Source organism: Macaca nemestrina, chromosome 14, assembly GCF_043159975.1.
Source record: "Macaca nemestrina isolate mMacNem1 chromosome 14, mMacNem.hap1, whole genome shotgun sequence".
Lineage (NCBI taxonomy): Eukaryota > Metazoa > Chordata > Mammalia > Primates > Cercopithecidae > Macaca > Macaca nemestrina.
The window spans coordinates 110333916-110584806 of NC_092138.1; the positions used below are offsets into that span (position 1 = coordinate 110333916).

At 53.1% G+C, this 250891-nt stretch overlaps 8 protein-coding genes, 2 long non-coding RNA genes and 1 other non-coding gene across 45 annotated transcripts; 6 read left to right on the plus strand and 5 right to left on the minus strand.

Moving 5' to 3' along the window:
• Positions 1-4392: 4392 nt before the first annotated feature.
• Positions 4393-56942, plus strand: LOC105463975 (dynamin 1). 6 transcript variants are annotated; one of them, XM_071078391.1, is made up of 22 exons: positions 4393-4646; positions 19451-19524; positions 19803-19952; positions 20272-20475; positions 21212-21310; positions 21405-21565; positions 23488-23630; positions 23758-23893; positions 24089-24156; positions 25573-25711; positions 35663-35749; positions 40730-40800; positions 41042-41093; positions 41298-41309; positions 43545-43658; positions 47704-47813; positions 48713-48824; positions 49265-49276; positions 49928-50098; positions 51532-51773; positions 52141-52356; positions 55701-56942. In XM_071078391.1, exons 1-22 carry the CDS (start codon positions 4486-4488, stop codon positions 55768-55770), a joined length of 2604 nt encoding a protein of 867 aa, XP_070934492.1. In that variant the 5' UTR covers positions 4393-4485; the 3' UTR covers positions 55771-56942. The 6 variants fall into 6 exon arrangements, with proteins under 6 accessions (XP_070934492.1, XP_011709813.1, XP_070934494.1 ...); XM_011711511.3 differs by having other exon boundaries at positions 56352-56942; XM_071078393.1 differs by lacking the exon at positions 41298-41309 and adding an exon at positions 54084-54085.
• A 1237-nt stretch (positions 56943-58179) lies between these two features.
• LOC105463977 (golgin A2) lies at positions 58180-78720 on the minus strand. 4 transcript variants are annotated; one of them, XM_011711521.3, is made up of 27 exons: positions 78086-78720; positions 76203-76325; positions 75134-75214; positions 70747-70851; positions 70446-70489; positions 70263-70326; positions 69784-69843; positions 69520-69600; positions 68613-68651; positions 68296-68346; positions 68114-68207; positions 67911-68017; positions 64725-64783; positions 64254-64395; positions 63345-63434; positions 63133-63240; positions 62849-62936; positions 62141-62478; positions 61752-61865; positions 60812-61057; positions 60652-60727; positions 60121-60227; positions 59649-59867; positions 59459-59561; positions 59270-59376; positions 59036-59192; positions 58180-58948 (listed from the first exon to the last, which is right to left on the minus strand). In XM_011711521.3, the coding sequence occupies exons 1-27, from the start codon at positions 78167-78169 to the stop codon at positions 58734-58736; spliced, it is 3102 nt and encodes a 1033-aa protein (XP_011709823.2). In that variant the 5' UTR covers positions 78170-78720; the 3' UTR covers positions 58180-58733. The 4 variants fall into 4 exon arrangements, with proteins under 4 accessions (XP_011709823.2, XP_011709825.2, XP_011709824.2 ...); XM_011711523.3 differs by lacking the exon at positions 69520-69600; XM_011711522.3 differs by lacking the exon at positions 75134-75214 and having other exon boundaries at positions 78086-78719.
• On the plus strand, positions 77715-92657 carry LOC105463976 (SWI5 homologous recombination repair protein). Of its 2 annotated transcripts, XM_071078389.1 has the most exons (6): positions 77715-77833; positions 78900-78948; positions 88244-88365; positions 89775-89869; positions 91969-92177; positions 92455-92597. In XM_071078389.1, exons 1-6 carry the CDS (start codon positions 77745-77747, stop codon positions 92458-92460), a joined length of 570 nt encoding a protein of 189 aa, XP_070934490.1. In that variant the 5' UTR covers positions 77715-77744; the 3' UTR covers positions 92461-92597. The 2 variants fall into 2 exon arrangements, with proteins under 2 accessions (XP_070934490.1, XP_070934491.1); XM_071078390.1 differs by lacking the exon at positions 91969-92177 and having other exon boundaries at positions 92455-92657.
• Positions 92658-114334: 21677 nt separating this feature from the next.
• LOC105463979 (TruB pseudouridine synthase family member 2) lies at positions 114335-134751 on the minus strand. 4 transcript variants are annotated; one of them, XM_011711529.3, is made up of 8 exons: positions 134727-134751; positions 127593-127724; positions 123679-123753; positions 122097-122158; positions 120053-120134; positions 116731-116803; positions 116098-116234; positions 114335-115111 (listed from the first exon to the last, which is right to left on the minus strand). In XM_011711529.3, the coding sequence occupies exons 2-8, from the start codon at positions 127663-127665 to the stop codon at positions 114786-114788; spliced, it is 828 nt and encodes a 275-aa protein (XP_011709831.1). In that variant the 5' UTR covers positions 127666-127724; positions 134727-134751; the 3' UTR covers positions 114335-114785. The 4 variants fall into 4 exon arrangements, with proteins under 4 accessions (XP_011709831.1, XP_011709832.1, XP_011709828.1 ...); XM_011711530.2 differs by lacking the exon at positions 134727-134751 and adding an exon at positions 128469-128600; XM_011711526.3 differs by lacking the exon at positions 134727-134751 and adding an exon at positions 128287-128429.
• On the plus strand, positions 128754-149028 carry LOC105463978 (coenzyme Q4). Of its 9 annotated transcripts, XM_011711525.2 has the most exons (7): positions 128754-128931; positions 129019-129156; positions 131454-131550; positions 132088-132190; positions 139678-139807; positions 140375-140468; positions 141008-141607. In XM_011711525.2, the coding sequence occupies exons 1-7, from the start codon at positions 128754-128756 to the stop codon at positions 141177-141179; spliced, it is 912 nt and encodes a 303-aa protein (XP_011709827.2). In that variant the 3' UTR covers positions 141180-141607. The 9 variants fall into 9 exon arrangements, 6 of the variants coding, with proteins under 6 accessions (XP_011709827.2, XP_070934508.1, XP_070934507.1 ...); XR_011612878.1 differs by lacking the exons at positions 131454-131550; positions 141008-141607 and adding an exon at positions 135953-136154 and having other exon boundaries at positions 138759-139807; positions 140375-140393; XM_071078407.1 differs by lacking the exons at positions 139678-139807; positions 140375-140468; positions 141008-141607 and adding exons at positions 148186-148428; positions 148522-149028.
• On the minus strand, positions 148713-148805 carry TRNAR-UCU (transfer RNA arginine (anticodon UCU)). The gene is made up of 2 exons: positions 148769-148805; positions 148713-148748 (listed from the first exon to the last, which is right to left on the minus strand). It is a non-coding gene; the product is annotated as a tRNA-Arg (tRNA).
• Positions 149029-149177: 149 nt separating the features above from the next.
• Positions 149178-169461, plus strand: LOC105463981 (solute carrier family 27 member 4). 4 transcript variants are annotated; one of them, XM_011711533.3, is made up of 14 exons: positions 149350-149489; positions 149967-150072; positions 151148-151314; positions 153171-153565; positions 156841-156999; positions 158605-158674; positions 158781-158872; positions 160452-160561; positions 160839-161048; positions 161220-161346; positions 162976-163113; positions 163321-163485; positions 163573-163719; positions 168572-169461. In XM_011711533.3, the coding sequence occupies exons 3-14, from the start codon at positions 151154-151156 to the stop codon at positions 168727-168729; spliced, it is 1932 nt and encodes a 643-aa protein (XP_011709835.2). In that variant the 5' UTR covers positions 149350-149489; positions 149967-150072; positions 151148-151153; the 3' UTR covers positions 168730-169461. The 4 variants fall into 4 exon arrangements, with proteins under 4 accessions (XP_011709836.2, XP_011709835.2, XP_011709834.2 ...); XM_011711532.3 differs by having other exon boundaries at positions 149352-149489; positions 149962-150072; XM_011711534.3 differs by lacking the exon at positions 149967-150072 and having other exon boundaries at positions 149178-149489.
• On the minus strand, positions 166505-179563 carry LOC112423503 (uncharacterized). Of its 2 annotated transcripts, none has more exons than XR_011612881.1 (3): positions 174287-179563; positions 169590-169759; positions 166505-166639 (listed from the first exon to the last, which is right to left on the minus strand). It is a non-coding gene; the product is annotated as an uncharacterized lncRNA (long non-coding RNA). The 2 variants fall into 2 exon arrangements; XR_011612882.1 differs by having other exon boundaries at positions 166548-166639; positions 169564-169759.
• Positions 179564-179662: 99 nt separating this feature from the next.
• On the plus strand, positions 179663-202829 carry LOC105464093 (ubiquitin related modifier 1). 2 transcript variants are annotated; one of them, XM_071078412.1, is made up of 5 exons: positions 179663-179771; positions 186994-187064; positions 198196-198277; positions 199646-199694; positions 202633-202829. In XM_071078412.1, the coding sequence occupies exons 1-5, from the start codon at positions 179737-179739 to the stop codon at positions 202657-202659; spliced, it is 264 nt and encodes an 87-aa protein (XP_070934513.1). In that variant the 5' UTR covers positions 179663-179736; the 3' UTR covers positions 202660-202829. The 2 variants fall into 2 exon arrangements, with proteins under 2 accessions (XP_070934513.1, XP_070934512.1); XM_071078411.1 differs by lacking the exon at positions 202633-202829 and adding an exon at positions 200047-201121 and having other exon boundaries at positions 179664-179771.
• Positions 202416-203905, minus strand: LOC112423504 (uncharacterized). Its single transcript, XR_003013983.2, has 2 exons — positions 203546-203905; positions 202416-202838 (listed from the first exon to the last, which is right to left on the minus strand). It is a non-coding gene; the product is annotated as an uncharacterized lncRNA (long non-coding RNA).
• Positions 203906-215847: 11942 nt separating this feature from the next.
• LOC105464094 (cerebral endothelial cell adhesion molecule) lies at positions 215848-249948 on the plus strand. 10 transcript variants are annotated; one of them, XM_071078402.1, is made up of 16 exons: positions 215848-216178; positions 219273-219417; positions 230249-230368; positions 231256-231345; positions 233951-234061; positions 234231-234348; positions 235220-235354; positions 235493-235697; positions 240840-240959; positions 241298-241374; positions 241470-241576; positions 243888-244020; positions 246889-247016; positions 247201-247404; positions 248772-249024; positions 249446-249948. In XM_071078402.1, exons 5-15 carry the CDS (start codon positions 233988-233990, stop codon positions 249022-249024), a joined length of 1554 nt encoding a protein of 517 aa, XP_070934503.1. In that variant the 5' UTR covers positions 215848-216178; positions 219273-219417; positions 230249-230368; positions 231256-231345; positions 233951-233987; the 3' UTR covers positions 249446-249948. The 10 variants fall into 10 exon arrangements, with proteins under 10 accessions (XP_070934503.1, XP_070934502.1, XP_070934501.1 ...); XM_071078401.1 differs by lacking the exon at positions 215848-216178 and having other exon boundaries at positions 218573-219417; XM_071078400.1 differs by lacking the exons at positions 215848-216178; positions 219273-219417 and adding an exon at positions 221737-222451.
• Positions 249949-250891: the final 943 nt, after the last annotated feature.

Consider the following 250891-nt stretch of genomic DNA (forward strand, 5'->3'; position numbering starts at 1 on the left):
TTTGGGACGCCAAAACAGTAGGATCATTTGAAGCCAGGAGTTCAAAACCAACCTGGGCGACAAAGCAAGATCCCGTCTGTACAAAAAAAAATTGTTTTAACTAACTGGCCATGGTGGTGTGCACTTGTCGTTTCAGCTATTTGGGTGACTGAGGCAGGAAGCTCACTTGAGCCCAGGAGTTTGAGGCTACAGGGAGCTGCGATTATGCTCCTGCAGCTCAATTCAGCCTGGGCAGCTAAGCAAGGTTTATCTTATCTCTAAAAATAAACCAAAGAACAAAAAAGCTTTGGGAACTCAAGAGAGAGTAAAGAAGCCATTTCTTTTCTTTTTCTTTCTTTTTTTTTTTTTTTGAGAAGAAGTCTTGCTCTGTCACCCAGGCTGGAGTGCATGGCATGATCTCGGCTTGATGCAACCACCACCCCTGCCTCCTAGGTTCAAGCAATTCTCCCACCTCAGCTTCCCAAGTGCCTGGGATTACAGGCGGGGGCTACCATGCCCAGCTAATTTTTAGGTATTTAGTAGAGACGGAGTTTTGCCATGTTGGACAGTCTGGTCTCGAACTCCTGGCCTCAAGTGATCCACCCATCTTGGTCTCCCAAAGAGCTGGGATTACAGGCGTGGGCCACCGCATCTGGCCCTGAGATTCTTCTTTTCAACCAACTCTATGTGATGCCAGGCTGCTGGCCTGGCATCAGTGATACAGCAGTGTAGGATACTTAGTATGATCCCATTTCTGTAAAAACAAAATGGAACAAAATTAATATGTATATATATGAAAAACAAAGCCAGATAATAAAACCTAAGCTATAGTGGTTATCTCTAGGTGAGAGGATGACCAGAAGTTTTTAAATACTTGTGTAAAGTCTAGTTTTACAATAACTTTCAATATTGCAATTAGGGGGAAAAAGTAAAAATAATAAAAGCTGGCTGGGCATGGTGGTTCACAGCTATAATCCCAGCATTTTGGGAGGCCGAGGCGGGCAGATCATGAGGTCAGGAGTTTGAGAACAGCCTGGCCAAGACGGTGAAACCCCGTCTCTACTAAAAATCAAAAATTAGCTGGGCATGGTGGCGAGCGCCTGTAATCCCAGTTACTCAGGAGGTTGAGGCAGGAAAATTCCTTGAACCAGAGAGGGAGAGGTTGCAGTGAGCTGAGATCACACCACTGCACTCTAGCCTGAGTGACAGAGCAAGACTCCATCTCAAAAAGAAAGAAAGAAAGAAATACAAAAAATCAGCCGGATGTGGTGGCACACGACTGTAGTCCCAGCTACTTGGGAGGCTGAGGCAGGAGAACCACTTGAACCCGGGAGGCGGAGGTTGCAGTGAGCTGAGATCGCGACACTGCACTCCAGCCTGGGAGACAGAGTGAGACTACATCTCAAATAAATAAAAAAAAAATAAATAAATTTTTAAAAAGGCTGGGTGCAGTGGCTCATGCCTGTAATCCCAACACTTTGGGAGGCTGAGGCAGGCAGATCACAAGGTCAAGAGATCGAGACCATCCCAGCCAACATGGTGAAACCCCATCTCTACTAAAAATACAAAAATTGGCAGGGCATGGTGGCTCACACCTGTAATCCCAGCACTTTCGGAGGCAGAGGCGGGCAAATCATGAGGTCAGGAGATCGAGCCCATCCTGGCTAACACAGTGAAACCCTATCTCTACTAAAAATACAAAAAAAAAAAATAGCCAGGTGTGATGGCACGTGCCTGTAGTCCCAGCTACTCGGGAGGCTGAGGCAGGAGAATCGCTTGAACCCAGGAGGCAGAGGTTGCAGTGAGCTGAGGTCGCGCCACTGCACTCCAGCCTGGTGGCAGAGTGAGGCTCTGTCTCAAAAATAAAATAAATAAATAAATAAATAAATAATATTAAAAGCTCGCCATGATGCCCTCTAGGCGGACATCTATAAACTGCACCCCCTCCTGGTGCCACTCATCCAGGCTCCCATCTCTGCCTTCTTTTGTCCTCAGAGCATAATAACAGGTTGGCATGGAACAGCTGCCAGGATGCAAGTTGTGTGGCACTGATGCTCCAGCTGTCTGGTGAGCTGTCATCATTGGCATCTTCACAGCTGCAGCTTAATAAGGGTCCCCTGGCCGGGCGCGGTGGCTCAAGCCTGTAATCCCAGCACTTTGGGAGGCCGAGATGGGCGGATCACGAGGTCAGGAGATCGAGACCATCCTGGCTAACACGGTGAAACCCCGTCTCTACTAAAAAATACAAAAAACTAGCCGGGCGAGGTGGTGGGCGCCTGTAGTCCCGGCTACTCGGGAGGCTGAGGCAGGAGAATGCCGTAAAAATCCGGGAGGCGGAGCTTGCAATGAGCTGAGATCCGGCCTCTGCACTCCAGCCTGGGCGACACGGCGAGACTCCGTCTCAAAAAAAAAAAAAAAAAAAAAAATAAGGGTCCCCTGAGCACCAGGCCTGGGCTGTGCCCTACACAGGCATTTGATCTATTATTATCCCCATTATCCAGATTAGTTAACTGAGGTTCAGAGACGTGGAGGGACCTGGGTCATGCAGCTTGTTTAAGGCCCAGATTAGGCTCCTAATCCACTCCCTTGTGCTACTAGGGAGAGGGCCTGCTTGTTCCCCATGCCTGCCTCGAAGATTCCTCCCCACAAGGGTCACTCTCTGATCACCATCTTCACAATAGCAACACCACCCTACCCCGCCCCTGCTTTCTGGCTCTGCAGGGCACCTCATCTAACAGGGCCATCGGTATTGCCCTATTTCCATATTGTCTGTCTTTTTCCACTGAATTGTCAGCCACATGTGAGTAAGAACTTTGTCCATTTTGCTCACTGCTTTATCTCTGGAGTCTAGCATAGTACCTGGCTCAACAAATACGCATTAAATGGATGAGTAAGTGAACAGTCTTCAATTCACAGACCACTTTGTCAGCAGTGCCCCCACACTGTTCACAGCACAGGGAAATGACTCACTGACTCCCCATAAGCACAGTGTAGGCTAGCCTTCCCTTCCTAGCCTCCGCCATGAATACTAATTAGGTTTCTTAAATGCAGAGGTGGATGGCTGGGCTCAGGGCCCCATGGTCTCTCCGTGTGAAAGGGTAAGCAGGGCAGGATTGTAGGAGCCTTGGATTTGAATCCCACTGCTTTTTTTTTTTTTTTTTTTTTTTTTTTTTTTTTTTTTTGTGAGACGGAGTCTCGCTCTGTCGCCCAGGCTGGAGTGCAGTGGCGCGATCTCGGCTCACTGCAAGCTCCGCCTCCCGGGTTCATGCCATTCTCCTGCCTCAGCCTCCTGAGTAGCTGGGACCACAGACGTCCGCCACCACGCCCAGCTAATTTTTTGTATTTTTAGTAGAGATGGGGTTTCGCCGTGTTAGCCAGGTGATCTCCCGACCTCGTGATCTGCCCGCCTCGGCCTCCCAAAGTGCTGGGATTACAGGGGTGAGCCACCTCGCCCGGCCGAATCCCACCGTTTTATGCTGTTTTACCACCATCCTAATGGGCTGGAGCAAAGACTTCCAACTCTAGGGCAAGAGCTTCCAATTCTCCCAAGAAGGGCCTTTCAGGCATCAGGGCCTCTGCACTTGCTGGTCATTCAGCCTGGCATGCTCTTCCCCCGATCTGCTTGCTGCTGGCTCCTTCTCATCGTTCTGGTCTCTTCTTAAATGTCACTTCTGCAGAGAAGTCCCCCGACTCCTCCCAAGTCAATGTGAACTTTCCACACCCACAATGATACCTTTTTTCACACTGTTTATTTCCTCCATCCCTGTTACTATAAACTATTTTCATTTTTACTGTTTCGTGTATCTGCTTATCCATTTAGTGTCGATCTCACCAGCTTGATGCAAGATCTATGAGGGCAGAGGCCTTGGCTGTCTTATTCGTTGCTCAATCTTCCGTGCCTAGGACAGGGCCTGGCTTCTAGCAGGTACCTAGTAAATATTTGTTGAATTCATGCTCCAACTTTCTCCTTCTAGAAACAAGGAAACTGAGGACCAAAAGCAGAAAGGGACATGTTGGAGATCAGAGTCAGGATCTAGGGGTCGAAGGCGGCGAGGTGAAGGGGAACTCCAGGTCAGGAAGCTGTGACCTCAGAGGAAGCCCATCTACTCTCCAGGCCTCAGTTTCCTCATCGGTAAGATAGAGTGAAACATCCATGACCACTATCCAAGAGGCCTGGTACTAGGAGTGAGACCCCACCCATTGACAAATATATTCTGCGCAGCATCCGTCCGCGCACCCTAGACACTGCTAAAGCACCCCGAAAGCCGCAGAAGGTTAAAACTACGACACCCATGGTGCCCCGGGCGGCGCCTGCGCACGGCGGCCGGCCCGCAGCGTCGCGGGCTCCCCCTAGCGGCTTCCCGGAGCGGTGCTCGCTCCGATCCCCGAGGGGCGGGGGCCGCGCGGCTCAGGCAGTCGGGGCGCGAGGCTGCAGCGGCGGAGCCGGAGTCGGAGCCGGGAGCGCGAGCGGCAGCCGGATCGCAGCCTGCGGGGCCCGCCGCAGCCATGGGCAACCGCGGCATGGAAGATCTCATCCCGCTGGTCAACCGGCTGCAAGACGCCTTCTCTGCCATCGGCCAGAACGCGGACCTCGACCTGCCGCAGATCGCCGTGGTGGGCGGCCAGAGCGCCGGCAAGAGCTCGGTGCTCGAGAATTTCGTAGGCAGGTAGGCGCGGCGCGCCCCCAGGCGCCGACCCCTGACCCCCAGGATCCCCGGAGTCCCTGCCCGGGGCACCGACGGCGCGGCGACCTCGCAGCCCCCGACGCTGCACCCGCGGCCGGCGCGCCCCCCACCCCCAGCCGGAGCTAGGCGGCCCTCCCCACCTCGAGAGCCCCTCCGGGCAGCAGCGCCGCCCGCTAGTCTGCAAACGTCGTCAAGCCTCCGGCTGCCGAATCACGCCCCCTCCTCCGTCCCATCCTTTAGGGCAGACAACCCTCTGACAGAAGCCCTGGCCAAAGGGCTGCCCCCCGCCCCCAACATGGGCATGGAGAGAGCCCGCATTACTCAGCGCCTCCGTTGGGCTCCGGGAGTCCCTTGGAGCGGGCAGCACCCGGGGGCAGCGGCCCCCCCACCGGACTCTATGGGGGACATCCTCCTACCCCCATGGGAATTCCTGGGCCGTGGCAGGGGTCAGACCCCCACCCCAGTCCCTAAAAGAGGACGTAGTCCCGTGGGCATCGAGGACCCGGTACGGCCTCCCCCCGGCACACACACACCTCTGCGGCTCCCGCCGCCATCCGTGCGCAGCGCGGCGGAGAGGGGGAGGCGCGGGCTGCAGGATGAGGAAGGGAAGAGGGGAGGAGAAACCACTTCTTATCCTTCTCTGAGCAGCCGGCCCCTTGCTTCGCCACGGCCCCTGGGTGGGGGGCGCCTCTCAGTGTCGCCGTCCCCTTGGCCTGGCCAGAGAGATCGTGATGGAGGGAGAGGCGGCAGAGGGCAGAGATGACTAAGACAGGGATGGCGGGAGGGGGGAGCCATTTGCAGAACCTAATCCCCCTCCCGCCTCTGATCCCACAAGGCGCTGGGAGGCCTAGGTGGCGGAGAGGGGAGCAACCACAAAGACAAAGGGTCCTGGGTTTACGGGGGCAGGGAGGGTCGTGACCCCCAGGCTCTCCCCAAACCCCCAGGGGGAGGAAGAAACAGTTTTTCTGGTGCTGAGGACAGAGAGGAAAGATAGGAGCTCTCCAGGTACTGGAGGTGAGATGGGGGGCTGGGCAGACTGGGAGACGAAGTGAGAGAGTTTACACTGACCCCCTCTTTCATCTCCCCCCCATCTTCTTCAGAAACCCTTGCTTTCTTCCAATGACCTTCAGGGCCAAAAAAGTGACTGGCACATGGGAGAGGGAGGCAGGGGTCCTTCTCCGCAGAGGGACAGCAATTCTGTCCAAGCCAGGTTCTGCTGCAAAACCTCAGGCAAGTCACTTGCCCTCTCTGAGCCTTAGTGTCCCCATCTCTAACATGGACAGTGGGACTGGATGGTTGTTCCTGCCCCTCAAATGTCCTGGGAAACCCATGCCAGCCCTAGAGGTGAGAGGGAGAGGGCCTGACTGGAGCCACGTATGTGTGGGATGTTGGAATGCCACCATGGAGGCGGCCGTGCCCATCTGGTCAGCAGAGGGGGAGGCATCTGTCTCTCCGATGGCTCCTGCAGAACCCCCCTTCTGATCACATGACCCCCAGAGCTGCAGAGACCCAGGCAAGAGACACACAATGAGCCCCTTCCCCAAGGGCCGGCAGTCAGGGACAGCCAACAGTTTAGAGTGGAGAAACCATATTCCTACCTCTCCTCCTTTGAATGTTGGCTGAATTCCTGCCCCACGCCAGGCTGCGTGCTCCAGGCTTGGGGTAGGGAGGGAACCAACTGGTGATTTCAGCCCCCGTCTACTGAGTCCATCCTATGTACCCCCTATGCTGAGTCAGTCATAGGCTCACAGGAGCTCCCAAGAGGCAGGCACCATGATGCCCATCCTACAGATGAGGAAACTGAGACCCTGGAGGTTAAATGCCTTGCCCAAGGTCACACATTCAGGAAGGGCAGCAGCTGTTAGACTCCAAAGCCCAGTTCCTAATCTCGACGCTGCACATCCTCTGAGAGCCGGGTCCTGCACCAGACACAGGGACGAGCGGGTGGGTGGGCCTCCATTTCCCCATCTGTGGAATGGGAACGCTGACAGCCACTGCCCTGCCTTCCTGAGAAGGTGACTGTGGGCTCCACTGAGTTCATGGGTGGAAAGGTTCTTTTGTAAATATGCGGGACAGGGCGTTGATAGCCAATTAGGCTTGGGGACCTGCATGTCCAGCCCCTGCCCTCCTGGAGCCCATGATGCAGGGGCCAGCCCTGACCACGGCAGATTTCAGCAAGTATTGCTGGCTGAGTGGCGGAGCAGGGTGTGGACTGTACCCCAGGAGGCCTGGGCCCTCTGGCTGCCCTCTGCACCCCAATGCCCTTGGCCAGGTCCCCACAGGAGGATGTGCAGGGTGTCCAGATGCAGGCTCAGGGCAGGGGAGGGGGCTTAGGTTGATGTGAAGGAGTAGGCAGGAAAGCATTCATGATCCCCTGAAAGCTAGTGAGAAGGCCAGGGAAACTGAGGCTCAGTGGGTTCCACCATCTCAGCCTGACAGCTCCTTCAAGGGCTCCTGACCTCTCCAACAGGGCTCAGTCCCCAGCCTGGTGAGCATAGTAACAGCCATTCTGTCTCCTGGGGCTTCCCAGGAGCCAATCCCCCACGGAAAATGCTTCAAAGGAAAATGCATCAGGGCTGCCCCAGGTCCACCTGGGCTTCTGGGCGCTCAGAAGGATCTTGCTGTCAGCTCTGCAATGGAGGTAGCGTTGCAGCTGCCCGGGATGCTGCTAGAACTTGTCTAGGTCTATACTGTTTCTTCACCCCCTTCCCTTTTACAGAAGGGAAAACTGAGGCTAATTCATTCAGTCATTTAGTAAACATTTGTGGAGGGTGCACGATGTCTTGGCACTATGGTGGAAAAGACCAAGGCTCTGCATTGCAGAGGGAGAAACTTAGAAGACAACTGGAAAATGTGGTCAACGTCAGGGAGGGGAGCGGGGCTGCTCTCCCAAGGGAGGTCAGAAGTCTCCGGGAGGAGGTGGCATCTGAGATGAGAACCGAGGGATGAGAAGCTGTGTAACTTGCCGGGGTGGGAGAGTTCCGGGCCGAGGGAAAGGTGCAAAGGCCCTGGGGTAGCAAAGAATTTGGTGCCTTTGAGGAACAGAAAGGACCCCCTGTAGCTGGTGTTTGGCTAGCAAGGGGGAGACAGGACCTGAGAGACAGGCAGGGGCTAGATCTACAAAGCCCTTAGGCCACGAGGAGTGAGGAGTTTGGGTTTATTTTCTCTCTTGTGGGAAGCTTTTTAGTAGTGGATTGACTTGAGCTGATTCTAGCAAGGGTGTGACTTGGGGAGGGGGTGAGGGAAAAGGCAGGAGACTGGTGCGGAGGCTGCTGCAGTGGGCAGAGGGCAGTGGAGGTCCCGAACGAGGGCTTTAGCTGCAACGAGAAGGAGAACGGTGGGTAGGTTTCAGGATATATTTTGGAGGAAGTCCTGCTGGAGGATGAATGTGGAGGGTGAGGAAGGAGGAATCAATGATGACATCTGGGATTTTGACCTGAGCTCCTGGGTGGGTGTTGGTGCCATTAACAGAGTCGGGAAGAGTAAGGAGGAGCAGACTGGGGGGACGGGGGAAGACCAGGGTTTGGTTCTGAACATATTGAGCCTGAGATGCCTGTTAGACTTCTGAGGGGAAGATGTCAACTGGCAGTTTGGTGATGCAAGTCGGGAGCTCAGGGGGAAGGCGGGCTGGAAATAAAAATTTGGAAGTCGTTGGTGTAGAGATGGGATTTAAACCCGAGAGTAGATGAGCTCATCCTGGGGGTAAGTGTAGACGGGGGAGTGTTTGTGGACCCAGCACCCGCCAGCCTTTCATGAACAGATGCCTGGTGCCCTAGGCCAAAGGGGCCTCCTTGCTGTCCCTCCAGCTCCTCTTTATCACCCCCGCCCCGCTACACCCCCCACCCCAATGCTCCTGTAGGGCTAAGAGTGGGTTGTCCCTGGACAGGCCAAGTCCGGTGGGAATGTGGCAGAGGAGCCGAGAGCATGCTGTGAAGTCAGACCTGCTGAGTTTGAAGCTCAACTCTGCCACTTACAAGCAGAGAATCCCTGGCCATGTTCCCCAAACCCTGCCCAGTTGCTATTTCCTCATCTGTAAAATGGGGATAATAATAGCACAGCCCTTGTGAGATTATGGTGAGTGTTGAGACAATCCCCAGGAAGCACTCGGGGCAGGGCCTCGCATGGAGGACGCGCTGCTTCTATCCCTGCCTGAGCATAGGCAGGCAAGCCCCCTGGTATGGTGCGGGCTGGGAGGTGCACCAGGATGGGGGCACGGGTTGGGGATCTTCTCCATCCAGGGTAGGGTAGGGGTCCTGATGAGCGACCCTCTGCCCAGAGCCCAAGGAGCAGCCCAGGGGGAAGGGTTTTAGGTTTCCCCATGGCTCTGCCTACCCTCCCCCCTACCCCCAGGCTTCCTGTCTGCCCCAATGCCCTTGTCCCTTCCTCCACATTCTTTTTTTTTTTCTTTTTTTTTTTTGAGACAGAGTCTCGCTCTGTCACCCAGACTTGGAATGCAATGGTGCGATCTCAGCTCACTGCAACCTCCACCTCCCAAGTTCAAGTGATTCTCCTGTCCTAGCCTCCTGAGTAGCTGGGATTACAGGCGTGCACCACCACACCCAGCTAATTTTTGTATTTTAATAGAGATGAAGTTTCATCATGTTGTCCAGGCTGGTCTCAACTCCTGACCTCCAGCGATCCACACACCTCAGCCTCCCAAAGTGCTGGAATTACAGGCGAGAGCCATGGCACTCAGCTCCTTCCTCTGCATTCTATCCCAGCATGGACGTGGTGCTGGTCTCTGGCCTCTGAGAGCCCCTTTCTTTGTCAAACGTAGCCTTTCCCGGGGAGACAGCCCACTCCCCATGATTAAGCTCTGTCTCTTCCTCTGAACACACTGGGATGCATCATAGCGGTCCCATTTCTTAGATTTGGAGATGGAGGCCAAAGACTATTAGGGGATAAATGAGACATCCTAGGCAGAGTGTGGATGACCTGGAGGGGGCAGAGGGAACTGACATTTCCTTGGCACTTGCCGTGTGCCAGTCCCTGAGGATACAGCTGTGAATCAGCCGGACCCATCCTGCTTGGGAGGCTTGTAGCTGATCGGGGCAGACAAACATGAAATCCACAAAGAGCACGTTTGTTGTGTGTTTTGAAGGAGTCTGCTCCTGTGTTGCAAGGAACCTGACATTGAGGGGAAGGGAGCTTTCTGAGCCATCAGAAGGCCTCCTGAGGAGGTAGCATTTAAGACTGGACCTGAGCAAGACTAGGACGTGGTCAAGCCAAGGCGTGGACTGGTGCAGGTGCAGGGACCGTCCTGAGCAAAGGCCTAGGGGGAAAAGAACCCAGATGAAGGATGAAGGGCGGTGTGGCTGAGTGAGGAGCGGAGGCCAGAGGTGAGACTACGAGGGTTGGGGAGGCGGGGCTTGAGGGGCCTGTTAGGGACCCTTTGACAGTCCCCAACCCACCTGGGGAGCTGCCACACTCTGCTCCGGCCTCTGCATGCTCAGAGCATGCACCTGCCACATGCTAAGCACACACTGCCTGTGGGCCACATGTGGAGCACACCCCCGAGGCTGGATGCATGGAAATGCACCCATCCGCAGCCAGAGGACATCCTCTCCAAACCCACGCCCCACCGTGGCCCAGAGGAGCTGGAGTGAAAGGTGACCCTGGCAGACAGTATCTGATCCCGGCGCCAGGAGAATCGAGTTTCCCAGGCCCTGGCTGGGTCAGAGGGTCGGACTCAGGGAAGGGGGTGCAGGTAGGAGAGCGGAGAGAGTGGGCAGGGCAGGAGTGGAGGAAGCGGGTCATGGACACAGTACTGTCAGGCATGGAGAAACGGACGCCCACGTGCCATATGTCTATGTATTCCAGTTATAAATCAAGCTGAGGAATTGCTAAATGCAATGCATTCTGCCCTCCCACCATAACAAATGCACCTTCATCACAACCTGGCCAGCTGGGTTTGAATTCAGAATTTCAGACTCCTTGGAGTTCCGTGGTGGATGTGGAGGCGTGGGGACACAGGTGTCCCCTCTCCGCGGGCTGCCCCATCATTTCCCTCTTTATCCCTCCAGGGGTCACTTGTGAACACCCCAGCCCTCATATCCCAGCTCCAGAAAGGACCCACCTTGGGCCTGAGCTGGTCCCCACATGGGCCTGGGCGGTGGGCTTGGAACTGCTTGAGAGGGAATCCTGGGGCACCTGAGCGTAGCCTACGAGGGGAGCACAGGCTCCAGCTGGGCACCTCCCCTGGCCCCTGGGGAACTCTTTGCCCCACGGGGAGGGTGAGGCCAGGGGAGGTCCAGAAAGGGACCCCTAAGGACAGGACTGATGTCTTCTATCATTCAAAGTTTTTGTTTTATTTTGTTTTGTCTATTTTGTTTTGTTTTGTTTGAGAAAGGATCTCACTCTGTCACCCAGGCTGGAGTACAGCCGGGTGATCTTGGCTCACTGCAACCTCCGCCTCCTGAGCTCAAGCCATCCTCCCACCTCAGCCTTCCAAGAAGCTGGGATGACAGGCATGCGCCACCACATCCGGCTAAGTATTTTATTTTATTTTTTGTAGAGATGGGGTCTCACTATATTGCCCAGGGTGGCCTCAAACTCCTGGACTCAAGTGATCCTCCCACTTCGGCCTTCCAACCAGGTTTTTATTTTATTTGTGTTTATTTAGCATTATTATTATTATTATTAGAAACAGGGTATTGCTCCGTCACCCAGGTTGGAGTGCGGTGGCACAATCTCAGCTCACTGTAACCTCCGCCTCCTGAGTTCAAGCGATTCTCCTGCCTCAGCCTCCCAAATAGCTGGGACTAATGGGCATCCGCCATCATGCCCAGCTAATTTTGTGTTTTTAGTAGAGATGGGGTTTCACCATATTGGCCAGGCTGGTCTTGAACTCCTGACCTCAGGTGATTTGCCCGCCTTGGCCTTCCAAAGTGCTGGGATTACAGGTGTGAGCCGCCAGGTTTTTAGATGGCAAAAATGACACAGAGAGGGTAAGGAATCTGCCTAATGTCACACAGCAATTGAATCAGAGGCAGGCCAGGAACAGGCATGGGTCTCCTGCCTCCAGTCCATACCTTTCCATGTTTCTGTCTCCCTATTCCCCACCCCAGTCCCACCCATGTGTGCACACACCTACACACTGGAGAGTCTTCCTCCTCTCCTCCTCTTCCTGGGTGACTCTCTGGCACTCTCACCCATTCCCTGGAATGAAATCTGGATAAGAAACAAGAATCGTTTGGAGAAGTCAGGCCTGGCAACTTAGAATTACTATAAGCAACAGAAAAAAAAAAGGTAATATTGAGCTTGGAAGGTGTTCAAAATATTCTCCTAAATGGCATCTTCCCATTGCCCTGGCCAGAGGCCCTAAGATCGACTGCCTGCGGGCTCCGCCATCCTCCCCATCCGACTCGGCCCCCATGCCCTGTGGATTCTGCCCAGCTCACTCCTATCTACCTCAAACTCCAGCCCCTTTGTCTTAGCAGCAGAGTAACTTCCTCCATTGCCCCCCTAACCCATTCCCCGCCCAATAGCATGGAACTCTCTCCAGCCTCCCAAATCTATCTTCCTAACTTGAAGCCCTCTTTGGACTCCCAGCCCTCAAAACCGAACCCCACACCTGAGTTGGGCCCCTGAGGTTTGATTACCCAGTCCTGCTTCCTTTCAGCCGCTCCCTCCTGGTCTACCTGAATATATTACAGTTCGTGGGGAAAGCAGGGCTGTGCCCACTCTCTCACTCTCCTGGGGTGCTGTTGCATATGCTGTTCTCTCACCTGGAAGCGTCTTTTTTCTTTTCTTTTTTTTTTTTTTTTGAGACGGAATCTTGCTCTGTGCCCCAGGCTGGAGTGCAGTGGTTGGATCTCAGCTCACTGCAAGCTCCTCCTCCCGGGTTTACGCCATTCTCCTGCCTCAGCCTCCCGAGTAGCTGGGACTACAGGCGCCCGCCACCTCGCCCGGCTAGTTTTTTGTATTTTTTAGTAGAGACGGGGTTTCACCGTGTTAGCCAGGATGGTCTCGATCTCCTGACCTCGTGATCTGCCCGTCTCTGCCTCCCAAAGTGCTGGGATTACAGGCTTGAGCCACCGCGCCCGGCCGAAGCGTCTTTTTTCTTTCTTTTTTTTTTTCTTTTTTCTTTTTTCTGTAGAGACAGGGTCTTGCTACGTTACCCAGGCTGGTCTCAAACTTCTGGCCTCAAGCCAGGTCTCAAACTCCTGGCCTCAAGCTGGGGCTTGAACTCCTGGCCTCAAGCAATCCTCCCACCTCAGCCTCCCAAAGTATTGGGATTACAGGTTCCAGGTTCCAACCACCGCGCCTAGCCCCTGGAAAGCTCTTCACCCTGCCCTTGTCTTCCTCTTTCACTGGGTCTTTCCTGCAAGTCTCACATCACCCAACACCTCCTCTGGGATGCCTTCCCTGATCACCCTCTCCCGCCATGACCTGGCCCTCCCTGTGTGGGGTAGGGCTTTGTTTTCTCCCAGTTGGGAAGCTGTAGAGGATGAAAGAAGCCTGTTGCCTTGGGCTCAGAGCTCCTGGCAGAGGGCAGCTCCAACCATGGTTAATATTAACAATGTATCTAGTCATGACTGTGTTATTCTTTAATCACTCTGTCTCATGTGCCTCTCTTAGCTCAGGAAAAGGAGGCCACTAGCCAGGGTGAGGAGAAAAATCTCAGCAGGTGAATGCACCCTCACCTCCAACCTGGGTCCCCATTTAGAAGGAATGCAATGCTATAGCACATAAAGCACCCAGCAGGTGGCACGTGCTCAGGAACTGGGACCCACCAATGGGCACCCCCGTTAGGTCCTTCTACTGCCAGATGTCAGGGCATTCCCTTAACAGACCCAGGAGGGAGCTGCTGGCCTGTGTCCTATTTCACTGATGGGCAAACTGAGGTTCAGAACAGGGAAATAATTTAGTGGCCGAGCTGGGGTTCCTTCTCATCAGGATGCTGGTGATAAGAAATAAGGATCCATAGCCGGGCATGGTGGTGCACACATGTAGTCCCAGCTACTTCGGAGATTTAGGTGGGAAGACCGCCTGAGCTCAGGTATTTGAGGCTGCAGTGAGCTATGATCGTACCACTGCACTCCATCCTGGGCAACTGGGCAAGACCCGGCCGGAAGGAAGGATGGAAGGAGGGAAGGAGGGAAGGAAGGAAGGAAGGGGAAAGAGGATCCAGATGTGGCTGCATGCTGAATAACTTTGGAAATATCTATGATATGTTAGGTGAATAGAGAAGCTATCAAGGGGGCTGTAAACCCAGTGTGCATGTGGGTGCCTGAGAGGCATGTGATTTCACCTTTCTGAGTCTCAGTTTCTTCCCTGTAACATGGAGAAACTTATCACTCTGATTTCACACAGCCATGCAAGAATCAATCCAAAGGATGCAGATTTCTTAAACAGCTTTATTGAGGCATAATTTACATGCCATACAATTCACCCATTTTAAAGGCACAATTCAATGATTTTTAGTATATTTACAGAGTTGTGCAAGCATCATCACTATCTAATTTTAGGATATTTCCGTCACTCTAAAAAGAAATCTTGTGCTGATGTAGATTTTCAAGTCCCTGGCAGAGTCCCTGGCTGACAGTCAGCAATTCATCAGTGTTTAGCCATGATGATGATTATTAATGATAAAATGTTTACAGTGGCTCTCATCAGGTGTTAGGAGGATGATTGGTTTTTATTTTTTAAATATTTCACGTATTTTCTAAATTTTTTTTTTTTTTTTTTTTTTTTTTTTTTTTTTTTTTGAGACAGAGTCTTACTCTGTCGCCCAGGCTGGAGTACAGTGGCAGGATCTCGGCTCACTGCAACCCCCGCTTCCCGGGTTCAAGCGATTCTCCTGCCTCAGTCTCCCAAGTAGCTGGGACTACAGGCACGTGCCATCACACCCTGCTAATTTTTGTATTTTTAGTTGAGATGGGGTTTCACCATGTTGGCCAGGCTGGTCTCAAACTCCTGACCTCAAGTGATCTGCCTGCCTCAGCCTCCTAAAGTGTTGGGATTACAGGAATGAACCACCGCGCCTGGTCATTTTCTGAATCTTTTAAAATGGAGAACATATGATTTTTAAAATTAGAGGCAAAAGCGATCGATTTCTATTTTGAAAATATAAAGTCATCCACACTTGGATGGATGGAAGGGAGGGAGGGTGGGAAAGAAAGTAGGAAGGATGGGAGGATAAGGAGTAAGGGAAGGTAATAGGCTCGGCTTAATAGGGAGAAAGATTGCTGTGGAGAGAGCACCTACCCGGAGTCAGGAACCCTGGGTACCAGTCCTGCCTTGTCACCAACTTGCACCATGATCTTGGGCAAGACTCTTCCCTTTTGTGCCTCAGTTTCTACCCCTACACAATGAAGCCGATGGTAGAGCTCATCTTGCATTCACTCTTTTGGTCAATGCAGGTGTCCTGAGAGTCTGCTACGTGCCAGATTCAGTGCTGGGTGCTGGGATATTGTGACAAACAGGTCTAGCCTAGTCCCTGCTCGCGGGGCCATCAGAACATCAAGGAAAGCCAAGGCCAGAACTGCCCTGCAGTGTTCAAACCTCAGCTTGAAATTCATGAGCTGTGACGTGGGGCTGCCTAGGGTCCCCTGGGGCAGCTGGAACAGAGAGGGACTTGTTGCCTGGGGGCAGTCTCACCTCCTCCCAGCTGTATTTCTTGGCCCACCCACTCCCTTGCCGGCACCCCAGCTCCCTGCTTCAGAGGGTGCCCCTGCCCACCCCCCTCGCCTTCCACCTCCAGCTCTCTCCCTGCTGCCTCTTCTGGTGACGAGGCTGTGGGAGTCTAGCCTGTGCTCTCAGCATGCCCAGCAAACTATCATTATTTATAAGCATAGTAGCCGCCATTGGTTCAATCATCAGCTTGTATAAGCCTCACAGCAACCCATTTTACTGATGTGGAAACTGAGGCTCAGAGAGGTATGGTCATTTGTCCACAGCCACACAGCTCCTATATGACAGCTTGGACATTCAATGCAGGATTCATCTGATATCAGAGCCCAAGAAGGAGGAGGCATAGAGGAATGACTGGCAGTGGGTGCATGCCCAGTTAAGCGTGTTACTTCCTGGCATCATTTGCATTCAGCAGGGCCTGGGAATCAGGATCCCGGAGCTCTGGCCCCAAGTCTCGGGTCCTAGAGTAGGGGTAGGGGTAGGGGTCACGTCAGCCCTTGGGTTCAGTTTCTCCAGACCCCTCTCAGGGTGACAGCACCAGTTCAGATAGGGAGTGTGGCATTTGGGGGTCCTGAGAGGTGTTTATTTTGTCCCCCTATGCTTCACGTTTGAAGGTGCCTCTGCAGATGGCCAGGCACAGCCTCCCTGGGAACCCACCATCTGCTCCAAATGAGTGGGGAGAACTGGCATGCCAGCAGCCGCCCCTCCCACGCCGGGCACAGCACACAGCCTCCGAGGCTGGTGGGCCTGACACTTTTCTCTGGGCACCTGTTCTGTCCTCCCTCAGCCTAACCAGGAGCTGGAGGCTGGATCTGGTCTGGATCCCCACTAGGGGGAAGGAGGACCACCCCAGGGGGCCCTTAGAGCGCAAAAGTGGGACAGTGTGTCCAGGTGAAAGGGAAGAGCTAGGGAGCTGCTGAGTCATGCACATTCCTTCCCGTGTTGCCTGGGCACCTACTACGTGCAGGGCCTGTGCCAGTCAGGAACCCGGAAGTGAGTGAGGAGCTCATTGTCCGGACCTGGGGACCTGCTGGTCCTCCCCACTGTGCATCTAGGCGTGAGACTGGGAAGCAGACCTCCCGGGTCCTGGCACCAGGCACCAGGCCAGGGAAAGGCCAATGTAGGATCTGATGTAGGAGCCAGCCTGGCCCTGGCTCCTCAGCACAGGGCAGGTGGTCCTTAAAGTTGACAGGGCGTGTGGAAACCACCGGAGGATCTGTTTAAAATCCAGACACTGCCTCCCGGTGAAGCCCTCTTGAGATTCTAACCCAGCATGCCTAAGGAGCATGCATCTGGACAAACTACCCAAGGCATTCTGAGGCAGGCTGCATGAGGGCCTCACTTTGAGAACCTGGGCCATGACAGAGATGGGCCACCTCCCCATCTGGGCACCAGGAGATCTTGTCCCTGGGAGGGGTTGACCCCCAGACATGGCCCTGCCTCTAGTTTCTGCTTCCCAGAAGCTACTTGTCCTTTAAGCAGCCCTTGGGAGGCAGTGGGCAGCTGGCCCAGACCCTGACCACGTAGCATTCTCGCCAGCTGGGTCCTGGGCTCCTCGCACCCCCTATGGGGCACCTTGGAGACCTCCACCCCTCAGGCTCACCAGGACTGAGTGGGCCCATGTGCTCAAGGAGAGGCCTCTCGGGGAAGAACTCCAGGGAAAGTCCATGTCTCTGCGTGGGGGACTCTCTGTGGGGAGTCCCATCCTTTCCAGCCCCTCCCGTGGTTTCCATGGCAACTACTGTTACCATGGTGTTGCTGGTGAGGAGCTGGTGGAGAATAGGGTGGACCCCCAGCCCCCACACCCACCCCAGCTTCTATGAGAACAGCTGTTCTATCTCCACAGCCCTGGGGGACTCCCAAAACTGGAAGTCACGCCCCCAAAGGAGTCTTTGAGTAAAGGATGGAAGAGATTGAGACCGGAAGTCCTCCTACCCCTCAGCAAACCCCCTCCCTCTGTGCCGCCTGGCACACCTCTGTTCTAGCACATACCACACTGCATTGCATTATCTGTTTACTTGTCTGTCTCTCCCACCACACTGTGAGTTCCTCAGGGTGGGAACTGTCTGACTCATCATCTCCCATCCCCAGAGCCCGGCACAGGGCCCGGCACAGACTGAATTTAATTGAATTACATAAAAAGCCAAGTCTGGCTTCTTGGGTTTGAGGCAGCACCATTGAATGAGGAAGTTCCCAGGCTGAGGGACCAACAGACACTCGGCTTTGAATCCCCGCTTGGCTGTGTGACCTCGGGTGAGTCACTTCACCTCTCTGAGCCTCAGCCGCTTCCTCTATAAAATGATAATCTCTATATCAGAGCACAGATTCGAGGACTTGGGGATTCAATCAGAATTTATTGAGTGCCCCTTGTGTGCTAAGCCCTGTCCTGGGCACTGGGATACAGTGGCAGACAGAAAGAGGCTGCCCTGCCTGCCTAAAGCTCACTGTCTGGCAAGAATGAAAAGCATTTGCCTGGTGTGTAGAAATGATGAATATACATAGGGCTTACCATCCTCCTTCTCCAGTGTAATTCCTGACTCCTCCCCAGCAGCCTCGGCTTCCCCAGATATGAGGCAGTGGAGAGGCTTCAAGAAGGGGCTTTGAACCTAGGAGCTCTGGATCTAGTCTGTTGTACCTAACACCCTTTGCTTCTGACCCTGGGGTGCAAGAAGACTTGTGAGTCTGGGTTAGGCTCTGGGCTGGGGGCAAGAGACCTGGGTTCCGCTTCTGCTTTGTAGAGCCTGAGTGTGTCTTTTTCCCTCCCTGGGCCTCTCCATGAATAAGGCGCTGGCTGGGTCTCAATGGTCCCTTGGGCTTCAGCCTGCTCCCTGCTTTCTTGGGCCCTGGGGATCCCATGACTGGCAATTCTGACATCCTGGTTCCTGGAGAGGCCTTCACTCTCATGCTTGCACCACCCTGGAGGGCGGTGCAGAGGGAGGTAGATGAAAAGAGCTGACTGGACAGAGAACTGGCACCCACAAGAGTCAGCCAAAAGAACAGCTGAGGTTGACATTGGCATGAGCAGATGTCTGAGCTATAGACTGTCAGGTCTGGGGACAGTGGATGACTTTGGGACCCCTCGGTCCAGTCCTTCAAAGGCGGCTGGATTCACAGGGGGCTGAAGCGCAGGGGAGTCTCACTGCAGAGTAAATACATCTGAGACCAGGGTCTGCTCTGCCAGATACTGGCTGTGCAACCTGAATGTCTCTAAGCTGCAGCTCCCTCATCTGCAAAATGGGGGTAATAACAGTACCTGCCTCATGGGGCTACCGTATGGAGCCCCACTCAGCGCCTGGCATGCAGTAGGCACCAAGAAGCACGAGTTTTTTGTTTTTTTGTTTTTTGTTTTTTTGAGATGGAATTTTGCTCTTGTCACCTAGGCTGAGTACAATGGCGCAATCTTGGCTCACCATAACCTCCGCCTCCTGGGTTCAAACAATTCTCCTGCCTCAGCCTCCCAAGAAGCTGGGATTACAGGCACCTAACACCCTGCCGGCTAATTTTTTTTGTACTTTTAGTCGAGACAGGGTTTCACCATGTTGGCCAGGCTGGTCTTGAAGTCCTGACCTCAGGTGATCCGCCCACCTCAGCCTCCCAAAGTGCTGGAATTACAGGCATGAGCCACTGCACCCAGCCCATGAGTCCTTTTCCTTGCCGCCTCCTTCCCCACTCTTCTTCAACCCTAGCCATATGGGGCCTGGAGAAGGGGAAGTGAGATGCTGCCCTGCCCCACAGCGGAAGGGAGGGGAGAAGTTACAGCTCCGTTTCCTGGGACCCACTCTGTGGGCACTGGATGCATAGGCGTGTGGGAAACCCCATGCCTCAGTTTCTCTGGGGCTGAATGGCAGTGACAGGGTTGGGGCAGGGACTTCCTGTTGGTTCAAAACCAACACAGGACGTATCTAGGAGTTGATCCAGTCTCTTGGCAGCTCAGATACATAAATTCTGTGACCCCGGCGACTTAAGGAAAAGTATTTTCCACCTTTCTGGGCTGCCATATCCCCTTAGTTACCTGAAGCCCTTGGGCTAAGGAGTGGTGGGGCCAGCACTTTGGAGGGAGCTTTGGCTCTTCCAGGGGCAGGACAGGTACCCCTGGAACAGAGGGCGCACCCTCATATCTTGACCCTCCTTTGACCTCCAACTCATTGCAGGGACTTCCTGCCTCGAGGATCTGGCATTGTCACCCGACGTCCCCTGGTCTTGCAGCTGGTCAATGCAACCACAGGTACGTGCCCTCCTTCACCAGCAGCCAGGCCTGCCCACTCCAGCCTCTCCTCCGTCCCCAAGCTGAGGGCCAGCCTGGCCACGAAACTTGGTTGCTGTGTGACTGTGGGCCTCGTCCCCCTTAGGGATAGCAGGGATCAAAATACGTAATGGAGACGTGGGTGGTGGTTCTGCTTAGGCGTGTCTAGAGAGTCCTATTACCGGTGGGAGATGAAAACCCCCAGGTGGGGTTCCAGAACTTGATGCCTACTGCCCTTCCCCTGCCCGCTTCTGGGGCAGAATATGCCGAGTTCCTGCACTGCAAGGGAAAGAAATTCACCGACTTCGAGGAGGTGCGCCTTGAGATCGAGGCCGAGACCGACCGGGTCACCGGCACCAACAAGGGCATCTCGCCGGTGCCTATCAACCTCCGCGTCTACTCGCCGCATGGTGAGGACCCTGGCCCCGCCCCAACCTCTAGGAATCATTTTCTTGGCCACGCCCCTCTGCGTGCTTCTCTCCTCCTGCAGACTCCGCCCCTAGAGCGACCCTGCCTCCGCATCATCCTATTCCAAGCTCCACCCAGCCGTGGATTCCGCTCACTTCCGGCCACGCCTCCAACATGCAGCCACTTTCGCCCTGAGATTTCCTAGTCCCGCCCACCTGCCACCCTGCTCCCAAGCAGCTCCTCTAAGCCCCGCCCTATTCCTTAACCTCGCCCGCGGCCACGCCCCTCGCCTTGAGCCCACCCTCTCGCCGCTCTGTCCAGTGCTGAACCTGACCCTGGTGGACCTGCCCGGAATGACCAAGGTCCCGGTGGGGGACCAACCTCCCGACATCGAGTTCCAGATCCGGGACATGCTGATGCAGTTTGTCACCAAGGAGAACTGCCTCATCCTGGCCGTGTCCCCTGCCAACTCTGACCTGGCCAATTCTGACGCCCTCAAGGTCGCCAAGGAGGTGGACCCCCAGGGTAGGTTCCCACCCGGTGGCCAATGCACAAAGTCCCAGGCTTGCGGGCTGTCTATTCTTAGTGTAAAGGGGAGCCTCTGAACGGTCTAAGAATAGTGGTAGGATCAGATATGTACCTTTAAAAATAATTTTGAGGTCAGGCATGGTGGCCCATGCCTGTAATCCCAGCACTTTGGGAGGCCGAGGCGGGAGGATCGCTTGAGCCCAGGAGATCGAGACAAGGCTGAGCAACATAGTGAGACCGCATTTCTACAAAAAAATTAAAAATTAGCCGGGCACCGTGGTGCACGATTGTGGTCCCAACTACTCATGAGGCTGAGGCTGGAGAATCACTTGAGCCTAGGAGGTTGAGGCTACAATGAGCCCTAATCGCACCACTGCAGTCCAGCATGGGCAAGAGTGAGACCTTGTCTCCAAAAAGAAAAAAAGGCCAGGTGCAGTGGCTCATGCCTGTAAATCCCAGCACTTTGGGAGGCCAACTTGGGAGGATCGCTTGAAGCCAGGAGTTGGAAACCAGCCTGGCAACAAAGTGAAATCCCATCTCTAACAAATAAAAAAAAATAAGAAGAATAAATAAAAATCATTTTGGCTACTCTGTGGAAAATGAATAAGGGGGAAAGAGAGGAGGCAGTGAGCGGGCAGGGGGCTGCGTAGGCAGGGGGGTGGGAGTGGGAGTGCATGGAATCATGTGTGAGAGTGGGTGCAGCTGTAGACAGCCCTCCCGCTGGTGCACCCAGGCCAGCGCACCATCGGGGTCATCACCAAGCTGGACCTGATGGACGAGGGCACAGATGCCCGTGACGTGCTGGAGAACAAGCTGCTCCCCCTGCGCAGAGGTAAGCAGGCCATGCCCCTCAACCACTCCCCAGCCCTTCCCCACCCCTCTCTTCCCCTTGAGGCTGGTTGCCCTGACCTTGATACTGTTCACAGGCTACATTGGGGTGGTGAACCGGAGCCAGAAGGACATTGATGGCAAGAAGGACATTACCGCTGCCTTGGCTGCTGAACGAAAGTTCTTCCTCTCCCATCCATCTTATCGCCACTTGGCTGACCGTATGGGCACGCCCTACCTGCAGAAGGTCCTCAATCAGGTAGGCGACCAAGCCAGGATGGGCCTGGGGAAACAAGCATGAAAACAGGATAATTTAAGTGTGTTCTGAGAGTGACCAGCAGAGGTTAGCCTCAGATAGACAAACTGAGGCTCAGAAAATCAAAGCAACTTTCCCACAGCCCTACAGCCAGGTAGCAGCAAAGCTTCGCTGACATTTCCCCGTCTGGGACCTGGAAGTCCCCAACATGGAGAAGGCCAAGACCTATGTGGAGGGTGTCATGGGGAAGAGCTTGGGTTTGGGAGCCAGGATTCAAGTATACTTGGCTGAAGACCTTGACAGGGAATCCCAGGGACTTTCTCAGGACTTTTCTCTATCTGGAATGGGGCGTCCAGAACTGAAGCATGTGTGTGTGTGTGTCTGTCTATCTGTCTGACTGTCTGTCTGTGTAGGCAAGACCTGGGTTCCAACCCCAGCTTTGTCACTCCCTCTCTGAGACACTCTCTCTGGCTCTCTGAGCCTCTATTTCTTTTTTCTTTATTTTCTTTTTTTCTTTCTTTATTTATTTTGAGATGGAGTTTTGCTCTTGTTGCCCAGGCTGGAGTGCAATGGTGCAATCTCGGCTCACTGCAACCTCCGCCTCCTGGGTTCAAGCCATTCTCCTGCCTCGGCCTCCCAAGTAGCTGGGATTACAGGCACACACCACCACACCCGGCTAATTTTTGTATTTTTAGTAGAGACAGGGTTTCACTATGTTAGCCAGGCTGGTCTCATATTCTTGACCTCAGGTGATCTGCCCGCCTTGGCCTCCCAAAGTGTTGGGATTACGGGCATGAGCCATAATCGTGCCTGGTCTCTAAGCCTCTATTTCTGCATCTGTAAAATGGAGACAATGGTGATCAGACCTGTTTCATAGGATTGTTGTAAAGGTTCAGGGAGATACTGTGTGGGGGCACTTAGCAAGGAGTGCTAGAACTTGAGAATGACCTCAAAGGAGGCTTTAAACCCAGAGGGTCCAAGGGGCAGCCCTCTGGCCACCCCTGCCTCAGACACACGTCTAAAAATATTAAATTGGGACAGTATGGTGGTTCATGCCAGTAATCCCATCACTTTGGGAGGCTGAAGTGGGTGGATCACTTGAGGCCAAAAGTTCGAGACCAGCCTGGCCAACATGGCGAAAACCTGTCTCTACTAAAAATACAAAAAATTAGCCAGGCATGGTGGCGCATGCCTGCAGTCCCAGCTACTCAGGAGGCTGAGGCAGGAGAATTGCTTGAACCTGGGAGGCGGAGGTTGAAGTTGCAGTAAGCCAAGATCACACTATTGCACTCCAGCCTGGGTGACGAGTGAAACTCCGTCTCAAAAAAAAAAAAAGAAAAAAAAGGCCGGGCGCGGTGGCTCAAGCCTGTAATCCCAGCACTTTGGGAGGCCAAGACGGGTGGATCACGAGGTCAGGAGATCGAGACCATCCTGGCTAACACAGTGAAACCCTGTTTCTACTAAAAAATACAAAAATCTAGCCGGGCGCGGTGGCGGGCGCCTGTAGTCCCAGCTACTCGGGAGGCTGAGGCAGGAGAATGGCGTAAACCCGGGAGGCGGAGCTTGCAGTGAGCTGAGATCCGGCCACTGCACTCCAGCCTGGTCGACAGAGCGAGACTCCATCTCAAAAAAAAAAAAAAAGAAAAAGAAAAAGAAAAATATTAAATTGGCCAAAAATCAGGAAATTCCAAATACAAATCCAGATTTCTGGCTTTACTGAAAATTATGCACCCATTAATTCAACTAATATATCTCTGCAAGCTCCTTCTATGAACCAGCTTTCATGCCAGTGGTCCGGACAGCAGTGACAGGGCTGCCCTCCTTAGCACTCCACCTCACCACATTCACACAGTCCCCTGGCATCCAAGTCCCTTCCTGGCCCTGTGACCATCTGTCCTTAACCCTTTCCTCACCCTTACCCCCAGCAACTGACGAACCACATCCGGGACACACTGCCGGGGCTGCGGAACAAGCTGCAGAGCCAGCTGCTGTCCATTGAGAAGGAGGTGGAGGAGTACAAGAACTTCCGCCCTGATGACCCGGCTCGCAAGACCAAGGCCCTGCTGCAGTGAGGCTCCCCCAGCTCCTGCTCCTATCACTGAATCCCCACCCCCAGCCTCTCAGCAGGGGGCTCTCCCAGGGTTCCCTTTGCTGGGCTGCTCCTGCCCCCTCAGGCCACACCACTCTCCCCCCAGGATGGTCCAGCAGTTCGCCGTAGACTTTGAGAAGCGCATTGAAGGCTCAGGAGATCAGATCGACACCTATGAACTGTCAGGGGGAGCCCGCATTAACCGAATCTTCCACGAGCGCTTCCCCTTTGAGCTGGTCAAGGTAGGTCAGGCAGCCCTGGGGACAGGATGGCTCAGGACCCCCCCACCCTCACTCAGGAGTCTCTCTGTGTATGCTTTGGCTGACCCCCACCCCAGAGGCCCTGATGCCCAGCCCTGGGTGTGGTATGGGCCCTGTCTTGACCTCCCAGGTAGGAGGACAGGCCCTGACCAGCCTTTTCTCTGCTTTTCTACACAGATGGAGTTTGACGAGAAGGAACTTCGAAGGGAGATCAGCTATGCTATCAAGAATATCCATGGCATTAGGCACGTATTGGGGCCTGGGAGGGGGGCTGAACTCCAGAAGCAGGGGGTCTGGGACAGAGGCGCAGGGAGTGATGAAGTGGGCCTCCCTCAGGAAGGACTGAGAGCTCTGTTCCCCAGTCCTCTTCACCCCAACTTTTTGGCTCCCTGCATGACAGGTTCCAGCTTGGGGCAGTGGACCCGGGCCACCCCGCCTACTGCAACTTGCTGGGCCAACTGGGCACAGCCCAGGGCGCAGGTGGCCGGGGAAACACCCTCTAGGGCTGGGCCCATCCCCAGGGTGAGATAGCTCCCCTAGTGCCACCCGGGTGACGGGGCAAAGATACCCAAACCACTAGGTAGGGCCTGGGGTGGAGCATCTAAGTATGAAGCTGTGTCCTTTTATGATGGCCGGGGACTTTGCAACCCTCCAGACCCTCCTGTATTCACATTAGCCCAGAGTCAGTCCCATTCCACCCCACTGCCCTCCTTCTAGGCAACCTGTGGAGCAGGAAACAGGATTGGGAGGTGGAATCTGTTCCTCAAAAGCTTAGATCCCCTTCAGGGACCCAGATCTATGCTGTGTTCATCCAACAAATCCACTGGGCAGGAAAATTTAAAGCACCTACCCTCTGCCAGGCAGTGAACAAGACCCAGTGTCCCCTGCTCTCATGCAGGTTCATTTCCAAGATTTGGCATGGAATTTACTTCCTGATAACTGCACTGGCCAATTCACAGAAAAAAATCTCTTTCCTAGTCTTAAAACAAAGCACTCTATTCCTGGAAAGGCTCTTATGGAGAACCCAGTTTGGCAATTTTCAAGCCATTTGTGGCCATAGAACCTTCTGTATGCACAGACCCTTATGAGGAAGCAGGACTTACATTATCAGATACTCAGTCCTCTCAACCACCTTGTCTTGCCCCAAACAGCCTCAATTGAAAACCTTTCATTAAGGCCGGGCGCAGTGGCTCATGCCTGTAATCCCAGCACTTTGGGAGGCCAAGGCAGGCAGATCATGAGGTCAGGAGATTGAGACCATCCTGGCTAACACGGTGAAACCCTGCCTCTACTAAAAATACAAAAAAATGAGCCGGGCATGGTGGCGGGCACCTGTAGTCCCAGCTACTTGGGAGGCTGAGGCAGGAGAATGGTGTGAACCCAGGAGGCAGAGGTTGCAGTGAGCCGAGATCGCGCCACTGTACTCCAGTCTGGGCAACAGAGCGAGGCTCTGTCTCGGAAAAAAAAAAAAAAAAAAAAAAAAAAACCCTTCATTAGAACCCCTCCCTCCCATTTTACAGCTGGGGACACCGAGGCCCAGAGAGGGGTAGTGGAAGGGCCCTTCGGGCAGAGTTCATGGGCTTGGGGAGGGGCCTCGATCTGGCCCTCCTGGCTGGCACTGGCCTGTGACACTGTGCCCTTCTCCCGCTCCGGGCGTTCAGAACGGGGCTGTTTACCCCAGACATGGCCTTTGAGACCATTGTGAAAAAGCAGGTGAAGAAGATCCGAGAACCGTGTCTCAAGTGTGTGGACATGGTTATCTCGGAGCTAATCAGCACCGTTAGACAGTGCACCAAGAAGGTAACCCGGAGGCCCGGGCCAGCCCCCACTGCCTCTGCCCCGCCCTGCACTGCTGCCAGGCGCTCCCTCCCCATGTCCCCCCCTGCCTCCTCGGTAGCATGTACAGACCTCAGCGGGGTGGGGAGGCAGGCCGCCACTGACCAGGAGAGAATGTGCCTCTGAGGGGGCCTCACCCACCCCTGGCCCCCAGGTCTGGGGACCCAGGGATTGGACATGGGTGAGACGGGGATGATGGCTGGCTGTTTACCCCAAGAGCCCACCAAGAGCTCCCCCAGCTCAGAGAATAGGGCTTGAGGGGACCCTGCGCCCCCTCCCTGTCCTCAGAGGTGTCATCTTTGGGAGCTCCAGGGAGGGGTCTGGGGAAACCTTAGCCTTGGAGACAGGTGAAGTGCAGAGCAGTCCTGGGCACTGCTCGGTGGGCCTGGGTGGCCAGAGGGGTGCAGAGGACCCAGGACTAGCAGGTGCCCTGGCTCCCCGCTGTCCTTCATCCTCCCCATCCTCACTTCACCCTCACGCAGGACCCTCACGCAGGGCCTCTCCCTCCCTTCCATCCACATTTGGCCTTCCAAGGATAGAGCCCTTCTCCCATCTGCGCCACCACCCAAGCCTCACAGAACCACGCAGGGAGGCAGGGCACAGAGGACAGTGCTCATTTCACAGCACGAACAGTGAAGCTCCAGATCAAGTGGCTTGCCCAAGGTCACAGTAGTCAGGAGGTGGCAGAGCTGTTACTTGAAGCCACGGCTCTGGACTCCAAGTCCAGTGCTCCTCGATTCCACCCTCCAGCCTCCCTTCCTTTCCTCTCCCCACTGCTGTCCTGGCCCGTCTCTATCACCACCTCCACTCTTTCTGTCTTTCCTCTTCTCTTTCTGTCTTTTGGTTCCACCAAACCCCTGTGGAGGAGAGACAAGGAATGCCCCTTGAAGAGAAAGGGAGGGTCACGACTAGAGCAGGGAGCTGGAGAGTGGAGGTCAGGCTGCTATGCTGCAACTCCAGGAGGCGGCCTCTGCACCATGATTTATGAGAATGGAGCCCCCTGGAGTTGTGCAGTGCATGGCCTGGGCAACTGGATGTGGCAACCCTAGAGATAGGAAATGGTGCTGAGGTTTGGAGTCAGGATGAAGCAAATTCCAGGACACTGGGAAACGTAGAATTGAACAGGATGGGTGGATGAGGTCCTGGCCTTGTCCTGGCCTGGGTCAGCTCCTTAGAAGAACCCAAGGCCGTGGACAAAGATGGCACTGGGAGAGAGCAGGCAGCCTCAGTGAGGCCGAGGAGCATCCCTGGGAAGAGGATCTGAACTCAATAAGGGTATTGTACGGAGCAGGGACTTGGTCCCTCGTACCTCTGGCCATACCCACGGAGCCCAGGGGATGCTTGGCAGCACCTGGGAGGTGCTGACCCCGGGTGGCGAGGGAGGGCCGGTCCCACGCTCACATTGTCTTCTGTTCTCTCTCTCTCTTTATCTGTGTCGATGTCTCTCTCTTCCCCCATGCCCGTGCCATCCTCTCCACCCCTGGATTCCTGTCTCTGCTTGGCTTTCACCCACTTCTCCCCACTCACGGCTGCTCCTCCTCCTGTCCCCACCTCCTCCCCGGGTGCAGGACGGGCCTCTTCACACCTGACCTCGCTTTTGAAGCCACAGTGAAAAAGCAGGTGCAGAAGCTCAAAGAGCCCAGTATCAAGTGTGTGGATATGGTAGTCAGTGAGCTCACAGCCACCATCAGAAAGTGTAGCGAAAAGGTATGACAGCCGCCTGGGCGGGGCTGGACCTGGCTGTCCATTCCTTGTGGCCATGGCCTCCCGTGGGCAGAACGATCTCCTGAGCAGGCCTCACGGTTACTCACAGGGACCCAGCCCTAGTGTTTCCTGCCAGTTTCTAACCCTGGGTGCTTGCACTCATGACTCCTCCAGGCCCCCATCCCTGCCAGAAGACTTGACTCCAACCCAAGTCTTCTTGGTGGCACCTATGCCAGTGATGAAGATGATGTTAAGGAGATGGCAGCTGTTTACTGAGCACCTACTATGTGCCAAGCACGGGCTAAGTGCTTGCCCTTACTATCTGACTCAGTCCTCTCAACCACCCTGAGACGTGGGTAGTGTTGTTATTCCCATTTTGCAGATGGCAAAACAGAGTCTCAGAAAAGAGAAGCAGAGTGTGATTCAGATTTAGGAAGGTCAGAGGAAAGGGTGTGAGGTCAGGGACTCCTGGGCAGGGGGAGCTGTCCTAGTTCCTCAAAACCAATTTGCCTAAAAGCATATTGGATTACTCACTTTACAGTGAGTAATCCGTGCATGCTAGACAGGGGCGGCCTCTTTTGAGTTGTCTGTGACTTTTTAGATGCCTTTTTCCTATTTGTCTGCTTTTGGGCATTTTGAGAATTTTTAGCCAGGTTGTCTAAAGCAGTTCTTCCCAGGGGGGTGCAAGAGAATCAGTTGCCTGCAGGAGCTTCTCCAGCAGGCTAAATCAGAGGCGCCAGGGGTGAGCCCAGCCTCACCTGTATCTGAAGGACTTTCCTATGCTGGTGGGTGGAGGCACATCCGCCTTAGCATTGAGTTTCAAGTAAGCATCAATCATCTCCATTCCTTTTTTTTTTTTTTTCCCCGAGATGGAATCTTGCTCTGTCACCCAGGCTGGAGTGCAGTGGCACCATCTCGGCTCACTGCAACCTCTGCCTCCTGGGTTCAAGTATTCTCCTGCCTCAGCCTCCTGAGTGGCTGGGATTACAAGCATGCACCACCACCGCTGGCTGATTTTTGTATTTTTAGTAGAGTGGGGTCTCACCACATTGGCCAGGCTGGTCTCGAACCCCTGACCTGAGGTGATCCGCCTGCGTCGGCCTCCCAAAGTGCTAGGATTACAAACATGAGCCACCGCTCATTCTTTTTCACTGAGCAGTGTGTTGTGTAATCATTGTATGTTGCTCCATAAAGATTGGTCTCATGCCTTTTCTTTTTTTTTTTTTTTTTGAGACAGAGTCGTACTCTGTTGCCTAGGCTGGAATGCAGTAGCATGATCTCGGCTCACTGCAACCTCCACCTCCTGGGTTCAAGTGGTACTTCCACCTCAGCCTCCCAAGTAGCTGGGACTACAGGTGAGCACCACCACACCTGGCTAATTTTTGTATTTTTAGTAGAGACAGGGTTTCACCATGTTGGCCAGGCTGGTCTCAAACTCCTGACCTCAGGTGATCTGCCCACCTCAGCCTCCCAAAGTGCTGGGATTACAGGTGTGAGCCACCACGCCCGGCCGGTCTCATGCTCTTTAACTACTGAGTTGTATTCTACTGTAGAAATGTGGCATGATTTATATGTTCAATGTCCTCTTGACGGACATTTAAGTTTAAATTTTTTGCTTTTTTTTTTTTTTTTTTTTTTTGCCTTCACAAATGATGCTACAGTGAACATCCTTACAGATGTATTTGTAGTACTTATCCCATTGTTTTTTCTTTCTTTTTTAGAGACAGGGTTTTGCTGTATCTCCCAGCGTGGAGTGCAGTGGCACCATCATAGCTCACTGCAGCCTCAAACTGGGTTCAAGCGATCCTCCCGCCTCAGCCTCCCAAGTAGCTGGGACTACAAGCACGTAGCACCACACCCAGCTAATTTTTTTGTTTGATTGGTTTTTTTGGTTTTGTTTTTATTGTTTATTTTTTGGGTTTTTTTTGCGGGGGGACAGAGTTTCACGCTTGTCGCCCAGGCTGGAGTGCAGTGGTGCGATCTCGGCTCACTGCAACCTCTATCTCTCAGGTTCAAGCGATTCTCCTACCTCAGCCTCCTGAGTAGCTGGGATTACAGGCGCCTCCCACCATGCCCAGCTAATTTTTCATATTTTTAGTAGAGTTGGGGTTTCATCATGTTGGCCAGGCTGGTCTTGAACTCCTGACCTCAAGTGATCCACCCACCTCGGCCTCCCAATGTGCTGGGATTACAGGTATGAGCCATCCTGCCCAGCCTAATAATTTTTTTGTTAAGACAGGATCTTACTATGTTGCCCAGGCTGCTCTTGAACTCCAGGCCTCAAGCAGTCCTCCTGCTTCAGCCTCCCAAAATGCTGGGATTATAGGCATGAGCCACCATCTGGCATCAGTCCCTTCTTGATGGACATTTGGGTTTCCAAATTTTACCATAATTACTGCTTTCCTTTTGGAATGAGAGTCAAAGTGTTTCATGGTTTTTAAATGTTTATATCTAGTAATCAGTCTTCTAGGAATCTATCCTAAGGAAACAATCACAGAGAAAGAAAAGCAAAAATCTAACCACAGAGATATTCATTGTCAGGCTATTTAGAATATTGAAAAACTGGAGACTATCTGGCCAGGTGCGGTGGCTCACGCCTGTAATCCCAGAACTTTGGAAGGCTGAGGTGGGTGGATCACAAGGTCAGGAGTTCAAGACCAGCCTGGCCAATATGGTGAAATATTTCTACTAAAAATAAAAAATTAGCCTGGTATGGTGGCATGTACCTGTAGTCCCAGGTACTCAGGAGGCTGAGGCAGGAGAATCGCTTAAACTGGGGAGGTGGAGGTTGCAGTGAGCCAAGATCACACCACTGCACTCCAGCCTGGGCAACAGAGCAAGACTCCGTCTCGAAAAAAAAAGAAAGAAAAAAAGAAAAAGAAAAACTGGAGACTATCTAAATATTCACCAATAGGAAAATTGTTAAGTAAACTGTGATAAATCTATTCAATAGAATATTACACACCCATTAAAATGTTTATATAGGCCAGGTACCATGGCTCACACCTGTAATCCCAGAACTTTGGGAAGCTGAAGCGAGAGGATTGCTTGAGGCCAGAAGTTTAATATCAGCCTTGGCAACACAGCAAAACCCTATCTCTACAAGTTTTTTAAAAAATTAGCCAGGTGTGGCAGTGTGTACCTGCAGTCCTTGCTACTTGGGAGGCTGAGGCAGGAGGATGGCTTGAACCAAGGAGTTCAGTTGCACCACTGCACTCCTGGGTTATTTTAGAGACCCTGTTTTTAAATAAATAAAAAAGAAGTTAGAGGCCAGCCTAGGCAACATAGTAACACCCTGTCTCTACAAAAATTTTAAAAAATTAGCTGGGCATGGTGGCACAAGCCGGTAGTCCCAGCTACTTGGCTGGCTGAGGTGGGAGGATTGCTTGAGCCTGGGAGGTCGAGGCTGCGGTGAGCCGTGATTGTGATCACACCACCGCACTCCAGCCTGGAAGACAGAGCAAAACCCTGTCTTTAAAAAAAAAAAAAAAAAAAAAAAAAGCTTGGCCATGTGCAGTGGCTCACGCCTGTAATCCCAGCACTTTGGGAGGCCGAGGCAGGTGAATCACCTGAGATCAGGAGTTTGAGACCAGCCTGGCCAACACAGTGAAACCTGTCGCTACTAAAAATAGAAAAATTAGCCAGGTGTGATGGTGGGCACCTGTAATCTCAGCCACTCGGGAGGCTGAGGCAGGAGAATCACTTGAACCTGGAAGGCGGAGGTTGCAGTGAGCCAAGATCACGCCACTGCACTCCAGCCTGGGTGACAGAGTGAGACTCCGTCTCAAAGGAAAAAAAGAAGACAGGGCAGGGGGCCAGGCGTGGTGGCTTATGCCTGTAATCCCAGCACTTTGAGAAGCTGAGGTGGGTGGATCACAAGGTCAGGAGTTCAAGACCAGCCTGGCCAACATGGTGAAACCCTGTCTCTACTAAAAATACAAAAGTTAGCTGAGTGTGGTGGCGGGTGCCTATAATCCCAGCTACTCGGGAGGCTGAGGCAGAGAATTGCTTGAACCCAGGAGGCAGAGGTTGCAGTTAGCTGAGATCGAGACATTGCACTCCAGCCTGGGTGACAGATCGAGACTCCGCCTCAAAAAAAATTAAAATTAAAGATTAAAAAAAGATGGGATTTGCTTGTCCCTCCTTGGGGGAAAAAAAAGCAGGTTTCAGAAAAGAATATGTAGTATTTTGGAGAAAAAATAATATATGTGAATGATAAAATCCCAAAAGCGTATTCACCATAGGAATCTTTTGATTTTCACTTCACAGATTTTATTACTGCCATGCAGTAGGCACTAAGAAACATGAAGTTTTTTTTGTTTTGTTTTGTTTTGTTTTGTTTGAGATGGAGTTTCGCTCTTGTTGCCTAGGCTGGAGTGCAATGGCGCGATCTCGGCTCACTGCAACCTCTGCCATCCAGGTTCAAGCAATTCTGCCTCAGCCTCCGAGTAACCGGGATTACAGGTGCCCGCCACCACACCCAGCTAGTTTTTTGTATTTTTAGTAGAGACAGGGTTTTACTATGTTGGCCACGCTAGTCTCGAACTCCTGACCTCAGGTGATCCACCCGCTTTGGCCTCCCGGAGTGCTGGGATTACAGGCATGAGCCACCACACTCAGCCCACTTCATAAATTTTAGTCATGCTCTAATCTTTTTTTTTTTTTTTTGAGACGGAGTCTCGCTCTGTAGCCCAGGCTGGAGTGCAGTGGCTCGATCTTGGCTCACTGCAAGCTCCGCCTCCCGGGTTTACTCCATTCTCCTGCCTCAGCCTCCCGAGTAGCTGGGACTACAAGCACCTGCCACCATGCCGGCTAATTTTTTGTATTTTTAGTAGAGATGGGGTTTCACCGTGTTAGCCAGGATGGTCTCGATCTCCTGACCTTGTGATCCACCCACCTCGGCCTCCCAAAGTGCTAGGATTACAGGCGTGAGCCACCGCGCCCGGCGTCATGCTCTAATCTTTTACAGTGAGTCTGTGTGATTTTTTTTTTTTTTGTCTTTTTTTTTTTTTCTTGAGACAGAGTCTTGCTCTGTCGCCCAGGCTGGAATGCAGTGGCACGATCTCGACTCACTGTAACCTCTGCCTCCTGGGTTCAAACGATTCTCGTGACTCAGCCTCTTAAGTAGCTGTGATTAAAGGCATGCGCCATCATGCCCAGCTAATTTTTGTAATTTTAGTAGAGATGGGATTTCACCATGTTAGCCAGGCTGGTCTCGAACTCCTGACCTCAAGTAATCCACCTGCCTCAGCCTCCCAAAGTGCTGGGATTGCAGGCATGAGCCACTGTGCCCTGCCATCTGTGTGATTTTTGTGAGCAGAAAAAACTGATCAACAAATATTTGAAAAGGAAACCTTTGGTCTACAAGGAGGAAATGGATACTTTTGCCTTTTTGTTGTTGTAGTTGTTGTTGTTGGAGACAGAGTTTTGCTCTTGTTGCCCAGGCTAGAGTGCAATGGCACGATCTCAGCTCACTGAAACCTATACCTCCTGGGTTCAAGCGATTCTCCTGCCTCAGCCTCCCAAGTAGCTGGGATTAGAGGCACACACCACCACGCCCGGCTACTTTTGTATTTTTAGTAGAGATGGGGTTTCTCCATATTGGTCAGGCTGGTCTCAAACTCCTGACCTCAGGTGATTCACCCACCTCAGCCTCCCAATGTACTGGGATTACAGGTGTAAGTCACCGCGCCCCACCACTTTTGCCTTTTGATTGGTTTAGTGGATCATAATTATTTTTTTCCTTATAGTCAAAACCCACCTATCTTTGTATGTGTATTTTTTTCCTTCCCTCGAGTTTTCTAAGTTTAGCAAGTCACTCCTGCCAGAGGTTTAAAGAGTGTTAATAAGTGAACTCTCATTACTCCTAGCCCTGCTGGGATTAGACTTGCCATCTCTGAGTGAAATCAAGAGTTTAATGTTGGGCATGGGGTGTGCTGCTCAGTTCTCTCAACAACCCTAGGAGGGAAGGTGTCATTACTACCCCATTTTCCACATGGAGAAACTGAGGTCCAGAGTGGTCTGGTCACTTTTCTAAGGAGAGTCAGCAGACAGTGGCTGGCTTTGAACCCAGGGCTGAATGGCTCCAGGGGCTGTGTCCCTGACCGCTAACCCAGGGGGCTCCAGGCTGACCGCCCCCTCAGCCAACGGCTGAGAGGGGAAAGTTCCTTTTGAAAAGCTGGCGAAATGTCCTGGAAATGTTCAGAGGCAGCCAGAATGGAAAAAGATGCTCAAAGGGAACAGAACTTCTTAAAGGGGTGGAGGCTGCCCTGCCATGGGTGACACGTGGAAAACTTGAGACATGTGACATCCAGGCGGTTAGTGGGAGAATTGGTCATGCTCTTTGGCAAATTGCTCCCTCCTCCTCCCTCCTTCTCCCCGCTCCTCCAAACTCTACCCTGGGAGGGAGCACTTGGGACCACTTCAGAAGAGGCTTGGTGGTGGTGACCCAGTCCTAAATGTCTGCCCAGACTTGCAGACTGCAAAGAGCAGGAGCTCTTCCTTGAGCCTCAGGAGCAGTGGGGTCCACAGAGCCCCTCTAGTCACTGTTTTTAAGCCCCTGGTCTCAGGCTGCCCCTCCCTCAGGCCTCCTGAGCTTAGCCACATCAGCCACACCCTTGGCACAGCCACGGGATGATGGGTGTGATGTGGGCATCCCTCGTGTTGGCATCCTGGACCGATATCCAGGGCACTGCTTTCTCCCCATCCTCCTGCCTCTCCTGATGCCCCTCCTCGAAACTCCTTGGCCCCCATCCTGCCCTCAGAATCACCACCTGTGACTCAGGCACACCAATCCCTGGGCCTCTTCCTCCACTGGGGGACCCACCTGAAGGGCCTGACCCAGCCACGGGAAGAAGGACGAGGAGCGCTCCCAGCTTTGCCCCATTACGCTGCCTGGGCCCCAGGTGGCCAGCGCGTGGGGAGGATGGGCCCACAGGACCAGAGCCCCTGGGGGTGGGCTCCCACCAACAGAAACGCACTGAGTCTCCTCCCCGGGAAGATCTGATCATGGGCCAGAGGGCTGAGGACCCTGTGCCACTCACCCTGGCATCCATCCTTCATTCATTCCCTCATTCTCCAACACGCCCTCTTCCGGCACTGGCCATGGGCCTGGCCCTGCCCCAGCCCTGCCTCAGGGGCAGTTGCAACCCAGTTGATTGGAGGAGGTGGAGTGGGAGAGGAGTGGAGAGAGGCCCCTAACTCAGCTCTCAGGCAGTCGGGGCAGGCTTTCTGGAGGAGCTGAAGTCCGGCAGAACCTTGTAGTCAAGTGAATCACCTGGGCTGTGTCCAGAGCCCGACTGAGCTGAGGGCACGATTCACAGGCAGAGGGGGATGGGCATGGAGCAACTTCCCCTTCAGCCTCCCTTCATAAGAACTGGGGGGAAAAGGGTGCTGCTGAGCTCCTACCCCAAGGGAGTGGGATCAAGAGAGTGTGGCTGGCCAGAGCCGGGCAGATGTGGTTGGGGATGGTGGTGCCAGGCAGGGGCATGCAAGGGAAACAGCTGAATGGATTCCACCAAGAGGGCCAGGGCCCAGCCAGGCCCCGCGGGGTACTGCTCATGCTGCTGGCCCCCGCCTCGCATGTCCCCCAGCCCTTGCATGCTTTTGCCTGTGTTTCCTGCATGTCCTCTGGTGTGACTGCTGGTTTCCCCCGAACCCCCTCCCCAGCTCTGACAAGGAGCATTGCCTGTCCCCAGCCTGACTCAGGAGGCCAACTGGCACCTTGGGCCCTGTCCTCCCCCGATTCCTCCTGGATAGGAATCCGGAGGCTGTCCCCTGCCCGATTCCCTGTCTAGCTGTCCCTCCACGCCTTTAGGAAGGCACGGGGTGGCCCTGAGGATGAGGGAACACCTTGGGAGCTAACGGTCCCAAGGTCTCGACCTAACCAGTCAGTGGGGCAGCCTAATTCCCATGGCCTTTCTCCCACGGGAACCACCCCTTTGCCCTGAAGTTGCCCAGGTAGGCCAGTGAAGAGGGCCTGGAACCAGGAAGACCCTTGAATTGACATTTGGAACCCACACTTGGGGGAAAGGGGTGGCCGTGGCTTGGTGCCATCAGCGTCCTGGGACCCCAGGTCTCTCTTCCCCGCGTCGTGGGCGTTCTGTGTGTGCCTCCCACCCTGCGCCGCGGATCCCTGGACTCGTGGGGTGTGGGTGCTCCCTACCCATGCCCCCTGTGTACGTGGCTTTCTGCCCTCCTGCCCTTCCCCAGCTCCAGCAGTACCCGCGGCTGCGGGAGGAGATGGAGCGCATCGTGACCACCCACATCCGGGAGCGTGAGGGCCGCACCAAGGAGCAGGTGAGCCCTGTGGCACCCGGCCTGGCCGCACCTTCCTTCCCCTCCTGGCCGCCTGCGCCTTCCACTCCTGGCCCTGGGGTCGCTTCCTTCTCGTGTTGTCTCTTCGGTCTCAGTCTTCCTCCCTTTCATACTGACTCTCTGCTTCTCTCTCTTTTTTATTGTAGTAAAATACACATAACATACCACTTTAGCTGTGTTTCAGTGCACAGTTCAGTGGCACTAAGTACATTTGCGTTGTTGCACAGCATCATCCATCCACAGAACTCTTTGTTTTTGAGACAGAGTCTTGCTCTATCGCCCAGGCTGGAGTGCAGTGGTGTGATCTCAGCTCACTGCAACCTCCGCTTCTTGGGTTCAAGCGATTCTCTTGCCTCAACCTCCCGAGTAGCTGGGAGGCTACTGGGAGGTGGCGTGTGCCATCATGCCCGGGACATTTTTGTATTTTTAGTACAGACGGGGTTTCACCATGTTGGCCAGGCTGGTTTCAAACTCCTGACCTCAAATGATCCGCCCACCTTGGCCTCCCAAAGTGCTGGGATTATAGACATGAGCCACCGTCTATAGACATGAGCCACACTAACATCCCATTCCCTGCTCCCCCAGCTCCCGGCAGCTACCATTCAACTTCCTGTCTCTATGAATTTGTTTTTTTGTTTGTTTGTTTGTTTTGAGACGGAGCCTCGCTGTTGCCCAGGCTGGAGTGCAGTGGCATGAAATCAGTTCACTGCAACCTCTGCTTCCTGAGTTCAAGTGATTCTCCTGCCTGAGCTTCCCAAGTAGCTGGGATTGCAGGCATGTGCCACCATACCCGGCTTATTTTTTATATTTTTGGTAGAGACGGGGTTTCACCATGTTGGCCAGGCTGGTCTCAAACTCCTGATCTTGAGTGATCCACCCGCCTCGGCCTCCCAAAGTACTGGGATTACAGGCGTGAGCCACCGTGCCTGGCCTGTCTCTATGAATTTGACTTTTCTAGGGACCTTATGTAAGTGGAGTCATACAGTATCTGTCACTTAGCATAATGTCTTCCAGGGTCATCCATATTGTAGCATGTGTCAAAAGCTGCTTCCTTTTTAAGACTTAAATAATATTACATTGTATGGATGGACCACACTTGGTTTATCCATGTGGGTTGTTTCTACTTTTGGCCATTGTGCATCACGCTGCTATGAAGATGAGTGTACAAATCCCTATCTGAGTCCCCACTTTCAACCCTTCTGGATATATACCTAAAAGTGGAAGTGCTGGGCCATAGGGTAATTCTATGCTTATTTTTTTGGAGACAGAGTACCGCTCTGTCGCCCCTGCTAGGCTGGAGTACAGTGGCATGATCATGGTTCACTGTAGCCTCGACCTCCCGGGCTCAAGCGATCCTCCGACTTCAGCCTCCTGAGTAGCTGGGGCTACAGGTGCATGCCACTATGCCTGGCTAATTTTAAAATCTTTTGTAGAGACGGGGGTCTCACTATGGTGCCCAGGATGGTGTCAGACTTCTGGGCTCAAGCGATCAGCCTCAGCCTCCCAAAGTGCTGGGATTACAGGCATGAGGCACGGTGCCCAGGCTAGTGTGGCTTTCTTCACTTTCTGGCAGTCTATCCTTGTGGTCCTCTCTTTGGGCCTCTCTTTGTCTATTTGCTGGTTCTCTGGGTCACATTATACCCCTCATAGCGACCCCCACCTTTTTTGTCATCATTCATCAAATATTCACTCATTTCTTCCTTCAATCACAAACATAGCCACTGAATGCCACCTCTGAGCTGCATGGAGCAGAGGTGAACAGGGCCCATCGTGGCCCTCACGGAGCTCAGAGACGAGTCCTCCTTCCTGATCCATGTCTGCCATGCCCCTGCCTGTCTGTTGTAGGCTCCTCTGGCTCCCATTTCCCATTTCCTGTTTTCACACATCTCTCCATGATGGTGCCATCTCCATTCATTCATGTTTTTGTTGTTGATGTCATATTTTTAAATCCTTATTGATCGCTTTCTAATTACAAACATCATAAATACTCAATAAAAGATTCAATCAGTATTGAAGTGGTTAAATTACAAGGAGATAGCCCTCCATTCACTCTTCCCCACCCCCAGTTCCTCCTGAAAAATAACCATTAGTAACAGTTTGGGACTCCACACAGTGGCTTATACCTGTAATCCCAGCACTTTGGGAGGCCTAGGTGGGAGGATTATATGAGCCCAGGAGTTTGAGACCAGCCAGGGCAACATGGCAAGACCCCGTCTCTACAAAAAAATTTAAAAACTAGCTAGGTGAGGCAGCATGCACCTGAATTCCTAGCTACATGGGAGGCTGAGGTGGGAGGATCGCTTGAGCCCCGGAAGCGGAGGCTGCAGTGAGCTGTGATCATGCCACTGCATTCCAGCATGGGCAACACAGCGAGACTGCCTCAGTAATACCCCAAAAAGCAAAACAGTTTAGTGTGTCACCTTGCAGGCATTTTCTTACGCAGGTGCACTCACACACAAACACACACAATCCAGATTCCATCTTTATCCTAAACCACGATCCTGCTGTGTGCCTTGCCTTTTTCCTCTGAAGATAATCGTAATATCTAACATCTGTTGAGTATCTCGTCTTCTGTGTCTTCACCAGTTCTAAGAGGAAGAAACTCTACATTTGTGGAATCTGAGGCTGAGGACAGACCCCAAGCTCATAGGAAGCAGTGGGGCTTGGGTCTGAACCTGGCATTCTTTGTCCCATCTGGAAAGTCATTCTTATCACTACTCAATTCCAAATCTGTTCACACTTAATCATTTGCAAGGGTCTTTTTAGGCCAGAACCTGGAGATTATCCTTGTTCTTTTTTTTTTTTTTTTTCTTTTTTTTTTTTTGAGATGGAGTCTCGCTCAGTTGCCCAGGCTGGAGTGCAGTGGCTTGATCTCGGCTCACTGCAACCTCTGCCTCCCAGGTTCAAGCCATTCTCCTGCCTTAGCCCCCCAATTAGCTAGGACCACAGGTGCACGCCACCACACCTGGCTAATTTTTGTATTTTTGTAGAGACAGGGTTTCACCATGTTGGCCAGGCTGGTCTTGAACTTGTGACCTCAGGAGATCTGCCTGCCTCTGCCTCCCAAAGTGCTGGGATCACAGGCGTGAGCCGCCCCGCCCGGCCCGTCCTTGTTCTTTTGAACAGCTGCAGGGTGCTTTCTTGTCTAGAGAGTATCATAATCTATTTCACCCTCAGATAGCCACTGGCTTGCTCCCAATTTTTCTCTATTACAAACTGTACTACTTTGAATACTCTGGCTCCTGTATCTTTGCTTACTTGTTGAGTGTATCCGTGAGATATAATTCTGGAAGTGAATATGTGCATTGCTTTTTTTTTTTTTTTTTTTTGAAATAGGGTCTCGCTCTGACACCCAGGCTGGAGTGCAGTGGTGCCATTATGGCTCACTGCAACCTCTGCATCCCTGGGCTCCAGTGATCCTCCCATCTCAGCTTCCCAAGTAGCTGGGACCACAGGCGTGCACCACTACACCTGGTTAATTTTTCTATTTTTTGTAGAGACAGGGTTTCTCCATGTTTCCCAAGTTGGTCTTGAATTCCTAGGTTCAAGCGATCCTCCTGCCTCAGCCTCCCAAAGTGCTGGGATTATGGGCATAAGCCACCACACCCAGCCCTGTGCATTTTAATGTTTGTTAAATATTGCCAAATTGCCCTACAAGAAGGTGATACTGATTTACACTTCCATCAACAATATATGAGAGAGCTCATTTCCCAACACTTGTGCCATGCTGATCATTGAAAAAACCTCTTGGCCGGGCGCGATGGCTCAAGCCTGTAATCCCAGCACTTTGGGAGGCCGAGACGGGTGGATCACGAGGTCAGGAGATCGAGACCATCCTGACTAATATGGTGAAACCCCGTCTCTACCAAAAAATACAAAAAACTAGCCGGGCGAGGTGGTGGGCGCCTGTAGTCCCAGCTACTGGGGAGGCTGAGGCAGGAGAATGGCGTAAACCTGGGAGGCGGAGCTTGCAGTGAGCTGAGATCCGGCCACTGCACTCCAGCCTGGGTGACAAAGCGAGACTCTGTCTCAAAAAAAAAAAAAAGAAAAAAGAAAAAACCTCTTTTTGTTTGTTTGTTTGTGACGAAGTTTCGCTCTTGTTGCCCAGGCTGGAGTGCAGTGGCACCATCTCAGCTCACTGCAGCCTCCACCTCCTGGGTTCAAGTGATTCCCCTGCCTCAGCCTCCCAAGTAGCTGGGATTACAGGCATGTGCCACCATGCCCAACTAATTTTGTATTTTTAGTAGAGACGGGATTTCTCCACGTTGGCCAGGCTGATCTCAAACTCCTGACCTCAGGTGATCTGCCCACCTTGGCCTCCCAAAGTGCTGGGATTACAGGTGTGAGCCACCACACCTGGCTAAAAGCCTCATTTTTAACTTACATTTCTTTATTAATGAGGGTAAGGATTTTTTACACATCCTTAGTGGTTGTATGCATTTCTTCCGTGAATTATTCACCATGTTCTTGACTATTTTGATTTGTGATTTTCTTTCTTTCTTTCATCCTCTTCTCTCTTATTTTCTTTTCTTTTCTCTCAGGTTTTGCTCTGTCTTCTAGGCTTGAGTGCAGTGGTGCAATCTTGGCTCACTGCAGCCTCAACTTCCTGGGCTCAATCAATCCTCCCGCCTTAGCCTCCCAAGCAGCTGGGACTACAGGCACATGCCACTACGCCTGGCTAACTTTTGTGTTTTTTGGTAGAGACAGGTCTCCCTATGTTGCCCAGGCTGGTCTTGAACTCCTAGGCTCAAGCAGTCCTCCCACTTCTACCTCCCAAAGTGCCGGGATTACAGGTGTGAGCCACCACGCTTAGCTTTTGTCTTTCACTGATGGTAGGGACTATATTTATTATGGATACTAACCTTCTATATGTGCTGCAAGTATTTTTCTCCCCGCTTGCCCTGCATTTTAAAACTTTGTGGTGTCTTTTCCGCTTGCCCACCAACTTACGTATCCTTGAAGGTCATGCTTCTCATCGATATCGAGCTGGCTTACATGAACACCAACCATGAGGACTTCATAGGCTTTGCCAAGTGAGTGCTCTCCCTGGGCAAAAAGTGAGTGCTCCCTGGGCAGAGAAGGTAATAACGTGTGTGTATGTGTGTGTGTGTGTGTGTGTATGTGTGTGTGTATATGTGTGTGTGTGTGTGAGTGTGTGTAGAGCCCAGGTCTGCTAGGTTAACGCTCTGGGTCCTGTGCCCACTAAGCAGTGGGCAGTAGAGTTGGGCCTCTTGAAAGGAGAAGTTCTGAGACTCCTCCCCTCCCTCCCATTAGTGCTCAGCAGAGGAGTAACCAGATGAACAAGAAGAAGACTTCAGGGAACCAGGTGAGTGGGCCCCAGCACCCCAGACCGAGGGATGGAGGGTGCCGGACGGACGCCAGACTCTGAGAGCTCCTCCCCTGAGGGGAAGAGTCCCAAGGGGGCCAGGGACCTGTCAGCTGCCAGCCACAAGCCTCCCACTCTGCCTCAGTAACCCTCTCTCCTCTCTCCCCGATGCCTCTCGTGGTTGCTATGGTTACCTCTTTGCAGGATGAGATTCTGGTGAGTACCAGGACTGGGGCTCTCGGCTTGTGTAGTGAGGGGGCGGAGGGTCCATTGGCAGTGGGAATCTGCAGTGGGTAGGAGGGCACCCTTTGGCTGAAGCTGCTTGTACACACCAGCCCCTGGCATTTCACACCTGCCCTCAGACCAGAGGCAGGCCCAGCCGCATCCACCCGTTCATCTGTGTGCACCAGCCAAGCACCTACGTCAGGCAAAACTAGACCGTGTGGGGCTGGGTGGGTGAGAAGGCCGGGCCTGGCATGGAGTAGGTGCTCCTTAAACATCTGTTGGATGGATGGATGCACGTGAGTGAGACACGTTTTTAAGAAGCTGACAACCATCGCCTCCGGACTTGAATGAAGAGACGAATGAGAAGTCAAGAGAAGTTAAGAAATCATTGCTCACCTGGCCTCCTGCTCTCTGTCCTTAGATGTCTGCGGAAACATCCCTGGTCCGAAGCGCTTGCTCAGTTGTACACATGAGCCCGAGGGTCCTCAGCTTTTCTTTCCATAGGTTCCAGAGGCCGTAGTTTCTTTGTAAGACTCTAGGTGTTTATGTGATTATTGGCTTAATGTCTATTTCCTTCCCAGGCCCCACAAGGGGAGGGCTGAGTCTGTCCCATTTATCATTAAATCCTCAGCTCCAAGCCCCGTGCCTGGCACGCAGTAGGTGCTCAACAGAATGAAGGGAGGAATGAACATAGTATCAGGACAATTCAATTTGGCCAACATTAGCTGTTGCCTACACGGTGCTGGCCCCTGGGCAGGACGTGGAGACCTGGGCCTGCCGGTAGGGCCCAGCTAAGGCCCCCGAGAGCTCCATGCAGGGTAGGGATTGGGAGAGCAGGAAGTCCCTGGTGCGGGGCTGCAGAGAGGGCTTAGGACGAGCAGAGAGGAGTTCAGGGTTGGGTGTGGCCAAAGGGGAGGACAAAGACTACAGGTTAGGGTGGGGAGCAGGTGGCAAGATCTGCTGGTCACATCCTGGGACAGTGGACTCAATTCCAGAGACGGTGACAAGACCCTGTGGGAATCCTCGCCTGATTGGGAAGGGGTGAGAGAGGCAGCTGGTGGCCTCCCCTCAGCTCAACTGCTGCTGGGCTGTGCAGCTTGGGTTCTCAGCCAGGTTCTCAGGGAAGCCAGAGAGGCATAAGGAGGGCTCCAGAAGCAAGCCTGGCCCCAGAGGGCTTTGCCACCAGCCCCAGGCCTCCTTGGGTCTTCTCTGGATGCCCAAGAGAAGAATCTGGGGAGGTCAGGGTCCAGGAGGGAGCAGAAGAAATTCCCTCATCCTCTTGGTCTGATCCATGGCCAGCACCTGGCCGGTGACCCTACCCCCGAAGTAGAATCCACAGGACCTGGACTGTGGCCATGGCTCCGGACAGTCCTGGGGACAGCTGCTTCCTGCCATGAAAAGGGACTAGCTTGTTACTCTGGGCACTTCGTGGCGCAGCCCTTGCCCCTGGGGACCTGGAGCCAAAGACCCTTAGAATCATACTATCATAGCTTTTATTTATTCATACTACAAATATGTATTGATCACTTACTATCTGCCAGGCCTTCTGCAAGGTGCTGGGATGTACTAGTGACCAAGAGTTCACGATTTAGCAGGGGAGGCTACATCGACAGATAATCACACACACGCATGCAGAGAAGTTAATTAAAAATCGAAATCATGTTACAGAAGTCAACTTCAGGGAGTGATCAAAGATTATTATAGGAATCCTGATTTATACTGGGGGCCAGGAAGGGCCTGCCTGAGAATGTGAATTCTCAGCTGATACCTGAAGGCTGAGTAGGAATTTGCCAGGCAAAAAGGAAGAAGTGCTTTCTAGGCAGAGGCAGCAGCAGCATGTGTAAAGTCAGAAACACATCTCAGAACAGATGAGACCTTAAGCTTCCAAGACTCACAGTTGACTTGCCCAATCGCCCCCATTAACTGTGCTTGCATACTCCTAGTGATGACAGGGAGCTCATCCCCTACCCAGGCCTCCAGTCCCTTACTCGGCCAGGTCTGCCTGTCAAAGGCTCTTTATCCTGAGCTGATCTCTGTCTTCCTCTGTCTTCCACTCTGTTCACTTGTGGTTCAAACCAAGGCAGGTCTGGCCCCCACCCTCGCTGACTGCCAGGCCTCCGAGAGCTGGGGGAGGGGTGGGGTTCCGAATGCCTCTCTTTGCCTACCCCATCCCCCACAGGGAGGCTCAGGCCCTGTCCGCTGACCTCCTGCCCCATCACCCTCCAGGTCATCCGCAAGGGCTGGCTGACTATCAATAATATTGGCATCATGAAAGGGGGCTCCAAGGAGTACTGGTTTGTGCTGACCGCTGAGAATCTGTCCTGGTACAAGGATGATGAGGTGAGTCAAGGGCCACTAGTCATCAAGGGGCTGGGCTGGTGGCCATAGTCAGGCTCAGACCCTCCTATGGGCTTGGAGTGGGCTGGACCATGGAATAGGGTTTTAAAATGTCTCATCAAAGATCCGTGGGCAGGCCGGGCATGGTGGCTCACACCTGTCATCCCAGCACTTTGGGAGGCCGAGGCGGGTGGATCACCTAAGGTCAGGAGTCTGAGCCCAGCCTGGCCAAAATGGTGAAACCCCGTCTCTACTAAAAATACAAAAATTAGCCTGGCATGTTGGCAGGCGCCTGTAATCCCAGCTACTAGGGAGGCTGAGACACAAGAATGCCTTCAACCCGGGAGGCGGAGTTTGCAGTGAGCCGAGATCGCACCATTGCACTCCAGCCTGGGCAACAGAGCGAGACTCCGTCTCAATAAAAAAGGATCCACGGGTGGAGTTGGGATGCAAGGGTCCAAGGCAGGTGACCCTGGGGGTTCAGGGGGAGGCACCCTCTCACCTAGGTTGGAAGAAGAAGATGGCTTAGCAGGACTGAGGAGCCTGGGGCTAAGTGCCCTGGGGAGGGTGGGCAGGGGCCTTGGGTGCCCCTCCCTGACCCTGCGGCCCAGCGGCCTTCCTGTTTTCCCGCTGCAGGGCGTGCCGCCTCCTCTGTGGCCCCCACAGGCCCATGACACACACGAGTCCAGCTGCCAGACACCCGGTTAACCCCTGCACCCCAGTCCCCTAGACCCCTGCAGTCCAAGGGAAATGCGCAGAGTGCCCCCAGGCTGAGGGGCAAGGAGTGTGGGGGCCCTGCCGAGTTGCCACAAAAAAACCCTCCCCGCCCACTAGGGTGCACAGAAGCCCCCGCCACCTCCTTCCCCTGTTGCTGGTCTCCTTTAAGAATGAGTCTATTTGGCTTTCACATCTGGATTCCAGAGGTGACCAGAGAGAATGGGGAGGGCTGGGGGTGGGCTTGTGGTAATGAACTCCAGCTGGCCAAGGAGTGGGGGAAGGGACCCTCTTCTTCCTGAGGGGCTGTTGGAGGCTACAGCACCCTCAATGGGGGAGCGGGGCTCTGGGTGGGGCCTGTGATTTTGGCCTCCAAGCCCCCTCCCAGGTCCCTGTCTCCTCCAAGTTTGTCCTGGGCAGGGGCCCCAACTCTCCACCTTGGGAGGGGCCCTCTGTCGTCACTGGCGGGGGCGCCAAGCCATCTGGACCTCATTACCCCAACCCTGGCCTCCCCCAGCATGGGAGCCCCTGGAAGGGATGGAGTGTGCGGTGGCGTGGGGTGCGGGTAGGGGGCGGCTTCCTGCCGGTCACTCTGCAGGCTGCCTAGATGCCCCCATGGGTTTGGGGTCTCCCATGTTGAGGCTCCTTACACAGGGCCAGGGAGACCATGTGAGCTGGGGCTCAGGGCCTGAGACCTGGCGATACTGTGGGGGAGGGGCGCATGCCACTGAGGGGGTCCCCTGTCCTTGTGCCTGAGCCTGTAGGTCTTTCTGGAGATTTTGTGTACATCTGAGTTAAGTCGTATTCGAAAACAACTCTGAGAATCGTATGTGGGGAGGTGGCAGTGGGCTGTGGGCTGTGGGTGCTGGGAGGCAGGGTGTGTGTGTGTGGGGGGGGGCTTGTGGGTCTGGTGTGTGGGTGTTTTTTAGGAGTGTGACTGGGGTATAAGCATCTAGGTGTGTTTGGAATATGTGGTCTGCATTTGCATCTGGGGGTGAAATCTGTGTACCTGCGGAGTGACTCTGGGCACGTGCCTGTACTTGGGATGTAAATGCAGGTGTGTGTGGGGAGGGGGCTCCGGAGGGACGGTGTGAGTATGGGGTGTTTGAGAATCTGTGTGTGTCTTTGGGATGTGAGAATGGGGGGAGTGTTCCAGTCGTGAGGGTGTGTATGGGTGTGTGTGCATGCACTTGTGTGTGTCTGTTTGGGACATGGGTGTGAGATTGAAAGTATGGGGGTGCTCATGTATGTGAGTTCTGGAGCTGTATCAAGGTGCGTGTATGTTGAATGTGAGTGGATTTTTGCACTAGGACCACTGGGGATGTGGAGGTGGTCCAGGCTGGTGGGAGAGTGGTCTGTACTTCTCTACCTAGCCGCCAGCCCTCAGGTTTTTGGGTGAGGGAGGCTCTTTGGGCAGACCGGCAGCTGCCCACATCCCCAGTCCCCATTGACCCCCCCATCCTTTCAGTCTTCCTCGGCCACCCTTCCCCCATCACCGCTACCCCCCACCAGTCCCACAGCAGGGTGGCAACCCCATCCCTCTGTGCCTCCTCCCAGCCCACCCTGTGCCCCAACGCCCTGGCTCCAGGCTCCGGTTCTGGGATGGCAGGCAGGGGTCGGTCCAGCTCTCCAGTGGCGGCGGCGCCGAGGGTCTAACCCAGCCCAGCCTAACCAATGTGCAGACTACTGTACAATTTGGGAGTCCTGAACAGATAGTCTAAACACTGGGTAGACGGAGTGGAGGTGTCCTCTGGTCCATCCAGGCAGCAGTGTCTGTCCATCCGGTGGGCGCTTCAGCCCCATCCCCTGGAGATCCAAGAACCCCCCAACCCCAGCCTGTGTCCCCCCAGCCCCAGACCAGCCAGCCCGTGGTCCCCTCTCTGCTCCCAACTCCCCTTCTGCCTCCTTTGACGTGGCAGGGGTGAGCGGGAGCTGGGGCTGAGAAGGAGGGGCCTGAGGAGGGGGCCGGCCGGCAGGAAGGGAGGGGTGGGAGGAGGAGGCCGCTCCTACCTAGTGTCCAACCCCGAAGCGCAGGCCGGGTGGCGGCGGGGCCTCTCTCGAACGGTTCCAGATGTTCCCTGGCCGTGTGTGCAACTTCCTCCTCTCCTCCCCCAGCCGCCCTCTGGGGCTCCCGGCCACCCGCCTGGCATAAAGAGGGCTTTATGTGGCTGCATGGGCCAGGGGGGCGTGGGGGGCAGAGAGGGGTGGGCAGGATGACGCCAAGACAGGGGAGCAAGGTCTCCCTAAACCCAGCCCCCTACCTGAGACCCTAGGCAAGGCTCATGCCCAAGCTCTTTGAGTCCCCGAGGCCCACACAGACGACCCCCGTGAGCAAGTAGGGCATGGGTGACAAAAACCCCTCCCCTCTCCCAGAGCCCCATCCTGGGGTGTCTCCTCCCCAGATCCCTGAACCCCTCTCCTGGGACACAGCAGCCTACATACACACGTGCCCACACCAAGCATACACATGGGCCTAGCACCCTACACGCCTGTGCGCAGATACACATAACTCCTCCTAGACAGCTCTAGATAAACCAAACACACAGCCCATTGTACCACAGTGTGCAGGTAAGATGTGCACCCCAGTATAAGCGTGTGGTATAAGCTTGTGCATGGCTGTGCAAACGTAGTAGCCTTGCACAATTGCCACACACATCCACAAAGTGTGCACACATCCACACTGAGATGTAGACACGCTCACACTGACACGTGGTTCATGCTGGGCGCCTCCCCAGATACACATGTGCACACACACAATAGGTAATATGTACTTGGGCTTGCATGTGTTGGCACAAACACACAACTACACACATGTTGCACACACAGGCACACCATCTCCAGGCTTGTGCTGGCTGCCTTATTGCTAACACATGGGGAGCTTGGGGGAGTGGGCTGAGCCAGCCCTTTGAAGCCGCCGGGGCTGGTGGCCCCCCTTCCTGGTCTCTGCAGTCAGGAAATGAAGTCAGAGGCGGCCAGGCCGGGGGCGAGAGAGGCCTGAGTGTGCGGTCCCTGCCTGAGGCCGGCCTGGCTTGTATCCAGGACTTGCCTGGGGAGGGATTGTGGGAGCCTCCCACACTCTCACCTCCCCACCCCTCACCAGCCTCCTGGCCTCCGGCATAGATGCAGAGCTGGTGGGACCGGCTGGAACGCCACTGGGGGCCGGTGGTGCCCAGGAGGCCTACGGTCCTGTGGCCAGGATTTTATCTAGCTGCACCTTCACAGTGGGAGGGGGCTGATGCTTAGAAGCCCTGGGCCAGTCAAGGGGACTCTTAGGGAGTGAGGTGTGGCAGAGAACAGTGCCAACCTCACTCATTGCTCCTACCACCACCCACAGGAGAAAGAGAAGAAATACATGCTGTCTGTGGACAACCTCAAGCTGCGGGACGTGGAGAAGGGCTTCATGTCGAGCAAGCACATCTTTGCCCTCTTTAACACGGAACAGAGGTGCCTGCCTGCCCCTGGCTGTAGCTGCTGCAGCCCCAAAACCACCCGCGCTGAGTAGAAGCTGGGTACAGGGATCCAGGGAGGAGAGGAACCTGCCCCAGGCCCCACAGCAAGCAATCCACTGACAGATGCTTACTGAGTTCCTGCTCTGAGCTAGACATCATGTCAAGATCTCCCATCCCCTCCCCTTCCCTTCCCTCCTCCTTCCCTCCCTCCTTTCCTTCCTCCCTTCCTTCCTTCCATCCTCCCTCCTTTCCTCCCTCCCTTTTTTCTTCCCTCCTTCCTCCCTCCCTCCCTTCCTCCCTTCCAGTCTCCCCTTCCCTCCCTCCCTCTATCCCTTCCTCCCTTCCATTGTCACTGGTATAGTGCATGCTCTTCGTGCACTATACTCTGCCAGGCACTGGAGCCAAAGGGCCCTAGTCAGGCCTGGTCCTCTTCTCCTGCTCACTTTCCTATAGGGTGGTGGCAGTACCAGGCCTCTTCCTTCCTGAGCCAAGGCTGACTCTAGCGGGCCCTCTGCTACTCAGAGATGAGGGTTCAGTCCAGCTGCCATCAGAGGGGTCCTCAGAGAGCCACAGAGGAAGCTGGTGGGGTCTGGGCCCCAAGCTAGAGACTTCACTGAGTATGGTTGTCCCCTTATCAAAGGTCCAGTCCCCTTCTAAGCATTTTGCCACTCACTTCACTGAATCCTCAGTGACCGGAGGTGGCAGGAATTCTTATTAACCCATCTTCCCAATGAGGAAACTGAGGCTGAGAGAGAGGAAGGGACTTGCACAGGTCACACAGCTGGGAAATGAGCTGGCCTCAGGCATGGTGACCCCAAAGTCTGGGCATGCCCTTAACCCCCAGGGAGGGTGGGGCTTTGCCCATCTGCCCTCACCATCCGCCCTGTCTTGCAGGAATGTCTATAAGGATTATCGGCAGCTGGAGCTGGCCTGTGAGACACAGGAGGAGGTGGACAGCTGGAAGGCCTCCTTCCTGAGGGCTGGCGTATACCCTGAGCGTGTTGGGGTGAGTGGCAGGGCAAGGAGAGGAGGGGCAAGCATGATCCTAGGGCCCCTGGGGCACCATCCTCAGTGATGCCAAGTCACGTCATGTTTCCGAGCCCTTATTTGGCTCAGAAATAATAGGAATCCTTCCCCCTACCCACTCTGGGGGTGGGAACAGAGATAAGTCTCCTGGTCCTCCCATCCTTCTCCAGTGGCAGTTTCACGTCTCTGTCTCTGTTGCAGATGGCATTTCTATATTCCCCTTTCTATAATGGTGGTTTCTTGTGACTGCCTTCTCTTTCCTCCCCTATTTCACTGTGGCAATGTCTAGAGTAGCCTGAGAGTTGGGGTGCAGTGTCCCCAGGTTCACTCAATCTCTCCCCTTTTCCTCTCTGTATGTTTCCTTCGGCTGTGCTCCCTGGTGGTGGCGGTGGTGACAATGTTGGTGTGTGGGCCTCCCAGGACAAAGAGAAAGTGAGTATGCCCTTCTCTTGCCTCCTGTCAGGCATCTGCAGCCTGGCACCAGCTCCAGCCAGGTTTTCAAGCAAGGGACCAGGAGATGTTCTTTTCTAATTTCTGGATTGGGGCCAGGCGCAGTGGCTCGCGCCTGTAAACCCAACACTTTGGGAGGCCGAGGTGGGCCGATCATGCGGTCAGGAGTTCGAGACCAGCCTGGCAACACGGTGAAACTCCATCTCTACTAAAAATAACAAAAGTTAGCCAGGCATGGTGGTGCGCACCTGTAATCCCAGCTACTCAGGAGGCTGAGGCAGGACAATCGCTAGAACCCGGGAGGCAGAGGATGCAATGAACCAAGACAGCACCACTGCCCTCCAGCCTGGGCGACAGAGCAAGACTCTCTCAAAATAATAATAATAATAATTTCTGGATTGGGAAATTGAGGCAAATTCTAGGCACTAGAGTCAGAACCAAGACAAGGCTGAATCAGTGGAGTCTAGGGTCCTGAGAGGCACAGGGATGGAGAGCCTGGTGTGTGTTCAGGCCAGTTGCTTCTCTCTGTGCCTCAATGTTCTGGGTACCTTTGGAGGGGCTGAGATCCTGGCGATGCCTGGAGCCTGGCTGCGTGGCCTGGCCACCCTGATGCCCTTGTGTTCTCCATGGCAGGCCAGTGAGACCGAGGAGAATGGCTCCGACAGCTTCATGCATTCCATGGACCCACAGCTGGAACGGCAAGTGGAGACCATCCGGAATCTTGTGGACTCGTACATGGCCATTGTCAACAAGACCGTGCGGGACCTCATGCCCAAAACCATCATGCACCTCATGATTAACAATGTGCGTGCTCCGCCGCATGGGGGCAGGGAAGTCCTGTGGCACTGGGGACGCAGGTGGCCATGTTGGCCTGGGGGAGATGCCAACCAGCCCTGTGGGACCAGGTCCAGGGAGGGAGGCACGGTCCAGACCAGAGCTGTCCGATAGAAATATAATGAGGGTCTGAGCACAGTGGCTCACACCTGGAATCCCGGCACTGTGGGAGGTCAAGGCAGGCGGAACACTTGAGGTCAGGGGTTCAAGACCAGCCTGGCCAACATGGTGAAACCCCGTCTCTACTAAAAATAGAAAAATTAGCTAGGTGTGGTAGCGTGAGCCTGTAATCACAGCTACTTGGGAGGCTGAGACAGGAGAATCACTTGAACCCAGGAGGTGGAGGTTGCAGTGGGCGGAGGTTGCAGTGAGCTGAGATCCTGCCACTGTACTCCAGCCTGGCCGACAGAGCGAGATTCCATCTCAAAAAAAAGAAAAAAGAAAAAAGAAAGAAATATAATGAGGGGCTGGGCACGGTGGCTCATAATTGTAATCCCAGCACTTTGGGAGGCCAAGGCAGGAGGATCACTTGAGCCCAGGAGTTCAAGACCTTCTTGGGCAACACAGTGAGACCTCGTCTCTACACAGAAATTTTAAAGAATAGCTGGGGTTGGCTGGGTGCGGCGGCTCATGCCTGTAATCCCAGCACTTTGGGAGGCCAAGGTGGGCGGATCACCTGAGGTTGGAAGTTTGAGACCAGCCTGACCAACATGGAGAAACTCCGTCTCTATTAAAAATACAAAATTAGCCGGTCGCGGTGGTGCATGCCTGTAATCCCAGCTACTCGGGAGGCTGAGGCAGGAGAATTGCTTGAACCCGGGAGGTGGAGGTTGCGGTGAGCCAAGATTGTGCCATTGCACTCCAGCCTGGGCAACAAGAGCAAAACTCCCTCTCAAAAAAAAAAAAAAAAAAAAAAAAAAAAAATATATATATATATATATATATATATATAGCCTGTAGTCCTAGCTACTGGAGAGGCTGACATTGGAAGATAACTTTGAGCCCAGGAGGTTGAGGCTACAGTGAGTTGTAATCTTGCCACTGTACTCCAGCCTGGCGACAGAGCGAGACCCTATCTCAAAAAAAAAAAAAAACAAACAAACAAAGAAAATCAAAACAAAAACTGAGTAGACAAGTGTTCTGGTGGCGTGATAGGTCCTAAGTCCCCTCCCGGATCTGTGACCTTAGTCAGGTGACTTTTCCTGTGGACCTCAGTGTCCTCATCTGAGCGAGAAAAGCGCGGTGGGGAGGCGAATCTTCCAGTCTACGCAGTGTAGGAGCCGCGTGGGAAAAGCCATACCAGCTCACAGTCCCGTGGGGGGCCGTGGGGGCCGGCCGGGTGGGGCGGCCAGGGCGGCACAGGCATCAAGTCCCCACCTCCTTCCCTCTTTGCCTACTCGCAGACCAAGGAGTTCATCTTCTCGGAGCTGCTGGCCAACCTGTACTCGTGTGGGGACCAGAACACGCTGATGGAGGAGTCGGCGGAGCAGGCACAGCGGCGCGACGAGATGCTGCGCATGTACCACGCGCTGAAGGAGGCGCTCAGCATCATCGGCGACATCAATACGACCACCGTCAGCACGCCCATGCCCCCGCCCGTGGACGACTCCTGGCTGCAGGTGCAGAGCGTACCGGCCGGACGCAGGTACCAGGGCCGGCCCCCACGGCCCCAAAGCCCCCCAGCCCGGGGCCCACGGGAGGAGTGCCGGGACCGGGCAGTGGCGCGCCCGCGTCACCGGGCGGCTCCCACCTGGAGCGAGGGGCGGAGCTTAGAGAGGGCGGGGCTTGCCGCGGGGCGGGGCTTGCCGTGGAGAGCTGGCTGCGAGGCGGGGTGGAGCTGGGACGTTGGCGCCGCTGGGGGCGGGGCTTAAGCTCCGGCGACCGCCTCGGGGCACGGCAGGGAGGGGCTTTGCGTGCATGGGCGTGGCAAGCACTGGGCTGGGGCGGGGCCTCAGTGTGGGCGGAGCCGCTCATCTCGCCTCTCCTTGTTTCTCGCTGCCTGTCGCCCTCAGGTCGCCCACGTCCAGCCCCACGCCGCAGCGCCGAGCCCCCGCCGTGCCCCCAGCCCGGCCCGGGTCGCGGGGCCCTGCTCCTGGGCCTCCGCCTGCTGGGTCCGCCCTGGGGGGGGCGCCCCCCGTGCCCTCCAGGCCGGGGGCTTCCCCTGACCCTTTCGGCCCTCCCCCTCAGGTGCCCTCGCGCCCCAACCGCGCCCCGCCCGGGGTCCCCAGGTGAGTAGGGGCTGAATGCGGCTGGAGAGGCTGCCGGACGGGCGTGGCCGGGAGGGAAATGGGGCTGGATTCCAGAGCATCGGACCCGGCCGCCAGAACCGGCCGTTTCCATCCCAGGCAATCGGACTCTGGGTGCCGGAGCCACGCCACGTGTGGCCGAGGGCTGGCGGAGCCTGCCCCCGAGGGAGCGCTGAGTCCCGGAGGTGGTCGTTTCTGGGGAGGGGGCTGTGGGGCTCGTCCCACCTGCCCCCTTCTTTCCAGCACTTGCATGGCGCTTCCCTCTATTTTCACTCTTGGCGGCCGCCCACACGTTGCATTCCTCCTCCTTTCTTCTTGCTGTCCTCCATCCTCCATTCCGTCCAATTCCTCTCCCAGCCCCTACGGAGCCTACCTTAGGTCTGAGTCTGAACCCCTATCTGCTCTGGGTGTGTGGATTTCCTTCAGCTACCCTGATGTCCCCATTTCCCAGTCCTGACTCCTTTGAGCCATCCCAGGGGGTGTCCAGCCACTGGCCCAGAGGAGCAGAGGCCAGGCTGTGACTGTGTGACTAGAGAGGTGTGTGATGTGTGTGTGGGCGTGCACACGAGTGTGAGAGTGTAAGAATGGCACCCAGGCCCGGGCTAGGACAGGAGCAGCTGGGGAAGGAGCCTGGGGCCTTGGGCAATCTGATGGTTTTTTTCCTTCCCACCCCCACCCCCCGCTTCTGGCCCTACCCAGTCTAAACCAATGTGGTAGGGGTGGCGGCAGGGGCAGGGATGGGAGTGGCTGAAGCCTGCTTCATTCCCAAAGATTTCTAAGGAAAAGCTTTCTACTGCATCCTTTGGCTTGACTTTCTTGACCCATGACCCTCTTTCAAGGAAGTTCACTCCAATTCCCAGTCTGCCCTGTTTCCACTGGCCACATTCTCTAAGGAAGAACACTGCAGGACAATAGCATCTGTTTTGTTTCTGCATGGCTGGAGGGTAGGGCTGTGGGTCTAGCGCCCATAAACCAAAATGAGGCAGGGATTGGGGCTTGCCCTGTTATGCTCTGATGACCAAAGCAGATGGGTAGAGGCAAGCAGCATGGTATTGGGCAAGAGGACTGGACTGGGAGTCCAGAGATGCTGCTTTACCCTGCGCCTTTAGACATGTCTCTTTCCCTCCCAGAGCTTCAGCATCCCTTCTACCAAATGATGACATTCTGCCTTTCTCCCAGGGTGGCTGTGGGGATCGAGGGAGACAATGGATATAGGGATGCTGTGTTAACTGCAGATGCAGCCGTAGGAGCACTTTGCTAACTGCCAACGTGAGTTCAGATTTGGCACCCAGGTCTATGGTGCGGTGTGAGATATGTGACGTAAGGTTTGATGCCAGCCTGACTCCAGTCTTGCTAACACACATGAAACTTTTGGCCGGGCGCGGTGGCTCACGCCTGTAATCCCAGCACTTTGGGAGGCCGAGGCGGGCGGATCACAAGGTCAGGAGATCGAGACCACGGTGAAACCCCGTCTCTACTAAAAATACAAAAAATTAGCCGGGTGCGGTTGTGGGCGCCTGTAGTCCCAGCTACTCGGGAGGCTGAGGCAGGAGAATGGCGTGAACCCGGGAGGCGGAGCTTGCAGTGAGCCGAGATCGCGCCACTGCACTCCAGCCTGGGCGACAGAGGGAGACTCCGTCTCAAAAAAAAAAAAAAAAAAAAAAAAAAGAAACTTTTGGCAAATCATGACGCTACCTTGGGGAAAAGAGCAGTCTGGGAGAGCTTCTTCAAGGCAACCTGACTTCAGTGAGGTCTGAGGCATGGCTGAGATAGGCTTATGTGGCAAGGAGGGTATCTGGGTAAAGAGCTGCAGTGTGGGCAGAGGTGTAGTGTGGGCTGCATCGAGGACAGCCACTGGCCAAAGCAGAGAACAGAGACAGAATGAGGAAGAGCTCTGTGGGGAGGGTGGGGCATAGGATGGAGAACCTTCAAAGTCCGAAGAGTTTGACTTGTTGGGGGGCTCAATGCTGTAGGCAGGAGGGAACCACAGAAGGCTCTTAGGTGGAGAAATGACAGCTGGACATTAGCGAGCTAGCCCTGTCTCCATGAGCAGCACGGGTGGTCCTCTGAGCACGCCAGGCACGAGTGTGCAGGGAGCTGGTGCAAATGCCTCTGTGTGCGGGTGAGCTTCTGTGTTGTGACTCTGCCCACGCGTGTGCTTCAGTGTGCTGAGTGGCTGCATGCCCCAGATCCGTGCTGCACGTGCCGCCGGCCAGTGAGGGTGCTGGGCACCGGGAGGTGGCAGGGAAGGAGGCGTATGCGTGTTGTTTGTGGGCATGTGTGTTAGCGTGTGCATGTGGGCCATGGGGCCTCACAGCATGTGTGTGCACGCCCGGGCGTGTGCGTGTGTGTGTCCCCCACCCCCAGGCCTGTCCCACCCGTGCGTGTGAACTGCCATGTTGATTTCGTGCTGTCTTTCAGAATCACTATCAGTGACCCCTGAGGAGCGTCAGCCATGGTAGGTATTGCCTCACCGCCTGCTGCATGAACGGTGTGTCTGCCCCGCTGCACTAGCTCCACACGGGGCACGCACCTGGGACCTCAGAGCCAGGTTCCCCGCCCCTCCCTTCTGCAGCTGTACACTTGCTCTTTCCTCTTTCTGTCCTTGTGCCGCTGGCTCTCTCACCTCCCTTCCCAGCGAGCCTCGGGACTCAGTGCTACTGCCCAAGGCCTCCATGGCTGAGCCTGGGGACTCTTGGAACAGGCTCCGTGCCCAAGCTGGCAGACATGGGTGCTCTCTGGAGCCATCAGAGAGGGCAGAGAGCTCGTGGTTTATTGTGTAAAGGCTGGGAACTTGGAGGGGGTTGTGTGTGGGGCTGGACTGTGAGGTGGCCAGAGGCCTAGGAATGTCATCCTGGGCACACCGTGCCTGGTGTGCAGTCAGAGTCATGCTCCTGGGGTAAGGCATCCAGCTCCCAGCCTGGCAGCGCTGAGAGCCAACTCCACTGCAGAGCAGGGGTGATAGTCAGGGTACCACCTCCTCTATCTGCTGGCAATCCAGTGGTGATCTAGGGTAAAAGCTTGAGAGTCCCATACACACGGTCATCCCACAACACACCTCACAGGCCAGGCAGGGACACACAGCCCCCTTCCCTCCCTCCCAGGTACCATCATAGCTGCTAGCGTGTGACTGAAGGCAGTGTCCCTGGCCCCAGTTGAAGCACCGTAGCCAGCCAGCGGGCTCATGCACCTTGGCCTGTTGCTCCTAGGGTTACTTGTGCCATTCAGCCAAGGGGACGACCGTGCCTGCTGGTCCTGCTGAGCTCCCAGTGAGCCCGCCCCCCTTCTCCGGCCACTGACTCTCGCTCTTCTGCTTTTCCCAGCAGGAAGGGCCCAGCCTCACCTACGCGACCTGCAGCCCCCCGACCAGCTGAGGCTCCCCTCTTAGACTTATAAGTCTATGGCCACTGGCATCCGGCTGTCTGCCCTCCCTGCCTCCCCCAGGGTCATTTCAGAGGGTCCTGGGTTTTCTGACCACCCAGAAGGGCCTCTGGCGCTCCCTCCAGCCATCCCTTTTAGTTTCACCCTCCTGGTTCAAGCAGTGTTCTTTCTCTGTCAGGCCTGGTGGCTGTTGCGTGGGGCTCCCCAAGGCAAGGGGTGGCCCTGGGCCGGTGGGTTGGAAGACAGGGTGACCAGAGAAGAGGGAAGCCCGAGGGGGCCGAGCATCAGCTTGAACTGTGGGTGCCCTGCCTGGGTGCTGTGTGAGAGGCCAGCGTGTGTGGGGTGGGGAGGGCCGCCACAGCCCCCAGGCGATACCTGTGAAGCTACAGCTCCTCCCTCCATCTTCCTCCCCTTTTCCTTCCAGCCCCTCTTTTCCAGGAACCTTGCCACACCCACACCTGCACCCTCCCCTCCCCAGCCCTCCCACCTGCTGCGGTGCGGCCCGCCCCAGCCGGCTGTGTGCTGCACTTGCCTTACCAGCTCTCTCCTCGATTTTCTCTCTCCCGTTTTCTCTTTGCTTTCTCTCCAACTGCCAGCCGATCGGGTCAGGCAAGTCCATCCCGTCCTGAGAGCCCCAGGCCCCCCTTCGACCTCTAAACAGATCCCTCCTCTTCTCGGAGACCTCCCTTTCCAAGCCTGCCTGGACGGCTGTTCTGTGACTTGACAGTGGCTTCCCTAGCCCCAAAGCCAGCCCCCTTCATCTGTGACTTAGTCTGTTGTAGTGGTGAGCTGACACCTCCAGGCGTGACCATTGGTGAAAACTTGTGCCCCTTCAGTGGTATGCCCTTGCCCTGTTCTATAAATATCTATAAATACTCATATATATACACACCTACACATGGCCGACCGCCTCGCCTCTAGCGCTGGGAATCAGTCACTGTGCTGTCCTTGTGGAGTCTTGTGGCCCAACTACAAGAGAACGCTGTCCCCTGACATCCCCCTCTAAAGTGTGCCACCTCCAGTGAGCCTCCCTGTCATGCCCAGCCTGTGGACAGCCAGCCCCCGCCATACCTCCCGCCCCCTACCAAGCATGGGGGTGCTGTGCAGGCAGCCGTGTGGCCTGACAGTCTCTACCAGTCCTGCTGTCTCTCGGCTGAGAATAAAACCTATTTCTGGATGACGGGGAATGTCTCCTCTGCTGGTTGTGTTCTCTCTGGAGCTCAGGGGAGGGGAAGGGCTAAGCCATTACTAGGGTGCTGTTGGGGGCGGTAAAAAGACCACATCCTTTCCAAGGGACACTTTTCCTGGAAAGTCCCTGGAGCTTAGTTGGCTCTCATCCTGTGAAGCCGGCTCTGGCCACTAGGGGGCAGGGCCATTAACTCAGTCTAGAGGGAGCCTGCGGGGTGGCCAGCATTCTGGGGAGGGACAGACAGAACAGGCCACCAGGCTCAGGCAGGCGAGGGAGGCAGGAGGGCAGAACAGAAGACACCTTGGGTGCTGGCACCCTGCCTTCCCGGCCACCGCTAGATCAGGCTTCTGAGCCTGTTGGCCGTCGGGGCCGAACTGTCCCCATAGGTACCATGGTAGTCCCTGTGTAATCCCCTAGATGTCACCAGGCAGCATACCGGTAACAGGCCTGGAAGGTCCCAACAGCCCACATGCGCAGGCTCAGACACTCTGGGGCTCCCCGTTCAGTGGCACAAACTCCAGAACCCAGTGAGAGAAACAGGAACACGCCAGGCGGAGCAGTATGGCTAAATCCATTTATTCCGAAATAAAAAGCAAAATAAACAGGAGTTGCATCACCAGGGTGCCACGACCCCATCCCCGCCTCCTTCCTCTGTCCTATGCTATCAATAAATAAGTTTCCCAGCCCCAAATAATTATTAGAACCTCCTCCCCATGTGCCAGCTCCAACCTCTGCTAGGTATGATACAGGGGGCTGCCCTACCCCTGGAATATACAAAATGTTACACAGATACAATATGTACACTGGGGAAGCGGGGCCACCCCAGCAGCCCGTGCCCTCACCTGGTCTACAGTTAACCCCACTGTCCTGCCTCAGCTGCCTCTCTGTGTAAGAAGATGGGAGCCCCCCTGAGGGAAAAATTGCTTTGGTGAGAGTAAGGAGGCCATCAGGCCTCCTCCAAACAAGTCAATTCTATGAGCCTCTGGCTATTAAATAACAATCATCATCATCCAGAAATTTAAGGAATCAGCCCTGGCCAAGGTGGCAAAGGCTCTACACATTTGTCTCCCCCCATTAGACAGGGGTCTTATTTGCTACTGTAAGAGTAAAGGGGTGACTGGGAAGGGGTGGCAGGGACATGATGGGGGCGGAGCCTCCGGCCCCACTTCTCCAGGCTTTGCTGACAGTGGCCTGCTTTTTAAAATTTTTATCCTGACTTTTTTTTTAATCCCGTGTTGTTTTTTTTTTTTTTGAGACAGAGTCTCACTCTGTCGCCCAGGCTGGAGCGCAATGGCGCCATCTCAGCTCACTGCAACCTCCGCCTCCCGGGTTCAAGTGACTCTCCTGCCTCAGCCTCCTGAGTAGCTGGGATTACAGGCACACGCCACCATGCCTGGCTAATTTTTGTATTTTTAGTAGAGACACGGTTTCACCATGTTGACCAGGCTGGTCCTGAACTCCTGACCTCCTGAACTCCCAAAGTGCTGGGATTACAGGTGTGAGCCACTACGCCCGGCCTTTTTTCATAACTTCTATACCATAACTTACCCATAACCTTCTTTATCCCATAACTTCTTTTAATCCCATAACTTTAATTTTTTTTTAAGTTTAGTGGCCAGCTTTTAGATGACAGTGATCTTCACCTCATCTGCACCTGTCTACCCCCGTTAGACAGGGGTCTATGCTTGCTACTGGAAGGGTAAAGGGGTGACTGAGGGGGTGGTAGGGATATAGTGGGGGCAGGGTCTCCAGCCCCCCTTCTTCAGGCTTTGCTGACAGCGGCCGGCTTTTAGATGACAGTGATCTTCACCTCATCGTTCTCGTCAGCCCGGTAAAAAAAAGGAATGCAGGGGTTGCTGCCCAAGCCTGGGCGCTCCCGGGGGTTCTGCATCTCACGAAGCAGCTGCATGATCTGCTGTGCAGTGGGGTTGTCACGGGGAGAGCCCTCCCTGGCCTCTCCTTGGGCGGCCTCCGCGCTGCCGGTGAGGCTCACCTCGCAAAGATCTTTGGAGAGAGAGAGGCAGGGCTCTGAGCGCCACGCAAGCCCTCCCTTGCTCCTGCCTGCCCACCCCTCCCGAGGGCTCTACTCACCACCCTGCTGGTCGGCAGCCCCAAGCTCCTGGGGGGCTGGGGCCCCTGGAGCAGGCTCATGGGCAGGGTTCTGGGCAGCTGCCAGGAATCTGCCATGCCACTCGCTGCGGTCGCCCACAAGCCGTAAGACCAGCTCCTGCAACTCCAGCAGCTTCACCTGGAGGGAGGGGTGCTAAGCTGCCATGCCTGTGCCCGTGCCCACCTCCACCCCCACAGAGATGTTCCACGCCCTACCTTCATCTCCTCCTTGTCTTGGGCCAGCCTGCTGATATACTCCTCCTTCTCCCGGTGCCGCTCCTTCAGCACTGCCCTCTGACTCTGGTACAGTGCGATGTACTCTCCTGCGGAAGGACAGGGCTCAGATACTGGGTTCCCTCTGACCACTGTGCAGCTCCTCCTGCCATGCCCTGGCCTCCCACTCACCAATGGTGTCTGTCTCTCCAGACAGCTGGATACAGCGATGTTCCAGTTCCTCTACCCTCTCCTTCAGGTCCGCCTTCTCCTGCATGAGCTCCATAAAGCGGCTCTGGAACCAAAACAATGGAGTCACATCTTGGCAGCGACCTGCCCCGCCCCCACCCTTCTTGACCCATGCCAGGAGAGACTCATTCACCTGCAGCTTCTCCATGGCCCCCTGCAGGGCCCGGTGGGTTTCCCCACACACAGAATCGCCCCCAGTCCCTGGGGCCGGGGCTGCCACCTCAGGCTCCTTCTGGGCCAAGGCCAGCAGGTGAGCCAGGCGCCGGCAGCGCACCCTTTGCTCCTTCAGCTGCCCACGTAGCCTTGCCTGCTCCTCCTCGGCACTGGCTACAGCTGAGTTGAAAAATGCCACCTGCAGGCAAGAGAGGTGCGTTCTTGTAGGAGGATATATAGGACGAACAGGCAGGGAGGTAGAGAGCAGCCCTTCCCTTGGAGCCTCAGAGGCTGCACTTGTTGGTCCCAGGTGAAATGGGTGTCTGACCACTGGCTCCCAGGAAAGCGGTGAGTCTGAAGAAATCAGAAGGCCGGGAAACCAAGAGCAGAAGGGGGTCTGGGAGGGACCACAGAGGGAGACAGCAAAGGCCAGGGAGGGGAGTCAGCCTTACCATGGCTTCCCGGCTCTCCAGGTCCTCCGGGATGCTTGGCATGGGCCGAGGCGCTGCCTCCACCTCCTCCTCCTCTTCTTCCTCCTCCTCCCTGTCCAGTCCATCTCCTGTGGGGGTGGCCAGAGGGGTCATCAGACAACCCAACAAGGGTACAGTGTGCCCACCTCTGCCCCCACCCTCACTGGGTAACCCTGGGCCAGCCCCTCCCCAGAAGGGAATGAGCAGCTTTTTATTTTATTCTTTTTTAAGAGCCAAGAGCTCGCTATGCTGCCCAGGTGCAGTCCCACTACCGATCAGCATGGGAGTTCTGACCTGCTTCATTTCTGACCTGGGCCAGTTCACCCATCCTTAGGCAACCTGCTAGTCCCCTGCTCCCAGGAAGTCACCATAATGATGCCGAACTTAGTGTGGACACCCAGTTGGCATAATGACCAGCTGTTCTAAAGGTCTCTTCCAACTCAATTCCACACTGCTAACAGTCCCCCCTTCCTCCTGGGGCTCTCTCCTCTTCCTGTGAGCAGGTTCCCGTACCTTCCCCAGGATGAGCCATGAGGCTCAATTGGGACCGTAGCTGCTGGTTCTGCTGGGTGACAGATTCCAGGCGCTCCTAAGGGGCCAAGAAAGAGAGTGAGACGGCATGGAGGTTGCCAGGTCATCCCCCTCGGGGCCCTGCCCTCAGCAACTCCCTCACCTGGGCTTCCTGCAACTCTTGGCGGGCCATCTCGGCTACCGCTTTGCCCTGAGCTTCCTGCTGCTGCAGCTGGTCCACGAGCTGGGTCTGCAGCAGTAACTGGTTGTGCAGCACCTCCTTCTCAGAGGTTAGCTGCTGATAGGTGGCCACCTGCTGCTGATAGGCGGCCACATACTGCTGCAGGTGTCCCAGGTACTGGTCTCGCTGCTGCTGTAGACTCTGAGCCTCTTGGCTCTTCAGCTCCACCTGTAGGAAGACCCTAGGCGTTAGGGCAGGTGGTGGCCTGCTTTCAGATTTGGGGCCCATAAATAGGGTAGCGAGGGCTCTGTGAGGCTCTGTTGCCTGCCCAGACCTCTGGCCCCTTGCTCCAGGCCTAAGTGACTGCCTCCCTTGCCTAGAGCCTACTGTCTTCTTTCCCAGCCTCAAATCTCACACGCTGCTTCCCACCACTTAAACTGTAGGCCATAGACTGGTGGAAATGCAAAGGGAGCCAACCACCATCTGCTAAGTGTGCTACATGCCTAATGCTTTCCGTGTATTATCTCATTTAATCCTCTACACCTCTGCAAGGAAGATACTAACTTCCTTTTTAAGTTAAAGAAACTGAGGCTTAGAGATGCAGAGTAGCTGAATGGTGACCAGTGGAGCAGAGGCCAGAATCCTGTTTGAATCTAAGGAGCCTCTTATACCACTGTCTCTTTCCCTATGATTGGGGGAAATCCATGCCTCTAGCTGGGACGATGATGTCCAGATCTGAGAGGAACCCAGGGCTATCCACCTCTAAAAGTCAGACGGCAGGGAACAAGAAACAGTCACAGGACTGCCCCGGAGGGTGCTGGGGTCACCTATTCCCCAGGCTGGAGCTGCCTCTGGCCTCACACCACCCCTCCCCAGAGGCTAGTGCCCGCCTCCCAGCACTTCTTGGATGGGGTAGGGTTACCGTTTCCTTCAGCTCGCTCAGCTTCTCCTGCAGCTCACCCAGCTTCTTTCCCAGCTCCCTCTTGACGTGCTGCTCCGACTGCAGTGCGCTGGTGATCTCCATGTTCTCATTAGTCTGGACAGAGAGAAGCAATCAGCGGCCACCCACTGCAGCTGGAGACCCCAAAACTTGCTGCCTTGGTGTTTGCCTCCCATGGCACCAGGAAGGGTGGAGACAGGTTAGAAAAATCATCCCCTCTCCCCTACAGCCATCGGAGCAGGGCTCTGGCTCACAGGTGCCTCCAGAAGTACCATTTCACGTGAGGGCTACACTGCCCCACTTTACAGGTGGGAAAACAAAGGCCCGGAGGGCTAGTTGGGAGGGTAGGTTCTCCAGGCGGGGCTGCGCACCAGCTTTACGAATCCGCTCTGCAGCTCAGCCAGCTGCTCCTTGAGCTCCCGGTTCTGGGAGAGTGCGCGGCTGATGGTGGTGCGGTCATTCTGCATGGTCTCCAGGATTTGCCTGCGCGCCTCCGCCTGCTCCCCCCAGAGCTCGGCCGCCCGCTCCAGCTCCAGCAGCCTCTCCTCCTGCTCCCGGTTCAGGCGACTCAAGCCCTCATTGTCTTGCACCTGGGCTTGGAGCTGTCCTGCCAGACTCTCCAGCTCCTTCCGTAGGTGCTCAGCCTCCGCTTGTAGCTGCTGCTCCACCTCGGAGGGCCCTGCTGGGGGCTCTGGGGGTGGGGGTTCAGCTGAGAAAGGAAGCAGACAATAAGGGCCTCTGGATTCTCAAAGAAAACCCTCCTCTTGGTCCATAGCTCCTCTCAGGCTCCCCAAACGTGGCCTCCCTGCTAATGATTCCTTGCACCCAGATGTTAGCCAATCTTCCAAGCCACTTTCCAATAGTGACAATTGTGGGTGGCCAACAATGGGCACTCCTCCCTCTTTGCTGATGGGGCACTGAGGCTTGTGGAGATGATGAGACTTGCTATCTCCTGGCACAGACCTCTTTCCCTCTGCCTCAAAGCCCTTCCATCCACCCAACTCCGTGGGGTATTCTAAACCATCCCGACAGCCCTCTGACCCCAGTCCTGCTCCCAGGTTACCCCAGCCCCAGCTTACCCATCTGGTTCCTCAGTTCAGCCAAGCTCGTCTCCAGCTCCTGTACCCGACTCATGCTACATTCCTTCTCCTCCCTCAATGTGTGCACCTGCCCAAAGCACAGCGGGAAAGGGCCCTGGAGAGGGGCTGGTGGCTGGACAGGCTACCATCTCCCTCTCTGCCCCCAGCTCCACAAAGGCCAGACCCATGAGCACCTCTGGCTGTGCTCCTCCCATTTCACAGATGCCCAGAAAGATCAAGTGACCTATCTAAGGTTGCAGGGGAGCTGAAGGGTCAGGTCTCACCTGCTCTGACATCTGCTGCATCCTCTGCCGCCACATGGCGCTCTCTCCTTTGAGATTCTCTGCATATTTATCTCTCTCCATTTGTAGTTGTCTAACTGACTCCATTACCTGCAAGAATGGCCACAGAAATTAGGAAGGACTGTCACTGGTTGTCACCTACTCCTGGCCACCTGGGATCATCTTCCTTCTACATCCCTCCCTACATCCCTCACCTGCCCCAGGTGTGCTTCCAGCTGTGCCCGCTCCTCCATGGCCTGCTGTAACTGCTGGTTAGCGTCAGGGGCTTCACACCGGCTTGAAAACTGGATGGTGGAGAGTGAGAAGTTTAGATCTGGGGAGCCCAGGCCGTTCCAAACAGTGCCCCTTAAAAGGGCTAGGGCTAGGCTCAATGTGCAGCTCAGTCAATACAACTCTGCTGTCACGTTTCTTTGCTTTAGAAATAAAAAATAATTTTAAAAAGATCTCAGGCCAGGCATGGTGGCTGATACCTATAATCTCAACACTTTGGGAGGCTGAGGTGAGTGGATTGCTTGAGCTCAGGAGTTCCAGACCAACTTCAGCAACATGGCAAAGCCCTGTATCTACAAATACAAAAATTAGCCAGGCATGGTGGTATCGCCTGTAGTCCCAGCTACTTGACAGGCTGAGGCAGGAGGGTGGCTTGAGCCTGGAAGGTAGAGGTTGCAATAAGCTGAGATCGCGCCACTGTACTCCAGCCCGGGTGACAGAGCGAGACCCTGTCTCAAAAAAAAAAAAAAAAAAGATCTCTACTGTCTGTTATTACCATGGAATAGTGAAAGTGTTGGCTTGAACCTCAGAAGGAAATAAACAGACTCATGACCTAGCCATATAAATGTAATCTCTAAAATAATGGTTTTCACCCATGATGCTTTAAAACAAAACAAAACAAAAATTGTTTTAAGCCCTAACCCTAAGATTCTGATTCCCCAGGTCCCCAATTTGTAGATTTTTAGCACTCTCTAGAGGATTTTACGCCAGGACTGGAACAAGGACCCAAATTTTCAGCTATTGGCTGGAGCCTCCCCATGCCCTGCATGACCCCTAGACCATGGCCCCAGCTGGATGGGGCTCCCACCACCCATGGGGCTGCAGCCTCTTGCCTGTTGAAGCAAGAGTTCTGTCATCTCTAACTTCTTTTGCAGTTCTTCCAAGTTAAGTTGCATGCCAGCCTTCTCAGTCACTAGGACCCGAAGCTTCTCTTCCAATTCTGATTTCTCTTGCTTCAGGTCTTCATTGTTTTGGCTATGGCCAGAGGCAGTAGAGAAAGGAATGAACAAAGAACAGAAAGGACTGCTTTGGTGATCCACCCTCTACCCTCGCCCCACAACCACAGAACTGTGGCACTGGAAGGAACCCCAGGAATCAAAAGTCACATGTACAGGCCAGAGATAAGACATGAGTTACCCAAGGCTACACCATGAGTCAGTGGCGCAGCTGGCACTAGAGCTTTGCTGGGCACACATGCAAACCTGTATGACCACCTCACCATGCTTACCTGTACCCCCCACCTCCCAGCACACCACCCATGCTAAGGGCCCCCAGACCTCCCATCCCACCATCCCCCGTCCTACGTGTTCTTGTATAACTCCAGCCTGAGGGCATCTCTCTCTTTGGTTAACTCCTTGTTGTACTGTAAACACAGAAAGGTTAAGTCAGGATATAGCAGGCAGAGGAGCAGCTGGCCGACCAGTAACAATAGCTACAGTAACTACTCCACAGTAACACTTCTTCACTCTCAATCACACTTGACATGTTTTCAAGGCATTTCCAAGCCCACGGTCTCATTTTGTTGTTGTTGTTGTTGTTTTTGAGACAGAGTCTCGCTCTGTCACCCAGGCTGAAGTGCAATGGTGAGATCTCAGCTCACAACCTCCGCCTCCCAGGTCCAAGTGACTCTCCTGCCTCAGCCTCCTGAGTAGTTGGGACTACAGGCACACGCCACCATGTCCGGCTAATTTGTTTTTGTTTTTGTTTTTCTGAGACGGAGTCTCACTCTGTCACCCAGGCTGGAGTGCAGTGGCGCCATCTCTGCTCAATGCAAGCTCTGCCTCCCAGGTTCACGCCATTCTCCTGCCTCAGCCTCCTAAGTAGCTGGGACTACAGGTGCCTGCCACCATACCTGGCTAATTTTTTTGTATTTTTAGTAGAGACGGGGTTTCACCATGTTAGCCAGGATGGTCTCGATCTCCTGACCTTGTGATCCACCCATCTCAGCCTCCCAAAGTACTGGGATAACAGGCGTGAGCTACCACGCCCAGCCTAATTTTTGTATTTTTAGTAGAGATGGGGTTTCACCATGTTGGCCAGGCTGGTCTTGAACTCCTGACCTCAAGTGATCCACCCGCCTCAACCTTCTAAAGTGTTGGAATTACAGGTGTGAGCCACCGTGCCCAGCTGGTCTCATTTGTTTTTAAAAGAACTTGGTGGCCGGGCGCGGTGGCTCAAGCCTGTAATCCCAGCACTTTGGGAGGCCGAGACGGGCGGATCACGAGGTCAGGAGTTCGAGACCATCCTGGCTAACACGGTGAAACCCCGTCTCTACTAAAAAATACAAAAAACTAGCCGGGCAAGGTGGCGGGCGCCTGTAGTCCCGGCTACTCGGGAGGCTGAGGCAGGAGAATGGCGTAAAAACCCGGGAGGCAGAGCTTGCAGTGAGCTGAGATCCGGCCACTGCACTCCAGCCTGGGCGACACAGCGAGACTCCGTCTCAAAAAAAAAAAAAAAAAAAAAGAACTTGGTAAGGGTGGCCGGGCGCGGTGGCTCACACCTGTAATCCCAGCACTTTGGGAGGCCAAGGCGGGTAGATCACGAGGTCAGAAGATCGAGACCATCTGGCTAACACGGTGAAACCCCATCTCTACTTAAAAAAAAAATACAAAAAGTTAGCCGGGCGTGGTGGCGGGTGCCTGTAATCCCAGCTACTTGGGAGGCTGAGGCAGGAGAATGGAGTGAACCCGGGAGACAGAGCTTGCAGTGAGCTGAGATGGCACCAGTCTGGGTGACGGAGTGAGACTCCGTCTCAAAAAAAAAAAAAAAAAAAAAGGCCGGGCGCAGTGGCTCACGCCTGTAATCCCAGCACTTTGGGAGGCCAAGACTGGCGGATCACGAGGTCAGGAGATCGAGACCATCCTGGCTAACACGGTGAAACCCCGTCTCTACCAAAAAAATATCAAAAACTAGCCGAGTGTGGTGGCAGGCGCCTGTAGTCCCAGCTACTTGGGAGGCTGAGGCAGGAGAATGGCCTAAATCCGGGAGGCGGAGCTTGCAGCGAGCTGAGATCCGGCCACTGCACTCCAGCCTGGGCAACAGAGCGAGACTCCGTCTCCAAAAAAAAAAAAATACAGGGCTTGGTAAGAGTGGAAGGGACAGGAAAAGACAGTGAATTTATGTATGTATGTATATATGTATTTATTTGAGATGGAGTCTCCCTCTGTCACACAGGCTGAAATGCAATGGTGCCATCTTGGCTCACTGCAACCTCTGCCTCCCGGGGTCATGTGATTCTCCTACCTCAGGCTCCTGAGTACCTAGGATTACAGGCATGCACCACCACACCTGGCTAATTTTTGTATATTTATTTCTTTATTTAGAAACGGAGTCTCCCTCTGTCACCCAGGCTGGAGGGCAGTGGTGTGATCTCGGCTCACTGCAACTTCCGCCCCCGGGTTCAAGCAATTCTCCTACCTCAGCCTCCCAAGTAGCTGGGATTACAGGCACCTGCCACCACACCTGGCTAATTTTTTGTATTTTTAGTAGAGACAGGGTTTTGCCATGTTGGTCAGGCTGGTGTCAAACCCCTGACCCCAGTTGACCTGCCCACCTCGGCCTCCCAAAGTGCTGGGATTACAGGTATAAGCCACCACACCTGGCCAAGATCGAATTTACAGCTGGCTAACAGAGGCCCAGAGAGATCAGATAATATTGCTATTGTTATTATCATTATTACTACCACTGTTTGAACCTTTATTGAGTGTTTCACCAGGCACCATGCTAATAATCCCATTTAATCCTCATAACCACCACATGAGACAGCTCACTGCAATATTATTACCTCTATTTTGTAGATGAAAAATATGTAGTATTAGAGGTTAAGTGTTTGCCTAAGATCACTTAGACAGAGCTGGGATTTGAATAGCCAGGTATATCTGACTCTCTAAGTTCATTTGTTCCCTGGGGGTGGGGGCACAGATAGGAAGAGGGAAATTAATCTTTTGTTCAATTTTTGAAAGGATCATACATTCGCATAGTCCAAAACTCTGAAGGTACAGAAGGGAAATATCTTCCAGCCATGCTGCTCCTCTCTCCTGAGTTTTTTATGAATCCTTGCAGACATGTTTTATGTATATTGTCACAGTACATATGTACAGACACACGGACACACACACAGACACACACACACACGTTCCCTCTCTCTACACAAATGGTAACATACTAAAGATACTCTTCTGTACCTTCACAGAACAAATACCACATTCCCCAACCTAGGACTTGGCCAAGGCCACAGCCAGGTAAGGGCAGGGCGGGCACTTGGCCTCTGAGCTCTGTGTCCAGTGTTCACTCCTCACAGTGCCCCCCCACCCACCCACAGCAGCTGACTCAGCCCCAGGATGCCTCTAACAACCACACACAAAAGCAGTGACAAATGGCCCATGCTGCCTTCTGGGCAGGACACTCAACCCTGCAGAAGAGACCTTTAGGCTCACTCCTCCACCTGGGAAGCCAGGCTGCCAGGGTTCGGGGCAGGCAGTTGGACTCACCCTGTCTGCTTTCTTCTGCTGCGTGGAGACAGCAGAGAGAGCCCGCTCCAACTCTCCCACACGCCTCCGGGAATACTGCAGGCGACTGGCCAGATCTTCGGACTCTCCTGGAATGAGAGAGGTTGAGATGGGGTCCAAAGGACTCACCCTAAAGGCCTGTCAAAGTGCCAGGTTGAAGGATGATGGGGTGCCCAGATTCCCACCTTCTTTCTGCCTGGCAGCATGCTGAGTGTGAGCCAGGGCTGTCTGTAACTCAGCTTTCTCTGATACGAGGATCCCTATGGTCTGAATGTGAACCTTTGGGAGGAAACCCAAGCAAGTGCTGAAAAAGAAGGAAAGAAACATTCTCCAGAGGACAGGGCGGAACTTCACCCCCTCCACTCACCTGTAACTGCTCCCTTAGGGCTCCCTGCTTTTGGTGGCATTCTTTCTTTTCCTACAGGAAGAGGAAGACAGAGCTCTTACTAGGGGGAGGCAGAGATGGCACAGCAAGGGACATGCCCCCAAAATGCCACCAATGCCCCAGGACCGGCCCACCCATGGGACCAGGTTATCAGGGACCCTGTGGGGATGGGGTGGAATCTTGGGGGGTGAGCCTTCTTCCCCAGGCTGGGAGCGGGTGAGACGAGACTGAGGCCTCTACATTTGAGTGCCCCCCAAACCCAGCTGTCATGTTGTGAGCAAACAAAGAAATCACGTTACTTCTTCCAACTGATCCGTAATTTCTTGGTTCTGTTGTTTCTGTGGGGAAGAGTCAAAGGAAGGTGACTGAGGGTGGCCCCCTCAACCCTATTCCCCAGACCAGGAAGGGGTAGGCAGGAGCCAGGAATGGATTTTAAAGGCAAAGTTCTCAGACCCAATGGGAACACGAACTGCTCAACTCTCCTCAGGCTCCCAAGGAAAGGGGATTTGTGTCTTTGTTGGTTTTTGCCCACAGCCACAGAACTGAAAGTCTGAATCTGGATTCTCTTGAAAGGACAGTAACATAAACCTCTAGAGATGGAGTGTGAGAAAAGCCCACCCTCTGCCAGTTTGTGATTTAGAAAGGTGTATTCATTCAACAAACATTTGCTGAGCACATATAGGCCAGGTACAGTTCTTAAGAGCAGGGATATCAGACAGAAAAAGACAGACAGGAGCCCTTGGCCCTGAGGTTTACATTCTAGTGGGCCTTTAAATCTTCAACGCTCAGAGCTAAGAGACCTTTGATACTCTCTAACTCTACCTCCTCAGGAAATGCAAGCCCAAGAAGGAGAGGTGGCTTGTCCCGAATCCAAGAGCAAATTAAGGACTGAGTCAGGGTGGAAATACGGGGCTCCTGACAACCAGTCAGGCTAGTGCTTCCCCAAGAGGCAACAATCCCAGGGCATGTGTGGCAAGGACTCGAGCAGGGGTGTCTAGAGAAGAGAGAGTAGGCAAAGAGGGCAGCAACAGAAGAGCCATGCTGCATGCTCCGTGCTCTGGGGTCCCTCCAGCTGAGGCCTGGGCCCCCCAGCTCCCCATTCGCCCTTGGCACCAGGGGCCCCCTGCCCCTTTCTTCAGGGTCCCAAGGGGAAACTGGAGCCCAGGATTAGCAGCGTGGAATCAGGGGACCCCACTGGACTCTTACCAATTTCTCTATCGTGATATTGAGTTGTTTGTTTGTTACATAGCTGGAGTCCAGGGCTACCGCTAGCTGTTGGTACCGGCTCTGAGGCGCATGCAGAGAGGAGGAGTTGGAGGAGGATTGGGGGGAGAGGTAGAGAGAGCAATCATTAGGGTTGGGGGGTGTGTGGGCTGTCTCAGCTGGCAGAGGGGCACCCAGCCCCCGCTATGGGAGGAGGTTGGAGGGCTGGCCTGCAGGGTCACTGGGCCACGGCCCAGGGCCTCTTACCTCCAGATCCTTCAGGTTAGCAGATGATGCAGGGCCCTCCCCATTCACACATGTCGTAGACTATAAGAGACGAGAGTGCACATGGAGATGTTCTGTCCCCTCAGTGTCTAAGCCCTCTGACTTCCTTTCTTCCCCAGCAATTGGCAACATTTTCTCTTCTAACTTGGACCCTTTGTCCCGTAACCCCTTTGTGCCAACTTCTCTCATGGTTCTTATTTCCCCACCATCCTTCCCTCCTGAGCACCTCTCATCCAGTGCTTCTGCAGCAGGATAAAATGATGCAACCAGTCACAGGGTCCAACTCCTTCATGTGCACAACTTCAAGGGAGAAAGCTCAGGGAAAAGCCGACTTCCTCAACATTGCCCAGCACATTGGCTGGTCCAGGATCTTCCCTCTCTTGTGAATCCCTGCCTCAGTTTCTTTCTATCATAGTTCCCTTCCCCCCGCACCCCACTCTGGGCCTCAATTCCTGAGGTACCTCACAAACAAGACCATTGAGCTGTTGGGAGAGTTGTCGCAGGCTCTCGGTTGATGAGAAAGTCCTAGGGATGGAGACACAGGGGTCAGGGGTGCAGGTGGCTCAATGGGAAAGAAGGTCATGGGCAGTGGCCTCCCTGACTCTCTCGGCCTAGAGACTGCTGCCCCAACAGGAGACACTCACTTAGTTTCATCCATGAGATTAGGGACATTGTCAGCATCATGATTCTGTGTGGGAAGAAACGTATGAGATGATCATTCAATGTCTGCTAAGAATCACCCAGGACAGGGTGAGTCAAGCTCCCAAACTCATTCCAACAATCTTCCATATCCCCAGACCTCAAGAAAAAGCCTAGTCTGAGCCTTCCCCCAGCCCATTCCCCAGGAAGAGCCCTTGGCCCTAGGGAACAAGCTACCTGTGAAAAGAGAAGATAATCCATAGTAGGTACAGGAGGGGAGTAGGCAGAGGGGGAGGAGGCACAAACCTGAGATACCGCCATGCTAGTGAGACTGGCACCAGGGGAAGGGACACCGCCAGGTAACACAGTGTCATCAGACGGTTGTAGAGAATCAGCATTGTCCTTGGGTGTCTGTCACAGAACAGAGCAGGGGTTTAGGGGGCCATGCGGGATAGAAGGTGCCTCAGTGCCATGAACACAAGGGTGTGGAACAGGTAGGACAGGTGTTGCTGCAGTCAGAGTGACAGTCACACATGCTAGGAGCCACTCAGGGGTGTGGATATGGTTGCCCAGGCCTTGGGCTGCTAGGCAGCATTTCAGATGGCCAAAGCTCAAAGCAGGGGCTGCACGGCCTCCTTCATGAACACGAGGACCTCGCTCTCTCTGGAGCTCAGCAAAAGACAGCAGCAGGCACTGACCTGTGGCAGCCACACAGCAGGTGGGAGGAAGGTGTGCCAAAGTCAGGGAGGAGAAAGGCACTGTTCTTCCAGAAGGCCAGTCTGTGCTGCAGAGTGACCCTAACTGGGCCCCTAGTGGGCAGAGGATGGTGATGAGGAAGTAGTTGTCTGGGCAATGTAGCTATCTGCCTGCTTCTCTCCTCCTTTCCTCCCTTCCCTTCTCCCCTGCAGTGGCACAATCATAGCTCACTGCAGCTTCCACCTCCTGGGCTCAAGCAATGCTCCCACCTCAGCCTCCCTAGTAGCGGAGATTACAGGTGCACACCACCATGCTCAGCTAATTTTTATAGAGATGTGGTCTCGCCATCTTGCCCAGGCTGGTCTCAAAGTCCTGGGCTCAAGTGATCCTCCCACCTTGGTCTCCCAAAGTGTTGAGATTACAGGTGTGAGCCATTGAACCTGGCCTATTGGCTGTGTTTCTGATTCAGACCTTTCCAGGAAAAAAAAAAAAAAAATTACCCAACTAGAAGCCTCTCCCCAACTATCTGGAGGTAAAAGGAGAATAAACCATGGCTACCACCCCCACCCCAACCTCTTACCTCCAAAAACATCTACCCAACCAAGAAACCACCCAAGAAAACAGAGGTAAGACATCTGCCCTATGGCTCCTGGCAACTTGGAAGTTATGGGGCCTCTTTCCTGGGAATTGTACCTGGGGACAATCCTAGGATTCAGAACTTGGGGTCACATGGAGCCTCTCCCTCGCCCCCAACTGGACCTACCTGCTTGATCAGAGCCCCACCCGGCCTCTCTCCAGGCTCTGGCCTTACTCTTGACCCAAGCCTCTGGTTCTAGAGGTCTTCTAATATCTGACAGGCCAGATGGGCAGACAGCGGAAAAAGCTGGCTGATCAGCTAAGCTGGACAAGAGAAAAACACCAGGGAGCCAGGGCCTAGCCACGGAAGCTGGTTCTGCGAGAAGTGGCTACACCTCTCTCCAGGGAAGCTGGGTCTGGGGGAAGTGGCTACACCTCTCTCCAGGGAAAGGACTGCGTACTCGCTGGACCCTTCAGCCCTGGCCTCTGAAAACCCAAATCTGTTTCCCTCCTTACAGCAAGTGCTGCAGAGGCTGGTGGAACTGAAGATGAGCCAAGCTGTCTTTGCATCTTTGCAAGTTTACTGTGACCATGGAACCTGGTGTTGCCTTGACAATGCCTACAACTGAATCTAATAGGTCAGAGCAGGGGTTCAGCTGCTGGCCAGGCATAAGCCTTTGAGGGAAGGCTGGCACTCCTAGCAATGGACCCTGCAAGTCTTTAGGGCCCTCCTGGCATCCTGGGTTCCCACTGATCTCTAGGATTAGACACAGGAATGCTCAGAGGAAGGGAAATTTTTTTTTTTGGTTTGAGATGGAGTCTCACTCTGTCGCCCAGGCTGGAGTGTAGTGGCAAGATCTCCGCTCACTGCAACCTCTGCCTCCTGGGTTCAAGATTCTCCTGCTTCAGCCTCCCGAGCAGCTGGGATTACAGGTGCATACTACCATGCCCAGCTAATTTTTGTATTTTTAGTAGACATGGGGTTTCACCATGTTGGCCAGGCTGCTCTCGAACTCCTGACCTCAGGTGATCCAGCCTCCTCAGTCTCCCAAAGTGCTGGGATTACAGGCATGAGCTACTGCACTTGGCTGAAAAAGCATTTTTCTGAGGACTTTTTGACACACAAAGCATGATTATTTTGTGAGCAATCAAGTTATTTCATAATTTTAAGTCTTATAGCCAAGATAGAGTTTTTAAGAAAGCCTATTCTCCTCAAAATGTACCATCCCATTAAGGTATTTTTTCTCTCTCCATTATTCCCTACTTCTGGAAATGTTATCAGCTCTACTCAAGATACTACAATCACGGGCCTGCATTCCTGGAGTAGAAAACTTACATGGTAATAAAAATGAGAAATTTAAAAAAAACAACCTACATTAGAAACAGTTATGCATATAGAGAAGGTATAAAAATAGCAAGGGGCTGGGCATGGTGGCTCACGCATGTAATCCCAGCACTTTGGGAGGCCAAGGCAGGTGAATCACTTGAGGCCAGGAGTTCGAGACCAGCCTGAGCAACATGGCAAAACCCCATCTCTATTAAAAATACAAAACAACATGGCCGGGTGCAATAGTGCAACATCTGTAATCCCAGCTACTTGGGAGGCTGAGGCATGAAAATCACTTGAACCCAGGAGGGGGAGGTTGCAGTGAACCAAGATCATACCACTGCACTCCAGGAGAAAAAGCAAGACTCTTTCTCAAAAACAAAAACAAAACAACAAGACGGAAATATGAGGACCGAGGCCTTTGTTTCCAGAACAGAGGGACCTGAGCTGGCACGGAATCTCAGAGCATAAGGAAACAGGCTGCAGACCCCCTAATCCACTGGACCATTGGCAGAGCAAAAGCCAAATACTCAGCTACAGGACGCTTCTAGGCCTGTGCTCCCCAACCGTACCACTCAGTGTCTCCTCTGAGCTGGCAAGGTGAGTCACAGCACCTGGACAGACCTGATCAACTGGAGGGTAACAGGTGTGACGACTGGACAACTCTAACAGCAGCCAAGGCTGCTCTGTCTCAGTCCCTCTCCCCATACCCATCTCCAACAGGCTCTATTTGTGTCCTGCTCCTCTGGCTTGGCAGGAAGGAGTCCCCCAGGTGAGTCAGAGATGGAGGAAACGCCAAATCACAGCCAGAGGAGGTTGTCTCCTAGCCTGTGTACCCCCATGCCCTGCCCCCCAGCAGACTCCCTGTGTTCCTGAAAGGTGATCTGTGAGTTCACACTCTGGCCATGACCTCACCACTCCCCCGGCCTCCCCCACTCCCCATATGGATTAATGTTACCCACCTTTAATCTTCAAGCCAGCCTCAAATGCCACCTTCTCCAGCCTGGAGTCCATTCGGAACCAACCTCCCCCTGAGCTGAGCATTTGGAATGGTCCAAAATTATCTCTTGCCTCCTTCAAAGGAGTCTGCCTCCCTCGGTGTGCAGCCTACCTTGTTCATCTATTTTCTCCACTGTTTATTTATCAAAGTGCTTTTGTTGTCAAGAGCCCAGTGAATATGGCTAAATGTCCATTTGGAGAAGTTAGGGGCAGAACGTCTTGGTCACTCATCTGTTTAGTTAACCTCACATCTTTTACAGTTAGTTCCTCTGAAAAAATAGCTTCAATCCTTCCAACTATAATGTGGACTCATTTTCTCTTAACCCTTTGTTCCCTACTCTTAAACCAAAGTGAATTAATTAAAAAAAAAATCACTAACTTCTATGTGGTTTACTGATCTTTGCCTTTAGGGCAAAACCTAAAGGTCCGTTGGGTTTTTTCTTTTTTTTTTTTTCATCTCTCCTAGTCTGAGAGTACCCACAATAGGCATTCAAAAGCCCAAATCCCAGGCTGGGCACAGTGGCTCACGCCTGTAATCCCAGCACTCTGGGAGGCCAAGGTGGGTGGATCACTTGAGGTCAGGAGTTCAAGACCAGCCTGGCCAACATGGTGAAACCCCATCTCTACTAAAAATACAAAAATGAGCCAGACATGGTGGTGGGCAACTGTAATCCCAGTTACTCAGGAGGCTGAGGCAGGAGAATCACTTGAACCAGGAGGCAGAGGTTGCAGTGAGCCAAGATTGTGCCACTGCACTCCAGCCTGGGCAACAGAGTGAGACTCTGTCTCTGAAAAAAAAAAAAGAAGAAAAAAAAAAGCCCCAAATCCCACACACCTCTGAAAGTTATTCCCAAATTACCTTTAAACTGTTAAACTTTAAGGTATGTCTCACCTTCTCCAAGATGATAAAAGATTTTGGGGAAGAATAAAAACCCGATCAATCAAGCAAGTGAAGAAGCGGACATAAACAGGCGGAAGGTTAATGGCAGCAACATAAAATAAGCCAGAGGCAAAGTATCCCCCAAACCAGAGAAGCCTCAGGGGCATGCACAGCCGGAGAGAGCAAGCCAGAGAGGGGTCTCGGCACTGCCTCACCTTCCACTTGTCCAATGGGGGGAGCGCTACCCCATTGGAACGGTTAAGGTCGGACACCAGCACCTTCAGAATGTCCTGAATCTACAGGAGGCGAAAAGGGAAAAACAAGGGCAGGGGAAGAAAGGTAGAAGTGGCTTAGAGAGAGGCAAGAAAGTCAGGGAAGGAGGAAGATGTGGGTTCAGGGAAACGAAATGCTGAAGAAGAGTGGAGGAGATCAATACCATGGCCTGTGCCATCCTTCCAAATGGCCACCTGCTGCCTTGCCGGGGGCAGAAACAAATAGATGGAAAAGTCCCCTGAAGGATGCAGTCACACAGAGTGGAGTCACCTGACCAATGCAGCTCTTAATACGCTCACTGGACCCTTCTCCTTAGGCCCAGGATGTGGGCAGTGAATCTAGCAGAGCTGCAGACCTCCACCTCCATTTTAAAAACCAGACTTCTGAGTAAGGGTTCACTTGAACGAAGGGGGCTCCAGCTAAAAAACAAGTTTGAGAGACACTGATCTTAACCAATGTCATCTTACAGAGGAGGAAACTGAGGCCCAGGGGAAGAAGTGGTTTTTCTGTGGTCATGCAGCAAGCTGGTGGCAAAGATGAACTCAAAAGTTAGATCTTCCCCTAATCCTAGTGCCTGGGGCTCTCCTCACCACACCCTGGGGCCCTTTCAATGACTCCTAAAGGGATAGCCTGATGGCCAGTGGCTGTTGTCATTGGCCTGGCTTCCCCTTGAGACTGGAGATGAGGAAAATGAAACAGCAACTACCATTTCCTGGGTGTCCTGGGTGTTTACAGCAGGCCCTGTACTAGGGATTAACATAAAAACAACAATAATAACAAATCTCATTTAAACTTCACAAGTGTAAGTAAAACAATACTTTACAGATGTGAAGAGAGAGGCCCAAAAAGCTCAAGCGATTTGCCCTAAATCACATCCCTAGCAGATGGACAGGTAGGATACACACCCAGAACTCTTAATCAGTACCCAACAGTTCTTCCACAATCATAACAATTACCCTCTACTGCCCCTTGGGCCCCCTGTCCCCAGGAGCCTAGCCAGCCAAGACTCACATCCTCAGGTGAGTGGCAACCACCAGAAGTGGTTGTCTCAGGGTTACTGCCATTTTTTATTTTCTTCTTCTTTTTCGCTCCTGTAGGAACACCAGGGCTGTTCCTCTGCTGATATTCTCTCAACTGTGGAAAAGAAGAGCAATAATACTCATGAGATCTACAAGCCCCTACAGTTACATCCTACTTTACAATTTTTCCGAAATACTCATATATACCATCTGATTTAACGCCACCAACAAGTCTACAAGGTCTTGTCACAATCACTTAGTGACTGAGAGGAACTGATACCATGGCTTAAAAAAATGCAAGAATTGAACTTAAACTCAGTCTTCTGACTCCAAGCTCTGGGGTTTTGCCACAAATCAGCAGCTGCCAGGGGCCAAAACCAGAGGCAGAGGTACCTTTCTACCTCTCATCCCAGAAACAGGATGAGAACACTTAGAGGACTGGGTCCTAAGATCAAAAGTCAGTTTCACGCGCTAATTACGGTTCTGAGGGGGATTGCGACATCACTACATTCCACTCCGCTATGGAGAATTCAAATATGAGGTGGAGAAGTCAAGCCTGGAGTCCCAGCTACTTAGGAGGCTAAGGCAGGAGGATTACTTAAGGCCAGGAGTTCAAGGCCAGCGTGGGCAACATAGTGACATTCCGCCTCTCAAAATAAATATGTATCTTAAAATGTGGGCTGGAACATTAAGTCCGCAGGAACTGTACACTGTGGTTTAGAGTCATACATCCTCACACATTTGTTAATGTAAGAAATGCACCAATGCCTCTGAAACTTACATCAATGTATCCTCCTGGCAAAAGGCAGCCTTTCTGTTGAACCTGGGAATTCAACAGAAAGAGGACAACCCAAGCCTCATTTCAGAGAAAAGTCTGGTATACTCTTAGAAATTTATGTGACTGTCATCCCTAAGTACATTAATGTTTTTTTCTCAAGAGAATAAAGGGAAACTGAGGCTTCAGAAAGATATTTATCCTGTGGCACTTCAAGTACCCCAGGCTGAGATGATATGAGGAAGATTCAAGCTGTCAAGTTCAGTTTCCCAAGACCTGTTCCACAGGAGATAAGCAGATCTCATTCCAGAGACCACTGAAGGGCACTCTGGTCCCAGAACCATGGATAATTCGAATATGAGGTGGAAGTCAGAAAAAAAATGTTAGTCTCTCTGGAGAGTAGAAGCCTGGGGGAAAATCAAACCAATCCCGTTCTCACATTGCCACCCAGAGATACTGCCAATGTTTTGAGCTCACGGGGGAAGTGTAGGCTTTTCACACTATCAGTGTCTATGTTAAGGGTGTAAGGCAGCCTGAAACCTCTCCCTCCTAGGTGCCATAGTCCCCAATCCCCTTCCAGCTGGAAATTTATGCTGTGACCAGAGGAACCAGAAGCGGGATGAGAACACTTAGGGGACTGGGTCCTAAGATCAAAGACTGGTCTCGCGCACTAATTACGGTTCCGAGGGGGGCTGTGACGTCACTACATTCCACTCCTGGGGGGGAACATCAGCACGACGTCCGAGTCGCTGCTCTGCGATGGGGGAGGGGAGCGCAGGGCCAGGACCCAGGTCCTTGGAGACGCGAGCCCAAATCGCCCAGGGAGGTCCGGTTTGGGGCGGCAGGAGGTGAGGGCCGAGTCTGGAGCGGGGAGCCCCGGGAGTCACCAGCCCAAAGTCACCCGGGGGCGACTGGCGAGGGCGGGGGCTGGGCGGCTGAGGGGGCGGGGCTGGCTGACAAGACTTTTGTGGGGGGAGCCCAGAGGCGCTGGGGGGAGCCCAGCCCGGTGTGCCTCAGGAGTGGCAGGGACTCTGGCCGTGGTCCTGCCATCGGAATGGGGCTGGGGCTGGGCCAGGGGGCCGCGACCCGGTGCACTTTACCTTTTTCTTCGCTGCGGCCAATTTGCTCTGTCGGGTTTCTTCCGACATCGCGGGGCGGGGAGGGAGGCGGGGTTGGGGCCACATCAGCGCGATCCCGTCAACCACTGCGGAAGTCAGTCAGCCACCGCGCAGCTGTGCGACCGAGCCAGAGGAGGCGTAACCAGGGCGGTACTAGAGCGCAGAATAAGGGCGTGGCCTCAAAGATCAAAGCCCATTCGTCAATGAAAAAGATAAAGCGGAAAGGAGGCGTGGCCAGGCAGCGGCGTGGCCAGAGGGACCTGTGGCGTCACAACAAAAGCTGCGCACGCAACCGCTGTCCCCGCCCACTTCGGAGAGGGGCGGGGCCGGCTTTCCTTGGGTGCGCGCGCAGCTTGCTGTGCGACCATCAAGCTCCGGGTCAGTGTTCCTTGCCTCGCGCACCTGAGAGGCCGCTCTCCGACTCCCGCGCTGGACCCTCTTGCGCCACTGAACCCCCTGATCCGGGGGCCTCGGACCCCAGGGCTCAGGAGGTGGGCGAGGAACGGACTCCACAGTTTCTTTCCTGACTTCTTACAGCCCTGCCCCAGACTTTCCCTTTCCAGAAATCACCTCCAAAGACTCCCATCCAGTGCTTCAGACAACCCCCGCCTCAGAACGCCCCCTTCCTAGAGGGTCTCTACCCTGATCCTGGGAGCATATCTGCCCCCTTTCCAGATGGATCCAGTCCCAGGCGCTCCTACTTCCCAGCTGCTCCTCCTCCCGCATCCCCACAGTACCCCTGTCCTCACAGCGGACTGTGGGTCCAATCAGGCTTTCCCCTCGGATTCCTCTCCAGGACTGAACCAGGACTTACCCGAAGTTGCCGCGGGGCCTTCCGATCCCCTGTGAGTATTTCTTCCCCCACACCTCCCTTCCCATCCCCGACCCTCCCTCGTGCGCTCCCGGCCCTCCTCCCCATCCCAACCGCAGCCAATCCCCGCTTAGCCCTCTTCCATATCTTCTCCTAGCCGACTGAGAAACTCCAGGTCATTCCTCAATCCCTCCCCTTCCTTTCCTCAGGCCCGCCATTCTTGAAAGAAGTGCTTGGCCGGGCGCGGTGGCTCAAGCCTGTAATCCCAGCACTTTGGGAGGCCGAGACGGGCGGATCGCGAGGTCAGGAGATCGAGACCATCCTGGCTAACACGGTGAAACCCCGTCTCTACTGAAAAATACGAAAAACTAGCCGGGCGAGGTGGCGGGCGCCTGTGGTCCCAGCTACTCCGGAGGCTGAGGCAGGAGAATGGCGTGAACCCGGGAGGCGGAGCTTGCAGTGAGCTGAGATCCAGTCACTGCACTCCAGCCTGGGCGGCAGAGCGAGACTCCGTCTCAAAAAAAAAAAAAAAAAAAAGAAGTGCTATCCTGTCCTGTCCTGTCCTAGGCTAACTCCTCTCCCTCCCCATCCTGTCTCCTGGCCCCTCAGATGCCTTTCACTCCAGTTCAGCACCAGCCATCTTTCCTCCTCTCTCGTTTCACCCCTCACCCAGCCCTGCCTTTAAACAAACCCACAGCTCCCCAATCAGGAAAATGCTTGGTGTTCACCCTGGCCACTCCTTTAGTTGCTAATAGTCTCTCCTCTTCTCTGGCAAGCCACCCCCAAAACGCAGCCTCCTCCTCCTCTCATCCCCCAGATGGAGTTGCCACTACCACTACCACCACTCTCAAGTTAGATCGTGAGGGCCAGGCACAGTGGCTCACTCTTGTAATCCCAGCACTTTGGGAGGCGGAGGCAGACGGATCGTTTGAGGTCAGGAGTTCAAGATCAGCCTCCCCATCATGGTGAAACCCTGTCTCTACTAAAAATACAAAAAAAAAAAAAAATGTCAGCTGAGCATGGTGGTGCAGGCCTGTAATTCCAGCTACTCAGGAGGCTGAGTCAGGAGAATTGCTTGAACCCGGGAGGTGGAGGTTGCAGTAAGCAGAGAATGCACCACTGCACTCCAGCCAAGACAACAGAGCTAGATTATGTCTCAAAAAAAAAAAAAAAGACGTTAGATCAGGAAAGACTTGGTATTTGTTCATTGATTTAGCAACTGCTGCAATGCAGGTGTATGCCAGATAGCCCCCTGCCCTCCAGGAGCCACGGGCAAAAAAATGGTTCCATGACAAGTATGCACATGATTCTGAGAGGGGGAGCCCAGTCTTGGGCTTGCAAAGAGGGCTCTCCAGAGATGGCAGGGTCAGAGGTAAGGCCTGAAGGGCAAGTCACAGTGAGCTCAGATGATGATGACGGGGTGGCAGCCACAGTTTGCCAAAAGCATTGGGCTGATTGAGCTTCTCTCTGCAAGTGAGTTGGTGTCCACTGTCTTTGACCATGGGGTAACTCACTGCAGATCATGCCTTTCTCATTCATGCTAATTCATTCCTTCTTTTTTTTTTTTTTTTTTTTTTTGAGACAGGATCTGTCGCCCAGGCTGGAGTGCAGTGGCGCTATCTGGGCTCACTGTAACCTCTGCCTCCCGGACCCAACCCATCCTCCTGCCTCAGCATCCCAAATAGCTGGGACCATAGTTGTGTGCCATGACGCCTGGCTAATTTTCTTGTATTTTCAGTAGAGACAGATTTTCGCCATGTTGCCCAGGCTGGTCTCAAACTGATGAGCTCAAAGCAACCTGCCCGCCTTGGCCTCCCAAAGTGCTGGGATTACAGGCAGGAGCTACTGTCCCAGCTTCCACTTTTAAAAACAAGGCTCGGCCAGGCACGGTGGCTCATGCCTGTAATCCCAGCACTTTGGGAGGCCAAGGCGAGTGGGTCACCTGAGGTCAGGAGTTTGACCAGTCTGGCCAACATGGCGAAACGCCGTCTCTACTAAAAATACAAAAATTAGCTGAGCATAGTGGTACATGCCTGTAATCCCAGCTACTGGAGACTGAGGCGGGAGAATCGCTTGAACCCAGGGTGGAGGTTGCAGTGAGCTGAGATCCCGCTGCACTCCAGCCTGGGCAACAGAGCGAAACTCCATCTCAAAAAAAAAAAAAAAAAGAGGCTCTATTGAGCACTGTCCCCACCAGCTTACTTTACATACATCATCTTTCCAGTTCCTTCCAGCAACCTTTGAGACAGACACTTTACTGTCCCCATGTTGAGGTGAGGCCTGTGAGTTCCAGAGAGATGAATATAGCCAGGACGTGGCAGAGCTGTGGTCTTCAAATTGAGAAACTGAGTTGTTTTTTGTTTTGTTTTGTTTTGTTTTGTTTTGTTTTTGAGACGGAATCACTCTGTCACCCAGGCTGGAATGCAATGGCACGATCTCGGCTCACTGCAACCTCTGCCTCCCGGGTTCAAGTGATTCTCCTGCCTCAGCCTCCCAGTAGCTGGGATTACAGATGCCTGCCACCATGCCTGGCTAATTTTTATATTTTTAGTAGAGACAGGATTTTGCCATGTTGGCCAGGCTGGTCTCAAACTCCTGACCTCAGTGATCCACCCGCCTCAGCCTCCCAAAGTGCTGGGATTACAGACATGAGCCACCTTGCCTGGGCTTGAACTGAACTCTTAACCGGTACCTTGGGCTTGCTCCTCTCAGGGCCTCTTTGCAGCAGCACCCTCCTGACCTCTCCTGCCTCTTTTTCTGTGCCCGCTTGGCTGGCTCCTCTGCTTCCTGCTACTCCTGAGGTAAATGTGGGCATTTCTGTAGGGTCCAGCCCTACGGAGCTTAGCGGGTGTTCTCCCCGTGTGCAGAGACGAGAGATTGTAAGAAATAAAGACACAAGACAAAGAGATAAAGAGAAAACAACTGGGCCTGGGGGACCACTACCACCAAGACGCAGAGACCGGTAGTGACCCCGAATGGCTGGGCGCGCTGATATTTACTGCATACAAAACAAAGGGGGCAAGGTAAGGAGGGTGAGTCATCCAAGTGATTGATAAGGTCAAGCAAGTCACGTGATCATGGGACAGAGGGCCCTTCCCTTTTAGGTAGCCAAAGCAGAGAGGGAAGGCAGCATACGTCAACGTTTTCTTCTATGCACTTATTTTTTTTTTTTTTTTTTTTTTTTTTTTTTTTTTTTGAGACAGAGTCTCACGCTGTTGCCCAGGCTGGAGTGCAGTGGCGCGATCTCGGCTCACTGCAAGCTCCGCCTCCCGGGTTCCCGCCATTCTCCTCCTCAGCCTCCTGAGTAGCTGGGACTACAGGCGCCCGCCACCGCGCCCGGCTAATTTTTTGTATTTTTAGTAGAGACGGGGTTTCACTGTGGTCTCGATCTCCTGACCTTGTGATCCGCCCGCCTCGGCCTCCCAAAGTGCTGGGATTACAGGCTTGAGCCACCGCGCCCGGCCTTATCTACTCTTTTTTTTTTTTTTTTTTTTTTTGAGACAGAGGCTCGCTCTGTCGCCCAGGCTGGAGTGCAGTGGCCGGATCTCAGCTCACTGCAAGCTCCGCCTCCCGGGTTCACGCCATTCTCCTGCCTCAGCCTCCCGAGTAGCTGGGACTACAGGCGCCCGCCACCTCGCTCGGCTAGTTTTTTATGTATTTTTAGTAGAGACGGGGTTTCACCGTGTTCGCCAGGATGGTCTCGATCTCCTGACCTCGTGATCCGCCCGTCTCGGCCTCCCAAAGTGCTGGGATTACAGGCTTGAGCCACCGCGCTCGGCCTCTATGCACTTATAAGAAAGATCAAAGACTTTAAGACTTTCACTATTTATTCTACCGCTATCTACTACGAACTTCCAAGAGAAACCAGGAGTACGAGAGGAACATGAAAGTGGACAAGGAGCATAACCATTGAAGCACAGCACCACAGGGAGGGGTTTAGGCCTCCGGTTGACTGCGGGCAGGCCTGGATAATATCCAGCCTCCCACAAGAAGCTGGTGGAGCAGTGATCCCTGACTCCTCCAAGGAAAAGAGACTCCCTTTCACGGTCTGCTATGCTAAGTAACAGGTGCCTTCCCAGACACTAGCATTACCACTTGACCAAGGAGCCCTCAAGCGGCCCTTATGCGGGCATGACAGAGGGCTCACCTCTTGCCTTCTAGGTCACCTCACAATGTCCCTTTAGCACCTGACCCTATACCCGCCGGTTATTCTTAGGTTATATGAGTAATGAAACAAAGAGGAATATTAAAAGCTAATGATTAGTAATGTTTATACTAATGATTGATAATTGTCCATCATCATCTCTATATCTAATTCGTATTTTGACTATTCTTATTGTTTTCTTTATTATACTGAAACGGTTTGTGCCTTCAGTCTCTTGCCTCGGCACCTGGGTAATCCTTCGCCCACACATTTCCAAGTGACTCCGCTCTCCTCTTGCCGTTCTCTTTCTACACACCTGCTCCATGGTCTCACTGCCACTCCCTCAGCCCATCCCAGTGCCCACAAGTCTCCTGTCTCTCTCCAGCCCTGACCTTTCTCGGGACACCCAAAGCTGCCTGCAGAATCTTTGCCTTCCCACTTGCCAAGTCTGAAATCACACTCAGCCTCCTAACCAGGACCACAAACCAACTCCTCCAACTGCCCTTGCATCATCAGAGGAACCCCAAGCTCTTAAAGTGGGCTCTGCCTCTCCTTCTTTCTAATAGCACTGCTCATGGTTGCATTTGTTCTTTTTTTTTTTTTTTTTTTGAGGTGGAGTCTCGCTCTGTCGCCCAGGCTGGTGTGCAGTGGTGTGATCTCGGCTCACTGCAACCCCCACCTCCCAGGTTCAAGCAATTCTCCTGCCTCAGCCTCCCAAGTAGCTGGGACTACAGGCGTGTGCCACCACGCCCAGCTAATTTTTTGTATTTTTAGTAGAAATGGGGTTTCACCGTGTTAGCCAGGATGGTCTTGATCTCCTGACCTCGTGATCCTCTCGCCTCGGCCTCCCAGAGTGCTGGGATTACAGACGTGAGCCACCGTGCCCAGTTGCATTTATTCTTTTTCACACCACTGTCCCCTCACTCACCCACTCACACATGTGGAAACCACTTTCATTCCCCCGAACACATGTGCTGTCTCCTACCTTAAGGCATTTGGGTACACCTTCACCCCTGGGTGTCCATGGAGATTGCTACCCGGACCCCCATGGAGTAATGACCAGAAAAAAACTCTGGCCGGGCGTGGTGGCTCAAGCCTGTAATCCCAGCACTTTGGGAGGCCGAGACGGGTGGATCATGAGGTCAAGAGATCGAGACCATCGTGGCTAACACAGTGAAACCCCGTCTCTACTAAAAAAATACAAAAAACTAGCTGGGCGAGGTGGTGGGCGCCTGTAGTCCCAGCTACTCGGGAGGCTGAGGCAGGAGAATGGCGTAAACCTGGGAGGCGGAGCTTGCAGTGAGCTGAGATCCGGCCCCTGCGCTCCAGCCTGGGCAACAGAGCGAGACTCCGTCTCAAAAAAAAAAAAAAGAAAAAGAACTCTACCTGTTCAATACAGACTCAACCATGCTTTTTTTTGAGACGGAGTCTCGCTCTGTCACCCAGGCCGGAGTGCAATGGCATGATCTCGTCTTGCTGCAATCTCCACCTCCCAGGTTCAAGGGATTCTCCTGCCTCAGCCTCTCAAGTAGCTGGGACCACAGGCGCGCGCCACCATGCCTGGCCAATTTTTGTATTTTTACTAAAGACAGGATTTCACTATGTTGGCCAGGCTGGTCTCGAACTACTGACCTCATTATCTGCCCGCCTCGGCCTCCCAAAGTGCTGGGATTACAGGTGTGAGCCACCACACCTGGCCAACCATGCTTTTTTTCCATCAGATATTTTCAATGTGAAACCCACTGATATGGAGGGCCAACTGTTCTGTCCCCTCTGTCTGCAATACATTCTTCCACCTTTCTGCCAAGCTAAAGCCTGCTCATCCTTTAAAATTTAGCTTCCTCGGAGAAGCCATATCCCCACTCCTGGGTCAGTCCAGTTGCCCTGTCAGACCCTCCCATAGCACACTGGACTTCAACTTCAAAGCATTTTTCAGACATAATTCATTTATTGGTTACTTATTCATTCATTCATTGATAAATATTAATATTGAGTGCCTACTATGTGCCATGTACTGTTGTGGACACTGTGTGATCAGCAGTGAACAAAAGTCCCTTCCCTCATGGAGGTTAGACTTCAGTGATGTAAAGCAATGTAAGACAATGAAAGTAACAAAATGCATAACTTGTCAGGTGATGAAAAATGCTGTAGAACATCAGGAGGCCAGGTGCGGTGGCTCATGTTTGCAATCCTAACACTTTGGGAGGCCAAGGTGTGAGGATTGCTCCAGCCCAGGGTTTGAGAACACACGGGGTGACATAGCAAGACCCCATCTCTACAAAAAATAAATTTTTTTTTTTTTAAATTAGCTGAGTGTGGCTGGGAGTGGTGTCTCACACCTGTAATCCCAACACTTTGGGAGGCTGAGGCGGGCAGATCACGAGGTCAGGAGGTTGAGACCATCCTGGCTAACACGGTGAAACCCCGTCTCTAATAAAAATACAAAAAATTAGCCAGGCTGGTGGGGGTGCCTGTAATCCCAGCTACTTGGGAGGCTGAGGCAGGAGAATGGCATAAACCCAGGAGGTAGAGGCTGCAGTGAGCCAAGATCACGCCATTGTACTCCAGCCTGGGCGACAGAGCAAGACTCCACCTCAAAAAAAAAAAAATTAGGTGAGTGTGATGGCACATGCCTGTTGTAACAGCTACTCAGGAGGCTAGGGTGGGAGGATTGCTTAAGCCCAGAAAGTTGAGGCTACAGTGAGGCGTGATTGTGCCTCTGCACTCCAGCATGGATGACAGAGCGAGACAGACCCCATCTTAAAAATTAAATTTAAAAAAGGCCGAGCACGGTGGCTCACGCCTATAATCCCAGCACTGTGGGAGGCTGAGGTGGGCGGATCACGAGGTCAGGAGTTTGAGACCAGCTTGACCAACATGCTGAAACCTCGTCTCTACTGAAAATAGAAAAATTAGCCGGGCATGGTGGCATGAACCTGCAATCCCAGCTGCTCGGGAGGCTGAGGCAGAAGAATCGCTTGAACCCAGGAGGCGGAGGTTGCAGTGAGCTGAGATGGTGCCACAGCACTCCAGCCTGGGTGACAAAGCGAGACTCTGTCTCAAAAAAAAAAAAAAGAAAAATTAAATTTCAAAAAATATTAAAAATCAGGAAAAAGGAATAGTGAGTGATTGAGACATTACCGTTGTAGACAGGACTGTCAGAGAGGGCCTTTCTGATGGAGCGATGCATAAGTAGAGCTTTAAGTGGAAGCATCTGGAGGAAGAACTTCATTGTGGGGCACTTTCTCTTTGAGGCTGGGCTGTGCCTTCTATGAGAGCAGTGGGCTGGGCTTGATGTCTCATTCATTGCTGCGCTCCTGGACCCTTTGTCAGTTCCTGGCAGAGGGTGCTCACTCCTTCCTCTGAGTGACTGGTTACAAGCTACTAACCTAAAACCAGGAAGACCGTCCTCCTCGGTCCCTTCTTGTATCATGTGTAGACAGCTCATCCAACATACGTTTCCTGAAGATTGGCTGTGTCCTAGGCACTGGCCTTCACAGCTTCTACAGGCAGAAAGGGCAAAGTTGAAAGCCCCAAGGAAGGGTTTTATCCAATGAGATTCTAAACCCAGTGACAGCTGGGCATGGTGGCTCACGCCTGTAATCCCAGCACCTTGAGAGGCCGAGGCAGGCAGATCTCCGGAGGTCAGGAGTTTGAGACCAGCCTGGCCAACATGGCAAAAACCCTGTCTCTACTAAAAATACAAAAATGAGGCCGGGAGCAGTGGCTCACACCTGTAATCCCAACACTTCGGGAGGCCAAGGTGGGTGGATCACCTGAGGTCAGGAGTTCGGGACCAGCCTGGCCAACATGGTGAAACCCCAACTCTACTAAAAATACAAAAAAAAAAAATAGATGGGCATGGTAGCAGGCACCTGTAATTGCAGCTACTCAGGAGGCTGAGGCAGGAGAATCGCTGGAACCTGAGAGGTGGAGAATCGCTGGAACCTTGCAGTGAGCTGAGATTGTGCCATTGCACTCCAGCCTGGGCAACAAGAGTGAAACTCCATCTCAAAAAAAAAATACAAAAATTAGCCGGGCATTGTGGTGTGCACCTGTAATCCCAACTATTCAGGAAGCTGAGGCAGGAGAATTACTTGAACCCCGGAGGCAGAGGTTGCCGTGAGCCGGGATCATGCCACTGTGTTCCAGCCTGGGCGGCAGAGTGAGACTCTGTCTCAAAAAAAAAAACCAAAAAAAAAAAACAACCAGTAACATTGTAAATGAGAGGAGAGCCCAAGACGGAGGCCTGGAGCAGGTTCTGTGGGGTCAGACTAGGGACCAGGGCGGGCCCATTGGTTAGGATTGGGTTTGGCTAGGAGTGAAGAAAACCCCAAATAACAATGGTTTAAGCAGTCATTGGCACCCAGGCCTCCATCTAATTCAACACCATCTTCAATGTATGACTTGTACCTTATCATCCAAGATAGCTGCTCAGCTCCAGCACTGCATCCACATTCCAGCCAGAGAAAGGCATGCCCTCTTCCTGGGAGGACAATTCCCAGTCACTGGCTGGGAACAGTGGCTCATGCCTGTAATCCCAACACTGTCGGAGACTGAGGCTAGAGGATAGATCACCTAAGCCCAGGAGTTTGAGGTTGCAGTGACCTATGATCATGCCACTGCAATTCAGCCTGGGTGACAGAACAAGAACAAGACCCTATTTAAAAAAAAAAAAAAAAAGTAGGGGGGAGGTTGGGCACAGTGGCTCACACCTGTAATCCTAGCACTTTGGGAGACTGAGGCGGGCAGATCATGAGGTCAGGAGTTCAAGACCAGCCTGGCCAGTATGGTGAAACCCCATCTCTACTAAAAAATACAAAAATTAGCTGGGCATGGTGGCGCACACCTGTAGTCCTAGCTACTCAGGAGGCAGAGACAGGAGAATCACTTGAACCTGGGAGGCAGAGGTTGCAATGAGCCAAGATTGGGTTACTGCACTCCAGTCTGGGCGACAGAGTGAGACTCCGTCTCAAAAAAAAATTCCCAGATGATTAAGTTCTACTTGCTGGAACTTAGTCATAGGGCCACATCTAATTCCAAGGAAGGCTTGGAAATGCAGTCTTATTCAGGGGGTTAGGGTGCCTATTAGCAAGCACAAGCAGGAAGTGACTACTGGGGGACATGTAAGCTGTGAATTTTGGATAACTGGTCAGTCTGGCTGATGACTTTTTTTGCCTCTCAGAGGCCATCGCCCAAGTCTGGCCAGGCTGATGGGACCAGCGAGGAGTCTCTGCACCTTGACATTCAGAAACTGAAGGAGAAGAGGGACATGCTGGATGAGGAGATCTCCCAGTTCATATCTGAGTAAGTTTCATTGGGTTCCCCATCATGGTTAAGATAACTTTGGGCCAGGCATAGTGGCTCACGCCTGTAATCCCAGCACTCTAGGAGGCTGAGGTGGGCAGATCACTTGAGGTCAGGAGTTTGAGACCAGCTTGGCCAACATGGCAAAACCCTGTCTCTATTAAAAATACAAAAAATAGCTGGGCACGGTGGTACGTGCATGTAGTCCCAGCTACTCCAGAGGCTGAGGCAGGAGAATCGCTTAAACCTGGGAGATGGAGGTTGCAGTCGGCTGAGATCACGCCACTGCACTCCAGCCTGGGTGATGGATTGAGAATCTAGCTCAAAAAAAAAAAAAAGATAACTTTTAACTCTCTAACTGCCCAGTAACTGAAAAACCCAGTCGCACTGGCTTAGCATAGAAATAGGACTGTGCGCTACTCAGGAGGCTGAGGCAGGAGAATCGCTTAAACCCGGGAGGTGGAAATTGCAGTGAGCTGAGATCGCGCCACTGAACTCCAACCTGGCTACAGAGCACGACTTGGTCAAGAAAGAAAGGAAGAAAGGAAGGAAGGAGGGAAGGAGGGAAGGAGGGAAGGGGACGGGAAAGGGAAGGGAAGGAAAAGAAAGGAAAGGAAAGAAAGGAAAGAAAAAGGAAGGAAGGGAAGGGAAGGGAGAGAGACGGAAGGGAGAGGGAAGGGAGAGAGGAAAGGGAAAGGGAAGAGAGGGAGGGGGAGAAAGGAAGGAAGGAGGGAGGCAGGGAGGGAGGCAGGGAGGAAGCAAGGATGGAAGGAAGGACGGAAAGACGGACAGACGGATTATGCTTCTGGATTCAGGACATCTCAGCAGCCTCTCAGGTAGTGAGATGCTTAGGCTGTGGGAGGGCCTGAACTGGGACCTGGAAAGCTATCTGGGATGGAAGCTGTTGCTCTCTCAGTCTCTGGAGCCATGTTCTCCGCCTCTACTTCCCTCTGCACAAACTCCTTTCTCTCTCTGCAGGTAGAGTTTTCAGTGTGTAGGGGAAGCTGGCTCTTGAACACCTCCTAGAGTTCCCCACACCTCTTGCTCCAGCCACATGGCAGAGACTAAACTGCCTTTGAATGTGCATGTCACACTTGAAGGAATCCACCTGGCTGTTTGGATCATGTGCCCATCTGCGAGTCCCTCAGCTGTGGCCAGGGTCACATGGTACCATTGTAGCTGGAGACCCCGCCCTAAGGAGACAGGGCACGTTTGCCAGGAGTGCGGACCTGGGAAGATGCCCTGCCCTGCTGTAAGCTTTATGAGGGCAGGGCCTATCTTGCTGTCACCATATCCCTAGTACCTAGCACCAAGTAGGCCCTTACAGATGCCTTATTACTGTCTGAGCCTGGGGTCATCTGCTTTCTTAACTGAGCTGTCTTTCCCCCTCTTTCCATCGCTCATCCCAGAGGCTACAGTGTGGATGAACTGGAGGACCACATTACCCAGCTTCACGAGTACAATGACATCAAGGATGTGGGGCAGATGCTGATGGGCAAACTAGGTGAGTAGTTGGGACTGCAGAGCCACAAGCAGGCATCATAGGGTGTCGTCTCACCTAGGGGTGTTGTCTTTTGCTTCTGGGCCTCCTAACTTGCCAACTCTCACGCCCTCCGCAGTTGGCCTGCTCCTGGGCTGCCCCAGCCCCTCTCCTTACCAGCCTCTGGTCTCCCTGGCCACCTAGGTTTGTTCCTCAAGTACAGAACCTGCTTTGGAGCTGCAGCCAGGTTTGAGCGGGACTTGCCCATCTGCCAGACTGAGGACTCAGGGTCTCCCCAGTCTTCTGGGGCCTACTCAGAGTGATCGAGATACCATCCATGCCTCAAGTGGCTGGCTTGCTAAAGAGGCAGCAAGTGCAAGGGTGACCTTTTGTGACTTAAAGAAGTATTTTCTTCCTCCCTGAACAAAATCTTGCTATCTAGAGGGCTTTAGCCAAGGCACCAACACCTGCGTGTCATGCTGGCTAGGAGAGCCTACCTTGGAGGTGACAAAATGTGCAGGTGGCCCCTACAAACCCTTCAGTTCCATCCCCTAGCTTGGAGTGCTGGGCACTCTGATGTTCAGCAGCCAGTGACCAGCAGCCAGGGGTAGTGTTCAGAGCTGGGCCGTCTGCCCAGTTGCTGTGTGAGTTTTGGCACTTGTTGCAGAAATGCCTTCAGCATCCAGGATTCCACGGCAGGGAGGCTTCTCTGTGTTTCATTAGACAATGGGCCCCAAAGGAGGAGAAGAAAAAACTGGAGGCGGGAACTATAGATGGATAAAAAGATGGGGGTGATCAGGGCCCAAGAAGATGGGGGTGTGAGGGGAGTGTAGCCTAGTGGTTAAGAACACACGCTCAACTGGGCACAGCGGCTCACACCTGTACTCCCAGCACTGTGGGAGGCCGAGGCGGATGGATCACCTGAGGTTGGGATTTCAAGACCAGCCTGACCAACATGGAGAAACTGTCTCTACTAAATATATAAAATTAGCCAGGTGTGGTGGCACATGCGTAATCCCAGCTACTCGGGAGGCTGAGGCAGGAGACTCACTGGAACCCGGGAGGCAGAGGTTGTGGCGAGCTGAGATCGTGCCATTGCACTCCAGCCTGGGCAACAGGAGCGAAACTCCATCTCAAAAAAAAAAAAGAGGGCTGGGCTCACTGTAATCCCAGCACTTTGGGCACCCGAGGCAGGCGGATGACAAGGTCAGGAGTTCGAGACCAGCCTGACCAACACAGTGAAACCCTGTCTCTACTGAAAATACAAATATTAGCTAGGTGTGGTGGCATGCGCCTGTAATCCCAGCTACTCGGGAGGCTGAGGCAAGAGAATCGCTTGAACCCAGGAAGCGAAGGTTACAGTGAGCCGAGATCACACCACCGCACTCCAGCCTGGGCAACAGAGCCAGACTCCGTCTCAAACAAAAAAAAAAAGAACACAAGCTCTTAGTAGCGAGAATCAGCATGAGGCCTGTCACTTCCAGGTCATATGACCTGGAGCCGGTGGCCTCTCCCTTTTTTTTTTTTTTTTGTTTTGTTAGACTGATCTCACTCTGTCACCCAGGTTGGAGTGCAGTGGTATGATCTTGGCTCCCTGAAACCTCCGCCTCCCAGGTTCAAGTGATTCTAGTGCCTCAACCTCCTGAGTAGCTGGGATTACAGGCATCGGCCACCACGCCCGGCTAATTTTTGTATTTTTAGTAGACACGGGATTTTACCACGTTGGCCAGGCTGGTCTCGAACTCCTGACCCCAAGTGATCCACCTGCCTTGGCCTCCCAAAGTGCTGAGATTATAGGCTGAGCTACCGTACCTGGCGTCCTTTTTGTTTATTCAGTGAACATTTACTGAGCAGCTGCTCTGTGCCCAGCACTCTACAGAGTGCTGGGGACACTTTGGTGATCCAGACACTTTCAGGTCTCTTGCTGTCATGTGGTTTGTTTTCCTGTTGGGGGTAGAGGAATGCCCAGGAAGTAAGTGGACTCAGCAGTTAATTACAAAATGTGTTAGGTGCTATGAAGGTGACAAACGGCAGAGATGGGGAGAATATTGAGGTATGAACAGGGGGGCAGTGGGGGTAAGATAGGTAGTCAGGGGAGGCCTCTGAGGAGAACCCTTCCTCAGGAGAAAGGACCAGCCTTTGTGGAGAACAGAGGAGGAATAACATCACAGAGGCTGCAGAGGGGCAAACTCGAGCACGTGGGCCATGCCGAGGAGTCTGGAATGTTCAGCAGGCACAGCATACAATCAGCTTACATTTGAAGCGGATGAATCCAGCAGCTCTGTGTGGAGAATGGAATGGAGGGAGCTGTTTCATTCCTCTGCAAAATGGGGTGAGGGTCCAAGGAGTCCTCGTAGGTCCATTGTTGAATACAGTGGCTGGCACATGGCGGAGCTCCAGCGTGGCCAGGCGGGGCCCGCGGTGGGGCAGCCTGGAAGGAGCAGCAGAGAGCTTACCTTGGCCAGTTAGGCGAAGCACAAGTGTGCGGACCGGCTTGAAGCCAGACATGGTCCTGGGTGGGTCAGGGCAGTGACACTGGCTGGGGGCATTGGCTGTACTCCCTCCCACCTGTCCCCACTGCACATTCAGCCTTCCTTCCTTCCTTTCAGCTGTGATCCGAGGTGTCACCACCAAAGAGTTGTATCCAGAGTTTGGGCTGGACATGAATGACTGAGCAGGCTCATCGCCCCTTGTCCACAGTCCCCAGGGACAGAAGGGTGTGGACATGATAAACGCCGAGAGCCCAACCAGCACACCTACAGAGTTTCCAGCGAGAAAATGCCAGAAGCGCTTTTCTAGAGAGCCCAAGCTGAATCAGGAGGAGCCTAGAGAAGAGGCAGGCAGGGAGGAAGGGGCGTTCCCAGCTCCAAGGTTCCTGAAATGTCGCAGTGATACTTATATAGGGGTACATGTACTTTATTTGTCAATAAACATATCTGTACACTGATTCCCTCTTCTCCAATAGCCCCCAATAGTACCTAAGACAAAGAGAGCGTGCCTTGGATTAGAACAGGCCTACATGAGCCAGGCATTTTGCTAAGTGCTTTATATCCATTGTCTCTGATGCTTAAAATCATCCTGTGAGAAATTAGCTTAATTATCCCCATCTTACAGATGAAGACGCTGAGACTCAGAGAGGAGACAAAGTGACTTGCCCAAGGTCACACAGCTAGTAAGGGGCAGAACAGGGATTTGAGCTCAGGTCAGACCCAAGCTTGTGCTTTGCAATACTGCCTTTCTTGGCTGGGAAGAAGCAGGCAAGAGTTTAGAGTGGGCCAGGTGTGGTGGCTCATGCCTGTAATCCCAGCACTTTGGGAGGCTAAGGCAGGAGTTCGCTTGAGGCCAGGAGTTCAAGACCAGCCTAGGCAACGAAGAGAGACCACCCCCCCGCTTTCTTTTTTCTTTTCTTTTCTTTTTTTTTTTTCCCGAGATGGAGTCTCGCTCTGTCACCCAGGCTGGAGTGCACTGGCACAGTCTCAGCTCACTGCAACCTCTGCCTCCCGGGTTCAAGCAATTCTCCTGCCTCAGCCTCCTGAGTAGCTGGGACTACAGGAGCGTGCCACCACGCCCATCTTGGCCATGATGGTCTCAATCTCTTGACCTTCTGATCCACCTGTCCCAGTCTCCCAAAGTGCTGGCATTACAGGCATGAGCCACTGCCCCCAGCCGAGAGACCCCCTTTTTGTTTAAAAATTATGTTCTGTGTTCCCAGAGGTAAATTTTTTTTTTCTTGTTAAAAATAAATTTTGCCGGGCCAGGCGTGGTGGCTCACACCTGTAATCCCAGCACTTTGGGAGGCTGAGGAAGGCAGATCACCTGAGGTCGGGAGTTCAAGACGAGCCTGACCAAAATGGAGAAACCCCTCTCTACTAAAAATACAAAAAAATTAGCCAGGCATGGTGGCGCATGCCTGTAATCCAGCTACTTGGAAGGCTGAGGCAGGAGAATCACTTGAACCCGGGAGGCGGAGGTTGCGGTGAGCCAAGATTGCGCCATTGCACTCCAGCCTGGGCAACTAGAGCAAAACTCGGTCTCAAAAAAATAAATAAAAAATAAATTTTGCCGGGTGTGGTGGCTCATGCCTGTAATACCAGCACTATGGGAGGCCGAGGTGGGTGGATCTCCTGAGGTCAGTAGTTCGAGACCAGCCTGTCCAACATGGCAAAACCCTGTCAGTACTAAAAATACAAAAAAAACATGTCCCGAGATTGCGCCACAGGACTCCAGCCTGGGCAACAAGAGTGAAACTCCATCTCAAAAAAATAAAAAAGTAGGCCGGGTGCAGTGGCTCATGCCTGTAATCCCAGCACTTTGGGAGGCCAAGGAGGTCAGAGACAAGGTCAAGAGATTGAGACCATTCTGGCCAACATTATGAAACTCCAGCTCTACAAAAAATTCAAAATTTAGCTGTGCGTGGTAGCACGCACCTGTAGTCCCAGCTACTCTGGAGGCTGAGGCAGGAGAAACACTTGAACCCAGGAGGCAGAGGTTACAGTGAGCTGAGAGCACACCATTGCACTCCAGCCTGTTTGACAGAGCGAGACTCCATCTCAAAAATAAATAAATAAATAAACAATATAAATCAATTTTAGACCAGACTACAGGCTCATACTTGTAGTCCTATTACTTTGGGCAGCTGAGGCAGGCAGCTCACTTGAGGTCAAGAGTTTGAGACTAGCCTGGCCAACTTGGTGAAACTTGGTTTCTAAAAACCAGCCATACAAGTAAGACCTCGATTTGAGTCTCAGCTCTGCCCACTTACAAGCTGTGTGACTACAGGCAACTGACGTGGTCCCAATAAAGTGGAGATAATAGTAGCACTGTATTCACCAGGGTAATTAGCATTAACCAACTCAGCAAACCACCACAAAACCTCTGTGGCTGAACACAATAAAGGTATGTTTGTCTCAGTTTAATGAGGGTCTGGTAGCCCTCCTCTATTTTGAGCTATACCATCAGAACATGTGGCCACCAGAATGACCACAGCAGGGGAAGAGAGAGATGAAGACACACCAACTCCAAACCAACTCCCCCTTATTTGGGAGACATAACTTCTACTCACAGCTCCTTGTCTATAACTAGTCACTTGGCCCAAACTAGCCAAGAGGGAGGCTGGGAAATAAGGGTGAGCACACAGGCACTTCATAGGGAGTCAGCCACAAAAGACCCACCTCCAGAGGCGGCTTTGAGTATCTGGTGGGCAACTGCCCACAACCGGGCTCCTAGGGTTACACTAGACAGCGACCCATTACCCCCACACCCTGCCATCAAGTATCCCATGCCTGTGCTCTGGTCCTGGTCCAGACTTCGGACCCTTGTCTCCATCTATCGGCTCTTCTAGATGAAACACACAGCCAGGTGTGGTGGCCCACGCCTGTAATCCCACCACTTTGGGAGGCCGAGGCAGGCAGATCACATGAGGCTAGGAATTCAAGATCAACCTGGCCAACATGGCAAAGCCCCATCTCTACTAAAAATCCAAAAAAAATTAGCCAGGCATGGGGGCACACGCCCGTAATCCCAGCTACTCAGGAGTCTGAGGCAGAGAATCGCTTGAACCTGGGAGGTCGAGGTTGCAGTGAGCCGAGATCACACCATTGCACTGCAGCCTGGGCAACAGAGCGAGATTCTGTCTCAAAAAGAAACACACACACACAAAAAGTACAAGCCTCAGTGACAGTGGCCCCAGGCAGCGGGCATTCTCATTTCTGGGATTTCCTTGTCATTTCTTACACTTTCTGCTTTCTCCTCGTCATGTCAACAGGTTTTCACAACCACCTTTGAACTAAGTTCCATAATTGTTCCCATTTGGATGAGGAAACAGGTTCTGAGAGCGGAAACGACCTATCAAAGTCCCACAGTGAGTCAGGGGCAGCTGGAACCAGCACCCAGGTCTGTCTAACCCCTTTCCACACACAAGGCCTTGCACCAGACTCTTACCAAACCAGATGCCCCTGGGAACAAGATTTTGTCAGATTCACATCAGACGACATCATTTCCACCTGCACATCTCACACGCTCAGCACTTGCCTTGATGAACATGGCTGCTCCTGTTCCCTTAGGTCTTGGGTGAGCGCGAATGACCTCACTGGAGATAGAACCAGGACTGTGAGGGGCTTCAGAGGCTCTCATGTATCTTAGGTCCCACCCAGCTTTTTAAAATTTTATTTATCTATTTTATTTTGAGATGGAATTTTGCTCTTGTTCCCCAGGCCGGAGTGCAGTGGTGCAATCTTGGGTCACTGCAAACTCCGCCTCCCGGGTTCAAGTGATTCTCCCACCTCAGCCTCCTGAATAGCTGGGATTACAGACACGTGCCACCACACCTGGCTGATTTTTGTATTTATAGTAGAGACTGGGTTTCACCTTGTTGGTCAGGCTGGTCTCCAACTCCTGACCTCGGGTGATCCACCTGCCTCAGCCTCCCAAAGTGCTGGGATTACAGGCGTGAGCCACCGTGCCTGGCCCAGTCCCACCCAGCTTTTGCCTTGCCTGAGAAAATGAGTGCCTGAGTGCCTTACCTGCTCTCCTCCCTTAATGTTCTGGGCCACATGGGTTTGTCTTTTGTGTTTTTATTTGTTTGTTATTTTTCTTTTTTTTTTGAGACAGAGTCTCACTCTGTCGCCCAGGCTGGAGTGCAGTGGCTGGATCTCAGCTCACTGCAAGCTCCGCCTCCTGGGTTTAGGCCATTCTCCTGCCTCAGCCTCCCCAGTAGCTGGGACTACAGGCACCTGCCACCTCGCCCGGCTAGTTTTTTGTATTTTTTAGTAGAGACGAGTTTCACCATGTTAGCCAGGATGGTCTCAATCTCTTGACCTCGTGATCTGCCCGTCTCAGCCTCCCAAAGTGCTGGGATTACAGGCTTAAGCCACCGCGCCCGGCCTATTTGTTTGTTGTTTTTTTTTTTTTTTTTTTTTTTTTGAGACAGAGTCTCGCTTAGTCGCCCAGGCTGGAGTACAATGGCGCGATCTCGGCTCACTGCAAGCTCCGCCTCCCGGGTTCACACCATTCTCCTGCCTCAGCCTCCCGAGTAGCTGGGACTACAGGTGCCCGCCGCCTCGCCTGGCTAATTTTTTGCATTTTTAGTAGAGACGGGGTTTCACCGTGTTAGCCAGGATGGTCTCGATCTCCTGACCTCGTGATCCGCCCGCCTCGGCCTCCCAAAGTGCTGGGATTACAGGCTTGAGCCACCGTGCCCGGCCTTGTTTGTTTTTTAAAACAGGGTCTCACTCTGTCGCCACAGGCTGGAGTACAGTGGCGCAACCCTAGCTCACTGCAACCTCCACCTCCTGGGTTCAAGCAATTCTCCTGCCGCAGCCTCCCAAGTAGCTGGGATCACAGGTGGCCACCCCTATGCCTGGCTAATTTTTGTATTTTCAGTAGAGACAGGATTTAACTATGTTGCCAGGCTGGTCTCAAACTCCTGACCTCAAGTGATCCGTCCATCTCAGCCTCCCAGAGTGCTGGGATTATAGGAATGAGCCACCATGCCTGGCCAGCCACCTGGTTTTATGGTGGGGAAGGAGGAGGAGGAAGAGAGGGAAGCGGCCAGGTTCTGAATGGGTGGGAGCCCCATGAGAGGTGAGCCCTTCCTTGAGTTTTTCTCACCTTACACCATGTTCTCTATGTGGAGAGCTGGCTGGTCTTGCCTCTTCCTACACAAAAAATCTGTCAGGGCCAGGTTCTGGGGAGCCCCGGTATCTGGGTCCCTGCCACACAGTGCTCGCCTGCCTGTCAGCGGGAGGTCAGAGACTCAAGCAGCCATGACAATATGGATAAAATGCGGCCACAGGGCTATGGAAGCACATTGGAGCTGCATCCAACCAATATGGGACACTGGGAAACTTCCCAGGGGAAGAGACATCCATGTCTGTCCAGTAGGAGGCAGCCAGGTAAGAATGTGGGACAGGGCTGCACGCCTGTAATCCCAGCACTTTGGGAGGCTGAGGCAGGTGGATCACCTGAGGTCAGGAGTTGGAGACCAGCCTGGGCAACATGGCAAAACCCCGTCTCTACTAAAAATATAAAAATTAGCCGGGCCTGGTGGCACACATCTGTAATCCCAGCTTCTCAGGAGGCTGAGGCAAGAGAATCACTTGAACCCGGGAGGCAGAGGTTGCAGTGAGCCAAGATTGTACCACTGCACTCCAGCCTAAGCAACAGAGGGAGGCTCTGTCTCAAAAGAAAAAAGAATGTGGGAGAGTATTCCAGAGGCAGAAAACTTAGTTGGTCCAGGACACAAAGGGATTTGGTCTGGTTGAAAGGTGATCAGGGATGGCGATTTGCAGGCTATGTCCGCTTGGATTCTTGGTGCAAGATGAAAGCCTTCCCCAAACACAATTGTAACCCAGCTCTGCATTTTGGTTCAATCTTGAGGCACCCAGGGAGGACGCTTGGAAGGAAAGCATCCACCTGGGTCTGTTTCTCTTGTGTGAGCTCATCTCGCGCAGGTGTCTTAGTGGGCACGGCCTCGAGGGGGCAGTGTCCACTCAGAGATGTGCTCAACTGCCCTGGGAAGCAAGCCCTGGGAGGGCCTTGTTGGAAAGATTCCAGCCTGCCAGGCCAGATTCGTGAAGGCTGAATCCTCAGAACACATAGAAGAGGGGTTCTCTGGCAGCACCCCTCTTAGGAGTTTGAAGTGACAAGATGCGGATCCCTCAGGGTGTGCCCCCATGTGCTGGAAAACAGGTGGCAGAGGTTACTCTGCCTGGTGTGTACACATACATGGTTTGTTTGATCATATCCGGTATCAACCCTACTCGAAAATATTTATCATCCGGCACCTACAGAGTTCAAAATACTAACACAGTACAGCCTGCACTATTGTCCCTAGGGACTGAAGGGGTCATTTTTGGGTGGCCTGACACAGAAATGTGTCACAGAGCAGTGTCACCAAATAGTGCCCCACTCTAGTTTTGCTCAGAAGGGGCCACATCAGCTGGGCACGGTGTGGTGGCTCATGCCTATAATCCTAGCACTTTGGGAGGCCAAAGCGGGACAATCAATTGAGCCCAGGATTTCGAGACCACCTTGGCAACATAGTGAGACCTCGCCTCCACAAAAATTTTTTAAGTAGCCAAGCATGGGCCGGGCGCGGTGGTCATGCCTGTAATCCCAGCACTTTGGGAGGCCAAGGCAGGCAGATCACGAGGTCAGGAGATTGAGACCATCCTGGCTAACACGGTGAAACCCCATCTCTACTAAAAGTACAAAAAATTAGCTGGGCGTGGTGGCGGGCGCCTGTAGTCCCAGCTACTCGGGAGGCTGAGGCAGGAGAATGGTGTGAGCCTGGGAGGCGGGGTTTGCAGTGAGCCGAGATCACGCCACTGCACTCCAGCCTGGGCGACAGAGTGAGACTCCATCTCAAAAAAAAAAAAAAAAAAAGCCAAGCATGGTAGTGCCCAGCTACTCAGGAGGTTGAAGTAGGGAGGATCTATCGAGCTCAGGAGGTCAAGGCTGCAGTGAACCATGATCACACATTGCACTCTAGCATGGGTGATACAGTGAGGCCCTGTCTCAAAAAAAAGGAGGGGCCACTTGGGGAGAGAGGGAAGGGAGGAAGCCCAGGCCAAGGGCCCATTGCCCTCTGTGGTTGGGGCTAAGAGATGTTAGGGCCCCCGACCCTGATTTTTTGGAGAAATTGGGAGGAAAGCTCCAGGTTCCATGTCATGTGGATGGACCTGAGAATGAGGTGAAAGGTAACAATCACACACCCAAACCAGCTTTGAGCCAAAGGTTTCACCAGATAAGGGATTGATGGCCACAATCTCCAGCACGTATGCAATTCTGCGAGGCAGATGGGGAGCTGAGTTACCACGCCCCACAATATCTCATTGACTGCCCCCAACAACAGAGAGTGGTTGAGAGTCCCCATTTCCAAATGGAGCAAACTGAGGCTCAGAAGCGTGCAGAGAAGCAGCGAAGCTATCTGACTCCAGAACCTGGCTAAGTAGCCACAGTGTGCTGCCTGCCTCCCCAGTGGAGCCTCTTGAGTCTCTTATCTGAGGTCATGCATTACTAAAACAGGAATCAGAACTTGAACGCAGCGCTCTCCAAGCCCTTAAGCCTCAGGTCTTAACCACAGAGCCCTGCTATGTTTGTTGTATGTTGTATCTGCCCAGGGCCCTGACCTAGCGGCCAGGTCAGTGGCCAGAAATGAACAGCCTCTGCCTTGGACTTGGCCTGGGCCCCTCCTTCCTGGTTCCTGTAGGCAGCCTGCTTGGCTTCCTTTCCAGTGAGCCTCTCATTCCTAACATGAGCAAGTCTGGACAGGAGTGAAGTCCCTCCTGACCTTTGACTCCTTCAGCTTCTCGTGTTCATCCCACAATCCCAAAAGTTCTTGGCGGAATAATCATTGTGGCAGCTAATGAGCACACTCTAACTTGGAGAACATTCCCTGTGCCAGACCCTGAGCCTAACGCTCTGCCTATCACATGTGTTCCTCATGGTCACCCTGAGAGGCAGTTAGAGTTGTCCTCATTCTCCAAATGAAGTAAATGAGGCTCAGAGAGGTTAAGTCACTTTCCCAAGGAAGCACAGCTAAGGAGCAGACTCACAGGTTGAAGGGGTTTCAAACACTTGCTCTTTAAAGGCCAGGTACTAATTCCCAAACTTCTGAATATCACAATTATCTGAGAGGGATTTTTTTTTTTTTTTTCCTGAGACAGGGTCTTGCTCCGTTACCCAAGCTGGAGTGCAGTGGTGTGATCAGGGCTTACTACAGCCTCAACCTTTCAGATTCAAGCCATCTTGCCACCTCAGCCTCCTGAGTAGCGCATGCCCCCACGTCCAACTCATTTTTGTATTTTTTATAGAGATTGTGTCACCCTATGTTGCCCAAGATGATCTTGAACTCCTGGGCTCAAGCAATCTGTTCACCTCAGCTTCCCAAACTGCTGGGATTGAGAGGGATTTTAAAAATAAAGATTTGGGGCTGGGTGCCTATAATCTCAGCATTTTGGGAGGCTAAGGTGGGAGGATCACTGGAGGCCAGAAGTTCAACACCAGCTTGGGCAACATAGCAAAATCCCATCTCTACAAAAAATACAAAAATTAGCCAGGTGTGGTGCCATATCCCTGTGGTTCCAGCTACTTAGGAGGCTGAGGCAGGAGGATCCAGGTCGAGGCTACAGTGAGCCGAGATCACGCCACTGCACTCCAGCCTGGGTGACAGAATGAGACCCTGTCTCTAATAAATAAATAAAGATGTGGGTATCCAACCTCTAGGAATCCTGACTTTGCAGGCCCAAAAATATATTTTAATAAACTCCTTGGGTGTTTTTCTGTTTTTTGTTTTGTTTCGTGTTTTTTTTTTTTTTTTGAGATGGAGTCTCGCTCTGTCGCCCAGGTTGGAGTGCAGTGACCGGATCTCAGCTCACTGCAAGCTCCACCTCCCAGGTTTACGCCATTCTCCTGCCTCAGCCTCCTGAGTAGCTGGGACTACAGGCGCCTGCCACCTTGCCCGGCTAGTTTTTTGTATTTTTAGTAGAGACGGGGTTTCACCGTGTTAGCCAGGATGGTCTCGATCTCCTGACCTCGTGATCCACCCGTCTCGGCCTCCCAAAGTGCTGGGATTACAGGCTTGAGCCACCGTGCCCGGCCTGTTTCGTTTTTTTGATACAGAGTTTCGCTCTTGTTGCCCAGGCTGGAGTGCAATGGCACAATCTCAGCTCACTGCAACCTCCGCCTCCCAGGTTCAAGCGATTCTCCTGTCCCAGCCTCCCAAGTAGCTAGGATTACAGGCATGTGCCACCATGCCCAGCTAATTTTGTATTTTTAGTAGAGACAGGGTTTCACCATGTTGGTCAGGCTGATCTCGAACTCCTGACCTCAAGTGATCCCCTTGCCTCAGCCTCCCAAAGTGCTGGGATTACAAGCGTGAGCCACCGTGCCTGGCCCCTTGGGTGTTCTTGGTACATTGTTCGGTGCGTGTACCTTGATGGTTGATGAAATTGCTTCTTCTGACCAGCACTAATCACATCCTCTGAAATCCTGCCTCAAAACCAGCCCATCTTCAAACACATCTACACAGTCACCTGATCCTAAAATGCTGGCTGTGGTCCGTGCTAGATCAAACCCAGGCATGATTTTTATCTGGATTTGCCCCAGAACTGTCTCCCAGACCCTGGCATTTGCTGGCTCCATTCATTCCCTGGAGTTTACTCGCTCCTCCACCCTCCACCCTTGAACCAGCAAACTTGCCCAGCTGGTTTGCCAGGGAGGAGCAAGACCTGTTTTCCCATCTTAGGGCTCTTCTCGCTTCTGATTTCATAGGTGGTCAGAAAATACATGGAGGGTTAGAATTGGGGACTGCTGGAAGAGGAGTGCAGGCAGGAGGTCACTGTGACCTCAGCCTGCTTTACAGACCCCATGGCTGCTGGAAGGCCCTGGGACAGCACCCCCGCCCCCACCACTCACCACACCCTGGCCGCCTACCTGTGATGCTTGTCTCCTAATCAGCCTCCACCACCCATAGCAGCATCTGGATCCAGAGTCACTCAGATAGGAGCTCCTTTGGTGTGACTAATGTTAGTCCTTCCTGTTACCCAGCCTATCTCTGGGATAAGTTTCCAGGCTCCTGCTAAAGTGCTCAGAGGGCCCAGGTGCGGTGGCTCACACCTGTAATCCCAACACTTTGGGAGGCCAAGGTGGGTGGATCACTTGAGGTCAGGAGTTCAAGACCAGCCTGGCCAACATGGTGAAACCCCATCTCCACTAAAAATACAAAATTTAGCTGGGCATGGTGGTGCGGGCCTGTAATCCCAGCTATTCGGGAGACTGAGGCAGGAGAATCGCTTGAACTCTGGAGGCAGTGATTGCACTCCAGCCTGGGCAACAAGAGGGAAACTCCATCTCAAGGAAAAAAAAAAAAATTAAATTAAATTAAATTTAAAAAAAATAAAGTGCTCAGAGGATGGAGTTAGTCAGGGACTAACAGAATGTTTCAGAGGAAATCAAGACATTGATGATATGGTGGCAGGGATGGGTTTTTTTTGTTTGTTTTTTAAACTATGGCCAAACAGAAAGCTCAACAGGCCATGTCATGGAGATAGACTATGTAGATATAGGCCGGGCTAGTAGCTTCACCTTACCTGGCCTCAGTTTCTTCATCCATAAAATAGGTCATATCATGCCTGCTGTAGTCACTTCTGAAGGGCTCATCTGTATGGAGACTGACTTAATGACTGTAAAGTTGTAGGTAAAATGTCAGCTCATTAGTATGATGACATTTCGTGTGTCCCAAGCATATTCCTGGCCCTGGGGAAATGCAAGGTTGTTATAGCTTAAAGTAGGACTTCAGTGATCTGACACTCCAGGTGCCTGGGAGGGCTGCTGCAGTGGGGTCTGAGGAGGGCTGGGGATGAGTAGAGAGGGGGCACTTAAGAGAGGGAAGTGGGCTGGGGAGAGTAGAGGGGAAAGCTGACCTGGAAAGCTGCAGTTAGGTAGGCATTTGCATTCCTTCCACAGTATTCTTTCAGGCACTGCTCTAAACTCTAGGGATGCAAAAGTGAGCAAAGCAGACATCTCTGCCCTCCTAGAATTTCATTCTAGGGTGAAAGGAGACAGATAATAAACCAGATAAAAAATAAATATTTGTTCAGATGGTGATAAGGGCTAGAGAGAAAAATAAATCAGGAAAGAGGGATGAGACCTGAAGCTCACCAAATGTGAGTCTCCCTGCCTCTCCCAAATATATATTGAATGAATTCAAATTTGGGTCCGGGGCCTAGGAAGCAGAGCATTCAGGAACATTTCTTTCTTTTTTTTTTTTTTTTTTTTTTTGAGACAGAGTCTCCTTCTGTCACCTAGATTGGAGTGTAGTGACATGATCTTGGCTCACTGCAACCTCTACCTCTGCCTCCCCGGTTCAAGCGATCTGCCTGCCTCAGCCTCCCAAGTAGCTAGGATTACAGGTATGAGGCACTGCATGGCCTCTGGGGCAGTTTTAAATAAAGTGAGACGTCAGTGCAATGGAGACTTGTTGGAGGTAAGAGAGGGAGCCGTGGCTCCCTGGGGGAAGCCCCCTGGGAGAAGAGTGTTCTAGGCAGGGGAACAGCAAGTGGAAAAGGTCCTGGGGCAGGTGTGATCGGGAACAGTGAAGAAGCCAACATGGGCCGGGCACAGTGGAGTGCGCCTATAATCCCAGCTACTCAGGAGGCCGAGGCAGGAGGATTGCTTGAGCCTAGGAGTTTGATATCAGCCTGGGCAACATATCAAGACCTCATCTCTATTAACAAATTAAAAGAAAAAAGAGGCTGAGCATGGTGGCTCACGCCTGTAATCCCAGCACTTTGGGAGGCCTAGGCAACTAGATCACCTGAGGTCAAGAGTTCCAGACCAGCCTGGCCAACATGGTGAAACCCCATCTCTACTAAAAATACAAAATTACCTGGGCATGGTGGTGGGACGTCTGTAATCCCTGCTACTTGGGAGACTGAGGCAGGAGAATCGCTTGAACCCAAGGCAGATGTTGCAGTGAGCTGAGATCATGTCACTGCAAGCCAGCCTGGGTGACAGAGCAAGTCTCAAAAAAAAAAAAAAAAAAAAAAAAAAAAGGGAAAGAAAAAAGAAGCTAGGGCTGGGCCCGGTGGCTCATGCCTGTAATCCCAGCACTTTGGGAGGCCGAGGCATGCAGATCACAAGGTCAGGAGTTCAAGACCAGCCTGGCCAACATGGTGAAACCCTGTCTCTACTAAAAATAGAAAAATTAGCTGGGCGTGGTGGCATGCCTGTAATCCCAGCTACTTGGGAGGCTGAGGCATGATAATCACTTGAACCTGGGAGGCAGTGATTGCAATGAGCTGAGATCGTGCCACTGCACTCCAGCCTGGGCGACGGGAGTGAGACTCTGTCTCAAAAAAAAAAAAAAAAAAGAGAAGGCTATGTGGACTCAGCAAGGGCATCAATGGGGAGAGCAGAGAAGTTAAGAGGGAGTGGAGTAGGGGGTGCAGATCATGAGGGTTTCAGGCCACTTAAGGACTTGGGCTTCTGTTTATTTATGTATGTATTTATTTAGAGATGACAGGGTCTCACTCTGTTGCCCAGGCTGGAGTACAGTGGCGAGATCACTGCTCACTGTAGCATCAACTTCCTGGGGTCAAACTTTCCTCACACTTCAGTCCCCCAAACAGCTAAGGACTACAGGTGTGTGCCACCACACCTGGCTAATTTTTTATTTTTTGTAGAAATGGTTCTTACTTTGTTGCCTAGGCTGGTATCCAACTTCTGTCCTCAAGCAATCCTCCTGCCTCACCTCCCGAAGTGCTAGGATTAAAGGCACCCGGCCTTGGGTTTCTATTCTAAGTGAGATGGGAAGGGCACAAATGTGATAAGATCCAATTGCACTTTTTTTTTTTTTCCTTTGAGACGGAGTTTCGCTCTTGTTGCCCAGGCTGGAGTGCAATGGCGCGATCTCGGCTCACCGCAACCCCTGCCTCCTGAGTTCAAGCTATTTTCCTGCCTCAGCCTCTTAAGTAGCTGGGATTACAGGCATGCGCCACCACACCCAGCTAATTTTGTATTTTTTTTTTTTTCGAGACGGAGTCTAGCTCTGTTGCCCAGCCTGGAGTGCAGTGGCCGGATCTCAACTCACTGCAAGCTCCACCTCCCAGGTTTATGCCATTCTCCTGCCTCAGCCTCCCAAGTAGCTGGGACTACAGGCGCCCGCCACCTCGCCCGGCTAGCTTTTTGTATTTTTTTAGTAGAGACGGGGTTTCACTGTGTTAGCCAGGATGGTCTCGATCTCCTGACCTCGTGATCCACCCGTCTCGGCCTCCCAAAGTGCTGGGATTACAGGCTTGAGCCACTGCGCCCGGCCCTAATTTTGTATTTTTAGTAGAGACGGGGTTTCTCCACGTTGGTCAGGCTGGTCTCGAACTCCCAACCTCAGATAATCCTCCCGCCTCGGCCTCCCAAAGTGCTGGGATTACAGGCATGAGCCACCGCGTATGGCCCAATTGCACTTTTAGAGGAGACTTCTGTCCACTGAGTGGAAGAAGACCAAGAGCAGCAGGTGAATGGTGAGAAGTGGTCAGATTCTGGAAACACTCGTATTTTGAAGTCAGGGCCTGATGATTTAATAATGGGGTATAGCCAGGCACGGTGGCTCACTCCTGTAATCCCAGCTACTTGGGAGATTGAGGTGGGAGAATCACTTGAACCCAGGAGTGGAGGTTGCAGTGAGCCAAGATCGCGCCATTGGGCGCCCAGCCTAGGTGACAAAGCAAGACTCCGTCTCAAAAAAATAAAAATAAAAATAAAATGGGGTATGGGCCAGGTGCAGTGGTTCACACCTGTTATCTCAGCACTTTGGGAGGCCAAGGTGCATCACTTGAGGTCAGGAGTTCGAGACCAGCCTGGCCAACATGGTGAAACCCTGTCTCTACTAAAAATACAAAAATTAGCTGGGCATGGTGGTGAATGCTTGTAGTCCCAGCTACTTGGGAGGCTGACCCAGAATTGCTTGAACTGGGAGGTGGAGGTTTTACAGTGAGCTGAGATTGCACCACTGTACTCCAGCCTTGGCGATGGAGTGACATTCTGTCTCAAAAAAAAAAAAAAAAAAAGGGGGGTATGCACAGTGGTTTACACCTATACTCCCAGCACTTTGGGAGACAGAGGTGGGCAGTTCACAAGGTCAGGAGTTCGAGACCAGCCTGGCCCAACATGGTGAAACCCCGTCTCTACTAAAAATACAAAAATTAGCCGGGCACGGTAGCATGCACCTGTGGTCCCAGCTACTCGGGAGGCTGACACAGGAGAATTACTTGAACCTGGGAGGCAGAGGCTGCAGTGAGCCAAGATCATGCCACTGCACTCCAGCCAGGGCGACAGAGTGATACTCAGTCTCAAAAAATAAACAAATAAATACGGGGTCTGAGGAAAGGGAACCTTGCTAGGATTTTGACCTGAGCAACTAGAAGGGTGAAGCTGTGATGCACTGGAGTGAGGAAGTCCCTGGGAAGAGCCGGTCTTGGGGGAAGATGAGGAGTTAGGATTCAGAAGAGTTTAGTTTGAGATGCAAACACAGCTCCTAAGTGGAAATGTTAAAGTAACAGTGGAATGGAGTTCATGGGAGAAGTCAGGCTGAAGGTGTAAAAATGGGTACCATCAGTATAGTGAATGCATCAATGCTATTAAAAACCATGGTGGGCCGGGTGTGGTGGCTCACGCCTGTAACCCCAGCACTTTGGGAGGCTGAGGCGGGCGGATCACAAGGTCAGGAGATCGAGACCATCCTGGCAAACACGGTGAAACCCCGTCTCTACTAAAAATACAAAAATATTAGCCGGGCGTGGTGACGGGCGCCTGTAGTCCCAGCTTCTCAGGAGGCTGAGGCAGGAGAATGGCGTGAACCCGGGAGGCGACAGAGCTTGCAGTGAGTGGAGATCGTGCCACTGCACTCCAGCCTGAGAGACAGAGCGAGACTCTGTCTCAAACAAACAAAAAAAAAAAAACAACAAAAAAAAACCTATGGTGGCCAGGTGCAGTGGCTCATACGTGTAATCCCAATATTTTGGGAGACTGAGGTGAGCAGATCACTTGAGTCAAGGAGTTTGAGACTAGCTTGGGCAACATGGCAAAACCCTGTCTCTACAAAAAATACAAAAATTAGACAGGCATGGTGGCTCGCACCTGTGGTCCCAGCTCCTCGGGAGGCTGAGGCATAATAATCGCTTCAACCTGGGAGGTGGAGGTTGCAGTGAGCTGAGAACACACCACTGCACAACAGAGCGAGACTGGGCAACAGAGTGAGACTCTATATCAAAACAATAAGAAAAACCATGGCAATATCGAGTTGATGTCACCAAGGGACTGGGTGTGGGCAGAGGAAGAGCCAGGGCCAGAGAAGAGCTCAGGAGAGGAGGAGCCCCACAAAGGAGACTGAGAAGGAACCAGGGAGGGAGATGGGGAGACCAGGAGGAGCCTCCTGAAGGCAGTGTCTTTTGGGAGGAGTCAGTGACCAGCTGTGTGAGATGCTGCTGAGAAGGAGCTGCTGGATTTAACAAGGAGGAGGTCATTGTTTTTTTGTTTGTTTTTTTTGAGACGGAGTCTCGCTCTGCCACCCAGGCTGGAGTGCAGTGGCCGGATCTCAGCTCACTGCAAGCTCCGCCTCCCGGGTTCCCGCCATTCTCCTGCCTCAGCCTCCCGAGTAGCTGGGACTACAGGCGCCCGCCACCTCGCCCGGCTAGTTTTTTTTGTAGTTTTTAGTAGAGACGGGGTTTCACAGTGTCAGCCAGGATGGTCTCGATCTCCTGACCTCGTGATCCGCCCGTCTCGGCCTCCCAAAGTGCTGGGATTACAGGCTTGAGCCACCGCGCCCGGCCAACAAGGAGGAGGTCATTGTTGACCTTGACAAGAGTCATTTCAGGAACGTGTTGGCGAGGGAAAGTCTGATTAGCATGGATTCAGGGGAACGTGGGAAGAGAGGAACTGGGGACAGTGACTAGAGACCACCTTTCCAGGAGTTTTGCTCTAAAGGAGGCAGAGGAATGCAGTAATCGTAAAGAGTTATGAGGTCAAGAAAGAGCTTTTGTTTTGTTTTTATGGTTTTTATGTGGGTGTGATAAAATGTGCATAATGTAAAATTTATCATTTTAGTTTTTTTTTTTTTTTAAGAGTTGAGGGTCGGCTGGGCGCAGTGGCTCACGCCTGTAATCCCAGCACTTTGGGAGGCCGAGGCGGGAGGATCACGAGGTCAGGAGATCAAGACCACCCTGGCTAACATGGTGAAACCCCGTCTCTACTAAAAATACAAAAAATTAGCTGGGTGTGGTGGCGGGCGCCTGTAGCCCCAGCTACTCGGGAGGCTGAGGCAGGAGAATGGCGTGAACCCAGGAGGCGGAGCTTGCAGTGAGCCGAGATTGCACCTCTGCACTCCAGTCTGGGTGACAGAGCGAGACTCCGTCCCCCCTCCCAAAAAAAAAAAAAAGTTGAGGGTCTTAATTAGCCAGGTGTCACGGTGTGCACCTGTAGTCTCAGCTATTCGGAAGGCTGAGGTGGGAGAATCACTTGAGCCTGGGAGGCAGAGGTTGCAGTGAGCTAAGATCGCGCCACTGCACTCCAGCCTGGGTGACAAAGTCAGACTCAGCCTCAAAAAAAAAAAAAAAAAAAAAAAAATTTACATACATACTTACATATTAAATAAATCAGGTCCCCAGCCTCTGCTTCACTGACCAGCCAGATCTCCTCCCTGTGCTCATCACTCCATTATTTTCTTGCCTGCTCCCCTTACATCATCATCTCTGTGAGACCTAGAGCCTCATCTGTCCTTGAGTACCAAGTCCTAGCACCCAGAGCAGTGGCTGGCCTACAGGAGCATGCGATTAACACACGTGGGTGGTATGAAAGAGAATGAGCACGTGGGTGTCGTTTTAATCCCCATTTTATACATAGGTGACCAGCTTCACAGAGGTCACATTACCCAGTCAGTAAACACAGTAAGCTGAGGCTCAACCTAGGCCTTTCAGCTGTGAAGGCCAAGAAGAGTAGCCTGGGGGCCACGCCCCTCCCCCAGGTGCCCAGTTCATCCAGGCAGGCAACTGGCAGACGTGGGGGCCTGTGGATTTGTCAGCAAGGTTGCTGGTGGGGTTTTTGTTTGTTTGTTTGTCTGTTTTGAGACAGGGTCTCGCTCTGTCACCCAGGCTAGAGTACAGTGGTTTGATTTCGGTTCACTGCAACCTCCACCTCCTGGGTTCAAATGGTTCTCCCACCTCAGTCTCCAAAGTAGCTGGGACTACAGACAAGCGTCACCATGCCCAGTTAATGTTTGTATTTTTGGTAGAGACAGGGTTTCACCATGCTGGCCAGGCTGGTCTTGAACTCCTGACCTCAAGTGATCCACCTGCTTTGGCCTCCCAAAGTGCTGGGATTACAGGCGTGAGCCACCGCGCTCAGCCTGTTGGGTGACTTTTTCTTTTTTTCTGACATAGGGTCTTGCTCTGTTGCCCAGGCTGGAGTACAGATCTCCATTTACTGCTGCCTTGACTTGCTAGGTTCAAGCGATCCTCCCTTCTCAGCCTCCCTAGTAGCTGAGACTACAGGCACACACCAACACGCCTGGCTAATTTTTTTTTTTTTTTTTTTTGTAGAGACAGGGTCTCCTTGTGTTGTCCAGGTTGGTCTCAAACTTCTGGGCTCAAGCAGTCCTCCTGTGTGAGGATCCCAAAATGCTGGGATACAGGCATGAGCTGCCACACCTAGCAGAATTTTAATTTTAAAACTCAGCTTAAATACCTCATGACGCTTACACATTTGGTACATTTTTAACAATCATTGATTGTTCAACTCCACCCTTCTCAGAGTTAAAGACACGGGATAAGGAAAACATCTTCTTATCCAGGTGATTTGGGGTGGTATTCCCAGCTGTCTGAGGCTGTGTACATTGACCAAATATTTTGGCCACGACTCAGAGTTCCCCTATCCTGCTATCCTGAGATCATGATAGGCCATCACAGAGTCCACTTTTGTCATCTCTATGCCAATAAGGACTCTAAATGGGGTGGTGTGACAGCCCATTTGGTCCTAGGTTCAAGTTACCTAATTTTTCCAAAGAACTGAGTTTTGCTGATACCCTCCACTCCCACCCAGCTTTCCTCACCGTTTTGTTGGATTCTGCTTTCTGCTTATCTAAATATTGCTCGATTTTGTTCTGTTTTTTTTGTTGTTGTTGTTGTTGTTTTGAGACGAGGTCTCACTCTGTCACCCAGGCTGGAGAGAAGTGGCGCAATCTCCACTCACTGCAAGCACCGCCTCCCGGGTTCCAGCTATTCTCCTGCATCAATCTCCCGGGAGGCTGGGACTACAGGCACCCGCCACCACGCCCAGCTAATTTTGTATTTTTAGTAGAGATGGGTTTCACCATGTTGGTCAGGCTGGTCTTAAACTCCTGACCTCGTGATCCACCCACCCTGACCTCCCAAAGTGCTGGGATTACAGGCGTGAGACACCGTGCCCAGCCTTTTTTTTTTTCTTTTCTGAGACAGAGTCTCACTCTCTCGCCCAGACTGGAGTGCAGGGGCACAATCTCAGTTCATGGCAACCTCCACCTCCTGGGCTCCAGCGATTCTTGTGCGTCAGCCTCCCAAGTAGCTGGGATTACAGGAGTGCGCCACCATAGCTGGCTAATTTTTGTATTTTTAGTAGGGACAGGGTTTCACTATGTTGGCCAGGCTGGTCTCGAACTCCTGATCTCAGGTGGGCCAGGTGCGGTGGCTCATGCCTGTAATCCCAGCACTTTGGGAGGCTGAAGCAGGCAGATCACCTAAGGTCAGGAGTTCGAGACCAGCCTGTCCAACATGGTGAAATCCCACCTCTATTAAAAATACAAAAATTAGCTGGGCGTGGTGGTGAACGCCTATAATCCCAGCTACTCGGTAGGCTGAGGCAGGAGAATCACTTGACTCTGGGAGGCAGAGGTTGCAGTGAGCCAAGATCATGCCATTGCACTAAAGCCTGGGTGACAGAGCAAGACTCCGTCTCAAAAAATAGTAATAATAAAATTAGCTGGAAAAAAAATTTTAGCCCGGCATCGTGGTGCACGCCTGTAGTCCCAGCTATTCTGGAGGCTGAGGTGGGAAGACGGTTGAGCCTGAGAGGATGAAGCTGCAGAGTCATGTTTGTCATGTTTGTACCACTGCACTCCAGCCTGGGTGACAGAGCAATACTGTCAAAAAAACAAAAACAGGCCAGGCACGGTGGCTCATGCCTGTAATCCCAGTACTTTGGGGGGCCGAGGTGGGCAGATCACCTGAGGTCAGGAGTTCGAGACCAGCCTGGCCAACATGGTGAAACCCTGTCTCTACTAAAAATACAAAAATTATCCAGGCTTAGTGGTGCACACCTGTAATCCCAGCAACTCCAGAGACTGAGGCAGGAAGAATCGCTTGACCCAGGAGGTCGAGGCTGCAATGAGTCAAAATCACACCACTGCACTCCAGCCTGGGTGACAGTGCAACGCCCTGTCTCAAAAATTAAATTAAATTAAATTAAATTAAATTAAATTAAATTAAATTAAATTTTAAAAATAAAGTAAAAGAAAACATAAAATATAAAATAAAATATAAAGTATAAAATATAGGCCAGGCGCGGTGGCTCAAGCCTGTAATCCCAGCACTCTGGGAGGCCGAGGCGGGCGGATCACGAGGTCAGGAGATCGAGACCATCCTGGCTAACACGGTGAAACCCCGTCTCTACTAAAAAAAAAAAAATACAAAAAACTAGCCTGGCGAGGTGGCGGGCGCCTGTAGTCCCAGCTACTCGGGAGGCTGAGGCAGGAGAATGGCATAAACCCGGGAGGCGGAGCTTGCAGTGAGCTGAGATCCGGCCACTGCACTCCAGCCCAGGCGACAGAGCGAGACTCCATCTCAAAAAAAAAAAAAAAAAAAAAAAAAAAGTATAAAATATAAAATATAAAATAAAATAAAATAAGCCAGACACCGTGTGCACGCCTGTAGTCCCAGCTATTCTGGAGGCTGAGGTGAGAAGATGGCTGAGCCTGAGAGGATGAAGCTGCAGTGAGTCATGTTTGCATCACTGCACTCCAGCCTGGGTGACAGAGCAAGACCCTGTCTAAAAAACAAAAACAAGCAAGGCGTGGTGGCTCATGCTTGTAATCCCAGCGCTTTGGGAGGCTGAGATGGGCGGATCACCTGAGGTCAGGAGTTCAGACCAGCCTGGCCAACATGGTGAAACTCTGTCTCTACTAAAAACATAAAAATTAGCCAGGCATGGTGGTACACACCTGTAATCCCAGCTACTAGAGAAGCTGATGCAGGGGAATTTCTCGAACCTGGGAGGCAGAGGTTGCAGTGAGCTGAGATTGAGCCACTGCACTCCAACCTGGATGACTGAGTGAGACTCCATCTTAAACAAAACAAAACAGGCCAGGTGTGGTGGCTTACGCCTGTAGTCCCAGTACTTTGGGAGGATGAACCGGGCAGATCACGAGGTCAGGAGATCAACACCATCCTGGCTAACACGGTGCAACCCCGTCTCCACTAAAAATACAAAAAAATTAGCTGAGCACGGTGGTGGGTGCCTGTAGTCCCAGCTACTTGGGGAGGCTGAGGCAGGAGAATGGTGTGAACCTGGGAGGCGGAGGTTGCAGTGAGCCACTGCACTCCAGCCTGGGTGACTCTGTCTCAAAAACAAAAAAACAATTAACATTTCAATCAGTCAGTTGGTGAACTTTGAGTCACACTGATTATCCAGGACAATTGTGGGTGGAGCTCATCCAAAAAACTGAAGACCTTTAATAAAAAAGACTGAGGTTCCGGGCGCCTGTAGTCCCAACTACTTGGGAAGCTGAGGCAGGAGAATGGCGTGAACCCGTGAGGCGGAGCTTGCAGTGAGCTGAGATCCGGCCACTGCACTCCAGCCCGGGCGGCAGAGACTCCGTCTCAAAAAAAAAAAAAGACTGAGGTTCCGGCCAGGCACAGTGGCTCTTGCCTGTAATCCCAGCACTTTAGGAGGCCAAGTCAGGCCAACATGGTGAAACCCCATCTCTACTACACAAAAAATTAGCCAGGTGTGGTGGCGGGCGCCTGTAATCCCAGCTACTTGGGAGGCTGAGGCAGGAGAAATCACTTGAACCTGGGAGGCAGAGGCTACAATGAGCTGAGATCGTGCCACTGCATTCCAGCCTGGGCAACAACAGAAAAATAACAAAAATCTTCTCATTTTCTTCTATGTCTTCCAGTATTAAAGAGGTTGAGTGTCATTTCTGGCTTACTAGCCATTTGGATTTCTTCTGATATATGCTTCATATCATCTGCCTAATTTTGTCATTGTTTTCTTGCTTTTTTTTTTTTTTGGAGATGGAGTCTCGCTTTGTTGCCCGGGCTGGAGTGCAGTGGCTTGATCTCGGCTCACTTCAAGCCCCGCCTCCTAGGTTCACGCTATTTTCCTGCCTCAGCCTCCCGAGTAGCTAGGACCACAGGTGCCCGCCACCACGCCCGGCTAATTTTTTGTATTTTTAGTAGAGACGGGGTTTCACCGTGTTAGCTAGGATGGTCTCGATCCCCTGACCTCGTGATCCGCCCGCCTCGGCCTCCCAAAGTGCTGGGATTACAGGCGTGAGCCACCGCGCCCGGGCTGTTTTCTTGCTTTTTTTTTTTTTTTTTTGAGACGGAGTCTCGCTCTGTTGCCCAGGCTGGAGTGCAGTGGCTGGATCTGCGTGGCTGGATCTCGGCTCACTGCAAGCTCCGCCTCCCGGGTTCACGCCATTCTCCTGCCTCAGCCTCCCGAGTAGCTGGGACTACAGGCGCCCGCCACCTCGCCTGGCTAGTTTTTTTGTATTTTTAGTAGAGACGGCGTTTCACCGTGTTAGCCAGGATGGTCTCGATCTCCTGACCTCGTGATCCGCCCGTCTTGGCCTCCCAGAGTGCTGGGATTACAGGCTTGAGCCACCGCGCCCGGCCTGTTTTCTTGCTTTCTAAGGGCTCTCTGTATGTTGTGGATATTAGTCCTTGGTTAATGACACTGCAAACACAATTTTTAAAAAATTTTTAATTTTAATGGGCACATAGTTTATTGGGAATTTTTTTTTTTTTTTGAGATTTGGGGGGATCTCATATGTTCCCCAGACTAGAGTGCAGTGGCTATTCACAGGCACCGTCTAGCGCACTACAACCTTAAAACTCCTGGGCTCAAGCAATTCTCCTGCCTCCGCCTTGGGAGTAGCTGGGATTACAAGTGCCCGCCACCACGCCTGGCCTGCCAGTACTTTCTATCAGTCTGTCATTTGTTTACTGTCTTTTCCTCCATACAGAAGTTTTTCCTTTTCAGTTGGGTCAAGTCCATTGATCTTTCTGTTACAGCTTGAGTTTCGTGTCACACGTAGAAAAGGTGCTCCTGCTCTCACTTTCTGCACAGCTATCAGGTCGAGCTCATAGCAGCTCTTCTATTTATCCATTCACTGCCCCAGCAGCTGCCTGGGCATTCAGTGCCCTGCACCCCTCTCCGGCACCAAGGTAGAGCTCGGGCCCTGGGATTCCCAGGACCATTCCCGACTGGGGAGCTCCTTGGTGTCCAGCTGCGGGCCCAAGCTCTTCTCCAGCTCTGAAGCTACCTGGGGGGCAGCAGCCCGGATAGCATCCTGGATATTGTGCAGGTCCCACTGGGTCCTCAGGAGGGCGCTGTCGAGCGTGAAGAAGCCGTCGCGCGTGCGCCGCACTTGGGAGCAGACAGCAGTGGTCTTTAGCTCCAGGCCGATTTCATGAACCAACTTTCGCAGCTCTTTCTGCGTCTCATGCATGCACTGCACCTCTGCCAGGGACACACAATGACAAAGACATGGTGGTGAGAGCACAGCCTCTAGCGTGTGGTTGTGCACCCACACCCCTTGGATACCTCCTAGGTGTGTAACAACCTTAGCAAGACCCCTTAGCATTCCAGGTTGTGCTATTCACTGGACCTGCCCTGTGGGTGCCACCTGAAATGTTAGACTTGCAGAACCTCAGGCCCCACTGGGACCTGATAAGTCAGAATCTGCCTTTTTTTGGCAACAGGGTCTCATTCCATCACCCAGGCTAGAGTGCAGTGCTGTGATCACAGATCACCGCAGCCTCGACCTCCTAGGCTCACATGATCCTCCTGCCTCAGCCTCCAGAGTAGCTAGGACTACAGTTCTGAGCCATCACAACTGGCTAATTTCTTATTTTTTGTAGAGACAGGGTCTCGCCATGTTGCCCAGGTTACAACCTGCCTTTTACTAAGACTCGGTTTCCATATCTGTAAAATGGCAGTTATGAGGAGTAAAAAAGATCATTTATAGAAAGTGCTTAATAACAGAGAATTCAGTGCTCAAGCAGAGGAGCAGGCATTAACACGACCAACATGTTATGCTCTCTCTGCAGGGGCAGGGACAGACAAAAGGAACACAGATAAGAAGGGCCTGAGCTGGGTGGGACTGGAGAGGTAAGAGTGGTGTCTGATGGAGACCTCACAGCTTCAAACATGGGCAGCTCTGGAAATGAACCACTAAATATAACCTTTGCTTGGTAAGGTTTGGCTTCCAAGGGTGACTTGGCAAGAGATAGGAGAGCTTTTGTTCTGTTAGCTCTGTCATCAGCCAAGTCCAGGCCAGGGCTGGGAAGGAAGTCGGCGCCTGATGCCTTGGCCTGCAGAGATCAGGGCCGGCATATGCTGGCCTCAGCTGAGCCAGACAACAGTGACCTCTGCAAGAGCATTCCTGAGTGACTCCAAAACCCAGGGGCCCCATCTCACTGCTCCAACTTCCTTGGCCAACCTACCTAAGAGGAATTCCGGAGGTGCAAAGTGGAGGCATCGGATGCCGGTTATCAGCATCGGGGACTTGTTCAGGGGCCGGATCAGGCCTCTCACAGCCATCTCATAGGCTTCCTGGGTCTTCAGGTCGAGGTTGGAGTACCTGCAGATCAGGAGGGGCTGCAGCTGGGTAGACCACCTACCCTTTCCCCCGCATGAAAGGTGCCTCTCTGTAAGTTCCTCATTTGCTTTGTGTGCCCTGCCACCGTGGCTCCTCCAGCCACCTTTCCTGCCCGTCTTCATCACCAGGTGCCTGGCAGAGTCAGGAAACCCAGGCAAGCTGGCTCCAGAGCCCAAGTTCTTAACTCCTTGGCTGCTCTTGCCCTTGGGCTCTGTGCTCCGATGATGGTTTCCTTGCCATTAAATCATATTATCTCAGCAGGACAGCTGGGTTCTCTTGCTCTTCCTGGCCTCCCATTGGCTAACCCAAGACCTGGCACACAGAACCATTTCTTAATGCCAAGAAAGAAACAAGCAGCTCCCGTCTGGTTCTGGACTCTAAAAACAAGATCCATGGAATCTGCCCTAGGTTTGGGGGAGCCTATGGGAGCCAAGGGCACTTACTGCTCTCCCAGTACCTCACTGAGGGCCCCACTCACATCACCAGGGCCTTCTGATGGGAGCCTTGGATCATGGCCAGAATGCGGTCCAGCTTCTCTCTGGTCACGTGGTCTGGAAAAGGCAGGTGGTTGTCAGTGCACAGGTACCTGCTGAGGATTGGTTACAGCAAACTCCTTCCCCCCAGGACAGCCCCGTCCCTGGAACATGGAGACAGGACGTTTTGGAGGGATCCCCATAGTGGGGTGGTTGGGAGTCCTTTGAGATTCTCATGAAAGCTCTGGACCTTCTTCTCAGAAAGATACACATGACTCAGCATTGTAAGGGCATTCTCTTTTTTTTTTTTTTTTTTTTTGAGGCGGAGTCTCGCTCTGTCGCCTGGGCTGGAGTGCAGTGGCGCGATCTCGGCTCACTGCAAGCTCCGCCTCCCAGGTTCCCGCCATTCTCCTGCCTCAGCCTCCTGAGTAGCTGGGACTACAGGCGCCACCACCACCCCCGGCTAATTTTTTTGTATTTTTAGTGGAGACGGGGTTTCATTGTGTTAGCCAGGATGGTCTCGATCTCCTGACCTCGTGATCCGCCCGTCTCGGCCTCCCAAAGTGCTGGGAAGGGCATTCTCTTTTTAACTTTTATTTTAGGTTCGGGGGTACATGTGAAGGTTTGCTACATAGGTAAACATGTGTCATGGAGGTTTGTTATATAGATTATTTCATCACCCAGGTATTAAGCCCAGTACCCAATAGTTACCTTTTCTGCTTCTCTCTCTCTGTCTACCCTGCCCTACCTCAAGTACACCCCAGTATCCATCATTTCCTTGTGTTTAAAAGTTCTTTTGCTGTTTTGTTTTGTTTTGGTTACGGAGTCTCGCTCTGTCACCCAGGCTGGAGTGCAGTGGCACAATCTTGGCTCGCTGCAACCTCTGCCTCCCGGGTTCAAGCGATTCTCCTGCCTCAGCCTCCCGAGTAGCAGGGACTACAGGTACACGCCACCATGCTCAGCTATTTTTTTTTTTTTTTTTTTGAGATGGAGTCTCGCTCTGTCACCCAGGCTGGAGTGCAGTGGTCGGATTTCAGCTCACTGCAAGCTCCGCCTCCCGGGTTCACGCCATTCTCCTGCCTCAGCCTCCGGAGTAGCTGGGACTACAGGCGCCCGCCACCCCGCCCGGCTAGTTTTTTGTATTTTTTAGTAGAGACGGGGTTTCACCGGGTTAGCCAGGATGGTCTCGATCTCCTGACCTTGTGATCCGCCCGTCTCGGCCTCCCAAAGTGCTGGGATTACAGGCTTGAGCCACCGCGCCCGGCCTTTTTTTGTATTTTTAGTAGAGATGGAGTTTCACCATGTTGGCCAGATGGTCTCAATCTCCTGACCTTGTAATCTGCCTGCCTCGGCATTCCAAAGTGCTGGGATTACAGGTGTGAGCCACCGTACCCAGCCTTTTCTTTTTTTGAGACAGAGTCTTGTTCTGTTGCCCAGGCTGGAGTGCAATGGCACAATCTCAGCTCACTGTACGCTCTGCCTCCTCGATTCAAGCAATTCTCCTGCCTCAGCCTCCCGAACAGCTGGGATTACAGGTACACGCCACCACACCCAGATAGTTTTTGTATTTTTAGTAGAGACGGGTTTCACCATGTTGGCTAGGCTGGTCTCGAACTCCTGACATCAGGCAATCCGCCTGCCTTGGCCTCCCAAAGTGCTGGGATTACAGGCGTGAGCCGCCGAACTGGCCTTTTTTTTTTTTTTTTTTTGAGACGGAGTCTCACGCTGTTGCCCAGGCTGGAGTGCAGTGGCGCGATCTCGGCTCACTGCAAGCTCCGCCTCCCGGGTTCCCGCCATTCTCCTGCCTCAGCCTCCTGAGTAGCTGGGACTACAGGCGCCCGCCACCGCGCCCGGCTAATTTTTTGTATTTTTAGTAGAGACGGGGTTTCACTGTGGTCTCGATCTCCTGACCTTGTGATCCGCCCGCCTCGGCCTCCCAAAGTGCTGGGATGGCCTTTTTTTTTTTTGAGATGGAATCTCACCCTGTTGCCCAGGCTGGGGGTGCAGTGGTGAGATCTCGGCAAACTGCAACCTTCACCTTCTGGGTTCAAGTGATTCTCCTGCCTCAGCCTCCCAAGTAGCTAGGATTATAGGCATGCACTACCATGCTGTTAATTTTTTGTATTATTTATTATAATTATTATTTTTGAGACAGAGTCTCGCTCTGTTGCCAGGCTGGAGTGCAGTGGTGTGATCTCGGCTCACTGCAACCTCCGCCTCCCAGGTTCAAGCAATTCTCCTACCTCAGCCTCCTGAGTAGCTGTGACTACAGGGGCCTGCCACCACGCCCAGCTAATTTTTGCGTTTTTACTAGAGACAGGGTTTTACTATATCGGCCAGGCTGGTCTCAAACTCCTGACCTTGTAATCCACCCACTTTGGCCTCCCAAAGTGCTGGGATTACAGGCATGAGCCACTGTGCCCAGCCTCTTTTTAAAATTTAGAACAGTAGCCAGGCACGGTGACTCACACTTGTAATCCCAGCACTTTGGGAGGCCGAGGCGGGCAGACTACCTGAGGTCAGGAGTTCCAGACCAGACTGTCCAACAGGGTGAAACCCCATTTCTACTAAAAATACAAAAAATTAGCTGGGTGTGGCGGTGTGTGCCTGTAATGTCAGCTACTCTGAAGGCTGAGGCAGGAGAATTGCTTGAACCTGGGAGGTGGAGATTGCAGTGAGCCGAGATCGCGCCACTGCACTCCAGCCTGGGCGACAGAGCAAGACATCGTCTCAAAAAAAAAAAAAAAAGAAAGAAAAAGAAAAGAAAAGGAAAGACCGGGTGCGGTGGCTCACGCCTGTAACCCCAGCACTTTGGGAGGCCGAGGCAGGTGGACCACGAAGTCAGGTGATTGAGACCATCCTGGCTAACACAATGAAACCCCGTCTCTACTAAAAATACAAAAAAAAAAAAAAAAAGCTGGGCATGGTGGCAGGCACCTGTAGTCCCAGCTACTCAGGAGACTGAGGCAGGAGAATGGCGTGAACCTGGAAGGCAGAGCCTGCAGCAAGCCAAGACTGTGCCACTGAACTCCAGCCTGGGTGACAAAGCAAGACTTTGTCTCAAAAAAAAAAAAAAAAAAGGAAAAGGTAAAAGACTGGCAATACGGATGGAGAGAAACGAGGGTCTTTGGAAGTGATGTTACATTTCAGCCAGGCAAGCAGGGGAGTAGAGGGTGCTCCTGGTGGACAGATCCCATGGCCAAAGCCTCAGCCCAAGCCTGGTGTGTGGAGTGGAACTGAGAAGGGGCCTGTGTGGCCTAGGGCAGGGAGAGGACTCGGGGAAAGCAAACACAGAGGGAGGCAGCAGCAGCCACTTCTGGTTCTCACCATAGGTTGTCTTCTCTACCAGCCTCCCATCCTCACAGAAGTCATCTGTAGCTTTGCCAAGGAGGCCACGCACTGTGTAATCCTTCAAGGACAGGGAGGAAAAGATCCATCAGTGACCCCACTCTAAGCCCTAGTAGCCCCTGCCCCAGAGGCTGGAGGTGGGGAGTCCCCAGGTCTCCCTCAGGGAACTCATGCGCCCAGCCCCCACCCAGTTGCTCCACAGCCCCATGAAGAAGGGCACCAGCTCTGTCATGTGGCCTTCAGCAGCTCTTCCTCTCTTTGTAGTCAAGCTCTCCCGTCACCTGGGGACAGTAACAGGGCCAGTCTCACAGTGCTGCTGCCCCGATTCAGCCAGCGGGACATGGTACCTGGCTCCCAGTCGGCAGGCTTCCTACAAGATTGCTGGCTGGTTTCCATGACAACCAGCACTGGCAGCCTCCAAAGGTGCTGACCGCTGACAGCTACCCTGTGGCCACCCCAGGCCTCCATGTCTCTCCTCTCCAACCTAACTTGGCAATTTATCACCCCGAGTCCCTTCTAGCATGTCCTGTCAGATTCTCTCCACGCCTCTAAATAGAATAAGGTTTCATGGCCCAGATCAGGCCCTTCCTCATCCCGGCTTCTAAAAACTCCCCCTCCTCTGAATCTGTGCAGCTAACCCCATCTGCCACAGATAAGGAATGATTGGCTGGGTACAGTGGCTCACACCTATAATCCCAGTACTTTGGGAGACAGAGGCACGTGGATCACTGAGTAGCTGGGAGGATAGGCACACACCACCAGCCTAATTTTTTTGTATTTTTAGTAGAGACAGGTTTTCACCATGTTGTCCAGGCTGGTCTTGAACTCCTGGCCTCAAGTGATCCACCCACCTCAGCCTCCCAAAGTGGCAGCAGCCACTGAGCCCAGGCCACAATTTAAAAAAAAATTTTTTTTTTTTTTTGAGGCGGAGTCTTGCTCTGTTGCCCAGGCTGGAGTGCAGTGGCCGGATCTCAGCTCACTGCAAGCTCCGCCTCCCAGGTTTATGCCATTCTCCTGCCTCAGCCTCCCCAGTAGCTGGGACTACAGGCGCCCGCCACCACGCCCGGCTAGTTATTTGTATTTTTTAGTAGAGACGGGGTTTCACCGTGTTAGCCAGTATGGTCTCGATCTCCTTACCTCGTGATCCACCCGCCTCGGCCTCCCAAAGTGCTGGGATTACAGGCTTGAGCCACTGCACCCGGCCTAAAACAATTTTTTAAATAGAGATGGAGTCTTGCTATGTTGCCCAGAATGGCCTCAAATTCCTGGGCTCAAGCAATCCTCCTGCCTCAGCCTCCCAAAGTACTGGGATTACGGGTATGAGCCACCACACCTGGCCCCCATTCCCATTTTACAGATGAGGAAACTGAGAAACACAGATAGTAATTAGGTAATCCACCCAAGGACACACAGCTGTCAGAGTGGTAGAAGCTGGGGTTCGAACTGAAGTCATTTGGCTCCAGAATTTGTGCTCTTAACCACTAAAAACGTGGGCCCCATAACGTGGCACCTACGCACATACTTTGTGGCATCAGGCTCCATAGCCCCAACCCTACCTCTGGATGGTAAGCCCCTTGTGGGCAGGATGCTGACATCTACCTCTCAGTCTTGGGACAGAATATGGAATGGCATCATGATCAAGCTCTGGTGTTGGAGAGACCTAGGTTCAAATGCCAGCTCTTAAAGCCCTAACAACTACGTGACCTGGGTAAGTGACATCTCCTCTCTGAGCCTCAGTTCTCTCATCTGTGAAATGGGGCTAACAACAGATTCCACTTTACAGGGAGGCTGTGAGGCTTCCCTAAGGGAATCCACATACAGTGCTCGGCACAGAGTGGCTGGCATACACTAACGCCAGTAGTTATTATCATCATTACCGCCCCTGTGCAGCATACGATCATTAAAAAAAATGCTTGCTGATGGCTGGGGTGCTCCCCGAAGGAATCCTCTAAGCTTCAGAATCCTGCTGGTGACCCCCAGGAAAGGACCAAGAGAGAAATAGGCTGTCCCCAGACCCTCGTACCTTGGTGAGATGAGCATTGTACATATCGGTGAGGAGCCTGCATCCATGTCCCACGCCGAGCACTGAAAAGCAGCCAGCCTCATCTCACACCTGGGACCCCCTTCCCATTCCCCTAAATATTCCCGCCCCTACCCCCACCATCAGAATACTCCCTTTTCTGATGCTGCCAAAGGCAGCAGGAAGGCAAGAAGATCTATAGGGGGCAAATACGCCCCTCTGGGTATGCATCACATGCAGATTGCTAGGGCTTACCCATATGCACTGAATCTGACTCATGGTTGGAGGGGGCCTAGGATCCTTGCCAAGCTCCCCAGGGGACTCTGACACCTCAAAGGAAGAGATCCCTGGCCTAGTCACAGAAACCTGCACTCAAATCAGGGGCAGCTCTAAGCATAACCTGTAGCCTCTTTGAGCGTCAAGTTCCCCATCAGCAAAATGGGGGTAAAAATACTGCCTGAAGGCCAGGCGCAGTGGCTCACGCCTATAATCCCAGAACTTTGGGAGGCTGAGGCAGGCGGATCACCTGAGGTCAGGAGTTCAAGACCAGCCTGGCCAACATGGTGAAACCCCATCTCTACTAAAAATACAAAATTAGCCAGGTGTGGTGCCAAGATCATGCCACTGCACTCCAGCTTGGGCAACAAGAGTGAGACTCCGTCTCAAAAAAAAAAAAAAAATTAGCCAGATGTGGTGGCAGGCACCTGTAATTCCACCTACTCGGGAGGCTGAGGCAGGAGAATTGCTTGAACCCAGGAGGCAGAGGTTCCAGTGAGCTGAGATCGCGCCATTGCACTCCAGCTGGGAGACAGAGCAACACTCTGTCTCGGGGAAAAAAAAAATACTGATTCCTGTGGGTCCTGTGCAGTCAGCACAGAGGAAGGGCCCAATAAACAGTGGCCACTGTGGTCACTTCCTGCCTTTCTCCCGGTCTGTTTCTCCCTCTGGCTGCGGCAGAGAATGACCCTGCATTCACTCGTGGGGAGACAGAACAGGGAGAGGGGGCGTGAGATCATGTCTGCCTGCCTGTGTCTCAGGAAGCAAGACAAGGGGACTGTGACTGTCGCGGCTGGAGGATGTGGGCACCACCTGACCCTGGGGACACAGATGGCTCATGACTAGGGCTTTGTGTGTCCAGCCCCAGCCACATGCAGGCCCTGGCCATTGGGCCCAGAGTCACGCGCCTGGCTGCCCCATGATGCAATGATGGTTTTCCCTCTCCAGACCAGGGGTATTCACTGGCCACGGAACACAGAACAAGTCACCTAACTCCTACTTTGTTCTTCCATAAAATCATACAGTATCTACCTAATAAAGTCGTCGTAGTAAATAAATGTGCATAAAGGGCCTCGAACTACATCATGTGTGGGAATCACTGAACAAAGGTGGGTGACTGTGATATTAACCTGTGATTACCTCCGTCCACCTATCCACTCCCCAGCTGATCAGCCTTGGGGCAAGAATCAGGGCAGGAGAGGAATGGTGGGACGTGGGTGCCAGGTAAGAAGTGGACTGGGCTCCTGGTAGCTCCGGGATCTTTTCTCAAGCCTTATCACTGTATCCCCAGGCTTCTCACATCACCTACCAAGTACTCCAGAAGCCCGGACATCCAGCCGATGTCCCATGCCAACCTTGAGATGGGTGAATGCTGGTCCACATACTGGAAAGAAACAAACGAGGTCCATTTTCTCAACTAAATGCCACCCCAGGATGGCTTTGGGCTGCATGTTGACTTCGTTCTCAGAATGCAGCCTCATGGAGTCCAAACTAGCATCAGGCTAGACTCTCAGGCTTGCCCGTCATGGAATCTGGGACCCTGAACGGTCTCCTCAGTGCCCTGGGATCCAAAGGGCAGCCCAAGATGCCTGTTACTCTGCCTACATCAGTCTGCCAGTGAGAGGCTCTAGGAAGACTGGCCTAACACTGAAGGTCCGGAGTGTGGGCTTCCCTGCCCAGCTCTACTGACGAAGAGTCCCTGGAGGAAAATGGAGGCTGTGAGCTCCTTAAGGCAGAACCTGGGTGTGTCAGCTCACTAGCTGCTCAGGAAAGAACTACTGAAAGAATAAATGCAGGAATGAGCCAGAAGTGTTTACACTTCCATAGATTAAGAGGAATTTAGGGGAAGGATCCAGAGTAGTTAAGGGCCTACTGAATCCAGGCTATGTTACTAAATGTCAACACTGAGCCTCAGTTTTCTCTCTTGTGAAATGAAAATAGGACCCATCTCACAGGACTGTGGATTGTACTTGGGGGAAGCTTAAAACAATGCCTAGTACGGAGTGACGACTCAATACATTATACTTCTTATTGTTACCATATAATAGAGTCAATGAATATCACAAGTCCAAGGCGTTTTAGAGGTTTCTAGTAAAACCTCTAGATTCCCTGACACATGCCTTAATCACATATAGGGACGGGGGCACATTACCAGAACCAGTTCCATTGTTGGGCAACTTTGTTCACTAAAAAAATCACTCCTGGCCAGGGGCGGTGTCTCACGCCTGTAATCCCAGCACTCTGGGAGGCTGAGACGGGCGGTTCACGGGGTCAGGAGATCAAGACCATCCTGGCTAACATGGTGAAACCCCATCTCTACTAAAAATACAAAAAATTAGCCAGGCGTGGTGGCGGGCGCCTGTCGTCCCAGCTACTCAGGAGGCTGAGGCCGGAGAAAGGCGTGAACCCAGGAGGTGGAGCTTGCAGTGAGCTGTGATATCGCCACTACACTCCAGCCTGGGTGACAAAGCGAGACTCCGTCTTAAAAAAAAAAAAATCACTCTTTTGGCTGGGCACGGTGGCTCAGAATGATTTTTCTGGGAAATCATTCTTTCCCAGAAACCCAAAACCCCCACCTTAGGACTTCTACCTAGGGTCTCATTTCTCACCTGGAGTCCCAGAATAGAAAAAGGGTCAGCAAACTACAGTCCACAAGTCAAATCCTGAAGACTGTTTTTCTTTTGGTTTTTGTTTTGTTTTGTTTTGTTTTGAGACGGAGTCTCACTTTGTCGCCCAGGCTGGAGTACAGTGGCGTGATCTCAACTCACTGCAACCTCCATCTCCCAGATTCACACAATTCTCATGCCTCAGCCTCCCGAGTAGCTAAGATTACAGGCACCCACCTCCATGCCCAGCTAATTTTTTGTATTTTTAGTAGAGATGGGGTTTCACCATGTTGGCCAGGCTAGTCTTGAACTCCTGACCTCAAGTGATCCAACCGCCTCAGCCTCCCAAAGTGCTGGGATTACAGGAAAGAGTCACCCCACCCAGCTTGTTTGTTTTTTGTGGCCTATGAGTTAAGAATGGCTTTTCCATTTTTTAACGGTTCAAAATAAATCAAGAGACCAGTTGCAGGGGCTCACGCTTATAACGCCAAGGCAGGCAGATCACTTGAGCCCGGAAGTTCAATACTAGCATGGGCAACATGAGAAAACCCCATCTCTACAAAAAATACAAAAATTAGCCAGGCATAGTGGCCTGTGCCTGTAGTCCCAGCTATTCGGGAGGCTTAGGTGGGAAGACCGCTTGAACTCAGGAGGCAGAGGTTTCAGTGAGCTGAGATCTCACCACTGCACTCCAGCCTGGGTGATAGAGTGAGACCTTGTCTCTAAATAAATAGAACACTACAGTTGTCCCTCGGTATCCAGGGGGATTGGTTCCAGGATCCCTTGCAGATACCAAAGTTTGTAGATGTTCAAGTCCCTGATATAAAATGGCATAGTATTTGCATATAACCTAAGTATGTCGTCCCATATACTTTTTTTTTTTTTTTTTTTTGAGGCAGTCTCACTCTTTTGCCCAGGCTGGAGTGCAGTGGCACAATCTTGGCTCGCCACAACCACCGCCTCCCAGGTTCAAGTGACTCCTCGTATCTCAGCCTCCTGAGTAGCTGGGATTACAAGTGCATGCTACCATGCCCAGCTAATTTTTAGTAGAGACACGGCTTTGCCATGTTGGCCAGGCAGGTCTTAAACTCCTGACCTCAAGTGATCCACCCGCCTCAGCCTACCAAAGTGCAGGGATTACAGGAGTGAGCCACCACACCTGGCCACCCCCCTTTTTTTTTTTTTTTTTTTTTTGAGACAGAGTCTCACTCTCACCCAGACTGGAGTACAGTGGTGCAATTTTGGCTCGCTACAACCTCCGCCTCCCGGATTCAAGCGATTCGCCTGCCTCAGCCTCTTGAGTAGCTGGGATTACATGCACGCACCACCCATGCCTGGCTAATTTTTGTATTCTTTGGTAGAAGTAGGGTTTCCCCATGTTGCCCAGGCTGATCTTAAACTCCTAGGCTCAAATAATCCACCACCTCAGCTTCCCAAAGTGCTGGGATTACACGCATGAGCCACTGGGCCTGGCCCTCCCACATATTTTAAATCATCTCTAGATTACTTTTTTTTTTTTTTGAGGTGGAGTCTCGCTCTGTTGCCAGGCTGGCTTGCAGTGGCGCAATCTCGGCTCACTGCAACCTCTGCCTCCCAGGTTCAAGTGATTCTCCTGCCTCAGCCTCCCGAGTAGCTGGGACTACATGCGCCCACCACCACGCCTGGCTAATTTTCGTATTTTTTCTTTTTTTGAGTGAGACGGAGTCTCACTCAGTCGCCCAGGCCGGAGTGCAGTGGCGTGATCTCGGCTCACTGCAAGCTCTGCCTCCCAGGTTCACGCCATTCTCCTGCCTCAGCCTCCCAAGTAGCTGGGACTACAGGCGCCTGCTGCCACGCTTGGCTAATTTTTTGTATTTTTAGTAGATACAGGGTTTCACCATGTTAGCCAGGATGGTCTCAATCTCCTGACCTCGTGATCCGCCCGCCTCAGCCTCCCAAAGTGCTGGGATTACAGGCGTGAGCCACCGCGCCCAGCTAATTTTTGTATTTTTAGTAGAGACAGGGTTTCATCTTGTTGGCCAGGATGGTCTCTATCTCTTGACCTTGTGATCCACCCGCCTCAGCCTCCTAAAGTGCTGGGATTACAGGTGTGAGTCACTGCGCCCGGCTAGATTACTTACAATATCTAATATGATGCCTATGCATCACTTTGAGTGGATTCAACACCGTACTAGGTACACAGCAAATTCAAGTTTTGCTTTTTGGAACTTTGTGTTTCTTTTTTCTCCCAAATATTGCTGATCTGAAGCTGGATCATGGGATGTGGACTCATGGACTCAGGGGCAACTGTACTTCGTGACACGTGACAATTACTTGAAATTAAAATATGAATGTTCATAAAGTTCTACCGGAATACAGCTAGGCTCACTCCTCTAGATACTGTCTATAGCTGTTTTGCACTACATTGGCAGAGTTGAGCAGTTGCAACAGAAACCACATGGCCTGAAAACAAAAACATTCAGTATCTGGCCCTTTCCAAGGAAGTCTACCAATTCCTGGTCTAATACCTCACTCCTCTGTGGACCTTCAAGGGCCTGGCACAGGAGTCTGAGCACTGGGACACTGACTCTGCTCAGGGATTTCCTGACACCCAGCATCCTGCTTAAATCTGCCTTACCCAGTGGATGGTTGACGAGAGAGGGTACACTGGTGGCTGTGAGGGTCAGCTCCTTCTCTTCGCTGCCTTCCATGGGGCCCAGCAAGAAGCGAACACGCTGTTTAGGGGCGGGAGGCTTCCTGGCATTGAGACCTGTACACACAGAGATAATATATACACACATACATACAAATATATGTACATATAAAATATTTTTTAAGAGACAGGATCTCGTTCTGTCGCCCAGGCTGGAGTACAGTGGCACCATAATGGCTCACTGTAATGTCAAACTCTTGGGCTTAAGCGATCCTCCTGCCTCAGCCTTCAGAGTAGTTGGGATTACAGGCGTGCACGACGACGCCTGGCCAGGAATATCTTGTTCTGTTCAAACACCCGGACAACAGGGAAGTATGATGTAGAAGACAAAGCAGAAGCCCATGGTGCAGAGGGCAGAAGAGCAGTAGTTAAGGAACAGGCGGATTAAAATAGACTCTACAACGTAGTAACGGTGTGGCAAGGAACAATACTGAGTCATTTTCCCCCTCGAAAAACAGAGGAAAGTGAGGAGTAAGAAAGCACAGAGAACAGACGTTTGGGAAAGCGCTCTGCCCAGGCGAATAGGTCACGTGATTTTGTTTTGAGGGAAGGACCAGAAACGGAGATGGACTTTCAAGAGAACGAGAGCGGGAATGTGGGTCTGGTTCGAGGCACTGACCCTTCAGAAGTTGTAGCTCCACTGTATCCCGCAGGTGCTTCCATTTTAGCCCCGGGGGCTTATAGACCGCGAAAAGCCCGTGCAGTCGCGACAAGCCAGCGGACCCCATGCTTGAAGATCACAGCACCCACTGGACCTGGACGGAAGTGCCGCAAGGCCCCGCCCCCAAATGTGGTCCTTACCGTGGGCGCCGCCATGTTCCACAGCCGGAAGAGGTTCGCATTTTATAGTCTTCGGGGAAAACCGGCTGTGGAGAAGTAAATAGGGCCCGGCGCTGAGCCTCAGAGTGACCGTGGTTACGTCTCCTTTGCAGACACTTTCCGGGGCGAGGTGAAATGGCGAGAGTCTTGTATCGGTGGACGTAGACGGTAGACAGTTCGCGTGCGTTTCCTTCGCCTACTTGGCCTACATGCTTTCTGCTCGTGCAGCGATGTTTCCCCTCGACAGGCCTTGGCAATGCCGTCAGAATGGGTTTTTCAGTGGTGTTTGACCCCTCCGACGCTCCGTCGCCTAAGAGACTCACGGTGTTCTCCGTGCCCGCCCATCCTCCGCGGACTCCCACTGCCATGGCGACTCTGCTGAACCCTGTCCTGCGCCGGCTCCGCGGGCTCCGCAGGCTTACCGGCCTCCCGCGGCTTGCGGCAGGCAAGTGGAGCCGGGTTCCGGGCGCAGGCGGGAAGGAACCTGAGGGCGCCCGGCTCCTCTGACCTCGGCCTTTTTCTTGCCTTGCAGAAATGCCTCTCCGGGCCAGGAGCGACGGCGCCGTCGCCGGCCCGCTGTACTCGCACCACATCCCCACCTCCCCGCTGCAGAAAGCGCTGCTGGCCGCCGGCTCCGCGGCGATGGCGCTCTATGACCCCTATCGCCACGGTAAGGCCGCCCGCGCCTCGCCCCCGTCGGGGCGGCTGGGAGCGGTTTCCTGTGGGTAACTGGACCATAGCCTAGGTTGGGGTACCCAAACCTGGTTGCGGCTCGTAACCACTCGGAACGTTTATGAAAATGCAGATTTCTGCATCCCACCTAAACGCACTGAATCTGAATCTGCAATGGAGGGAGAAATGGGCGTGGAATCCGAACGTCTGTCTTTTTAAACTACTTGGGAGAATCTGTCATGCAGCCATAGTAAGAACATCTAGACTAACTAGATGATTCATAAGTACCGATCAGTTTATAACGTTCTACTAAAAAGTCAACTCCGAGGTCAAGGACCGTGTCGGCCTCCTTCCACTGTATCTGCAGCCTTCTGGGTAGTGCCTGGCACATAGTAAATGCTCAATGAATGTTTGCTGGATGTGTGACTAGAACATCCTAGGTTTCTACAGTGTTTTTCTCATGTCTCCTAGGATTTTTGAGTTCTGGGAAGTACTGTTATTCCTACTAACAAAAACAATAGGCCAGGTCCTATTATAGTGGCCCACGCCTATAATCCCAATCGGGGGGCCGAAGCGGGCAAATGGCTTGAACTGAGGAGTTTGAGACCAACCTGGGCAACATGGCGAATCCCCATCTCTACAAAAAAAAATACAAGAATTAATTGGGCCTGGTTGCATGCGGCTCTATTCCCAGGCTGAGATGGGAGGATCATTTGAGCAGGGGAGTTCGAGACTGTAGTGAGCTGTGATTTGCGTCATTGCACTCCAGCCTGGGCAACAGAGCGAGACCCTATCTTAAACAAAAAAACACTATATCTCCATGTCGCCACTAGTTTTTTGTTTTGAGACACAGTATTGCTCTGTGGCCCATGCTGGAGTGCAGTGGCGCAATCTCAGCTCTATGCAACTTCCACCTCCCAGGTGCAAGCGATTCTCATGCCTCAGCCTCCCGAGTACTGAGATTACAGGCCTGTGCCACCTGGCTAATTTTTGTATTTTTAGTAGAGACGGGATTTTGCCATGTTGCCTAGGCTGGTCTCAAACTCCTGACCTCAGGTGATCCTCCTGCCTTAGCCTCCCAAAGTGCTGGGATTACAGGCATAAGCCACCACGCCTGGCCAAGGCCAGAGAATTTTTTTTTTTTTTTTTTTTTTTTTTTTGAGACGGAGTCTCGCTCTGTCACCCGGGCTGGAGTGCAGTGGCCGGATCTCAGCTCACTGCAAGCTCCACCTCCCGGGTTTACGCCATTCTCCTGCCTCAGCCTCCCGAGTAGCTGGGACTACAGGCGCCCGCCACCTCGCCCGGCTAGTTTTTTGTATTTTTTTTAGTAGAGACGGGGTTTCACCGTGTTAGCCAGATGGTCTCGATCTCCTGACCTCGTGATCCGCCCGCCTCGGCCTCCCAAAGTGCTGGGATTACAGGCTTGAGCCACCGCGCCCGGCCTACGGCCAGAGAATTTTTCAATTTTTTTTTGTAGAAACAGCATCTTGCCATGTTGCCTAGGCTGGTCTGAAGCTCTTGGCCTCGAGTGATCCTCCTGCCTTAGCCCCCCAGTGTTGAGATTACAGGTGTAAGCCACTACACTTGGCTAGTAAGTGTTATATATGCATGATTTTCATGGTTTCTCACATTAACCAGCTAAGAAAGGTGTTGTCTGCACTTCACAAATTAGGACACTGAGGCTGAAAAATGTGAAGCAGGCCAGGCGTGGTGGCTCACACCTGTAATCTCAGCAATTTGGGAATCCAAGGTGGGAGGATCACTTGAGGCCAAAGTTCAAGACCAGCCTGGGCAACATAGCAAGACCTCATCTCTACAGAAAATTTTAAAAACTAGCTGCACGCTGTAGTCCTAGCAGTGAGCTATGATCACACCACTTCACTCCAGCCGGGGCAACAGAGCAAGACCCTGTCTGAAAAAAAAACAGAAACGTGAAGCAATTTGCACTAGGTCACCTAGATAGTGAACACACCTGGGCTATAGCCCAGCATCTCTGATGCCTAAGCCTCTACCAATCAATGGAGACATTATATTGTATTGTGAAAAGTGATTTATAAAATCTTTAGAACGTTGTGCCAACCAGAGCTGTCCCGCCCCAGTAGATTAAGAACTATAGATATGTGTACTGATCCCTTGTTGTGCGCTGGGTAATTTGCTAAGTGTTTTACCTGAATCCTTATAACAAAAAGCTAGCTATTATCCCTAATTTGTCCTGTAGGAAACAAAGGCTCAGACCAGGTCAGGTAACTTACCTAAGGTGACATCCCCCATTTGTGCCTGTTTCTGTCCTTTCAGACATGGTCGCAGTTCTAGGGGAGACCACAGGACACCGCACCCTGAAGGTCCTCAGGGACCGGATGAGGAGGGATCCAGAGGGTGCCCAGATCCTGCAGTAGGTCCCAGCTCTGCCTGGGGGTCTGGGGGCAATCTCTAGGTATTCTGACCTCTCTAGAATCACATTGTATTTGTTCTGTTCCGCTAGGGAGCTCTTGATACCCTGGCCACATATGGTTGCACAGGCTGGGCACTCCCCAGTTCCAGGGGTGTCATTCACATACATGTGTATACACTGTGATGACCTCAGAGTTGTGCAATGTGATGGCCTTGGCCCAGTTTCAGCCACGGGGCTCTGTGCCTTCATTAAGTTATCATAACGTGCTGGCTTTACCTTTTCCTTGCAGTACCTTTTGCAAGTACTCTGGTCACATTCGAGTACTGTCTTCCTTTCGAGATTGTGCCCCTGCCCATGTCCTTGGTTTGGGGTAGTATCCTAACCCTGACACTGGCCTAGCCAGTTGTAGGTGCTCCATTAAGGTTTGTGGTGGCCACATTACTCCTCTGTACATTCTCCCACCCCTCAGCTCACTGTAGTTGGATCGTTCATGTACGTTTGCCCACACCCTCCCAATGCCCAAGTCTTGCCTTTCAGGGAACGTCCCCGGATTTCGACATCCACCCTCGACCTGGGCAAGCTCCAGAGCCTGCCAGAAGGCTCCCTGGGTCGCGAGTATCTCCGTTTCCTGGATGTGAATGTGAGTTTTCAGCTTCCATGTACCTGGCAGTCACCAGACAGGACAGAGGAATAGCACAGGCATGACACCCTGAGGAAAGAGGAGCCCTGAGCTGCCACCATCGGCAGGAGTCCTCTTCAGGCTCATGCCAAGCCTTTGTCATTTTCTATAAGATAGGCAAATGGGTGGGAACATGCCTCCAAATGATAATACTGGCCAGTGTTCATTAACCTTCCACTGCATGCCTGATGCCAGCCTCATCCGTGATCTTGTGAATCCCTCCACAACCCTGTCAAGTATGTTCTGTTATTATCCTCTTTTAGTACATGAGGAAACAGGCTCAGAGCAGTGAAGCAACTTGCTAATTTCACATAACCGGTATTAATGGAGAACAGTAATCAACCCCAGGTCATGCTCTTCACTGCTGTACTGTGTCCCCTTATTTTGCTTTCCCTATGGTATGGCAGGTGTGGCACTCTCCAGCCCCAGGCAGGGAGGACAAGGAGAGGGGGGAAGGGGGCGTCCTGACTATTGGCAAGCTCACTGAGCCTCTGCCATGTGCCATCTTTTTTTTTTTTTGAGACAGGGTCCCACTCTGCCACCCAGGCTGGAGTGCAGTGGTGCGATCTCGTGATTCTCCTGCCTCAACCTCCCATGTAGCTGAGACTACAGGTGCACACCACAAAGCCTGGCTAATTTTTGTATTTTTAATAGAGATGGGGTTTTACCATATTAACCAGGCTGGTCTCAAGCTCCTGACCTCAAGTGATCCACCTGCCTCAGCCTCCCAAAGTGCTGGGACTATAGGTGTGAGCCACCGTGCCCAGCCCATCCATTGTTTTGTGTACTGGGGATATAATGGTGAACTAGACAGCCAAGTTCCCTGCCCTCATTTCTATTCTACTTGGAGAGGTAGACAATAAAATAGTTTTTAAAAATTTTCAGGGAGGGCACGGTGGCTCACACCTGTAATCCCAGCACTTTGGGAGGCTGAGGCGGGAGGATCACCTGAGGTCAGGATTTTGAGACCAGCCTGACCAACATGGTGGAACCCTTTCTCTACTAAAAATAACAAAAATTAGCTGGGTGAGGTGGTGTGCACCTGTAATCCCAGCTACTTGGGAGGCTGAGGCAGGAGAATTGATTGAACCCAGGAGGCAGAGGTTGCAGTGAGCTGAGATCGTGCCACTGCACTCCAGCCTGGGTGACAGAATGAGACTCTGTCTCCAACCAAACAAAACAAAAAAATTCATATAGAAATACAGGTAAAATATTCCAAGTAATTAGAATATTCTGGCACTGGTCCTTGCATGTTGGCTCATGTCTGTAATCATAATACTTTGGGGGGCTGAAGTGGGTGGATCACTTGAGCCCAGGAGTTTGAGACCAGCCTGGGAAACATGTTGAAACCCTGTCTCTGCAAAAAATGTAAAAATTAACTGGGCATGGTGATGTATACCCATATAGTCCCAGCTACCTGGGAGGGAGTTTAAGGTAGGAGGACTTGTTGAGCCCAGGAGGTCAAGGGCGGTGAGCCGTAATCACGCAACTGCACTCCAGCTTGGGCAACAGAGCAAGACCCTGTCTCAAAAATTTAAAAAAGTATACCAGCACTATTGTCAGCAGCTGGGATACAGTGGACAAAACCAGCAAAAAGCCTGCCTTCGTGGAATTTATGTTCTAGCAGTTATGAAGAGAACAAGTTAGTGTGATAGAAGACAACTTTGGTGTTGGGAAGGGTACAGCCACTTCTGAGGGGGTGGTCAGAGCCGGCTCCTCTGGGGAGACTTGGAAGGTAAGGAGGAGCCAACCCTGTGGAGAGCTGAGAAAGAGCATTCTGAGTAGAGGCAATGGCAAGGGCAGAGGCCCCATGTGTTTAGGAAAAGGAAGGTTGACGAGTGTGGCCACAGAGGAGTGAGTGGGCTGGAAGGGGAGCCCCAGCTGGGCCCTGCAGGCCACCAGAAGAAGGAGTCTGTAGTTTGTAATAGGAGCAGTAGGTAACTTGTGGAAGGTTTTGAGCAGGGTAGTAAAGTGACCTGATTTGTAAAGGACCTTAGAATCCTGATGGCCCATCTTCCCTGTCCCTGTCCCATCCTCCCTCCCTCCTCCAACAGACACATCCCATCAAGGCACCCCTGCCAAATAGCTATCGAGCCTGGCTGCCAGAGCCAGCCAGGCTGGAGGAGGTGAGGGGTCTCCAAAGGTTGTCCTAGAACAGTTTCTCAGCCTGGGCAGTGTTAATGTTTGGGCTGGATCACTCTTTGTTGTGGGGGCGGTCCTGAGCCTGATAGGATGTTTAATGGTGGCTTCTACCGACTGGGTGCCAGGAGCACCCCCTCCCTGGCAAGTTGTGACAACCATAGATGTCTCCAGAGATTACAGGTGTCCTCTGGTGGGCAGTTAAGAACCACTGCTCTAAATGGTTATTGTCTCTGAGACGATGTTCTGTTCCTCAGTCTCCTGCACAGCTACCTTGACAGGGCGATCACCTGCCCTATTTTAAACCATCTCTCAGATTTCACCAGGATGCAAGTCATCTCATCAGTGGGAAACTCACCAGGGTGACCTGCCTGAAGTGCCACACAGGGAGGGAAGTCTTCTGAATTTCCCCATCTTTAGCCCTGTTGCTGTGGAGGGGAGGGGCTAGCAGGGATGGGACTGCCAGGACACCTTGCTCAGCCACAGCCCCACTTGTGATGGCACTGGCGATTGTGACACTTGTAGAGCAAGGAAATCAGCAGCTCATGGAATGTGAAGGAGTACCTTTGTCCCCGCAGAGATTTAGATAAAGGTTCAAGGTGAGGCTACCCTCCCTTCCCTGAGGCTGACTTTGGTGAGAGGTATAGTCATCTTGTAGTATCAAGACTATAGGCATGGGCTTGAGAATTAGGAGGAGCCTGAATGAGAATCCTGGCTCACTTCCCAGCTTTACAAGCCTGGATAAATCCTTTGACCTTGCTGAGTCTCAGATTCCTCATCAGAAGTAAGAGGACCTCACATACATCTTCCCAGGGCACTTATTGGCTTTGGTAATGGATGTTAAGGCCACTGGCTTTGGAATCCAACAGACTTTGTTTCAAATGCTGACTCAGCCACTTTACTAGCTGTGTGATCTTGGGCAAATTACTTTATCTCTCTGAGCCTTGTTTTCCTTTTTTTTTTCCTTTTTTTTTTTTTTTTTGAGACGGAGTCTCACTGTGTCTCTCAGGCTGGAGTGCAGTGGCGTGATCTCGGCTCACTGCAAGCTCCGCCTCCCGGGTTCACGCCATTCTCCCGCCTCAGCCTCCCAAGTAGCTGAGACTACAGGCGCCCGCCACCACGCCCGGCTAGTTTTTTGTATTTTTAGTAGAGACGGGGTTTCACCATATTAGCCAGGATAGTCTTGATCTCCTGACCTCGTGATCCACCCGCCTCGGCCTCCCAAAGTGCTGGGATTACAGGCTTGAGCCACCGCGCCCGGCCCTTTTTTTTTTTTTTTTTTTTTTTATGAGACTCACTCTGTCACCCAGACTGGAGGGCTGTGGCACAATCTTGGCTCACTGCAACCTCCACCTCCTGGCAATTCTTCTGCCTCAGCCTCCCGAGTAGCTGGGACTACAGGCGTGCGCCACCACGCCTGGCTAATTTTTGTATTTTTAATATAGGCGGGATTTCGCCATATTGGCCAGGCTGGTCTCGAACTCCTGACCTCAAGTGATCTGCTGGCCTTGGCCTTCCAAAGTGTTGGGATTACAGACATGAGCCACCACGCCCGGCCTTTGTTTTCTTTATCTATATCTGCAGTAATAACAGTATTTACCTCCAAGATTGCAAGGATGAAATACGATAATATCTGTAAAGGACACCCTAGGTGCCGGCACCTGGTGGATACTCTATGATCACCTTCAGCTTCACACAACAAGCTAAAGCCGTTCTTTGGGAACAGGAAGACCAGGCTGTTCCCACTCTGTATGGGTGCTACTGAGTACTCAGAGGTAGTGGGCAGGTAAGAGGAGGAGAGTTCTGGGGTCAGAAAAGTGCCCAGGACTGGCCTTTTATTCATATGTTCAAGAGATGTTCATTCATCCAGGCCCTGGATCAGGCTACTGGAGGTAAAAGAATAAGCGAAACAGAGCCAGTCCTGCCCGTGTGTAGCAGACAGGCTATTTTGATACTGTCAATAAAAATAAAAATGTGAGTGGCCGGGTGTGGTGGCTCACGCCTGTAATCCCAGCACTTCAGGAGGCCGAGGCGGGTGGAACACAAGGTCAGGAGTTTGAGACCAGCCACACCAACATGGTGAAACCCCATCTCTACTTAAAAAAAAAAAAAAAGGGCCGGGCGCGGTGGCTCAAGCCTGTAATCCCAGCACTTTGGGAGGCCGAGACGGGCGGATCACGAGGTCAGGAGATCGAGACCATCCTGGCTAACACAGTGAAACCCCGTCTCTACTAAAAAATACAAAAAAGCCGGGCGCGGTGGCTCAAGCCTGTAATCCCAGCACTTTGGGAGGCCGAGACGGGCGGATCACGAGGTCAGGAGATCGAGACCATCCTGGCTAACACGGTGAAACCCCGTCTCTACTAAAAAATACAAAAAAAAAACTAGCCGGGCGAGGTGGCCGGCGCCTGTAGTCCCGGCTACTCGGGAGGCTGAGGCAGGAGAATGGCGGGAACCCGGGAGGCGGAGCTTGCAGTGAGCTGAGATCCGGCCACAGCACTCCAGCCTGGGTGACAGAGCGAGACTCCGTCTCAAAAAAAAAAAAAAACTAGCCGGGCGAGGTGGCGGGCGCCTGTAGTCCCAGCTACTCCGGAGGCTGAGGCAGGAGAATGGCGTAAACCCGGGAGGCGGAGCTTGCAGTGAGCTGAGATCCGGCCACTGCACTCCAGCCTGGGCGACAGAGCGAGACTCCGTCTCAAAAAAATAAAATAAAAAAATAAAAAATAAAATAAAAATAAATAAAAATAAAAAATTAAAAAAAAAAAAAGAAGGCCGGGCGCGGTGGCTCAAGCCTGTAATCCCAGTACTTTGGGAGGCCGAGGCGGGTGGATCACGAAGTCAGGAGATCAAGACCATCCTGGCTAACATGGTGAAACCCCGTCTCTACTAAAAATACAAAAAACTAGCCGGGCGTGGTGGCGGGCGCCTGTAGTCCCAGCTACTTGGGAGGCTGAGGCAGGAGAATGGCGTAAACCCGGGAGGCGGAGCTTGCAGTGAGCCGAGATCGCGCCACTGCACTCCAGCCTGGGTGACACAGCGAGACTCCGTCTCAAAAAAAAAAAAAAAAAAAAGAAAACAGCTGGGTGTGGTGGCACGTGCCTGTAATCCCAGCTACTCAGGAGGCTGAGGCAGAAGAATTGCTTGAATCCGAGAGGAGGAGGAGGAGGTTGCAGTGAGCTGAGATTGCACCACAGCACTCCATCCTGGGCAACAGAGCGAGACTCTGTCTCAGAAAACAAACAAAAAGGCCGGGCGCGGTGGCTCAAACCTGTAATCCCAGCACAGGGATTACAGACGGGTGGATCATGAGGTCAGGAGATCGAGACCATCCTGGCGAACACGGTGAAACCCCGTCTCTACTAAAAAGTACAAAAAACTAGCCGGGTGAGGTGGCGGGCGCCTGTAGTCCCAGTTACTCGGGAGGCTGAGGCAGGAGAATGGCGTGAACCTGGGAGGCAGAGCTTGCAGTGAGTTGAGATCCGGCCACTGCACTCCAGCCTGGGCGACAGAGCAAGACTCCGTCTCAAAAAAAAAAAAAAAAAAAAAAAGACAAATAAAAAAAATAGGCCGGGCGCAGTGGCTCACGCCTGTAATCCTAGCACTTTGGGATCACAAGGTCAGGAGATCGAGACTACCCTGGCTAACATGATGAAACCCCATCTCTACTAAAAAATACAAAAAATTAGCTGGGCGTGGTGGCAGGCGCCTGTAGTTCCAGCTACTTGGGAGGCTGAGGCAGGAGAATAGCCTGAACCTGGGAAGCGGAGCTTGCAGTGAGCCGAGATCACGCCACTGCACTCCAGCCTGGGCAACAGAGCAAGACTAAAAAAATAAATGTGAGCACGTAGGTAATGTTTAATATTCTGACAGCTACTTTAATAGCAAAAAAATTAATTTTTTTGCTACTAAAATTAAATTTTGCTATTAAAATTAAGGTGGAATTAATTTTTTGTTTGTTTGTTTTTTTGAGATGGAGTCTCACTCTGTTGCCCAGGCTGGAGTGCAGTGGAGCCATCTCAGCTCACTGCAACCTCCGCCTTCTGGGATCAAGCAATTCTCCTGTCTCAGCCTCCCAAGTACCTGGGATTACAGATGCCTGCCCCCATGCTTGGCTAATTTTTGTATTTTTAGTAGAGATGGAGTTTCACCATATTGGTCAGGCTGGCCTTGAACTCCTCAGGTGATCCGCCCACCTCGGCCTCCCAAAATGCTGGGATTATAACCATGAGCCACTGTGCCTGGCTATAATTGATTTTAAATATGCATCTTGTTTAGCCCGATATATCCAAAGTATTATTTCAACAAGTAATCAATATTTTTAAATTATTGAGATTTGTACATTTTTTTCATACTAAGTATTTGAAGTCTTGTGTGTATTTTATATATTCAGCACATCTCACTTGGACACCTTTCTTGGCCACATGTGGCAAGCGGCTGCCATACTGGACAGTGCAAGTCTAGGAGACATTAATACTCACATGCACTAAACATCAAGGTACAATTATTCTGAGTGCCACTAAGAGGTGAATGATGCTTCCAGAGACCATAACATGAACCCACTTGGTCTGTAGGTTAGGGGCGGCCTCTCTGTGGTGGGGGGAAGGGATGGGGGACAGGGGACACTTAACCCAGGTCATGAAGGATAAGTAGGAGTTATCACAGCGAAGATAGGGGTAGTGGGAGAGAGCACCCCAAGCTGGGAGCAGCTTGTGCTAGGATCAGGGTTTTTGGGGCTTCATTTTTTATTTTTAGAGACAATGTCTTGCTTGAGTGCAGTGGTATAGTCATAGCTCCCTGTAACCTCAAACTCCTGGGCTCAAACAATTTTCCTGTCCCAGCCTCCTGAGTAGCTAGGACTATAGGCACACGCCACCACACCCGACTAATTTTTTTTTTTTTTTTCAAGACAGAGTCTCTGTCACCCAGGCTGGAGTGTGCAGTGGTGCAATCTCGGCTCACTACAACCTCCGCCTCCTAGGTTCAAGTGACTCTCCTGTCTTAGCCTCCCGAGTAGCTGGGACTATAGGTGTGCACCACCACACCCAGCTAATTTTTGTATTTTTTAGTAGAGACAGAGTTTCCCTGTATTGGTCAGGTTGGTCTTGAACTCCTGATCTCAGGTGATGTGCCCACCTTAGCCTCCCAAAGTGCTGGGATTTACAGGCATGAGCCTCGGCCCCCGGCTAGTCGCCAGAGTTTTCTGGTAGGGTATGAGTTTGGTGAGAGTTGTGACAGTGTCAGAGACAGACTGGCAAATCGGGCCCTGAGAACCATCAGGAAGGGTTCTAAGGGGGGCTTATGGTTGTCAGAGGGTCTCCCCAGACACCCGAGCACCCACCCGCTTCGTGGATGATGAGGAGCTAGCGTATGTGATTCAGCGATACCGGGAGGTGCACGACATGCTTCACACCCTGCTGGGAATGCCCACTAACATCCTGGGTGAGTGCCCCCAACCCTGACAGCCTGTCTCCCTGGGGTGGCTTCAGGGCCAGAGCAGGGCTTGCCTATCTCCACCACCCTCTGCATCACCTGGCTTGGTGCCTCAATTTCTGTTTTACCTGAACATCTTAGTAGCATCTTTGCCACATGTCCCCCTTCTCCCTCCCACTGGCCCTCAGGGCTCCTGCACTAGTGTAGCAGCAGCCCATCTTCAAGATGGGCTGGTGTCTTTTGGGCTTTAGCTGCCTCCCTGCTCTGAAACCTCAGTAGCTCCCTAAGGCCTGCAGGAACCATCCTGGAGTGTTTAGCCTGGTTTATGGGGTCATGGGATCCTCTGCGCTGTGACCCCAGGCTTCCTTTCCATCCCTTATTCCCTTCTCTTCACTCTTGGGCCCTCTCCCGTACTCCAAGCCAAGTGCCCTAGGGCCCAGCACAGGCCAGGACTGGGCACAGCTGACCCTGGTAGAGATTAGGGAGGAACAGTTGCCTCTCTTTGCCCTGCTGTGAACACCACTGGCCTTTCCTTCAGATAGCTTGTTCACTTCCCAACCCATCCCTCACCCCCAGGGGAGATCGTGGTGAAATGGTTTGAGGCTGTCCAGACTGGCCTGCCCATGTGCATCCTGGGTGCTCTCTTTGGACCGATCCAACTCAGTGCTCAGTAAGTTTTCAAGTGGCGGCTGGGTCAGGGTTGAGGGTGGTGTCAGGACAGAACTCAGAGGAACAAGGGCTCCTAGAAGTAGGAAGAGCACACGGGTGCCGGCCCTGCCCCTTCCAGTTCTCCAGGAAGTAAGGGTAGAAAGAATAGAGCAGAGATGTGAAACTGGCCTGGGGCAAGGGTCTTCAGGTGAGCAAATAAAGCCTATAAGTTTCACAGGACTCTGGGGTCTCTTGGGCCAGGCCTAAGTGCATGGTCAGAATGATGAGCGTCAGTGGTGTTAGATTCTGTTAAGTTGGTGTTAGATTCTGGAGTGGGGGAGCTATGATTTAAACCTGAGCTTCAACATGTTCAAGATGAGTGGCTTTGGGTTTGAGATTCCACCTCACTGAGCTCTGTTGCCTCATCTGAAAAGCAGGGATAATAACTACCTCCTTCCGAGGTCTTTGTGAGGATGAACTGAGAAAATGCACAAGTGCTGAGCAGTCGAGTGCCTGGCCCCCAGGGACTTGATGTTTTCTTTTTCCTCTGCTGCCCCACAGGAGCCTGCAAGTGCTGGTCTCGGAGTTGATCCCATGGGCCGTTCAGAACGGGCGCAGAGCCCCGTGTGTCCTCAACCTGTACTATGAGCGGCGCTGGGAGCAGTCCCTGAGGGCTCTACGGGAGGAGCTGGGCATTACGGCACCACCCGTGCATATCCAGGGCTTGGCCTGAGTTCCTGAGCCAGCGGGGCCTGGCCTACCTCCCCCATCTACTGCTTCCCTTGGGGGCAGAGGGCTCCCTTGACTACCTTTGTTCCTCTTCTTTGAACACTGACCCTTGGACAACATTTATCATAATTTATCATAGCCACTGCTGAGTGGCCCTGAGGATGAACCCCACAGGGAGCAAGCAGTACAGTGGCACTCCCAGGGGGACCAGCAGCCGTCCAAGGAGAACCATGCGTGAACAGTATCAGTCGTCTGGGCTCATGCTGGGATGTCGCAGCACTCCTGTTGCGACTCCTTCCAACCAGCCAGGTTTGCTGGAGGCCAGGCTGGGTGTCCTCACGGGAGTGAGGGCTACACCCAATTCCAAAAGCCCGAGAAGAGAGAAGTGGAGGGGGGAGGCGAGTGTGTGAATAAAGGCTCCCATCAGGTCAAGTGTCTGCTTGTCCTTTCCCCCAGGGATGCCCCTGACTTTGGCACTCTTGCGACTTCCAAGCACTAGCGCAGAAGTTCCCCTCCCAGCCTGGGCTTTAGCTGCTTGTCCCCTCTCCTCTGGCTGAAGTTGGGTGGACGTGGATTCAAATTCCCTGCTCCTCCCTGTTTTTTTTTTTTTTGAGATGGAGTCTTGCTCTGTCGCCAGGCTGGAGTGCAATGGTGAGATCTCGGCTCACTGCAACCTCCGTCTCCCAGGTTCAAATGATTCTCCTTCCTCAGCTTCCGGAATAGCTGGGGCTACAAGCGCGTGCCACCATACCCAGCTAATTTTTTTATTTTTAGAGATGGGGTTTCACCATGTTGGCCGGGATGGTCTTGATCTCTTGACCTCGTGATCCGCCCACCTTGGCCTCCCAAAGTGCTGGGATGACAGGCATGAGCCACCACACCCGGCCAACTCCTCCCTGTTTTCCAGCAGAGGACTTAGGGCAAGTCCCTTCCCCTCTCTGAGTCCCCATTTCATCTCAAGAAAAGTGGAATCCTAAGGCGCTCACCCCCTAGGACTACTGTGGGGGTTTCTGAGAGGACATTCAGAAGATGGACTTCAGAGAAAGGACCCAAGGAGCAGGAGATGGGGTTTTTTGTTTTTTTGTGTTTTTTTTTTTTTTTTTTGAGAGAAGTTCTTGCCCTGTCATGTAGGCTGGAGTGCGTGGCATAATCATGGCTCACTGCATCCTCAATTCCTGGGCCCAAGCAGTCTTCATCTCAGCCTCCCCAGTAGCTGAGGCCACAGGTAGACACCACTATGCCCAACTAATTTTTTAATTATTTATTTTTGAGACAGGGTCTCGCTCTTTTTGCCCAGGCTGGAGTGCAGTGGTGTGATCTCAGCTCACTGCAACCTCTGTGTCCCAGGTTCAAGCAATTCTCCCATCTCAGCCCTCCCAGGAGCTGGGACTATAGGAGCATGCCATCCTGCCCAGCTAATTTTTGTATTTTTTGGTAGAGACGAGGCTTCACCATGTTGGCCAGGCTGGTCTTGAACACCTGACCTCGTGATCCGGCCACCTCGGCCTCCCGAAGTGCTGGGATTACAGGCATGAGCCACCATGCCTGGCCGCCCAACTAATTTTAATTTTTTGTAGAATTGAGGTCTCTATGTTGCACAGGCTGCTTTAACTCCTGGGCTCAAGTGATTCTCCCGCCCTTGGCCTTCCAAATAATACAGATGTGAACCACTGTTTCCAGCCAATCAGGAGCTGTTTTCTTACTGTGTTCATAAGCACAAAAGGCTGCAGTTCATTTTGGAGTGGCAAAAAGGCATTTTCCTTGGGTAAGAGCCAAGGAACAAGGACCGGCTGGATGAAAGGTATTAGAAGAGTGGGTGGCCCTAGCTTGGGATTTAGAACCAGAGAAGCCCTAAGGTGGAAGAGGCTTTAGCATTTTTCAGGCCAATTCCTCATTGCTTGAATAGGTGATTGATGGCCCAGAGGCAGGCAGAGAATTGCTTGGAGTAACTAAAACACAGGCCACAGGCCCCCTGGTACGTTTACCAGTGCCTCAGTTTCCCTATCTATGATCAGTTTCTAACCGTACTATATGTCAGGCAGTACCATGCACTTGAGATGCATTATCGCATTGACACCTCAAGGTCACCACCCAAGGAGGGAGGTGGTATTTTACTTGTGTTTTACTAATGAGGCAGTAGGAGTAGAGCTGGGGTTGGAACCACGGGTTGTCCGAAGACCTGCTCAGCACTGCCATACCAGGGCCCCAGCCTTCCCTGTGTGTACCACGTCTGGTTCAGGGATCCCAATAGCAGAGGAAGGGCAGGAGAGGCTGGAGGCCCACCTCAGAACCACGGACTTTTCAGGAGGGAAACCTTGTTCTGAGCTTCTTGAATCTCTGCGGGAAAAGGAGGCCATGCTAGTGAGTCCCCATACTTCACCAGTCTCTGCAGACCTGCCAGCTGTTTCTGCAGTTTCCCAGGGTCCTAGACACCCCCACTGCAGCTCACCAAAGTCAACAGTGCCAGGGTGGCAGTGGAGGTCAGACCGATGGCCTTCACTGCCCAGCTGGGTAGCTCACCTGCTCTAGGCAAGCAGTGCCTGGACAACCCTGGGCCTTTATAGCACTCGTGAGATGGACACAAAGCATCAGGCTTAGCTGGGAATGGAGTCTGGTCTCCTGAGCATAGGGTGGCATTTGTGTTACCAGCTCATGATTGGAGTAAAGTCAAACTGGCTATAGGTAATCACCAGTGAGGCCCTATTAACTTCTGCTTAGAAAGTTCCAGTCTCCCATCTCAGTAAACCATGCTTGCCTTCATCCTGCTCCCTGAACACACCAGGCTTCTTCCTGCCTTTTGGAACAGCACCATCCCCAGGTTGTTACATGGTGAGCTCCTTGTCATTCACATCTCTGCTCACATGTCACCTCAGAGATGCCTTCCTGGGCTTCTCAGCCATCTAAAGCAGTCCCTAGTCCCCCTCCCCTTCTCTTCATGCTATCATCTGTTTATTATTTACTTATTTATTTTTTGAGATGGGGTCTCATTCTGTCACCCAGGCTGGAGTGCAGTGCCACGATCACGGCTCACTACAGTTTCGACCCCCTGGGCTCCAGGATCCTTCTGTTTTAGCCTCCCTAGTAGCTGGGCCTATGGATGCGTGCCACCACGCCTAGCTAATTTTTTTTTTTTTTTTTTTGAGACAGAGTCGCTCTGTCACCCAGGCTGGAGTGCAATGGCGTGATCTAGGCTCACTGCAACCTCCGTTTCCCAGGTTCAAGTGATTCTCCTGCCTCAGCCTCCCAAGTAGCTGGGATTACAAGGGCGTGCCACCACGCCCAGCTAATTTTTATTTTTAGTAGAGATGGGTTTTTACCATGTTGGCCAGACTGGTCTCGAAATCCTGACCTCAGGTGATCTGCCCGCCTTGGCATCCCAAAGTGCTAGGATGACATGCATGAGCCACCATGCCCAGCCAAGTGTTTTTTTGTTTGTTTGTTTTTTGTTTTTTTTTTTGAGACGGAGTCTCGCTCTGTCGCCTAGGCTGGAATGCAGTGGCGCGATCTCGGCTCACTGCAAGCTCCGCCTCCCGGGTTTATGCCATTCTCCCGCCTCAGCCTCCCGAGTAGCTGGGACTACAGGCGCCCGCCACCACGCCCGGCTAATTTTTTGTATTTTTAGTAGAGACGGGGTTTCACCATGTTCGCCAGGATGGTCTCGATCTCCTGACCTCATGATCCGCCCGCCTCGGCCTCCCAAAGTGCTGGGATTACAAGCATGAGCCACCGTGCCCGGCCTCTTTCTTTCTTTCTTTTGGCAGATGGAGTCTCACTCTGTTGCCCAGGCTGGAGTGCAACAGCACGATCTCAGCTCACTGCAACCTCCGCCTCCTGGGTTCAGGCAATTCCCCTGCCTCAGACTCCTGAGTAGCTGGGATTACAGGTGCCTGCTACCATGCCTGGCTAATTTTTTTTTTTTTAATTGTTAATAAAAATGTGGTTTCACTATGTTGGTCAGGCTGGTCTCAAACTCCTGACCTCGTGATCCCCCTGCCTCAGCCTCCCAAAGTGCTGGGATTACAGGTGTGAGCCACCGGGCCCGGCTGTGTTTTTTTTGGTTTGTTTGTTTTAATTTTTTTTTTTTTTTTTGTAGAGACAGGGTCTTGCTATGCTGGCTGGGCCGGTCTTGAACTCCTGGCCTCAAGCCATCTTCTTGCCTTGACCTCTCAATGTGCTGGGATTCCAGATGTGAGCCACCGCACCCTACCCTTATTTTCTTTAGAGCGCTCACCACTCTGAAATTATTTTATTGGTAGAGCTGGAGGTGGTGACTCATGCCTGGAGTCCCAGCACTTTGGGAGGCCTGGGGGAGGCAGATCACTTGAGCTCAAAAGTTCCAGACTAGCCTGAACAACATGATGAAACGTCGTCTCTACTAAAAATACAAAAAAATGAGCCCGATGTGGTGGTGCATACCTGTAGCCCTAGCTACCCAGGAGACTGAGGTAGCAGGAGCACCTGAGCCCAGGAGGTCAAGGCTGCAGTGAGCTGTGATTGTCTGGATGATACAAATAAGACCCTGTCTCAAAAAATTAAAAAATTTTAATGCCAGTACTGTGATGAATGTGACACCAGCACAGTGAGCACTGAGTGAGGGACAACCTATTCCATCTCACTCCCACCTGCCCTCTGTGTGGCCAGCTAGACTGTAAGCAACTGAAAGGCAGGCTGTCCTGTTCTCTCTGTTGCTCTCCCTCTTGCTTCTCCCCCTCAGGCCTGACCCAATGTCCGGTGGTACTGCTTTGGTTTCTCCAGTGTGACAAGCCTGACTGAAGGAGAGCAGATGGCTGGTCACCAGCACCCTCCTGCTAACTCTCACCTGCCCACTCGTATATGACCTCAGTAGTTGATGTGGAAGTACTCATGTTTATACTCACGGATCCCGATGTGGATAAGGTCAGAGCCTCCAATTCATTCTTCCTTTCATTCGTTCAAGAAATGTTGGCCAGGTGCAGTGGCTCATGCCTGTAATCCCAACACTTTGGGAGACCGAGGAGGGCGAATCACGAGGTCAGGAGATTGAGACCATCCTGGCTAACACAGTGAAATCCCGTCTCTACTAAAAATACAAAAATTAGCCAGACATGGTGGCGGGCGCCTGTAGTCCCAGCTGCTAGGGAGGCTGAGGCAGGAGAATGGCATGAACCCCGGGAGGCGGAGCTTGCAGTGAGCCGAGATCGCGCTACTGCACTCCAGCCTGGGCGACAGAGCGAGACTCTGTCTCAAAAAAAAAAAAAGAGAGAGCTCGAGACCATCCTGGCCAACATGGTGAAATCCCGTCTCTACTAAAAATACAAAAATTAGCTGGGCGTGGGCTTGGTGGAGCAAGCCTGTAGTCCCAGCTACTCGGGAGTCTGAGGCAGGAGAATCGCTTGAACCCGGGAGGCAGAGGTTGCAGTGAGCTGAGATCGTGCCACTGCACTCCAGCCTGGCCACACAGCAAGACTCTGTCTCAAAAAAACCAACCAACAAACAAAAAGAAATGTTTATTGAGCTGCTGTTATTTGCCAAGCCCTGTGAAAACAGAGATAATCTTCCTGTCTAGATCTTGATGTTGTATGTACTTCATGCTTAATGAGTCTATAAGCCACAATTATAAACATGTAAAGCACTACTGCAAATGCTCCCCACAAGCCGGATGTGGTGGTACGTGCCTGTAGTCCCAGGCTGAGGCGGGGAGAATCCGTTGAGCCCAAGAAGTTGAGGCTGCAGTGAGCTATGATCGCACCACTGCACTCCAGCCTGGGTGATGGAGCCAGATCCTGTCTTCCTGTCTTCCTGTCTCAAAAACAAAACCCTGGCTGGGCGCGGTGGCTCACACCTGTAATCCCAGCACTTTGGGAGGCTGAGGCAGGCCGATCACAAGGTCAGGAGATCAAGACCATCCTGGCTAACACGGTGAAACCCTGTCTCTACTAAAAAAAATGCAAAAAACTTAGCCGGGTGTGGTGGTGGGTGCCTGTAGTCCCAGCTACTTGGGAGGCTGGGGCAGGAGAATGGTGTGAACCCGGGAGGTGGAGCTTGCAGTGAGTGGAGATCGTGCCACTGCACTCCAGCCTGGGTGACAGAGCAAGACTCTGTCTCAAAGGAAAAAAAAAAAAACCCCAATACTCCCCACAAATCTCCACACCGACCCTGTGAGGTATTATGAATTAGTATGTCCCAATTTTTATATATATGAAGAAAATGAATCTTGACCTTTCAGCTGAGAAGTTGAACTCCATGCCCATGCCCATACCACTGCACATTCTGCCTCCTGATGGTGATACCCATGAAGAATGTGGTGCTGGAATTTACCCAAGTCCCCAAAAGGATGCACCCTGTATTCCAGAAGAAATAGGTCCCAATCCTTATCAGACCAAAATTTCATCCTTATTTTATTATTATAATTTTTTTTTTTTGAGACAGGCTCTCGCTGCTCTGTTGCTCAGGCTGGAATGCAGTGGCACAGTCTCGGCTCACTGCAACCTCTGCTTCTCAGTGATTCTCTTGCCTCAGTCCCCAAGTAGCTGGGACTACAGACGTGCACCACCACACCCGGCTAATTTTTGTATTTTTAATAGAGACAGGGTTTCGCCATGTTGGCCAGCTGGTCTTGAACTCCTGACCTCATGTGATCTGCCCACCTTAGCCTCCCAAAGTACTGGGATTACAGGCATGAGCCACTGTGCCCAGCTTATTTTCATTTTTTGAGACACAGTCTTACTTTGTTGCCCAGGGTGAAGTGCAGTGGTGCAGTCACAGCTCGCTGCAACCCCAAGTTCCAGAGCTCAAGCAATCCTCCCACCTCAGCTTCCTGAGTAGCTGGGAGTACAAGCCAGAGCTACCTGGCTAATTTTTTTTTTTTTTTTTTTTTTTTCTGTAGAGGCAGGGTCTCACTATGTTGCCCAGGCTGGTCTTGAACTCCTGGCTGAAGTGATCCTCCTGCCTCCGCCTCTCAAAGTGCTGGGATTACAAGCTTGAGCTACCACGCCAGTGCCAGAATGTCTTTTTTTTTTTTTTTTTTTCAGACGGAGACTTGCTCTGTTGCCCAGGCTGGAGTGCGTGGCACAATCTCGGCTTACTGCAACCTCCGTCTCCCAGGTTCAAGCAATTCTGCCTCAGCCTCCGAGGGATCTATTCCAAGTGGCAATTGTGGATGCCCGACATGGTTAACGAGAAACCAATTTTTCAGAGGCCAAGAGCCCCAACAGGGCCAAGAATCTGGCCACTTGCCTATGGCTCTGCAGGTGGCATGACAAATAAGGGCATAGGTTTGTGTGTTAACTGATTTACTGCAGGGACCAGAGATCATAGATGGTGAAGTTAACTAAGGGCCTCCAAATCCGTGTCCTTTGTGCCAACAGGTGTGCCAGGCTGCGTACAAGACACCATGATATGAGAAAGGATTCCTCTTAGTCACCCGGACACCAGGTTTATGGCTGTGTCGCAGCAAAGTTGGGTGTGATTTATGATTTTCTTTATGAACTTTATTATATAGGTCCTGGAGTCCTCAAAACACGCAGGTGGAAGTCAGGGAGTAGGAGCCATCAAAATTCGACTCTGGTGGGACTCGAACCCACAACCTTTGAATGACCACACTAAAGCTCAAGCTAGAAGTCCAATGCGCTATCCATTGCGCCACAGAGCCGGCTGCGGAGTGCAGCCGCCCCGCTCACCTCTGCCTGAAATCGCCCTCTTAGCGAGCTTCTAGGTGTGGTGCTGGGTGTTTGCTGAACTCGGCCGGGGCCCGAGCGCGTGCTTCGGGTTTTCGGCTGTGGTATGGATTGGGGTGCTCTTCCTACATCCGGGCGCTGGGGACAGCAGTGGGTAAGGGCCCAGGTCGGCGGGGAGGAAGGGCCGGGGTGAAGTCCGCCTGTCTCCTCGCGGACTCGGGGGTCGACTCGGGGGTCTCCTCGGCCGGGTGGGGCGGGGCGGCGTGGACTACAACTCCCAGCTTGCCGCGCGGCGGCGCCGCCCGAAGCCGTTGCGCGCGCAGGGCGGGCTGGGGCCGGGCGGCGCCGGGCGCGCTGGGGCTGCGCTGCGCCGCCGGCTCTGTGGCTTGCCGGCCGCGGGGAAGGTGCGGCAGGCGGTTCTGCGGCCCGGCACAGCCGGTTTGGGTTGCGGAAGGCGGGCGGGGGAGGAGCGCGGCGGGCGGGGCCTGGCGGCGGGCGGGGCTGGCGGGGCGGCCGGGCCATGCAGGGCGCAGAGCCGGCTAAGTCCTGCTGAGACCCGGCTTCGTGCGCCCAGGGGCGGCTAATGCCCCTCGCGCTCCCTACTCTGCTGCAACCGGGCCGCATCTGGACGGGGCGTCGCGCGGCGGAGCCGACGCCGGGTGAGCACAGACCGGGCCGGTGGGTTCCCGGGTGGGGAAATGTGCCGGGCCGAGTCGGGCGAGGTGGCGGTGCGGACCCCAGGTGGGGGGCGCGCCCTGCGGCGTTGTTTCCCGGACAGACGCACTGTTACGTTGCTGTCTAGGGGCGAGGGCGGTACGCGTGACCCCGGACAGGGGCCCGAGGGAACTGGTCACCCTCTTCTGGCCTCTTCTTGCCCCATCCGCCATCCTTCCAGGACAGGTTCCTGCCCCTCTGCTGTGGTGGTCTATGGGAGGCCAGAGATCTGAGGATCCTGGACCCTGGAGTTGGGGTTGAGGACTCTGCTTCAGTTCCCCCGCCCCCGGCTTTTGCTTTTCGCGAGGGGGCAGGGGAGATGGTGTCCCAGGGATTCTTGTGGTCCAGACCATTCCCTTATCCTGGCTTGGAGGCTCTCAGGCCATTTCACATTCGTGACCTTCATCTACTCCCAAGAACAGGAAAACCCGGAGAAAAACAGCCCCATCAGATGTCCCCTTGAGCAAGTCCTCAAAGATCCAGGAATAGAATCCAAGAGTCCTAGCTTAGCCCAGCCCCTGAAGCACAGTAAGTCGTTCGCCTTCCCCTAAGTCCCAGACCCCAAAGATTCATCCGAGTGTCTGTGTGTGTCTGTGTGTTGTGGGGTGGTATCTTCAAGGTCCTCCTCGCCTCCCTCAATCAGCTTTGCCCCCTGGGCGGTCACCTCTCAAGCACCTCCAGGCTCTAACTCGTTTTCTGGGTCGCCCTCTATCGACCAGCAGACGCACTGCGGTGCCTGAGCCTGTGGGCAGGGACCGAGCAGGGCATCTTTTCCAGGGAGCTGCCCCTTTGACTTGGCCTGGTCATCCACAGACCCTCCCTGGGTCTCTGGGTGAGGAGTCGAGCCAGATACTTTTTTTTTTTTTTTTGAGACAGAGTCTCGCTCTGTCTCCCAGGCTGGAGTGCAGTGGCACAATCTCGCCCCAGTGCAATCTCCGCCTCCCAGGTTCAAGCAATTCTTCTGCCTCAGCCTCCTGAGTAGCTGGGATTCCAGGTGTGTGCCACCATGCCTGGCTAATTTTTGTATTTTTAGTAGAGATGGGGTTTCGCCATCTTGGTCAGCGTGGTCTTGAACTCCTGACCTCGTGATCCGCCTGCCCTGGCCTCCCAAAGTGCTGGGATTACAGGTGTGAGCCCCCACTGCTGGTGAGCCAGAGGATCTTAGTCGATACCCACCCCCAGGCCATCTGGTTTATAGACCTTGGATGTCAGAAGAGGGAACTGTCCTGTTTTGGCTAGAAAAGCCTCTTAGAACACGTCTCCCTATACCCATTGCACAGAGGGCAGAGACTAAAGTCTAAAATGTGAAAGGGTCTTGCCCAAGGTCACTTGGAGAATGGTAGGCAGAGATGGGACTATGAGACAAGAACCAGCCTCCTGCTTCTCACTCTTGGAATTCCTCACCTCAAGTGCCAAGCCCCTAGCCTGCCCCTCCCAGGCCATGCCTGGAAAGGGACCCCTGTGGTCAGTCACCCAACTCAGTATGGCTAAGCCTTACCACAGGCTGTCCCCTTGGGATCACAGTGGCCTGGCTGTCTGGGCTGGGAGGTAGGAGACCTGGAGGGATGGGTGTTTGAGTCCACTAACTGCTCTGTGTCTGCAGGCCACAATGCTGCTTGGAGCCTCTCTAGTGGGGGTGCTGCTGTTCTCCAAGCTGGTGCTGAAACTGCCCTGGACCCAGGTGGGATTCTCCCTGCTGTTTCTCTACTTGGGATCTGGAGGCTGGCGCTTCATCCGGGTCTTCATCAAAACCATCAGGCGCGATATTTTGTGAGTACCTGGCCCAGCCTTTCCTGGGGTCTCTCACACTACAGTGAGCTTCTGGTCCCCCAAGTCTCCCCAGGCCAGACCTCATGGTCTCTACCAGCACAGGGCAGCTGAGCTGAGTTCCAGAACAGCAACCTCTGCTCCACACCCTTCCCCTGGCAATGGTACCTGGTACCTCCATCTCCAAGGTCAAAGTCTTTTCCCAGGGAATCTCCCTAACTTGAGGCTCCTAGGCTTTCGGCAGGCTTGGCCTAGGACATACATTGAACACCAAGTGTGTTGAGACATCTGCAAGGGGTCCTGAGGACTCTGTAAGTTTGTGAAAGGGTAAAGAGGAACCTTGGGGAAAGGCCCTGCCCTCAGGTTGGCAGGGGTGCAAGATGACACAGGGGGCACTGAGTTCTAGAGCAGGGCCCCTACTCAGATGTCTGGGATAACCTGCTCCCCAAAGAAAGCCAGGTATGCTCCAAGAGACATCCTGTACCAGAAATACTTATTCCCGCTTATTCTCTACTAGGTGCCAGGCTAGCTCTGGGGTCCAGAGAGGAATAAGGCAGACCCTATCTGCCAAGCTCAGATTGGTCAGGAGAAAGAAAGGGACACAGCACATCTGTAAACTGGCAGTCCCATGTGGGCAGAGACCCTGGTGCAGCGTTGCTCACTACTGTGTCCCAGCACCCAGTTCAGTGACCCACACCCAGCACAGGCAGCTCAGCATTTGTCAATCTGGGTTGATTACAAAAGAAGGCACGGAGCGGCACACCAGGAAGGGTGGTAATTGTGGGAGCACGGAGCAAGGAGAGACAGCCTCCAGCCAGGATCCTGGGAATCAGAGAAGGCCTCCTGGAGAAAAACTGGCTGTACTTGAGAGGTGCCTTAGTGGTGGTGGAAGGAGATGAGTCCTAACCAGAAGGCACAGCATCAGCAACGAAGCCATGGAGTCCAGGGCTGGGCGCAGTGGCTCACACCTGTAATCCTAGCACTTTGGGAGGCCGAAGTGACTGGATCACTTGACCTCAGGAGTTCGAGACCAACCTGGGCAACACGGCAAAACCCCGTCCCTACCAAAATACAAAAACATTAGCCAGGCACCGTGGTGTGCACCTGTGGTTCCAGCTACTTGGGAGGCTGAGGTTGGGAGCATCATCTGAACCTGGGAAGCGGAGGTTGCAGTGAGCTGACATTGCATCACTGCACTCCAACCTGGGTGACAGAGTGTGACCCCATCTCAAAAAAAAAAAAAAGGTGGCAGGAGTGGGATGTTGCCAAGTGATTCCACAAAGTTATTGAACATCTACTCTGCCTGGCACAGGACCCTGGGGACAGAGTGTTGTATAAGACAGAAGCCTATCCCAGCTAGGCTCACAGGGAGAAAGACTGGACAGACCAGTAAACTCATTCTTTATTTACTGTGGTCATGGTGGGTGGGGGGAGCAGCTGGACTGTGGGAGGCCCCAAACAAGGAGTTTGGACTTTTACAGGAAGTTCTGGAGACCTAGGAGGTTTCTGCTGGAGCAGCAGGCTGAGAGGGTAGGAGTTGAACTCTGGAGCCAGAGAGGCCTAGAGTTCAAATCTCAGCTTAGCCACCCTCCATCCATGAAGCTTTGAGCAGGCCACGGCACCACGAGAGCCTTGATTTCCTTCTGTGTGAGGGAAGATAGGAATCATACGAACTCTCAGTGTTACTGAGCGGCATCAGTAAGACGGTGCATGTTCCCAGCAGGAGCCGGGAGATGGAAGTGTTGTAGGGGATCTGGCTCATGAAGCATAGGCTGGCGAAGCAGCAGCCTGGGGTAGGGTGTCAGGACCCCTCACTCCCAACCATGGCAGGCACAGCGCCCTCTCTTGCTCACACACAGTGGTGGCTTGGTGCTCCTGAAGGTGAAGGCGAAGGTGCGACAGTGCCTGCGGGAGCGGCGGACGGTGCCCATTTTGTTTGCCTCTACCGTTCGGCGCCACCCCGACAAGACGGCCCTGATCTTCGAGGGCACAGATACCCACTGGACCTTCCGCCAGCTGGATGAGTACTCGAGCAGCGTAGCCAACTTCCTGCAGGCCCGGGGCCTGGCCTCGGGGGATGTGGCTGCCATCTTCATGGAGAACCGCAATGAGTTCGTGGGCCTGTGGCTGGGCATGGCCAAGCTCGGTGTGGAGGCGGCCCTCATCAACACCAACCTGCGGCGGGATGCCCTGCTCCACTGCCTCACCACCTCACGTGCACGGGCCCTTGTCTTTGGCAGCGAAATGGCCTCAGGTGAGCCCCAAACGGGTGAGGGACAAGCAGGAACTCCATGGGATCTTACACAGACTATGGCTCCCTTCCAGCCCTGCCAAGGCTGTGTGGTTAAGGACACAGAGTGGGGTCAGACAGCTTAGGCAGTGCCACGAGTAAACTGGAGATCCTGGGAAAGGGACTGATTTCTCTGAGCCTCAGTTTCTTCATCCGTAGTTCCTACTTCATACTGTTTTCAAAAAGGTACTTCAGATTGGGCATAATGGCTCACACCTGTAATCCCAGCACATTGGGAGGCCAAGGCAAGAGGATCCCTTGAGCCTAGGAGTTTGAGACCAGCCTAGGCAACATAGTAAGATCCTGTCTCTACTAAGAAACTTTTTTTGAGACAGGGTCTTGCTCTGTCACCCAGGCTGGAGTGCAATGGTGCAGTCACAGCTCACAGCAGCCTTGACCTCTTAGGCTCAAGCAATCCATCCACCTCAGCCTCGTGAGTAGCTGGGACCACAGACATGCACCACCATGCCTGGCTAAATTTTGCATTTTTTGTAGATACTCAGTTTTGTCATGTTGCCCAGGCTGGTCTCAGACTCTTAAGTTCAAGCAATCCACCCACCTCTGCCTCTCAAAGTGCTGGGATTATAGACATGAACCACCACACCTGGCCCACTAAAAAAGTTTTTAAAAAATTAGCTAGGCATGGTGACATGGACCTGTAGTCCCAGCTACTCAGTGGCTGAGGCAGGAGGATCACTTAAGACTAAGGTTGCCGGGCGCGGTGGCTCAAGCCTGTAATCCCAGCACTTTGGGAGGCCGAGACGGGCGGATCACTGGGTCAGGAGATCGAGACTATCCTGGCTAACACGGTGAAACCCCGTCTCTACTAAAAAATACAAAAAACTAGCCAGGCAAGGTGACGGGCGCCTATAGCCCCAGCTACTCAGGAGGCTGAGGCAGGAGAATGGCGTGAACCCAGGAGGCAGAGCTTGCAGTGAGCTGAGATCCGGCCACTGCACTCCAGCCTGGGGGAACAGAGCGAGACTCCGTCTCAAAAAAAAAAAAAAAAAAGACTAAGGTCAAGGCTGCAGTCAGTGGCGATTGTGCCACTTCACTCTAGCCTGGCAGACAGAGTGAGACCCTGTCTCAAAAAAAAAAAACAAAAAAATAAAAAAACGCCGGGTGCGGTGGCTCATGCCTGTAAATCCCAGCACTTTGGGAGGCCGAGGTGGGCAGATTTGAGATCAGGAGTTTGAGACCAGCCTGGCCAACATGGTGAAACCCGGTCTCTAATAAAAATGCAAAAAAAAACTAGCTGAGCATGGAGGTGTGCACCTGTAGTCCCAGCTACTCGGGAGACTGAAGTAGGAGAATCGCTTGAACCCAGGAGACAGAGGTTGCAGTGAGCCAGGATCACGTCACTGCGTTCCAGCCTGGGTGACAGAGAGAGGTTACGTCTCAAAAAAAAAAAAAAGATACTTTACCTGAAGCACTAGCAACATGGCTAATGTGAAGTGGCCCCTTAGTACAATGGTAATCATCCTGGTGACTAATTAGGCCATATCTGGCTCATCTGTATAATGGGAACAAAATTAATTCCCCACTGTCCTCACAGAGCCTGCATTTTTTTTGCTGCCACAATGGGCACCTGCAAAGTGCTGACACTGCTGCTTTCCAAGAGTAGCTCTAATCTCCATAAAGACCGGGGAAGGTAGGGATCTTGGTTTTATGGATGATGAGCCTGGGGTTCAGAGGGGTTTGTGAGGAGCTCACCCAAGGTCACACAGTTGGTAAGTGGCAGAACTGGGGTTTGATCTTCAGCTTGACCACAGTGCTCTGTTTTTCCTCCCCACACTGTTGTGTTTGTGAGATAATGAATGGGGAAGTCATTAGGATGCTGAAAGGGGGCCAGGCACGGTGGCTGATGCCTGTAATCCCAGCACTTTTGGAGGCTAAGGAGGGCAGGTCACTTGAGCTTGAGAGTTCAAGACCAGACTGGCCAACATGGTGAAACCCTGTTTTTACTAAAAATACAAAAATTAGCCAGGTGTGTGGTGGTGCAAGCCTGTAATCTCAGCTACTCAGGAGGCTGAGGCACAAGAATCACTTGAACCAAATGAGCCGAGATCATGCCACTGCACTCCAGCCTGGGCGACAGAGTGAAACTCTGTATTTTTTTTTTTTTTTTTTTTTTTTTGAGACGGAGTCTCGCTCTGTGGCCCAGGCTGGAGTGCAGAGGCGTGATCTCGGCTCACTGCAAGCTCTGCCTCCCGGGTTCATGCCATTCTCCTGCCTCAGCCTCCTGAGTAGCTGGGACTACAGGCGCCCATCACCACACCCGGCTAATTTTTTGTATTTTTAGTAGAGACGGGGTTTCACCGTGTTAACCAGGATGGTCTCGATCTGACCTCGTGATCTGCCTGCCTCGGCCTCCCAAAGTGCTGGGATTATAGGCGTGAGCCACGGCGCCCAGCCGAAACTCTGTCTTAAAAAAAAAAAACATGCTGAAAGGGGGCCAGGCACAGTGGCTCATGCCTGTAATCCCAGCACTTTGGGAGGCCAAGGCAGGAGAATCTCTTGAGCCCAGGAGTTCAAGACCTGCCTGGACAACATAGTGAGCCCCTGTCTCTATTTTAAAAAGCAAAAAAAAAAAAAAGAAGAAAGAAAAATAAAAATGGTGCTGAAAAGGGAGAGGGAAGAAGGCAGCCAGGGAAGAGGAGAGGGCTGGGCAAATCAAGAGGATGCCAGGGAGGTGGGGCCAAGCTGACCAGCGCTGCTCCATGTCTGGGCGGGTGGTTATGTGATGTCTGTGCAGCACACAGGGGAGCCTGAGAGAAGGTTCCCACTCTGGGAAGGGGATGGACAGCCACTGGCCTCTGACCCGCACTCCTCCCTTCTATCTGGTGCCCCACAGAGTAAGTAGTGCGGGACAGTGGGTGGGAGCCCAGACCTTGGTGTGAGGTAGAGCTGGCGTTGCATGCCAGGTCCAGCACATTCTAGCTGTGAGCAGGTCCTCTCATTCTCAGAGCCTCAATCTTCTCATCTGTAAGAGGGACTGTCATTGGTCCCTCCTTCCCAGGGCTGTGAGACCAGGGAATGCAGGTAAAGCGGGCCTACTCTGTGGTTAACCCGTGGCTAATAGAACCGTTGCTGGTGCCCCATCAGCACTGAAGGCCCAGTTGCTTCACTGCCTCTCCTGCCCAGCCAGTCTCCTCAGCAACATGGCCAGCCCTGCTGGGAGCAGAGGTCCTTGGCAACATGGGGTTTTCTGGCCTGCTGACTGCCCTGTCTCCCCACAGCCATCTGTGAGATCCATGCCAGCCTGGACCCCTCGCTCAGCCTCTTCTGCTCTGGCTCCTGGGAGCCCAATGGGGTGCCTACAAGCACAGAACACCTGGACCCTCTGCTGGAAGATGCTCCCAAGCACCTGCCCAGTTGCCCTGACAAGGGCTTCACAGGTGGGCTCCGTCCCCACCCCATAGAGGGGCGCTTACACGGGCCCTGGACAGAGCACTGGCCTCAGTGCCAGAAGGAGGCTTTTCTGGAAACTGGCCGTGTGCCTGGAACATGTCACATCACCTCCCTTTTTCCATCTGGAAAATGGTGACAGTAAACCTGGGCCAGTCCAGGGTTACTGTGAAGGTGGCATGAGCTGATGTGTGTCACAGTGCCAGATACAGGGCTGAGAACACAGGAGCTCACAAAGTCCAGTTTGATTTGTTGAACAAGCCTTCACTAATGCCTAATGTAGAATCCTGTGGACTCCAGGAACCTGCCTGGTCTGGGCTTTGTTGCAGTTGGGTGGGAGGGTGGGTGAGGAGCAAGACCCTTTGAATATTCATCAAGTGCCTCTTCAGTGCAGGACACCTCGGGATCTCCAGCTGTGATCCTCTCCCAGGACTGTGCTGCCTCCCTGACCCCGCCTCCAGGCAGCCTCCCTGAGCCTCTCACCCCTCTTCTTTTATACTGTAGCCTACCTGGTTCTTCTGCTCTCCTCATTCCCTTTCCTGTGAAGCCACATTGCCTGGTGGCTCAGAGCTTGGGCTATCGAGTCAGATCCCAGTTTATATCCTGGCTCTACTGCTTCCTTTGTGTGAACCCTGACACTTGCCCTGCCCTTGGAGCCTCAGTTCCCACAGCCATAAAACTGGGGACAGTAACAGAACCTACTCTATGGGTGGCTTTGAGGGTTGAAAAAAATACAGTGGGGCCAGTCCTGAAGCTAGGGTATGGCAGGAGGGGCTCAGTTACTGGTCATTGTCATCAGCACTGTTTAACTTCTCTCTTGTACGTGAATCTGGTCTCTTGGGTGCATTTGTCAGCTACTTCAGGGCAGGGACTCTGGCTGGGTTGCCCCGGTGCCCTCATAGTGCCTAGGGCTGGCAAACAGCAGGCAGCCAGAGAGCGTGAGGTGTCTTGGCAGGCGTTCTAAGCATGTGGAGTCTTCCTGTGGAGGTCCTGACCTCCAGGGAACCTCAAGTCTGGTAGGGCCAAGCCTCGCATAGAAACTCTAGTGTGGCAGTCCCGGTGGAGGGCTGCAGAGTGGGGCAGATCAATGCTCAGCAGTGCGGAAGCTACTCAACACCCCACTTCCCGCAGCTAACCTCCCTGTGCTCTATGACTTGGGGCAGGTGTCACCTTTATCGGGAAGCCTACCTGGCACCAGCTCCCCTCCTGCAAGCCTGGGCCGAATGTGGCTACTGGGTTTCGACAGGTCCTGTGGCCTCCCTTGGCACTTGCTGCTTAGTATTGGAATTGCCTGTGTCCTCATCTGACTGTTCCACTGAGCTGTGACTGCCAAGAGGGCCAGGCCCATGCCCGTCGTGCTCACTTATGTCTCTCTCCCCACAGGGCCTAGCACAGAGCAAGGGCCCAGGAAATATTTGTTGGAATGGATGCTGGTGTTGGAGCTGAGTGGTATCTGAGGTCATCAGAACAGGCTTCCTGGCAAGGGTGTGATGGGAACAGGTGTTGAAGGGTGCACACCTGCAGGTGTCCGTCTGTGTGACCCTGTGCCCAGCCCTGAGCTGCGCCCGACAGCCACTCGCATCTGTTTTCTTTAGATAAACTGTTCTACATCTACACATCGGGCACCACAGGGCTGCCCAAGGCCGCCATCGTGGTGCACAGCAGGTAAGGAAGGGGCAGGTGCCCAGGGTGGGGTAGGCACAGGCAGGGCTGGGGAGCCTCCTCCTGCCTTTTCAGGGCCCACTCAGCCCTCGGCCCTGTGCCCTCCCAGGTATTACCGCATGGCTGCCCTGGTGTACTATGGATTCCGCATGCGGCCCAATGACATCATCTATGACTGCCTCCCCCTCTACCACTCAGCAGGTAACTCTAGGGCTGTCACTCAGCCTCCAGCATCTGCCAGGTCTCCAGGAACCCCACCCCTGTCAGGCAGTGTGCTGCAGTACACACACACAGCTTTGGACCAAGTGCGGTGACTCACACCTGTAATCCCAGCACTTTGGGAGGCCAAGGCGGGCGGATCACTTGAGGCCAGGAGTTCGAGACCAGCCTGGCCAACATGGCGAAACCCCATCTCTACTAAAAATACAAAAATTAACTGGGTGTGGTGACATGTGCCTGTAATCCCAGCTACCTGTGAGGCTGAGGCACGAGAATTGCTTGAACCTGGGAGGCAGAGGTTGCAGTGAGCTGAGATCACGCCACTGCACTCCAGCCTGGGCAACAGAGCGAGACAGTGTCTCAAAAAAAATAAAAATAGGCCAGGTGCAGTGGCTCACACCTGTAATCCTAGCACTTTGGGAGGCCAACGCAAGCGCATCACAAGGTCAGGAGTTCGAGACCAACCTGGTCAACGTGGTGAAACCCCGTCTCTACTAAAAGTACAAAAAACAACTGGGATTAGTGGCAGGCGCCTGTAATCCCAGCTACTCGGGAGGCTACGCAGGAGAATGGTTTGAACCCAGGAGGCACAGGTTGCAATGAGCCTAGATCGCGCCATTGCACACCAGCCTGGGTGACAGGGCAAGACTCTGTCTCAAAATAAATAAATATACTTAATTTAATTTAAAAATAAACAGGATTAGCCAGGCGTGGTGCACATGCCTGTGGTCTCAGCTACTGGGGAGGCTGAGACAGAATCACTTGAGCCCGGGAGTTTAAGGCCAGCCTGGGCAACATGGTGAGACCTGTCTCTAGAAAAATTTTGTTTTAGGCAGGGCACAGTGGCTGACACCTGTAATCCCAGCACTTTCGGAGGCCGAGGCAGGCGGATCACGAGGTCAGGAGATGGAGACCATTCTAGCTAACACAGTGAAACCCCATCTCTACTAAAAATACAAAAAAAAAAAAAAAAAGTAGTCGGGCATGGTGGCGGGCGCCTGTAGTCCCAGCTACTCGGGAGGATGAGGCAGGAGAATGGCGTGAAACCAGGAGGCAGAGCTTGCAGTGAGCCGAGATGGCGTCACTGCACTCCAGCCTGGGCGACAGAGTGAGACTCTGTCTCAAAAAAAAAGAAAGAAAAAAGTTGTTTTAAATTGAAAAAAGTATGAGCACAGCAGCCTCACAGTGTGTGTGGCAGTGTCCCACGGAGCATCTGGGCCTGTCTCATTTCAGTTTGTTTCCCCAGATATGCATGGCATTGCTGCTGTTTGTAGGGGCTTACAGGAAGACAACTTGAATAAATATAGCTCCTGGCCTCCACGTGCTTACAGTCGGGTGTATATGTGAGTGTAGGAGAGGGGCAGGGACAAGAGTGCAGCACCAGGAAGAGCCTGGGGATGGAAGCCGGGGAGGCTTCTTGGAGGAGGGCACCCAAGGCAGGCAGATGTGAGGTACAGAAGCCTGCAGGGCAGCGCAGGCCTGCCTGGCTGGATGGCAGTATCGCTGGTCTGGGGAGGGTCTTCATCTCCCTGACCCTCAGGGGCCATCCCTCCGCCTCCAGGAAACATCGTGGGGATCGGGCAGTGCCTGCTGCATGGCATGACGGTGGTGATTCGGAAGAAATTCTCAGCCTCCCGGTTCTGGGATGATTGTATCAAGTACAAGTGCACGGTGAGCGAGAGTGGGAAGGGTGAACTGTCCCTTTCCCCTCGTTACCCTCTTCCCAACTACACTTCGGGGCATCTATCTTACAGCTGAGGTGGCCCGTCATTCCAAAGGGCTCATTTGTGGCAAAGTCCCCATTGTTCAGATGGGGAGACTGAGACCTGGAGAGTGAAAGGATGGCATGGCCAGCCCCTGGGGAGAGTAGGAGCTTGAGGGATCAGGAGAATCCTAGTGTAGTGAGGGCAGCCTCTGGAGCCTCGAATCACACCAAGTTCACCCCCAGATTGTGCAGTACATTGGTGAACTGTGCCGCTACCTCCTGAACCAGCCACCGAGGGAGGCAGAAAACCAGCACCAGGTTCGCATGGCACTAGGCAACGGCCTCCGGCAGTCCATCTGGACCAACTTTTCCAGCCGCTTCCACATACCCCAGGTGGCTGAGTTCTATGGGGCCACGGAGTGCAACTGTAGCCTGGGCAACTTCGACAGCCAGGTGCGGCCAGGTTGGGGACGGGCGAGGCCGCTGCAGGGATGGCCCATGGAAGGCACTGGACGCAGAGGGGAGGGCAGAGTTCCAGCGTGAGATTGTGGGTGCTGGAGTCCCACATTGTCCAGTTTTGGGCCCATGGTGAGAGAGCCCAGGCCCAAGTCTTGGCCTTCGCAGGTGGGGGCCTGTGGCTTCAACAGCCGCATCCTGTCCTTCGTGTACCCCATCCGGTTGGTACGTGTCAACGAGGACACCATGGAGCTGATCCGGGGGCCCGATGGCATCTGCATTCCCTGCCAGCCAGGTCTGTCACTTGGGGGTCAGAGAGGGAGGAATTGGCCTGGGAAGGAAGGAATCCAGGTGTGTGTGGATGGGAAGCCCTTTTCTGACCAGTGGCCATCAGTTAGCTCTGCTCCTAGGGCTACAAGTTACTCATTTCTTTGTGTATCCATCCATTCATTCGTTCACCGTTCTATCTGTCCATCAGTCCATTCATTCATTTTCATTCATTCATTCTTTTTTTTTTTTTTTTGGTTGAGATGAAGTCTCACTGTCGCCCAGGCCGGAGTGTAGTGGCATGAGCTTGGCTCACTCTAACCTCTGCCTCCTGGGTTCAAGCAATTCTCTTGTCTCATCCTCCTGAGTAGGTGGAATTACAGGCTCACGCCACCATGCCTGGCTAGTTTTTCTATTTTCAATAGAGATGGGCTTTCACCATGTTGGCCAGGTTGGTGTCGAACTCCTGACCTCAAGTGATCCACCCACCTTGGCCTCCCAAAATGTTAGTATTACAGATGTGAGCCACCATGCCCAGCCTCATTCATTCATTTTCATATTGACTCCAAATGACCCTGAGTCCAGGCTGCTTGAGATTTATCCTGGCTCAGCTCCCTAGCTCTGTGTCATGGCGAGTATTCAGCCTCTCTGTGCCTAAGTCCCCTTATCTACAAACTGTGCCCATGGCAGCACCCGCCCGTGGGGCTGGCCTGAGGATTATGTTTGGTAAAGAACATAAAACTCTGAGTGGGGCCTGGCATGGAGCAGGGGCTTGGGGCACTGGCTTCGTTAGGCTGTCCCCAAGGAGCCTGACCTATGTTCATCTTCCCATCAGTTTCAAGAACAGACATCGCTGGCTCAGTTTGTCCGAACTGCCAAGATGAGCTCTTGGGCTGGGGGAGGTGGGGCATTTCTGTGGCAAGCAGCGTAACTCAAATCAGATCAAGACGCAGAGTATAGGCTGGGAGTGTTGGCTCACACCTGGAATCCCAGCACTTTGGGAGGCTGAGGTGGGCGGACCTGAGGTCAGGAGTTCGAGACCAGCCTGGCAAACAGGATGAAACCCATCTCTACTAAAAAATTTTTTAAAAAAATTAGTGGGATGGCTGGGTGCGGTGGCTCAAGCCTGTAATCCCAGCACTTTGGGAGGCTGAGATGGGCGGATCACGAGGTCAGGAGATTGAGACCTTCCTGGCTAACACAGTGAAACCCCGTCTCTACTAAAAATAATACAAAAAACTAGCAGGGCGAGGTGGCGGGCGCCTGTAGTTCCAGCTACTCGGGAGGCTGAGGCAGGAGAATGGCGTGAACCCGGGAGGCGGAGCTTGCAGTGAGCCCAGAACGCGCCACTGCACTCCAGCCTGGGCGACGGAGCAAGACTCCGTCTCAAAAAAAAAAAAAAAAAAAAAAAATTAGTGGGGCGTGTTGGCGTGCGCCTGTAGTCTCAGCTACTCGGGAGGCTGAGGCAGGAGAATTGCTTGAACCCAGGAGGTGGAGGTTGCAGTGAGCCAAGATGGCACCACTGCACTCCAGCCTGGGCAACAAGAGCGAAACATAGTTTCAAAAAAAAAAAAAAAACGACGCAGGGTACACCTGGTGACGGGACGGGTGGGAGAGGCTGCCTAGGGCAGATCCAACCCTGCCTTCCCCACCCCAGGTGAGCCGGGCCAGCTGGTGGGCCGCATCATCCAGAAGGACCCCCTGCGCCGCTTCGATGGCTACCTCAACCAGGGCGCCAACAACAAGAAGATTGCCAAGGACGTCTTCAAGAAGGGGGACCAGGCCTACCTTACTGGTGGGTCCCCAGCCCTTCATAGCCCCTTCCTGAGGGTTGGGGGAGGAGGGGACCTTCTCCCACCTCCAGAGGACACCTTCCCAGGACTCCCCCAGTCCTGGCCCTTGTGGTCAAACAAATCCTTGGGCTCCAGCAAAGCCTCCCTGGTTTGAGCCCTGGACTCCGAGCTGGCCAGGCCCAGCCCTGCTTCATCCGGCCCCTCCCTAGGTGATGTGCTGGTGATGGACGAGCTGGGCTACCTGTACTTCCGAGACCGCACTGGGGACACGTTCCGCTGGAAAGGTGAGAACGTGTCCACCACCGAGGTGGAAGGCACACTCAGCCGCCTGCTGGACATGGCTGACGTGGCCGTGTATGGTGTCGAGGTGCCAGGTATGTGCAGGCAGACGCAAGGTGTGGGTGGGGAGGCATCATCCAGGGGCACCACCAGCTGCTCAGTGTCTACCCTGCCACCCCCAGGAACCGAGGGCCGGGCCGGAATGGCTGCCGTGGCCAGCCCCACTGGCAACTGTGACCTGGAGCGCTTTGCTCAGGACTTGGAGAAGGAACTGCCCCTGTATGCGCGCCCCATCTTCCTGCGCATCCTGCCTGAGCTGCACAAAACAGGTGTGTCCCGCCCCTGCTCTAGCTCTCGGATCCCAGGTCCCTTCCTGTTTCCTTCTGGAGAGACCCGGTTGGCTGTCATTTGACCTCTGCACACAGCCTGGCCGGGCAGTTGGTAAAGTGACCTGCCCATGTAGAGGTGAGCAGACGGGGCCAGCAGAGAGGACACACATTGTTCCTTAGTAGAACAAATATTAGGTGCCAGGCACTGCGCTAAGCCTCAGGATACGGGTGGTGAGCTCTGACAGGACGTTTGCCTTCTTGGAGTCTTAGAGCAGGAGAGTGGCTGGCCTAGGACAAGGCATTCCAAAGGTAAAGAATGGACCACATAATCTGTCATGAGATTAGAGTTAAACAGATAAAAAGAAGAAAAATGAACCACAGAGCAAGCTGATAGGAAAGCAAAAAGGAGGACGCTTGGGATGAGTAGAAGGCTCCTCTGAGGAGGGGATGGTTCAGCTGAGAGCTGAAATATGGGGGTGGGAGGCACTCTAGGCTGCAGGAATAGACACTGTAAAGCCACTAAAGCAGGAAGGAGCTTGGGTGCTCGAGGAATGAAAGGGGGCCGCCAAGGCTGAAGCCAAGTGAGAGGGGCAGGCAGTGGCATTGAAGTGGGAGAGAAGCCAGCAGGGGCCGGAAGTCCAGGGCCTTGCAGTCCAGGACAGGAGTCGGGACTGTCCCGGGGGTAGTAGGGAGCCACAGAAGCATCTCAGCAAGGCTGGGTGTGGTGGCTCATGCCTGTAGTTCCAACACTTTGGGAGGCCAAGGCAGACAGATCACTTGAGGTCAGGAGTTTGAGACCAGCCTGGCCAACATGGCAAAACCCCGTCTCTACTAAATACACAAAAATTAGCTGGCCGGGCGCGGTGGCTCACGCCTGTAATCCCAGCACTTTGGGAGGCCGAGGTGGGCGAATCATTTGAGGTCAGGAATTCAAGGCCAGCCAGGCCAACATGGTGAAATTCCATCTCTACTAAAAATACAAAAAAAAATAAAAAATTTAGGCTGGGCACGGTGGCTCACACCTGTAGTCTCAGCATTTTGGGAGGCCAAGGCAGATGGATTGCCTGAGCTCAGGAGTTGGAGACCACCCAGGGCAACATGGTGAAACCCTTTCTCTACCAAAAATACAAAAAAATTAGCCAGATATGGTGGTGGGTGCCTATAGTCCCAGCTACTTGGGAGGCTGAAGCAGAAGAATAGCTTGAGCCCTGAGGTGGAGGTTGCAGTGAGCCGAGATCGCACCACTGCACTCCAACTTGGGCTACAGAGTGAGACTCTGTCTCAAAAAAAAAAAAAAAAATGTAGCCAGGCATAGTGGCAGCCACCTGTAATCCCCGCTACCTGGGAGGCTGAGGCATCAGAATCACTTGAACCTGGGAGGTGGAGGTTGCCGTAAACCGAGACCATGCCACTGCACTCCAGCCTGGGAGACAGAGTAAGACTCTGTCTCAATATATTAAAAAAAAAAAAAAAAAAAATTAGCCAGGCATGGTGGTGCATACCTGTAATCCCAGCGACTCAGGAGGCTGAGACAGGAGAATAGCTTGAACCCAGGAGACCTAGGAGGCACAGGTTGCAATGAGCTGAGATCACGCCACCGCACTCCAGCCTGGGCAACAGAGTGACACTCTGTCTCAAAAAAAAAAAAAAGAATCTCGCTGGGCACGGTTGCTCAAGCCTGTAATCCCAGCACTTTGGGAGGCCGAGGCGGGCGGATCACAAGGTCAGGAGATCGAGACCATCCTGGCTAACACGGTGAAACCCCGTCTCTACTAAAAATACAAAAAACTAGCCGAGCAAGGTGGCGGGCGCCTGTAGTCCCAGCTACTCGGGAGGCTGAGGCCGGAGAATGGCGTAAACACAGGAGGCGGAGCTTGCAGTGAGCTGAGATCGCGCCACTGCACTCCATCCTGGGGGACAGAGCGAGACTCCGTCTCAAAAAAAAAAAAAAAAAGGAATCTCAGCAGGTGGGAACCTGGTCAGACTCATGCTCTAGAAAGCTCTCTGGCTGCTGTGTATGGAGTGGGAGAGGATTGCAGGCAGCCCTGAGGGAGCTGGGAGACGAGGGAGGGCTGGTTGCAGTTGTCCAGGTGGGAGGTGGGCCCCGGGCCTGCAGTCGCCCACAGGACAGCACCATCTTTCTATCTGTTGGCCCATTGGTGGCTCTCAAGAGTTCCCTGGTGGGCAGGAAATGCTGAGGCTCATGCCCATACCTGCCCATGCTTTCCTCAGCCCTTGGTGCCCCTTCTGAGCACCCCCTGGCTGCTCACCCTTGGAGCACATTTCCCTGGCCACCTCCCATGTTGTCATCATGTCAGTCCTGCCTTGATGGTGGACACTCCCTAGTCAGTGTGGCTTCTGCCAGACAGTGGGTACCTGGAGTGCCTAAAGCATTGGGGAGGGTTTAGGACTTCAGTGTGGTTCTGAAGGATGGAGACACTGTGGCCAGGCTAATGGCCAAGACCAGGAGCTTCCAGAGGATTGGGCAGCACCACACTTCTGGCCAGGACAGGCAGGGAGGCTCTCAGACCTTGTGTTTCAGATGCGCTTTGCTGCAGAACAAACCACCCCCAAACTTACTTGCCCCAAAATGGCTTGAAGCAGCCACTTCATTTATTCATAATTCTGTGGGCAAGCAATGTAGGGGTTAAGTGCAGCTGAGCAGTTCTCTTTTTGACCTTGCTTTGGGGTCACTGAAAGAGCTGTCATCACTTAGTAACTTAGCTGGGGCAGGAGGCAGTTAGATGGCCTCACCCAGGTGTCTGGCTCTCGACTGCTTGCTTCTGCAGCACTGTCCAACAGAACCTTCTGCGGCGATGGAAATGTTCTAGGTTTCTGCTGTCCAACACAATAGCTACTAGCCTGGCAGTGCTACTGAACACTTGAAAGGTGGCTGCTGGCTGGATGCCGTGGCTCACGCCTGTAATATCAACACTTTGGGGTTAAATTTTGTTGAATTTAAATTTATTTATTTATTTATTTGAGATGGAGTCTTGCTCTGTTGCCCAGGCTGGAGTGCAGTGGCGTAATCTCAGCTCACTGCAACCTTTGCCTCCTGGGTTCAAGTGATTCTCCTGCCTCAGCCTCCCCAGTAGCTGGGATTACAGGCACGTGCCACCACACCTGGCTAATTTTTGTATTTTTTTTTTTATTGGAGATGGGGTTTTGACATGTTGGCCATGCTGGTCTCGAACTCCTGGCCTCCCAAAGTGCTGGGATTACAGGCGCGAGCCACCATGCCCGGCCTTATTTAATAATTGAAATGTAGATAGCCACATGAGGTCATACTGGACAGCGCCAGTCTGGGCACTCACCTGGGATGGCTCATCTCTGTTCCACATGGCCTCTCACCCTTTGGAAGGCTAGACTAGCCCCAGGGCACCCCTAAGTGGGTAGAGGTGGAAGATGCAAGGTCCCCCGAGGCCTAGACTCACCCGGAACTCCTACAACATTGTGTTTACCACCTTCTGTTGGTTAAAGCAGGTTGTAAAGCCAGTCCAGATTGAGGCCAGTGGAGGTTGAAAAAGAGCTCTTGCCAGAAGTGCCAAAGCCACATAGCAGAGGTGTGTGTGTGTACAGGGAGGGGAGGAACCTGTAGCCATTTCTGGTAGTCTGTCTCATCCAGGTTCCAACCCCACTTCTACCACCCTGAGCATCAGTCTTCTCATCTGTACAGGATTAATACCATTGATTGAAAGATGTGGCCAGGCGTGGCAGCTCATGCTTGTAATGCTAGCACTTTGGGAGGCTGGGGCGGGTGGATTGCTTGAGCCCAGGAGTTCAAGATCTGCGTGGGCAACATGGCGAAACCCTGTCTCTACAAGAAATACAAAACTTGGCCAGGCGCAGTGGCTCACGCCTGTAATCCCAGCACTTTGGGAGGTCGAGGAGGGTGGATCACCTGAGGTCAGGAGTTCGAGACAAACCTGACCAACATGGTGAAACCCTGTCTCTACTAAAAATACAAAAAATTACCTGGGCGTGGTGGTGGGCGCCTATAATCCCAGCTACTTGGGAGGTTGAGGCAGGTGAATCGCTTGAACTCGGGAGGCAGAGGTTGCAGTGAGCCAGGATCGAGCCACTGCACTCCAGCCCTGGTGACAGTGCAAGACTCCGTCTCCAAAAAAAAAAAATAAAGAGAGAAATACAAAACTTAGCCAGGCACAGTGGTGAACACCTATAGTCCTGGCTACTTGGGAGGCTGAGGTAGGAGGATCACTTGAGCCCGGGAGGTGGAGGTTGCAGTGAGTTGAGATAGCATCATTTCACTCCAGCCTGGGTGATAGAGCGAGACCCTGTCTCAATAAAAAAGAAAAAAATACCATGAATACTTTATATACAAGTAAGAAAATATGTGCTGCTGATTTTACTAGTTCAGAGATGTTAAAATCTGCAAGCACGTCCATGTTAGAATCCAGAGGATACGGTTGAGCACCTGCCCTGTGGGGCTGATGTACAGATGAAATGAGCTCACACTGTTATCTGGTCGGTACTCAAAGGGAGACATCACAGTCAGAAGACCTCAGTTCTGGTCCCCACTCTGCTGTCACTCAGTATGTAATACTAGGCAAATAACTTCCCTTCTCCAGGCCCGTTTTCCCATCTGCAAAGTAGGGGTGGGTGGGTAACTAGCAGCTGTCCCCAGGCCCCAACTTTGCCACGACTGCTCTATTACTTTAGGTAATAGGTCGAACATTCTTTGCAAACTGTAAAGCGCTGTGCCGCCTCCTCCCCCACTTTCCTCCCGTGTTTGTCCTCTAGCCCCACTCCCTGCCTTCCTCAGCACTGGTGGTGGGGTTCCTGGGAGCTCAGGCCCCTGCCCTGCACTGAGTCTTCTTCCCTGCTCTCCCAGGGACCTACAAGTTGCAGAAGACAGAGCTACGGAAGGAGGGCTTTGACCCGGCTATTGTGAAAGACCCGCTGTTCTATCTAGATGCCCGGAAGGGCCGCTACGTCCCGTTGGACCAAGAGGCCTACAGCCGCATCCAGGCAGGCGAGGAGAAGCTGTGATTCCCCCCATCCCTCTGAGGGCCGGTGGATGCTGGATCCGGAGCCCCAGGTTCCGCCCCAGAGGGGTCCTGGACAAGGCCAGACCAAAGCAAGCGGGGCCTGGCACCTCCATCCTGAGGTGCTGCCCCCTCCATCCAAAACTGCCAAGTGACTCACTGCCTCCCCAACCTTTCCAGAGGCTTTCTGTGAAAGTCTCATGTCCAAGTTAACGTCTTCTGGGCAGGGCAGGCCCTCTGATTCCCAGGCTGAGACTGACGGGTCTTCTCAGGATGATGTCTTGGGTCAGGGTAGGGAGAGGACAAGGGGTCACCAAGCCCTTCCTAGAAAGCAGGGAGCTTATAAATGGAACCAGGGTAGAAGTCCCCAGACTCAGGAAGTCAACAGAGTGGTCAGGGACAGTGGTCACATCCATCCGGTGGCCAAAGAGAATTATAGCCCCAGAGCGGCCCAAGTTCACTGGGCTCCACCCCCACCTCCAGGAGGGGAGGAGAGGACTGGACATCTATAGGTGGCCCCTGATGCCCATCTATAGTAGGAGGTCAGGACCACGCTCCTGGTCTCTCCCCACTCCCCATCCTCCTCCCTAGATGGCTGCCTGGCTGTCCCTCAGGCATAGCCTTTCAGTCCTTACGGGTCTATGTCACCTCCATGTCAGTCTTGGCCTGGCTATGAGAGAAGGAGGAATGGGGGAGGGGGCTCAGGGGCCAATAAATTCTGCCTTGAGTCCTCCTAGCCTGTGTGCAAGCCACCCAAGCCCACCCTGACCCCAGAGCCCTGCAGCCCCCCTGCGGCCTACTCGATCCCCCACGCCAGCCCCCTGGCCCATTCACCCACCTCATCTGTTCATTCACCCATCTAACCTGAGGGTGCGGCAGGTGAGATGCCACAGCCCATGTCTCCAGTGTGCTGGTTCTGCTAGGGCAGTGCCCATGTCAGTCTGGCAAGACATTTCACAGTGTGGGCTTGAAAGTCCAAACCAGCTCTGTCACTCTAAGTGTGTGGCCTTGGGGAAATGACTCAGTCTCCTCACCTGTGAAATGGATTCATCGGTTAAGAGGATTCAGAAGCTAAAAGTGCCGTCACGAGTAAGGGGCTTGAGAGGAAATTCACCTCAGGCAGGACTCTGACTCTGCCTGAGGTGCATTTTCCCAGTTGTTTAGGGGCGGGAAAGATATGCAGGGGTGGTGGCTGCTGTGAGAGCCAAAGCAAGGCTGCCCGGCAGCCTGGACAGAGGCCAGGGAAGCTTCCTGGAACAGTCAACACAGCTGCCCTACCAGCAGTGCCAGTGGAGAGCCAGCTGTCTCCTAGGCCCCGATGGAGGAGTCACACCCAGGCTGGAAACTCACTGCCCAAGGGGAGGGGGTTCCAGTACAGCCCAGGGCGGTGGGCAGTGCAAGCCCCTGGGCCTTTATCTCCACTATGGGCTTTCTAAGGAAAGAACCAGAACTTGGAGGTTTTCAGTTACATGGCCAACATCTCGCAGGAAGTAGAGGGGGCTGGAATGGAGCCCATGCCCTTCCTGCCACACCACCCTGCCTCCTGATGCAGAAGGCGAGGGAAGCCAGAAAGCCTCCATTCCACGCATGCCTGCAGAGCTGCCTCGGCCACGCCCCAGGCCAGCAGCTGACAGTGCAGGCGGAGGGTGGCCAGGCTGAAAGCTGGGGTGCCTCCTGGGGGAGTGCACTTGGCAAGACAGAGGAATCCATTGCCTGTCTTGGGAGAATTTGAGATGCAGAGGCCGAACTGGAGTAGGGGGCCTTGCGCAGCGATGCTGAGTGGTCATGTGGCAGGTATAGCTGCCGTGCCTGAGTGTGATCAGCAGAGGGCGTGTGGAGCTTGGAGAATCCACTCCTGGCCGAGGAAAGCATGGAGAGGCTGATTCCCACCTCACCCGTGAGCAGGTCCCCAACTTAGAGGACCCTGTGACAGGCTTCCGAGGGCCTTTGGTTGGGTTTCCGAGGGCCTGGACTTGGTTGGCAGTGCGGCTTTGTGTCTTTAACCCTCAGTAGTGAGTTCTCCACAATGAGAAGAAGGAGCTTCCAGAGTGAGGCATTCCTTCCTCCAGGTTGAACATAGTCACCTGAAGGCAGTATGCAGTGGTGGTGAAGAGCTCTGGCTCTGGAGTCGGACAGGCCTGCATCCAGATCCCAGCTCTACCACTTGCCAGGCTAAGCCTCAGTTTCCTCTCCTGTAAATGGATGTCAGGGAATCCCTATCTTGGGATAGTTGTGAAAATTCAATGAGATCATGCACGAAAATCTCAGCACTGGACCTGGTGCTGGTGTCTGCTCAATGCGTGGTAATTAAAAGAGAAAAGGGTGATATATTTAGATGTTAAAACCCCACTTAGACTAGGCTAAGTTTCCCACTTCTGCCCTGGACCCCACTGCAGCCCCTCCATGATGGACAGGGACTGGTGAGCCTGTGACCCCTTCAGCTCTCGGGTCTGCATCTGATCATACCTCAGCCATGGCCATGTGAGTCGTCTCCATGCATGCAGCAGGTGCTTAATACATGCTTGTGAAGTTAACTGACAAAAATAGCTACTGTTTCTCAGACATTTCCTGACATTTATATAGTGCCCCCACAGTTTACAGAGCACCCTGTAAGTTCATCTATGGAGCAAAATCTTTTTTTGTTTGTTTTTTTTTTGAGACAGAGTTTCGCTCTTGTTGCCCAGGCTGGAGTGCAGTGGCACCACCTCGGCTCACCGAAACCTCCGTCTCCTGGTTTGAAGCGATTCTCCTGCCTCAGCCTCCCAAGTAGCTGGGATTACAGGCATGCGCCACCACGCTTGGCTAATTTTGTATTTTTAGTAGAGACGGGGTTTTTCCATGTTGGTCAGACTGGTCTCCAACTCCCGACCTCAGGTTATCCACCCACCTCGGCCTCCCAGAGTGCTGAGATTACAGGTGTGAGCCACCCCGCCTGGCCCTATGGAGCAAATTCTAAAGTGCAGGGAGGGCAGGGAACTGCCAGATGAGCAAGATAGAGACCTGGGTCCCAGATCTGCCCTCAGGGAGCCACCGTCTTCAGAGAGGGGGATGGTGGGTAAAGAAGCAAAGGCTGTGTGCTTAGCTGCACCTAATCCAGCACCCAAGCTGGGCGTATCTTGGTCAGGGAGGGCTTTCAAGGAAGATTGTTCGAGATGGAGGGAGCAACCATGTATGCAGAGGTCTGAAAGTCCAGGGCCAATTAAAGAAGGGCAGGCAGGCCGGGCGCAGTGGCTCACACCTATATCCCAGCACCTTGGGAGGCCCAGGCGGGCAGATCACTTGAGGTCAGGAGTTGAGGACCAGCCTGGCCAACATGGTGAAAACCCATCTCTGTTAAAAACAAAAATTAGGCAGGGTGCAGTGGCTCACGCCTGTAATCGCAGCACTTTGGGAGGCTGAGGCGGGCAGATCACAAGGTCAGGAGATCAAGACCGTCCTGGCTAACACGGTGAAACCCCATCTCTACTAAAAATACAAAAAATTGGCCGGGCGCGGTGGCTCAAGCCTGTAATCCCAGCACTTTGGGAGGCCGAGGTGGGCGGATCACAAGGTCAGGAGATCGAGACCACAGTGAAACCCCGTCTCTACTAAAAATACAAAAAATTAGCCGGGCGCGGTGGCGGGCGCTTGTAGTCCCAGCTACTCAGGAGGCTGAGGCAGGAGAATGGCGTGAACCCAGGAGGCGGAGCTTGCAGTGAGCCGAGATCGCGCCACTGCACTCCAGCCTGGGCAACAGCGTGAGACTCCGTCTCAAAAAAAAAAAAAATACAAAAAATTAGCCGGGCATGGTGGTGGGCGCCTGTAGTCCCAGCTACTCGGGAGGCTGAGGCAGGAGGATGGTACGAACCCGGGATGTGGAGCTTGCGGTGAGCCGAGATCACGCCACTGCACTCCAGCCTGGGTAACAGAGTTAGACTCCATCTCAAAAAAAAAAAAAAAAAAAAAAAAAATTAGCCTGGCATGGTGGTGGGCGCCTGTAACCCTAGCTACTTGGGAGGCTGAGGCAGGAGAATCGCTTGAAACCTGGAAGGCAGAGGTTACAGTGAGCTGAGCGCTCACGTCACTGCACTCCAGCCTGGGAGACAGAGCGAGACTCTGTCTCAAATAAATAAATACGTAAGTAAGGGCAGGCAGCGAGGCTGCAGGGTTGGGGAGAGGGGTTAGAGTTGTTAGAATCCTTTGTGGGCTCTTCTATTTGCACGCCTCCAGAGAGGAGCAAGCTTTGTTTGCAGGTCCGAGTATCAAGTCAAACCCCCTTCCTTAGGTTCCCATTAATGGCCACAATGTATGGCGCACTTCTATGTGCCAGGCCCTGTGCAAAGCGCTTTAGGTGCATGATTTCATTAAATCCTCCTATTCAAAGCAGGTACCTTTTTTTTTTTTTTTTTTTTTTTTTAAATCCTCCAAAGTAGGTACTATCTTGTGTGTGTGTGTGTGTGTGTGTTTTTTTTTTTTTTTTTTTTCCTTGAGATAGAGTTTTGCTCTTGTTGCCTAGGCTGGAGTACAGTGGCCCAATCTCAGTTCACTGCAATCTGCACCTCCAGGTTCAAACCATTCTCCTGTCTCAGACTCAGCACCCGCCACCACGCCTGGCTAATTCTGTATTTTTAGTAGAGACAGGGGTTCACCATGTTGGTCAGGCTGGCCTCGAACTCCTGACCTCAAGTGATTCACCCGCCTCGGCCTCCGAAAGTGCTGGGATTACAGGCGTGAGCCACCGCACCCGGCCCAAAGCAGGTACATTTTTATCCCCATTTCACAGATGAGGAATCTGAGGCTCAGAGAGGCAAAGTCTCTCCAAAGACCACAGAGCTTGTGAATGGCAGAGCTGGGAGGAAAGTCCCCTTCCCTGAGCCTCAGTGTTCCCATCTGCAAATTCTCTCCTCCTCCAGGAGAGGCTGGAAGGGGCTAGCCTCGCGCGCTCCCGGAGGTCCAGCCGCCCTCGGGACAGGCAAGTGGCTACCCAGGCCACTGCGTGGTGTATCACTTTCAGTTCCTGGGAAGAAGGTTAAATACCTCCGAGGGGCCCATTGAGGCTGTGGCAGCAAAGGAGGGGGTGACCGAGTGACTTTCAAAGGGGCCTGAAATGCGTAGCCAGCCCCTCCCCCCGAGGAGGGGGCCCTGCTTCCTCCTGGTCTAATGATATTCTGGGCTCAGCCCTCGTCTTTGGCGGCAGTTTAACCCGAGCCGGGGCGGATTTCTTTCTCACTGATCTCAGCTTGACACCCAATTAGCACAAGAATGGGAGGAGGAAGCCTGCGAGAGGCGCCTCCCAGCCTCCCGGGGCGCGCGAGGGGAGCAGGCGGGAAGACAAAGGACAGCAGGCAGGGGGGCACCCGCGCCCTCGCCTCCCCCACCTACCCCGCCATTGTCTCCCTACGAGCTTCAGAGAGGACGGAGGCCTACGCCCGGGCTGGCCGGCCTGCTGGAGGGAACAGGGAATGGGGCCCAAGCCCCTGTTTTGTGTGGACCCAAAGGGAAAGCATTTGGGTGAGGCTAGTGAGGTCAGTGCATAGGGGCAGGGATCCCGACGGTACAAAAGCCTGGGGCTGAGGCCTTACGGGTGCTCAGGCAAGCCACCGGTTCGGAGTCTTGGTGCTCTAGTCTTGGTGCTCTCATCTGAAAAGGGGATCGTGAAGAGTCCCTGTGAGGAGGCAATTAGGGGGTGCTTGCAATGCACCTGGCAGGTGCAAAGTGGGCGTGCAATAAATACTCTGAAAGATTATGGGTGTTACGATAATATTGTTACTAACTAAAGGGTGGAGTGGAGTAGGCTTGGGTCAGAAGGAAGGACTTTTATCAGTGACAGCTGGGCATCCAGAGTGGGCTGGCTTACCCAAAGAGCTCACCAATCTCTGGACTCTGCCAGGAGAAGCTGGAGGACCACCTGGGAGATTCTAGTAGGGAGGGAGTGTCTTTGGCCCTGCACATAGACTCGCAACACCTCCTTTAGACTTGGGCTTCCATGTGACTTCCTGTGGGAAGCCTTCCGGGACCCCAGGACTAGGTTGGGGACCTCCTCTGGTTCCCACAGGCCCCGTGTTCTCCCTCCATAGCATGGATTGCTCTGTGTCTTTTGTGGTTCCCTCTATGTGGTCTCCTTAAATATCAGCCCCAGGAGGCAAGGAGACCCATAGGTTTTGGGGTTTGTTTTGTTTTGTTTTGTTTTGTTTTGAGACGGAGTCTCGCTCTGCCGCCCAGGTTGGAGTACAGTGGCCGGATCTCAGCTCACTGCAAGCTCCGCCTCCCAGGTTTACACCATTCTCCTGCCTCAGTCTCCCGAGTAGCTGGGACTACAGGCGCCCACCACCTCGCCCGGCTAGTTTTTTGTATTTTTAGTAGAGACGAGGTTTCACCGTGTTAACCAGGATGGTCTCGATCTCCTGACCTCGTGATTCGCCCGTCTCGGACTCCCAAAGTGCTGGGATTACAGGCTTGAGCCACCGCGCCCGGCCGTTTTGTTTTGTTTTGAGATGGAGCCTGGCTCTGTCGCCCAGGCTGGAGTGCAGTGGCACAATCTCGGCTCACTGCAACCTCCCCTTCCAGGGTTCAAGCGATTCTCCTGCCTCAGCCTCCTAAGTAGCTGGGATTACAGGTGTGCTCCACCACGCCTGGCTAATTTTGTATTTTTAGTAGCGATGGGGTTTTGCCATGTCCAGGCTGGTCTCGAACTCCTGACCTAAAGTAATCCACCTGCCTCTGCCTCCCAAAGTGCTGGGATTACAGGCGTAAGCCACCACACCTGGCCTACCAACAGGTTTTGTTCATCATTGTTCCCAGCAGCAACACTGGCCCTGGTGTGTAATAGGTTCTCAGTGAAGGTTTGTCCGGTGGATGAAGCTCTTCAGATGCTCCCAAGTGCTCCATTCCAGCTCTGGGAGGCAGCTTCCAGGTCAGAGGACACTGAGGTGGGTTGGAATCAGAGGCTGTAAAGAGCTCTGCATGCCTTCTAGGTAGGTCCTTAGCTTGTTGGCAAAGGGAAGCCATTAAGTGACTGATATCACTCATTCATTTACTCATTCAGCAAGCTCTTGGCAAACTCCTATAGAGTACAGAGTTCCGCACTACCTGCTGTAATCAAAGATGAATCAGGAAAAGTCTCTGCCCAGAAGGAGCTTAGATTCCAGTAGCAGAATCTTAGAATATGTTTGCAGAGAAGACCTTAGGAGATCATTTGGTTCCAAACCTCTTCACAGAATAGGGAAACTGAGTTCCACAGAGGGGTGGGTCACATGGCATGGTGAGGGTGAAGCCTTTCTGTGTACCACAGGACTCCTCTGCTTTCCGAGGACCAGGGCAGTGTCTCATTTGTCCTTGTTTTATAGGAACAGGGCGTGGCACATTGAAGGGGCTCAAAGCTGTCCATGGAGTTGATGTGTACAATGAAGCCAAGGCCAGAGGAGGTGGGAGGCAGGCGCAGGCCAGAGAGGAAGCAGGTGCAGGTGAGGTGATGAGCTGGGGGGTTGGGGAGGCATGCCAGATTAGAAGAGAGACTCAGCCAGGCACAGTGGATCATGCCTGTAATCCCAGCACTTTGGGAGGCTGCGGTGGGCAGATCAGGAGGTCAGAAGATCGAGACCATCCTGGCTAACACAGTGAAACCCCATCTCTACTAAAAATACAAAAAATTAGCTGGGTGTGGTGGCGGGCGCCTATAGTCCCAGCTATTCAGGAGGCTGAGGCAAGAGAATGGTGTGAACCTGGGAGGCAAAGCTTGCAGTGAGCTGAGATCGCACCACTGCACTCCAGCCTGGGGGACAGAGTGAGACTCTGTCTCAAAAAAAAGGGAGACTCATCCAAATTTGGTGACTGTTTCGATATGAGAGAGGGAAAATTAGGATAATTTGGGTGTTTACTTGGGTGTTTTGGTGGGTGGTAGTGGTATTCCTGAGATGGGGAACACAGAGAGAACCTGTTTTGTTTTGTTTTGAGATGGAGTCTAGCTCTCTTGTTGCGCCACTGCACTCCAGCCTCCCAGGTTGAAGCAGTTCTGCTTCAGCCTCCCAAGTAGCTGGGATTACAGGTGTGCACCACCACGTCCGACTAATTTTTGTATTTTTAGTAGAGATGGGTTTCACCATATTGGCCAGGTTGGTCTTGAACTCCTGACCTCAGGTGATCCACCTGCCTTGGCCTCCCAAAGTGCTGGGATTACCAGCGTGAGCCACTGCGCCCGGCTGAGAGAACCTGTTTTAGGAAAGAGGCACTGTGCCAAGAACGTATTCAGTCCTCACTACAACCCTATGGGGTTGGGATGTTATTATTCCCATTTTAAAAATGTGGAAACTGAGGTGCAGAGCTGTTAAGGGACTTGCCCAAAGACACAGCTAGAAAGTAGTAGGACCTAGATATATTAATTTTTAATTTTAATTTTTATTTGAGACAGTCTCACTCTGTCACCCAGAGCTGGAGTGCAGAGGTGTAATCTCAGCTCACTGCAACCTCCGCCTCCCAGGTTCAAGCAATTCTTGTGCCTCAGCCTCCCGAGTAGCTGGGACTACAGGTGTGCGCTACCATGCCTGGCTAATTTTTATATTTCTGGTGGAGATGGGGTTTCATCATGCTGCCCTGGCTGGTTTTGAACTCCTGGCCTCAAGCAATCCATCCACCTTGGCCTCCCAAAGTGCTGGGATTATAGGCGTGAGCCACTGTGCCTGGCCAGGACCTGGATAGAAAGCTGGTAGTTGCACTCCTAGATCTTTACAAAAAAAAAATTTTTTTAATTAAAAATTATTTGGCCAGGCCAGGCTAAGGAAGGGATTTATTAGTGCCTGTGGTCTCAGCTACGCCAGAGTCTGAGGCAGGAGGATCCCTTGAGTCCAGGAGTTCAAGATTACAGTGAGCTGTGATCATGCCATTGCACTCCAGAGTCTCACTCTGTCACCCAGGCCGAGTGCAATAGCATGATCAAGGCTCACCGCAGCCTTGACCTCCAGGCTCAGGTGATCCTCCCCTTAGCCTCCTGAGTAGCTGGGACAGGCACACTCCACCATGCCTGGCTTATTTTTTAAGAAACATTTATAGACATAGGGTCTTGCTGTGTTGCCCAGGCTGGTCTCAAACTCCTAGCCTGAAGCAGTCCTCTTGCCTTGGCCTCCCAAAGCATTGGGATTACAGGTGTGAGTCACCACACCCATCCCACCTGAACTCCTAGATCTTAACTGTTACATCATTCTGCCCTTAACCACTAGGCTACACCATCACCCTCTACCAATGCTGAGTTCAGTTTTGGAAGTGTTGGTGTTTAGATACCCACAGGACATCTATTTCATTCCATTTCTTTTTTTTTTTAAGAGTCTCTCTCTGTCGCCCAGGCTGGAGTGCAGTGGCACGATCTCGGCTCACTGCAACCTCTGCTGCTTCCTGGGTTTGAGGGATTCTCCTGCCTCCGCCTCCGGAGTAGCTGGGATTACAGGAGACTGCCACCGCGCCCGGCCAATTTTTGTATTTTTAGTAGAGACAAAGTTTCACCATGTTGGCTAGGCTGGTCTGGAACTCCTGACCTCGTGATCCGCCCGTCTCAGCCTCTCAAAGTGTTAGCATTACAGGCATGAGCCACCGTGCCTGGCCAACTTCATTCCATTTCTGCCCTGGGCTTTTTTTTTTTTTTTTTTTTTTTTTTTTTTTTTGTGAGACAGTCTCACTCTGTCACCAGGCTGGAGTGCAGTGGCTCGATGTCAGCTCACTGCAACCTTCACCTCCCGGGTTCAAGGAATTCTTCTGCCTCAGCCTCCCGAGTAGCTGGGATTACAGGTACGCGCCACCACATCCAGCTAATTTTTGAATTTTTTTAGTAAAGACAGGGTTTCACCACGTTGACCAGGATGGTCTTGATCTCTTGACCTCGTGATCCCCCCGCTTCAGCCTCCCAAAGTGCTGGGATTACAGGTCTGAGCTACCGCACCCGGCCTGCCCTGGGCTTTTGCAACTGGGCTCGTCTCTTTCCTTATTCCCCTCAAATCATCCTCCACATTGCAGCCAGAAATGATGTTTTAAAACACAATTCTAAAATGCCACTGTCTCCCAAAACCCTTCAGTAGGCTTCCACTGCTCCTAGAGACTGAAATGTTTACCTGCTTACAAGGCAGGGGTTGGCCCCTGCCCACCTTTGCAGTTCCATCTCTAGATGGATGAAAGGCTCCCTAACTTCCACTTTCCTCTCCGTTCCAGCATGTTCTCACTCAGAGCCTCTGGGCCTTTTGTCCTCCTCACTGGAATGCTCCTAGAGGTTTCTCTCCCCTCACAGCCACCTGGTTTACTCAGGCTTTAGAGCTCAGCAAGTCCAGTCTACTCCGTTTTCCTTTTGAAGTTCCTGTAACTTCGGTTCCTTTTTTGAGGTTGTACATGTCTTAGTATTAGCATGCTTATTTGGTTACAGTTAGTCTCCCCGCTAGACTGTGAGTGCCTTAAAGGCAGGAACCTTGCCCATCTCCTTTACCACTAGCACCCATCAAAATGCCTGGCACAGGGAGGCAATGAACAGCTGTTGAACGAGTGATATCCAAATCGACAGCAAAGGAAGCGGCTGGATAGCGAGTCGTCCGCTCAGGAGAGATTCTGGGTCGGAAATAAAGATCTGGGAGTCACTTATAATTCAAACCAGAAGAGCGGATGGGCTCGCCCAAGCGGTGTGTAGACTGAAGAGATTCTAACTCATGCAAGATAAGCAATTACGTGGCTCACAGTCACGTCGCAAAGATGCTGGGGGCTCTCCTCCGCCTGCTTGTGGTCCCGTACAAGGCGCTTCCCACCCTGGGTCTCTGAGCCCAGTCGGTGAAAGACGGAGGCAGATCGATTCACAGCCCCAACAGCGCCGAGGACCTTCCCCCGCCACCCCTTCCCCGAGTCCGCCACCCCTTTCCCTCCCCTCCCCTCGGTGACTTCCTCCAACAGCTGACGAAGCTGTGTCCCTGGGCACCGCCTCTTCCGTCCGCGGCGCCCGGAGACGCCCGGAAATTTGCGGGCGCGCCGGAAGTTGAGAGGAGTTTCCTGCGAGCTCGGCTTCCTCAACATGGCAGCGCCCTTGTCAGTGGAGGTGGAGTTCGGGTGAGTCACAGAGCTGGGGCACCATGGGGATAGATTGAAGTCGTCGGGCTCGGAATTCCTTTCCTTCTGCCATGGGGCCTGACACGGCCGAATCACTGGGTGTCCCAGTGCCCGCTGTGAGCTACGCCACCCGCCTAGGAGAGTCTGAGAGGCCAGTCTCCCTTAGCGATGAGGCCGCATGTCGGGAAATAGAGGCGCACATTGGGAGGGAGATGCTCTCTGTTTACCCCTTGGTGCCCTGTGCTCCGTCGGAGTCGAAGGTCGTGACTCTTAGCAGGCAGCCTCTCTATCTTCTTTTCCATTCCTGTGTCGGACCAATCCCATCTGTTTGGCATCCGCATCTGAACTCCTAGAACCAAGAAGGACCACCCCTCCACCCACTGATTTCATTCTTTGGGCAGCAGTTTCTTTTCACACAGTTATTAAGGTCTTGTTTCTCGTGGGATGTAGTGGCCAGGGCGGGACTTTTTTCTTTTTCTTTCCCAAGACTTGGGGATACTAAACAGACCCGAGCCTTCTTCAGGACAGTCAGTAAACTTCTGCAGAACTTGAGTGCCTTCTGCAGAACCTGAGTCAGGTGGCGATATGGGGACAAATAAGAAATCACACTGAAGGGAACTAACACGGACAGTATAGTATACACAAGACGAAAAATGGAGAAATTGGGACACACACCAATTACCGAAGAAACACAGAGCAGGGAGGAAGTCTACTCAAGGCACTATTTTGTGCTTCCTACAAACAGGTTTATCATATGGTTTCAAAGCTGAGAGAAACTGCAGAGTTTAGAGAGAAGGCAAAGAAACTGACACCTTGAAAGATGGGTGGTGTACTTTCCAGAATCACTTGAAAAGAGGGAATAGGTGTGTATGTGGGTGTGTGGGTAGATAAACAAGCCAAGGTCTATGTGAAAGGCAAAGTCTGGGATGGGAATCTAAAACCTCTGCCCAGTGCCTTTCTTCTCATTGGATGCCTCCCGTTTCTTTCATGTTTTCCCTTAATTGGGTAGTTCATTCACCAGCCATTTATTAAGTGCCTACCATGTGCCAGGCAGCAAGCCAGACACTGAGGATACAAAGATAAATAGAAGTCTGTCCGTGCCCTACAGCGTTCAGCATTTCTGCCCCTTAAAGGGGGGTAAGTCTCATGACTAAGTGCATTTTAATTGATATTGTCTGGCTGCTTGGATCCAATTAGAACTGTATTGGTCTGGACTCCTCACTGTTTTGACTCACTGACCCTTGGCCAGCTACACTTCCTGAAGCCTGGGATTCTAGGAGGATCCCTTCTTCCTTAATAGGCCTCAGCAGAGCTGGAAAGAGAGAAACCACAGGCTGCTATGTTAAGATTTATCTAGGCCAGGCATGGAGGCTCATGCCTGTAATCCCAGCACTTTGGGAGGCTGAGGCAGGAGGACTACTTGAGCCCAAGAATTCGAGACCAGCCTGGGCAACATGGGGAGACTTCATCTCTACCAAAAAAAAAAAAAAAAAAGATTTATCTATGGACAACTTGCCTTTCATTCTCATGTGTCAGACATGGTCTTTGTTTATCAAGAATGTCTCTGCCAGGTACTGTGCTAGCTCAGTGGGGAAGTCATGTGAGGAAGACCAGACCCTTGCTCTCCAGAGCTTACACACCAGCACAGTTGCCCTTTTTCTGACCCAATCATCTCTAACTTCAGTCTCCCTTACCTCCAAGATTGGAATAATGACCCCTGGCAAGGCAGGACAACATTCCTCCACCCACCTTCTGTCACCTCCTATCACAGCACAGCGTTCCATGAAAATTGCAGCTTCTCAGGAAGCAGGAATGCCCAACATGATGCTCAACCCAGGCTCCTCTCTTTGTCCTTGTGCTGATGCATGTTTTTGCCCTGACCTTTCTTTCATTTCCTATGTATCTTAGCAGACGTGATTCACCCTTTATCCAGAACTGGAGCAAATTTGCAAAGGCGAACACGCCCATCATTTTCTCCCTTTTGTCCCTTAGTGGCCCCACTCCCACTTCAGTCCTGGAAGGGTCTCCCTCCTGAGCAGATACAGTCCTTTTGGCCCCACGAGCTCCCCCAGAGACCCTCTGGAAGGCCCTTCACACCTTCCTTCTTGTCAGTGACTAGGTCTGCCACCCTTTGTCTTCCCCCTGAACTGTTCTCAGCAGAGCATTTTCTCAGGTCACGCAGGATTCAAAGTATGTAATACAGTTGTGTTTTGTGTCCCTGTGGTCCATGTGGTAAAGGCCCAGATGTGAAATTCTCTCTGTCCCACCCCTCTTCCTCCTTCCCAAGTTGGGGAGGTGTTGGCAAAAGGAGGGAATGTCATTGAAGTCAGAGAAGAACTGGGAGAAATGGGCATTTCCTTTCTTTTAGCAGATATTTGTTGAGTGTCTACTGTGTGCCAGGCCCTATTTTAGGCAGAGCTCGCAGCCCAGCAGGTGGAGAGGAAGTACATAAACAAAATATATATGTACATGTATATGTATGTGTATATACAGAAGATTAAAAGATGAAGATACATTAGAAATGGTGAAGGCAGTTTTGAGAACATCTATACCTGTCACTGGTATCAACAAACACATCCACCAAGAATTGAGGGGTGGAAGGAAGATGGAGATATGTCAGTTGAGTTTGAATAGCAGATCTTATAAGAGAGTCTGGCCTTGGGTCTCTCCTGGGATAGAACAATCCCCTTGTCTGCCTCCCTGAATCACTCTTGAGGCTGGGCATGCACCTTCCCCCACTCCAGATGTGCTGACAGCAGAAATGCCAACCCCTCCCTTGAGGGCCAGTGAATTCAGCAGTGACAGGTCACTCTCTGAGTGAGACTGGTTCTCCCTTCATCCGCTTGTAAACGGAAAAACAGCCTCGGCCTCTGAGCCTGGCACCACCAGGTTTGGCCAGTCTTGGTTGTTTGCCTGAGTCCCAGTGCCTTCAGTTCCCATCCCTCTTCTCTGACCCCCAACTCCTGAGCCCCTTGCCTGTCACCCTCCCCCACCCCAGCTGCTGCATGTGCCAACCCCCACCCAGGAGAAAACGAGGCTCTTGGAAGGGGATAAATGGAGGCTCTGTGCGGGCTTGCAGCTGAAATGGCCCTGTGCGCGGCCACAGATGGGCCTCCTCTCCCCCTCCACATTTCTGCATCAACAAAGCGTGACCTTGTTTGGATGACAGTCGCCCCATGTTTTCCCCATGACAATGCTTGCCTTGCCTTTGCTTCCCAGTAGGCTGTCTCAGGACATCTCCGTTCCCTGAAATTGGGAAGGGTGGTGGGGTGGAGGACCTCGCATCCTTCAAAAGTCTGGTAAGGCCTTTTCAGTTAAGATCCACAAGAAGTCTGAGATGGGAATAGGGAGACCCAGAGGGAGAAGCAGCATGGGGCGCTGAAAGAGCCCTGGCGCTCATCTCAAAAGCCTCAGCTGCTGGACTTGGCTCCAGTCACCTCTGCAGTCCCCGCCTTCCCTTGTCCAGGTGCTGGGACACAGAAATGAACCAAACTCTGCCCTCAAGAGGCTTTCTGACCTTTGGGAAGTCCTGTTTTTTTTCTGACCAGTCTGCTGGTGCTAAGCAGGAATCACTTAGACTCAAATTATAATAGTTCAGCCCCTGCCTGTCTAACCTTGGACAATTTAGTTGCTTAACCTCTCTAGACTTGAGTCTACTTTTCTATCAAAGTGAGTTAATAATATCTACTTCCTCCCTTCTTCCCTGGGACTCCCTGAGGATGAAATGAGATGAGGAACATCTTATAAATGGTGAGGCGATGTGAACAGTTGTTGTTAGTTGATGCCAGGCCCTGTGGACTCTCTCAGCCTCCAGCACTGTGATGTGCCCACCTGGTCAGCAGCAGGTGGCATGGGCAGGAGCGTTTCAAACCGTCATCTGGCCAGAGGAAACCCTTAGATGCACAGGATCTCCAGAGTGCCTCACAGTGGCTCCTCAACATTTTTCCATATGGAAAGACTGAAGCTTAAGATTGAGTCAAGGCCAGGCATGGTGGCTCAGGCCTATAATCCCAGCACTTTGGGAGGCCGAGGCAGAAGGATTGCTTGAGCCCAGGAGTTCAAGACCAGCCTGGGCAATATAGTGAGACCTCATCTCTGTTATAAAATATTTTTTAATTATTATTAGTTTTGAGACAGGGTCTCACTCTGTCGCCCAGGCTGGAGTACAGTGGCGTGACCTTGGCTAACTGCGCCTCAACCTCCCAGGCTCAAGTGATCCTCCCACCTCGGTCTCCCAAGTAGCTGGGGCTACAGGCTTGCACCACTATGCCCAGCTAATTTTTGTATTTTTTGTAGACACAAGGTGTTGCCATGTTGCCCAGGCTGCTCTTGAACTCCTTGACTTAAGCAATCCCCCCTCCCCTCTCAGCCTCCCAAAGTGCTAGGGTTATAGATGTGAGCCACTGTGTCTGGCCCCCAAATTATTTTAATAACAGGGAAAAAAGATTGAGTCACACATCTAAGGTCTCAGCCTAGGGAGAGGTGGAGCCTGGGCTTCACACTGGGGCCAGCAGCTCCAAAGGCTGTGTTCTGCACCTGTGTGGTAAGCTGCCTCTCTAGAAGGCAGAGGAGTAAAAAGAAGAAAACAAGAGTCTGCAAATTTGGGTACTTTATTTTATTTTTTTAATAATTAGAGACAGAGCCAGGCATGAGTCACAACTCTAATCCCAGCACTTTGGGAGGATTGCTTGAGCCCAGGAGTTCAAGACCAGCCTGGACAACATAGGGAGACCCAGTCTCTACAAAAAATAAAAATGAAATTAGGCAGGTGTGGTGACACGTGCCTGTGGTCCCGGCTACTTGGGGACTGATGTGGGAGGTTCGCTTGAACCCAGGAGGTTGAGGTTGCAGTGAGCTGAGATCACGCTACTGCACACCAGCCTGGGTTGACAGTGAGACCTTGTCTCAAAAAATAAATAGTCCAGACGCGGTGGCTCACACCTGTAATCCCAACACTTCGGGAGGCTGAGGCAGGTGGATCACGAGGTCAGGAGTTCAAGACCAACCTGGCCACAATGGCAAAACCCCGTCTCCACTGAAAAAAAAATACAAAAATTAACCAGGCGTGCTGGCACGTGCATATAATCCCAGCTACTCTGGAAGCTGAAGCAGAAGATTGCCTAAACCCGGGAGGCAGAGGTTGCAGTGAGCCAAGATCGCAGCACTGCGCTCCAGCCTGGGCGACAGAGTGAGACTCTGTCTCAATAAATAAATAAATAAAATAAAATAAAATAATAAAATGAAAATAGGCCAGGCACAGTGGCTCATGCTTGTGATTTCAGCACTTTGGGAGGCCAAGGCAGGGAGATTACTTGAGCTCAGGAGTTCAAGACCAGCCTGAACAACATGGCGAAATCCCATCTCTACAACAAGTACAAAATTAGCTGAGTGTGATGCCATGCACCTATAGTCCCAGCTGCTTGGGGGTCTGATGTGGGAGGATTGCTTTTAAGCCTAGGAGGTCAAGGCTGCAGTGAGCTGTGATTGTGCCACTACACTCCATGCTGGGTGACAAAGCAAGACCTTGTCTCAAAAATAAATAAATAGACAATTTGCCGGGCACCTAATAATAATAATAATAATAACGTAGAGACAAGGTCTTGCTATGTCACCGAGGCTTTGTTTCACTGAGGCTCATCTCAAACTCTGGGCCTCAAGCAGTCATCTCGCCTCAGCCTCCCACAGTGCTAGGGTTACAGGTGTGAGCCGCCACACCTAGCCGGTACTTGATTATTAGTAAAAATTATATCCTACTTTACCACATTAGAAGTCATATTTAGGGCCGGGCGCGGTGGCTCAAGCCTGTAATCCCAGCACTTTGGGAGGCCGAGGCGGGTGGATCACGAGGTCAGGAGATCGAGACTATCCTGGCTAACACGGTGAAACCCCGTCTCTACTAAAAATACAAAAAAAACTAGCCGGGCGTGGTGGCGGGGGCCTGTAGTCTCAGCTACTCGGGAGGCTGAGGCGGGAGAATGGCATGAACCCGGGAGGCGGAGCTTGCAGTGAGCTGAGATCACGCCACTGCACTCCAGCCTGGGAGACACAGCGAGACTCCGTCTCAAAAAAAAAAAAAAAAAAAGTCATATTTAGGAATTAGTCACTGGGTCTGGGCAGAGTGGCTTGTGCCTGTAATCCCAGTGCTTTGGGAGGCTGAAGTGGGAGGATTGCTTTAGGCCAGGAGTTTGAGATCAGCCTGGGTAACACAGCGAGACTCCATCTCTACAAAAAATTTAAAAATTAACCTAATATGGGCCGGGCTCAGTGGCTCATGCCTGTAATCCCAGCACTTTGAGAGGCCAAGGTGGACGAATCACCTGAGGTCAAGAGTTTGAGACCAGCCTGGCCAACATGGTGAAACCCTCTCTCTAAAAATACAAAATTTAGCCGGGCATAGTGGCTCATGTCTGTAGTTCCAGCTACTCAGGAGGCTGAGGCACAAGAATCGCTTGAACCTGGGAGGCAGAGGTTGCTATGAGCTGAGATCACACCACTGCACTCCAACTTGGACAACAGAGTGAGACTAAACAAAGTGAAATATAAATATAAATATAAATGTAAATATAAATATAAAAAGTAGCCTGATATGGTGGCATGCACCTGTAGTCCTAGCTATTTGGGAGGTTGAACAGGAAGGTCTCTTGAACCCAGGAATTCAAAGTTATAATGAGCTATGATTGCACTACTGCGTTCCAGCATAGGTGACAGAGTGAGACCCTGTCTCTAAGAAAGAAAGGGGAAAGGCCGGGCGCGGTGGCTCAAGCCTGTAATCCCAGCACTTTGGGAGGCCGAGGCGGGTGGATCACGAGGTCAGGAGATCGAGACTATCCTGGCTAACACGGTGAAACCCCGTCTCTACTAAAAATACAAAAAAATTAGCCGGGCGTGGTAGCGGGCGCCTGTAGTCCCAGCTACTTGGGAGGCTGAGTCGGGAGAATGGCGTGAACCCAGGGGGCGGAGCTTGCAGTGAGCCGAGATTGCGCCACTGCACTCCAGCCTGGGAGACACAGCGAGACTCAGTCTCAAAAAAAAAAAAAAAAAAAAAGAAAGAAAGAAAGGGGAAAAAAAAGAATTGGTCACTGCACCCAAGGTGTTTCTGCACCTTAGTCTCTGCTTCTCTCGGGCTTCATTACCAGCCCTATCCTCAGTTTTCCATCTCTGCTACCTCTTCCTATTTGCAGGAGCTCACCTAGCTGTCTTTTTCTCTGGTCCTCCTTTGCAGAGGTGGTGCGGAGCTCCTGTTTGACGGTATTAAGAAACATCAAGTCACTTTGCCTGGACAGGAGGAACCCTGTGAGTACTGGCTTTCTGAACCCCTCTCTTGGGGCCATTGAACAGGAGTTGGTCCATGGGGAACACTCAGCCTTGTTCAGGCCTGTGTTCTGTACCCGTGTGCTAAGCTGCCTCTCTAGCAGGCAGAGGAATAAAAAGAGTCTGCACGGCCGGGCCCAGTGGTTCACACCTGTAATCCCAGCACTTTGGGAGGCCACGGTGGGCGGTGAGCACAAGGTTAGGAGTTCCAGATCAGCCTGGCCAACATGGTGAAATCCCGTCTCTATTAAAAATACAAAACTTGGCCAGGCGCGGTGGCTCACGCCTGTAATCCCAGCACTTTGGGAGGCCGAGACAGGCGGATCACGAGGTCAGGAGATCGAGACCATCCTGGCTAACACGGTGAAACCCCGTCTCTACTAAAAAATACAAAAAACTAGCCGGGCGAGGTGGCGGGCGCCTATAGTCCCAGCTACTCGGGAGGCTGAGGCAGGAGAAAGGCGTGAACCCGGGAGGCGGAGCTTGCAGTGAGCTGAGATCCGGCCACTGCACTCCAGCCTGGGTGACAGAGTGAGACTCCGTCTCAAAAAAAAAAACAAAAAAACAAAACTTAGCTGGGCATGGTGGTGTGTGCATGTAATCCCAGCTACTCGGGAGGCTGAGGCAGGAGAATTACTTGAACTGGAACCCGGGAGGCGGAGGCTGCAGTGAGCCGAGATCATGCCACTGTACTCTAGCCTGGACAACAAAGTGAGACTCCATCTCAAAAACAAACAAACAAAAAAAACCAAATGCTTGTTAATCTTTCTTGAACAAATATACACTGAGCACCTCCTATGCAGCAGACCATGTGGTCATCATTGTGGAGACAGACCTGAACAAGAGCCAGTCCCAGGCCAGGTGTGGAGGCTCAGTAATCCCAGCACTTTGCCGGGCTAAGGCGGGCGGATCACTTGAGACCAGGAGTTTGAGACCAGTCTGGCCAACGTGGCGAAACCCTATCTGTACTAGAAATACAAAAAATTAGCCAGGCATAGCGGTGCGTGCTTGTAATCCCAGCTACTCGGGGCTGGGGCAGGAGAATTACTTAAACCTGGGAGGCAGAGGTTTCAGTGAGCCGAGATCGCGCCACTGCCCTCCAGCCTGGGCGGCAGAGAAAGACTCTGTCACACACACAAAAAAAAAGCCAGTCCCTGCCTTTAAACTGGGAGGTTTTAAAGAATTAACTTGCAGATCTTTGGCCGGGTAACTGTCAGGATAGCCTAGGGGCTACGGACCAGATACGGCAGGTGTTCAGATCTTTTGTAACCTTCGCAGTGGATTCTAGCAAGGGCTCAGGGATGGGATTCCAGTCTCCACCTGTGACTGAGATACTTCTGGGGAGAAGAGGGCATCATTTATATTAAGAGACAGGAAATGAGGTTCCTGGAGGTGGGCGGTAGAAAATGGTCAAGTCAGGCCGGGCATGGTGGCTCACACCTCTAATCCCAGCACTTTGGGAGGCTGAGGCAGGCGAATCACGAGGTCTGGAGTTTGAGACCAGCCTGACCAACATGATGAAACCCTGTCTCTACTAAAAGTACAAAAATTAGCTAGTGCGATGGCAGGCATCTGTAATCCCAGCTACTTGGGAGGCTGAGGCAGGAGAATTGCTTGAAACCGGGAGGCGGAGGTTGCAGTGAACCGAGATCGTGTCACTGCACTCCAGCCTGGGCAACAAGAGCAAAACTCCATCTCAAAAAAAAAAAAAAAAAAGGCCGGGTGCGGTGGCTGAGGCCTGTAATCCCAGCACTTTGGGAGGCCAAGACGGGCGGATCACAAGGTCAGGAGATCGAGACCATCCTGGCTAACACGATGAAACCCCGTCTCTACTAAAAAAATACAAAAAACTAGCCGGGCGAGGTGGCGGGCGCCTGTAGTCCCAGCTACTCGGGAGGCTGAGGCAGGAGAATGGCGTGAACCCGAGAGACGGAGCTTGCAGTGAGCTGAGATCCGGCCACTGCACTCCAGCCTGGGCGACAGAGCAAGACTCCGTCTCAAAAAAAAAAAAGAAAAAGAAGAAAATAGGCCAGGCGCAGTGGCTCACGCCTGTAATCCCAACACTTTGGGAGGCTGAGGTAGGAGGATTACCTGAGCCCAGGAGTTCGAGACCAGCCTGAGTAACATGGCAAAACCTGGTCTCTACAGAAAAATAAAAAATTAGCCAGGCATAGTGGCATGCACCTCTGTTCCTAGCTGTTTTAGAGGCTGATGCTGAAGGATTGCTTGAGCCCAAGAGATCGAGACTACGGTGAGCTATGATCACACCACTGTTCTTCAGCCTGGGTGCCAGAGTGAGACCCTGTCTCAAAAAAAAAAAAAAAAAAAAAAATCAGAATATGTATGGGGAGAAAAAAAGAAAATGGCCAAGTGAGATTTGGCAGGATTCTTCTGGAACTGGATACACATCTGCCAGTAATCAATTATTATTGCTCAGATTCACTGGCTGTCACACCTTTCTGTCCCTCCCTCAGGTTGGAGAGCAGTGGCACAGGGTGGGGTCTGTCTGCCACACTTCGAGGCTAGGGGACACTTATTAAGGAGCAGGGCACTGCCCACATTGAGCTGGGAGGGGGTATGTGGCTGGGGTTTAGTGTCAGGATTGTGTGTGCCTGGTCAAGGAAGACATGGGGTGCTAAAGGTGACTGTTGCTTAGTTTGACAGATGGCCATGCAGCCTTGGGAGGGCACACGGTGCTCTCAGAAGAGGCTTCGGAAAGATTCGGTCTCAAAGACCTTGCCTGGAAGTTTATTAAAATATCACAAGTTATTGTTTATTTCCTCTGGATTTTGTCTGACACGAAAACCCACAAATTTTCTTTTTTTTTTTTTTTTTGAGATGGAGTCTCGCTCTGTCTCCTAGGCTGAAGTGCCATAGTGCAATCTCAGCGCACTGCAACCACCACCTCCTGGTTTCAAGCAATTCTCCCACCTCAGCCTCCCAAGTAGCTGGGATTACAGGCAGGCACCACCACACCTGGCTAATTTTTGTATGCTTTTTTGTTTTTTGAGACAGAGTCTTGCTCTGTCACCAGGCTGGAGTGCAGTGGTGTGATCTCAGCTCACTGCAACCACCACCTCCTGGTTTCAAGCAATTCTCCCACCTCAGCCTCCCAAGTAGCTAGGATTACAGGCAGGCACCACCACACCTGGCTAATTTTTGTATGCTTTTTTGTTTTTTGAGACAGAGTCTTGCTCTGTCACCAGGCTGGAGTGCAGTGGTGTGATCTCAGCTCACTGCAGCCTCCGCCTCCTGGGTTCAAGCAATTTCCCTGCCTCAGCCTCCCGAGTAGCTGGGACTACAGGCGCACGCCACCACGCCCAGCTAGTTTTTTGTATTTTAGCAGAGACAGGGTTTCACCATGTTGGCCAGGATGGTTTTGATCTCCTGACCTCGTGATCTGCCCGCCTCAGCCTCCCAAAGTGCTGGGACTACAGGCACGTGCCACTAGGCCTGGCCAATTTTTGTAAGTTTTAGTAGAGACAGGTTTCCACCATGTTGGCCCGGCTGGTCTCTAACTTCTGACCTCAAGTGACCCGCCTACCATAACCTCCTAAAGCGTTGGGATTACAGGCATGAACCACTGCCTGGCCCACAGATTCTCATAATTCAAGCCCCATTTCACTCATTCTTTGACTGAGTACTCAGCAGTGTCAGATACAGTAGAAAATACTTTATTTGATGGGCACAGTGGCCAGCACTTTGGGAAGCCAAGACAGGTGAGTCGCTTGAGCCCAGGAGTTTGAGACCAGCCTGGGCAACATGGTGAAACCCCGTCTCTACAAAAAATATGAAAATTAACTGAGTATGGTGGTGCATCCCAGTAGTCCCAGCTATTTGGGAGGCTGAGGTCAGAGGATGGCTTGAGCCCAGGATGTGGAGGTTGCAGTGAGCTAGTAGCGTGCCACTGCACTCCAGCCTGGGCAACAGACCTGAGGCTGTCAGACCCTGTCTCAAAATAAGAAAGTACTTTATGGCCGGGCGCGGTGGCTCAAGCCTGTAATCCCAGCTCTTTGGGAGGCTGAGACGGGCGGATCGCAAGGTCAGAAGATTGAGACCACCCATCTCAAAAAAAAAAAAAAAGAAAGTACTTTATTCTTTCATGTAGCTGGCAAATCTATGTCTAGTGCCCTCTTTGTGCCATCACTATACTAAGTTACTGGATATTCATTAGTGAGCAAAATAGATGTGGTCCTTGCCCTTATAGAGTTAGCAATGTAATGGGAATGGAGCCAGGGAATAAGTAAACAAATGAATGTATAACTGCATCATTACAACTTTTAGTAATTGGCATGAGGAGAACAAAAGAGTACTGGGATGGGACTAATATGTGGTCACCAGAGGTCTCTTTAAGGAGGTAACATACCAAGGCTGGGTGCGGTGGCTCGCACCTGTAATCCCAGCAATTTGGGAAGCCAAGGTAGGCGGATCACTTGAGGTCTGGAGTTCGAGACCAGCCAGGCCAACATGATGAAACCCTTTCTCTACTAAAACTACAAAAATAGTTGGGCATGGTGGCAGGCACCTGTAATCCTAGCTACTCGGGAGGCTGAGGCAGGAGAATCGCTTGAACCCAGGGAGCGGAGGTTGCAGTGAGCCGAGATCACGCCGCTGCACTCCAGCCTGGGGGACAGAGCAAGACTCCATCTCAAAAACAAAAAAACAAAACAAATAAAAGGTAGAAACCAAAATTTAGAGAAGTTAGGGGTCTCACCCCAAGTCATAGTTATTTAAATAGCAGAGCTGGGATTCAGAACTAGCTTTCAGGCCACTGAATTTCAGAGTCCTGGCACTTTGCCACTAACCCCATCACCATCTAGCCCAAGAGGCTCCCTGAATCACTCTAACATCTTTTTTTTTTTTTTGGAGACAGAGTCTCGCTCTGTCGCCCAGGCTGGAGTGCAGTGACGCAAACTTGGCTCACTGTAAGCTCCACCTCCTGGGTTCACACCATTCTCCTGCCTCAGCCTCCTAAGTAGCTGGGACTACAGGCGCCTGCCACCACACCGGCTAATTTTTTGTATTTTTAGTAGAGACAGGGTTTCACCATGTTAGCCAGGATGGTCTCAATCTCCTGACCTTGTGATCTGCCTGCCTCAGCCTCCCAAAGCGCTGGGATTACAGGCGTGAGCCACTGCGCCCGGCCCCACTCTAACATCTTATATTTTCCAATTTTTACACTTTCCTTAATTTATTCATGAGTTCAACAGCTACTTATTTCAACTTTCATGATAACCTCAAGAGATAAAAGAGACCCCTAAAAGAGAAGGAGGGACCCAAGGCCTGTCCAGAGTTACCCAAGTAGGGAGGCTGGGCTGGGACTCAGATTTTTTTATCCCTCATCTTCCAGGCACTGTTCAGGGAACAGGCAGGGGCCTATCCCCACTCTGGGAAGAAAGGAGGGGAGTGGGAGGGAAGGCACAGTGGCCCACTTAGTCTTTGGTCCCTTGGCTGTGAGTCCCTACACCTGGTTCCTGTTGTGCCCAGAGGCATGGGTCACACAGCAGACCCAGGGTAACCTACGTTGGTGACCTAGGTCACCAACAGAGCTGGTTAGCAGCTGCCAGGCCTCACCCTGGCACATGTGAGCCCAGCTGGGGGTCAGGGGCCTGGTGCTGCTAGGAGAGTCTTACCCTTCCCCCAAGTCCGTGCCCAGATATGTCATCTGGCAGCCTTCCCAGCCTAGGGGCTGCCACTTGGCCAAGCGAGTCTTGGTGGTTCCAGCAGAAATAATAGCAGCCGTAAGATTTCGGAATGTGACAAGCCTCACAAACTAGGGAACTCATGGCTCCTAGGCCAGGGGAGAGCTTCCAAGCCAGTCAGTTTGAGAGAAGTGATGAGCAAAAGGCCTGAGGGAGTGAGACTGCGAGAGAGGAAGCCTGGCCCGCGCCGTTGCTCTTCACTTATGCCTGCCAGCCTCTTTCTTCCCCATCTGTTAGATGGGAGGTCGGGCTCGTTTTGTACATTACTGAGCTGGTTGTCTCTTTGACATCTATAAGAAGAGTTTCTTCAAGATCCAAGTATACACAATTCTGTGAAGCAGAGTGTGCTGACCCAGTAAGAAGCTATGTGAGACGAGGGATGTCTTAACAGCCATCTTGCTGAAACGGGCCAGCCAGGCACCCACCAGCTTAGGGTACTGCGGCTGTGAGAGTTGGTCTCTATGACTCAAGCATCCCTTTGACCCAAGGCCCCCTGCCCAGGCCCCAAGAGTAGACTTGGCCGCCTCACCTACCTTTCCCTGCCTGTCTTCCTTCCCCTGCCCTGCCATTGTGCCCCCTCCGCCTGTTCCACTTGCGTTAAAGGGTGGCTGGTGAGGGAGGGTAGGAGCTGCAGGAGCTCCTGGGTGCTTTAAACTGCTTAGCATGCATTTCACAGCCTCTCTGGGGCCAGCTGTTCCTTTCTCTGCTCTCAGGGCCTGTTTGCTGATCCCCTCTCCACCTCCCTCCTCCCCACACCCCTCCCAGTCCCTGTGCAAAATTGCTTTTGAAAAGATCCACTTTCTGCTTAATTAAACAATGAGGAGGTCCCCTCGCACATCTGTAAACCTCCTTCTGCGGCCAGTTTAGCCCACAAACTGCTCCATTCTTACCCCCATTCACTTGTAAATGGCCCCTCTGATGTTCCCTCCACCCCCTCTCCTCTGTTACTCCCCCCTTGCCAGCTCTTTCTTTTCCCTTTTCAACTGAGGCCTGGGGTGGGCTCCCCGAAGAGCTCGACTTGGAGCCTGGTGGACTTGGTGGGGACAGAGGCGGTTTAACCTGTGGAAGAGAAGACTTAGGGGATCCTTTCTTCCATATCTGAAGGGCCATCCTGGGGAAGAGGGGGTACATTTGTTGGCATGGTCCCCGTGGACCATTCAGGCCCAGTGGGTGGGAATGACAGGAAGACAGATTTCTGCTTGGGAGAAAAGAGCTCTTAACAATCAGGGCCGCTGCACAGGGGAGCTGACCTCCTGTCCCTGGAGGTGTTCAAAGAGAGGCTGGATGAGGGTCAGTATCAGAGACGACTTTGAGGTTGTTCCCTTTCAGTCCCGCGAGGCTGAGGCTGGCACCTTTTGGGGCTCTCCCACAGTGGGCAGTCAGTGTCCCCCAGAGTAAGACAAGTCCACTGGGGCGAGGGATTCTGGTGGAGCTTGCGTCGGTGCTCTCCACAATGGGTATCCTCCCTTTGGCAGCAGCCTTTAGAAGGTACTGGAGCCCAGAGGATGAGGAATCTGAAGTCACTGTGGGCTTACAGCTCAGAGCAGCCATCTGTTGAGCGTGTCCTGTGTATGTGACACTGCCAGGCCTGCCATGGGCGTTGTGCCTTACGTAATCCTCAGCAGCTCTTGGCATTTGGATTATTATCCCTGCTTGTCAGAGGATGACCCTGAGGCAGCAAGGTGAAGTGATTTCCCAGCCAAGGCCGTTGAGCACACAGCACAGGTCCTCTGGCTGTAGACTCAGAACTCAACCACTCCATCATAGAGCAGCAGCTCTCATCACCTGCTCTGTCCCCGATGGGCAGGCCAGGTGCCAAGGCATCCTGCACTGGAAACCTTGTGTTAGGTGCCCGTCTCCCTCCTCTGGTGCCGTGTGCCCAGGGGCAGCCTGGCTGCCAGCACCTCTAGCCTCAGAGTGTCATTCCTTCCACATGGGTTGTCCTGGGAGCATTAGCCAACCCCAACATCTTGTGGGTTCAAACATCTAAAATAGAAGGAAGGTCAGTACCTAGGACCCCTCACTACTCTCCCAGTCCCCTTATTCCCTTTCCAGCTTCTGATGGGAAGATACTGGATGCCACAGAAAACCCCAGCCAGTCCCAGCACTATCTGATTCATGGTTGGTTCTGCCCTGCCCTCTAAAGCTGGGGTGCCAGACCACTGGGCAGAGTGTGCAGAAACCCAGAGAGTGCGAGGGGTGTAGGTTCTTCCTCTGGATCCTAGAGTAATTACAGCATTGATATGCAGGTTACAGTGCTGAGAGATTTCTATATATCGTCTTATTTTATCCCCCACAATGACCCTATGAGACAATGTTAACATTCCCATTTTACAAAAAAAGGAAGCTGAGGCCGTTTTACAAAAAAAGGAAGCTGAGGCTCCAAGAATTCCTTACCCAAGGTCATAGAACTAGGAAGTGATGGAGTCCAGCTCAAAACCAGGCCTGTCTGACTCCAGGGTCCATGGTTTTAATCTCTTTCTCCCTCCCGCCTTCCCTCCCTACCTCCCCAGTTGTCCACTCAAGTAATGGTAATGGTAGTGCCATACGTTTGAGCTGGATTGTGATTCGAGTGTCACATCAGAGACACATGGAAGCACAGGCCTGGGCAGTGGGTCCTGGTTCCCAGGAAGCACATACCTAGGAGATACCGCCGAGGTTCACTAAGAGGGAGAGGCCCCTACGAGAGCAGGCCCGTTCTCAAGGCCTGGCCCCATCTCCTGCTGAGCTTCTTACCTTCTCCGTTCTGCTAACTTCAACCTGCCCATTCCATCCTGCCCCAGCCTTCCCATGTGTTATCCTTCTGCCCAGAATGCTCCCCACCCCACTCATCCTTCAGACCTGAGCTTCACTGTTTAACATCCTCAGCCAGGCCTTTCCTGATCCCAGATGAAGGAGATAGCATGTGTCACAACTAATTAATATGGTCTGTCTCCCCTGTTGGCCTCTAGCTCCATGAGGGTAGGGAGCTCTGTGTCCCTCTTGCCCACTACCATCTCACTAGCACCTTGCACATAGTAGCTGCTCAATAAATATTTGTCTCCTGAGTGATCACATGGGATTCCAGGAGGGAGACCGCCCCTAGTAGGAGAGGGAAGACAAGAGGACACAGAGTGGGAAGGTGAAAGTGAGAGTCTCCAGCCCCCATCTATCCCAGAGTCATCCATCCCCAAGCCACCAGCCCCTGACTCTGCTTAACCCTTCCTCCTCCCCTGGGCGCCTTTGGAAGCCGACCATCTGGCTTGGAGGCTATTTGCATATTGTCTGTGCCTCAGCAAGCCTAGCAAGATGTCCCTGGGGGTGTGTTTCAGGCCAGGCCGAGTGGCCCTTGCATCCTGCGAAGGGAGCCATGAGTTCCCCCTCTCCCCACCCCCAAATCCAGGCATGGGGGAACAATACGGGTGGTGATGCGGTAGCCTCACCATGGTAACAGGCTATCAAAAATGTGGGCAGGCCTGGGTGGGGGGTGGGCAGAAGAGGGAGGGAGTGACCTCAGCAAATAGGAGCATCATGATAAATGAGCCAGCACCGGGCAGCAGACTTATCCCCCAGCGCATCCCTCTGGGACTCCATGCTGGTGCCATCGTTCAGATGACCCCACCATGACCACTAGCCCTTCCCCCACCCCCAGGCCTATCCAGAGTGGAGCAGAAGCACCTTCCCTTTGGAGGGAGCCAGGACTGTCTCCTAATTGAGTCCGGGTTCCACGCAGGCCAGGCACTGCCTAGACCCTCTCGCCGTCTCCACACACACAGGCACACCCCCGCCCGCCTGGGCTGGCTGATGGATGTGTCAGACCCCGGTGGCTCTATCGAGCGGCCACAAGATGTATGGGTTGGCGGCCCACCAGACAGTGCCAAGATGGAGGCCAAGGGGATTCAGAGCCAAGGGGAAACCTCTGAAACCCAGACCTCAGGGAGGAACCCAGCCAGGAGTCCAAGTGGGCTGCAGCTCGTTGGAGGCAGCCTTCTCCCCATCCCATGCCTACTCCAGGGACCATGAAGACTCCGGTCTGCTTTGTTTAAAAGGAGACATTAAAATGGAAAGGCGGCAGCCTCAGTCCATGGACACTTTGCCCATGGCCCTGTGCTCTGCTGGCATACGAGCCAGGCAAGTTGGCACTGAGCAAAGTGGACCATCCAGGCTGCAGGCCTGTCAGAGCGAGGGTGGCACGCATGCCAGCCAGTGTGCCTTAACTCCCTGCCCAAGGCTGGGGCTGTGTGTGTGTGCGCCACGCTGCGGGCCCGGACGGGGCAAGGCAAAGTCTCCCTGAGTCCTAGCAGCCTCTCCCTCACCTACACTCCAGGACTCTGGACTCCAGGCAGGAAAACCAAGGCCCCACCTGGGCCTTCTCCAGCTTAGCCCTGAGCTTTGTCTCAGGCATTAGTCCAGGACAGCAGACCCCTCTGGACACTGACTCAGGATGGGGGTGGTTAACCCCAACCCCTCTGCTGGCTTCCCAGAAGCAAGTTGTCTCCCTAGGACCTTTATCCTCAAGTTGTCTAAGGGAATGAGAAGAAACTCCGCAGCCTCAGGAGAATGGCCCTGTTTCAGGGGCAGACAGTTGAGGACCATAGGCTTCGAGGTGTTTATAGAACCACATTCCTGTGTGCTGTGGCTCGATACTGCTGCCCCTAGGAAAGGAGAGGTGACCCTGGAGACAGGTGACTCTGAGCCTCCACATGACATACAGAGAGACTGGTGGCTCTCCTAGAACCACAAGGAGGCAGATCTCAGTGTTAGCTGAGCAGGAGAGGTCCTGTCACCCGAATCTCTGGCCACCGCTGGCGTGGAGGGCTCTGGAAGCATGGGGTGGTGGCAGGGGAGTAGAGCGGGGATTTGTCAGCATCCCTGGCTGGTGAATGATCCTTTTCTCTCTCTGCCGGAGGAAATTAACTGATGTTATCAGCTCAGCAATTGTTTTTTTCCCCTCACAAAGGGAAATATATGCAGACCCCTCCAAGAGCAAAGCCGAAGCCTTCCCATCTGGGACTGGCTGGAGAGAGAAAGGTGGAGGGGGCTCTTCAGAGTCCTCTCAGAAGTCCAGCCATGGCAGCTGGAGACTGGCTTCCAGGACTCGTGGTTAGGGGCTTGTCTCCTAACCCTTTAGATGCGACAGTCCTCCCGCCATCTGCCTGGAATCCCTCCACTCTAGGTAAATCCCATTGCCTCTTCTCCAGGACTTCAGCAGTGCCATGTGCAGCTGTCTCTGAAGATCCACCTGGCAAGTCACCGGCCTGTCCTAACCTGTTTCCTCACCTTTGGAATGTACAAGTTCATGGGCCATCACAGCCTGGTCTAAAAAAAGCCCTCTAAACCCCATGTGTATTTCCGTCTGGGCCAGGCAAGGCTCTGGGGGGACAGGTGTCATTTGAGTTTGACAAGAGTTTGTTCTGTGCATTCCTCTCCAGGGGACATCCGGAACCTGCTCGTCTGGATCAAGAAGAATTTGCTAAAAGAGCGGCCAGAGTTATTCATCCAGGGAGACAGCGTGTGAGTCCCATTCCTCCCTTCCCTGAAGAGGGTGGAGGGAGGGACGGATATCTGAGCCCCCACCCTCGGGTTCAGTCCTGGCCTTCTCTGAATCCGGTTCTCCCCTTCCTCCTCCTTGACTCCTCCAGAAAATAGTCTGAGATCTATTTTCAGTTTTCTTGTTCCTAAAACCAAACTCTTGAGGATTTTTTAAATCCCAGATGAAAGGAGCCTGGTGAATTTCTCAGAAAACTTGGATTCTGCCCTCTGGTTGCCACAGACTTGCTGTGGGACCTTAGACGACTTACTTCACTTCTCTGGGCCTCAGTTACTCTCTACACAGAAAGTGCTGAGGAAAAAAATGTAGCTAGTACAACTGAAGAGCTAAATATTGTATTTTATTTCATTGTAATTTAAAGAGCCACATGTGGCTAGTAGATTACCATACGGTGCAGCACAGGTCTAGAATTCCAAGGAGTCACTGACTCTGTGCATGCACACACCCATGCACACGCACACACACTCACTGGGGACACCCCATAGAAGCCCAGAGCAGTCTCCTTGGAAAGGACCAGGTTCCAGTTGCCAAGAAGTTACTTCTAAAACGAGGCCAGTCCCCCTTGTGAAAGGTGGCCGGTGCAGTTGTGAGGCTCGCTTATTTGCCTCGAAGCATAGGTCACTGTGAGGTCCTAGGGGATCAGCCTTCCTTCAGGTCATGGTCCAGTGGTCCTGGAGGCCACCTCTAAGGCCAGCAGCGCTCCTTGGGCCATTACCAGTGGGAGCCAGGCTAAGTTGCCTGACCAAATGCTGACCTATGCTGCCTTATGCCAGGCAGGACTGCACATGAACATTGCCATGTGGCATGGCAACTGATTCAGAAGAGGCAAAACAGCCTTCTCTCCAGGATGTGCATGCAGAGACCTAAAAAAAACTGAAGTTCTTTTCCAGGGCTAATGAGAGTAAGGTTAGACCTCTGGAAAAGTCCCACTAATGATTACCGTGACAGTGTGGCAAGAACTCCACACATACCAGCTGATTTCGTTTTCGTGTAGGCCTTGTGGGACAGACACCATCACTTATCCCATTTTCAGATGAGGAACCTGATACTCAGAAACAAAATGACCTGCCCACGGTCTGGGTGGTGGTGCTGGCTGGCATTTGCACCCATTTTCCATCTGGCTACAAAGACCATGCATGACTGTCTGACCTGGTTTCCTTCACACTCAGACCAGCCTCCCCTTCCTGGGAGATCTTTAGCCAGACCCCAGGAGGAAGGCTCCCCAGCACACTCTCCTGCTCTCCTGCAGCCCAAAGCTCTCAGCCTCTCTTCCTCTGTGCTACTGCCTCCTGCTTCTCACTCCCTGCTACTCACCACTATCTTTCCCACAGGCGGCCAGGAATTCTGGTGCTGATTAACGATGCCGACTGGGAGCTACTGGTCAGTACCTCGGGTGACATCCCTCCCCCAGCCCTTGCCCTTGCTGCTTCAGTGGGAAAGCCTTGGGCCTCTCTCAGGCACATATAGAGTGGCTGGGTAATCCTCCGCCCCACTCCAGCCCCACACTGAGGCTGCTGGAGTCTCTCACTCCAGGTGAGGAAGGGATGGGTAGCTGGGGACGTGGGAGCAGCCCTCCATCCTGATTTGCAGGTTGAGGTATAGGATACCCATTTTTCTGGTACAGTCTGTCTCTTCCAGAGCAGCCAGTCCTCAGCCCCTGCTCTCCCAACTCCTGGGGTGGAACTGGGAAGGTAGCCCTGAGGGTCTCCCACTCCCCTCTGTCCCGCACCAGGGTGAGCTGGACTATCAGCTTCAGGACCAGGACAGCGTCCTCTTCATCTCCACTCTGCACGGCGGCTGAGGGCCCTTCTCTGGGCCTGGGCACCCTTAGAGGGGAGAACGAAGCAATCAGACATCCCCTTGGGCCCTGCTTCCAGGTCTCCCTGTCCCCCTTGCCTGTCTTCTTCCCTGCTCTGTCCCCCAAGCTCCCTCCAGGCAGGGAAAAGAGGCCAGGTGCTAAAAATGAGCCTTTCTCAAGCACGTGAGCAGGGGAAGGCAGACAGGCACCAGAGCCCAGCACTCCCTTTTCCAGCAGCTGTGATGGGGGAGGGTGCCCCTCTGGTTTGTCAAGAGTGGAAGGAGGCTCTGTGGCCAGGTGACCTGGCTGCCTTCCACTCCTTGTACCTCAGTCTAAACATGGAGTGGCCGCTGACAAGGTGCTCCAGCCCCAGAGCCAGCATCTTCATGGGGAAGATGAATGGACCTGAGTAGCTGAAGGAAGGCCCCTCCCTACCCAAAGATTGGAGGCTTCTCAGCCTCAATTTCCCTGTCTGGACAGCTGAGGGCTCTGCCTGTCCCCCACTGCTATCAGTATGGAACCCCAGCTGGGGTCCCCTATTCAGTGCTGACTCCCCCCAGCCAGCAGCTGCTCCTCCAGCCACACCCCTCCTTCTGCTCCCCCCACCCCTAGCCCTTGACCCTGGCTGGCCTACCCCCCTCCACAGGCCACCAGATGGGCTCCTGAGACCCTCCCCAGGCTGCTTACAGCTCATTCTGCTGGAGGTAGAGATGAGGGGAGGGAGTAAGTTAAACCTTGGAGTAGCAAGTAGAAGCCTGGGGGGGATCTGTGTGCCTCAGTTTCCTCCTCTACAACTGAATATTTATAGTGGCTGAAAACTGGGAAGATACCTGATGGTGCAGATGTCCATTTTCTCTCCCTTCCCACCTCCTGCAGGAAGCAGGAGGGGGCAGGCCGCACCTGGTAGGCAGAGTGGTTTGCTCCCCCTCCCCTTCCCTTCTGGAAGTCTTGGGGCCTCAGTGCTTGCAACAGCCGGCCTTGTGCAAATAAAAGACTAGGTTGTTTACTAGCCTTGCTTGGAGCTTCATCCTTGGAAACAGGTGGCACCTCATATCCCCCCAGCCATGGTCTGTGATACAACCTCTCCATCCTCAGCCTAGAGCCTCAGAGCTACCCTTCACCCTTCACCCAAAAGAGGGGTGGGGGTGAACACTCAGACAATCTGAGACAGGGTAGTCTAATAGAGCCATCTGGAGAAGGGGGTGGCAGAGTCAGTCTGTGCTGACCAGTCTGCGTCCCAGGACGCATCCCCACCCGTCTGTCCAAGGCTTTGTCCCACCAGCTGCAGCCAGCAGCCTCAGAACCCAGAATGGGGGTGGCATAGATAAGACTGCTGAGCCCCCTTTCTGTGGTCTTTCCTTCCCATGACCTGGAGAAAAGAGCTTTGTTTGCTGGAGGGAGACCCCCAAAAAGAATTAGGGTGCTAACATCCCATCAAAAGCGTCATCCCACCCAAAATAGTGCTTTTCATTCTATGTCAGTAATTTAAAGTGGAATTTCTCACCTCTCACCCTGTGGAGATGGAAGTGGCAAAAGGTTGTCCCAGCAGTGTTGGGGGACGGGGTGTATACATCATTCTTTTGGGGATGGATGACCTGCCGGCTGGTGGGCTTTTCTCCAGCACTACTGCAGGTAGAAGCCCTCTGGGCTTGTGTGGAGTGGGGGCAGCCGTGTTGGGACTATGGGGAGGAGCTGGTCTGGGTGCAAATTAAGGCTAGTGTTGGGGTCTGAGTGCTGTCCAGAAAGGCTGTGTGACCAACCCTCACTAGTTCCTGAGGTCAGGGTCTCCATGTTAGGGAACAAAGCAGGAGACTTGGAACAGCCCCTACCGCTGCACTTTCAGAAGGTCAGCCTGTCCCATTCTTGTAACCTGGAGGTCCCTCCCTGTCTCCACCCCACTGAGCTGCAGGAGCAGCGCATCAGTGCATCTGATTGGAACACCCCAGATTGCAGGTCCTGGAAACTGGGCGCTAGGATCCGTTTCTCTGGCTGCAAAGAGTGGGAGGCCTGATGTGGGATATCCCTTCTCCCACCACACCCCAATTAATGCTGAAGAGTAGGGCAGGAGGAGGTGCTGGGAAAACCGGGTTTTTTGGCACATGGGGGTGCAAGCACTGTGGTTGAAATTGGCCATGGCCAAGGCACTCCAGACGATTTCAGGTCATTTTTAGCCCCAGGCTGGAAAGGGGTCAGGGGACAAGTGACCTGGGCTCAGCCAGCCCCCAGCAGCTCCCAACCACCCCTCTCCCAAGCAACTCCTGGTCCCTGCTTTTGAGGAAATAAACAAATAAAACCCCGCTATCTCCGAAGATTTTTCTTTAATGAAAAGGATTCGTTTTTCCAAGTTCTATTTCCAAAGCCAAGGCGATTGCCGGGCTGGAGCGCATCGTTGGCGACGCTTGCCCGTCGGACCCTGGCAGCGGCTGGAGGAGGCTCAGCCTCTCGGTCCGTCCGGAGGGCTTGCGGGAGGGGTTGGTTGGTTTGGGATTTAGGGGTTGATTGAGGATTTGTTTTGTTTAGGTAGAGAGTATTGGGGTGATAAGTTAGAACAACTGCGAAACGAGTTAGCGGGCGCATTCGGCCGGCCTCTTTCACCCCCGACTTCCTGCGGCTTGGGCTGAGGGCGGACCACGTTCGGCCCCGCCGCTGCGTGCAGGCTTCGTTCCGGCCGAAATTTGAAAGGAGGAAAAACGACGCGATCGACTGGAGGACCCTGCCGGCCGGTACTGGTCACCCGCAGAGGAGAAGGAAGAAGGACGAGGATGCGGATGGCGGCGCTGGTGGCAGGGACCGGCGTCCCTGTGCGCGCGGGCTGGGACCGCGATCCTCGCCCTGGGGCCAGCCAGCCGCCGCCCCGAGAGGTCTCGCCCGCGCTGAGCTCCGTCCCTGCGGCCCCCGCCCCTGTTGCGCCCGGAGCTCAGCCACAGATGTCCAGCCACAATTCTCGGTTGGCCGCAGACTCGTACAAGAATTGCGTTTGGACAATCAGTGGCGAAGCCCCTGAGTTCAGGGCCCTGGTCTCCTGCGGGGTTCCGCTTCGCTCCTAAAAAGCGCCAGACCAGGACATCTCGGAGCTGCGCGTCGGACCACCTCGCAGGCGCTCAGCAGCGGCTGCCCATCTGGCGGTAAGGTGGACTAGCAAGCACGCGGATCCTGACCCTGTGCGGGGATCCCCATCGCCCCTGGCGTGGCTCCTTCGATCGCGGCCCGGAGTCCCCAGAGTGGCCCGCGTTGGGTCTCAGCGCCGCCCCAGGTAGAGGGGGAATCTCCTCTGTCAGGCCTGGGGAACCCCGACTCCCCTCTCCCTGCCCCCAGCCTGGACTCTCCGGGAATCCGGAAGGCAGGACCCCCAGGCCGGGTCGCGTTTCAGAGCCCGGGGTCCAGGTTGCTGGATTCGTGGGTCCCCCGCCCCCGCCCAGCCCCGCGCACGCACCGGCTCGGGCGCTCTCCGCTTTCCTGTGGCTGAGTCGCGGCCGGGGCGCCTGCGGTGGCGGTGGCGGCAGTGGCCCGGGCGGCGGAGAGTGCTGGAATGCGCCGCCGGGTCACCTGCAGCGCCCGGGGAGCCGGACTGGGAGCCGGCGGGCTGCCGAGGCGCAGGGCTGAACCCGAGCGGGCGCCTCTGGCGGCTCGGGGCCGGGGCGGGCTTTTAGTGGGCCGCTCCAACAATACGGGCCTGGCGCGGAGAAAGGGGCTCGGCTGCAATTGGTACTGGATTTGAATAACGCCACGGGGCCATCAATGGTCATTGTGTCGGCGGGTAATGAATCTCCGCTGTCTCTCGGGCTGGCCAGGCAGCTGCAACCTGCGCTCAGGCAGCTCTTAAAGACATAGCGTGCCCCTCCCCGGGGGCCGCCTCCCCCTCTGCACCGGCCGGACCCCTCGTCCTCCCACCCCCACTCGGCGCCCTCAACTCCCGATGCCCCGCCTGCTCCCTCGGCCTGACCCCTTTGCCCATCGCCCCCTCCCTTCTCCTGGGCCAGGCACCAGCATCCCGGCCCTGCTCTCCCCTGGACCTGACTCAGGCCCCGGCCTTGGCTGAGCAATCCAAGAGCACCCAGGGCACCCCAGAGTCTTTTACGGCCCATCCCTTGTCTCCCAGCTGCATGGAAACCAAAGGCCTCTGGAGCCCCCCTCCCTAGGACCCTGCCCAGGGGCTTTCACTGGAGGGTGAAGGGGAACAGTCTGGAAGTCAGAGGGTCACCCCCTGAGAAGACCACGCTGAAGGATAAAGGAGAAGGGGGTACAGTCCCCACCCCTGGGCTGAGGATGCCATCCCTGGAGACCACACCCCACCCGGGAGCTGGAGCCTACCCCCTCCCCCCATCAAGGACCAGAGCTTGATTCCCAGGCTCCAGCAGGCTCCTGGATACCTCGGGGCTAGCAGCAGGGGTGGGGGGAGGGGAGCAGGTGGGTGTGAGAGGGGCGTGGAATCTGTGAATGCTTGTCTTGTCACTGTCTCTTCCATTGGGCAGTCCACCCATCCAGGAGAGCAGGGGCTCTGTCCAAGGTCTAATGCACCCCCAGCCCCACCCCCGGCCTGGTGTGGCAGAGAAGGTTCTCAGTCTACTGGGTAGATACATAGTCAGTTTCTCACCCCTAAAGCCCAGCCTGTCTTTCCCAATGAACCTCACACCCTAAAGCCAGAGTGTGTGGTCATTTTTCCCATACAGCCTGCCTTCCATTCACCCCAGGGTTCTCCAAGCACCCAAAATACCCTTGCCTCTGTCCTGGCACACCAAGCTGCCTTGCTTTGAAATGCTCTCCTGTCCTCACAATCTCTGGGTGGCCTTGCCACGTGCCTGGCTGAATTGTGAATATCGGTTTGTCTGAGTCTCCTCCCTAGGACAGGAAATGGGTCCTACGGATCTTTGTGCCTCCAGGGCCTAGTCCAGTGCCCTCCCCCCAACCAATCATTAAATATCTGTGGGTGGTTGCACCATGCCCGGTGACTTCAAAATGAGTCACATAGACTTCTTGGAGTTTCTTATAAAAGTTGAAAGAATGTTGCTTGTGGGGAGTAATTCTTGCAGCCCGGGTTTTACAGGGAAGGAGCCCTGCTGACCAGATTCCAACTCCTGGGAATGCTCCATTTGGTAATAATAACAGCAAAGATTGTGTATTGTGTGCCAAGCACTAAGCTCTTTGAAGGTAGTAGCTCACTGATTCCTTACAGTAAGCCTGGAAAGTAAGTGCTGTTATCAGCTCCATTTCACAGATGAAGAAACTGCAGAGCCATCCTTCCTTAGGCTCCTGCCTGGGGCTTTCAGCTGGAGAGGGAGGGGGAGAATTCTGGAGGTCAGAGGGTCACCCCCTGAGAAGACCATGCTGGAGGATAAGGGAGAAGGCATGCAGCCCCAATCCCCAACCTCCAGAGACCGCACCCACTAGGGATCTAGAAACCCAGAGCTGTGGGACTTATTGCACACTCTAGTTTCCCAGACTTTATTTAGCAGGTACAGAGGGGATGGATGTAAATGCACACTTAAAACGACGGGATCCAGGAGACACTCTGTGTCACCTTATAACATTATAATCCAGTCCCAGCCCCACCCCAGCCTGGCATGAACACAACCAAGATAGAGTGGGCAACAGTAGTCTCTGATTGCTGGGTGCCATGGCCCACGTGCATAATCCCAACACTTTGGGAGGCCAAGGCTGGAGGCCAAGGCAGGAAGATTGAGAGACTTGGTCTAAAAAAAAAAAAAAAAACCAGCCTGGGCAACAAAGTGAGACCCCCAGCTCTACAAAAATAAAAATAAACATGATTTATTTATTCATTTTAAGAGGGAGTCTTGCTTTGTCGCCCAGGCTGGAGTGCAGTGGCACAATCTCAGCTCACTGCAATCTCCACCTCCTGGGTTCAAGCAATTCTCCTGCCTCAGCCTCCGGAGTAGCTTGAGATTACAGGCACCCGCCATCATGCCTGGCTAATTTTTGTATTTTAGTACAGACGGGTTTTCACCATGTTGGTAAGGCTGGTCTCAAACTCCTGACCTCAAATGATCCGCCCTCCTCAGCCTCCCAAAGTGCCAGGATTACAGGCCTGAGCCACCGCACCCGGCCAAAATAAACATTTTTAAATAAAAATGTAGGCCGGGCGCGGTGGCTCAAGCCTGTAATCTCAGCACTTTGGGAGGCCGAGACGGGCGGATCATGAGGTCAGGAGATCGAGACTATCCTGGCTAACACGGTGGAACCCGTCTCTACTAAAAAATACAAAAAAAAAAAACTAGCCGGGCGAGGTGGCGGGCGCCTGTAGTCCCAGCTACTCGGGAGGCTGAGGCAGGAGAATGGCGTGAACCCGGGAGGCAGAGCTTGCAGTGAGCTGAGATCCGGCCACTGTACTCCAGCCTGGGCGGCAGAGCGAGACTCCGTCTCAAAAAAAAAAAAAAAAAAAAAAAAAAAATAAATAAATAAATAAATAAATAAAAATGTAAAAAAGAGTTGGGGGCTGGCCGGGCGCGGGGGTTCACACTAGTAATCCCAGCACTTTGGGAGGCCGAGGCAGGCAGGTCAGGAGACCCGAGACTGAGACCATCCTAACACGGTGAAACCCCATCTCTACTAAAAATACAAAAAATTAACGGGACGTGGTGGCACGCGCCTGTAGTCCCAGCTACTCGGGAGGCTGAGGCAGGAGAATGGCATGAACCCAGGAGGCGGAGTTTGCAGGGAGCAGAGATCGTGCTACTGCACTCCAGCCTGGGTAACAGTGCCTGACTCTGTCTCAAAAAAAAAAAAAAAAAAAGCGTTGGGGGCTCCCAAGCTAGGTCCTAGCTGCCTTCTAGGAGAAGGGCTTTTCCGTCCCCAGGGTACGTTAGAGCTTTTTTTTTGTTTTTTTGAGATGGGTGTCTCCCTATGTTGCCCAGGCTGGTTCTCGAACTCCTGGGCTCAAGGGATCCTTTCACCTCAGCCTCCTCAGTAGCTGAAATTTGACAGGAATGTGCCACCACGCCCAACTGAGCTATGTAAAGCCCATCAGTACTGGGCAGAGAAGTGAGTTGCCCTCACCCTCACCCTCAGGGAAATGAGGAGCCAAGAAGGCTGCTAACTGCAGTCACTGAACAGATATTGATGGAATGCCTACTGTGTGCTCGCCCGGGACTCGGCAGAGGACAGATGTCCCCAGAGGAGACGCACAGTGTGCGATGGAGGCAGATCCTGGGGAAGGAGGAATGGGGAGTTAGGTGAAGGACTGTCTCAGGCGGAGGGAACAGCGTGCTCTAAAGAAGTACTTGGCGAGCTCGGAGAAGGAAGGAAATTTGGTGTGGCTGGAGCGCAACGAGGAAGGGGAAGTTCCACATAAAGCTGAGGTCGACCTTGCCAGGCTCTTAGGCTATTGGGGAGGATTTGTGATTTTATCCTAAACGCAGTGGGGATCCTGAAAGGTCTGACAAGTTCAGATTTACATTTTTAAAGGTTTGCTGGGACTGAAGTGTGGAGAATGGGGAGTGGGGGGCGGGGGGATGGGGCATGTTTGATGACCAGAGACCAATTAGGCTACTGCAGGTTCCCAGGTGAGGGCTGGCGGTGGCAGAGCAGGTTCTGTAGCTGCGTTCTCAACGGTCTGAGTGATTCTCTGTGAGCAACGCTTAGTGGACCTGATGTTTGCAAGGCACTGTGTGTGTGCTGGAGGTAGGGGAAGGGAGAAAGGCAAATAGTGTCGTTGCCCCCCAGAAGTACCCGGTATCCAGTGGACAAGTGGACCAACAGACACAAATACCCAGCCAACTCTAATGAAAGAGCAGAGCCCCAGGAAAGCATGGTAGCTGAAAAATTAGCAAGGTTCTGGGGCTTATAGAAGACAGAGATTCATTTGAACAGGGAGGCTGTGGGAAGAGTTCAGCAAGAGCCAGCATTGCCTTGGGCTTCCAGGACAAGTGATTCCAGGAGGCTGAATCTTAGTGACAGCCCCTGTGCCTATCCGTCATGCCTGTCCTGCCTCCCTAGAGATAGGTGGGTGTTAGGAGGATCCAAACACCCTCTACATGTGCTTGTAGTTAAGTAATGTGTCATCATGAGCTTCCACCATCACCACCCTACACCCCCAGTGTGCATGCACACACACACGCACACACACAAAACCAACTCTCAGGAAGATGGCAGAGTCAGCGGGGCGCAGTGGCTCACGCCTGTAATCCCAGCACTTTGGGAGGCTGAGGTGGGCGGATCACCTGAGGTCAGGAGTTCGAGACCAGCCTGGCCAACATGGTGAAAATCCGTCTCTACTAAAACTACAAAAATTAGTCGGGTGTGGTGGCAGATGCCTGTAATTCAAGCTACTCAGGAGGCTGAGGCAGAAGAATTGCTTGAACCCAGGAGGCAGAAGTTGCAGTGAGCTGAGATCCCACCACTGCACTCCAGCCTGGGTGACAGAGTAAGACCCTGTCTCAACAAAAAAATAAAAAAGATGGCAGAGTTGTCCACACTGTCAGTTAAGCAAGCCCTTCCTTCCCACCAGGACTGGCTTTTTTTTTTTGAGACAGAGTCTCGGTCTGTCATCCAGGCTGGAGTGCAGTGGCGTGATATCGGCTCACTGCAACCTCTGCCTCCTAGGTTCAAGCGATTCTCCTGCCTCAGCCTCCCGAGTAGCTGGGACTACAGGTGCGAGCCACCACGCTTGGCTAACTTTTGTATTTTTAGTAGAGGCAGGGTTTCACCACGTTGACCAGAATGGTCTCAATCTCTCGACCTCGTGATCCACCCACCTCAGCCTCCCAAAGTGCTGGGGTTACAGGCGTGAGTCACTGCACCCGGCTTTTTTTTTTTTTTTTTTTTTTGAGGTAGAGTCTCACTCTGTCGCGCAGGCTGGAGTGCAGTGGCACAATCTCGATTCACTGCAACCCCTGTCTCCCAGATTCAAGCAATCCTCATGCCTCAGCCTCTCAAGTAGCTGGGACTACAGGTGTGTGCCACCATGCCCAGCTGATTTTTGTATTTTTAGTAGAGATGGGGTTTCACTGTGTTGGCCTCAAACTCCTGACCTCAAGTGATCCGCCCACTTCAGCCTCCCAAAGTGCTGGGATTACAGGCATGAGCCATCATGCCTGGCCTGGCCTGGCATTTTACCAAGGAATTTTTTTTTTTTTTTTTTTTTTTTTATGGAGTCTTACTCTGTCACCCAGGCTGAAGTGCAGTGGCAAAATCTTGGCTCAGTGCAACCTCCACCTCCCAGGTTCAAGCGATTCTCCCTGCCTCAGCCTCCCAAGTAGCTGGGACTACAGGGGCCCATCACCACGCCTCGCTAATTTTTGTGTTTTTAGTAGAGACAGGGTTTTGCCATGTTGGCCAGGCTGGTCTCGAACTCCTGACCTCAGGTGATCCTCCTCAGCCTCCCAAAGTACTGGGATTACAGGCCTGAGCCACCGTGCCCGGCCTTTACCAAGGATTTGACCAAAAATCATGCTCAACACAAAGGACATGCTTAGTAAACATCTGTTGAACAAATGATGAATGAATGAATGGATGAATTGACGAATACTTTATTGAAGTAATAATTAAATGAATGGGTAGATGGAAACGGATGCGTGAAAAAGCAGACTTTGGGACAATGGAGTGAAAGATGAAATTAATAAGGAATTGACAGTGGGTACATGGATGTTTGCAGCCAATCAGCTGAGGTTCTAGGTGTGGCACTTGAGGTATTGCTGTGGGTGGGGCTCATTGAAGGGGGCTGGGAGGGGCTTCCATCATACAGCAGCCTCAATTCTGCACTTCGAAGGCAAGCCCAGGACCCAGAGCATGCAGACAGGTGTCCAGGGAACAGCTGTGGTGACAGCCTCCACCTCGGTGCCAGATCTTTCCGTCCCTAGAGTCCTGTCCCCAAGTGTTTCTGTCAATCCAGGTTTCACCATGACTTGGCCAGCGGCCTGGGATAGAGGAAAGAGCCCTATTGCTATTCGGTGTGCCTCCACAGGCCAGGCCCTTGCCCACTCTGGGCTCCAGTGGCCAGACCCATTTATACAAAGAGAACTCTCTAAGACTGGCCAGTGCTCTTACATGGTGTCCTACCTCTAGAAATGAACTGACAACCTGACTCACTCCAGTCTCAGAAGATGCCAGAGCCAGGCCATCTGTCCCCACTCAGAGGGGATCCTAAGAACCCCTCCACCCTGCCTACCATGTTTCAGCTTACAGATGTTCCTCTCTATGAAGTGAGTGAAGGCGGGGCAGGGGAGTCTTCCAGGTTAAAACATGCACCTGCCCGGCACGCTTCAGCCCATCGTGCTGTACTGATGTCTTCCCTGACTGGATCACTCCCTGAAAGTGTCATAGTTACCGGCTGTCTTGTTTGTCACCCTGCTAGAGCAGAAGCACTATGAGGGATCATGTCCTGTTCATTACTGTATCCCCAGCACCTAGAACAATGCCTGCCCCTTGGAAGGTGCTAAGTTTTTTGTTTTTGTTTTTTTTTAGATGAAGTCTCATTCTTGACGCCCAGGCTGGAGTGCCGTGGCGCGATCTCGGCTCACTGCAGCCTCCGTCTCCCGGGTTCAAGCAATTCTCCTGCCTCAGCCTCCTGAGTAGCTGGGACTACAGTCGCCTGCCACCACAGCCAGCTAATTTTTGTATTTTTAATAGAGACACGGTTTCACCGTGTTGGCCAGGCTGGTCTCAAACTCCTGACTTCAGGTGATCCGCCCACCTTGGCCTCCCAAAGTGCTGGGATTACAGACATGAGCCACCACGCCCAGCTGGAAGGTGCTAAGTTTTTGTTTTCCTTTTTTTTTTCTTTTTTCTTTTTTTTTTTTTTTTTTTTTTTTTTTGAGATGGAGTCTCACTCTGTCACCCAGGCTGGAGTGCAGTGGCGCGATCTCGGCTCACTGCAAGCTCCACCTCCTGGGTTCACGCCATTCTCCTACCTGTCTCCCAAGTGGCTGGGACAACAGGCGCCCACCACCATGCCTGGCTAATTTTTTGTACTTTTAGTAGAGACAGGGTTTCACCGTGTTAGCCAGGATGGTCTCAAATCTCCTGACCTCATGATCCACCTGCCTCAGCCTCCCAAAGTGCTGGGATTACAGGCGTGAGCCACCACGCCCGGCTGGAAGGTGCTAAGTTTTATTAAATACCTGGGTCGAGGAATAAATAGGCAGATACATGGACCATTGTAATCTAGTTAGCAACTACCATATACTAAGCACTGAGCACAGGGCTAAGCACTTGACATGCATCACTACAGCCCTTGAGAGAAATGCTATCACTCTCCGCATTTTACCCAGTAGGAACCTGAGGCCAAGAGAGAGGAAGCAGCTTCCCCCAGGAACACAGCTCCTGAATGACAGATAGGTTGTATTGATTTCAATTAATCTTCTTTTTATTTTATTTTATTTTTTTTTTTGAGACGGAATTTTGCTCTTCTTTCCCAGGCTAGAGTGCAGCGGTGTGATCTCGGCTCACTGCAACCTCTGCCTCCTGGGTGCCTCAGCCTCCCAAGTAGCTAGGATTACGGGCATATGCCACCACGCCCAGCTAATTTTGTATTTTTAGTAGAGACGGCGTTTCACTATGTTGGTCAGGCTAGTCTAGAACTCCTGACCTCAGGTGATCCCCCTGCCTCAGCCTTCCAAAGTGCTGGGATTACAGGCATGAGCCACTGTGCCCAGCCTCAATTTATTATTATTTTTAATAGAGATGGGGTCCCAGGCCAGGCACAGTGGCTCGTGCCTATAATCCCATCACTTTGGGAGGCTGAGGCAGGCAGATTGCTTGAGTTCAGGAGTTCAGGACCAGTGTGGCCAACATGGTGAAACCTGTTTCTACAAAAAAATACAAAAAATAACTGGGCGTGTTGGTGGGCACCCATAATCCCAGCTACTCTGGTGGCTGAGGTGGGAGAATTGCTTGAACCCAGGAAGTGGAGGTTGCAATGAGCGTAGATCTCATCACTGCATTGCAGCCTGGACGACAGAGTGAGACCCTGTCTAAAAAGAAAGAGAGAGAGATCCTTCATGGCTAACACGATGAAACCCCGTCTCTACTAAAAATACAAAACAATTAGTCAGGCGTGGTGGCGGGTGCCTGTAGTCCCAGCTACTCGGGAGGCTGAGGCAGGAGAATGGCGTGAACCTGGGAGGCAGAGCTTGCAGTGAGCCGAGATCACACCACTGCACTCCAGCCTGGGCGACAAAGCAAGACTCCGTCTCAGAAAAAAAAAAAAAAGAAAGAGAGATGAGGTCTTCCTATGTCGCCTAGACTGGTCCCACACTCCTAGGCTCAAGTGATCTTCCCATGTCTGCTTCCCAAAGTGTTGGGATTGTAGTTGTGAGCCACCACGCCCTGCCAAGAGCTAGGTTGGGTTTTTTTTTTTTTTTTTTTTTTTTTTGAGATGGAGTTTTGCTCTTGTTGCCCAGGCTGGAGTGCAATGGCGTGATCTCAGCTCACGCAACCTCCACCTCCCAGGTTCAAACAATTCTCCTGCCTCAACCTCCCAAGTAGCTGGGATTACAGGCATGCGCCACCACGCCCAACTAATTTTGTGTTTTTGGTAGAGATGAGGTTTCTCCATGTTGGTCAGGCTGGTCTTGAACTCCTGACCTCAGGTGATCTGCCCACTTCAGCCTCCCAAAGTGCTGGGATTACAGGCATGAACCACTGCGCCAGGCCCTAGGTTTGTTTTAGACCTAAGTCTATCTGCAAAGCCCACATTCTTCAATACTTCACCACCTCACCCCTCTTACTCTATTGCCCCAGCATCCAGTGAAGTAGGAACCGTTGGAAGTTAAAGAGTTGGGACTTGGCCGGGCGCGGTGGCTCAAGCCTGTAATCCCAGCACTTTGGGAGGCCGAGACGGGCGGATCACGAGGTCAGGAGATCGAGACCATCCTGGCTAACACGGTGAAACACCGTCTCTACTAAAAAATACAAAAAACTAGCCGGGCGAGGTGGCGGGCGCCTGTAGTCCCAGCTACTTGGGAGGCTGAGGCAGGAGAATGGCGTGAACCCGGGAGGCGGAGCTTGCAGTGAGCTGAGATCCGGCCACTGCACTCCAGCCTGGGTGACAGAGCAAGACTCCGTCTCAAAAAAAAAAAAAAAAAAAAGAGTTGGGACTCACGGGAGTTCAAGACCATCCTGGACAACATAGTGGGAACCCATCTCTACAAAAAAAAAAATTAGCTGGGCGTGGTGATGGGTGCCTGTAGTCCCAGCTGCTTGGGAAGCTGAGGCAGAAGAATTACTTGAGCCTAGGAGGTTGAGGCTGCAGTGAGCCATGAGTGTGCCACTGTACTCCACTCCACTCCACTTAGAAACCCTGTCTAAAAAATAATAATAATTGGGACTCAGACATACTGTATAATTCCATTTATATGAAATATCCAGAATAGGCAAATCTAATGAGACAGAAAGCAGATTAGTGGTTGCCTAGGGCTGGGGAGAAGGGCAGTTGGGGAGAAATGGGGGAATGATGGCTAATGAGTATGGGCTTGCTTGCTTTCTTTTTATTTTTTGAGATGGAGTCTCACTCTGTCACTCAGGCTGGAATGCAGTGGTGCAACCTCGGCTCACTGCAACCTCCGCCTCCCGGGTTCAAGCAATTCTCCGTGCCTCAGCCTCCCGAGTAGCTGGGATTGCAAGCGCCCGTCACCACGCCCTGCTAATTTTTGTATTTTTCTAGTAGAGATATGGTTTCACCATGTTGCCCAGGCTGATCTTGAATTCTTAATCTCAGGTGATCAGCCCACCTTGGCCTCCCAAAAGTGCTGGGATTACATGTGTGAGCCACCATACCCGGCCTGAGTATGGGTTTTCTTTTCAAAATAATGAAAATAGAAAATAGAAAATGGCTTGTTGTGATGGTTGCACAATTCTTGAATATACTAAAAGCTGTTGAATGATACACTTTAGGTAGGCAAATTGCATGGCATGTGAATTACATCTCAGTAATGCTGTTATGAAAAAAAAAGAGAAAGGCTGGGCGTGGTGGCTCACGCCTGTAATCCCAGCACTGGCCGAGCTGGGCGGATCATGAGGTCAGGAGATCGACACCATCCTGGCTAACACGGTGAAACCTCATCTCTACTAAAAATACAATTAGCCGGGCATGGTGGCGGGCGCCTGTAGTCCCAGCTACTCTGGAGGCTGAGGCAGGAGAATGGTGTGAACCCGCGAGGCGGAGGTTGCAGTAAACCGAGATTGAGCCACTGCACTCCAGCCTGGGTGACAGAGCGAGACTCCGTCTCAAAAAAAAAAAAAAAGAGAGATAAAAAGAGAGATAGGGTGAGGAATTCCACCTCTGCCATTTACCTGCCTGGCTCATGACTTCATGCCTCCCAACCTCAGCTTCCTAACCAGTAAAATAGGAAAAATAAACATCTCCTGGGTCTTTTGTGAGGATTAAATGAGATAATACATGTTATTATTCCCATTTTATCAAGGAGGAAACAGGCCCAGAGAAGGGAAGCGACTTGGTTGCAGATGGCACAGCTGGTGGGTGGCAGGTGAGAGACTTGGGCCTGGGTCTCATGGCACCACCCCATCTTTTAGCATTGTGTAGCGTGGACCAGTGTCTGCACACTCCACCCACCCCTTCACCAACACTGTCTTCCATCTCCCTCCTTCTCTTGGGCTCTGGGGCCCTGTCTCCCCACTGCTCACTCTCAAAACAAGTGGAGGTGGCTGAGTCCCCCCAGAGCACGGGACGCCCTCTCCCTCAGCCCCCACCCTGCTCCCCTCCTGGGGCCATGATGCTGTCTTGCTTTTGCTTGTAATAAAGAAAATATCTCAGCTACCCTTCCATGGTTGCTTGGCAACCCCAAAGGGGGTTGGGTGGGGGGGACCAAGGGGAGGAGGGATGGGGGAGGACTCTGGAGCCAATCTGGAGACAAAGAGTAGGATTTGGGTGACATGGAGCCTGTTCTTAGTGCTAACCTGGCCTGGCTGGGGCGGTGGGTGGGGGCGGCGGGCTTCCTCCCTCCCCAGTGTCTCACACCAATAAATATGGATTAGGGAAATGGGCAGAGTTTTTCCCACGGGCCTGAAAGGCCGCATCTGACCTTTCTACCCCCTTTATGTACCAACGTGACAGTCAGAGACAGCAAAGAGCAGGACCCCCTGAGATGCCTCCCCCATGGCCTTCTGACTTGGGAAAACTTTTCACCCTCCTCCTTCCCCTGGCCCCAGACCAGGTCACAGCCCTGCCTGGGCCCCTGTTCCCGGGATGAGGAAGAGGCTGGTTTTCAGGTGGGCGCCAGGAGCTCCCATCCTCAGTGTCCACTCCAGGCCCTGCTGGCTGTGACCGGTGCAGAGCCAGGCTGTGAGGCCCTGGACCAGTTAGAGATGGCCCTGCCTGCCTCCTAGACAGTGCTGTGCTCTGTGGCTACCCCGTCCCGTCCCTGCCCCATCTCTGCCTGGACCTCCTCCATCAGGAGCCTTCTCCTCTGCCTCCCTCTCCTCGGCTCCTTCCCACCACCCTCTTCTCCGCTTGGTTTCCCTCTTTCTCTCCTCCTGCCTGCCCCCCATGCCCCAGTCGCCCATGAAACTAGGAAGCCCTTGTGGCTGAGGTATCCCCCGCAGTGAAGAGGGCAGGAAGGGTTGTGGAGGGGGACGCGGGGGCTGTGATCTCGCTCCCTGGTGCCCTGGCTGGCTGGATGTCGGCCGGGGGTGGGGATCGGCCGCTCTGAATGGACTCAGTGTAGAGGCAGGAAAAGCAAACACCTCCGTGTGGGCCTGCTGGCAGTGGATGGGAGTGGGGAGGGGCAGGGGCCTGGGTTCCTCTCAGCCTCCTTGATCAGACCTCTCCCCACTCCTGAGGCTCCCTGACTCCCTGGACCCTTGGCCTACAGTGTCCAGAAGGAGAGTGGGGTGGAGGTTTGGGGCAAGCCCTCCGTGAGACACCTTTGCTCCAATCTTTCCCTGCTCCTCTGCCCAACCCCCAGCCAGTACCCTTCCTGCCCAGAAGATGCCAGGAAAATCTGTGCCCGGGAAGGGCGGTCTGGCACCTGAGGGCCCCGCCTGACCAGCCCTTCTCAGCAGCAGGAGCTGGGTGGGAGTCACTTTATGCCAGAGACGCCCCAGCAGTGCCATCCACCTCCTGGGCTGAGGAGTACCCCCAAGAGGCTCTGCCCGGGTGAGTGCTCCTCTGGCCCCACAGCCAGGCAGTGAGGGAGGGAGAGGTTGTCCACGTTGGGGCTCCCCGAGACCCCCACAATCTCTGTGGGTCCTCATGGTTCTGTGGCATTTTCCGTTGTGACTGTCTCACCCTCTGTCTGTGTCACCAGTGGCTGGGTGAGGGGAGCTGAAGGGATGGTTAGAGAAGCTGGAGGAGGCAAGAGGGGCTGGAGTCTAGGGTATAGGACTCCCGGATTCCCAGCCAACTTTTTGTGTTTTATTTTTATTTGTATGATTTTTAAATTTCTGTTTTAAAAGATAAGGTCTCTCTTGTATGGAATATATCTTTATATTAAAAAAAAAAAAAAAGATAAGGTCTCACTATATTGCCCAGGCTGGTCTTGAACTCCTGGGCTCCAGCAACCCTCCCATCTCAGCCTCCCTAAGTGCTGTAAGTATAGGCCTGACCTACCGCACCCAGCCTAGCCAACTTCCTGATTAGATTTGTGAAATCACAGAGGCTCTTGTAATGGTTTCCTTTTAACACTTTGGATTGTAAAAGACCTTTGGAATGAGCTCGGAGAGGGTTAGCAGTTCATCCCGGGTGACACAGCAGACTGGTGGTACTCAAACCCACCAGGCCTCCCCATCACACCGCAGGCTGTTTGTGTTATGGAAGCCACCTTTGGCCACGTCTCTCCCTCTCCACGTGCAGTTTCCCCCTGAATTTAAGAGGCTGAGGTTTGGAGGGAGCCAACTCTGCCCAGCACCTCCAGGCCTTTCCTTTCTGTTCTCTCTCCAGGCACCATGCCCAGGGCCCAGCCTAGTAGCAGGAGCAGCCCCTGCCTGGGCCTCAGAGAAGCCACAATCTCCTCTAACTATCCCTGGGAAGCCATGGTTGCCTTACATCCCCCAGAGAATGGGGACCCCTTCGCTCTTCGTGTCTAACCATAGTCCCACATGTTGTCTTCAAAGCCCAACCACTTCCCAAAAAGCAAGGTCAACAGCTGACTGCATGCCACAGCACCCCAGTGGTGCCTGCTTTGAGGTGGGACCTGGCTGGGGGGGACCCGGCCGAGTAGAAACAGGCCTTCCTCACTGGGTCAGGCTCTGTTCTGAGGTCGTCCACGTACCTTGCTGAATGGTCACCACATTCCTGCAATGTGGAGTCAGTGTTACAGATTGGAAAACTGAGACACCGAGCGTTGAAGTGACTCATCTGTGGACACACTGCGAGAAAAAGAGCTGGGATTCAAGCCCATAGCTTGGCTGCAGAGCCTGATCCCTTAAATGTTCTTCCATAGTGCCTCTGATTCCTAGAGGGCCTCCACTGGAGGTCATTGCATTCAATCCCCTGCATCTGAGTGTCCACCCAGGCCCACCTCTGCTCACAGATAAGAATCAATCAAGCTTTTTTTTTTTTTTTTTTACTTTATTTTTATTTTTTGAGACACGGTCTCACTCTGTCGCCCAGGCTGGAGTGCATGGCCACCATGCTTGGCTGATTTTTGTATTTTTTGTAGAGATGGAGTTTTGCCATGTTGCCCAGGCTGGTCTCAAACTCCTGGGCTTAAGTGATCCACCCAACTCAGCCTCCCAAAGTGCTGGGATTACAGGTGGGAGCCACTATGCTGGTCCAACCTCGTTTTTAACGGCAACTGCGGCCAGGGGCGGTGGCTCCCGCCTGTAATACCAGCACTTTGGAAGGCCGAGGCAGGTGGATCACAAGGTCAGGAGTTGGGAGACCAGCCTGGCCAATATGGTAAAACCCCGTCTCTACGAAAAATACAAAAATTAGCCAGGCGTGCCAGGCATGGCGGCTCACACCTGTAATCCCAGCACTTTGGGAGGCCAAGCGGGCAGATCACGAGGTCAGGAGATCGAGACCATCCAGACTAACACGGTGAAACCCCATCTCTACTAAAAATACAAAAAAATTAGCCGGGCATGGTGGCGGGCGCCTGTAGTCCCAGTGACTCAAGAGGCTGAGGCAGGAGAATGGCGCGAACCCGGGAGGCGGAGCGTGCAGTAAGCCGAGATCACGCCACTGCACTCTCGCCTGGGCAACAGAGGGAGACTCCATCTCAAAAAAAAAAGAAAAAAGAAAAGAAAAGAAAAAAATTAGCCAGGAGTGGTGGCGGGCGCCTGTAGTTCCAGTTACTCAGGAGGCTGAGGCAGGAGAATTGCTTGAACCCAGGAGGTGGAGGTTGCAGTGACCGAGATCGCACCACTGCACTCCAGCCTGGGTGACAGAGCGAGACTCTGTCTCAAAAAAAAATAAAGGCACCTGCTCCAAGGGCGGAATTTCCCCTGGGGATAAGCAGACATTTCTTTATTCATAGCCTTCTGGCGGGGAGGAGAGGCCCTCCCAGCCAGAACTCACCATGTCCAGCTGCTTCGTTGCTCCTCTCTCCTTCCCACTGGAGTATAATTTCGGGAAGGAAGCAGCTCCGCCTTGTCTTGGCTCCACAACCTCCAGGCTGTGTGGCGCTGGACAAATGACTCAACTTCTCTGAGCCTTAGCTTATCAACTGTAAAGTGGAGCTAATTATACATCTGCTTTGTGAGTCTGAGAAAGTTTACATGATAAAAGGATATGAAGGTCTGAAAGGGCTTAGTAAGCACCGTGCCTGGCACCTGTGAAGTGCCCAGGACCAAGTGGCAAATACTTCTCACTGCATCCTTACTTCTCACTGCATCCTGAGGGGTCGCTCCCAGACCCTGAGATCCCACCCAGCCATAGCCAAGTCACCTTCGGGGTTGTCTTACTTAGCCATGGGATTGTCCCTGTTCCCCTGTCTCCTCCCTAGTCCAGGTTCCGGCCTCAAGAGAGAAGGTCCTAGGGGTACAGGAGTTGGAGGAGGGGGTTTGGCAGCACCACCATCACCACTATCATCAACCTCATTGAAACCCTTCTGCCTGCAAGATCAGAGCCTCGTGCTTTTGGCCTTGTAGTTTAGCCTTTCTGTTACAGATGGGGAAACTGAGGCCCACAGTGGGGAAGGACTTGCTCAGGGTCACGTAGCAAGTTGGTGGTGGAGCAGGAACGGCTCTCAGGCCTCCACATTCCCGGTTGGTTTTCCCTGTCTCTTCTTGACCACTGCCCACCTCAGGTCCTCCCCTGGTGTGCCTAGGGTGTGGGGCCTGGCACCCAGTCCTGCCTGGCAGAGCCTGGAGAGAAGCGAGCCGTGGTTGGTGGAGTAGTTGCCGCGGCCCGGCGCGTTCTCAGCCCGGCTCTTTGTCTGCTGCTTTGTGATGGTAAGTGCTGCTCCTAAATCAGTTCTGTGACACTGTTATTGTTGCCCAGGGCGCAAAGAGTCTAAACTTTTCCCCTGAGGTCAAGAATGTGGCTGGTCCCCAAGCCGCCCAGAGCAGAGGCCTGGGTGGCTGGGGGTGGGGATGGGGCCTCGCCCCGAGCTGGGGCGAGATGTTGGGGGGGGAGGGGGTCAGCGGGAACAAAACGCTTTGAAATGCCTCCTCTCCATCACTGCCAACATTGTCCGCTGCCCGCGGGGGGCCTGGCACCGCCTCGCCGGGGCTCCGGCCCCCAGCCCTGGCCAGGCCCAGCCCGACATCTGAAAATGGACAGAAGGTTATTGTCCCTTCCCGCAGCCCTTTGTCTGCCCCAGTTCCAGATGTCTAGGCTGGGACCAGGGAACTGACCCATGGTGGGCAGGGGGGAGGGGACAAAAAGGGAGAGCACGGGTCACTGCATCCTGAGGGGTCGCTCCCAGACCCTGAGATCCCACCCAGCCACAGCCAAGTCACCTACTGGGTTGTCTTACTTAGCCATGGGATTGTCCCTGTTCCCCTGTCCCCTCCCTAGTCCAGGTCCTGGCCTCAAGAGAGAAGGCCCTAGGGGTACAGGAGTTGGACCAGGGGCCCCTGGCAGACTCATGGACAGGGCTGAATCCCAGAGCCACCCGGTAACTGTGATCTTGGACAGGTATGGCCCTCTCCCAGCCTGCTTTCCCCATGTGGGGACCATGGACCAGGTTCATTCATTCACAGGTAATCACAGAGCCCTCCTACGTACCAGCTCTGAGCTGAGCATGGGGGCACGCTGTGGTGGATGGGCCACTCGGATCCTGTCCTTGACCATTGTGGTTAAATAGAATAGTAACAGGGAGCATTTCCCACTCACTACCTCTGGGTCCGGTCCTGGGCTAATCTTTACCTGCGTCATCTCAACCTTTCCGTAACAAAATCAGAGATGCAGACACATTGTTCCTGTCTCCATTTTCCAGCTTTGGAGACTGGTAGACTGTGAGAGGTCCAGTCACTTGTCCAAAGCCAGGCAGTCTGGAGGCAACAGAGCTAGGATTCTAGCCCAGGCCGAATGTAGCCACCAGGAGGAGTAATCTGCTAATGAATACTTGGAAAGAATCGAGCACAGAAGCTGACACAGCTCCAGACTCAGAACTGGTGGTGTTAACTCCATGCTAGAGTGTCCCCATTCTACAGGTGGGGCGACTGAGGATAGGGAGAGAAAGCCTGGGGCAAAAGCTCCGGGGAACTTAAACAGTAACACCAACAGCAGTTCCAGAGCCGCTAGGGCTGGCCAGAGTGAGACGGGCAGACTTGGTTTCAAACCCCAAACCCCAACTCTGGATGAGCTTGGGCAAGTGATTTATTTAGATTCTCTGTGCCTCAGTTTCCCAGTTTCCTCTTCTGTAAAGTAAAAATATTCCCAACTGGTCAGGCATGGTGGCTCATGCCTGTAATCCCAGCATTTCGGGAGGCCAAGGCGGGCAGATCACTTGAGGTCAAGAGTTCAAAACCAGCCTGGTCAACATGGTGAAATGGTGAAACCTTGTCTCTACTAAAAATACAAAAATTAGCTGAGCATGGTGACACGTGCTTGTCGTCCCAGCTACAAGCTGGGAAACTGAGGCAGGAGAATTGCTTGAACCGGGGAGGCAGAGGTTGCAGTGAGTCAAGATAGTACCACTGCACTCCAGCCTAGGCGACACAGCAACAGAATCCGTCTCAAAAAAAAAAAAAAAAGAATTCCTGACTTCACAGGGTTGTTGTGAAAATCAAGTTAGATAATACATTTAAAGCACTTAGCAGGCTGGGTGCGGTGGCTCACGCCTGTAATCACAGCACTTTGGGAGGCTGAGACAGGTACATCACCTGAGGTCAGGAGTTGGAGACCAGCCTGACCAACATGGTGAAACCCCATCTCCACTAAAAATACAAAAATCAACTGGGTGTGGTGGCAGATGCCTGTAATCCCAGCTACTCAGGAGGCTGAGGCAGGAGAATCGCTTGAACCTGGGAGGCAGAGGCTGCAGTGAGCCGAGATCATGCCATTGCACTCCAGCCTGGGTGACAGAGTGAGACTCCATTGCCCACTCCAAAAAAAAGCACTTAGCAGATGCCTGGCACACAGCAAACGGTTAATGATAGCTATTATTATTATTCTGAATAAGGTTAACATTTATCCCTTTGAGCTTCCTGCTGGGTTCACCTGAGGACAAGGCTCTGTGGAGCAGGGCGGGGGTTAGGAGTTGTTGAAGGGGGTGGGGATAGCAAAACTTGGTTTTCTTGGGGTCTCTAGAAGTCCCGCGATGGGCTAGTTCTGTGGGTCCGGGGGAGGCAGAAGGGATCAGGGCTGAGAGAGGGAAGGGGCTGCCTGGGCCCAGAGGAGTTAACAGCTCCCAGGACCTGGCTCAGTAGGGCTGCCACGCTGCAGCCACAGCAACGATTTTAGCAGAGGAGCCAGGACTGCTTCCTGATGGGCAAAACAGCTGGCTGCCCAGAGAAAACAGCTGGCCGGGCCCCAGCCTCCTGAGAACAGAGGCAGAGCCTCAGAGGAGGACAGCTGCACATCTGGGATCCTGGGAGAGGAGGGCATGGCCAAAAGGGAGAGAGAGGGGGGTCTGTGGAAGTGTGTGTGGGTGTTGGGTGGACCCCCAGAATGGGGGGGTGGAGGGCAGATTCCTAGAGCAGAGACCAGGGTGTGCTAAGTCCAAGCAGAATGGGCAGGGATGCCTCCAGCTGGACTTTGAGGGTCTCAGTCTTCCCTCAAATAGGAAAGATGAGGGGCAGGGGAGGATCTTGGGGACAAGCCTCTGCCCAGCCCTGGGTCCTCTTGGAACCGGGCTTGGAGCTGAAGGTGGGGAGGGTGCCCAAGCTGAGCTCCTGGATTCCCATCTGCCGAGCTGCACCCAGAACCAGGAGTGGGGCGCAGGCCCATCCTCTGGCCAGGATCCTGGGCTCCCTTGGCCACAAAGCAGGACAGGGGACCAGAGATCCCCCAACTCAGGAGACGTGAAGCTGGCAGCTGGTAAGAGCATCCAAGCATCCTCTCTGCTTTGGGTCCCCATTTCAAGCCTGTTTGGCTGCCAGGCCATGAGGACTCCCAATCCGCGGGCCCTACCTGGGCCCTGGGGCACCCCCAGGCTGCCCCTACCCATTGGCAAGGAAGCAGCACCTGGGACCTCAAATGAGGTGGGGCAGGGTATGCAGAGGGTTAATGGGGGTGTGGCCAGAGTCCACTGAAGCAGAGCAGCCTACCCGGGTTCCTGACCCCCAACTCCCAGTGGCCTGATACCCCTAGTTTCTCTTTGGCCCAAAGGGGCTCTTGTAGCCCACCTCCCTAACCTCCAGGAGTAGGGGTTGGCCCCTAGTTTGAGTCTGCCAACCTCAGCTCCCCTCTCCCTGGTGAAGCCATGCTACAAAGTCTTTACCAGGAGCAGGCAGGCCCTGGAACTGAGGCTCCCAGAGGGAAGCAGGCGCTGGCGAGGGGGACAGTTCTTGCAGGGTCTCTACTCCGGAAAGCCAGAGTCAAGCCTGAGGTGCTGGCGCCACCACCTGGATTTGGTCAGAACTGCAATGGCTGCAGTGGGTGAGGATGCTGCAGGCAGAAACCAGCAGCCCCCCAGGTGTCAGCCCCATAGGATCCGGATCCGGCTCAGCCAGATGGGCCCAAGCAATCATTTTTTTCCAGGCATGACCCAGCTAATGAGGTCTTAGGCTTCACAGGACAGCACTTTTTTTCTATTTTTGAGACAGAGATTTGCTCTTGTTGCCCAGGCTGGAGTACAGTGGCACAATCTCGGCTCACCGCAACCTCTGCCTCCTGGGTTCAAGCGATTCTCCTGCCTCAGCCTCCCGAGTAGCTGGGATTACAGGTGCCCGCCACCACGCCTGGCTAATTTTGTATTTTTTTGTAGAGACGGGGTTTCTCCATGTTGGCCAGGCTGCTCTCGAACTCCCAACCTCAGGTGATCCACCCGCCCCAGCCTCCCAAAGTGCTGGGATTACAGGCGTGAGCCACCTCACCTGGGCTTTTTTTTGTTTTGTTTTGTTTTGTTTGAGACGGAGTCTTGCTCTGTCACCCAGGCTGGAGTGCAGTGGCCGGATCTCAGCTCACTGCAAGCTCCTCCTCTTGGGTTCACGCCATTCTCCTGCCTCAGCCTCCCGAGTAGCTGGGACTACAGGCACCCGCCACTTCGCCCGGCTAGTTTTTTGTATTTTTTAGTAGAGACGGGGTTTCACCGTATTAGCCAGGATGGTCTCGATCTCCTGACCTCATGATCCGCCCGTCTCAGCCTCCCAAAGTGCTGGGATTACAGGCTTGAGCCACCGCGCCCGGCCCTGGGCTTTTTTTTTTGAGATGGAGTCTTGCTCTGTAGCCCAGGCTGGAGTGCAGTGATGCAATCTCGGCTCACTGCAACCTCTGCCTCCTGGGTCCCGGTCCAAGAAATTCTCCTGCCTCAGCCTCCCGAGTAGCTGGGATTACAGGCACGCGTCATCATGCCCAGCTAATTTTTGTATTTTTAGTAGGGATTACATGCCTATAATCCCAGCACTTTGGGAGGCCGAGGTGGGTGGATCACGAGGTCAGGAGTTCAAGACCAGCCTGGCCAACATGGTGAAACCGCATCTCTACTAAAAATACAAAAATTAGCCGGGCACGGTGGCAGGCGCCTGTAATCGCAACTACTCTGGAGGCTGAGGCAGGAGAACTGCTTGAACCCGGGAGGCGGAGGTTGCAGTGAGCTGAGACCTCGCCATTGCACTCCAGCCTGGGTGACAGAGCGAGACTCCCTCTCAAACACAAAACCAAAACCAAAACCCTACCATAGTTTCAAGGCACCGGGTGACCTGGCCGTTCCCACCTATTTGACCTCACCTCTTACCATATTTGCTCACCTTGCTCCAGTCACACTGGCCGTCTTGCATGTTCCCACCTCGGGGCCTTTGCTCTACCTGTTCCTTTATCCGGAACACTCTTCCCGCAGATCTCCCCTTGATTAGCTCTTCCTTATGTTCCAAAATGTCTTCCCTGACCCCTCTGTCTGAATGTTGCTTTACTCCCAACTACTCTCAGTTCTCTCTCCTTCCTTCCTTCCTTCCTTCCTTCCTTCCTTCCTTCCTTCCTTCTTTCCTTCCTTCCTTCCTTTCTTCCTTTCTTCCTTTCTCTCTTTCTCTCTTTCTTTCTTTTTGAGCCAGTGTCTGGCTCTGTTGCCCAGGCTGGAGTGCAGTGGCGCAATCTCAGGTCACTGCAACCTCTGCCTCCCGGGCTCAAGTGATTCTCCCACCTCAACCTCCTGAGTAGCTGGGACTACAGGCGTGCAGCACCATGCTCGGCTAATTTTTGTATTTTTTGTAGAGAGAGGGTTTCACTATGTTGGCCAGGCTGGTCTCAAACTCCTGAGCCCAAGCAATGTGCCTGCCCTGGCTTCCCAAAGTGCTGGGATTACAGGTGTGAGCCACTGCCTTCAGCCTACTCTCAGTTCTTGATCACGTGTTTCAATTTGTTCATGGCATTTACCATTCCTTGAAATTATCTCTTCATTGATTGTTTTGCTTGTTGCCTATCTGTCTCTCCTCACCAGAATGTAAGGAGCTTGAGCGGTGGCTCAAGCCTGTAATCCTAGCACTTTGGGAGGCCGAGACGGGCGGATCATGAGGTCAGGAGATCGAGACCATCCTGGCTAACACAGTGAAACCCCGTCTCTACTAAAAATACAAAAAATTAGCTGGGCGAGGTGGCGGGCGCCTGTAGTCCCAGCTACACGGGAGGCTGAGGGAGGAGAATGGCGTAAACCCGGGAGGCGGAGCTTGCAGTGAGCTGAGATCCGGCCACTGCACTCCAGCCCGGGCGACTGAGCGAGACTCCGTCTCAACAAAAAAAAAAAAAAAAAAAAAAAAAAAAAAGAATGTAAGGAGCCTAGGAACAGAGACTGCGTCTGTTTTGTGCACTTCTGTATTCCCAGCCCCTTGCGTTGCATCTGCACATAGTAAGTACTCAGGAAATAGTTGCTGAATGAACAGGATCATATAGAATGACCTGTAGGATATGTCTCCCAGACATGGCATCAGGGAAATCTTTGCAGAGAGAGGAAGTTTGGGCTGAGACTATAGGACCCAGAGTGTAGAAGCTGTCCAGTAAAGACCAGTCCAGGCAGCGGGACCAAGGGAAAAAATAGAAAAGAATGTGGGAAGGTCCAAAAGCATGGAGTATTCTAGAAACTGTAAATTGTGCAATTTGGCTGGAGCATAAGGTTGGGTCTACAAAATAAGTAAATAAATAAATATTAGGCATGCACCTGTAGTCCCAGCTACTCAGGAGGCTGAGGCGGGAGGATGGCTTGAGTCCAGGAGTTCGAGGCTGCAGTGAGCAATGATCATGCTACTGTACTCCAGCCTGAGTGACAGAGTGAGACTCTATCTCAATAGAAAAAAAAAAAGGAGGGCTGCTGAGGCCAAGCACAGTGGCTCACACCTGTAATCCCAACACTGGGAGGCTAAGGCAGGAGGATCACTTGAGCCCAGGAGTTCAAGACCAGCCTAGGCTGGGTGCAGTGGCTCACACCTGTAATCCTAGCACTTTGGGAGGCTGAGGTAGATGAATTGCCTGAGCTTAGGAGTTCAAGACCAGCCTAGGCAACATGATGAAACCCCATCTCTACTAAAATACAACAACAATAACAAAAATTAGCTAGGCTTGGTGGCGTGCCTATAATCCCAGCTATTCGGGAGGCTGAGGCAGGAGAATCACCTCAAACTGGGAGGCAGAGGTTGCAGTGAGGGAAGATTGTGACACTGTACTCCAGCCTGGGTGACAGAGCGAAACTCTGTCTGGATTAAAAAAAAAGACTAGCCCAGGCAACATAGTGACACCCCGTGGTGCATGCCTGTAGCCTCATGCAGTTCCAGCTATTCAGGAGGCTGATGTGGGAGGATCACTTGAGCCCAGGAGTTCACGCCTGCAGTGAGCTATGATTAGACTCCTGCACTCCAGCCTGGGCCACAGAAAGAGACCCTATCGCTAAAAAAAAAGTAAAATAAAAGAAAGGGCTGCTGCATACAGAATGGTCTCCAGGGAGAGAGTCTGATGGTGGGAGGATGGGGTGGGGATGGGGGCTGGAAGATACAGTGGCCCAGGTTGAGGGACGCTGATACCCTGAGCCAGGCAAATGGGTGGTGCAGAAGGGAAGAGTTGGCCACCTGCAGGAGGTGCTAAGGAGGCAGCCTGACCAGGAGCGGTGATGGAGGGAGACCGCCTCTTCATCAGCAACATCCGGGTCTCCAGCCTGAGGGACTGGATGGGCCGAAGTACTGTTCCCTAGAGAAGGGAGAGGGCGCAGAGTTGCACGGGACAGGGCGCAGAGTTGGAGAAAAGACTGGGGTGCCGTTTGGGACAGAAAGAGTTTGGGTCCAGGCGAGAAGCCGAGATGTCAGGTTTCCAAAAAGAGGGAGTGGGTGGCTGGGCACAGTGGCTCACACCTATAATCCCAGCACTTTGGGAGGCCAAGGCGAGCAGATCACTTGAGGTCAGGAAGTGGGGAATGCTGACTGGTCAGGTTGGAGATGGAATCATAGGAGGTGGAAGTTAGGTGTTCTTAATGTCTTCTGTTCCTGGGTGCGATGGTAGAACTGGTTGGGCCAGATTACAGGTCTGGGTGGTGTCAGCTGATCCATCGAGTGCAGGGTCTGCAAAATATCTCAAGCACTGACCTTAGGTTTTACAATAGTGATGTTACCCCAGGAGCAATTTGGGGAGGATCCAAAGGCTGCATGACCCTTAAATTGTAATTTCTAATCTTATAGCTAATTTGTTAGTCCTGCAAAGGCGGACTGGACCCTAGGCAAGAAGGGGGGTCTTTTTGGGAAAGGGCTGTTATAAATTTTGTTTCAAACCATGAACTGAATTGCTTCCCAAAGTTAGTTCAGCCTACGCCCAGGAGTGAACAAGGACAGCTTAAGGGTTAGAAACAAGATAGAGTCAGTTAGGTCTGATTTGTTTCACTGTCATAATTTCCTGAGTTATAATTTTGCAAAGGCGGTTTCACAGGGGCCATTCTGTTGAGGAGGGGTGTGCCTCCTGAGGCTGGCTGAGGGAAGAGGTAGAAGGTTTGGAGGCTGGAAATGAGAGTTCCCAGCTAATGGCTTCTATTTTCTCCAAAAAGTAGTAGGGAGATTTCTGCTGGGGGAGAGGGGCGGTGGAATGAGGGATTGAGAAGACTGGAGGCTTTTTTTTTTTTTTTTTTTTTGAGACAGAGTCTCACTCTGTCACCCCGGCTGGAGTGCAGTGGCATGATCTCAGGTCACTGCAATGCCTGCCTCCTAGGTTCAACTGATTCTTCTGCTTCAGAATCCCAAGTGGCTGGGGTTACCGGCATGTGCCACTACACCTGGCTTATTTCTTTTTGTATTATTATTATTTTTTTTTTTTGAGGTGGAGTTTCGCTCTTGTTGCCCAGGCTGGAATGCAAATGGCATGATCTCGGCTCACTGCAACTTTCGCCCCCTGGGTTCAAGCGATTCTCCTGCCTCAGCATCCTGAGTAGCTGGTATTACAGACATGCACCACCATGCCCGGCTAATTTTGTGTTTTTAGTAGAGACGGGGTTTCTCCATGTTGGTCAGGCTGGTCTTGAGCTCCTGACCTCAGATGATCCACCCACCTCAGCCTCCCAAAGTGCTGGGATTACAGGCGTGAGCCACCGCACCTGGCCCCTTTTTTTGTATTTTTAATAGAGATAGGGTTTCACCGTGTTTCCTAGGCTGGTCTTGAACACCTGGCCTCGAGGCCGGGCGCGGTGGCTCACGCTTGTAATCCCAGCACTTTGGGAGGCCGAGGCGGGCGGATCACAGGGTCAGATCGAGACCATCCTGGCTAACATGGTGAAACCCCGTCTCTACTAAAAATACAAAAAAATTAGCTGGGCACGGTGGCGGGCGCCTGTAGTCCCAGCTACTCGGGAGGCTGAGGCAGGAGAATGGCATGATCCCGGGAGGCGGAGCTTGCAGTGAGCCGAGATAGTGCCACTGCACTCCAGCCAGGGGGACAGAGCAAGACTCCGTCTCAAAAAAAAAAAAAAAAAAAAAAAAAGAACACCTGGCCTCAAGTGATCCGCCCATCTCGGCCTCCCAAAGTCCTGGGATTACAGGCATGAGCCACTGTGCCTCAATGACTGGAGGCATTTGAAATGCCCTGAGGGGAATGGGCAGGGGACACAGAGAAACAGGATTCTTGGGCTGGGTGAGAGCCCAACTGAGGGTAGAGACCCTGAGTTTGCAGTAGCCCCAACCTACCCCAAAACAAGATGGCTATTAGGGTTTCCAGGCAGGTGTGATGGGAAAACCTGGAGGCAAGAAAGTTAGTGACAGGCTGGACTACTGGGGAGTATGGGAGGACTGGGGGGAAGAGGAGGACTTGAGGCCAGGGAAGAATCTAGAAGCCCTCTGTCTTAGTCCATTTGGGCTGCTATAACAACATATCTTAGACTGCATAATGTATAAACAACAGAAATTTATCCGCTGGGCGCGGTGGCTCACACCTGTAATCCCAGCACTTTGGGAGGCTGAGGCGGCTGGATCACCTGAGGTCAGGAATTTGAGACCAGGCTGACCAACATAGTGAAAACCTATCTCTACTAAAAATACAAAAAATTAACCGGGCATGGTGGTGTGCGCCTGTAATCCCAGCTACTTGGGAGACTGAAGCAGGAAAATCGCTTGAACACCCCACACCCACGCCCCTCCCCCGCCAAAAAATAAAGGAAATTTATTGCTTGTAGTTCTAGGGGTTGGGAGGTGCAAGATCAAAGCGTCAGCAGATTTGCCTGTTCCTCATACATGTGGCCTTCTAGCTGTGTCTTCTTGTGGCAGAAGTTGTGGACAAGCTCCCCAGGCCTCTTTTTCTTTTTGAGACAGAGTCTTGCTCTGTCGACAGGCTGGAGTACAGTGGCATGATCTTGGCTCACTGCAACCTCTGCCTCCTGGGTTCAAAGGATTCTCCCAACTCAGCCTCCTGAGTAGCTGGGACTACAGGCGCGTGACATCACACCAAGCTAATTTTTGTATTTTTAGTAAAGATGGGGTTTCACCATGTTGCCCAGGATGGACTTGATCTCTTGACCTCATGATCCACCCGCCTCAGCCTCCCAAAGTGTTGGGATTACAGGCGTGAGCCACCGCGCCCGGCCCCCAGGCCTCTTTTATAAGGGCACTAGCCCCATTCATGTCGGGGAGCCCACCCAATCACATCCTAATCAACTCCCCCTTTTTTTTTTTTTTTGAGACAGAGTCTCGCTCTCGCTCTGTGACCCAGGCTGGATTGCAGTGGCACGATCTGGGCTCACTGCAAGCTCCACCTCCCAGGTTCACGCCATTCTCCTGCCTCAGCCTCCTGAGTAGCTGGGACTACAGGCGCCCGTCACCATCCTCGGCTAATTTTTTCTATTTTTTAGTAGAAACGGGGTTTCACCGTGTTAGCCAGGATGGTCTTGACCTCCTGACCTCGTGATCCGCCCGCCTTGGCCTCCCAAAGTGCTGGGATTACAGGCTTGAGCCACAGCGCCCGGCCGGCCCCCCCTCTTAATACCCTGACATTAACATTAGGTTTCAACATGTGAGTTTTGGGGGTCAGGGACATTCAGACCATAGCACCCTTGGACCAATAGGACAGACAGAGGCTGTGGAATGACTCTGGGGTGGGTGAAGTAGGGAACACTGCTTTGCTTTAAAAAGGGAATCCCTCTTCTGGGGCTGGGAGTGGCTTCCCACAGGGGACTGCCGTGCAAGGGAGGAGGAATCTGGCATCTCTCCAGGATGCTTCTCATTGCAGGGCCGCTGGCCTAGAAATGGCCTCAAATGGAAGCTGCGATCCGATCCTGGTGGAGGTTTTGGAGCTAGGCTAGAGATGAGGACTCCAGGGTTCAGTGTGCACTTGCTGCTCCTGCACTAGGTAAGTCCCTTCCTCTGTGGACCTCCAGCCCTCCCCTTCCAGTGGAGATAGTGTGCACAGCCCTAGCTCCCCTCCCTGAGCCTGGGAAAAGGCTGAAGGGAGACCCCGTGGTGTTCCTAGGAAAGGAGCCCTTCCCAGCGGTGGGAGGGTGAACGGGGACCCTCCCTCTCCTCCAGTCCTGTCTTCCCAGCCCCAGGGCGGAGCTCTTCCTGTGTGTCAGCCTCCACGCGGGAAAAGTTGCCAGTGCATTCATTCTCTCGAGGAATCCCTGCGAGCCCTCCCAGATGGGTGGTGTTATCAGCCCGATTTTACCGAGAGGCTGCTGAGGGAAAGTGACCTGTCTGAGGTTGGTGACAGACACCCAGTTTGATCCCATCTGTGGTACCGCCAGGCCTCTCCCTTTTCTGCTTCTCTCCCGAGAGGCTGGAGAGTCCTTTCCCTCCTAGCAGGGTCCTAAGGACCCCGCGGTGCTCCAGGGGAGCCAACATCCCCTCCTTGGGAGGGCGTGGTGTGCCCTAGTTCTACACTCAGACCAAGAGAGGGCTGTGAGGGCTGTGCCGTTTTTTTTTTTTTTTTCTTTTCTTTTTTTCTTTTTGAGATGGAGTCTGTCACCCAGGCTGGAGTGCAGTGGCGCGATCTCGGCTCACTGCAACCTCCGCCTCCCGGGTTCAAGTGATTCTCCTACCTCAGCCTCCCAAGTAGCTGGGAGTACAGGCACCCGCCACCATGCCCGGCTAATGTTTGTATTTTTAGTACAGATGGGTTTTCACCATGTTGGCCAGGCTGGTCTTGAACGGATCTCAGGTGATCCCGCCGCCTCGGCCTCCCAAAGTGCTAGGATTACAGGCTTGAGCTACCACGCCCGGCCTGACTGTGCTCTCTTAAAGGGCCGAAGCAATGCGAGTGCTAGCGACCGCGGCAAGGAGGTGACGCGCAGGGGACTTAAGGAGCGGACCGCCGCGGGAGGACGCGTCCAGGTCAGGGGGACTCCCTCTGCGACCCCTACACTGGGTCTCCGGCCCACGCGTGGCCCGTCTGGTCTGCGGAGCTGGCGCCGGGGCCGCCAGAGGGCGCCCGGGGCGGAGGAGGGGGCGGGAGCCGGGGAAGCCCGGGGAGGTGGTGGCAGAGCCGGCGCCGCCCCGCGGGGTCTGCGGCTCAGGTCTTAAGGGTCGGCTTTATGGGCCGGGAAATCCGGTTCCGGGGGTTCAAAGCCCAGGGGTTCCATGAGCCCCTACTGTTCTCGGATGCCTGGCCGGCCCCGAGGCACTCGTCCCAGCACCCCTCCCCCGTCCCTATCCTCCGGCTCCTCCCCCGTCGCCCCTCCGGGGTCCAGCCGGGCGGGGCGGCTCCAGGGTCGCGGCTGGCGCGGGTCCCCGGGCCCTGGCCCTCCGGTACCCCAGGCCAAGGACAGAAAACTTGAGCATCCCCGCGCAGGGGTGGGGAGGGGAATCCCACTCTGGGGGTGCACTGCCCCGCCCTCTCCGGGTCTGCCTCGGCCCCGCCTGGGCCCCAAGCCCCGCCCCCTCCCCTCGGCCGGCTGGAGAGCCCCGGGGGCCGCCGCAGCCGCCCAAGCGCCCGCCATGCGCGCTGCCCCCGCCGCGCCGCTGCTCCAGCTGCTGCTCCTGCTGGGGCTGTGGCTGGAGGCTGCGGGCGTTGCAGAGTCGCCGCTGCCCGCCGTGGTCCTTGCCATCCTGGCCCGCAATGCCGAACACTCGCTGCCCCACTACCTGGGCGCGCTGGAACGGCTGGACTACCCCCGGGCCAGGATGGCCCTCTGGTGAGAGACAAGGGCATTGGCACCCAGTGGGCACCTAACCCCCAGCCTCGCAGATGGCCCCCGTCCCCGGCGGCCCTGTCTGCTTGCTCCCTGCCCAGACACCACCTAGACAGGCCCCTCCCCTCACAGACGGCCCTGCCAGCCTGAGCCCCCAGACAGGACCCCGAGCCCCCTGCTGGGAGACCTCTGAGGCCACAGGCCGACGTGAGACACCCACCCCTCCTTCTGGTCCCCTACTCCTTCCTCTTGGGGCCTTCCCTGGGTGTAGGTTGGGCGCAGCCAGCCCTTTTCACCCCAGCCTTCAGGGCCCAGCTCAACCCCGGTGGGACCTGTGGTTGGCTGGATTTGAAGAGAAGCAGACAGGAACCTCTGAAGTCCCCTGGGGCCCAACGTGGCAGGGATCGGCCAGGCTGGAGGCTTCTGGGCACAGGTGGGGGGTGCCATCAGCACTGGGCTCCGGGCTGTGCAGGGGAGTCAGACCGGCTCCCTTTCCCTCTGGTAGAGGGGCAGGATCCTGTCAGCCAAGGGCAGTCCCCCTTCCTGGAGCCTCTCCCCTCTGGCATCTCTGTGCCCACAGGGCACTGGGATCGGAGGCCACAACCCCAGGTCTGTAGACACCAGAACAGGGAGGAGTCCCTGGCTGAGGTTGGGGGTAAACTGAGAAAAATGACAAGCCACCCTTTACAATACACCCCAGTTGGGCTAGGGGGGTGGAGCCCTGGCCTGGGGAGGCCGCCCACAATGACCACAGTTTGGGAGTTTGTTAGTTCCCACCCCTGTAAGACTTGACACGTAGTCTTCATTTCTGGGGAATTGGCTTAAAGGGGCAGCATCACCCAAAACCTGGGCACTTGGCTAAAGCCCCCACCTCTGTTATGGGAGCCCCTTCCCCAGGAGAGGGGAGGGTGTGCTCCATGACAGCAGAGCTTGGGCCCGTCTGCATTCTCAGGGACTCGCAGAGCATGGTTTGATCCTTATTACAACCTGGGGGTGGAGGAAAGCAGCAGCTCTTCTGTCTAGTCCCCATTCAGAGAGGGACAGGGGCTTGCCTGTGGTCACACAGCCACAGGTCACACAGGTAGGTATCTGCCCACCTAACGAAGGTTACCAGGGAATGTGGCAGGTGGGATCCTTAAAGTCGAGGTACTTTTCATCTTTCAAAATGCATTCATTGGCCAGGCAACGTGGCTCACGCCTGTAATTTCAGCACTTTGGGAGGCTGAAGTGGGCAGATCACCTGAGGTGAGGAGTTCAAGACCAGCCTGGCCAACATGGTGAAACCCCGTCTCTACTAAACACACAAAAATTAGCCGGGTATGGTGGCGCGTGCCTGTAATCCCAGGTACTTGGGAGGCTGAGGCAGGAGAATCACTTGAACCCAGGAGATGGAGGTTGCAGTGAGTCGAGATCACACCACTGCACTGCAGCCTGGGCGACAGAGCAAGATTATGTCTCAAAAAAAGAAAAAAAAAAATATATATACACACACACACACACACACACACATATATACTTTCGTCTTCTCTTCTCTTGGTCCATGACATAGGCAAGAAAGCTTAAGTTATAGAGGGAGGACATGAAGCCCAGAGAAAGATGGGACTTGCCTGAGGTCACACAGCAGGTCACAGAACTGTGATGGGGACCTGGCTGTGCTGCCTCCAGCCCCTCTGCTGTAACATGCCTACCCTTCACTGTTCCAAGGAGAGCCCGGCCTCAAAGGCGTTGGTGCTTCGGGGTCAAGGCTGCTTTGGGGTTCAATCCTTCTGTGGCTGTGCCCCCTCAGCCTTTTTTCTTCCCATCCCCAGGTGTGCCACGGACCACAATGTGGACAACACCACAGAGATGCTGCAGGAGTGGCTGGCAGCTGTGGGCGATGACTATGCCGCTGTGGTCTGGAGGCCCGAGGGGGAGCCCAGGTGGTGATCTGAGGGGAAGGGTACTGGGGAAGATGGAGAACAGCTGCAGTCCAGAGAGGAAAAGGGACAGCCCAGAGCCACAGCCTCCAAGCCAGGGCTCTGAACACTGCCTTGCAGAGAGGGAGGGGCATGTACCCCATGGGAACATCTCACCTCTCTACCCCCTCAGGTTCTACCCAGATGAAGAGGGTCCCAAGCACTGGACCAAAGAAAGGCACCAGTTTCTGATGGAGCTGAAGCAGGAAGCCCTCACCTTTGCCAGGGACTGGGGGGCTGACTATATCCTGGTAAGGAAGTCTGGCTAGAATTGGGCTTCTGAAAGGTGGTAGTATCTGTCCCTGATAAAAATCTGGGTATAGGCTGGGCGCAGTGGCTCACGCCTATAATCTTAGCACTTTGGGAGGCCAAGGCAGGTGGATCACATGAGGTCAGGAGTTTGAGACCAGCCTGGCTAACATGGTGATACTCCATCTCTACTAAAAATACAATAATTAGCTGGGCATGGTGGCAGGTGCCTGTAATCCCAGCTACTCAGGAGACTGAGGCATGAGAATTGCATGAACCTGGGAGGCGGAGGTTGCACTGAGCTGAAATCACACCACTGCACCCCAGCCTGGGTGACAAGAGTGAAACTCAGTCTCAAAAAAAAAAAAAAAGAAAAATCTGGGTGTGACTGACCCACTGGAAGTCTGGGTCCTTCAGCAGGCTATCTGGGCCAGAGCCCAGACCAGATGTTCAGATTGGATCCCTATGTTAAAAGCTCAGACTAGGTACTAAGCCTGGACCCCTCAGATAGATCCCATTGTATATACTATATACTAAGCCTCGATTACTGGGCTGGAGCCCAGGGTATAAACTGAGCCTGGATCTCTGAACTAGAGCTCAGAGTAGGTGTTTGGATCCATTTTCTAAGCCAGATCCCAGATAAAGGTCTTAGCTCAGCAACTCAGGTATAATCTCTGGACCGAATCCCTGAGTCAGTGCCCCAGACTAGAGCCATGGTCCAGAAAGGGATCTACTGAGTGAGTTAGACCTCTGTAAGAGTATTCCTATTGGATCCTAGGAGCCACGCTGGGTCTCTGGCAGGACCACTTAGTGAATTCTCTGGGGGGCTGCAGCCCTGGCAGGGCTGGAGCCTGTGACATCCCCTCCCCAAAGTTTGCAGACACAGACAACATTCTGACCAACAACCAGACTCTGCGGCTTCTCATGGGGCAGGGGCTTCCAGTGGTGGCCCCAATGCTGGACTCCCAGACCTACTACTCCAACTTCTGGTGTGGGATCACCCCCCAGGTGAGGCCAGGATGGGGGCCTTGGGTGGACTGAGGTCCTGGAAGGAGGGACGTGGAGAGCAGAGAGCCTGAAGGCCTTGGGGTCTGTGGGCAGGGGCAGGGGAGACCTCTTACAGCCCAAAGCATCCCCTTTCCCTAGGGCTACTACCGCCGCACAGCCGAGTACTTCCCCACCAAGAACCGCCAGCGCCGGGGCTGCTTCCGCGTCCCCATGGTCCACTCCACCTTCCTGGTATCCCTGCGGGCTGAAGGGGCAGACCAGCTTGCCTTCTACCCCCCACATCCCAACTACACTTGGCCTTTCGATGACATCATTGTCTTCGCCTATGCCTGCCAGGCTGCTGGTGAGGACCAGCCCTCCTTGAACATTCCTTGGATTCCTCTGCGCCTTTGCACATGCTACTCTGGCTGCTTACCATGCCTTTCTCTACCCTGCATTTCATCCTGTTAACTCTTGAGTTACAGCTTTGGGTCATGAGTTTTCTTTTCTCTCTCTCTCTCTTTTTTTTTTTGGTGTGATCTCGGCTCACTGCAAACTCTGCCTCTCGGGTACAAATGATTTCCTGCCTCAGCTTCCCGAGTTGCTGGGATTACAGGCACCCGCCACCACACCCAGCTAATTTTTGTGTTTTTAGTAGAGCTGGGGTTTCGCCATGTTGGCCAGGCTGGTCTCAAGCTCCTGAGCTCAGGTGATCTGGCCACCCCGGCCTCCCAAAGTGCTGGGATTACAGGTGTGAGCCAACACACTCAGCCAGTAGTTACTTTTTTTCTTTTTTTCTTCTTTTTTTTTTTTTTTGAGACGGAGTCTCACTCTGTCGCCCAGGCTGGAGTGCAGTGGTCGGATCTCAGCTCACTGAAAGCTCCGCCTCCCGAGTTCACGCCATTCTCCTGCCTCAGCCTCCCAAGTAGCTGGGACTACAGGCGCCCGCCACCTCGCCCGGCTAGTTTTTTGTATTTTTTTTTAGTAGAGACGGAGTTTCACCGTGTTAGCCAGGATAGTCTCGATCTCCTGACCTCGTGACCCACCCGTCTCAGCCTCCCAAAGTGCTGGGATTACAGGCTTGAGCCACCACGCCTGGCCTCCTTTTTTTTTTTTTTTTTTTTTTTTTTTGAGACTGAGTCTGGCTCTGTCGCCCAGGCTGGAGTGCAGTGGCTGGATCTCAGCTCACTGCAAGCTCCGCCTCCCGGGTTTACGCCATTCTCCTGCCTCAGCCTCCGGAGTAGCTGGGACCACAGGCGCCCGCCACCTCGCCCGGCTAGTTTTTTGTATTTTTTTAGTAGAGACGGGGTTTCACCGTGTTAGCCAGGATGGTCTCGATCTCCTGACCTCATGATCCGCCCGTCTCAGCCTCCCAAAGTGCTGGGATTACAGGCTTGAGCCACCGCGCCCGGCTATCCTTTTTTTTTTAAGATGGAGTCCTGCTCTGTCGCCCAAGCTAGAGTGCAGTGGCGCGATCTCGGCTCACTACAACCTCCACCTCCCAGGTTCAAGGTATTCTCCTGCCTCAGCCTCCTGAGTAGCTAGGACTACAGGTGTGTGCCACCATGCCTGGCTAATTTTTTTTATTTTTATTTTTAGTAAAGACGGGGGGTTTCTTTTCTTTTTTTTTTTTTTTTGAGATGGAGTCTCGCTCTGTCACCCATGCTGGAGTGCAGTGGCTGGATCTCAGCTCACTGCAAGCTCCGCCTCCCGGGTTCACGCCATTCTCCTGCCTCAGCCTCCCAAGTAGCTGGGACTACAGGTGCCCACCACCTTGCCCGGCTAGTTTTTTGTATTTTTTAGTAGAGACGGGGTTTCACCGTGTTAGCCAGGATGGTCTTGACCTCCTGACCTCGTGATCCGCCCCCCTTGGCCTCCCAAAGTGCTGGGATTACAGGCTTGAGCCACTGCGCCTGACCACCATGTTAGCCAGGCTGGTCTCGAACTCCTGACCTTGTGATCCACCCGACTCGGCCTCCCAAAGTACTGGGATTACAGACATGAGCCACCGTGCCCGGCTAGTAGTTACTTTTAAGATGAAAGTTACTAAAAAGAGTTTGGGTATGGCCAGGCAAGGTGACTCAGACCTTAATTTCAAAGTCTTGGGAAGCTGAGGCTAGAGGGGAAATCACTTGAGCTCAGGAGTTCGAGACCAGCCTGGACAATATAGCAAGACCTCATCACTTTTCTGCCTTTTTTTTTTTTTTTGAGATGGAGTTTTGCTCTTGTTGCCCAGGCTGGAGTGCAATGGCACGATCTTGGCTCACTGCAACCTCTGCCTTCTGGGTTCAAGCAATTCTCCTGCCTCAGCCTCCCAAGTAGCTGGGATTACAGGCATGCACCACCACGCCTGGGTAATTTTGTGTTTTCAGTAGAGACGGGGTTTCTCCGTGTTGGTCAGGCTGTTCTCGAACTCCCAAACTCAGGTGATCTGCCTGCCTCAGCCTCCCAAAGTGCTGGGATTACAGGCGTGGGCCACCGAGCCCAACCCAGCGTTTTTTTTGTTTTTGTTTTTGTTTTTTTTTTGAGATGGAGTCTTGCTCTATGGCCCAGGCTGGAGTGCAGTGGCACAATCTCAGCTCACTGCAGTGTTGACCTCCCCACCTCAGCTTCCCGAGTAGCTGGGACCACAGGTGCACACTACCATGCCTAGCTAATTATTGTATTTTTCATAAAGATGGGGTTTTGCCGTGTTGCTCAGGCTGGTCTTGAACTCCTGGGCTCAGGTGATCTGCCCCCTCAGCTCCCAAAGTGCTACGATTACAGGTGTGAGCCACCACCCCTGGCTGCGAGACCCCATCTCTACAGGAAAATTTAAAAATTAACCTGGTGTGTTGGCCCACACCTGTAGTCCCAGCTTCTTGGGAGGCTGAGGCAGGAGGATTGCTTGAGCCCAGGAGGTTGAGACTGAAGTAAGCTGTGATCATGCCACTGTACTCCACCTTGGGCAACACAGGATGAGACCCTGCCTCAAAAAAAAAAAAAAAAAAAAAAAGAGAAAGTGTTTGGGTGTGAATGGAATAAATCCAATCCTGGCTGGGTGCGGTGGCTCATGCCTGTAATCTCAGCACTTTGGGAGGCCAAAGCAGGTGGATCACGAGGCCAAGAGAGGGAGACCATCCTGGCTAACACGGTGAAACTCGGTCTCTATTAAAAATACAAAAAATTGGCCGGGCGCGGTGGCTCAAGCCTGTAATCCCAGCACTTTGGGAGGCCGAGGCGGGCGGATCACAAGGTCAGGAGATCGAGACCACAGTGAAACCCCGTCTCTACTAAAAATACAAAAAATTAGCCGGGCACGGTGGCGGGCGCCTGTAGTCCCAGCTACTCAGGAGGCTGAGGCAGGAGAATGGCGGGAACCCGGGAGGCGGAGCTTGCAGTGAGCCGAGATCGCGCCACTGCACTCCAGCCTGGGCAACAGCGTGAGACTCCGTCTCAAAAAAAAAAAAAAAAAAAAAAAAAAAAAAAAAAAAAAATTACAAAAAATTTGCCGAGCATGGTGGTGTGTGCCTATAGTCCCAGCTACTTGGGAGGCTGAGGCAGGAGAACGGCATGAACGTGAGAGGCAGAGCTTACAGTGAGCCGAGATCGCGCCACTACACTCCAGCCTGGGTGACAGAGCGAGACTCCATCTCAAAAAAAAAAAAAAAAAAAAAATCCAGTCCTGTGGATGAGAGGGAGGAGTGGAGACACTCATGTTGGAGTGAAGCTCTTGAGAAGGCTGCAGAGAATGTGTAATTCTGACCTTGAAGACTATCTGGTGCACGGAGAAGAACTTTGCAGGTGGTCAGGGTAAATTAGAGGTGACGATTTAATTAAGTAATTAGTGGCAGCCGGTAAGGAGGGTGTTGTGATTCTTTGTTTTGTGCTGGAGAAATCTGCAGTGTGCAGACATGCAAGAAGAAATCTTATCAAGTGGAAAAAGTGAGTGAAGGTGAAACAATTGGAGAGGAAAACACAAGCGAAAACAAAAGCATTCTGTTATTTTTCATGTGCTATCCCTGCTTCAAGCGACAGCCCTTGTTAATCGGTCAATGATTTGAAGGAATTCAGTCTCTAACAGCCAGCTATTATAGCCCTGCTCTGGGCCAAGCTCTGTGCTCGATGCTGGGAATAGGGTCAGCTTTCATTTGTTTTTTGTTTGTTTGTTTGCTTTTGAGACAGAGTCTTGCTCTGTCACCCAGGCTGGAGTGCAGTGGTGTGACTTTGGCTCACTGCAACCTTTGCCTCCCAGGTTCAAGTGATTCTCCTGCCTCAGCCTCCCAAGTAGCTGGGATTACGGGCAGCCACCACCACACCCAGCTAATTTTAGTATTTTTAGTAGAGATGGAGTTTCACCATGTTGGCCAAGCTGGTCTTGAACTCCTGACCTCAAGTGATCTGCCTGCCTGGGCCTCCAAAAGTGCTGGGATTACAGGCGTGAGCTACTGTGCCCCGCCTGGGTTAGCTTTTTAATTGGCACCGTGTGCCTGCCCCTGAGGATAGTTATAATAAAGGTAACAAATATTGGCCGGGTGCAGTGGCTCACATCTGTAATCCCAACAGTTTGGGTGGCCTAGGGGGGCGGTGGATCACTTCAGGCCAGGAGTTCGAGACCATCCTGGCCAACATGGTGAAACCCCATCTCTACTGAAAATACAAAAATTAGCCAGGTATGGTGGCGCACGCCTGTATTCACAGCTACTCAGGAGGCTGAGGCAGGAGAATCACTCGAACCCGGGAGACAGAGGTTGTAATGAGCCAAGATCACACCGAGGCGGGCAGATCACTAGGTCAGGAGATCGAGACTATCCTGGCTAACATGGTGAAACCCCGTCTCTACTAAAAATACAAAAAATTAGCTGGGCGTGGTGGCGGGTGCCTGTAGTCCCAACCACTAGGGAGGCTGACGCAGAAGAATGACGTGAACCTGGGAGGCGTAGCTTGCAATGAGCCACTGCACTGCAGCCTGGGCGACAGAGCGACACTCCGTCTCAAAAAAAAAAAAGTGACAAATATTGAAGCCTGGGAAGGCCACTCTGGCTGCCAGGTGAAAGATACTGTGGAAGGGAGCCCCAGAGGGTGTGGGGTGAAGTGGAGGGGTCTGGGGAAAAGGCGATGGCCCTTGGATCTAGGTGGGGTGGTGGGGATCGGGAGAGATGGGGGGATTTAGGGAACAGAGCAGTGGGGCTCACTGCCATCCTGTGGCTGTGGTGGGTGGGAGTTTGCCTGCTCCTGCCTCACCTTGATACCCTGAGGGCAGGGACTCAGTCTTGCTCACTGCCGTAACCCTGACTTCCAGTGGGTGCCCTGGACAGGTATATTGAATGAATGAACCATCTCAGCAGAACAACCCCTTAGATATTGTGTGAGCCAAGCCCTTTCTCCCTCTGGTCCTACAGGTGGGGAAACTGAGTCCTAGAGAAGACCGACACGGGTAACTGGCATTGCTGGGCCTAGGACCTCTCAGCTGGATTCTGAGAGCCCCCCGCCTCCACTGTAGCTCTCACTCAGCCTGTCTCTGCAGGGGTCGCAGTCCACGTGTGCAATGAGCACCGTTATGGGTACATCAATGTGCCCGTGAAATCCCACCAGGGGCTGGAAGACGAGAGGGTCAACTTCATCCACCTGATCTTAGAAGCACTAGGTGAGGGCTGGGGAACTGTTCCACCCGCCTGCTGCCAGGGCTCCCTGCCTCCCCATGGTGCCCCTTTCCTTAGGCCCTGTACTGGAGCGGGCATTGGCCTTGGGGTTCCAGCCTTACCGCTAACTCGTTCCATGACTCTGAGAAAGTCCCTTTCCCTGTTGGGCCTCAGTCTCACATCCTTACAACGGGGACAGGTGGATCTTGTGATCTCCGAGGTCCCAGCCTGTGGGGTGTTCTGCCGGGCTGGGGGCAGGAATGAGGCTGGGGGCTAGGACTTCAGGGTGACTGCTAACAGGAGTCAGTAGGGACTCATGCTTGGGGTCTACTTCCCTTTGCAGTGGACGGCCCCCCCATGCAGGCCTCAGCTCATGTGACTCGGCCCTCCAAGAGGCCCAGCAAGATAGGGTTTGATGAGGTAAGTCCCCGAGCCTGTGGGCTCGCCGTTAGGAGGTGAATGGGCCCTCCCCTCCCTCTCCCCTGCACTTACCGCCCACCCCCTGCCTCCTCCAGGTCTTTGTCATCAGCCTGGCTCGCAGGCCTGACCGTCGAGAACGCATGCTCGCCTCGCTCTGGGAGATGGAGATCTCTGGGCGGGTGGTGGACGCTGTGGACGGCCGGTGAGGCTGCCTGGGACGGGGCCCTGAGCTCTTGGGGGAGCAGTGTGGTCCATCTCCAAGCCCCCTAGGACTGGGAAAAGCAGACAGGTTGAATGAGTTTCTTGTCCCAGGAAGTATCCAAATGGGGTCTGAGTAATACTCTGTCAGGGAGTTCCGGAGCAGACACACGTGGGAGAAGCCACCCTCCCGCTGCTCACCAGAGGAGGCGAGCACAGTGGCTGAGGCTCCACGGCCTGGGTTCCAGCTCTACCAGCTATTGAATGTGTGACCTCCAGCCAGCTACCCCCATCTCTCAGCCCTTTTGTATAAATAGCAGATAACTGTGCCCTTCTCTTAGGGTTTTGTGGGTTTAGTGAAGTTAGCCAGGGCCGGGCACATAGTAAGTTTCCAAAGGTTAGGTATTTTCAGTATTATTACTCTCCATCCTGGACTTGAGTTCCTGGTGGGCGGAGATCGGGAAAGGGCAGCCATGTTCCCCTGGGGAATCCAGAGGCCAGGCTTCTCCAGCCACTAGGGGTCCTGTGGCCCCATATGTCATCTGCTGCTATTTGCTTCAAGTGCTCAGCTCTGTTTTTTTTTTTTAGAGACAGCGTCTCCGTCTGTTACCCGGGCGCAGTGCAGTGCCACAAACATGGCTCACTGAAGCCTTAAACTCCTGGGTTCAAGCAATCCTCCTGCCTCAGCCTCTGAGTAACTGGACTATAGGCGTGCACCATCACACCCAGCTAATTAAAAATAATTTTTTTTTTTTTTGAGGCAGAGTCTTGCTCTGTCACCCAGGCTGGAGTGTGGTGGTGCAATCTTGGCTCACTGCAACATCCGCCTCCCGGGTTTTCAGTGATTCTCCTCCATCAGCCATCTGAGTAGCTGTGATTACAGGCTTGCATCACCACACCCAGCTAAGAAAAATTTTTTTCATAGAGACAGGGTCTCACTCTGTTGCCTAGGCTGGTCTTGAACTCCTGGCCTCAAGTGACCCTCCTGCCTCACCCTCTTGAGTAACTGGGACTACAGGCATGCACCACCATGCCCAGCTAATTAAAAAAACTTTTTGGCAGGGCCGGGCACGGTGGCTCACACCTGTAATCCCAGCACTTTGGGAGGCCGAGGCAGGTGGATCGTGAGGTCAGGAGATCGAGACCATCCTTGCTAACATGATGAAACCCCGTCTCTACTAAAAATACAAAAAGTTAGCCAGGCATAGTGGCTGGCGCCTGTAGTCCCTGCTACTCAGGAGGCTGAGGCTGGAGAATGGCGTGAACCCGCGAGGCGGAGCTTGCAGTGAGCCGAGATCACACGACTACACTCCAGTCTGGGGGACAAAGCGAGACTCTCTCAAAAAAATTTTTTTCTCTCTCTACTAAAAATGCAAAAATTAGCTGGGCGTGGTGGTGGGCGCCTGTAATCTCAGCTACTCAGGAGACTGAGTCAGGAGAATTGCTGGAACCCAGGAGGCAGAGGTTGCAGTGAGTCAAGATCGTGCCGTTGCACTCCAGCCTGGGCTGACAACAGTGAGAGTCTGTCTCAAAAAAACTTTTTTTTTTTTGGAGAGATGGGGTTTCTCTCTGTTGCTCAGGCTGGTCTTGAACTCCTGGCTTCAAGCAATCCTCCCACTTTGGCCTCCCAAAGCACTGGGATTACAGGTGTGAGACACCATGTCCCCCGAGGTCTCTTGATCATAGGCTATCCATCCTTTGCTTGGGCCTCTGCCCAAGAAGTATCTCTCATGTTCCCACATTTTTCCTAGAGTGCCTCCCCCTCAGGCAGCCCCCTACCATCCCACCCTTTCCTCAAGGGTAACCTCTATCCTATCATATTAGGACACGTCCTAATAGTTATCCTCAGAACTCCTGAGGTGGCCGGGTGTGGTGGCTGACGCCTGTAATCCTAGCACTTTGGGAGGCTGAGGTGGGCAGATCACCTGAGGTCAGGAGTTCGAGACCAGCTTGGCCAACATGGTAAAACCCCGTCTCTACTAAAAAAAAAAAAAAAAAAAAAAAATTAGCCAAGTGTGGTGGTGTGTGCCTGTAGTCTCAGCTACTTGTGAGGCTGAGGCAGGAGAATTGCTTGAACCCGGGAGGTAGAGGTTGCTGTGAGCTGAGATCGTGCCACTGCAGTCCAGCCTGGGCAACAGTGGCTCCAGTTCCCCAGGTCCAGTCCCTTGACAGCTTCGGGTCACACAAAAGAGTTACAAGGCGGAAACCTTCTTCAAACCCGACTCCAGTGTGACCATCCCCACCAGGCACAGGCCTGGCCCCTCTGGGGGATTCTCTGGCAGGCACCCCTCACCCATCACACCTGTGTCCCTCAGGATGCTCAACAGCAGTGCCATCAGGAGCCTCGGCGTAGACCTGCTCCCGGGCTACCAGGACCCCTACTCAGGCCGCACCCTGACCAAGGGCGAGGTGGGCTGCTTCCTCAGCCATTACTCCATCTGGGAAGAGGTGAGGGCGCCTGCTTCCTCCACCCACGGCCTTCGGGGAGAACGGGGCCAGTTTGTTCTATTCACTGCTCTGTGAACGAGTGCATGAATGAAGATATGCATCAAAACCTGGCCAGCAGCTTTCAATCTCCTCTGTTCAGCACCCCAGTGGGCACCGCTAAGCGGTACCCGTTTGCATTCTGCAGTCTCTCTTAAGCACCTACTGTGTGCTAGGAGATATTCTGCTCTGAGAACACAGAGGAGGACAGGAACAATGCATATCTGCTCCTTCCTCCAAAAAAGGGATCCCCCTGGGGCTCAGGGACCAGAGGGGGGTTACTGAAACCAAGAAAAAAATCAAGAAAACCAAGCTTGCAGTGGAGGGGAGAGGTGTGGGCCACTTTAAAAGGCACCTGGTGTAGGAGAGGTCAGAGTTGGTGTCACTATTGAGGGGCAGGGAGAAAGGCCTTCTAGGCAGAGGAGAACAGTGGGTGCCAAGGTCCTGAGGCAGGAAGGTGTTTAGGAGCAGAAAGAAGGAAGCCTGGGACTCAGCATGTGCTCAGTACTTGGCCAGGAAGCCTCAGCCTAGGGGCTGGGAGTGTGAGCGCAGGGGAGAGGTTGCTGGACATGGCTGGAGAGAACAGGGGAACTAAGCCCTCCAAGGGCAGCCCCTCCAGGAGATGGGACACGGATTCCTTGTTTTTATTCTCTGCTATAGCCAAATATACGTGCATGTGTATGTGAGCATTATGGGTTTTTTTTGTTTTCGTTTTTTTCCTGAGATGGAATATTGCTCTGTCGCCCAGGCTGGAATGCAGTGATGCAGTCTTGGCTCACTGCAACCGCTGCCTCCTGGGTTCAAGCGATTCTCCTGCCTCAGCCTCCCGAGTAGCTGGGATTACAGGCACCTGCCACCAAGCCCAGCTAACTTCCAATCTCAGGTGATCTGCCCGTCTTGGCCTCCCAAAGTGCTGGGATTACAGGCATGCACCACCATGCCCAGCTAACTTCCAACCTCAGGTGATCTGCCCGTCTTGGCCTCCCAAAGTGCTGGGATTACAGGCATGAGCCACCACGCTCAACCTATGTTGACTTTTTTACCATCTCAGAACATGGTTCACTACTTTTTTTTTGAGACAGGGTCTTGTTCTGGCACCCAGGCAGGAGTGCAATGGCTCACCACAGCCCGGACCTCCTGGGCTCAAACAATTATCCCACCTTAGCCCCCCAAGTAGCTGAAACTACAGGCGCGCACCACCACACCCAGCTAAATTTTGTATTTTTTGTAGAGACAAGGTTTCGCCATGTTGGCTAGGCGGCTGGTCTCGAACTCCTGAGCTCAAGTGATTCCACCCACCTCAGCCTCCAAAAGTGCTGGGATTATAGGCATGAGCCAGCGCTCCCGGCTTCACTAATTTCTGAGCTGATTTCCTTTTCTTTTCACAGAAGTTATCAAAAGTAGTTTTCCGAAAGTTATTCTGAAGTAACTTTTCCAAAAGTTATTGAAAGTACTTTTTATTTGGGATATTCGGGGCTGGGGTCTTCCCAATCCCCACCCAGCCCAGCTTCCTTTAGAAAATAGCAGGAGAGGCCGGGCGCAGTGGCTCACGCCTGTAATCCCAGCACTTTGGGAGGCCGAGGTGGGTGGATCGCCTGAGGTCAAGAGTTCGAGACCAGCCTGGTCAACATGGTGAAACCCCGTCTCTACTAAAAATACAAAAATTAGCCGGGCATGGTAGCAGATGCCTAGAATCCCACCCAGCTACTCGGGAGGCTGAGGCAGGAGAATTGCTTGAACGGGGGAGGTGGAGGTTGCAGTGAGTCATCGCGCCACTTCACTCCAGCCTGAGCAAGAGCGAAACTCCACCTCAAAAAAAAAAAAAAAAAAAGAAAGAAAGAAAATAGCAGGAGGCCAGGCCAGGTGCGGTGACTCATGCTTGTAATCCCAGCACTTTGGGAGGCTGAGGCAGGCAGATCACGAGGTCAGGAGTTCAAGACCAGTCTGGCCAACATGGTGAAACCTTGTCTCTACTAAAAATACACAAATTAGCCCAGTGTGGTGGCGGGCGCCTGTAATCCCAGCTGCTTGGGAGGCTGAGGCAGGAGAATCACTTGAACCCGGGAGGCGGAGGTTGCAGTGAGCCGAGACTATCTTCTGATGGGAACTCAAGCCTCTCCCCAGCCCCCAGAGGGTCGGGCTTCTGGGCCCAGCCCCTGTCTATCATGCCTGCACTCAGGCAGCTGGAGGGGTGGGAGGGGAGATGGCTCCTGGCCTTAGCCATGGCTACCTTGGCCTCCACCGTTCCTGCTCCTCTTCCATGCAGCCCCCTGACTTGGGAGGCCATTTCACTCCAGTCTGGGCAACAAGAGTAAAGCTTTGTCTCAAAAAAAAAAAAAAAAAAGAAAAAGAAAAGGAAAAAGAAAGAAAAAAAAAAGAAAAGAAAATTGCAGAAGGCCAAAGTGGCCAGCTGCGCCCTGGTGTTCAGCAGATGCGGGTTCGTATCCCAGCTCTGCCGCTTCCTGGCTGTGTGTCCTTGGACAGGCAGTCTCCCATTTCTGCGTGTCCTCCTCCCTCCTGCAGTTGAGGATCGTCATTTCCTGCCTCCTGAGGGCCCCTGGAGATATGCAGTGGCACAGCCCTGGGGTACAGTAGCACTCAGGGAATGTGGCAGGGGCCATGGTTACCATCATGATTCTATCTGGAGAGCCTCAGATGCCAGAGTGAGGTTGGGATTTCAGGTCCCGGGCAGTGGGGCCCCCAGCAGGCTTTGGGGCAACTGCATGACGTGGCCAGGCCAACCGAGGCCAGGGAGAGGCTGTGGGCTGCAGCGTGGAGGGAGGGGACAGCTGAACTCTGAAGAGCCATCTCCCACCCCATCGTGTATCACAGGTGGTTGCGAGGGGCCTGTCCCAGGTCCTGGTGTTTGAGGATGACGTGCGCTTTGAGAGCAACTTCAAGGGGAGGCTGGAGCGGCTGATGGAGGATGTGGAGGCAGAGAAACTGCCATGGGACCTGATGTAGGCAGCCTGCGCCCTCAGGGACGGGGGGGCGGGGTGGGCCTCCGGAGTCTGCCTTTTCCTGCTTGGGACCCTGGCCAGCCCCTCCTCCAAGAGCCTGGCCCTGAAGGAACGGGTGCGGGGTGGAGGGTCTCATGATACCCAGGACCTAAGAGAGTCCTGGGCCCCTTGGTGTCACTTTCAGCTACCTCGGGCGGAAGCAGGTGAACCCTGAGAAGGAGGCAGCCGTGGAGGGGCTGCCGGGCCTGGTGGTGGCCGGGTACTCCTACTGGACGCTGGCCTACGCCCTGAGCCTGGCGGGCGCCCGCAAGCTGCTGGCCTCACAGCCTCTACGCCGCATGCTGCCTGTGGATGAGTTCCTGCCCATCATGTTCGACCAGCACCCCAAGTGAGGCTCTGATGGGGGCCGGGCATGGCAGGGCAGGGGCGTCCCCTCTGGGAACTCACCTCAATCAGTAGGAAGTCCCCTCACCGGGCAGATGGGGAGACTGGGACTGGCAAGGCCAAGTCATTGGCCCAGGTCACCAAGGAGTGGCTCAGCCTCACCTTAGAGTCAGACCAATCTCGGTGTGTATTTTGCGCAGCACACGCAGGCTTTTTTTTTTTTTTTTTTTTTTTTTTTTTTTTAATGGAGTCCTGCTCTGTTGCCCAGGCTAGAATGCAGTGGCATGATTTGGACTCACTGCACCCTCTGCCTCCCAGGTTCAAGCAATTCTCCTGCCTCAGCTTCCCAAGTAGCTGGGATTACAGGCAAATGCCACCATACCCTGCTATTATTTATTTATTTATTTATTTATTTATTTATTTTATTTATTTATTTTTTTTTTTGAGACGGAGTCTCGCTCTGTCGCCCAGGCTGGAGTGCAGTGGCGCGATCTCGGCTCGCTGCAAGCTCCGCCTCCCGGGTTCACGCCATTCTCCTGCCTCAGCCTCCTGAGTAGCTGGGACTACAGGCGCCCGCCACCGCGCCCGGCTAATTTTTTGTATTTTTAGTAGAGACGGGGTTTCACCGTGGTCTCGATCTCCTGACCTTGTGATCCGCCTGCCTCGGCCTCCCAAAGTGCTGGGATTACAGGCGTGAGCCACCGCGCCCGGCCTATTTATTTATTTATTTATTTTTGAGACGGAATCTTGCTCTGTTGCCCAGGCTGGAGTGCTGTGGCAAGATCTTGGTGCCTTGGCGCGATCTTGGCTCACTGCAACCTCCGCCTCCCAGGTTCAAGTGATTTTCCTGCCTCAGCCTCCTGAGTAGCTGGGATTACAGGGGCCCGCCAGCACACCCAGCTAACTTTTTTGTATTTTTAGTAGATACGGGGTTTTTCCATGTCGGCCAGGCTGGTGTCGAACTCCTTGACCTCAAGTGATCCGCTTGATCACTTGAGCGCTGGGATTACAGGCGTGAGCCACTGTATTTTTGGTAGAGATGGGGTTTCGCCATGTTGGTCAGGCTAGTCTCGAACTCCCGACTTCAGGTGATCTGCCCGTCTCGGCCTCCCGAAGTATTGGGATTACAGGCATGAGCCACCGTGCCCGGCTGCGTGCAGTTTTTAATCAAATGACTTCGCTGTTCTCAGCCTCCGTTTCTTCATCTGGAAAATGGAGATAGTAGAAGTGCCACTGCTCAGGGCTGTTGTGAGGACTAGATGACAGGGAGTGAGGTGCTTTGGGCAGGCAAGGTGCCTGGCTCCAGGCAGGCATGTGAGCGGGGAGTAGGGGCCCGCCTCAGTCCTCCTGAGCTGTCCTCTCACCTTACAGCGAGCAGTACAAGGCACACTTCTGGCCGAGGGACCTGGTGGCCTTCTCTGCCCGGCCCCTGCTTGCTGCCCCTACCCACTATGCCGGGGACGCCGAGTGGCTCAGTGACACGGAGACTTCCTCTCCATGGGATGACGACAGCGGCCGCCTCATCAGCTGGAGTGGCTCCCAAAAGGCCCTGCGCAGCCCTCGCCTGGACATGGCTGGCAGCAGTGGGCACAGCCTCCAACCCCAGCCTCGAGATGAGCTCTAGGTGAGGCCGGGGTGGAAAGAGGCCCCAGCCCCGTAGACCTTGACTTGCTCTCCCCTTTGATGGCATGACTGTATCTGGGGTTGTTTTCCCCCTTCTCAGCCTTCTCTCTCCCTCTCTCCATCTCTAGCTTTGCCTTTGTGTCCATTTTTTTTTTTTTTTTGAGACGGAGTCTCGCTCTGTCACCCAGGTTGGAGTGCAGTGGCATGATCTCGGCTCCCAAAGTGCTGGGGATTACAGGCGTGACCCACTGTGCCTGGGCTCTGTGTCTGTCTCTAATTGTACCTTCAGCTGTCTCTGCATCCCTTTCTAGCTCTTCCTCTCTCTGCCTGTCTCTGCCTCTGTTTTCCTATATCTGTCGGTATCTGTCTCTCTCTGATTCTGTCTAATTCTCTTTCTCTTCCTGCTCCTCCTGTCCCACCAGGTCCAGGTGATGACTGCAAAGGCGTGCCCAGGAGCAGGCCACTACTGCCCAGAGAGCAGAGGAGGAGGTTGTTGGCAGGGACTGCAGATCCAGTCAGACCTGGCCACCACCTTGGGCATGGCCACTCTGCCCTCTGGACCTGTCTTTCATCAGGAGAAACCACTCAGAGATGGATCCCATTCCCTAAAGGTCTCACCGCAAAGGAACAGGACTTCCAGGCCCCTTGACCCTGCCTGGCCTGATTCAGGGCCTGGTGGCCCCCAGCCTTCTGTTTCAAGCTGGGCATACCCCATGCGCCCTTCCCTCCCTAAGGACTCAGCTGAGGGACCCCTCTGCCCCCTTCTACCTCCACCTCAGCACCCTCCCCCAGCTTGATGTTTAGGTCTCCCCAGCACCCTCCTCCCTGGCCGGTGCAAAGTACAGAGAGGTAGAGGACGACCCTTGCAGACTGTTGCCCAGCACACAGTAGGCCCTCAATAAAAGCCATTTGCACTTTAAATATATATACACATATGTGTGTGTGTGTATATATATATAGACACAGGGTCTCCCTCCATTGCCCAGGCTGAAGTGCAGTGGCGCAAACCCAGCTCACTGCAGCCTCAACCTCCTGGGCTCAAGCGATCCTCCTGCTTCAGTCTCCCACATAGCTGGACCACAGGCATGTGCCACCACGCCTGGCTAAATTTTATTTTGTATTTTTTTGTAGAGCCTGGGTTTTGCATGTTGCCCAGGCTGGTCTCAAACTCCTGGGCTCAATCTACCCACCTTGGCCTCCCACAGTGCTGGGATGAGAGGCCGTGAGCCACTGCACCCTGCCACTTTATATATGTGTATATATATTTGTTTGTTTTTAAGATGGAGTCTCACTCTGTCACCCAGGCTGGAGTGCAGTGGCGCGATCTCAGCTCACTGCAGCCTCCGCCTCTTGGGTTCAAGTGATTCTCCTGCCTCAGCCTTCCTAGTAGCTGGGATTACAGGCATGCGCCCCCTCGCCCAGCTAATTTTTGTATTTTTACTTCATATTTTTTAACTTATGGCTGAGCCTCTGTATCTCAGCTGGCATGGGAGGAGGCTTCCTGATCTATGGTTGAGCAATTAGAGGGAGAGAGACGGGAGGACAGGCGAGGAGTCAGGCCGATCCAGCATCACCTCTGTGCTGGGTGATCTTGGGTGGGTGTCATCCCTTCCCTGGGCCTTAGTCTACTCTTTGGTCATTGTGGCTGGTTGGGTATAGAGTGGCCTGGCCTGAGTCTGGCCCACAGTGAGTGCTCACCCAGTGGGGCGGATGTAGTCATCCCCGAAGTCATTACCAGCCTCACCTTGCTGGTCAGGGTGGGCCCAGCCAGTCCAAGGGCTGCTGATATCCCCCAGCTCTTTGGATCATCTCTTGTGCAGCTGAAACCTTGACTTAGGGGAAGAGGAACCCCCTGGGAGGGGCTGGGG

What these genes read in the sequence shown, in the direction of transcription:
- LOC105464093 (XM_071078411.1), top strand. Translation starts at nt 179,737, where the DNA reads ATGGCAGCGCCCTTGTCAGTGGAGGTGGAGTTCGG. An exon ending in TTCATCCAGGGAGACAGCGT is followed by an intron (nt 198,278 to 199,645) that starts GTGAGTCCCATT and finishes TCTTTCCCACAG; the next exon opens with GCGGCCAGGAATTCTGGTGC. An exon ending in ATGCCGACTGGGAGCTACTG is followed by an intron (nt 199,695 to 200,046) that starts GTCAGTACCTCG and finishes GTCCCGCACCAG; the next exon opens with GGTGAGCTGGACTATCAGCT.
- LOC105463976 (XM_071078389.1), top strand. Translation starts at nt 77,745, where the DNA reads ATGGGGGAGGGGAGCGCAGGGCCAGGACCCAGGTCCTTGGAGACGCGA. An exon ending in CCGGTTTGGGGCGGCAGGAG is followed by an intron (nt 77,834 to 78,899) that starts GTGAGGGCCGAG and finishes ATTCCTCTCCAG; the next exon opens with GACTGAACCAGGACTTACCC. An exon ending in GATGCTGATGGGCAAACTAG is followed by an intron (nt 89,870 to 91,968) that starts GTGAGTAGTTGG and finishes ACCCTTCCTCAG; the next exon opens with GAGAAAGGACCAGCCTTTGT.
- LOC105463975 (XM_071078391.1), top strand. Translation starts at nt 4,486, where the DNA reads ATGGGCAACCGCGGCATGGAAGATCTCATCCCGCTGGTCAACCGGCTG. An exon ending in CTCGAGAATTTCGTAGGCAG is followed by an intron (nt 4,647 to 19,450) that starts GTAGGCGCGGCG and finishes AACTCATTGCAG; the next exon opens with GGACTTCCTGCCTCGAGGAT. An exon ending in TGCAGAAGGTCCTCAATCAG is followed by an intron (nt 21,566 to 23,487) that starts GTAGGCGACCAA and finishes CCTTACCCCCAG; the next exon opens with CAACTGACGAACCACATCCG.
- LOC105463981 (XM_011711534.3), top strand. Translation starts at nt 151,154, where the DNA reads ATGCTGCTTGGAGCCTCTCTAGTGGGGGTGCTGCTGTTCTCCAAGCTG. An exon ending in CCCTGACAAGGGCTTCACAG is followed by an intron (nt 157,000 to 158,604) that starts GTGGGCTCCGTC and finishes TGTTTTCTTTAG; the next exon opens with ATAAACTGTTCTACATCTAC. An exon ending in CCCCCTCTACCACTCAGCAG is followed by an intron (nt 158,873 to 160,451) that starts GTAACTCTAGGG and finishes CTCCGCCTCCAG; the next exon opens with GAAACATCGTGGGGATCGGG.
- LOC105463979 (XM_011711526.3), bottom strand. Translation starts at nt 128,395, where the DNA reads ATGGGGTCCGCTGGCTTGTCGCGACTGCACGGGCTTTTCGCGGTCTAT. An exon ending in GGTAGAGAAGACAACCTATG is followed by an intron (nt 116,804 to 120,052) that starts GTGAGAACCAGA and finishes TGCCTTTTCCAG; the next exon opens with ACCACGTGACCAGAGAGAAG. An exon ending in CATCAGAAGGCCCTGGTGAT is followed by an intron (nt 116,235 to 116,730) that starts GTGAGTGGGGCC and finishes CCTGATCTGCAG; the next exon opens with GTACTCCAACCTCGACCTGA.
- LOC105463977 (XM_011711521.3), bottom strand. Translation starts at nt 78,169, where the DNA reads ATGTGGCCCCAACCCCGCCTCCCTCCCCGCCCCGCGATGTCGGAAGAA. An exon ending in AATCTCATGGATGAAACTAA is followed by an intron (nt 70,327 to 70,445) that starts GTGAGTGTCTCC and finishes CTCCATCCCTAG; the next exon opens with GACTTTCTCATCAACCGAGA. An exon ending in TGAACTGAGGAACCAGATGG is followed by an intron (nt 62,479 to 62,848) that starts GTAAGCTGGGGC and finishes TTCCTTTCTCAG; the next exon opens with CTGAACCCCCACCCCCAGAG.
- LOC105463978 (XM_011711525.2), top strand. Translation starts at nt 128,754, where the DNA reads ATGGGTTTTTCAGTGGTGTTTGACCCCTCCGACGCTCCGTCGCCTAAG. An exon ending in TCCGTTTCCTGGATGTGAAT is followed by an intron (nt 132,191 to 139,677) that starts GTGAGTTTTCAG and finishes TATGGTTGTCAG; the next exon opens with AGGGTCTCCCCAGACACCCG. An exon ending in AATGCCCACTAACATCCTGG is followed by an intron (nt 139,808 to 140,374) that starts GTGAGTGCCCCC and finishes CCTCACCCCCAG; the next exon opens with GGGAGATCGTGGTGAAATGG.
- LOC105464094 (XM_071078396.1), top strand. Translation starts at nt 231,592, where the DNA reads ATGAGCCCCTACTGTTCTCGGATGCCTGGCCGGCCCCGAGGCACTCGT. An exon ending in CGGGCCAGGATGGCCCTCTG is followed by an intron (nt 232,146 to 233,950) that starts GTGAGAGACAAG and finishes TCCCATCCCCAG; the next exon opens with GTGTGCCACGGACCACAATG. An exon ending in CCTGATCTTAGAAGCACTAG is followed by an intron (nt 240,960 to 241,297) that starts GTGAGGGCTGGG and finishes TTCCCTTTGCAG; the next exon opens with TGGACGGCCCCCCCATGCAG.